This window comes from Bos grunniens, chromosome 23, assembly GCF_055505025.1.
Source record: "Bos grunniens cultivar Pamir isolate PY7600 chromosome 23, Bosgru_T2T1.0, whole genome shotgun sequence".
Taxonomy (NCBI): Eukaryota; Metazoa; Chordata; class Mammalia; order Artiodactyla; family Bovidae; genus Bos; species Bos grunniens.
In genome coordinates, this window is record NC_141187.1 from 28660851 (window position 1) to 28904643 (window position 243793).

Genomic DNA, 243793 nt, shown 5'->3' on the forward strand with positions numbered 1-243793 from the left:
GGGACGGGGGAGACTGCAGGCCGGAAGATGGAAATTCAGAGTGGGGGCCCTCCCTGGCCTTGTTGGTGGTGCTGAGCCCCTCAACCCTGGACCAGCAGCTGCTCGCCCTGGCCCGGGTGCTGTCCCTGACTCTGAGGGTAGGGCTCTGGGTGAGGAAGGACAGTGAAGGCAAGGACATGGTGTACCCCTATCCTGGAGCCCAAGCAGAAGAGGAGCTAGGAGGAACCCCAGACCCCTCTCAGCAGGAGAGAGCAGCCCCCCAAACAGAGCCTACAGGCAAGGAGACAGATTCCCTGAGCACTGGGTAAGGACAACGGCGGGGCGGGGTGGGGGAGGAAAGACATCAGTTCTTTAACTGGCAGAGGGAAGCCAGGGACTAACCCAGGGGTCTCTTCCTCACAGGTTTGTGGTGGTGATGGGTGTGGACTTGTCCCACTGTGGCCCCGAGCGCCCTGCATCCCGCTGCCCCTGGGACCCTGGGCTCCTACTCCGCTTCCTTGCTGCAATGGCTGCAGTGGGGGCCCTGGAACCCCTACTGCCAGGACCCCTGCTGGCTGCCCACCCTCGTGCAGGCACCGGTAGGTGATCCCGTCATTTCCCCAATTTTGTTCCCGGGCCAGCTTTCATGCCAGCAACCTCAACGAAGTCAAATGAAACAGAAGCACTGAGACCCCAAATGTTGTTTGTGGAGACTTACCCTTGTTAACCTTCTTCTCTAAGTATATCTCCTCACAACCCATTTGCTCTGCAAGCTCCATCTCCCTGAGTCTTTTATCCTAACCTCTATCATAGACCGCCCACAAACCTTGAGTTCTGGCCTATTCTCTCTAATAAGCCAAGAGTTATCCAATCATCTGCAAATCAAACAGTTCATAGCATTATGGAAGAATAACAACTCTTATATGCCACTTACTATGTGCCAGGCCTTGCTCTAAGCATTTTATAGTATTATTTAATCCTCCCAACAAACCCTATGAGGCAAGTACTATTATTACTCCTATTTTACAGTTGAGGAAACTGAGGCAAAAAAAGGCATCTGAACTTGCTCAAAGGTCTCACCAGAGTACCCAGCCTCACCAGGCATGGCCTCTTTTTCTGTGTCTCTTCCACCAGAGCCCTCTGCCAACCAGCTTCCCTGGCCTGTACTGTGCTCCCCAGTGGTCGGGGTCCTTCTCCTAGCCCTCGGGGCTCTTCTCGTCCTCCAGCTCATCCGTCGCAAGCGCCGAGAGCATGGGGCCCTCTGGCTGCCCCCTGGGTTCACTCGCAGGCCCCGGACTCAGCCAGTTTCCCGCCGACGTCGACCCCCGCTGGGCGAGGACAGCATCGGCCTCAAGTGAGAGTGAGAAAGAACTGGGGCTCAGGGAGGGGACTCTTTCCCGTGGAGATATTGGTGATCAGAAGCAACAAGAGATGCTATTGCAGAAGCTGAAGACACAGGAAGGGACAGGAAGGGGAGAGAAATGGGAAGGCTGCTGGGAATCTCTGGGGCCCTGAAGGTCCTCTCCCCACCCACCCCCTTCCAGGGCACTGAAAGCAGAGGCAGACATGGATGAGGATGGTGTTGTGATGTGCTCAGTCCCCAAGGAAGGAGAGGAGGTGGGCCAGGTGAAAGCACTGGGGCAAGAATGGTCCTAAAGTGATGGAGGGGTTGAAGGGACAAGTCACCCTGCCTTCACTGACCCTTGTTCTGATCCCCAAGGCTGAAGAAATGGCCTCACCCCCCAAGTGCCAGCTCTGGTCTCTGAGCAGTGACTGCCAAGAGCTCCCCCAGGCAGCCATGCTGACTCCTCCCCAGGATTCTGAGATGGATGTCCCTGACGTGGACACCCAGGGACCTGGTACGTGAGTCATCCTAAACCAAGAAAATGAAAACTCCCTTTGACCCCTTTTAGAATCACAAAGTCCTTTGATATCTGAACTGGATAAACTAATACCAGAGTAAGTGCTTCAGAACAAAGTGTGGTCCCAGGACAGAAGCAGCAGCATCACCAGGGAAATTGTTAGAAATATTAATTCTCAGGTTCCACTCCAGAGCTTCTGACTCAAATTCAAAATACCAGGGAATCTGTGTTTTAACAAGCCCTGTAGGTGAGTCTGAACCAGGGCTCAAGTTTGAGAATCACTGCTCTAAAATGTTAAAGTATTAAGGCCTGACACTTCCTTTTTACAGAGGAGGAAACTGAAGCCCAGAGTAAAACAGAAAGTCACTGACACAAGCCACACAAAAATCAAGATCCCAAGCTCGGCTTCTTGACACCTCAGGCCGTGATTCTCCCTAGGCCTCCATGTTCTCCCACTTTCCCAGTTGTCCCCCATGTCTCATGTCTCATCCACAGATGGGGTGACACCCCTGATGTCAGCAGTCTGCTGTGGGGGCGTGGAGTCCAGGACCTACCAGGAGACATGGCTGGGAAGTCCTGAGCCCTGGGAACCTCTGCTGGAGGGAGGGGCCTGTCCCCAGGTTCACACTGTGGGCACTGGGGAGACACCCCTGCACCTGGCTGCTCGATTCTCCCGGCCAACCGCTGCCCGCCGCCTCCTCGAGGCTGGAGCAAACCCCAACCAGCCAGACCGGGCAGGGCGCACGCCGCTTCACACGGCTGTGGCTGCTGATGCTAGGGAGGTTTGCCAGGTCAGTGCACACTGGGGTTGCTAAAGGACACTGGGCAAACTTGCAAGTAAGGCTGGGCAAAAGCCTTCTCCAGGGTTTGGCAAAGAGGAAGGTGATGATTGGGGACTGACAGAGAAACAAGAACAGAAGACTGAATATGGATTGGGAGGTGGGTTAGCAGTGCAAGGGGCCTTAGCTAACAGTCCAGATATACCAGCAGTCACTGGTCCTCTCTGGCCCCTCCAGCTCTTACTCCGCAGCAGACAGACTGCAGTGGATGCACGGACAGAGGATGGGACCACAGCCCTGATGCTGGCCGCCAGGCTGGCTGTCGAAGACCTGGTTGAAGAACTGATTGCAGCCCAAGCAGATGTGGGGGCCAGAGACAAATGGGGTATGGATCTGGAGAAGTTGATGTTGTGCTATAGAGAAACTGAGCAAATGGGGTGTGAGGTAAGATCTAAAAAATGGGGGGGTGGGGGCAGCAGAGGAACCAACCGGAAGCTGGGACATTCCCTCCCACCCTGCTGTGAAGGTGGTAAATCTGCGGAGCAGTAGCAGCAGGAAGCACTTGAGTCTGCCCTCAGCATCCTCAAACACACACACACACACGCTGCCCTTGCCCACCGGGAACTAGGATGGAGGAAGAGTGTCTGTGAAAACGGAGAGGGGTCTCGTGGGAGGGACGCGGCCTGCCGGTCCCATAGACCCCAGAACAATGCCCTATTGTCCCTCCCGCGCGCCGGTGACGTCACCAGGGGCAACGCTTCCTGCAGGCCGACGGTCACCCGGACAACGCTTCCGCCTCAGAGGGACCCGGCGGGCGGAAAAGCCCTTCCCCCAAGACCAGAACCCGTGGGAAACAGGAACCCAGGCGTCTGGCCCCTAGCCTCGCGGTAACTACCTCTCACGTGGTCCCCTAGGAAAAACAGCGCTGCACTGGGCCGCCGCCGTGAACAACGCCCGGGCCGCCCGCTCCCTTCTCCAGGCGGGAGCCGATAAAGACGCACAGGATGGCAGGGTTAGATGGGGCCCCTAACAAACTGGGAGCGGGAGAGGTGAACTGCGAAAACCCTGAGGGGGCGGGGCAGCGGTCAAGAAGGAGGGCCTGTCCTGCGGGCGTGGCCTTCCCTGACCTCGCCCTTCGCTGTTTCCTCCCGCGCAGGAGCAGACGCCGCTGTTCCTGGCGGCCCGAGAAGGGGCGATGGAGGTAGCTCAGCTGCTGCTGGGGCTGGGAGCCGCCCAAGGACTACGGGACCAGGCCGGCTTAACACCCGGAGACGTCGCCCGTCAGCGCAACCACTGGGATCTGCTGACGCTGCTGGAAGGGGCGGGGCCACCGGAGGCGCGTCACAAACCCACGCCGGGCCGCGGCGCCGGCGCCTTCCAGCGCGCGCGGACCGCGTCCGGAAGCGTGCCCCCGCGTGGGGGCGGGGCTGTGCCGCGCTGCCGGACGCTGTCAGCCGGAGCCCGTCCGCAAGCCCGGACTTTGTCCGTAGACTTGGCCGCGCACGGGGGCGGGGCCTACTCGCACTGCCGGAGCCTATCGAAAGGAACAGGAGAAGGCCCGCCCCTCCGCGGCCGTAGGTTCTCAGCAGGCATGCGCGGGCCTCGGCCCAACCCTGCAATGGTGCGAGGAAGACCCGGGGTCTCGGCCGGGAGCGGGGGCGTGGCTGCAACTGTTGACTGGCCCTGCGACTGGGTGCCCCTGGGAGCCTGCGGCCCCGCTTCCAACACGCCAATCCCGCCTCCTTGCCTAACACCGTCCCCTGAGCGGGGATCCCCTCAAGTTGCCTGGGGTCCCCCAGCCCACCAAGTAATACCCTTAAATGCAGGAGGCGAGGGTCAAAAATAAAAGGCCACATTTCAGGGAGGGATTCTAAAAGTGGGTACTCATTAAATAACAAGCAGTCTGGAAGGCCTCTAGGTTTTAAGATCCTTGTGCCTCGAAAGTGAGAGATCAAGAGTGTAGTGTCCCTCCCAGAATGATGTACATCACATCGTCCTCCACGTGGGGGAAACTGCAGCCCTGGAAAGAGGGTTCAGGGTACTGGGATGAAGCACCCTGATGAGATGGCCAGCCTCTCTCAGAAAAGAAGGATGAGGGGTAACAGGAAGTACCCTTGAACCAAGAACTGCAAACTGACAGAATGTGAGATGTTCTTTTCTGTATATTGTTCCCAAAGGGAGCCTCTATCGCCTGAAATCCCCAATACCCGCAAACGGCTGACATATTTATTGAGCGCCTACTGTGTGCCTGGCACTGTGTAGGCGCTGAAGACAGGGCCAAGGGTTACGCCAACTGATGATTCCTTGCATTCTCCCACCACACCCTACCCCCAAACTATTGCAGGGATGAAGTGCCACCCTTCTAGCCACCACTATCTCTAAGAACACCAAGTCTGTCACCCCATAATAAAGATGATTTGAAGTGTTACAGTCTTTTGGAAGGGTTGGGGAATGGAAAAAATATGAAATTGACTGCATCATGTTTTCAGAATTTTTGTGCCCTAGGTTCAATATGTGGATGGAAGCTTTGAGTATAGTTTTAAGAGCAAGAATAAGACTTGGGGTCCTATGTTAGTTTAAGGAATCATCTGAAGTCTCTAGTAATCCAGTGAGAAACCACACACACTAAACCATGCATACCCTTCATCCCTCTTTGAAGGGCATTTTGTTATAGCCACTTAGATCTGATTCCTGAGGCCTCAAGTAGAGGGAGATGGAGAGAGCATCAAACTTTAACTACAATTCAGCAATATGGTTATGCCTCTTTCATGGCGATGGACCTGAAACACGCAGGCATGAAGCATTTTGAAAACTAATAATAACCACCATTTATTGAGCATTCACTACAGGACAAATGCTTTATTACATTTGATCCTCATATCAACAGTATAAATGGGGGGAAAAAGAAAAACTCCTTTTTACTCTTTGAGAATCTGAGGCACGGAGATTGTATTTGCCAAGATTGCAAGGCATTAAGCGGCAGAACCTGATCTCTTCATCATATGTCATGCTGTAAGTCACTCAGCTAATGTGACAGGTTGCCATTAAGAGGTCCCAAACGTCTCTGTCTGTCCTGTTTCCCACTTTGGTGCCAGCCAGTCTGACCAGCATTGATCAAAGCCCAAGTCAGGTTGTGGTCCTCTCCCTTTTCCATTTCATGATGAGAGGAAAGCTTTCCCTTCGTGGCTTACATTTGGTGCTTATTTTGTGCCCTGAATAGACTGTAAGCACCTATAGGGCAATGGTAAGTACTCAACCCATATTTGAACACAGTGCTAGGAATGTATGTATGTTTGAGGACCTGGCATCCTTGGATCTGTCTTCCCACTGGAAACATGCTCCTCCCCATCCCAGGAAGTCAGGGAAGCTGGGAAGCAGGCAGTGGGTCCTTCTTAGAGAAGGCACCTGGGGTTGGGGGTGGGGGGGTTGGGGGGGGATTCTGAAGAGTGAAACCACTTCCTTTGTAGCTAGTTCCTGTGTTGACAGAAGTGAAGGGGAGGAGGGGGGTGGAGGGAACACAGCTGGGGTTTAGGGGGCTACTGAGGCTCTGGAGATGGGAAAGCCAAAAATCCTTTCCCATTCTGAACCCCCACCACTACTGCAGCTGGAGGAGCTTTTCCCAGTCTCTCTGCTCCCCTGGGGCAAGAGAAGTCAAGCCAGCAGTTTGGGTGGGAAAAGAGAACTGGAGGAAGTTGACAGGGATGGGCGGGGCCCGTGGGGGGGCTGACCAGGAACCCAGCTTCCTGCTCAGTACCCAGGCATCCAGCCCCCGGCTCACCCCCACCCCTTTCGGCCCCTACTCCCCTCAGGAACTCAGGGTTCCGGTCCTCCTCCCAAATCCCAGCTACCCCCTCCCCCATCGGTTTCTCCCCTCCAGGGTATGGAGGCTGAGAGACCCCAGGAAGAAGAGGATGGTGAGCAGGTGAGCTCGGCACCGGGTTGGGGAGGCTGACACTGGGGGAGAGAGAGGTGAGAGGACCTGGGGCAGAGACTGAGTAATGGTGTACTCAGGGGACTTGGATGGGTTTGGGCATACTGAGGCAGGAACAGAGACACAGAGAGGAAATGGGCTGCTGGCCTAGCCCTCTGCCCACCCCACCCCTACTTGACCGGAACGGATGTCTCTCAGCATCAGGGTCCCCATCAGGATGAGCATGGCTGGCCCCCCGCGAGCTCCAGCACTCGGCCTTGGAGGTCTGCCCCTCCGTCCCCTCCTCCTCCAGGGACTCGCCCTACAGGTACCCCCAGCCCCGCTCTGGGGAGCTCCCTAACCTGGTACCCACTTCTTTCCTGATCCTATTACCAAGGCCCACTCCATCAGGGGCTCTCTCCCCACCCCCTCCAACTCTCCATCACACCCTGGTAGCCCTGACACCCCCAACACACACACACCCACCACTCCTTTTGCCAACCTCTCTGGATCTGAGCCCATGCCTCCTCTCCCCAGCCCTGGGGCCCCGCTCGGCCTCCCTGCTCTCCCTGCAGACCGAGCTCCTTCTGGACCTGGTGGCAGAGGCCCAGTCCCGCCGCCTAGAGGAGCAGAGAGCCACCTTCCATCCCCCCAAGAACCCCCTAAGCCTAGGTCGAGCCCTGCCCCGGCCTCTTGAGGACAGAGAACAGCTCTACAGCACCATCCTCAGTCACCAGGTGAGACAATCCCCACCCCTCCCCGCAGAAGGCAAGATCCAGGCTTCTTGGTTCTGGCCCCTTTTCTCTCTTGGGTCCTACCGCTCATTCTCCCCAGGCATCTTCCCCCTCGCCAGGTCCTACTCTCCCTATCCCACATCACTGGTGTCCTCTATGCCCCTCACACCAGCCCTGGCTCCTTTCAAGGTCTGCTCCTCTTAAAACCTCACCATCAACCTCCCCTTCCTCCACTCCTCCAGTGCCAGCGGATGGAAGCCCAGCGGTCAGAGCCTCCCCTACCCCCAGGGGGGCAGGAGCTCCTGGAGTTGCTGCTGAGAGTTCAGGGTGGGGGTCGAATGGAGGAGCAAAGGTCCCGGCCCCCCACACACACCTGCTGAGACTTGAGCCCCCCACCAGCCCCTCTGCATTCCTGGGGCTCAAAAGCTGGGCAGCCCCACTGCATGCCCTCACCCCTGCCAGGGAGGAGCACCAGAGACTGGAAGACCCAGCATAAATCTCAATATTCATCACCCTCATCCACCTTTCCTGGGAAGTGGAGCAGGTGAAAGTCTCAAAGCCTAGGAATAGCCAAGGTAGGATGGATAATAACTCCCGCCATAACCAAGTGTGTTATGAGGCTATGAGAGGATCCCAGCCTCAGTGGGACACCTCACCCTCTCTTCTGATCTCAGGGAGTGCCTGAGAGTCTCCATCCTGAGCTGTGGGGACAACCCCAGTAGTCAAGCTACCAGGTGGGATCTCAGGGCTCTGTCCTCCATCTCCCAAAGAACGGCAAATCTCCCAAGGTTTTGACCTGGGAATTCCACCCTCCTTCCCAATAAGAAGAAAGGAAGAGAGGGCCCGGAAAAGACATAAAGACCATTCTCACATCTCCATCACCCGCACCCCCTAGCCCCAGGACTGAGGGGCCTACAGGCTGTGAAAGGACATTTAGCCCTGCCCACCCTCCCTCCCCACTGCTGTTCTGAACTGTCTGATGTTTGGTTATATGAATAAATGTGATCCCCCTCTGGACTCAAGACTGGTGTCTGGGGTGGCCGGGTGGAGGGTAGGAAGGTGAGGCCGGAGGCTGCCCGCTCTCCCGAGTCTGGCCAGAGGCCAGCTCCCCTCCCTGGCTGGTTAATTACTGGCTCATTAAGCAGCGGCTGGAGACCTCCCTAATTATCCCCCCCAGCCCCCCTCTCCTGGTTTTAATTAAGTAGAACAGGGAGGGGAGTCATTAGGATAAGAAATATGAACTAAGCTGTCTGTGAACCCAGGCATTCCAGCGGCCAGGGTCCTCATCAGCTTGATCCCGGATTTAGAACCCGGGTAGAAGGACCCCCAGCCTCCAACACGCCCCCGCTTCAAGGCCACAGAAGTCCAGCCCCTGGGCCCTTCCCTTATTTTCCCCACGGGCTAGTCTCCGCCCTCGTCCCCTCCTCCACTCGGTCTCAGTTCCTCTGTTTCTGTGCGTCTCTCTCCGCCCCCAGCTCCTCCCTGTTCCTCCTCCCTTCTCCCCTCCTCTTCCTCCCCGGCTTCCCTCCCCCAACCTCCCTCCCTCGCTCCCCCCTCCTCCCTCCTCCCTCCTCCCTCTCTCTCTCACACACACCCCCGCTTGGGCCTCCTCTCTCTCTCCGGCTCCATTTTCTCCGCCGCCGGGGGCCGGGGTCTCCTGTGGGGGGCCCAGACGGTACCCCAGGTCTCCCTTCAGGGCCGGGGTGAACCCCCGGGAGAGCCGGGAGCCGGAGAGACGGGCGGGGGTTGGGGCGGAGGGAGCAGCGGCCCCAGCGAGTTTGGGGGGGAAGTAACCAGGCGCGGGGGAGGGGCGGAGCAGGGAGGGGGCCTCAGGGCCCCCCCCAACTATGGACGAGCGGCTGCTGGGGCCGCCCCCTCCAGGCGGGGGCCGGGGGGCCCTTGGATTGGTGGGTGGGGAGCCTGGGGGCCCTGGCGAACCTCCCGGTGGCGGAGACCCCGGTGGGGGTAGCGGGGGGGTCCCGGGAGGCCGAGGGAAGCAAGACATCGGGGACATTCTGCAGCAGATAATGACCATCACCGACCAGAGCCTGGATGAGGCCCAGGCCAAGTGAGTGCCCCCAACCCGGGACCCCACACAGACCCAGCAGAAGCCCGGTTCACAAGCTCTGAACCTTCTGGGAGCCCCCAACTCAGGACCCTCCCCAGGATACTACAGCTCTCCTCTCCTTACTCCCGGGAGCCCCAAGATAAGTGATCCCTCTCAAACCTCCCTTCACCCCCCAGTCCCTGAAACCTTAGAAAAGGGGAACCCTAGGTGGTCTTACCCCCCCACCTCTCCCTAACCACCCCACATCCTTCCATCTCCAGAGACCCCTTCTGACTCCCAGACTGAAAACCTGCTGTGCTGTCTGCTCCCCTAACTCTCCAGCCCACCCTCTTCCTAGGGCTCTCCAGACCCCTCCCCAGGGCTCCGACCATTTCTCTCCACCCAGGGCCTAGCCTCCTAGGTCCTCGGGCACCCTTCGCCCCTGCTCAGTGGACACTAGGAGCCCTGCTCAGTCCCAGGACCCTTCACACATCTCTATACTGAACTCCCCACTTCAGCTCAGCACCCCTCACCCCCTCGGGCACCTCAAACTCTGATCTCCTCCTCCTTCTCCTCGGCCTCCTCCTGTCTTCCTCTGAAATCTACCTAGTCACTCTTATTTCTGCAGTCATTCCCACATCCTCTTCTGTACCTTTCTAGACCGTCTCCCACAGTCCCCACCTGGCCATGGTGCCTTTAGCTCGCGGCACCTTCCCTCCTTCCAGCCAAAGCCGGGCAGCTTCACCTTGTCTCTGCATGGAAGCTGAACTCTTCCTAAGAACCCCCCAGACTTCATTCGGCCCCCAGCCTTGCTTTTTCTTGCCACAGATTGACCCACCACCTCCCTATTCCCAAGCTCCCCTCTCTTACCCTTGTGGGTGTGTCGTCCTGTGGTTGTTTTTCCCCCTTGGCAATTCCATAGCCTCTCAACTTTTCTCTCCCGTTCCCCAAGGAAACACGCCCTAAACTGCCACCGCATGAAGCCTGCTCTCTTTAGCGTCCTGTGTGAAATCAAGGAGAAAACTGGTACGTGAGTTCCCTCCTCCGATTCCTCAACTCTGGGGACAGAACCCTGGTTCCCTGTGGAACTTAGGCTAAGAGTTTGACAACTTGGGGCCCTGAGGAAAGTGTGGGTCAGGAAGATTGCTAAGGGGGGCTTGGGTGGGAACCCACACCTGGAGACTTGGGTCTCCAGGAGGGCTGAGAGCTGGGGTGTGGGGTCCCTAAGTCCACTCGCCTGCACGCTAGGCCTCAGCATTCGAAGCTCCCAAGAGGAGGAGCCTGTGGATCCACAGCTGATGCGCTTGGACAACATGCTTCTGGCAGAGGGTGTGGCTGGGCCTGAGAAAGGGGGTGGCTCAGCAGCTGCAGCGGCAGCAGCTGCAGCCTCCGGGGGCGGAGTGTCCCCTGACAACTCCATCGAACACTCGGACTATCGCAGCAAACTTGCCCAGATCCGCCACATTTACCACTCGGAGCTGGAGAAATATGAGCAGGTGAGGAGAAGAAGCCAGAGTGGGTGGAGGGAGAGGCCGTTAAGGGCGATGCCCAGGGCCAAAGGGCTCCTGCTCACCAAGCCTCGGGCCCCCACTGCAGGCGTGTAACGAGTTCACAACCCACGTCATGAACCTGCTGAGGGAGCAGAGCCGCACGCGGCCCGTGGCACCCAAGGAGATGGAGCGCATGGTGAGCATCATCCACCGGAAGTTCAGCGCCATCCAGATGCAACTCAAGCAGAGCACCTGCGAGGCCGTCATGATCCTACGTTCCCGCTTCCTGGACGCCAGGTGGGGCCCAGGGCCCCCAACCGGCCCCCAGCACTCAGCTCCTTCCCATTTTTCCCCACGCCTCAGGCCTCCATGTTGCACAGCACAACAGTCTGCTCCATGACATTGGCGCCCTGTGAAGTGAATCGACAGGATGGCCCGGCCAAGACACCAACACCCTCCTCATCACCCCCTCTTTCCTCTATAGACGGAAACGCCGTAACTTCAGCAAACAGGCCACGGAGGTTCTGAATGAGTATTTCTACTCCCACCTGAGTAACCCATACCCTAGTGAGGAGGCTAAGGAGGAGCTTGCCAAGAAGTGCGGAATCACTGTCTCTCAGGTACCGGGGAGGCGTTTGGAGGGCACACAGCTCTAACTAAGGTTTTCACAGAGGAATAGGTTCCCACCTGACCCTGCTTTCTGACCCCACCACCCCGCAGGTCTCCAACTGGTTTGGCAACAAGCGGATTCGCTATAAGAAAAACATAGGAAAGTTCCAGGAGGAGGCAAACATTTATGCCGTCAAGACCGCCGTGTCGGTCACCCAGGGAGGTCACAGCCGCACCAGCTCCCCGACACCCCCTTCCTCCGCAGGTGGATCCCACTGCCACCCTGGCTGACTGTTCTGCACGCTTCCTGCTTTTGTCCCACTTCTTGTCTAGGCAGGATCAGAGTAGAAAGAGGGGGCCTTCTGGGGTGAGAGGAACCAAGCTGGTCAGATGGGTGGGGATATCGGGGGGCTGAGGCCACTCCAGTGAAGTTATTTCTGCCTTTCTTCCAGTAAGTGGCCAGGGGAGGCTCAGAAACAGCCCGCTCCTTCTGAGTGTTGCCATGTTGTCTTGTGGATAATTTGGGTATGGTGGTACGCCTCCACCAAGCTAGTCCAGGGCACTTCCTGAAAACTGAGAGCTGTGGGGAATCTCCCATCTGCCATCACAGGCTCTGTTACACTCTTCCCTACTTCCCCCTCTGCTCCCCCAAGGCTCTGGTGGCTCTTTCAATCTCTCAGGATCCGGTGACATGTTTCTGGGGATGCCCGGGCTCAACGGAGATTCCTACTCTGCCTCCCAGGTCAGGTGGTCCATCGCGCCTTGAGTAGGGCTTTTTCAAACTCGGTTCCCCTACTTTTGGATATGAAAGTCTTCTCTTCCAAGGCCTCTCACTGTGTCGTGTCCTCCCCTGTTGCCTGCAGGTGGAATCACTCCGACACTCAATGGGGCCAGGGGGCTACGGGGATAACCTCGGGGGAAGCCAGATGTATAGCCCTCGGGAAATGAGGGTGAGTATGCCCCTGAAGCCCCTCTCCTCAGGGGATGGGGGTGGGGAGGCCTTTTCCCTCGCAGCGCTGGCCCCTGTGCTGGGTTTCTCAAAGCCCCACCCCAGCTGTCTGTCTCTTTTTTTCCCAGGCAAATGGCGGCTGGCAGGAGGCTGTGACCCCGTCCTCAGTGACATCCCCGACAGAGGGACCAGGGAGCGTTCATTCGGACACTTCCAACTGATCTTGCCCCTCAGGGCCACAGGGGTGGGGGCTCACAAGGCAACTCTTGAAGAGGACACAGGCATCCGGAGAAGACCCAAACACGGGAGAAGCACAAGACAAGAGAAGGCCAGATGGGGCCGTCCCCTCCCCGGCCAGATTCTGTCAGTGCTGGGGGTGCCGACGACATGGCAGGGAAGATGGGGTCCCCTCAGGGGAGAGTGGGGTCTGTCTACCCCTTTTTTCTTTCTTTTTTTTCTCCCCCTTTCTCTCTCTCAGAAACACACACACCCTATTTTTCAGATCTTTCCTCTCCTTTCTCATAAACACACCGACAACTGTTCTGTTTCTCTCTCTCTGTCTCTCTGTGGGCTCCCCCACTCTTACCTCCCCCACCCCACTTATCTGCTCTGGGATCTGTGGAGACGCCAGCCCTGCCCAACCAGAGATGCCAAAAATGGGGACATGACTTCTGGACAGAGGACATGGGCCACGCCCCCTGTCCCCCCCCACCTCCTGCCCCTCCAGACGGCTTTTATTACCTCATACGCAGCTCATCTTAAACCAATAGAATCGCTCGGTGGACGAGAGTGTCTGACTCAGATATCTACCTCGGAGGGAGTTTCTGCTACTTTAGGGAATTGTTGACTGGGCTTTGGGGTTGAATTTTTTTTTTTTTAAGGAAAGAAAAATTATCCCGGGGTTCCATCTGTAGTTTTTTTAATTCTTATTTTGGGAGTTTTTGTTGGTGGTGGTGGTGGTTCTTAATTTTTAATTTAGTTTGGGGAAGTAGATGTTTTTATAAATAATGTGTTTTTGTTTTTTTTTTTTAAGTTGCTTTCCCATATTAGGGGTAATAGCCAAAGGGGTCATGATAAGAGAAAGGGGAACAAATAGGCCTGCCTGGCTCCAGTCCTGTCCATCGAGAAGTAACATTTAACAGGGCATCAAGCCTGCTTCCCCCCCCCCCCCCCACACACACACAATCACTTAGGTGTTCTCCTTTGCTTATAAAGTCACTTAGGTGTCCTTTGCTCATGTGGGCAGCTTTCTGCTGCACTGAGCATGGAGGCAGTCGGTCTTGCTCTGTCGGCCTATCCCCCTTCTTCCTACATCCCTTGGGCAGGGCTGGACTCAGTAATTGTGAGCAAATGACACATCGAAAATCCTTTTTTTTTAAACTATTATTTAAAGATTGGAGGAGGAAGAATGGGGAGGGGGTTATTGCCAAATATGTTAAATATGGGTTGGGGTGTTTGTGTGTGTATTGCCCTCAGTTTCCCCAGATATGAGGTATCTTTTTTTCTCAGTCCAAAATCAAGAGGGTTGGGGGAGAGAGGAAAGAGGCTGCAAAGAGCCAGGTTATGAGGGAAGGTAAAATCTCCATCCCCAACCCTGGGCCCTGAACCCTACCATCTGAACCCCTCAAACATCCTCAGGCATTTATAAGACTGTCACAGTGGGGAACCCCTCCCGTCAAAGATCCAGGCAGGATTGGGGGGCAGGTTGGGAGTGTGATGGGTGGGGGTGGGAGGCATGGGCTGAGGGCAGTTCTCTCCTCACTTGTAAACTTGTAGTTTCACAGAAAAAAAAAACAACCACAGTTTTAAATAAAGAAATTTCTTTTTTTCCTGGGTTTAGTTGAGAATTCTTTTAAAAAATATGAAAAACCCCAGAAAAAAAATTTTTTTCTTTCTCAGAAAACCCTAAATAGGTGCTCCCCAATCCCCGCCCCACCCAGGTCTTCCAGTCTTTCCCTCACCACCCAGGCCCTAGGTTTCACCCCCGCCTCCTGGGAAACAGCCAGGCCTGAACCCCGTTGCCTGGCAACCTTGCTTAGTCATCCAGTAGCCTTCAGTGGACTGGTGGAATAGGTTGGGGGTCCTGAGGGGTGAGAGACCCTAGGAGATGCACTCCCCACCCCCCCCATGGATGTGACTGTGCCCAGAGGCTGGCAGTGCCCTGGGGTGGGGTGACAATTGTTTCTCCTAGTACCTGAAGGACTCTTGAATTTGAATTCCTAGCATTCCCTGTGACGAGACAGGACGGGGGAGATGGGGGCAGGGGAGAGGGTACAAGCCCCACCTAGGGTGGTGGCCACAGCAGCAAGGGGCAGACAGAGCCAGGAGCCTGGGAAGGAAGCAGGATGGCAGCAGGGGCAGTGGTCGGAGCCTGGATGCTAGTCCTCAGTCTGTGGGGTGAGCCACTCCCCTGCCACAACCCTCCCCGCAGAAGGCACCCCGCCCTGTCCCCAAATCTCCCCCCCAGCTTTGCAGGAACCTGGGTGCCGCTTTCCAGTCTCCCTCATCCTCCCTGTTCTAGTCTTGCTAGCTGCCATCTCCCTGCCCTCCATCATGGTGCTGTCTCCCAGGGACAGTCATGGGGGACCAAAACATCACAGCCCGGATCGGGAAGCCACTGGTGCTGAACTGCAAGGGAGCCCCCAAGAAACCACCCCAGCAGCTGGAATGGAAACTGGTAAGTGGGGCTCCTGTCTCTCCACTTCTGGGGACGCCAGTGAGATTCGCGCCCCCTCCTGCCCACCTCCCTTCTTCATCAGTCCTTTCCCAAAGGGCCTGCACTGTTGAGGCCCCTCTCCTCTGCCCCCAGAACACAGGCCGGACAGAAGCTTGGAAAGTCCTGTCTCCCCAGGGAGACCCCTGGGATAGCGTGGCTCGGGTCCTCCCCAACGGCTCCCTCCTCCTGCCGGCTGTTGGGATCCAGGATGAGGGGACTTTCCGGTGCCGGGCAACGAGCCGGAGCGGAAAGGAGACCAAGTCTAACTACCGAGTCCGAGTCTATCGTAAGGGTTCCCAGGACCTCTTCACCACCCACCTCTCATCTAAGGAAAAGCCTTCGACCCCAGCCCTTGACTCCTTGGCCCTGGCCTGGGAGAACTTGACTTCAGCTGCCCCCATTCCCACACCCAGGGTGTGAGAATCTTCAAAGCTGTGGCCTCTGATAGGAATTTTCCCTCCTTCAGAGATTCCTGGGAAGCCAGAAATTGTTGATCCTGCCTCTGAACTCATGGCTGGTGTCCCCAATAAGGTAGAGGATGAAAAGGGGAGACGTGGAAAGGGGTCCTGAGGATGGGAGGGGAGTGTAGCTCTGTGTGTGTGTGTGTGTGTGTATGTATCACTCAGTTGTGTCTGACTCTTTGTGACCCCATGGACTGTAGCCCGCCAGGCTCCTCTATCCATGGGATACTCAGGGCAAGAATACTGGAGTGGCTTGCCAGTTCCTTCTCCAGGGGATCTTCCTGACCTAGGAATCAAACCCGGGTCTTCCACATTGCAGGCAGATTCTTTACCATCTGAGCAACTGGATTCTCTTATTTCCAGAGATGATGAAGTTGATTTTTCCCCAGGTGGGGACATGTGTGTCCGAGGGGGGCTACCCTGCAGGGACTCTTAACTGGCTCTTGGATGGGAAAACTCTGATTCCTGATGGCAAAGGTGAGTCCCAGCGTCTCCCCTCCCAGCTGCCTTCTTTCTGAGCCCTCTCCCACACCCACCCTGGAATGTCTCACCTTGTCTTCCCCCCCACCACAGGAGTGTCAGTGAAGGAAGAGACCAAGAGACACCCAAAGACAGGGCTTTTCACGCTCCATTCGGAGCTGATGGTGACCCCAGCTCGGGGAGGAGCTCTCCACCCCACCTTCTCCTGTAGCTTCACCCCTGGCCTTCCCCGGCGCCGAGCCCTGCACACGGCCCCCATCCAGCTCAGGGTCTGGAGTGAGCGCCGAGGTGGGGAGGGCCCCAACGTGGGTGAGCACATGTCAGAATGTATGACCCTCAGGAAGGGAAGGGTTCAGCCTGTGGCCACTGGGACCACACACAGGTAGGACTCTCAACCCCATCGCCTTCCCACCCCCAGACGCTGTGCCACTGAAGGAAGTCCAGTTGGTGGTAGAGCCAGAAGGGGGAGCAGTAGCTCCTGGTGGTACTGTGACCTTGACCTGTGAAGCCCCCGCCCAGCCCCCACCTCAAATCCACTGGATCAAGGATGTGAGTGACCTGAGAGGGGGCTGGCAGGTAGCAAGATACATAATTGGCAATTCGGAGGGCAGGGGGTTCATGGAGAGGCAGGCAAGGAGGTACAAGGGTATCTGAGGATGTGGAGGCGAGGACAGAAGTATGGGATGTGTGGACAGGGGGTTTAATAGTCTCCTATCCCTCCTTCCCCCACCAGGGCAGGCCCCTGCCCCTTCCCCCTGGCCCCATGCTGCTCCTCCCAGAGGTAGGGCCTGAGGACCAGGGAACCTACAGTTGTGTGGCCACCCATCCCAGCCATGGGCCCCAGGAGAGCCGTGCTGTCAGCGTCAGCATCATCGGTGAGACCTTCCTCTGAATCCCAGGCCAACCCTGAGGCTGGCTGAGGGACAGTGCAGGCCCCAGTTCCCCATCCTACACTAGCACTGTCCCCAAGAGCCACCCTACCCCTCCCTCAGTGCAGCCACACCCAGGCCTCCTCTGTCCGACACAACCCAAGAGAACAGCCTGTCTCTTTAAGGGACTCACTGGGGTTCCCACTAAATACCTCGCTTCCAAACTGAAGCCTTCCCTTCTTTGTTTTCCAGAAACAGGCGAGGAGGGGACGACTGCAGGTGAGGGGGTTGGATAAAGTCAAAGAGAAGCAGACAGACCTCAACAGGACTGAGGGGGTCAACCAGAAAACAACTATGAGTGGTGGGGCCATGCCCTCAGTTATCCCCATCTCCATACAGGCTCTGTGGAAGGGCCGGGGCTGGAAACCCTAGCCCTGACCCTGGGGATCCTGGGAGGCCTGGGGACAGTCGCCCTGCTCATTGGGGTCATCGTGTGGCATCGAAGGCGGCAACGCAAAGGACAGGAGAGGTGAGTGGAGGAAGCCAGACACCTCAGACTGAGAACTTCCAGGCAGGAAGCAGAGGTGTGGGGTAAGAAATGATGGCGTGCTAGAAACCATGTGCAGAATTCTCCCCAATCCTCCTCCCCAGGAAGGTCCCGGAAAACCAGGAGGAGGAAGAGGAGGAGAGAGCGGAACTGAACCAGCCAGAGGAGCCCGAGGCGGCAGAGAGCAGCACAGGAGGGCCTTGAGGAGCCCACGGCCAGACCCGATCCATCAGCCCCTTTTCTTTTCCCACACTCTGTTCTGGCCCCAGGCCAGTTCTCCTCTGTATAATCTCCAGCCCACGTCTCCCAAACTTTCTTCCACAACCAGAGCCTCCCACAAAAAGTGATGAGTAAACACCTGCCACATTTGCTGTTGTGTGCTGTGTGATGCCCTCTCCCCCATGCTTCCCCACACCACACCAATATCTGCTCAAGCTGGGGAGCAGATGCTCCTGTCCTGAAGGAGGGACGGACAAAGGTAGGCAGAGTGAATACATCTTACCATGTTTATTGAATTTATCATAAAGGAGGTAGTGAGGGGAGGGAAGCACTTGAGAGTCAGGACCCACATTAGACACTGGGGAGAGAAAAATTAAATTAAATCAAGGGGAACATGGGAGAAGAGTCAGAGGAAGCCTTGCCCACCTTTCAACATCAAATCAAGAAATATGGTGGAAAGCAAAGGATCAGGAGAGAGGAGAGACAGACACTGTCTTTAGTCCACCCTCCTCTCCCAGAGCTGAGAGTTATGACGCTACTGAGGGAGCAGTTCAGAGCACAGGTTCTCCCAGCCTATGCACAGATGTCACTCTTCCTCCGCACATCCTTGTGGAAAGTGGCCAGGGTTGGCTTTAGCCAACAGAAATGAAGGGCCTGTGGGGGGGAGGGTCCAGGAGTAAGGAAGGGTCAGCAGGGACCCCCAATACTGATTCTCCTCTGGCTGGTGGTGGGCAGGAAGGAGACACGGCTCAAATACTGAGCAGCCAGAAAAAGAAGAAGATGGCGAGAAACAGGAAGAGGGAGTCCTGCCAGCTGGAGGCCGGGTGACCCTGTCCCAGATCCACACCTGTGGAAGAGAAGAGAGCTGTGAAAGAAGTATCCACTCATAGGCCAGGGGATTCAGAGGACTTGCTGGTAGCAGTTGAGGGCAGACGCTTACCTGTACCCCGACGGAACGGTTCATGGGTATTGAAGACGGTGGTGAAAAAGCCAAAGGGAAAAGCACCAACACCAAATGAGAAGTGAAAGCCCCCAGTATCGCCAAATGGCTGGAATCCCTAGGGAGGCGGAGAAGGTCAGTGGGGAACGAGGCAAGTCTTTGGCAAGGAAGGAATACAAATCAGACAAGACTCACCCCTCTGCTCTCCGGAGCGGGTCGCTGGCCCTGGGGGCGGGGTGGGGTTTTCAATCTGAGGAAGAGGAGAGGGACTATCAATATTCCCTCCTCTTCTACACCCCACTCCCCCGACAGAAGTGTCCACTATCCTTCAGTACCACCTCCCCTCTCTTACCTGGGATCCTGGGGCTTCTGGCTCCCTCGCCCATAGAGAGGGACAACATTTTCTCTGCTGATCCCAGCTTTGCACACTGGGCACTCTTGCCGCTCTGGCCGTGTCTCCAGCCACTGGGGGAAAAAAATGTGGTTTCCAGTACACAGAAGGGTTCTTCCAGCTCCTCAGACCTCCCCATTTCCCTCTTCATCTCCTCTGAGTACGCACCTGATGAAGACAGGGCCAACTGCAAGGGGGAAAAGAAAGGTCAAACCAGTTGAAACCAAACACAAAAGAGATACCTACCCAACCTCAGAGTCCCACCTCGCTGTTACCAGGTATTACCTGCTGTTTCTTTTCATATTTTCCACAACTCCTACCATGCCAGCCAATTTGGCCATCCTGCTTCTCTAACCTTCCAAAGCTACATCCATTCTCAACAGGCTCAATCCTCACTTCTCTCCTCTCCCCCGCCACACCCCCCACATCCCATACATATACAAATCCTCACCCCTTCCTTCTCTGCTTTTCAATTTAATTTCCAGTTTTCTTCAACCACCCCTTTCCAAGCTCCTTTCAGCCCTCGTCTCATTCTTGCCACCATAACTCCCCAAGCAAATCCCCTTTACCAGCACCTACCTTCTCCCACTACTTTTCCTATCTCCTATGCTCAATAAAGACCTTACTTCCACAATTCCTTAATCTTTGGGGGCCGCTCCTCCACAGTGCTCTTGTCCGCAGGTTTCTCATACCACCCCTTGACACAACTCATCTGAATGTGATCCCACGTTCTCTAGATCTCCCCTAACCTTGCACTCTAATCTGTTCCCAACTGTACAGCTAAGACCCCTCAATTTCCAGAGGTAAGGTGGCTCGGGTCTCACCTGCACAGACGTGCGGTGCCCACCTCCTGCGCCCCATTTCTTCTTAACACACTAGTTGGCGCCTAGTTCCTACGACTTTCCACGGGTCTCCTCTATACAGACGTGACCCTCTCACCCACACATACCCCAAAAGACGCAAGAAGCCCCACTCAGGCCTCACCTATGAAAATGTGCCCTCCGATTGCCTGTATGACTGTGGCACCCCCAGCCCAACCTCCCCAGGATAGATGTGAGCCCCACTTATTTTTGCCCCCTTAGATTCTCACCAGTACAGGTGGCCACACACACTGACCACAGCTTCCCGAGCAGTCTCCAGACAAATATTACATTCGAAGGTCGCGCCCGCCCCTCCCCGCTCGCGGTTTGGCCCTTCGGGGCCCCCGTCCTCCTCCTCCGCTGCTGCCATGGCCGGTACTCTTTCGTCCCCCGCGTACCCCTTAGTCCCCTGAAACACACATACAAACGCCCCGAGAAACGAGAAACCTCCTCCGGCCCACGGTCTTTGGACAGGCTTCAAAGTTTTCTAATCACTATTGGCCTGAGTGCCTGCCAATCATACAGAATCGGAAGGAAGGATTGGTCCAAAAGGCGGGGGGCGGAAAGATGGTTACGCGGCTCCGCCCTTACACAATGACTATAGGCTGACACAGTCACAGTTAGTCTACGATGCCACGGGATTGGTAACAACTCCATACGTCCTGTCACCCAGCTAGGGCGGGCTTTATTCGTCTGAGTAACTGCCAGTCATAACCAAAGACCAGAAGCAATTGGCTCAAGACTGCCTAGACGTCGCCCACTACAAGCCCCAGTCTTTCTTTTACTTCCTCTTTCAGAGAACGTCCGGATTCCTATTGGACTTTGGAGCGTTTGGCTCCGAAGCAACTGATTGGCTAGAACTCGACGGAAAATGGTAGCTAGGTAAAGTGCGCGTGCGCATCAGGCGGAGGGACGAGGTGGGCCAATCCTATGAGGATTGAGCCTTCTCTGGTCCCACCCCTTCACCTCTATACTGTCGCCATGGTGACTGCTCTACAATTGGCGGGTTTTTGGGGTTCAAAGGCCTCGGCTCGGCCTCATCCGGGTCCTCCGACTGCGATCTCTCTCGACTGATTGGGTCTCTTTTTTGCTCCTGATTGGCCCAGATCAGGAAAGACGGCGAAGAGCTCGGAAAAGAGGACAAATACTAGGGTCGCAGGGTTCAAAATGGCTTCGGCCTCCTTCGGTGACGTAGAGAGCAGAACTTGGGTCCGCCCCTCCCTCTTAGTGAAGAAGGGAGCAGGACTAGGATTAGCCCGACGTTTGGATGGTGCGAACATCGACCTGCAGCGCTGGTGTTAACCCATCACCCTCGGCTGGACGACTCAGCCCGCCCCTCTTTAGGTGATTCACAGAGCAGAACTGAAGACCCATCCCCTTTTTAACGTGACACATAGTAGAACGAGTTGACCTCGACTCCGTTTTAAATCTTAAAAGCAGAAAAGGTCTAGCCCCCTCCTTTTGTGAGTGGGTGCAAAAGAGGCAAGGCCCGCCCCCTTTAAGGCAACCCGCCCCTTCTTTCTCCTGTGCCCAGCAGAACTGGGGTATTCCTCCTGGCATCCTGGGGTATTATACCTGGGACTTAGGCAGGCTGCTTCAGAGCTTGGGCCTTTCGCACAAGTTTGAGCCTCTTCTATAGTCAGTGGCCCTCACTGTAGCCCAAGGAGCAGAAGTAGGTAACCGCCCTGCCATTACGGTGTTCTTTACATCCTATTCAGGGGCATGGAAACTCTTTCAGGGCAAAGGTGACTGGGGGCTGGAGGCCAGACACAAGCTGAGGGTTCTTCAACAACATCCTGATAAAAAGGCCCCATGTGACTCAAGTGAGGAAAGATGAGAAATTAGGAGTCGCCTATGGCAGAGGAGGTTAAGGTTCAGGCCACGACGTGTAGAGGTTTAGGGAAAAGGTCCTTGAGAGGGAGAAGAGGAGACCAATAGGAGTGGAGAGTTGATGGGATGATCCTGACAAGGGGATGATGGGAGTATGGTGGAGAGAGAGCTAGGTACATGACTACAAAATTAGGGAGGCATGCTCATCCCAGAGGAAACAGCATTCTTGCTCACTTTTTCAAGAAATTAAGCCTAATGTCCAATTTCCATTGGAAAAAAAAGCATACATCTTTTCTATATTGCAGAGACGGGTAGTCTCAGCGTGGGTGAGTAGGAGACTACTAAGGAAGAAAGTAGACAAAGTACTGAGGTTAAGGTACAGCCTAGAAGGACAAGGGCCTGAGAGTTTGCCTTCTCTCCAAAGACCAGGATGGGGGGCGGGCAGTGGAGGAGGGAGCTGGACTGCTAGGAGATAGTGGCAGGGACAAAGGGCAGAGATCAGATGAGGGTTGGAAGGTGAGCTGGGGTGACATCTCGTCTCCATCGAGCCCTGGAGAGAAAAAGAAGAGACGTGAAGAACCTAGTGCTTGGCATATAGTAGGTGCTTGATAAATATTTGAACTTGAATGGGGAACAGGAGGAGGGAGCTGGAAAAGGGTTGGAGTTGGAGGGAATAAGCAGCAGATGTGGGAGTTGAGAACAAAAAGAAGCCAACTGACAATATGAGGAGAACCGATGGAGAATGAGAAGGAATACAGCAGCAAGGGACACACAAGCCATGTGTGCCGAAAGGAAGTTGGAGGAAAAAAGATGCAGCTGGAACCAGAGAAGGCCAGAGAGACCTAAGCAGAGCCCAGCTGGGCCCTCGTGGGGCGGAGCTAGGCAGAAACTGAAAGATGTGGGAAGGCGATAACAGGGTCCCCGGGAGGCGATTGGCAAAACAGGGCGCCCATCACCGCCCCCTACTTCCTGGCCAGCCCCGGAAATCAGCGGGCGTGGGGAGGGGTGGCGGGGGATAGCGGCAGCAGCAGCAGCCCCAGCCCTCAGAGAGACAGCAGGAAGGGAGGGAGGGAGCTAAGGGGACAACCCCCCACCATTCCTACCGCTATGGGCCCAGCCTCCCACTCTCACCTCCCCTCCTTCGGCCGGGGCTAGGACACCCCCAAATCCTGTCGCCCCCTTGGCACCGACACCCCGACTGAGGCAGAGACACAGCCACCCGCCACCACCGCTGCGGCAGCCTGGCTGGGGAGGGGGCCAGCCCCCCAGGCCCCCCACCCCACTGAGGTGGGGGCAGGAAAGGGATGGGAGGAGGAGGGAGGAGGGGATGGGGGAGAGATTGGGTCTGGGAGGGCGGGCTTGGGGAGAGGATTGATGGGAAAAGGATAAGGGCCGACTGGGGAGAGGGTTGCTGGGGAAAGGAGAGGGGGCCTGAGAGGGGGGAAGGATGGAAGAGACACAAGAGGGAGGAGAGATGGACACCCTGTGAATTTGAGATGGGGGTGTGGACAGGGGGATCTTGGAGAGGAAATTCCCATCACCTTCCCAGTTCCTTTTTGTGCCCTTTGGCCCCACATAACTCTTGCGGGGTTGTGGCAGTCAGAAGGCAGTTTACTGCCCTCGATTCCCCAGCAGAATTGGCTTCCTAGGAATGCCCTCAGACACCTCTGTTTCTGTGTAGGCACAGGACCTCTTGTTTCTCAGTGGCCTTCGGTACTGTGTTCGACCCTTACTGACATACAGATGCCTCGTGGGGGGCCATGTTTTCTACACCGAGTGGGTGTGCCTTTGACATGTTTAATGGCTTCTATGCCAGTAGTGTGCCCAGTGCTGTCCACAGGCTGGAGAAACAGTGTGTTATTTTCCATCAGAATTGCCTGTTCTCATATCTATGTCCATGTCTCATGCAGTCTTAACGTGTTCACGTCTGCTTGTTCTCATCTGTTGCCTCTGTTGTGTGGTTTTGTGTTTCTTGTCCATGTTATGTATTTGCACGTTTACTTTAGCATGTAGAGATCATACCTTACTTTGTTCAGGCCCACAGGTGCTGTGTTTAGTCCCACCATATGCAGGCGCCTTCGTGTGTGGAATCTCATGGCTTAACTGACTAGCGCACACTCGGTTGTGATTGGATTGGCCTGTTGACTGTGTTTTCTTAATCCTGGTTCACACCACCCACATGCGTGCCCCTTCGCATGATGTGCTGATGTGACATGTCCACAACTCGTGTGCTTCTGGTTAGACATGTATTTCATAATTTGAGGGGCAGTATATTTTGTGAGCCATATGCTCATTAACTCCCTTGGCACTCCATTGTGCTTATGAATCCTTGGACATTTCCTGTTCTGCAGAGGAAAGGAACATCACATATTAGAGAAGAAGATAACTGGGCCTCCATGTTGCTGAAGAGCCACTTCCATATACCTTCCCTTGCTGACCCCCTGGCCTGCATCTCTTCATGCACATTATCTCTGGCGCCTGTGCACAGTCTGTGTCCATGGAGCTCAGTGCCCAGCACAGGGTCAGCCCTGCCAAGCACATGAGCTGTCTGTCCCCCGCTCTTTGCACTGTTGGCACGCATTTGATGACACCAGCATCTTTCCCCTGTGGCATGTTAATCCCCATTCTGTATGTTTCTCTTGTGCGAGACGGTGTGTTCCATCTTGTCTCAACTGTTGTTCTGCCATCACTGTGACCCTCTTGTGTGTGTGCATCCAGAGTAGGTTACTGTTAGGCCTGTGTGTTCATTGCCTTCTTGGTGCCTTTTCTTTTCCTAGTTAATAGTCCTCAAGAGGGTAGCTATCTGATTCATGTTCAGAAGTGTTGTCCCGTTAATTACAACTAGGTGGGTATGTACACATCCTTATAATCTGTCCAGTAAATATTTATTGAGCATCTTCTCTGCTTCATTCTGTCCTGGGCATTGGGAATAAGACAGTTCCTGCCATCAGGCTTGCCTGCAGGCTAGGAAGGTAAACACAGGTGACCTCAAGCAACTACATGCTGTTTAGTGTTGAGGTCAGTGGTCCTCAGACTTACATGCACATTGGATTCACCTAGATGGCTTGTTAAAACACTGGTTGATGGGCCCAGTGCCCAAAAGTCTTGTTTCAGAAGATCTGGGGTGAGGGCCAAGGATTTGTGTTTCTACACTTTGAGGACCAGTGATCAAGATAAAGTGTAATGAAAACACAAGCCTGGAGGAGTTCAGGAAGAACTCCAAAAAGTGACACCAAACTGGATGAGGCAAGTGAAGAGGTGGAGGAACATCCCCACCGAAGGGAACATCCTGTTGTGACCTAGAAGCATGAAAGATCATGGTGTGTCTGAGGAACTGCAGTTAATCGGTGTGCTGGAGTGAAAAAGACTCTTGTAGGGATGTGGCCAAAGATGTAAGCAGAAGTCAGCCTGTCCAGAAGGGCCTCTGGGCAAGAGATATGCTCAGATTGGTGTCGCGGAAACATCCTGTGGTTGCCGTGTGGAAGATGGATCGAAGGGGATGAGTTAGGAGCCTGTTGCACGTAGTGCAGGGGAGACACGCTGGTTCCAGCTTGCGGGGAAAGTAAAATGAAGCCACACAGAGCCCGCTCTCCTAGTGCTGGCACAGTCCTGTTTCCCCTATCACCTGTCACCTTCACCCTTAGCAGTGGACTGACCTTGGAGCACAGTCCTTCTGTCGTGGAAGGGAGTGCCTTTGGCCTTGATATGAGTGATAGATGTTTACCTGAATGCCGTTTTTGTGAATTGTGACCCTGCCCCCAACAGTGGGTCGGAGTGGAGGAAGGAGGAAGAGCCTGGAGAAGCGATTCTGCATGCCACGCTTCCTCCTCCAGAGCTCCTTCCTCTCCCAGGCAGGTGGTACGATGACCCTTTTACTCTTTCGCCCTCCTCCTCCCGCTTGGTGAGGACTTGCATACTGCCTGCCGGACCACTCTGCCTCCAGTGTCGCTGGAAGCGAGGGGAGGGCTGGTGGGATCTGTTTGCCTGTCTGTGGAGGCAGGATTAATGGACATAGGTATGTCCATGGGTTGATCTGGGAGCAGGGAGCCTGCCTGGGTGGAGAGGGGTTTTACTGGGTATTCATTTTGCCGTCCTTTTATCTGTCATGATTATAAATTTGCATGTGTGCACGAACATGTTGGTCTTTGTATAACTGTGTGTGTCTGGGTTTGCATTAGTGACAGAGCCTTTATTCTTGGCAGTCAGCCCTTGAGAATGTCTGTGTTTTGTCACGTACATGGTATCTACTATGTGCTGTGTGTACACATGTGTACAGATATTTATACAGACAACAGCATAACCAAGTGGTTAGGAGCACAAGCTGCTTAGGTTTAAGCTAGGAAGTACCCCTTGGGGGTCATATCACCTCAAATAAGTTTTTTAACCTTTCTAGGTCTATTTCCTTTCATATGTAAATTGTGTGCTTTCATATTTAAGGACTTAACATAGTATATGGGCTTGAACCCACCTGCCAGTTCAGGAGACATAAGAGACTTAGGTTTGATCCCTGTGTTGGGAAGATCCCCTGGAGCAGGGCATGGCAACCCACTCCAGTATTCTTGCTTGGAGAATCCCATGGACAGAGGAGCCTGGCAGGCTACAGTCCATAGGGTCACAAAGAGTCAGAGACAACTGAAGCAACTTAGCAGCAATGGCAACGTAGTATATAGACCAGCCTTGTACAACAGAACTATAATGTAAGCCACGTATATAATTTTTAATTCTCAGCTACATAAAAAAGCAGGATGAAATTAACCTTAGTATATTGAACCCAGAATGTCCAAAAAGTTATAATTTTAGAATGTAATCAATATAAAAGATTATTAATGGGATATTTTGCATTGTGTTTTTATTCAACATCTATGAAATCTGACATGTATTTGATACCTCTCAGTGTCTCTCGGTGTAGAATAGGGCACATTTCAAGTGCTCAGTAGCCATATGTGGCTGGTGGCTACCATATTGAGCAGAGAGAAAGACCATTATAAGAGCCTTACTGGCTGCAAGTGTTAGCTATTATTAATGTCCCTTTATTGCCGTGTATCTGTGAGCTGTGGATGTCCATGTCGTGTGTCTTTTGTGTGAATATATCTGGCACCTTCAGGGACGGGTGGGAGAGCAGCCCTGAGCTCCCATCCCCATCGCTCCCCTCCTAAAGAGGCTTCCTGGACAGGTGTTAATGCTCCCCACAGCCCCCCAAACCTTCCCCCCCCTTGCCACCCCGCCCCCCCACCTAGGAACCAGGCCCACCGCCCTTCGCCCCGCCCCCTGCAGGTGACCAGAATGGAGCTGTGGCCAGGGGCGGGGACTCTGCTGCTGCTGCTCTTCCTGCTGCTGCTCCTCCTGCTGCCCACTCTGTGGTTCTGCAGCCCCAGTGCCAAGTACTTCTTCAAGATGGCCTTCTACAACGGCTGGATCCTCTTCCTGGCTGTGCTCGCCATCCCTGTGTGTGCCGTGCGAGGACGCAACGTCGAGAACATGAAGTGAGGTCCCAGGGGCTTGGGGTGATGGAGGGAACCTCAGGGTCGGAAGCGAGCAGTGGATGGGGAGGGCAGTGAGTGTGCAGGAGACACTGAGCGAGCCGAGCCCAGGGACGAGGAAGGGGAGAAGACTGCCAAGATGCCCAGGAAGGTGGCAGGGTGGCTGGGAGCTGAGCCCTGCTGGCAGATGTATGCCAGCGGGTCCTGCTGGAACCCCTTGCTGTATGGGACCCCCACAGGATCTTGCGTCTGATGCTACTCCACATCAAATACCTGTACGGGATCCGAGTGGAGGTACGAGGGGCCCACCACTTCCCTCCTTCACAGCCCTACGTCGTTGTCTCCAACCACCAGAGCTCCCTCGACCTGCTTGGTGAGCAGCCCCTCCCAGCCGCCCTGGGAACCTTCCCTGGGATCACCTCCCCTAGGGGTCCTCCACCCTCCCTCCTCTGGGACGTCGCCCCCTTGCTCCCTCTGCTGCCCTCAGGAGCAGGGTGATACACCTGCAGTCACCCTTACTTTCTCGGGCTGCCCCTGCCGTCCCAGTCTACCTCTTCCCTTATCTCTGGTCCCTGGCGGTGTGGCTGAGGTGGGCCGCTTCCTGTGATGCTGATCCTCACCCCGCCCCCACCCCTGCCCCAGGGATGATGGAGGTGCTGCCAGGCCGCTGTGTGCCCATTGCCAAGCGGGAGCTGCTGTGGGCCGGCTCTGCTGGGCTGGCCTGCTGGCTGGCGGGAGTCATCTTCATTGACCGGAAGCGCACTGGGGATGCCATCAGTGTCATGTCTGAGGTCGCCCAGACCCTGCTTACACAGGACGTGAGTCACCCTGGGGAAATGGGGCTTAGAGGATAGAACAGCTGTAAACTGATGTGCAGGGCCCACAGGCCTCAGAAGTCCCATGACAGCATCATAACCATTTTCTGACTGCTCCATGTGTGTCTTCCTTGACCCCCTCTCTCCCCCAGGTACGGGTCTGGGTTTTTCCTGAGGGCACGAGAAACCACAACGGCTCCATGCTGCCCTTCAAACGTGGCGCCTTCCACCTCGCAGTGCAGGCCCAGGTGATCCCGACTTCCCCTTCTCCTGACCCGCAGTCCCCAGCATCCCTTCCTCTCTTGGCAGAGGCTCGTCATGGGGGCCTCAGAAGGAGCTCTGGGCTGACCGCTTTCCCCCCCACCCCCCACCTTCAGGTTCCCATTGTGCCCATCGTCATGTCCTCCTATCAAGACTTCTACTGCAAGAAGGAGCGCCGCTTCACTTCGGGTGAGGGCTCTGTGCAGATCTGGGATTGGGGGTGGCTGGAAGGGCCATGAGAGGCTAGAGGGATATCCCCACAAGGCAGGAGCTTCAGTCAGTGTCAGAACGGTGAGATGTCCACCTGATCATGTAATGTGACCCCACATCAGCCGATACGTATTTATGAAGCAGAGCTGTACCCTGCTAGGCAGTAACACTCTGTCCTTCCAGTAAGGGCCGTTACTGTCTAGCAGGGAAGATAAGCCTTTGTGTGCAAAGTCAGAGCATCCGGCAGTAAACGCTAGACTGTGAGGGCTGGCAGGGCACTGAGGTGTCTGGGCTGGGGTTGGGGAAGGCCTCAGCGAGCAGGTGGCAGTTGCCCATGGCAGAGGGAGGGGAGCTGAAAGGTGGAGGACGAGAGCAAGCAGCAGGAGAGCTCAGCAAGCAGGCCCCAGCGGTGGGCAGAGTCCCAGCAGACAGCCCTGACGGTGCTCACCCCCTTCCCAGGGCGATGTCAGGTCCGGGTGCTGCCCCCAGTGCCCACAGAAGGGCTGAAGCCAGATGACGTTCCAGCTCTGGCTGACAGAGTCCGGCACTCCATGCTCACTGTTTTCCGGGAAATCTCCACTGATGGCAGGGGTGGTGGTGACTATCTGAAGAAGCCCGGAGGGGTGGGCGAGGCCGGGCTCTGAGTTCCCTTCTCATCTCCCCCTCCTCTGCCCCACCCCCCACCACCTTCTCCACACCTACCAGCCCACCGGCCTAAAGCCGGGCCAAGCTCCTCATCTGCCCTCTCCCCACTTGTTCTCCTCTTTGGAATCTTCAACTTTTGAAGTGAATGTGGTCACAGCACCGCTCCCTGCCCCCGTCCCCGCCCCCCTCCCCACAGACTCCGTTGCCTCGGTGCAGTCTCCACTCTGACCCCTGCCTCCTGTGCCATCTTGTCTGTGGGACAGTTGCCTCTCCCTCATCCTCAGTGGTTCAGCCTACACAAGGGTAGGAACACTCCATTCTGTCCCCAGTGGACCCTCTTCCGTTGTGGTCTTCTCTCCCACTCCACCTCACGTTGGCCAGTGGACTCATCCATTCTGTGGAACAATTCCTCACTCCCACGTCCACAGACACAGTGGACTCATCCGTTGGTGAGGACACTCCTCACGCTGTGGCTGGAAGCTGATGCGTGGAATACTTCTCCCAGGGTCACCCTGGGAACATTCCTCAGCACCTTCTCTCTTCTTTCCGTGGAGCCTCCTGTCAGTGGAGGCTGGACTCTTCTCACCCAGAGGTCTCATCCCTGCCCTTGCCCAGGTGCCCGGGCTTGAGCACACTCTTGGATGCCACATTTCCACTTCCACCCATCCCCTGGGTACAGTTGTTCAGTGGTCCTGGCCCCCCAGCGCCCTGCAGCCCTCCTATACCATCCTAGTCGGGCACAGGGGGAAGAAGCAGTTAACGGGTGCTGCACTCACTTCCCCCTGGGGAGCTGGGGAAAGGACCTGAACCCTGGCTGGAGGGGATGGGGAGGGCTTTTAATTTATTTCCTTTCTTTTGAGGCTTCCCCTCTCTGAGCCAGTTTTCATTTCCTCCCTATGGCAGTAGCCACTCCCTGCCTCCCACCCCAGACCTGTGCCCCAAAAACCGGGGAGGTGGGCTGGGAGCAAAAGGAGAGGGTGGGACCCAGTTTTGCGTGGTTGATTTTTATTACTTATCTGGATAACAGCAAGAAACCAAGAATAAAGACTGAGCAAGATCTGAGCATGTTCTGGCTGTTTTTGTTAAGGAGTTAAGAAGGCAGTTCTCACCCAGGCATCGGCCCTAGCCCGAGGATTCAGGGGTGGCAACCGCCTTCCTCCATTCTTTAGCTTTGCATGGTTTCCATTGTCCATGGCTTCTCAGCAGCAAGTAGCCTTATCTGCAGCTCCCTAGCCAGCCAATCCCAGAGGATTAGTGAGTCCAGTTTCTGTATAAATTAGAGGGCAGGGGCTCTGCAGAGGCTCCTTATCTTCGCCCTTTGAGGCCTGGGCCCAGGCTGTTGTCCTCACAGGAGCCTGGTTAATGACAAGGAGACAGGCAGACAAATCGACTGTGTATTTCTGGGATGCCTAGAGCGGGCCCTGGACGCTAAACAGATTGACAACCTCTCTCAACAATAAGTGGAACCGCCACTGAGCTGGAGAACGGGGTACCAAAAGAGGGGGTGGTGAACTGCAGAAATCTGGGAAGGTATGAGGTGAGTGGGTGCAGAGGAAGGATTTTGGATAAGAGAAAACTTAAAAGTTGGGAAAAGGTGTTTTGAGGAGCTGGGGGGCAGTTGTGGGGAGATGGGGGTCCCCACCGAGAGGGCCATGGGGACTCACAGGTGCCCAGTCTCTCCTCCAGCAGCAGCACCTGGTCACTGAGAGACTCGATCCTATCACCCTGGCCCCACAGCTCCGCCACCTGTTCGGGCTGCAGCTCTTCCGGGGGCACGGGCAGCACTGCTCGGACCCAGGCCCCAGCCTGACCGGCCCACTAGAAAGGAAGAGATACCTCAGAGGGGCAGGGAGGGGGCCTGTCAGCTCTGTAAGTGTGGCCTCCCGGCATCTCCACTCACCTGCTCCAGCCTCTCCAGGCGGCCTCGCAGCTCGCCAATCTCCCGCCTCAGGGCACGCTTATCAAGTCCAGCCTCACGAACTGGGGACCAAGGAGAGGGAGCGTCACTGCTGCCCCGGCCCTGCCTCTATTCGCCCCCTGCTCCCACCGACTCACCGGCCACATTGAGGATGCTGGCACTGGTTGGGGGCTCTGGGGCCCTCTCCGCGCAAGTACGCCCATCCAGGCCCAGCACCAGGCCGTGCGGGCAGCCACAGGTGAAACTGCCCGCCGTATTGAGGCAGCGATGCGAGCAGAGAGTGACGCCGGTTCTGCATTCATCCACATCTAATTACCGGAAAGAGGAGGGGGCTGACGGGGGCGGGGCGGGGATGGGCGCCACTGACGGGCAGGGAGGTCCTGGCACCACCTCCGAGGGAGGGCGAGCCTACTCACCCACGTGACAGTGCTTCCCACCCCAGCCCCGGGCGCACTCGCACTGGTCCGGCCGAACGCAGACACCTCCATTCTGGCAGGGCTTGGCGCAGATGGCTGAGGGTGCAGGAAGTGGGGTTCAGAACCTAGCGGAAGGCCTGGCTCTCCGCCCAGCGGGGCACACCTCCCCCTAAGGCCCGGGAAGCCCTAGCCTCACCTTCATCACAGGTGAGTGCCCCAGGATGCCGCTTCTTCCAGCCCTGGCAGCACACGGCGTGGGTCTGCCGCACCTCCCTCCGCACCTCCCTCCAGGCCACGCGGTACGTGGTCCTGGAACACAGCGCCGGGCTCTGGGTGTTAGCCTATGTATGGGTCCTTGTCCTGGCTTTGGGGGGTTCCTCTTGAGAGACCCCGGGGTCCTGACTCCCCATCCTCACCTGTAGGTGCTGCAGACACGCCTTCCAGAGCACAGGGTCAGATAGGGCTTATATACAGGTTGGCTGTAGGACTCATTGTAACGGAGTGGGACCACCAGGGTCTGCTTGGAGCAGACCCCCTGACTGCACCCATGTGGGAGAAAGTGAGACACTGAGTGGGCCAGGCCCTGGGAGCCAGAGCCCCACTTCCCTTCACCCTCCCTAAACATGACAGCCTCATCCCCCCCTCAACTTTGTTTTGCCCCCTGTGAAGCCCCACCCCTGGCCCTGCCACCTCTGTTGTCACCTCTCTTTGAGGGCTCCACCCTTGGCCCCCTCGCCTGTCATCAGTAGCAGGAGGAACCAGAGTCCGCCTAAGACAGTGCACGGCTCAGCCCTGGACCCCATGATTCTCCTTGACTTCAGACTGCCAGCTGCAGGCAAGAAGAGGTTAATGGAGGCCCTGCCCCTCTGCTAGTAACTTCTCCAGCTCCAGCGCTCCCAAGAACAGTCTGCTGGTGCCCTGTAAGCCAGGCAGGACTTTCATTTGCACACTTGCACTAGCCACCAGGATTGTCAACACCTGCACATATTTAACACCCACCATCCTTTAGCACATCATGGTCCATGCAGCACCATACAAGCTCACAGCCTGACCCACTCCCTCCACCTCCCCTCAGGCCCCTCCTATCTCTGATGTGCCCTCTTCCATCCTAATCTTCCTACCTTCAAAATCTCAGATATTCACCATTACACCCCTTTACACCTTGTATACAACCCACGCACCTGGAGGCACCACCTTAAGCACACTCATGCTACCCTCACAACCCCACCACCACATACACCCTGGACCCTTTACTCAAACAACACCTCCAACCCACACTCACTCTAAGACTCTTAGTGACCCCCACTCTTTCCCCATTGACATTCTCTCCCCACCTGTCTTTGCCTTTCTCCGGGAGACTTCAGGCCAACCAGCCTCAGCAGCAGCTGCTCAGACTGGTGGGCGGGCTGTAAAGGGGAGGAGGGGCTGGGCCAGACAGAGCCCTCCCATCCCTGCCCCCTCCCATAAGCCTCCTCCCATAGCTGGAGCTTGGTCAATTCAGTGGGGTCCAAATCCCCACTGACCTTCACCCCCACCCCCTGCAGCCAAGTAAAGAGCCCCTAGAAGTTTCTTCTCAACCCTGAGGCCCCTTATTTGGAACTCCCCCAAGTCAACAGAGGCTACTGACTTTGAAACACCTGGCCTTTGCCCTCCACCCTTCAACCCAACACAGGCGGGAAGAACTGAGGGGCAGGGAGAGGCAGAGCTGGCAGAGAAGAAAGTGGGGTTAGGTCATGGGAGAAAAGGCAAGATCAGCTGAGGAAAGAAAGAAGGGCAAGATACCACAAAGGTGGGGGAGGTTGGGGAGGCTGCCCAGGGCACTGAGGGAAAAATTGCCCCCATCTCTTGATGACATTTATTAGGGCCTGGGGGGCGGAGAGGGGGCAGAATTGAGTCAGCCACCGCCCCCCATGCCAGAGCAGACAGGGCCTTATTGTCTCTACCAAGATTCCTTCTTTCAAGGAAGAGGAGGCTCATTGTCCAGCCCCTCACCCAGCTCTGGCCTACAAAGGTCGAAAAGGGGCACAACAAATGCCCACCCTGACCCTGCGTCCCCTCGTCTAGCCTGGGGGTGGCTGGTGCATTCCACCCATGAGGCTGGGGCCCAAACCATTAGAGCCCTGGGCTCAGCCCCCCAGTTGCAGGCTGGGACAGGAAGAGAATTGTCCTCAGCAGGAAAGAACCCACAGAGAATCAGGAACCCGCACAGAATGGGCATTGAGAGAGCGGAAACACCAAGGGGGTCCCACCCCAGACCAAGCATCCGGGCACCCAGGCCCCAGGCTCTCCATCCCCACCCTCCTGAGGGAGCCAGGTCCCCCTCACCTAGAAATGAGGCAAGCCACACTGAGTAAATGCAACTTTATTTTCATAAATACAGGGGTAGTAACACACCCATTCCAGGGTAGCTAAAAGAGGGGCTGGAGCCTCAAAGAAACTAGGCTCCCAGAGGGCACCCCAATACTGAACATAGGGACTGGGGGATCCCCAAACCTGAGATGGGCCTCACAGGCCACAGATATTCCCCAACACTGACACTTCAAGAACGAACTGTCCCCATAGTGGAACCTCAGAACCCCACTCTCATAGGTGGTCCTTCCTGAGGGGTTGGGAGGGCTCACAACAGGGGAGTTCAGAGGAAAAGGGAACGTGGGAAAAACAAGCTAAAAATGTCCTGAGTGGCTTGGAAGGAGACCCTGTGGTGGGCAGGGGCTGGGTTCTCCTTGTGTAGAGCCAGAGACAGAGGAGCAGCAGCAACAGGAGCAGCCACAAGTTAATCTTGTTTCCCACTTCCCAGCCTTGGCCTTGGGGGGCATGGGAGAGCGTGGAGCAACCCCCAAAAGGGAGGACACGAGATGGAGGAGACCAGGATGTGTCATTCACAGAGCAGGGGTCCTGGAGCCCTGGTTGGTGGGGGCAGTGTGGGACCAGTGAGGTGGTCACAGGCACACCAAGGCCTGACATCCAAGGCTCCACTCAGTCTCTGGGCGGGGAGTTCCTGAGGGGTCCCTCAGGAGAGCCAAGGTTCAATGCAGGTCTCATAAAGGGTACGGTTGGAGTGCCAGGCCGTGTGGGAGATCCCAGCCATTGGACACCTCACTATGGCCCCCCGGGCAAGCAGAGTCTTCAACCCAAAAGAGTCCCGCAGATAAACCTTCAAGGTGGGTCAACGGGCATGGAAGAAAGACATAGGGAGAGACAAAGTAAGTTCCCGCTGGCGTCCCAGACCCCCTCCCCACAGGGTAGACCCTTCAGCTTCCGTGTCAGGGGCAGAGAGAACCACAGTGTGTGCAGAAAGGGAAAGTAATTCCAGGGGACTCACCAGTTGCTTCTCCATCTCCAAGACTGTCTCATTTGCATCATAGAAACCAAAGAAGCTGCAAAGAGATTGGGGCATACGAGGGAGGTTATTAGAGTGGGAGAAAATCAAGGGCGGGTAGGGACCTTCAGGAACTCATGGCCTATTGGGGACACAAGCAGCAAGGGGAATACTCAAAATATTTAACTGGGTATCATGTACCTCACAGGTGGCACTAGGGATAAAGAACCCACCTGCCAATGCAGGAGACATAAGAGATGTGGGTTCAATCCCTAGGTCGGGAAGATCCCTTGGAGGAGGTATGGCAACCCACTCCAGTATTCTTCCCTGGAGAATCCCATGGACAGAGGAGCCTGGAAGGTTATAGTCCATGGGGTCAAAAAGAGTCAGACACGACTAAGCGACTTAGCACACACGTATCATGTACCTCAGGAGGTAATGGATTAAGGATACAGTATCACTTCTGCACTGCTGCTGCTGCTGCTAAGTCGCTTCAGTCATGTCCAACTCTGCAACCCCATAGACCGCAGCCCACCAGGCTCCCCCGTCCCTGGGATTCTCCAGGCAAGAACACTGGAGTGGGTTGCCATTTCCTTCTCCAATGCATGAAAGTGAAAAGTGAAAGTGAAGTTGCTCAGTCATGTCCGACTCTTAGCGACCCCATGGACTGCAGCCTACCAGGCTCCTCCGTCCGTGGGATGTTCCAGGCAAGAGTACTGGAATGGGGTGCCATTGCCTTCTCCATCACTTCTGCACAGTTCCCATCAAAAATGCATAACCTGAATCTAATCATGAGGAAATAGCCAACAAACCCAAACTGAGGGCCATTCTATAAGATAGCTGGCTTGTTATGTTTCAAAAAATATCAATGTCAGACTTCCTGGTGGTCCAGTTGTTAAGACTCCACACTCCCAATGCAGGGGGGTTCAGTCCCTGGTGGGGAAGTTCCGCATGCCCGGGCCAAAAAAAAAAATCAGTGTCGCAGGATTACTCCAAGGAATTATTCCAGATTAAAACTAAAGAGACATGAGAACCAAATGCAACATGGGATCCTGAATTGAATCTTTCACTGGATTTTTTTTTCCTATATGGAAGATTTTAGGAAAATTTGAATAAGGTCTACAGAGAATTGTATCAATGTTAATTTCCTGCTTTTGATAATCGTAGATACATAAAAGAATGTCCTATATTTAGAAAATAGACACTGACATACTGAAGTCTTAAGGGTTCATACATACACATACTCCACATATATATATGGATATACAGAGGGAGAGACAGAGGACACTAATATAAACTTGGTAAAATGTTAACATTTGGGAAATCTAGGTGAAGAATATACAAGATTGCTTTGTACGACTTTGGTAATTTCTTGAGTATGAAATTATTTCCATGCCAATGCAGGCGATAAGGGTAAGATAAAAAAAAAAGAAGAATAAAAAAAAAAAAGAAATTATTTCCAAAGAAAAAGTTAAAACAAATTTTTTTTAATTAGGAATATTTAACTGTTATGGGCACTGAGTGGACACAGGCCAAGAATAACTGAACAAAGGCTAATAGTACTAAGTCCAATGGGCTATGGGAGCAAAGAGGAGAGGTTACTACTCTAGTTTTAGAGCATCAACAAAGGCTTCCCAGCGATTAGCCTGAACTAGGAAAAGCTGTCTCAGGCAAATGCAACAACGAGAGCACCACAGAGGTATGGCACAACTGGGTGGGTTGGGGGCCTGGAGGCCACGCTGAAGGACAAGATTTCTTAAGCCATAGGAAAGCAGTAGGGGCACAAAGACCTGGATTGGAACTCCAGCTCTGCCACACACTCCCCACTGTGTGTGGTTGATCATGTTGCTGATTTTCTTTGTCCTATACAAGAATACCTCCTTTGTAGAGAGGAAATAAAACATTGTGGTTAAGTCAGACAGCCTGACTTCACCACTTACTAACTCTATGAATGTAGGCAAATTATTTAATCTCTTTGTACTTAAGTTTCCTTACATGCCACAAGAGGATAACAGTAATTACCCTATAGGGTTGTTGTGAGGATTAAATGAGCTTTATTTGCAAAGTACTTAGAGCTACTACTTATCTTCATAGGGTTGTAGTAGGTGTGAAATGAGATAAAAATAAATCCCACCTTTAATTACTATAAGGCATGTTACTCCTTCATTTATAACCCTCCAATGTGTTCCCATCTCACTCAGAATTAAAAAAAAAAAAATCACGGGTCATGGTTGCCAGGGGCCTTCGAGTAGCAGGGATAAGGAAGTTACCATTCTTTAAAGAGTTATGGGGTTTCAGTTTGGCAAGAAAAAAGTTCTGGAGATAGATGGTGGTGAGCTTACAAAAGAATTTGAATGAACTTGAAGCCACCAAACTTACCCTTAAAAACGGTAACTTTTGTGTGGCATATATTTTAGAAAAAACAGTGACCTTACTTTGCCCCACAAAGGCTTTCTGTATCTGGCCCCTTCTACCTCTTTCACTTTCACCCCAGCTGACTGCCCTCTAGCCGCATGGACCTCCTTATTCCCAATGCCTGCCCTAGTGACTCTGCAGGTGCTACTCCTCTTCCCTAGAAGAACAAACCTAGACATTCCAAGCATATTACAAAGCAGAGACATCACTTTGCCCACAAAGGTCCATACAGTCAAAGCTATGGTTTTTCCAGTAGTCACGTATGGATGTGAGAGTTGGACCATAAAGAAAGCTGAGTGCCGAATAATTGATGCTTTTGAACTGTGGTGTTGGAGAAGACGCTTGAGAGTCCCTTGGACTGCAAGGAGATCAAACCAGTCAATCCTAAAGGAAATCAACCTTGAATATTCATGGGAAGGACTGATGCTAAAGCTGAAGCTCCAATACTTTGGCCACCTGATGCGAAGAGCCAACTCACTGGAAAAGACCCTGATGCTGGGAAAGATAGAGGGCAAAAGGAAAAGGGGGCAGCAGAGGATGAAACAGATAGCATCACTGACTCAAAGACATGAATTTGAGCAAACTCCGGGAGACAGTGGAGGACAGAGAAGCCTGGCATGCTGCACTCCATGGGGTCGCAAAAAGTCGGATACAACTCAGTCTCAAATGGCAGCTCTTCCAGAAGGACTTCTCTGGCCACTATCTAAAATAGGCCCCAGCCATCCTCTAATCCTTTCCCTGCCTTATTTTATCACTGTCTGATATATATATATATTTACATTTATTATCTGTCTCCCCCACTAGAATGTGAGCTACATAATAGCATAGACTTCTCTTTCATTTACTACTGCATCCCTAGGGTCCAGAACAGTGCCTGGGCACACAGTGCTTGATGAGTATTTGTTGAATGACTAGAAAGTAGATCAGGTGACATTTCAGATCACTCATGATGATCAGAGGCAGACACATAGTGCCATGAAGCCATGGGTTTTCCTGAGGAATAGGATAGAGGGGACAAGGTTGGAGCAATTACCTTTTACTTCCAGGTAAGTAAAAGAGCTGGTAGGAAATGTGATTACATGGCATGGAACTATAGACATGCGTTGTAGCGATTTGTCAATTTCCTGGTTTCACTATTGTGCTGTCATTACATAGGATGTAGGCATTGGGGGAAACTGGGCAAAAGATACACAGGACTTCTCTAAACTATCTTTGCAACATGCTAAGAATCTGTAAATAGTTCAGAGTTCAAAGTTTTCACAAAGCGGGGCTGGTAGGGATGGAAAGGAAGCAGAGTGAGCAAGGCTTAGTGACTGGCTAGATATAAGAGGTTGGGACATGACTCCCAGGTTTTCGTCTTGGGTGACGATGAATGGAGGGTGGGGGGATTAACTGAACAGTGGAAGAAGCAGGCCAGTTTTAGAAATGAGATAAAGATTGGCTGGGATTGGGGTGTCCTTAGCCAACCTTCAGGCCACACAGTCCCTTATTACCTGGACTGCCAGGGAGTAATGACACCATCATCAGGGCCCCCAATCAGCACCAGGCGGCCCAAACGCAGAAAGTTCTTCCGCCAAGCTACAGGGTGGGAATAAGAGAGCCTGAGTTAGTCACAGGGGTCAGGCTAGGTTGGAAAGGGGAATATACAAGGTCAGAGAAGCAGAAAATGGGACCAAGGTAGGAGCCTGGGGTCATTACCAGTGGCATTGGGATGGTCTCTTTCCCCATTGATCAGGGCCAGGAAGCTGCTGGCATTGAGGTACAAGTCATCATGGTGAGGGTCTGGGTACAAACAGCAGTTAGATCGTCAGAGAAGCAGGGAGAAGAGGCAAGACCAGATGCTGGAAGACCAATCAGAAGGCTACAGTAACAGACAAGGCGCACAGTAATATGATAGTAGCAGTAATAACTGCAAACATGATAACAAACACCTTTTTCCGGCACCTGCTGTGAGCCAGATACTGTTCAAAGCACATGACATTCATTATTTAATCCTCATAAACACAATAAAAGGTACATACTATACTTTACAGATGAGGAAAACTGAGTCACAGAAAGGTTGAGCAACTTGCCCAAAGTCATGCAGCAGAACTAGGCTTCAAACCCAAGTAGTCTGGATCCAGCATCCATGATCTTAAAAACTATAACCAGGCATTTGCAAACTATGATTCATTAGTCAAATCCAGTTCACTGTTCTGTAAATAAAATTTTATTGCAACACAGACACATTCATTTACATATGGTATATGGCTGCTTTCACATGACTATGGCAGAATTGAGTGGTTGTGACAGAGACTATATGCCTGCAAAACCAAAAAAAATTTACTGTCTGGCCCTTTAAGGATAAAGTTTGCCAACCCCTGCAGCAAACTGTATTCTCTAAGGCAACAAAGTGAAACACATAAAGCATTTTGAACAGTGCCCGTTCACATAGTAAGTGCTCGATAAATGTAAGTTATCATCATCACTGCTCTTAGTTATGGTAGAGGTGGGAGCAGCAGGCCCCACCCTCCAGGATGCCCTTAGCATGGAGGCCCCAGTTTGGCATGTCCTACTCACCATGCCAGTAGTTGCAGATGGAGAATTCCTGGCCCCACGGGCTGTAGCAGATCCGGTAGAGGTTAGACCTCATGGAGGTGGGGAACAGCCACTTCAAATAGTTTGTGTCTGGCAAAAGAACAGCAGTGCCAAGTGGCCCCGAACTTTGTGCCCTCAAGACTCAGGGCCCCCCTATGGAGCCCACAGTGCCCACTCACCTCCATACTGTCCCATCTGTGGAGAGGAGAGAGAGATGAAAGAATCCACATTGTGTTCATCCATCACAGACAGGAGTGCCCGGCACACCAGGCCCCCTGCAGGCAAAACACCACGTTGGGCAGGACTTAGGGAGAGCCAGGCCAGCAGTCTCCCCAACTCCGCACCCCCGCACACACACCATGTACCTCACGGAAGCTGAGACCCTGAGAAGGCACACGCCCTGTGTCAAAACGCCCCACGTCAAGTAAGTGACAGAGCCAGAATTTGATCTGGGTCTTCCGACGAACCCTAGGGTGCTTTTTCCTGTCCCCCGCCTCCCATCCCTTATGTCCAGGAGCCATGGGTGACGGGAAAGAAAGGGGCAGCAGTGCAGGGAGCGGCCCTCCCACTCAGGACACGCACACAGGTAAGACCCAGGTGCTGAGGGAAGTCAGAAAAGGAAGCAATGCGGTTCAAAAAAGGGAACACTAGGCAGTGTCCCTCAGATAAGGATCAAGCTTCAGATAGGGCTTAGAGGCGGGGAAGCGGGGAGGGTGCCTACCCTGGGAGTAGCAGATGAGGTGCACCCCTTGAAGAGCCTTTGCCATGATGGGGGCCACAGCCTCTCGGAACCCTTGCACCTGTTCCCACAGGGGTCGCAAACTCTCTCTCCCATCGAAGAGATCGAGCACTGTCACCGCAGTCCCAGGGTGTGTCTGTGGGAAGGGGGCGATGCCGCAGCCGGAATGGACTTATAAAGACCCCCCTCCAGGCCGCCCCCGAGCCGGCGCCCACATGCCTATCGTGCCCTCCTAGAAGCAAGGATCTCTCGTCCCCCAACTTTCCCCAGCAGAGCACCAGCTCTGCGAGGAACTGGGCAGGCCCAGCATTCAGTTCCCCATTCTCCCTCCCCAGCCTCTGTAGCCGCCACCAAGGCCCCACAACCGGGGCGTCCCCTGCCAGACCTCATTGATGTATTCCAGCAGGTGGCGGAAGCTGTACGAACTGTCAAAGAGCCCGTGCACCACTATGACCGGCTTGTAGGCAGCCCGATGGGGCGCGGGGGCGGCGGGCAGCAGCAGCAGCAGCAGCAGCAGGAATGGCAACAGGAGCAGGAACTCCGCCGAAGGGAGCCGCCGTTCCGGGAGCCCCAGCATGCTTCCGCCTGAGAAGGGGACGATGAGGACCTGTGAGAGAGATGACAACACCCTCCCTTCGGAACAGACGCCGGCAATCAAGCCTCCCCGACCCGTTCCCACACCAGGTCCTTGTCATAAAACATCCTACTTTTTACTCCAGTCCTCTCTACAAACACACACCCCCACCACGCTGCAGACGCACTGACGCGCAACCAAGCCCCGCCCCCAACGCAACGGGGACTCGGTCCCGAGGCCAGGAGCTTCCTAATGGATCATCCCAGTCATGCAAGACTGAAGATTTGCAAGAAGGACCTCAGAGCAGCAGCGTAGGACCCTGGGGGAGTGCAAACTCCCACCTGGCCTGGATACGCGAGCCCCGCTCCGCCTGCTGTTTACTTCTCCCCAGCTTGGAACCCACGTGGGGGAGGGCAAGGGTGTAAGGAGAACGCGCGCAGGGGAATGACGGACGGGAGAGGGGAGGCTGCTCAGGGTCGCATTTAGCCGTCACGTCCGGGGCTTTCCCTAGCAACCGTGCCAGCGTCCCCCGCAACGCCGGCCGGAGACTGGAGGGGCAATGGAACAATCCATTGCGCCCTAAGAGCGGGGGGGGGGGGGGGGGCGGGGGGGGGGCGGGGGGCGGGGCGGGGGGCGAGGGGCGGGGGAGAGGGAATAGGCGGAGTGATCCATTTAGATCGGCGGGGAGAGGGAGAAGCCGCAGATGTGTCCTGGGAATTGAGAGAAGGCCTCTTCAGGCCCTGCGGCAGCCGCGACCTAAGAGTCCCATTTCCCTGCCTTGATTTGCCCTACTTCCCAATGCAGGCGTCAGGCTCCGCAAGGGAACACGGAGTTCTCTTTCCCCAGGGAGGCGCGCTGGAGGAACAGACCCGGGAATGGCAGTCCTTGGTATTTCGTCCTCCGCCGGCTAGGGGCTGAAGGTAGCCCAGGCGGACCCTGCTCCTAACCCCTTCCCTCCCGCCCGTGCCAGGTCTGAGCCTTACAACTCTTCATCTTGAAGTGCTTGTAGTGCCCTTGTCTCCAGAGACGCGGAGAGTCCTCGAGGCCCCTCGAGGTAAAAGTGCGGCTTGGCCCAGTTTCTTCTGCCCTTCTCTAGAACGGAGCCTATCTACGACCCACCCCCCAAGGGGAGGAGAGCCCCTTGGGCAGCGCTGACTCACGCTCCGCCTAGTTTCTGACAAGTCTCATTACCTGAGCGACCCCACACCCCCGCCCTGATCCTGGAGCTCCTTGTGGGCGGCTCCTTACTCAGACCTTCCCACCGGGGCTGGACTTCTAACTCCAGGCGTCTCCCACCTCTCTCTCTGATCCCTATCGGTACCCAGGTGCCCGTGTTAGGGCTTTTACTGAACATTTAAAGACGTTTGCCTTGATTTAAAAAAAAAAAAAAAATTGCAGCTCATCAGAATTCCTCTATGTTCACCAGGCCTTTGACAGTCTTAAGTCTCTCCCAATAAAACCAACTTGCGCCCCGAATTGTGTACAGGATGGTGTGGCGGAAGGGGGTTAGGGGCTCACGCGAACACCTCAGAAGCCAGAATGAGAGGTGTGGGGCCGTGATCTCGATCTCTGGAGCCTGGGACTGGCCCTGACGCGCGCCGCTGTTACAGCTCGGTAGTCTCCGCCTGAAGTCGGATGGGGAAGGATACAGCGTTGGAGAGCGACTGCCTCAAGAAGGGGCTGGGAAGCACTGGTCTAAAGGGGGAGGGTGGTATCTCGGCTCTGCTTTTGCAAATGGCCCGATTCTGGTTAAATCTCGGCTGACTACAGATTTTCACCTCCCCTCCCCATGTACAAACTCCCAAGATGCAATAAGCAAAATAAAAAGACTGCAATTACCGCCAGGCCCCCGGGTCGACTCAGGCGATGGCGCTGCGTCTTGGCGGGGGTGGTGGGTGGGTGGGATTTCAGGAATGGATCTGAACACTGCGGGCCCTGGAAACTCTTTAAGAAGCCTAGTAAGCAAAGCGGGGGAAGGGGGACCAAGCAGGTACTGCCAAACTGAGCTGCCGGCAATGAGCAGTTGATTCGTCCTCTCCTCCCAACGTGCTACAGCTCCTACATACTGAAGGTAAGAGGTAACTAAGTATCCCCCAAGCTTCCTCTTCGTCCTACTCCTGCCCCCCAACACACCACAAGCCCTACTACCTCCCAACGACTATAGACTGGGGCCTCTCACTTTACCTCCGGATTCCTCCCAAGCCAGAGCGGCAGGTCAAGATCATAACCCTGGGAACTTTTGTTGTTGTTTTTATGGTTCTCTCTCACACAGGCATCTCTGGTACAGATAGGGAAACTAGAGCCAAGGATTTGAGAGAAGATCCCCAGATCTTACAGGGACTCTGAGGGAGGCTGAGTTGGGGGGAGGGCGGGGGGGAGGCCTGACTGGGGTGAAAAAGATTCAGAGGGAACCGGGGTACTGAATCCACTGAGCACCTGCTCGCTTCCTCCTACAGTATAATCACTACAGCCAGTCTTGAAGGGGAAGACTCCAGAGGGTTCTTTCTCCCTCCTTCCTTCCCTTAGTACCACCCGCCTTGCCTGGTCTTGCTTGCCTCCCAGTTTCCATGACAACTCCAAAGGAACCCAAACTGGGGGCTTGAATGCCGGGGTTAGAGGAGGCGAGACATAGTCCAAAAGCGGAGAGAGACCAAGTGGGGGTATCTCTGAAGGGTTCCCCCTCCCTCGCCTCGGTCCCTTTAAGCTCCCCCCTCTCAGCTTTCCCTCCGCCCCCCGCCGCCACAGTCTTCATCTCTCCATCTCTGCGCTGCTGCCGGCTGCGCAATCTGCGCACCCAGACTCCGGTGCTAGCCAGGGACCCCGACTCCGGACTCCGGCTGCACGGATCTTGTCCCAGGGAGAGCGCAAGCATGTCATCCGAAAAGTCAGGTAGAAAACAACAACAAAACCCCTCGCCCTCTCCACTGCCTCCTGACTACCCCCCCTCCCTTACCCCTCCCTAGCGGGTGGTTCTGTTTCATTCCCCTTCTATCCAGCTCTCCATATCCCTCCCCCCAAGCCCCCTTCTCTTTCTATATCCTTCCCTTTTCTTCCTTTCCTCTGGCCAGTCTCAGGCTCGGTCCCTTGCCAACAACACTGGGGGGGAGGGGGGCAGGTTAAGAGGGTGAGGGAAGTACAAGACTGGCTTAGCATCAGCCAGGTACTGCACGGATAGCATCATTGGGAGTGACAGATGGACAGATAACGCTGGCCCGCATGGAGACATCCAGCGGGGTAATATGGAGAGATGATCAGATGGGGATTGCCAGGGGAGTAAAATCCAGAGGACCCTTCTTAATCTGCCCTAAAAGAGGTTCGGAGATTCCAAGAGAGACTAGGGGACCCCCTCCCCACTAAAGGAATGGCAGAGTGGAACATGTTATCCTACATGTGTTTATACAACTGTTGGACTGAGCACATGTTCACACAAGTGTTGCATGTCTATACATGTGCACACGCAGGACTAGCTCAGATAGGCAAACCCCAAAGCAGCCATAAGCCAAGAGGGTTAGGAGTTTGGGTCTGCAGGTTAAAGCTGTGTGCCCACTGCTGAAGCAGGGAGAGGAGCAGAAGAGAGTTATGACCTCAAAACTAGATTAAAGTGGGGGCGGGGGGAAAGGGCTGTTGGCCTAGATACCACCCCTCTCCTCCCCCAAGAATGAGAGATGGCTTCTCACTCATCTCTCTGTCTCTCCCATTATCTTTCTCCGTCCCTGACCCTCTGTGTCTCCCCCTCTCCCTCATCTCATCTATCTTATCTCTCCCCATACTGGCTCCTCTGCTTACCGCCCCCAGGTCTCCCTGACTCAGTCCCTCACACCTCTCCACCACCCTACAATGCCCCCCAGCCCCCCGCCGAACCTCCTGCCCCGCCCCCACAGACAGCCCCTTCCTCGCACCATCACCACCACCACCACTACCACCAGTCCGGCACTGCCACCCTCCCGCGCTTAGGGGCAGGGGGCCTGGCTTCTGGGGCCGCCGCTCAGCGCGGTCCCTCGTCCTCCGCTACCTTGCCAAGGCCCCCACACCATGCCCCTCCTGGCCCGGCCGCTGGGGCGCCCCCACCCGGCTGCGCTACCTTGCCCCGCATGCCACCCGACCCTTACCTGCAGGAGACTCGCTTCGAGGGCCCACTGCCCCCACCGCCGCCCGCCGCCGCCGCCCCGCCCCCGCCGGCGACCTCTCATACTGCCCAGGCCCCGGGCTTCGTGGTGCCCACGCACACGGGAGCGGTAGGCACGCTGCCGCTGGGTGGCTACGTAGCCCCGGGTTACCCTTTACAGCTGCAGCCTTGCACTGCCTACGTGCCGGTCTACCCGGTGGGCACGGTGAGTACAGGGCGGACAGGGGACTGGAAGGAGGGGGCTGGGAGAAGGATGGAACAGGACATGGAATTGGAGGCACAGTGGGGACTGGTGGGAAAGAGGAACAGAACCAGGGGACCAGGAGGCGATCTGGGGCCAAGGGAGAGGAGAGACTAGAGAAAGATCTGGGAATGGGGTGGGTGGTCTGTTGGAGTCAAAGATCAAGATCTGGCAGGGGAAACAGCCTTGAAGTCCAGAGGAGGTTTAAAAGAGGAAAGCAACCTTCTTTCTCTGCTAGACGTGGAAAGCTGGTGGGCTCAAAGAGGGTTTAAGAATGATAGACGTCCCCTCCCTACAACCTTCTTTCCTTTCACAGCCCTATGCAGGCGCGACCCCGGGGGGAACAGGAGTAACCTCCACGCTCCCCCCGCCACCCCAGGGCCCAGGGCTGGCCCTGCTGGAGCCAAGGCGCCCGCCCCACGACTACATGCCCATCGCGGTGCTGACCACCATCTGCTGCTTCTGGCCTACAGGCATCATTGCCATCTTCAAGGCAGTGCAGGTGTGTGGGGGGTGAGGGGAGGGGAGGGGACGGAGGCGGAGTATGGAGAGGAGGACTCAAGAGGTTCTTATTCCCGGGGAGTGCTGGACGTTTGAGGGAGCATCTTAGAGGGAGGCTGAGGCGTGCGGCCGAGGTAGCGGCTCTCTGATCTTCTTTCCCTCCCTGTCCCCCGCAGGTGCGCACGGCCTTGGCCCGCGGAGACATGGTGTCAGCTGAAATCGCTTCACGCGAGGCCCGGAACTTCTCCTTTATTTCCCTGGCGGTGGGCATTGCAGCCATGGTGCTCTGTACCATCCTAACCGTAGTCATCATCATTGCAGCGCAGCACCACGAGAACTATTGGGATCCGTAAGGACAACCACGGCCCGGCCCCACCCTGCGCCCCTCGACGTCCCAAGCACGTTTTGCCGTCAAGCCGGGGATCCACAGTGGGCGCCCCGCACACCCGCTTCTGGGGCTACTGGACTTGGTTACATCCTAAACTAGGCCTCCACGGAAACTCTCGCCTTGCGAGCACGCTCGGAATCCAGTTCCTCAGGAACCTCGCCAAAACCCACACTAATAGGGACGCCACTTCCCGGCCGGGCCCTCAGTCGCTCCAGGCCCCCACCCCCTCTAAATACAGCACCCCCAGCCGAACTCTCTCGGTCAAGGCTCCCCAGACTGAAAACTGGTCCCTAAAGCCCCGCCTCCTCCATAGGTTCCGCCCCGGCTCTGATAAAACCCCGCCTCCAGGTCGGCAGGCTCCGCCTTCTTTTCTTCCCTGCGGGGTGATTCAGTCCGGTGATTGGGTTTGTGGCGCCAGGCCTTGCCCGGATAGTTGTCAGTATACTTGTCACCCCACACCTTCTCCCGGCGTGAGAGCCGAGCCCCAGGTTAGCCAGAACCCTCACCCTCACTTCCACTTCTGTCTCTCCTCCACTCCATCCCCGTCTATTTTCATGTTAATCCCAGGACCTCTATAACTTTTGGGTTTTGGCGGGATGGGGGGCGGTGAGGGGGGTTTGGAATGAGATTTAGGAGGTTACCGGTTTCGGAACCTTCTCCCTGGAAGAAGATTAAGTCCCCGTTCTCTGTAAATACTCCCTTCCTCCTACCCCAACTGGGCAAGCGAGCAGAAAGAACCGAGGGTACAAATCTTCCACTATCTGGAAGGAGCCAGCCCAATCCCTGTTCCTCATTAGTCCTCACCTTGTTCTGATCTGTGTGTGAGTGTGTGTGTGAACTTCTGAAAGACAATATTAAATAGATTAAGTGGATTTATCACCCGCAATCCCGAAGACTAGCAAAGACCCGGCTCCTTTGGTTTCGCCTTTCACTTATCTCCCCTTCTGGGGACGTGGGGGAGGGGCGGACAAAAACTTACAGAGACGATAGTGAATGGACACAGATTCCCGCACACCAGAGAGACAAACACAAAGATGGGAAAGAGAGGCTTCCCTGGGGATCCTACTGGCGAAGACCTGGGGATCCATTCTTCTTAGACATTTCTTTACCCAGCACACCTTTTCCATTCCCTACCAGACTCGACCTAAGACTTTGGAGGAAGATTTACGAGCAGATCCAGGAATCTATCCCCAGAATTCCAGGAAGGCAGGAGGAAAGTAGGCAGGGTATTCTGAAAAAGTTGGCCCAGGATAGGATGGCATGGGGCAGGGAAACATGCCCAGCTGCCCACAGCTGTTCCTGCTCACAGGCTGGAGGGTGGCAGACAACTCCGGGTCGAGCCCTACTTGTGCTGTACCAGTGTAGGTAGGCAAGGCAAAGGGAGCACGGAGCTGCGGGGGTCGGGCTGCTGTGACAAAAATACCGTCACTGGGTGGCTTATAAAGAACAGAACTTTCCTGGAAGTCTAAGATCAGGTGCCAGGACGGTCAGGTATAGGCCCTCTTCTGAGTTGTAGATCTCTAAATGTACACCGATCCCTGTCTCCTCTCTAACTGTATCCTCTCTTGGCAGAAAGGGCTAGGGAGCTCTGTGAGATTTATTTCCTTATGTATTTATTTGGCCACGGGACTTGTGGGATCGTATTTCACCCCTGTTCAGCCATCGAACCACACCCCTTGCCTTGGAAGCACAGAGCCTTAACCACTGGATCACCAGGGAAGTCCTTGTAGGGTCCCTTTTACAAGGGTACTAATCCCATTCATGAGGGTGCTACTCTCAGGACCTAAGTGCATTCCAAAGGCCTCACCTCCTAATACCATTGTATTGCACATTAGAATTTCAACATATGTATTGGTGCAGGGATCACAAATATTCTGACTAAAGCAGAATGCCAGGGAGAAAGTCAGTAGCCTCACACGTCTACCTGGGCTAGTTACCCTCAACCAGGAGACCTCTTGGGGAGGGAGAGGTGGCACAAGCAGTGGACTTGGTGTCTTCAGCTGTGCACCTGCAGGACAGGGTCCTATCCTGAATTCCATGCAGGATGCTGGTGAGACATCATCTCCGACAGCAGGTGTAAACCCTGAAACTCATGAAGTTTATAATCTAAAACGGAAGCCATGCACTGTGATAGGAGACATGGGAAGAGGATGGGATCATGGGTTTTCCTTTGGATGGTTCAGGTTTGCTGTGCTTTCCTTACCCGACTTCATGAAAAAAGAACTTATATTTGCAGTTCGCACTTCCTCACTACCTACTCACCACCTCCAACCCCACCGTCCCCTCTCCCACCTCCGTTCAATAGGGCGTACTGTTGTCAGAAATGTCTTTCCTTCATACCCACTGCTTCTTAACCCTTTGGAATATGCGTCCAATCCAAACTTTACTGAAACTGTTTTTTTCAAATAGTATTCAATGACCCAAAGTTACCAGGAGCCAGAACCCATGGTATTTTCATAGTACACTGCCTCTCTGAACCCTTCCATGTTTGTCCCTTCATCCTGGATTCCCCACTTTCCCAGGTTCAGGGACATATTACCTCCTTCCCCTCTGCTGCTGCTGCTGCTAAGTTGCTTCAGTCGTGTCTGACTCTGTGCACACACAAACCTCACTTTATCCTTCTTCCTCTCTCCCCGCCTGTTTTTTGTTTTTTCTTTTTTTTCTTTTTTTTACCTTCTGTGCCTTAAGCAACTATATATGGACTTTTTTTTTTTTTCCTTCTCTGAGAATTTCCCTTGAAAAATCTCATCCACTCCAAACTCAGACCTCATTTGTAACCAAATGCTCCTTTGCTACAGACTGAATGTTTGTGTTTCCTTAAAATTCATCTGTTGAACCCTAATCCCCAGTGTGATAGTGTGGCATTTGGGAGATGATTAGGTTTTGAGGGTAGGCCCTAATGGATGGGATTAATGCTCTTATAAAAGAGACCCCAGAGGAACTTCCGTGGTGGTCGGGTGGTTAAGTCGCCACACTTCCAAGGCAGGGGTCATGAGTTTGATCCCTGCCTGGGAACTAAGACCCCACATGCCCCGTGGCATGGTCAAAAGATTTTTTTTTAATTGTTTTAATTAATAAAAGATCCCCAGAGAGTTCCCTTACCATTCCACCATGTGAGGACATAGCTAGAAGGTATTCTGTGAACCAAAAGAAGCTCTCACTAGACACTGAATCTGCCAACACCTTGATCTTGGAATTTCCAGCCTTCAGGACTTGAGAAATTGACTTCTGCTGTTTATAAGATAGCCAGTTTATGGTATTCTGTTAACAGTCCAAATTGAGTAGAACATTCTCCAAACTCTGTATTTATAAGCATTCCTCTGGTGTCTGTGGAACATGTGGACAATGCTAGGTGTGAAAGTCTCTCAGTCTGACTCTTTGCGACCTGGAATTCTCCAGGCAACAATACTGGAGTGGGTTGCCATTTCCTTCTCCAGGGGAGCTTCCCAACCCAGGGGTTGAACCTAGGTCTCCCGCATTACAGGAGGATTCTTTACAGTCTGAGCTACCAGGGAAGCAATGCGGCCTGTCCTCTAAAGTCAGCTGGTTCAAAACCAAATAGATAAAATGCCACTGAAAACCAGCTCCCCTCCCTCTGTAGACAGCACCAATTCCCCAGTGCCCTTCCTTATTTGAAAACTTGATGCCTCTTCCACCTCCTTCCTGCCTTTACTTGTGGTGAGCTGTTAAGCCCAGTCAATTCTGCCATCATGATGTCTTTTGAATCTGTAACTTTTCCCCACTTCTTGCTGGGAAATGACCTCATCTAGGATTATTACAACAGTTTCCCTAATAGGTTTCCCTCTTTCCCACCCCTTCCTACTCCAGGTCTCCCTTAACACTGCTGTCGGGTTACCCTCCCTAAACATGCTTTTATAAACTCTTAACATGCTACTCAAAAGCCCTTCAAGATTCCCTATTGCTTACTCAACTGTTCACAAAGTTTTAATCTGGCCTTTGACCTCTCCCATAATTTGACATCATCCAGCTTTCTGTGGAACCAAACTGTATTATTCATGCCCACCTCCAGATCTTTATTTACCGAGCTGTCCTCAAATCTAAGAGCTCTTTCTCTAATATTTGCCTGTTGCAAACCAAATTGTTTGCTGCTTGCCATGTGTTTCAGACCACATCTAAGCTTATGCTCATGATATTTTCCCTCCTTTCACATCGGCTTCTCCACTTGGCCAAAATATACCAATCCTTCAAAGCTCAGATCAATCTCCTTCACTGAAGCAAGAAGGAATCTCTCGGCACTTCCCTGATGGTCCAGTGGTTAAGAATCCACTTGCCAATGCAGGGGACACCGGTTCAACCCCCGGTCTGGGAAGATTCCATATGCCACAGAACAACTGAAGCCCATGCACCATGACTGCTGAGCCTGCGTGCTACAACTACTGCAGCCACTGTGCCTAGAGCCTGTGTTCAGCAACGAGAAGCCACCTCAATGAGAAGCCTGCGCACCTCAATGAAGGGTAGCCCTGCTCACTGCAACTAGAGAAATTCCTCAAGCAGCAACAAAGACCCAGCCCAACCAAAAATAAATAAAATTTTAAAAACTGGGTATAAGTTGCCTTTTAAAAAATAAATAAAGCAGTGGGTTTCTAAACACAGCTCCAGGCATTCCTTGGAGTCAGGATTCTTGCCTCTGGCAATACATTATAGTCATCTGGGGAGCATTTAAAAAGCCCAAAGCCCAGGTCACATTCTAAACCAATTAAATCACCATCTCTTGGGACTCAGGCATCAATATTTTTAAAGACATCCCCAGGTGATTCCAAATCCAACTCTGTCTGCACCATACCTGCACCTAAGTGCTGAATATGTCTGGGGAAAAATGCACAGTCATACCAGCTAGTCTTACTTCCTTTGAGCGCTCAGGGTGGCCTGCAAGCCTGCATTTTCCCACATTCCGCAAATCTGAGATCACAGTTTCACAAGATGAAGACCTTCTTTCCTATCTCAGTGAGAAAATAGAAACTCTCAAAAGAGAACCTCCTCTGGTCCCAGCTCCAAATCTACCAGGCCACGTGCATCTCTGTTGAATTCAGTGCCTTCCCCTTGTTACTGCAGAGAAGCTGACCTGTTCCCCAGTCCCCACCCTATGTGGGCACTGGGATCCCACCCTTCTCACCTACACAGAAATGGAACTCTTGAAATGATCCCTATCCCTCTCACATAATCAGTTTTCCCCTCATTACTGAAACATTCCATCACCATACAAACATGCTATAATAATATAGCTCATCTTTGAGAAGAAGGGGGAAATAAATTCTTTTGCTACTAACCTATGTAGTAAAAACACAAAATTCAGAATAGTGGTTAGCCCATGAGAAGAGGAGAATTCTTTTTTTTTTTTAATTTTTTAAATTGAAATGTAGTTGATTTACAATGTTGTGTTAATTTCTGCTGTGCTGCAAAGTGATTTAGTTACACGTATATGTATGCTTAGTTGCTCAGTCATGTCTGACTCTTTGCAACCCCATGGACTAGGACCTGCCAGACTCCTCTGTCCATGGGGATTCTCCAGGCAAGAATATTGGCATGGGTTGTCATGTCCTCCTCCCGATCCAGAGATCAAACTCAGGTCTCCCCCATTGTAGGTGGATTCTTTACCATCTGAGCTACCAGGGAAGCCCTACACACACACACACACACACACACACACACACACACATCATTCTTAATATTCTTTTCCATTATGGTTTGTCATAGAATATTGAATATAGTTCCCTATGCTATACAGTAGATCTTCACGACCCAGATAATCACGATGGTGTGATCACTGACCTAGAGCCAGACATCCTGGAATGTGAAGTCAAGTGGGCCTTAGAAAGCATCACTACAAACAAAGCTAGTGGAGGTGATAGAATTCCAGTTGAGCTATTTCAAATCCTGAAAGATGATGCTGTGAAAGTGCTGCACTCAATATGCCAGCAAATTTGGAAAACTCAGCAGTAGCCACAGGACTGGAAAAGGTCAGTTTTCATTCCAATCCCAAAGAAAGGCAATGTCAAAGAATGCTCAAACTACAGCACGATTGCACTCATCTCACACACTAGTAAAATAATGCTTAAAATTCTCCAAGCCAGGCTTCAGCAATATGTGAACCATGAACTTCCTGATGTTCAAGCTGGTTTTAGAAAAGGCAGAGGAACCAGAGATCAAATTGCCAACATCCACTGGATCATGGAAAAAGCAAGAGAGTTCCAGAAAAACATCTATTTCTGCTTTATTGACTATGCCAAAGCCTTTGACTGTGTGGATCACAATAAACTGTGGAAAATTCTGAAAGAGATGGGAATTCCAGACCACCCGACCTGCCTCTTGAGAAATCTGTATGCAGGTCAGGAAGCAACAGTTAGAACTGGACATGGAACAACAGACTTGTTCCAAATAGGAAAAGGAGTATGTCAAGGCTGTATATTGTCACCCTGTTTATTTAACTTATATGCAGAGTACATCATGAGAAACGCTGGACTGGAAGAAACACAAACTGGAATCAAGGTTGCTGGGAGAAATATCAATAACCTCAAATATGCAGATGACACTACCCTTATGGCAGAAAGTGAAGAGGAACTAAAAAGCCTCTTGATGAAAGTGAAAGAGGAGAGTGAAAAAGTTGGCTTAAAGCTCAACATTCAGAAAACGAAGATCATGGCATCTGGTCCCATCACTTCATGGGAAATAGATGGGGAAACAGTGGAAACAGTGTCAGACTTTATTTTTCTGGGCTCCAAAATCACTGCAGATGGTGACTGCAGCCATGAAATTAAAAGACGCTTACTCCTTGGAAGGAAAGTTATGACCATATTCATATAGCATATTCAAAAGCAGAGATATTACTTTGCCAACAAAGGTTCATCCAGTCAAGGCTATGGTTTTTCCTGTGGTCATGTATGGATGTGAGAGTTGGACTGTGAAGAAGGCTGAGTGCCGAAGAATTGTTGCTTTTGAACTGTGGTGTTGGAGAAGACTTCTGAAAGTCCCTTGGACTGCAAGGAGATCCAACCAGTCCATTCTGAAGGAAATCAGCCCTGGGATTTCTTTGGAAGGAATGATGCTAAAGCTGAAACTCCAGTACTTTGGCCACCTCATGCGAAGAGTTGACTCATTGGAAAAGACTCTGATGCTGGGAGGGATTGGGGGCAGGAGGAGAAGGGGACGACAGAGGATGAGATGGCTGGATGGCATCACTGACTCGATGGACATGAGTCTGGGTGAACTCCGGGAGTTGGTGATGGACAGGGAGGCCTGGCGTGCTGCGGTTCATGGGGTCACAAAGAGTCAGACACAACTGAGCGACTGATCTGATCTGATCTGATCTGATGCTATACAGTAGGATCTTGTTTATCTATTCTATATATAATAGTTTGCACCTGCTAATCCCAAATTCCCACTCCATCCCTCTCCCATCCACCCATCCCAGCCAGGAGAATTCTAATTGGAGAGAGATACATAGGGAGCTTCAACAATAGCCAGATTTAGTCCTTAAGCTGAAAGATGTTTAATTACTTTAGAATATATATGTGCCATGGTTGAGAAAGTCTGCTCTAGAACCATTAGCAACATTTGACACAGTTGATCACTTCCTCCTTGAAGTGTTTTCTTCACTTTGAATACTCTTTCTGGATCCAATTTAAGAAAGTATACACTAGTTCCTTATTTGCTACTTCTCAGTCTTCATTGACTCTTCAAACTTCTAAATAATAGAAGGCTCAGGCCTCTGTCCTTGGCCCTGTCCTCTACCTTAATCCAAGCTCCTGTGCTGCTGTTGTTTCTTGGCTAGCCCTTTAATTGGACTTTTTGCTTTTATTTTTGACTTACATAGTCCTTCCTTCATGCTGAAACCAGAGTGATCTTTTAAATTACCAGATAATATCACTCACCTTGCTCAAACCCTCTGATGGCTCCCAATCACACTCAGAACAAAACCTGTACCTTGACCTACCAGACCTGGCTTCTCCCCGCCTCTCTGATTTCATCCCCTCCTACTCTTTTCCTCACTTACTCTGATTCATCCACTCTGGACCCATTATTCTTCTTCTAGGAGCTATGATTTAATATAAAAATATAATTCCTTCTTGCCTCAGGGTCTCTGCATTTGTGTCTTTCTCACCCTGGATACTATTTCTTCAGATATCTGCATGCCTGCTCCCTGACATCATTTATATCTTTGAACAAATGTCATCTTTACAAGGAGGCTTTCCCTCATCATTTGATTAAAAACAGCACCATCTAGACTTCCCTGATGGTCCAGTGGTTAAGATTCCTCACTGCACTGCAAGAGATGCAGTTTTGATTCCTGGTCAGGGACTGAATAAGTAGCTCATGGAATTGTGTGAGAAGAAAGGAGGTAATACACAAAAGACACGTAGAGCAATATCTGGTAGCATTGTGATCATAATGCATGGTCACACATTGGTACACATACACAGCATCTTTCATAATTTAATATTTTATTATGGAAAGGCTGCCCTTCACTGCCTCATCTTGCCTGAAAACCCTACTTATAAGGGAAGCACAAGCCAAATAGTTTGGAAGCAGAGAGGAGAGAGGAACTATTTTGACATAAATCCCAGCAGAACTAAAAAACCACAGAACCCACCAAAGCTAAACAGAAGGGAAAATTTATTTAGCCTTTGGAAAACTAGAATTTTTGTCTCTTATTCTGATGATAAATGGCAGAGAATAAGTGTAGCATATGGTTCCATGTGATGAGTATGGAATGCAGGGGAATGTGAGGGTGTAAAAACTTCCAGTCAGCTTGATGCCTGATGACAGTATAAAGAGATGCTGAAACGGGTATAAAGAGATGCTGAAATTGACAAGCTGGAAATGAATAACATGGATGTAAAGCAGCTTTTCTTTTCTTTTACCTCCTATCTTGTGCAGCTTCCTCCACCTGCAGTAAATCAATCTCTGCATGTCAAAATTATGGCCATCTTCCCTGGTCGCTCGGATGGTAAAAGAAATCTGCCTGTAGTGCAGGAGACCTGAGTTTGATCCCTGGGTCAGAAAGATTCTATAGAGAAGGGAATGGCAATCTACTCCAGTATTCTTGCCTGGTGAATTCCATGGGCAGAGGAGCCTAGTCCATGCAGTCGCAAAGAGTTGGATACAACTAACACTTTCCAAGGCTCAACCCTTTGAAGTCCTTTTCAGATCACCTCCAGTTGGAAATAAGTTCCCTGCCACTTGTCACTTTTTGCCTTTCATCTGGAGCTTTTGTCAACTATAACTCTCTACCTCTTTCAGATGGGGAGTTTTGTATTTATCTCCATGGCTCACTGACTAATCCTAAGTACTCAGTAAAGATAAAAATTACTGAATAGATAAAAGAATTGTTACCCCAAAACTGGGTTCATCTCTTGGTGGGTGTTGATCCAAAAGCCACAACCAAGCCAAGGACTGGTAGGAGGAAGAATTTACTACTTATAGCAGGTAAGGAGAACACTGAGGATCTTTCCCAAAGTTGTGTCTTCTTGAACAGCAAAACTGAGGAAGTTTTCAGATAAGGGTACATGCATACTCATGAAGGGACTTGGGCATAGTATGCATATTCTTTCCTTTAAAAAAAAAGTTTTTTTATTTCTTAATTTATTTTTGGCTGTGCTGGATCTTCATTGCTGCGTGGGCTTTTCTTTAATTGTGGCAAGTGGCAGCTACTCTCTAGTTACAATGCATAGGCTTCTCATTGCAGTGTTTTCCCTTGTCGCAGAGCACAGGCTGTAGGGCACATGGACTTCAGTAGTCGAGGCTCCTTGGCTCCAGAGCACTGCTGCCGCTGCTGCTAAGTCGCTTCAGTCATGTCCAACTCTGTGCAACTCCACAGACAGCAGCCTACCAGGCTCCTCCATCCCTGGGATTCTCTAGGCAAGAACACTGGAGTGGGTTGCCATTGCCTTCTCCAATGCATGAAAGTGAAAAGTGAAAGTGAAGTCACTCAGTCGTGTCGGACTCTTCGAGACCCCATGGACTGCAGCCTACCAGGCTCCTCCATCCATGGGATTTTCCAAGCAAGAGTACTGGAGTGGGTTGTCATTGCCTTCTCCGCTCCAGAGCACAGGCTCGGTAATTGTGGCACATAGCTTACTTGCTCTGAAGCATGTGGGATCTCCCCAGATCAGGGATCAAACTTGTGTTTCCTGCATTGGCAGGCAGATTCTTTACCACTGAGCCACCAGGGAAGCCCTATTATTCATATTCTTGAAGGGATTTGAACAGAGGAGAATTCAGTATAGAATTGGGGCAAAGGTCAACAGCTTTAGTTGACTGAAGCCATGAGGGTCAGAAGCATCAGCATCCTTCAGGTGCTAGTTGATCTGGTGGTTGAGCACTTGTGAGGGGTGTTGAATTACGAAAAGCAGCTCAAGAAAGTGCTTCTGGCTAATTCATATCATTGAAACAGAACTGGAAGTCTTTATGATTGATTTATTCTTTGCTATTGTTACTTCTCTTGCCTGGTAATGAGGTAGGCTCGTGATGGGTTCCTGGGCTGGCGTCTGTCAAGTGGAGTAAAATTCAAGCTCTGTTCTCACCCAGACACTCAGTACAAAACTGGTGAAAAAAAGTTGAGCCCTGCTAAAGAGATAAGGTGCCCACTCTTGAGGTCAAGGAAGACTTTCCTTTCTGCACATGCACAGGAAGGCTTCTTGGGGGTCGAAAAGGGAGGAGGCCCCATCCCATAATTAGTGTGGAAATGCACCCACAGACCTCTGTGGTGGGAGCTATCTTAGCAAAAAGCTGTACATGTATCTTGATAAGTGTCCAAGGACCAGTTAGGTATGAGGAAAGAGACAAGACAATTGGCCAAATGTAAACAGAGAGCCAGAAGGACTATCCTATATAAGTAATTAATTCACCTCTTTCCTGCTTGTTCCTCACTCAGGACCCCAGCATTCCTCTTTGAATATGTATTTCTGCCTCCCTTCAGTCTTAAACAGACTGCTTCCCTCTGTGTGCTCTCCCCCTTGTTGTGCTTTCTCTTTAACTTTGTATCTGTTTTTACAGTTTTTGCCTCCTTGAAACATTCTTGCTTTCAAAGGGGGATAAAGAGCCAGGGTCACTTTGCTTCTAATCTCTAGCCTGTGCTGGTCTGGTGGCTAGGATTCTTTCTCATCTAGATTACCCAGGTTCAATTCCTGGGCAGGGAACTAAGATCTGTCTTTAGGACCACTCACTGCTGTCTCTCAGAGATCACTAACAGTCATTGTTCTCGTAAGATCATTATTACTGAGACTTGTTCAAGGGCAAGCATTATGGCCAGGCTTAGATCACAAAATGGCTTGGGGCTAAAATGGCTTCTCTTATGTTAAAAAGCTGTTATCTGGTTCTTTTCTTCTGGGAACCACCCCTATTCTATCTGCTTACAGAATGGAACTTCACCTATTAAAGGGCTCTGTGTGTTAAGACAACATGTAACAACAATCAGCTCACAAATTACTTTGCACCAGCTCCTGAACCTTTCTTTGCATTCTCCCATCAGATCAGGTCTTTCTTTATTTATTGACTGCACCAGAGCAGCATGTGGAATCTTATTTTCCCAGGGATTGAACCTGTGACCCCTGCAGTGGGAGTCTTAACCACTGGACCACCAGTGAATTCCCAGGATTAGTCTCTAATGAAGGGGAAACAATGCCTTTATGGGGTCAGGCAAGGAGAGCAGTAGAATAAGGCCAGATCTTCTGAGATCCAATGATCTCTAGACAGGCCTGGGGATATAATCCTCCAGGCTTCTCTTCTTTCATTCCTTAGTGACTATCTCCAGAGAACTGAGCCCTAGAATACAGGATGCAAGGGTAGGGAAACTGAGAGAGCAAGCAGTGTGTCCATCAACATTCCATGTTGTAACGCTTTAGGGGGACAGCAGATACTATTTCCCATTTCTGAGTCTTCATATCTTGACCCCTTCCTAGGCCTGTGCTTCTCAAGCTGAGAACAGGGGGCGTTTATAGCATGAATGCAGACTTTTCAGTCTTCTTTTAAAACTTAAATTTTTCATTTTCATTTTAATGGGTCATCTTTTTAAAAATAAAAATATTTTCTTCCTGGGTGATTTTGATTACTATCTTTAGTGGTCTGGGGCCTTTGTTAACGTATTTGCTTGTTTTCAACATTTTTTTTTTTTCTTTTTGGTGAAGTCGCACAGCTCTTAGTTCCCTCACCAGGAAACGAGCCCATGACCCCTGCACTGGGAGCTTGGAGTCTTAACCACGGAAACACTAGGGAAGTCCCTTATGTTTGTTTTTTACATATAGTCACAATGATGACAAGGGACCACCCAAAGAGACAAAGTTAAACATTTAATTCAGTGTTTCTGAGTATGTGGTCTATTGTGTTCTCAGAGGTTCAGTTCTAACTCATTCTTTAGATGGTAACAAAAGTGTCTCATCCTTGGGACTTCCTAGCAGTGAGGTAGTTAAGACTCTGCACTTCCAATGCAAAGGTGTGAGTTCAGTTCCTGGTTGGGGAACTAGGATCCCAAAATACTCCGAGGCTCAACCAAAAGTAAAAAAGTCTCATCCTCAAGGGATATTCCCTCACCCCTCGTCCACTCTCATAGCATCTCTCACTTCTTCATACAACTTATTCTCCATGCCCCAACTATAAGCTCCATGAGAATAGGGACTGTCTCTGTCTCATTCATTTATGTATCCCTAGTTCCCAGCATCCTGTCTAGAACATAGGAGGTGCTCAATAAATATTTGTTGAATGAATGAATGGAGAAGGAGATGAAACGCAAAAGAAATAGAGGCACTTTATTCAGCTCACAGAGAGACGGTCTGACCCAGTCCACCTGTCAATGGCTGCAAAAAAGAAGAAATTAACACATTCCCTCCTATTTTAAAGAAAAATGGGCTTGTTACTTTACTTCCTCATCTCCTCTCCCTCTTTGTTCTATAAAACAAACTGGCATCTAGACCTTGACAAGATGGTTATTTTGAGACATTAGTCTGCCATCTTCTTGGTCTGCTGCTTTCCAACTAAGGTTGCTTTCCTTGCCTCAAAAAAAGAAAAGAAATAGAGGCAAGACCCATGGCTTGTGGAATCTGTTGGAACTGAAACATATACACACAAAACAGTAAGAGACCATTACAAAGCAATACATTTGTAGCAGAGTAGTTTTTTTTTTTTTAAATTGAGAGAAGCTAATCTCTGAAGGGTCATTGGAGTGGACCTCTCAATTAAGGCACCCATAATACAAATTAGCAATCTTTGTCCAGGGATCAGGATGTAATCAAATCTTCTGTGACTCATTCTAGACTTTCTGTCTTTCCTAGAAATCCGTGAAATGGAGCAGGGAGGGAGAAAAGGTAGATCAGTTTTCAACAAGAACATAAGGATTCCAAGAATCAGAATATTTAGCCTTAGTTGAAGTGGACTCCAGTACTCTTGCCTGGAAAATCTCATGGACGGAGGAGCCTGGTAGGCTGCAGTCCATGGGGTCGCTAAGAGTCGGACACAACTGAGTGACTTCACTTTCACTTTTCACTTTCATGCATTGGAAAAGGAAATGGCAACCCACTCCAGTGTTCTTGCCTGGAGAATCCCAGGGACGGGGGAGCCTGGTGGGCTGCCGTCTATGGGGTCGCACAGAGTCGGACACGACTGCTGAAGTCGGTCGCCTAGCAGCAGCAGCACAGAACCTAGAAATAAAGCTTGAAGGGAAAAAAGGTCTAATTTAGTGATCTGAGACTCAACACAAAATGGAGAGGGCTGTTTTGACACAAGTCTGTGGCTAATGATGACATTACCTCCCCTCCTGGCTGTCCTGGCACGGTCCTTTAGTCTGGGACACAATTGTGAACTGAACAATTGCAAACTGAAGAGGGAGCCAAAGTGAGGACTAAGAGTGGAATTCTCCTTCCCTGAAGAGCTGTCATAGCCTGCCTGTGCAGGGAGCTGGACGAGCAAGCCTGAATCACAATAGGGACCTACATATTTTATTAGGAAGAGGAGGACCGGTTTTTCCACTGGTACGTCCAGTGGATCAGGTTATACCAGTTATACATGTAAAACGTAGGAGTAGGAAATGGCAACCCACTCTAGTATTCTTGGCTGTAAATTTCCATGGACAGAGGAGCCTGGCTGGCTGCAGTCCATGGGGTCACAAAAGAGTGGGACACAACTGAGGACATATGCATATGCAAAATACTTGAAAAACTAAAAGGACACAGACTAAAAGGTCAAAAGAACAGGATGAGATTATTCTAGAGTCACACTATTCAATGTGTGTGGTCCATGGACCACCGGCAGCAGCATCCAAGAGCTTGTTAGAAATGCAGAGTAGCAGGTCCCACCTTAGACTTCCTAAGTCAGAACATGCATTTTAACAAGTTCCCCAGATAATGTGTAGGGTCATCAAAGTTTGAAAAGCACTGTCTATAAGATTCTTTGAGGAAGAAGAGCTCAAAAGGCATTAACGAACATGAGGCAAAGGTAAGGCAAGCCTCATCTGGATGGAACCCCAGCCCCCTGCAGAGGAAGCTCAGCATTCTAACCATTGGACTGTTAGGGAATTCCTCCAGGGTTTATTTTGAAGGACCGTGGACAGGATGGGCCACTCTGACCAGCTGTCCCAAATGTAGTGAAAGTCACTCAGTCCTGTCTGACCCTTTGTGATACCATGGACTGTAACATGCCAGGCTCCTCTGTCCATGGAATTTTCCAGGCAAGCATACTTGAGTGGGTTTCCATTTTCTTCTCTAGGGGATCTTCATGACCCAGGGATTGAACCCTGGTCTCTTGCATTGCAGGCAGATTCTTTACTGTCTAAGCTAAATGTAGGGGCAAGTATTAATAGAATAGCACACGTGGGTTTTAGGTGGCCAGACAAAAGGACTGGTCACAGCCGCGATCAGCCACCCCAGCTCCAGCATTCCCCATTATATCCTCTATGGGCCCAATCTCCCATTCCAGACCTTCTCCAGACTTTGACGCAGTCGTACCTCGCCTAGCTCGGTATGATTTGGCCTAGTCTGGTCGCAAAGGCCTGGAGCTTCTCGTTTGCTGGGGTGTGGCGGTGAGTCAGTGGGGGAAATGATGTAACGTCCAAAAGGCGGGCTTAATCAGACTTCTCCCTCCTCCCGATTGGCTGCCAGGAATTTGACTAGATTCTCTTGTCTCTCGGGCTCCAGGGTTAGCTGTCAGTGTCTCTGTCCAGCTGTCCCCTGGCTCCCCTTTCCATCTTCTCCACCTGGGGAAAGACTCCAACGACAGTACTCAGTAGCACTTGGCTTCGGAAGAAGAGGTGATTTGAATGGTCTGGCTATTGCCATCAGGCGAGGCGCTTCGGCCCCCCCCAGGTATTTTTTGACTCGATCGGGTGTCCGTAGTTGGGAATGGCTACCCAAGCCGCAGGGAATTGTGGAACTTGTAGTTCGGGGTTGGAGGGGAGACTGGACCCGACAGAGATTCGGGAAAGAAAAAAAAAAAAAAAAAGAGGACTTTGAGGACCACGGTCCGGAGTCCCAAAAGGACGGAAAAGGAGTCTAAATAAAATTTCTGCCAATAGCATTGCTTTGATTTTTTTTTTTTTCAAATCAGGTGCTGACCTGGACTCGGTCCATCCCTTTCTATCCAAAACTGTTTACCCACGGTGGAAGGGGCCAGGCACCCAAATGGATACATCACCAATCAATTCAATGGGAGAGAAGGACAGCTGTCAACCGCAACAACAAGGGGAAAAGAACCTTGAATTACCTACTCAGATTAGGCAGCATCGGGGAGAATCTCCTACGGAAATCCTTGAGCTGAAAGTGAGCCCAGATCCAGCTAGCCAAATTCTAGAGAATCCTCAGGAAATTGAAAAACTGCCTGCTGAACTTGAAAGAGACTCTGCTAAGTCTCATGGATCAGCCAGTGCGATGTCAGAGCCCCTTCAAGCTTCTGATCTCTGGTACTGTCCTGATGGCAGCTTTGTCAAGAAGATTGTAGTCCGTGGTCACGGCTTGGACAAACCCAAGCTGGGCTCCCGCTGCACGGTACAGGCTTCTGGATTTCCTTTGGGGTCAGGGCTGCCAGAGGGCTGGACAGAACTAACTGTGGGGTTAGGCCCATGGAGGGAGGAAACTTGGGGGGAGCTCATAGAGAAATGCTTGGAGTCCATGTGTCAAGGCGAGGAGGCAGAGCTTCAGCTCCCTGGGCGCTCTGGACTTCCTGTCAGGCTCACACTGGCCTCCTTCACTCAGGGTCGAGACTCTTGGGAGCTGGAGGACACCGAGAAGGAGGCCTTGGCCAGAGAAGAACGTGCAAGGGGCACAGAATTATTTCGAGCGGGGAATCCGGAAGGAGCTGCCCGATGCTATGCACGGGCTCTTCGGCTGCTGCTGACCTTACCCCCACCTGGCCCTCCGGAACGAACTGTACTTCACGCCAACCTGGCTGCCTGTCAGTTGCTGCTAGGGCAGCCCCATTTGGCGGCCCAAAGTTGTGACCGGGTGCTGGAGCGGGAGCCTGGCCATATAAAAGCATTGTACCGAAGGGGTGTTGCCCAGGCTGCTCTTGGAAACCTAGAAAAAGCAATGACTGACCTTAAGAAGGTGTTGGCCGTAGACCCCAAAAACCGGGCAGCCCAGGAGGAGCTGGGAAAGGTGATCATTCAGGGGAAGAAACAGGATGCAGGGCTGGCTCAAGGACTGCGCAAGATGTTTGGCTGATTAAAAGTTAAACCTTAAAAGAGACAGGAACCTGTGAAGTGTGGTCTATGCTGTGAGATTTGGTGGGGACCAAGGGAGAGTTGCACCATATCCCACTCCAAGCTTCTGCCTTCCTAAGGGAGGTAGCTGTGGTCTCAGCATCCCTTTTTACCATTAAAAAGCTATATAGTCACGTGTGCTATGTTTTGGGGGGGCTTGTCCATCTCCGAAGATGAATCGATGAGCTAAACTTCTAAATTTAGGACACTCTGGGGCAGAGGGCGTAACTCCAAAGACCGAAGGCCACACTTCCTAGGCGCTTTCAGGCGGAGATCTGTTTGGCGCATGCGCAAACCTCACTGTCCAGTACTGTTGAAGTGTTAGCGTCCTGCCGCGCTCCCATTGGCCCAGCCTGTACGACCGGCTCTTCTATTGACGCATGTGCTCAGTACCCAGGCCTCTTACTGGTCGGAAGGACTTCCGGGACGCCCCCCTCCCTTTTTAGGAGTCGATTGATTCGTTGATGATGCGGAAGAGGCGGGCCTTGGGGGACCGTCTAATGGTTGGGGGGTGGGGGGAAAGATGGCGGAGCTGATGCTTCTCAGCGAGATTGCGGACCCGACACGCTTTTTCACCGACAACTTGCTGAGCCCGGAGGACTGGGGTGCGCAGAGTGAGGCGCCTCGGGGAAGGGATAGGGCTGTGGCCTGCTGTGCCCCTGAGGCACGTAGGAAGAAGCGGAGGCTCAAAGAGGAAGGCTGGGCAAATACGGAATCGATCGTCTGAAGAAGGGTGGAACAGAGGAGCTAGTTGGGCTTTGGGGGATGCGGGAGTCGGGGAAGACCTCCGCTCCCGCGGAAACGTGGAATCGTTCCGGGATTGGGGAAGGAGGGACTGAAGTTCTTCGGCTATATCACTTTTCAAGTGGGCGGGCGGTGGGTCTGGCCGAGCCGAGCCAATGAGGGATGGGGCGAGGCTCTGTGAGGATCTGAAGGTTGCGCTACCGGCCGACCCCCGACCCTCCGCACCTCTTGCAGACAGCACTTTGTACGCCGGCTTGGATGAAGTGGCCGAGGAGGAGACGGAGCTCTTCCGTTGTCCGGAGCAAGATGTCCCGGTATCGCTCCCCAAGCCTTGTCTCTCACCGTTGGTGGGTGCGAGTGGTCGCAGAACCTGGGACTCATCCCCAAGCCAGCGCTCAGCTGGAGCACCCCTTCATCCTCACACTTCTGCCTTCTAATACCCGGCCCCCTTGTTCAGTTTGGCAGCAGCTCTCTGGACCTGGGAATGGACGTCAGCCCTCCTGAACCCCCCTGGGACTCTCTGCCTATCTTCCCAGGTAAGATACCCTTTGTGATTCCCTCATCCTTTGAGAAACCCTCACCGTCCCATTGTTTCCCAGAAACTGTGCAGTTCCTCTTATCCTCAAGCCTCCTCCACCTGAGTGCCTGTGTACTCCTCTCCCCCTTTGACCCCTGATATGTGCTCCTTCTCCCTTGCCCAGTGAGGGGTTTTTACCCCATGTCCTTGGGCGCTTTTTGGGCTCTTGTCAGGCTCCGCTTCGTGGTTATTTTCTAGCCCGTTTTCCTCCAGATCTCCAGGTGAAGTCTGAGCCATCCTCCCCCTGCTCTTCCTCCTCCCTCAGCTCTGAATCATCGCATCTTTCCACAGAGCCCTCCAACCAGGTGAGAGAGTCATCTCCCTCCTACTCTCTGTGGCAGGGACTCAGTTCCCTTGCCTTCCCCTGTTGATGCTAAGGAAATGATTTGTGGGCTGCAGGTCATGGGGTGCAGGGGGGAAGTTCTTTTCTACCTTTGCCATTTCTTTTATATCTTCATTTTTCACATTTCCACGTGATTCTCTAGAATCGAAGATGGAGTTTTTTAATATAGAGAGAAATGTGGCAGCCATTGTGGGGTGGGGGAACAGGGAAGAAGAGAGTTGTTAACCACTGAGAATTCTGGAACTATTCTTGTCCAGGTTGTCTACTGCAATATTTGAGATCATGAGACTTTATTCACCTTCCTAGGAATAAAATAGAAAGAGAACAAGGGGCCAGACACAGTTTAGCAAGATGCTGACTACCATTCAAACCAGAATGTCAAGTAACTGGTGGTTTGTAAGCTATAAGGCTTCTGTCCTGGCTTTTACTCTCAACATGTCCTTTTTGTTTTCTTTCTTGTTCTGTCTCCCCTGCTTCACCCTCACTGTTACCCAGGCCCCTGGTGTAGGGGAGATGCTGGTTGTGAAGTCAGAGTCCTTGGCACCCCCACTCTGCCTCCTGGGAGATGATCCAACATCCCCATTTGAAACCATCCAGATCAATGTCAGCACCACCTCTGATGATCCTTCAGGTAATAATAGCCTGCATCATCCCCAGGCTTTACCAAGAGAGAGAGAGAGAGAGAGAGAGAGAGAGTGTGTGTGTGTGTGTGTGTGTGTGTGTGTGTGTGTGTAAAGAGGGAGTCCGGTCAGCAGGACAAGGAGGAGAGGTGGGGAGGGGAGATGGCAGATAACCAGGAGGAAGGCCAGGAGCAGGAGGGAGGATTTCAGGAAATCACAGTAAGGGCAGCACTGAAGAGATGGGAATAATTTTTCTTTCTTTTCTTGTTTCTGTTGCTTTTCATTTTTAAAAACTTGCAGACAGTTTAGGGCATATTTATATATGTGACTTTCCCTCCAAAGGTTTTATTGTAAAAATTTTCAAGCAGACAGAAAACTTGGAATACCATATACCTGCTCCTGCATTCTACAAGTAACATTATTTGTGCTTTTTTAGAAGTGTTATTGAGTCTATTTACTCTTGCATGTTTATTCAGCATCTACATTTCTTGAGCATCTACTCCATGCCAGATACTGGACAGGGTTCTGAGTTGCAAAGATGAAGAACACCTTACCACCTCACTGACTTAAGGATCCCATGCTATGGTGTGGGAGAAAGACAACTAAAGTATGGTAATTCTAGGGTAGAGATTATCACAGGGTGCCATGGAGGCTCATAAGAGGGGGAATCTCACCCAGCTGGGGCTAGATCAAGGATGTACTCATGCAGGAGGGGTTTCCTGAGCTGAGTTTTGAAAGATAGATTGGAATTAGCCAGAAGAAGACTGTAGGGACTAGTGTGAACCTGAGGAACCTGCATCTCTTTAGAGTGGATGTAAGGAGGGGGAGTAGGGAAGGGCCTGGAAATTCAGAGGCTTCAGGGCCAGGTAGAAACCTTGTTTAGGGACTCTTAGCTTTTTTCCTGTGGGCAGTTTTGTGCCTTTGAAGAGTCAGGCAGGAGAAGAGTGTGATTAGGAAGATGACTCTGGTGGCAAAGTAGACACTGGATTGCAGAAACTCAGGACTGGAGGCAGAAGGAGGACCAAGAAAGAGGTCCATGTGGTTAGTCAGGTAAGATACTCAGATGCTGAGAAGAAGGCAGATTTGAGAAAGAGTGAATTAGAATGGATGAGTGCAGTGACCTCCTGGGCATTAAAGATGAGCAGAGGTGAAAGAACGTGCCTGGGTTTCTAACAAGGGCAGCCACCCGGTGGGTGAGGGTACCAATCGCTGGAGAACGACTGCAGGAGCAGGAGCCTCCTGGCAGGAAGCATGATGAATTCAATGTGGGACTTGTTGATTGTTGATTTCAAGGTGACTTCAGGGTTTCTTAGCCTACCTTCCCTTGGTTGAAGTTCAGCCAGAAGCTTGAAGACAAGAGAGCCACACGTGTTTTCCTCCTGGGCCTCAGAGCAGGGCAGGGGAGGGTGGGGAGAGATTTGGAGGGACAAACAGCTCATATCCAGCATATGATTAAGTATTACAAAGAGGAGAAACAAAATAAGGATTGAAAAGTTTATATTAGTGAAAAAATTGTTGACGATTTTGCAAAGGATAGAGTTCTTGGAGTCAGAGTCTCCTCTAATATATAGGTATTTTTTTGAGGGCCTGTACTTTACCTGGGCTCCCTAGGTAGCACTAGTGGTAACGAACCTGCCTGCCAAATGCAGGAGACATAAGAGATGTGGGTTCAATCCTTGGGTCAGGAAGATCCCCTGGGGGAGGGCATAGCAACTCACTCCAGTATTCTTGCCTGGAGAATCCCATGGACAGAGGAGCCTGGTGGGCTACAGTCTGTGGGATCACAAAGAGTCTGACATGACTGAAATGACTTACCACACAGGCACCCATGCACTTTACCCATCCCTTTGATAGACATGAAGCACAAGACCTAGGCATTGCTTTTGGAGAGTCTCATGAAGGTTAATATATGGTTACATAGCTCAGACAGTGGTCACCTCTGTGGAGAGGTTCTGGATGGCTGGTGGACAAGGAAGGAAAGGAGATTCACTTCTCACTGAATTTCCCTTTGTTCTTTGGGATCTTGTATTATATGAGTGTATTACCTATTGAAATACATAAATAGACTTGAGATTTTAAAATAGCAGTATTGGTAATCTTATAATTAAGTATCAAAATCCAAGCTATGAACCAGAGGTAGTAGTGGATCATTGACCTTGGAGCTGAATCTGGCCTTCAGCTAGGTTAACCTCCATGGGGCAATCAACAAGTCTTACAGATAGATTTAACAGAGGCTGTGAAGGCTCAGAGGTGACTTGAGCTTTGAAGGCTGACGGTAGGAAGGAGATCTGTATAAAGGGACAAGCAGTGAGCCCTGTGTTAAGGCCGGTTGAATTTGGGTGAATGGAGGGGCGTGAGAATGGAAGTGACCAGCAGGCAGCTTGAGAGTCAGAATCCGGGCGCAGGGGAGCAGTCAAGGGTAGAGATGCAGGCCAGGCAGTTGTCAGAGTTGTGATGCATGATTGCATTGGGCCAGGATGAGGTGGAAATCCAGCCAGACAGGAATTTGGGCCCATGAAAATGCAGCCGAATCTCCCTGTGTGGGCCTTCACCATGCGAATGAACAAGGTGTGTGAAGAAGAAAGGGACAGCTGACACGCAAGGGCAGGCTTGAGGGTTTGGCAGTGGTAGAACCAGCTGAGAGGGGCCAAGGAAGGAGAAGGGAGTCCTTTCTGAGAAAAGAGGTTGGAGGAGAGGCAGCAGGTTAGCAGCTCCAGTCCCCCTCCTCTGGATTGCCCTCCTGAGCCAGAAATAGTTTTACTTCCAGGTACAAGGGGAAGTGACTGTGTCTCCCATTTCCGCATCTTAGCCCTGTTCTCCTTCAGTGTTTATCTGACACCCAGCTCTTTGTCTCATCCTGCCATCCCACAGATGTTCAGATTAAGATAGAGCCTGCCTCTCCATCTTCCTCCATCAACTCGGAGGCTCCCCTGCTCTCTGCAGAGTCCCCCAGCCAGGTGAGCATGCACTCCGCTCCTCCCTCCAGCATGCGTGTGAGTTCCTCCTGACTCTCAGAGGTGTGAGGGCTTTCTCTTCTTCAGCTCCTCCTCCTCCGAGCTCTTCCTGACTCGCATGTCTTCTGGAATGCCCCATGTAGGCTTTCATAGGAGAGGAGGTCCTGGAAGTGAAGACAGAGTCCCCGTCCCCTCAGGGGTGTCTCCTGCGGGATGTCCCCGGCCCCCCTCCTGGAGCTGTCCAGATCAGCATGGGCCTGTCCTCTGACGGCTCCTCAGGTAATGCATCTCCTGACAGCTGGGGCCCCTGGCTGGAGGCCTGTTGTCCTGACATCCCTTCCTTCTTTCCTTTCACCTTCCTTCAGGCAAAGCCCTGCCCGCCCGGAAGCCACCACTGCAGCCCAAACCCATGCTGATAACCACTGTCCCGATACCCCCGAGAGCTGTGCCTGCCAGCACCACCGTCCTTTTGCAGCCCCTTGTCCAGCCACCCCCAGGTACTGAAGGAGAGAAGGAGGCAGCTCACAGCCTTCCAGCGCCCTGACCCTTGGGTGCTCAGCTGTGGGTGTGGGCACAAGGACACCACCTGACTCCCAGCTCTCAGACCTCCCTCTTCTGCCCACTTGCCCCAGTGTCCCCAGTTGTCCTCATCCAAGGTACTGTTCGAGTCCAGCCTGAGGGACCGACCCCTCCTCCTCCACGGCCTGAGAGGAAGAGCATTGTTCCAGCCCCTATGCCTGGGAACTCCTGCCCTCCTGAGGTGGATGTAAGTTATTTACTGGGGAGAGGAGGAGGAAGGCTTAGTAATGGGGAGGGGAGAGAACTGTGGAGTGAGAAGGAAGCAAAAAAGTGAGCAAGCAGGCCCATCAGATGATCCTCAGGTCAGAGTGGACCCCTTTTATCAACCCCATGTAGTTTTAGGATCCTCAGGTTTGCTGTCCCTGCAGATGGAGAAGTGGGAGTGGTCTTAGTAAATCAAAGCCAGAGGAGTCATCCTGTGTTATAGAAGAGGGAGGCTGCTTCCTTGGGGAAAGCCAGGTAAACTGTTCTCTTACGATAGCAAGCTTAAACTTTGGGTCCTAAAAAAGGAGAATTGCAAAGAAGGAAGACCACTCATCAAGGAAAAGAACTGAGGTTCTACCAAGAACCTGGGTGGGGAAGTTCCTCCTATAGTCCGACTTCTCGAAGCTCTGAGGCACAGGAGTAGGAAGTGGTGGAGAGAAGGGCCCCTTCCCTAAAATGTTTCAGCGGAGAGGAAGAACCCCTCTCTGACTCTGCATGTAGAGGTGAAGAAGGCAGGAGAGAGGCCCACGTGAATTTTGGGTAGTCAGTCCCTGGGGTGGTGGGATGCACTTCCCCTTCCCCGCCCTGCTTTCACTCTCCCTCTGACCCTCTGGTGCCCAGGCCAAGCTGCTGAAGCGGCAGCAGCGGATGATCAAGAACCGGGAGTCAGCCTGCCAGTCCCGCAGGAAGAAGAAAGAGTACCTGCAGGGGCTGGAAGCCCGGCTGCAAGCCGTGCTGGCCGACAACCAGCAGCTCCGGCGGGAGAATGCTGCCCTCCGCCGGCGGCTGGAGGCCCTGCTGACTGAGGTGAGACCCGGGAGGCCTGGGGAGACGAGTGGGAGTGCGGGCTCCCTGGGATGACTCACCCTCTCCGGCCTCTCTCTTCCTCTGCATCTTAGAACAGCGAGCTCAAGTTAGGGTCTGGAAACAGGAAGGTGGTCTGCATCATGGTCTTCCTTCTCTTCATCGCTTTCAACTTTGGGCCTGTGAGGTGAGACCTTCCTCGTCTCCCCAGAACCGTCTGGGTGGAGCCTGCCTGTCGGCCGCTTGATTACCTCTTAGGCACAATCCCTTTCGTTACTTGCACACAGACAGCTCTGGTGTCCTTGGTACTGACGGTGTAGCCAGCTAGTCCCTAGTCCCTTCATGTTCCATCATCTCTGTCATAAATGGTACGTCCCGGAGGAGATGGTCATGAGAACACTGATAAACATAGTGACTATATTAAGTGCTTACTGAGTTCTGGGCCCTCGGTTAAGCACGCTCCTTTTCTAGTGTTTTCTGGCTCTGTGCGTAGGGACTGTTCTCAGTCCATCTTGCAGATGAAGAGAATCAGTCTTGCAGCACAAATTGGAACCAGGCATGCTATCTGCAGAGCCCTCCCTCTTACCCAGGCCCTCAGTTAAGCTGGAATTCTTCCTCGTGCTCCATCCTTTTCTATCCACAGCATCAGTGAGCCTCCTCCGGCTTCCATCTCTCCTCGGATGAGCAGAGGGGAGTCTCGACCCCGGAGACACTTGCTGGAGTTCTCGGCACAAGAGCCAGTTCATGGAGCCGAGCCCCGCCAGCATCCCTTCCAGGACCCTGAGGAGCCCCAGCCCAGCCCCGCTGGCCACCCAAGTTTCAGGTGAGGAGCCGGCCCTCTCTGTTTTAGAGGTGCTGAGTGTGTCTTCTCCCCTAAAGTTACCTTTCCTTTTTGAGGGGGAGCCAGGTTTCCCAGTTGAATCCGCGTGCCAGTGCAGGAGACCCAAGAGACACGCGTTTGATCCCTGGGTTGGGGAAGATCCCCTGGAGAAGGAAATGGCAACCCACTCCAATATTCTTGGCCTGGAAAACTCCATGGATAGAGGAGCCTGGAGGGCTACGGCCTGTAGGTTCACACAGGGTCAGACATGACTGAGCACATACACAGCAACAGAGCTGTTCTCATGCCAACATGGCCTTTCCTATTGACGGGGCAGTGTTGGGCACCCTGGGTCATGCCCCCTCTCTGCCTCACTCCAGGAACCTGACAGCCTTCCCTGGGGACACCAGGGAGCTGCTGCTGAGAGACCTGGACCAGCTCTTCCTCTCCTCGGATTGCCGGCACTTTAACCGAACCGAGTCCCTGAGGTAGGGGGGTTCATGACTGGGGCGTCCTCCCTGTGTCCCGAGGCCCCTCCCCGAAGGCCTGGCTAACCTTGTGTGCTGAAGCGCCAGCTCCCCGTGCCCTCTCCCCTTCCCTCTGATGTGCGGGACAGAAGAGTGGGCGTCTTGGCCCGGCATGGAGGTGTCCCCCTCCTCTGCCTCCCCAGGCTTGCTGACGAGCTGAGTGGCTGGGTCCAGCGCCACCAGAGAGGCCGGCGGAAGACACCTCAGAGAGCCCAGGAGAAACAGGTAGGAGGGGGTGGGCCGGTTCAGGGAAGGCCACTTGAAAATGAGGGCTAAACATCCTAGGGGTTGTAAGTGGTTTGGGGTGGTGGGAAGGAGGGTGGGTGTGAGGTGGCGTCAGTTTGTAGGGGCCGTCTCTCTTTTCCCTTTTCCCTTCATCCTCTTCAAATCCTTAGATACTTCTCCTTCCAGAAGTCTCAGTTTCGGAAGAAGTCTCCTCCAGTTCAGGCAGTCCCCACCCGCCCCCCTGGGCCCCCGGAAGGGTGAGTCTTGAAGGGGCACTTACTTATTAAGCGAGGCTCCTCTAAAGGAGCCGTCCTGCGTGCGTCGTCACTGCCCCCAGGGCCTCATGCTTCCCTCCTCCCCTGGGGGTCTCCTGTCTCCCTCTCACCCTCTCCCCTCTTCCCTAGTGGGAACTGGTCCCTGGGCTTGCTTCCTCACCAATCCCATTTTCCTACCTGTCCAGGGATTCCGTGGGCCAGCTGCAGCTGTACCGCCAACCAGACCGTTCGCAGCCCGAGTTCCTGGATGCAATTGACCGACGGGAAGACACATTTTACGTTGTCTCCTTCCGAAGGGTGAGTTTCTCCTGCGGGCCCCATCCCCTCACCCTGGGTTCCCCGGCAATCTCTCTGCAGGTCGAGGCTGGAGAGCAGGGCCAGGGAGCCTGTCAGCACCTTTTCCTCCACCCTCCTGGCCTGGCCCCTCTGTCCCCAGGACCACTTGCTGCTCCCAGCCATCAGCCACAACAAGACCTCCCGGCCCAAGATGTCCCTGGTGATGCCTGCTATGGCCCCCAATGGTAATTCTTTCCCTGCCCAGTGTGGAGACAGGTCCTGAGATTGAGAAATAAGGAAGTTCCAATGGGGAGATCCAGCATGAAGAGTTGAGGGGGGAAATGACAGAAGCAGGGATTCCAGAGTGATGCTAGATACATGGGTGAGAGCAAGCCAGAAATCGTTTGAGAAAAACAAAATGCAGGAGACTGATGGGAGGAAGATGAGACGTGGGTCCTCCCTAGGTGAAGGTGCTTAGGGCTGTGGACCGGGGTGGGCTGGGAACCTGCCAGAGTCTTACTTCTTTTTTTTCTCTTGATATCCTCTCCTCTGCGACTTTACATTCATCACTGTCATCCACCCCCACCCCGCCCCTGCCACTTCTTTCTTCTCCCCGCACCAACTCCATCCCTACCTTCTCACTGAACACCCCCTGGATCTGCCTGCCCATCACTGCCCGTTCCCCCCTGTCCACCTCTGCTTTTCTGACCTCTCTGCCTTCCCCTTCTCCTCTCCCTTAACTCTGCCCCTCTCACAGAGACCCTGTCAGGCCGGGGACCCCCTGGGGACTATGAGGAGATGATGCAGATCGAGTGTGAGGTCATGGATACCAGGGTGATTCACATCAAGACCTCCACAGTGCCCCCCTCGCTACGAAAACAGCCGTCCTCAACCCCGGGCAATGCCACAGGTGGCCCCTTGCCAGCTTCTGCAGCAGCCAGCCAGGCTCACCAGGCTGCCCATCAGCCCTCTACCTCAATCATCTCTGACCTCTATGACTCACACTGACTTAGAACCGGGGGGTAAGGGTGGAAGCAACCAAGTGGGACTGTTTTGAATTGTCCTGATCCCTGGGCTTGCGGCAATTTGTAAAGGGAAGACAGGATGTGGGGGTTAAGCACTTATTTGGAGGTGGGTGGGAGTTTTCCTCTCTTCTCACCCCTTTTTTGGAATATAGAGCTCCTCTCATTTCTATGAACCCCCAATCCCTGCTTCTTTCCTTGAGGGTGCTGAGTGAAGTTAAGTTTTGGGGTGAGTGGGCCCCAGTACACTCTTTATTCTTATGTTTCTGTTTTGGGGGGTGGAGGTGGGAATTTAGTCCCCAGGCGGGACAAGGGAAGTTTTTACATTTTGGAGCTAGTTCCTGGGAGTCAACGAGGCATGGCAGAGGGAGGTCAGGTGGATGTATGGGCATATCTTCTTTTTTATTATTAAATAAACAACTTGGAGGGAGTTGAAGGTATGGTGCCTGCCTTCCTGGCTTGTGATGGGTCATTTGGGGGAACTTGGCTGCTGTAGGGCCGGTGTGTCAGAGAGCCGAGCACTGAGGACACGGCTAGCTCTGGGGTGGAGTGGGTGTGTGATCACAGACCTCACGTCATCCCCTTCTCCCCAGCCCTGTAACGCGCGAGGGATATGTCTGGTATCTGGTGGGGAGCGGGGGAGGGATGTCCCATGGTGTGACAGGCTAGAGAGTGCAGATTCTGGAATGTGTCTGAGTAAACAGGAAGGACAGGGGGCCCCACGCCCTTCAGGGTGAATGGGCTGCCTCCCTGGGTCCCCTGCATTCTAGCAGGTTCTTCCCCCTAGCTTTCCAGGAGGAGCAGCTTGAACAAACAATGGAGCTGGGGCCAGGGGCTGTGAGCCCAGAAAGGAGGAGCCACAGTGGAGAAGGAGGCAGTGTTTGGAGGGAAGAGGGACGCTGAGAAGCATCTCCTTAGCCCCAAACTGGAGGAAACTGAGACTTGAGAGTCCAGTTGAAAGAAAAGGACACTTGCGGGGCCAGCAGGAAAGGCTGTGCTTTCTAATTAGGAGGAAGGAGAATAGGACAACAGGCGAGGGGCCAAGACTCCCTCAACCTGGGGGTTCCCCGTCAGGGGCGCCTGTCCAGCAGCACCTCGGACCTGGCCCTGCAGGAGTGTCCTGGGTCAGCGGGAGGGCGTGGGCTGGGCCTGGGCTCCACGCCCAGATGACTGGACAGGGGCCGCCCGGGCCACAAGCCCAGGCCTGAAAGCGGGAGAAGAACCTCACGTGTTCAGCCAGGCTCCCCTGCTTCCCATTACTGTGTTTGGGGTGAAAACAGACCAAGTAACTATGGCAACCTGGAACCTAGGGCCCCCAGGAACTAGGCCTTTCCTCCCTCCAGAGGGCAGCCCTGGCTCTTCTACCATCACTTCCTGTCCCAAGGTCCCCGGAGCCCTTCCCAGCCTGATCCAGACAGTGCGTGCAAGGAGAACAAGGATTCTGCGGGCAGAGCACCTGAGTTGGATTTCCTGTTTTGCCTTTTATTAGTGGGTATCTTGGGCTTCCCTGGTGGCTCACATGGTAAAAAAATACACCTGCAGTGCAGGAGACCTGGGTTCAATCCCTGGGTCTGGAAGATCTGGAGAAGGGATGGCAACCCACTCCAGTACTCTTGCTGGGTATATCCCATGGACAGAGGAACTGGTGGGATACAGTCCATGTGGTCGCAGAGTCAGACGCAACGAAGTGACTAACACTGGTAGGTTCTTGCACACACTGAGCCTTAGTTGCCTACCTGCACAACGGGGTGTTCCTGCCTACTCCTTGGGTTGATGTGCGGAGGAAAGATGATGTGCAGGATGCCTGGTCTACAGTGGACACAGCTTTCTCTCCTCACCTGCTCCATTCACCTGGTCCTTTTCTCCTCGATTCCACTTTTATCCCATCTGGATCCATCACTGTTTCATTGTCCTGTCACTTTCTCTCTTTCCTGACGCCAGCTCAGGAGTGTGCTTAAAGTACTGGCTTCTCAGAAGGGGGCTCTGGGGTGTGGCATGCAGCTCCTCTGGCTGGTTTGCAGGGCACAGCTGGCACTGTGGTTAGAGCCAGGACTCTGTCTTGGCAAGGGCCTGGGTGGTGGGAAGGAAGGCTCAGGAGAGGTGTGGAGAGTGGGTGTGCCATGGGGGGTGAAAGCAGGTCAGTCTGGCTGCCTCCCTGCAGGCCCGTGCTGATCTCTAGCTGCGGCCCCATTGAAGGCCACCTCCACGTGCTGTCACTCCTGCGCGTCCTGTTGACCCCTTTCTGGTCAGACCCTCTGTATCTTTCTGTTCTGTTACTTTCCTTCCTCAGAATCGCCTTTCGTCCACTGTCTCTCCCTCTTCTCTTTTCTCTAGACTGGTTTGCTGCCTTTCTCTGCCCTCTACCCAGCCCCAAGTTATCACCTTCTCATTCACACCCTTTATCCTTTGTTCATCTGCTGGTTTCTCAAGGTTTTTGTGTTTTTCCCTTCCTCCCCCTCCGCTTCACAGTCTGCTCCCTTTCTTCTGGGTCCTCTCCTCTCCCCCCGCTGCTTCCACTCCTTCGTCCACATTCCTTGCCCCCTTCCATAACTTCCTCTCTTCTCCCCTGCTCCAGCCCTCTCCTCCTTCCGCCCCCGTGCCCCCCTCTCCCTTCACCTCCCCCAGTGCTCGGTCCTCTCCCAGCTGTGGGGCCAGGACTGGAGAGCCTCACACTGTTGCCTCATCGTTCTGCTATGGCTTCTGGATACAGCACATCTGGATTCCGGGGCCCAGATGTGTGGTTGCTACAGCGACCCCGGTCCCTCTGGTAAATACGGGCGCCCACCCGCCCCACAGCAGAGAACAAAATAATTGTGTGACTTTCTTTTGTCACGAGATAGAAATGTCCTCCCTCCTCCCTTTTCCCCACACCCATGTCTCCAGGCAAAGGAAGTTTTAAGGGTCCAAACTGTTCCTCCTGTGGCTCTCTTGCCCTGTTTTTCAGCCCAGGCTCTTAATTCTCCCCCCTCTTTCATCTCAGGATCAGTTTTTTCTCTCCACGTTCCTCATCACCTCCCACCTTGCCCCATCCCCCAGTCTCAGTAATGAAGTGTTGACCCCCTGACTTAAACTTGGCAGTTTCTTCCCACTGAATCTACATCATAACTGGATGCAGAAAGAAGTTTCAGAAATTGAGAGCACCCACCTTTCCCCAACAAATCCTGCCTGAAGCCCTTCATTTGTTTCTGCCCTAAGTCTTCGATCTTTCTAGGGCTCTTCTTGGGGGAGGGGGAGCCATACAGGCTTTGGAATCTGAAAATGGCCTGAGGCCCACCTTCACCACCACTAGCAAAGTCACCCGGCCAAGTCCATTAATGTCTACAAGCCCCCGCTTCCTCAGCATAAAGTGGGATTAATAAAGTGCTGCGGTGTGGGAAAGGGCTTTGTAAACGGAAGCCCAGCACAACTGCTTTCTATCTTCCCCTCTCTGGGACTGCTTCTTTGGATCACAGCCCCTGGCCTCTTCGCTCCCTCTCTATCCTTCAGGCCCTTGCCCTCAATTGCCCTTACTCTTGTTTTCCTCGGCTTCTCCTTTCCTTCCTTGCTGTATACCTTTTATCTCTCATCCTCCTGAGGGTAGGACAAGAACTTGGAGGTTCATTCAAGGATGGAGGCCCACAGCTGAAGACACCTAGACCGAGGATTTGGAGAACAGCCAGAGCACACAAACGGGTCTCAGTAAGACCCCAGCCTTTCTGTCCACCGCCTGGGACACCTCGGTGAAGGCGACCCCACTGACCACTGGACTCCCTGCCTTCACTCTGAGGCTCCCTGCCAGACACTCTTGCCACTTCTCTCACAGTCCTTTGGCAACTCAGTGTTGACAGGCATTTATGAAGCACCTGCTTTATGCAAGGCCCAGTGCTTTTCTGATAAAAGGCAAACATATATATATATATATAAGACATAAGCTCCTCCAGGAGCCTGAAATCCAGGGTGTGGATCACATTTTAGATAATGATTATCTCAGAAGCTGGAATTGTGTCTGTCAGGCCTCCAGTGGCTTCGGCTTCTTTGAATGCCTTCTGAGCTTGTGAATGTCTGGAATCTCGAACCCTTTTCTGACTCCAGCATCCTGTCTCCCCTGAGAAGTGGACTTCCAGAACACCCCAAGGCCATCATTTCAGTCCTCCTTTCTCTCCAGGCTCTTCTGGCCACTCTTGGACCAAGTATACCTACAGTGACCATACTTCCACTATACTTCCACACTGTGGTCCAGTGGTTAAGGCTCCACGCTTCCACTTCAGAGGGTGCAAGTCTGATCCCTGGTGGGGGAACTAGGATCCCACATGCCTAGTGGTGCAGTGGAAAAATACATGAATCTGATAAAAATAAAACCAACATATAGGGTACAGGATCAAAAAAAAGGGAGCAGGGCAGGATATGACCATTAGAATTACTAGAATCTGGCAGTATCAGAGAAAATCTGTTCTCTCAAGTTTTCTCTTGCCAGGTAATGCCATTTTAGACCCTCCACCCTTTCAAGTGCTTTCCCCCAAGCCCTGCATGGAAAGCTGAGGGAAACTGTTACCTATTTCAGGCTCTGGGGGCTTCGGGCCAAGGCAGAGGAAGGAAGCTGAACCCAACTCTATCCAAGATGCTGACTTCATCTTTCCTATCAAAGCCAGGAAAAAAAAAAACAGACACATGCACACCCAGACACACGGGCACACACGGTGACACCCATGCGAGCACCCACGCAAGCCTTCGCCCTCGGCCACCAGGAGCTCACGGGGCATTCCGCAGAGCCACATGCTGGGCCAGTGCGCCCTGCCCCCCAGAAACAACACACCCGAGACCCTGGGGACCTGTGGACACCTCTGCCCCAACGATGTACAGAGTCAAGAAACGGGTTCCCGCACTCCCTGTCACCCTCGAGCTGTCACTTGGCCAAGCCTCCATGGTGAGGATTGTGAAAAGTGGAGTCTCAGTCATGTCCCACTCTTTGTGACCCCATGGACAGTAGCAGGCTCCGAGATCCATGGGATTTTCCAGGCAAGAGTACTGGAGTGGGCCGCCATTTTGTGGTTGGGTGGAAAGCACTTTATCCGCGTGAAACCTCCCTCTGGTTGGATGGAAAGAACTTTATCTGCGTGAAACCTCCCTCAGCCTGGATATTTCTTATCCAGAAAAAGTCTCTTCTTCAGCCCCTCATCAGGGGAGCAAAGCACATGGGGAAATGAGACCAGAGAGAGAGCCCGGCAGCCTGATGTGCGCATCTGCCACTCTGCCTTCTGGCCAGTCTTCCTATCTCTACCCAAGATCGAAATGACCTCTTCCTCAAGCCCACAACTCCCTCCCTACCCCTGCTTCTCCGCTGCAGCACAGAATTAGTCCCCTTCCTCTTTCCAGAACATCAGCATGCCATGTGCCCCCCACCCTCATGTCTGCCCCTGGCTCTCACTCTTTCTCCGTCCCCAAACCTTTCTCCTAACTTTCAGGCTTCCCTTCCCTGTCTCCTGTGAACCCCACCTTTCCCAAGTCGTCTATGTCTCGGTGTTCAGGCCACACTCTTGTCCAGCCAGTGCCCAAGCCTCATCTGCCATTTCTCTAGGAAGCTGCTCAGGTGAAAGAATGAAAAGGGGGCACTGATCCCTGAGCTGAGAACCAGAGATTGAACAGTACAGACAGGGAGAGGCAGCACAGAGACGGGGCGAGAAGAGGACACAGTGCAGGTGGGAGCAGTGGGGCCAGGCAGGGGCCGAGGTGGGACAAGAAGGCTCCTCGTGGAGAGCAGTCTAGACTGGGGAGGGAGGCTTCCTCCTGCCACCCACCCTCTCTGCTGCCTGCCCCTGCCAGGAGATAAATGGTAAGGGGATGAAGGACCGGGTGCTGGGCAAGACCCCAGCTGGAGGAATGTGGCAGCTGGGAAGAGGTGGAGGAGGTTCCGAGGAGGGAGAGGGGCTGGCCGTGGGAAGGGGTGCTGGAAGAGGGGGAAACAGGTTAGAGAGCAGGAGCAAGAGGTGGAGAAATGGTGGGGAAAAGGAGAAATGATATGAGGGATGGGGGTGTCAAGTTGGGACACAAATTAGGGTGAGGAGGAAGAATAAAAGTGGGCTAAGGAAAGGATGGGGGAGGTTGGATGAGGGCTGGAGGGGGTGAGATGAGGGTATTGTGGGACTCAGTGATCCCAGACAGGGAGGTGGGTGGGATGACGGAGGGAGGAGAGGAGGGGTGACATATGATGACGTTGGGAGGGCCTGGCAGGGGCGGATGGGTGGGAGGACCTGCCCTATCTCCGCTCCCCTCCCTGACCTCATGCTGGTCCTCCCCTTCTCCTCCCCCGGCTGGCTTCAGTCTCCCTCCTCCTCACTGTCGCTGCCCAGATCGACAGTCGGGTCGCGGCTCAGTGAGCCCCTGCTGCAGGGAACGAGCAAGGGGATATACCAGGAGCTCAGGGCTGCCAAGGGGCATCCACCCACCCTTCCCTGAGAACCCCCCTTCCCAAGTTCGGGACAGAGCAGGTACAGACACATTGAAGCTGCTGGTTACTCAGGTAAGGAAGTAACCTCCGTCTCTGGGAGACAGGAAAAGAGACGGGAGAGGTGGGGACCTCTACCCCCAAACCCCAGGTGAAGGTTGGCAGGAGAGCAGGGACTTTGTGCGGGGGCAGAGGAAATAAGACCATGCACCCAGGACCGGACTCCCCGTGGAGGGTGTGTCTGGGAGAGTCAGTGCAGGTGTGTGTGAGTTGGGCACGGAGGATGGATGCTGGGGTTTGGATAGGACCGGGGGCGGCACCAAGGTGGAGGCGGTTATCGGTGCGGTGTTGGGGCTGGGAGAAACCAGAAGCCAGGATGAGCTGGTGGCCGGCTGAACCTCAGGATGGAAGTGCTGGTGGAACCCCAAGTGATCTGGCTGGAGCGGCTGAGCCAGAACTCTAGGAACGTGCCCGAGGGAACTTTTTTGAGCATCCAGATGGGGACTCCCTGGGTGGCAGCAGGTGGATTGCAAGGCCCCGGGAGGGAGTTTTGGGGGTCTCCAGCCTTTAGGAAATGCAGCAATGGAGCAGAGTTAGGACTCCCAGGTCTGGGAAGGGCACGGAGTCTGTGGAGAGAATCCTAAAATTTATTCTTGGCAGAGAGCTTTGCACCCGTGACTCACGGTTCAGTGCGGCTGGGATGACTGCGCGATGCCTCCAGAGGGGCACAGGGGCTCCGTCTTCGCTCCAATCCCCCTTCCAGGCTCTCCTGCTCTGTCCATCTGAACCTCCCCCCTACACGTGACACACCCTGGGTGGGACGGGCGGGACCCTTATCTCGCCTGGAAAGAATTTAATGGCTTGGAAACAACTGGAAATGGAACTGAGAGGAACTACTGGGAAGCAACTCGGAAACACGGAAACACCGCAGCTGCCGTCCGTCTGCTTCCAATCCCCGCCCACTTCCCAGATCCTTAACCCCCCTCCCCTCTTTCCCTGGCCCTGCCTCCAGACTCCCGGGGACCCAGCACCTTAATTTCTCAACTTTATTTCCCTTGAGTCCTGGTCACTCAGTGCTCCTCCCCAGGACTCTTTGCCACTGAGGGTCCGGAAATCCTTTAATTTTCCCACGTCTCTGGCCCATGAACTTCCCAGAATAAGGGGTGTCTTAGATCCTCCAACTGCCCCATCTCCCGGTTACCTCCTTGCCACCTGCTTCAACCCAGTGTCTGCAGCCCGCCCTCACCTCCCTCCTTGATCTCTCAGTGCTAGAATCCTTCTACCTTCGCTCTTCTTGTGGTACGAGGGACAGAGAAAAGCATGGGGGTGGGGCCAAAATCCCCCACCTCTGGAACATCCCTGCAGGAGGCCAGCCCCTCTCCCCAGCTCCTGGGACCTACAGTCCCTGATGAGCGAAGTGTCAAACTTGGCTACCACATGAATACCCTGCGCGCTGAGTCATCGCTTGGGACGATGCCCCATCCCTGCCAGCCCTCCGACTATGGGGAGGGTGCCAAGAGGGGGAGGCCCGTGCTCCCCTCCTTTCTCGCTGCGCACAGGCACCCCTAATGCCGCGGGAGGGCGGGCGATGAGAGGAAACATAAGGGACAACCAAGTATCCTGCTTTCCTGGTGCTGAGAGAAGACCGCGATTCTTTCAAGAAACGGGAATAGGGAGCTAGGCTGGCGGTGGAGACTCGAGGGGAGAGGGGCTTGGGAGGGAGGTTCTGGGGGTGTGGCCCGTGGGGGCCTCTCCTCTCGTGCCTCTCCTCTCAGACCAGCTTCACTACTTTCCTGCTTCTTCCTGCTGCAGAGACCCTCCCCCTGCTCCCACTAAGTGGGGAAGAGGTGCAGGATTCGATTGTTGAGGGAGGGGGACTGGCAGCTCCCCCCAACCCCCAGGGATGTGGAGCACCCTGTAACCTCTGCCTCCTCTGGAGAAGGGTCTCCTCTGTGGTTCCCCTCACTCCAACTAAGTTCTTTGACTCACACAACTGCCCTCTGAGCCAATGAGAAATCAGCTTTTTTAGACATCGCTCAATGACTGGATGTGGAGGAAATGTGAAGAGGAGTTTGTGTGTGTATGGCCTTGTTGTTGTTGTTGTTTAGTAGTTAAGTCGTGTCTCTTTTGTGACCCCATGGACTGTAGCCCACCAGGCTTCTCTCCATCGGATTTCCCAGGCAAGAATACTGGAGTGGGTTACCATTTCCTACTCCAGGGGCTCTTCTCAACCCAGGCAGGGGTCAAACCCAAGTTTCCTGCATTGGCAGATGGGTTCTTTACTGCTGGGAAACCCCTGCACATACTCAAATATGTGTGCCTGCAAAGATGCAAGCTTCTTTGGATGAGTATAAGTATATGTATAGTTCCCAGGTGGTGCTAGTGGTAAAAAAACCCCATCTGCCAATGTAAGAGATGTAAGAGACACGGGTTCAATCCCTGGGTTGGGAAGATCCCCTGGAGGAGAGCATGGCAACCCACTCCAGTATTCTTGCCTGGAGAATCCCAAAGACAGAGGAGCCTGACAGGCCACAATACATAGGGTTGCAAAGAGTTGGACAGGACTGAAGCGACTTAGGATGGACAGATACAAGAAATGTGTTCATATTTGTGTTTGTGGATAAGCACATGTGAGTACATTTGTATGTGTATGTGTATTTGTGTGTGTGTGCACCTGGAGATGTGCGCAACCTTAGACACAGGGCAACAGAATTTGAAGGTAAGTCAGAGCCCAGTTCACACCCAGGGCTACACTCCAAGCTGAGAGAGGGGCTGAGGGAAGGGCAGCTCTCTGCTTGCCAGGCTTTCTGCTGGGCTTTGTGGGGCAGGGTGCCTCTCAGTGTGGAAATGCTCTGCTCCTGTTGCCCGCTCCTCTTCCATCTCTGGTGGGATGGTGGTGGAGTGTGATGGCTGGTAGCCCTGGAAACTCCTTTTTCTCAGACTCAGAGGAGAATTTTAAGCATAGGAAGCCAGGAAATGTGTGTGTGTTGTGGGAGGCACTGGTCACAGCCCCTAATCCTCCTCCTCAGTCAGCATTCCCATCACTCACCCTACTCTCCTTCCCTCTCCAGCCTCTCTGGTCTGGAAGAACTGGGCACCTGCTAACACCGCTCCTTAACCCTTCACCTGAACCCTCCACGCATCTCTGTTACCGAGGCCCCCTCTCCTGGTTCCTCCCATCACCCCACTACCTTTCTTCTCTAATCCTCGTCTCCCTGTGCCCCCCAGTTCTTGCCTCAGTGGATTCCACGAATACAACTGGGTAACCAGCACTCAGATCAATAAACAGGGCGTTCTTAGCACCCCAGAATTTCCCCACCATGCCCTTTCTTGGTCCCCATTCCCCCGAGAGTGCCACATTTCTGATTTGCAACTCTACTGATTGACAGTTCACATGGTCTAGACTCAAATGTCACAAACAGAATGTTTATGAAACAATGTTTCAGCAAGTTCTTCTTTGTGACTTCTTTTGCTCCACCCTATATTAGCGAGACCCATTCGTGTTATTGCATATAGTTATACTTTGTTCTCTTTGCTTTATTATATTCCACTGTGTGAACAAACCACGTGTTATTTAATCCATTCTACTCATGTGAGACATTTGGGTAGTTCCCAGTCTGCGGCTATTACGAGAAGTACTGCTGTAGTGGGTAGACCCCTCAGAGTGGAGCTGCCAGGTCATAGGGCTTGCACACAGCTCTAGTGGATTTGGTCAGTTGTGCCAAATGGTTTTCCAATGGGCTTGTTCTATGCAGTCCTGCCAGGATCTACACATGGCCTGCTCCCTGGTGAACAGCTGCCCCAGATAGCTGTCCGTGGTCCTAGCCCTGACCTTGGTCCTGTCCTTGGCTCCAGCCCTGTGCTAGCCCTGGGCTTAACTTGAACTATGTAAATTGACTAAATATTTATATAGTCAGTAAATATTTTTTGAGCACTTACTATGTGCCAGATGTAAGGATATAGCAGCCAAAGCAAAACAAAAAACCAGGTGCTATGTCTGCCTCCATGGACCTTACAGTCTAGCGAGCAATGTTGAGTGTGGGCAAGAAAGTAATAAAATAATCCCACAAATAAATATGTGAATATAAATTATTATAAATGCTGCAAATGGGAGTTACATGATCCTGTAATATCATATGATAAGGGAGCTGACCTGGACAGGAAAGATTTCCTGAGGAGGAGATGTGGGGTTGAGACCTGAATGATGAGGAAGCCAAGAGAAAAGGGAAGAACATTCCATAGAGGGAACCACAGATACAAAGGTCTGGGGCTGGGAAGAATGTGGGAGACATAAGGCTGGTGGGACTGGAATGGAGAGAGGGAGGGAAGTCTTACGGGGGATGAGGTGGGAGAGGTCAGCAGGGGCCGGATGGTGCAGGACTGTCTCTCAGTATTTGAAGACTATTCAGAAGGGAGCCACTGAAAAGTTTTTTGGGGTCGAGGGACATTCTATTTGCCTTTGCAAGATTTTTAAGAAGCAAGAATAGAAGCAGAGGGACTGGCTAGGAGGCAATCACAGTTGTTAAGCAAAAGGTAGATAGTAGCTTGGACTATAATGATGCTTAGAGGGAGAAACATACGCAAATTAAAAAGACATTTACAATAAAATATGGGTTGATATGATGAAATATGGTGGTGTTGAGTGAGCTGTTGGGTTTCTGGCTTGTGAAGCTGAGTAACTATGGGACCATGAGCTGCAGTAGAGAACACTGAAAAGGGATAGGGTTCAGGAGGGATGAACGTTGAGTTCTGTTTTAGATGTGTTGAGTCTGAGGTGCCCAAGAGGAGATGCCAAATAGAAGGATAGCTATATTGCTTGGAGTTAAGAGGAGATAGTTTATACTTTGGGATATAGTTTGGAAATTAAAGTCTTGGATCTGGATGAGGTACCTAAGTGGATGACTACCCCAAGTAGGTCACAGTTCTGGCTACACACTGCAATCCCCTGGGGAGCTGTTAAAAATACTAAAGAAAGTTTGGTGCTTCAGTCCCTCTAGCCACATTTTAAGTGTTAAGACCCAGTGATCTCTCCTATCTACCTTATTGCCAGCACAGATACAGAATGCTCTAAAATGGAAGACGTGGTCATCAGTGTCCAGTGATTTTGAGAGAGATCAAGGTGAAGACAAATGTCTTTTAGATTTTGTGACACAGATCATTGGGAGACCTCAGGGAGGGCTATTTGGTAGACTGAAAGAAGTCAGATGGGAGCTGGTTGAGACATGCATGGGATATGTGAGATAGGAACAACAAGTCCAGATAACTCTTTTGACAACTATGGCCATGAAGTAGAGAAGAGAAATATGTGGTGGCTGGAGGGAGTGTGAGGTTGGGGAATTTTTTTTAAGGTATATTTTTGTATATTAAGTATATTTTGTGCATATAGTGAAATGCACATAAGTGTATAGCTCAATTAATTTTTGATTATACGTACCTTTGTTTAACCGCCCAGTTAAAGGTGCAAAATATTTCTAGTAATTCTATCCTGTCTTCTATTAGTTCTGTTTATTTTTGAACTTCATATGAATAGCATCATTTACAATGTTCTTTTTTGGTGTCTTGTTTCTTTTGCTTAGCATTATGTGTGTCAAATTTTGTCCATGTTGCTGTGTGTAACAAGAATGTTTTGTGTGTTTTTTTTGGCGGGGTGGGGGTGGGGAGTTTGTTTGCTTTTTGGCTATACTGCACAGCTTGCAGATCTTCCCCTACCAGGGCTTGAACCCAGGGCCTGGCATTGAATCCAGTCCTGAGCACTGGATCACCCAGCAAGTCCCAGAAGGATGTTTTTTCATTGCTGGGGAGTATCCCATTGTATGACTATGCCCCAATTTATTTATCCATTCTACTATTAATGGACACTTGAGGTGCTTCCAGTTCAGGCTCATATGAAAAAAATCCCATGAACATTCCTGTACTCATCTTTTAGAGGATACATGCAGTCATGTCTTTTGGAGGATACGTGCAGTCGTTTCTGTTGGGTATTTACCAAGAAGTGTAACTGCCAAGTTATAGGCTGTATGCCTTAGTAGCAACTGCCTATCAGTTTTCCAAAGTGGCTGCACTAATTTCTGCCCCTGCTTGCAATAAAAGAGAGTCCCAGTAGCCTCACTTTCTTGCCAATATTGAGCATCAACAGCCCTTTTAGTTTTAGCCATTCTGGTGGATATTTGATGGCATCCGCTTGTTTTAATTTTCATTTCCCTGATTACTGGTTTTGTTCTACACATGCATATGTTTATTTTTCATATATTTATTGGACCTTTGGATATATTCTTTGCTAGAGAGACTTTTTTTTTTTTTGCAAATTAAAAAACTGGCACCTGCCTTTTGTTTGTTTTTGTTCTGAAGGAATTCTTTAGATTTTTATCCTCTCTCAACTATTAAGCACTGTCTCCCAATCTCCCCACCATATATAATACATACATACATATATATATATATATATTTATATATATCCTGACATTTCTCACATATTTTCTCCCATTCTGTGGCTTGCCTTCTTTTTCTCTTCACTGTATAATTTTTATAATTATATTTATTTGGGGGAGTGCTGGGTCTTCGTTGCTATGTGGGCTTTTCTCTGGTTGCAGCGAGTGGGGGCTACTCTCCGGTTGTGGTGTGTGCGTTTCTCATTTCGGTAGCTTCTCTTGTTGTAGAACATGGGCTCTAGGGTGCAGGCTCAGTAGTTGTGATGCAGGAGCTTAGATGCTCTGAGGCATGTGGGATCTTCCTGGACCAGGGCGCGAAGTCATGTCTCCTGCATTGGCAGGTGGATTCTTTACTACTGAGCCACCAGGGAAGCCCTTAGTGGTGTCCTTTGATGACCAGAAGTTATCGATTTAATGTGGTCCAAGATGTTGAAGCTGAAACTCCAATACTTTGGCCACCTGATGAGAAGAGCTGACTCATTGGAAAAGATCCTGATGCTGGGAAAGATTGAGGGCAGGAGGAGAAGGGGACGACAGAGGATGAGATGGTTGGATAGCATCACCAACTCGATGGACATGGGTTTGGGTAGACTCCAGGAGTTGGTGATGGACAGGGAGGCCTGGTGTGCTGCGGTTCATGGGGTCGCAAAGAGTCGGACACGACTGAGCGACTGAACTGAACTGAATGTATCAATATCTTTTTTGTGGTTGTTTTGTGTGAAATTTTTTATGGTAAATTTTGTGGTTAGGTTTTAAGAAATCTTTGTTTATTTCATGGTCATAAAGGTTTTCTCCTATAGTTTTTTCCTCTAAGACATTTTGTGAAAGATATTGCTTTACCTTTCACGATTAGATCTATATACTCATTCCATATTAATTTCTGTATGTGGACGTAGGGTAGAGATAGATTTTTTCCCATGTGGATCTTCAACTGATCCAAGACCATTTATCACAATTTATTCTCCTTTTAATTGTAGGGGGCCTCTTTTTCATTAATCAGGTGACCACATATGTGTGGGTCTGTTTCTGTTCTGTGCTCTATGCTTGCACCTTCATAATAAATTTTGATATTTGGTAATGTAAGTCCTGAGGAAGAGGATTTTTTTTTTTTTTTAAAGAAAACGAGCTTTTTGAGCTTATATGAAAAGATGATGGGAAGAATCTAGTTGAGAGTGAGGGGCTGAATGAAAGAAGGAGAGGATAATCTATACCTTCAGGTTTCTAAAATGATACTAGGAGCTGGGATCCAGTTGCTTATGGAAGGATTAGTCTTTTATATTCATCTGCTGACCCATTCAACAAAAATGTGTTGGATAGGGAATTCCTGGTGGTTCAGTGTTAGGACTCTGCACTTTCACTGCTGAGGGCCTGGGTTCAATCCCTGACCAGGGAATTAAAATCCCGTAAGTTGTGCAGAATGGCCACACACACACACACAAAAACACCAAAAACTGTGTTGTATAGTGCCCATCCCGTGTGCCAGGGACAAGCATGCAGCAATACCAGGACAGATGAAGTCCCTGTTCTTATGGAATTCACATTCTGGTGGTGAGGGAAAGATAACAAACAAGTAGCTCACAAACAGATAATTCAGGCAGCCGTAAATGGCATGAAGAACATAAGCAGGACACTGATGAAGTGTGATGAAAGACTGCTCCAATCGGGCACCAAAGAAGACTTCTGGGAGTTGATGACATGTGAGTTAAGATTTGAACAGGAAGGAGCCAACCTCTAAGAGCTGAGTGAAGAGCACCCCAGACAGAGAAAACATGTAATGCAAAGGCCCTTAGGCTAATGTAAGCTTGTAGTGTCTGTGGAACAAACAAAGAAGACCAGTGTGGATGGAACAGTAAAAAAATAAATAAAATGAGTGGGGGAGCAGGGTGACCAAATGACATAAGAAAGCAAGGTAGAGACAGATCTGCCCAGGGAGGGTGTGTGATTGGATTGAGCTGAATGTGGAATTTTGCAAATATGTGAGTCGGGTAGATGAGTTGTGGGTGGTGGGACTGTGGGTGTGTGTGTTGGGGAAGGAGATATTCATCTTGTCTGCTCTGTGAGTCTGCTCTCATATGTGCCCTCTCTCCCCACAGCCTCCGGAAAGATGCCCACCCAATGTTCCCTAACATCCAACCTGGCCCTTCTGATGCTGCTGGGCACTGTCACAGCAGGCCCTTTCTCTCCACGTTCCAACATGACACTCCCAGCCCCACGGCCCCCTCCCCAGCCCGGGGGCCGTACAGTGCAGCCAGAAGGGGGAGGCCCTTCTTCTCGGCTCTACGAGCACACCGTGGAAGGAGGGGAGAAGCAGGTGGTGTTCACCCACCGCATTAACCTGCCCCCTTCAGCTGGCTGTGGCTGTCCCCCAGGCACTGAGCCCCCTGTCCCTGCTTCAGAGGTGCAGGCCCTGAGGATCCGATTGGAGATCCTGGAGGAGCTGGTGAAGGGGCTCAAGGAACAGTGCACTGGTGGGTGTTGTCCTCCGGCTGCCCAGGCTGGCACAGGTGAGCCGAAGATCACAGGGAGGAGCATGGAAAAGAAGGGAAGTGGTTAGGATTGGGTGGGCATCACTAGAGGACCTTGGTGTGAATTAGAAAAAGGCACCCCGCCTCCTCTTTGCAAGTGGTGAGTGCAGCCCAGGGCACGGCTCTGAGAGAGGAGCCATGTGACTAGATGTCAGCCCTCCCCAGTGAATGTTAGGGCCCTGGGTGATAAGTTGCAGCTGGAAACTGAGATGGCCTTAGGAAATGAGGCTTCCCTGATGGAGAAGCTGACTCAGGGCAGCACTACACAGGCTAACCCTCTCCTCCCCAGAGAGACTGAGACCCAACTCTCACTCCTACTCCAGGCCAGACTGACATTCGAAGCCTCTGCAGTCTCCATGGCGTGTTTGACCTGAGCCGCTGTGCCTGCTCTTGCGAGCCAGGCTGGGGTGGGCCCACCTGCTCAGATCCCGAAGGTGCAGAGGGACCCCCCTCCTCACCACCCTCTGCCCCTGGTTCCTGCCCAGATGACTGCAATGATCAGGGTCGCTGCGTCCGTGGTCGCTGCGTGTGCTTCCCTGGCTACACAGGGCCCAGTTGTAGCTGGCCCTCCTGCCCCGGGGACTGCCACGGCCGCGGGCGCTGCGTGCAGGGTGTGTGCGTGTGCCGCTCGGGCTTCTCTGGGGACGACTGCAGTGTGCGCTCCTGCCCTCGCGGCTGCAGCCAAAGGGGACGCTGCGAGGACGGGCGCTGCGTGTGCAATCCAGGCTACAGTGGCGAGGACTGTGGGGTGAGGAGCTGTCCCCGAGACTGTAGCCAGAGAGGACGCTGCGAGAATGGACGCTGCGTGTGCAACCCCGGTTACACTGGCGACGACTGTGGGGTGAGGAGCTGTCCCCGAGGATGCAGCCAGAAGGGGCGCTGCGAGGACGGGCGCTGCGTCTGTGACCCGGGCTACACTGGCGACGACTGCGGCTCGCGGACCTGCCCGTGGGACTGTGGCGAGGGCGGGCGCTGTGTGGACGGCCGCTGCGTGTGCTGGCCCGGGTACGCGGGCGAGGACTGCAGCACGCGGACCTGTCCCCGCGACTGTCGGGGCCGAGGGCGTTGCGAGGATGGCGAATGCATCTGCGACCCGGGGTACAGCGGGGACGACTGCGGCGTGCGCAGCTGCCCGAGCGACTGCAACCAAAGAGGCCGCTGCGAGGACGGCCGCTGCGTGTGCTGGCCCGGGTACTCGGGGCCCGACTGCGGCGCGCGCGCCTGCCCGCGCGACTGTCGGGGCCGTGGGCGCTGCGAGAACGGCGTATGCGTGTGCCACGCGGGCTACAGTGGCGAGGACTGCGGCGTGCGCAGCTGTCCCGGGGACTGTCGCGGCCGGGGCCGTTGCGAGAGTGGCCGCTGCGTGTGTTGGCCCGGGTACACAGGCCGGGACTGCGGTACGCGTGCCTGCCCTGGCGACTGTCGCGGGCGCGGGCGCTGCGTAGACGGCCGCTGCGTGTGCAACCCGGGCTTCGCAGGAGAGGACTGCGGGAGCCGTCGGTGTCCCGGGGACTGTCGCGGTCGCGGCCGCTGCGAAGATGGCGTGTGCTCGTGCGACGTGGGCTACGAGGGCGAAGACTGCGGCAAGCGCAGCTGCCCCAGGGGTTGCCAAGGCCGCGGCCAGTGCCTGGAGGGGCGCTGCGTGTGCGACGACGGCTACGAGGGTGAGGACTGCGGTGTGAGACGGTGCCCGCGCGACTGCAACCAGCGCGGCGTGTGCCAGGATGGTGTGTGCACTTGTTGGGAGGGCTTCGCGGGCGAGGACTGCGGCCTCCGTGTCTGCCCCTCCAACTGTCACCGGCGCGGCCGCTGCGAGAACGGGCGCTGCGTGTGCGACTCGGGCTACACAGGCCCCTCCTGCGCCACCCGCACCTGCCCGGCCGACTGCCGGGGCCGTGGTCGCTGTGTGCAGGGTGTGTGCGTGTGCCACGTGGGCTACAGCGGCGAGGACTGTGGGCAGGAAGAGCCTCCTGCCAGCGCCTGCCCCGGGGGCTGCGGGCCACGGGAACTGTGCAGCGCAGGCCAGTGTGTCTGCGTCGAGGGCTTCCGGGGGCCCGACTGTGCCATCCAGACGTGCCCTGGGGATTGCCGCGGCCGGGGAGAGTGTCGTGAGGGCAGCTGCGTCTGCCAAGACGGCTATGCAGGGGAGGACTGCGGGGAAGGTGAGCCGACAGCCTGCCTCAGTGTGCTGGGTCTGGGGCTGGAAAACTGGAGCCCCATGAGAAAGCCTGAGTCTGAGGCGGAGGAGCCCCCGGACTTGGAGGCAGGGTGATGGGGGTGGTCATATATTGGGGTGGGCGGTGGGGCAGTCAGAGGAGCCAGAGGGCCAGGGTCCACCAGGGCTGCAGAACCACAGCGGGTGGAGGTGGGGGGGGGGGGATGCCTGCAGGCGGGACCTGCTGTAAGATCTCTGATGAGCAGATCCAGGGGCCCTCTTCAGGTACTTTTTGGGAGATTTTGGTTCCTGGAGATGGAGGGCAGTGAAGCAAACCAAGGCTTGTTCAGGCCACTTCTGGCTTTTCCTCACCACCCCGCTCTCCCCCCAGAGAGGACTGGGAACTTGGCTGGATCTCTTAATGTGACCCTGAGTACGAAGAGCCTGTGAGAGTTGGGGTAGGGATGGGGAGCTCCCTTGGGCTAAGCAGCTTCTCACATCCCACTCTCCTGAGCAGAGGTGCCAGCCATCGAGGGCATGAGGATGCACCTGCTGGAGGAGACGACGGTTCGGACAGAGTGGACCCGGGCTCCTGGCAATGTGGATGCCTATGAAATCCAGTTCATCCCAACGGTGAGAGCCAAGCTCCAAGAGGGGGCTGAGTGAGTGGGGCTGGTGGTGGGGGCGCTCACCTCAAAAGGAGTTCCAGGTAATCAGTGGTTGAGTCCGGGTAGCTGATTCCTGAAGCTGTGCTAAAGACCTTCTCATTCTGCCCACACTGGGTGCAGAAGGCCTTTGCATCATAGGCCCACTGCTGCTGGAACTCTTCTGGTGACCTTGAGCTCAGTACTTCCTAAGGCTGCCTGCTGACTCCATTTTTGCTCATTACTGAAGTCACTTCTTTCTGTTGTTGCTGAATCCAAAGTTGCCCCATTCATACATCCATTCAGTGGCCCCAGCTGGGCCTTCACCAGCATTGGAATGTGTTTTTTCTTTCCCTTCGTCTTACACCACGGACTTTCAGATATTTGGAGACATCAGCCATCACTTTGGGCTTGTCTGGTGGCTCAGTGGTAAAGAAAACGCCTGCCAATGCAGGAGATGCGGGTTTCATCTCTGGGTCAGGAAGATCCCTTGGAGAAGGGCGTGGCAACCCACTCCAGAATTCTTGCCTGGAAAATTCCATGGACAGAAGAGCCTGGCGGTCTATGGTCCATGAGGTTGCAGAGAGTCGGACAGCACTGAAGCAAATGAACACACCATCACATCACCATTCATTCCCTCCAGGCCAAACCCACTGGTTTCTTCTCCCTATTTCCTTGAGGCTTTGTTCTCTGAATCCTTCATTTCTTGTTTTCTTCCTCTAATGCCTCCTCCTTTTTGCATGTGCCTCTTCCCCCCAGTTACAGGGGCAGAAAGGAATCCAGTCACTCACCTGGCTTACTCTGGATATCCAGCTACTTTTCTCAGAGTTGACATATATGAACTTGTGGTCACACAAACTGTCAGTTATTTTGATCACATTTGATTTTTAAAGTAACTTTTTATTATAAAAGTCATATAAGCTCAGTGTAGATACTTTAGAAGATATAAACAAGGAAAAAAGACATTCAACTACATACCCCCTTTTAAATCTAAATATAAGCCTTTGTATTTGGCTCTGTTCAGTGTTATCATTTTTTTGGTTTGGGCCAAGCTGTCTAGGCTGTTGTAATAATTTGATTCTGTGAACTAGTTCCCTAGCCTCCAAGTCATCAGTACATTGCAAAGCCTCATTTCTCTATCTCCTTCCAACTCACTCTTAAAATATTTGGGGGCACCCTAAGGACAAAGTTTGTGGCCTCTCATTAGAGATCTCCCTTCATGCAGATTGGATTTTTATGGTGTGTTTGGTCTCCTAGTTGCAAATCATCTGACATTTCTCCCATTCAAATATGTTTTCCTGCATCATTCCACAAATGCCATAGGTGGGTAGGCCATGTTACTCTAATCTCTCCCCAGTCAGGACTCTGGAAAAATAAGTAAGTTCCAGGGCTTAAACTTAGGAAGCCTCCAGGACAGAAGGGATAGCTCTGAGGTGCTGGCTGTCATCCCCACCCCAACTGGCCTAGTCATTCTAAGTCTCCTTATCAATATTATCACCTCAAACCCAGGCCCCATCATGTTTTAATCTCTCCTTACCCTCTGGTAGAAGCAGAGGCAGAAATCCCTACTTTGCTGCACAACCAAGGGAGCCTGGATTTTTTTTTTCCATTAAAAATTTGTTTTTCAGTTATAAAAATAATTTAATCACAAGACAAGAATTTGGCGACTAGGGAAAAAAACAAATAATTCTTGGCTGTTTCACACTGAAACAAGTACTGTTAACATTTTAAAGTGTTTCTCCCACTCTCTTCTGCGTGTATATTATTTACATAGTTCCAATCTTGAGAGGGTTGGACTTTTAAGAGAAATTTCCCTAAGAAACTTTAGGGAAAGAATTGAAATAAACATTTGAGCTAGAAGGAGCCAAAGGGCAACAGCATCTCCTGCTCTTAGTAAATATGACCTCATCTTTGGTGTTCTCCAGAGGCACAATCTCCCAGGAGGAGCCCTGGGCTTTCTCCCTCTTTGTGGGGCCCCGGGGGATCCAGCTAGCCTGTGTCCAGCTTGGCCATGCTCTCAGCTCATCTGCTTTGCACTGGGTATGGGCCTCCATCACATTTTAGGTTCTCCCTGATCCTGGGTGTGGAAAATGCTCCCGTAAAATTGGTCCCCAGACACCTCCCTTGGCCTCCACATCAGCCTGTGCCGCTGGCCCTCTGACTATGTTTTCTATGCTTTTTTGTGGCTGGCCTCTGGGATTGTGTCTCTTGCCTTTGGCCAGCACTCTGTATCCATTTCTGTTGGCACAGAGTGCGTTCAGTAGCTGGCTATCCCTCTGGCCACTGCCATCTTCCTAGAAGCCTCTCTCTCTACCTTATCCTTTTCCCTTTTCCAGAAACACTTTTCTCTCAAAACTCAAACTCTGCTATTCCTGGCCAAGGGACACACCTAGTTATTGGAATGATTTTCAAAACACAGAAGAGGAACATTCCTCTTTTCCCTGCATACGTGGCACGGCTACGCTCAGCGGTTCTGAAAGTGTGCTCCCTGGACCTGCAGTATTAGCATCAGCTGGAGCATTAGCCATGCAAACTGTCAGACTCTGCCCCCCAATCTGCTGAATGAGAAGCTGTAGGGGGAAGAGCCCGGTAACCTGCATCATAACATACCCCCAGGTGATTCTCATGTACCCCAAGTCCAAGGACCACTGCTCTTTTGTCCAAGGAATGCTGCTGTTTTGCAAAAGGCAAGGTCTTCTATGAATGTGAGACAAAGCTTGAAGAAACTGAGGGAGGTGAACCCCCGAACAGAAAGACATCCAGGTGTTTCCAGTTTGAATGTATTCCACAGACTGGAAACTGGGGCTATGTCACATTTTCATTGGGACACAGGAACTTGCAGCCTCAGAAAAGTTTGTGTTCGGGTCTGGTCTGAAAAAGAGGATGAGGGTGAGGTGAGCTCCAGGGGCCAGCCAAGGTGGAGCCCTCCACCTGGGGCCATGAGGTTAATATCGAGAATAGAGTTAGAAACTTGCCAAGGACATCAGTGAAACAGCCAAACCATCATGAAGGGGCCGAATCAGCTGCCAGCCTCTGGTTAGAGAGCCAGCCTCAGACCAGACAGGTGGTGCTGAGAGATGTGGGTTAGACTGGCAGTATAACTTCTCAGGGGATTATTCCCAGATGGATCTCAAAGTGTCTAAAAGGTTCATGTAGGTGACCTGAAGGGAGAAGGTACCCTAGGGATGGGCTTGTCTCCCTGGAAGGACCGGACATCATCAGGAAGCACTCAAGGGGTATGGGTGTGTGTGTTGGTGGTGGTGGGTTGGGGGAGTAAAGGGAGAGAGAGAGAAGGTTTGGGGAAGGATAAAGGCCTCATAAGGCCTTGAGTAGACACCCATCCAAGGCCTCCCAGGCTGGGATATTCTAGGGCAGTGAGTAAGAGAGAGATGAAGATCCTGCATGCCCAGAAAACCTTTTCAGCCAAGAAAACTCTAACAAAGCTTCACTTCATCCTCAACCCAGAAGTCTCTACGTGGCCCTTCATCTGGTTTTATACTTTAGTATTTACTGTGTTGATTTCCTCGCAGTTCTCTTGGTTTAGGAGAGTACCTTTTGAAATTTCCAATCCTACTTGGCTGAATGGAGGTGTCCCCATCACAGCCAACATAGCAAAGCAGAACAGAGCGTCCTTATTAGCTGTTCTAGCTAGATGGCCCAGCGAAATGCTGAGCTGTTCCCAGACGTCCATTCCTCCTGTTTCCCCAGAGGCTGGCACTCCAGGAGACCCTGCCTGGAGCAGGGGCTGGCAGATTTTCTGTGGGGTTCCTGCAAATAATCATAACACTTTACAGGTATACTTAAATGGGGTTTGTTCTCTCACAGGCATGGACTACACACAGAGATTTGGGTTAAGGATCTAATAAAATGTAAAACGTGGCCACACATTTAGCTACTAGAGCATGAGCTCTCTGAGGAGACAGGGATCATATCTCTTATTTTTGTGTCTCGAGGGCCCAGAATGATGCCAGGTACAAATTCAGGAAACATATTTGTGGAACTCTGAGCAGGTGGGCCTTGTTTTTGAGGGGCCTACAACCCTGCTGAAAAGACAAGGAAAATACCTCAAAGGAAATGTCACGATGTGGGTCACACCCAAGTTACACAGGCAGGAACAGGTGTCTCTAGGGGAAGGCTCAGGCTGGGGCAGCTGCCTCAAGGAGGAAGTGAGACTTGAAGTGGTATCCCTCATCTGCTTCACCTGTTATGACAGGAACGGATTTATGAGAAGCCTCCTCATGCCCAGAGGGTCAGGATTGCCGGAGGAAAGCCAGAAAGAGAGTCCTGGCATGTGTCAGGTAGAATTCTGACAGACAGCTGATGAACAGGCTCAAAAGGCAGTGCCCAGGGACTTCCCTGGTCGTCCAGTGATTAGGAATCTGCTTTCCAATGCAGGGGACTTGGGTTCAATCCCTGGTCAGGGAACTAAGATCCCACATGCCTCAAGGCCAGGTCCTCATTCCACAACTAAGAGCCAAAGCAGTCAAATAAGTAAATAAATATTTTTTTTAAAAAAGGTAGTCCCCATAAGAGGGGACTCTGAGGTCGCACTGCCTGGGTTTAAATCCCTGCCTCCTTGGGCAAACCACTAAATACTTTTGTACATCAGTTTCCTCATCTGTCCAATGGGAATAATCTGACCTACCTCATTAGATTCTCAAGAGAATTGAGTGAGTTCACATGTAAATTGCCTTGAACGGGAGCTGGCACGGAGTAGGTGTTCTAGATGTGTTTGCTGATACCATCCATGCTCCCCAGCTGTAAAGGGCCAAGTTCTACACAATCTCATGCTGACTCTGCCTAGACCTTGGGGAAAGAAGGGATCAGGGGCACTGAGCAGCAGGGGTGAGTGGCAGCTCTGATCCACCCAGAATTTTCTCTCTTGCAGACAGAGGGGGCGAGCCCCCCATTCACAGCACGGGTGCCCAGCTCTGCCTCAGCCTATGACCAGAGAGGATTAGCCCCTGGTCAGGAGTACCAGGTCACTGTCCGTGCCCTTCGAGGGACTAACTGGGGCCCTCCTGCCTCCAAGACCATCACCACCAGTGAGAGCTGGGGCTGTTGCAGGGTGGGGTGTCATGGGTGCAGAATGGATTTGAAAAGGGGGGGCTGGGATATGCCCTCCAAGAGGGCAGAGGGGAGGGACTGGCTGGGGGCAAGGCTTTTAGCAGGACAGCTGGTAACCGAGAACCAGACTCCCACCTGATGCCTCCTCTCTCTGACCTGGCTAGTGATTGACGGCCCCCAGGACCTCCGCGTGGTGGCTGTGACACCAACCACACTGGAGCTCAACTGGCTGCGCCCCCAGGCTGAAGTGGACCGGTTTGTGGTGTCCTACGTCAGTGCTGGCAACCAGAGGGTGCGGCTGGAAGTACCCTCTGAGGCAGACGGGACGCTGCTGACCGGCCTGATGCCAGGTGTAGAATACGTGGTGACCGTCACTGCCGAGCGGGGCCGGGCAGTAAGCTACCCAGCTTCCATCAGGGCCAACACAGGTATGGCTGGCCAAGGGCTGGGGAAGTTTCTGAGCCTAGGAGCCACTTCCTTGGGAAGCCGTGCACACAGGCTCCTCTGAATGCACTGCACAGGGTGTGTGGCAGTCCCAAAGTACCTTCTGGGGGCCTTCCTCTGTACCAGGGGCTCTGAGGAGACGGAGTTCTCAGGTGCCTGGAGTCCTGTAGGCAGGCGGTGGGTTGGAGTTTGGGAAGAGCAGCCTCATGGAGAGATGCAGTAAATAAAAGATGCTATCCGGCCCAACCAGATAGGGGTGGTTCTGATCTGACCTTGGGCACAGGGACTGCCCTGTGCTCCATCTCAGTGGTCAGGTCTCCTGGGACTGGAGCTGGGGGAGATTAGAGATCAAGGCGCCTGTTGACTTTAGAATTGGGGTTTGGGGGAGTTAGGTCTCAGCAGTAATTTTCCACTAACCCTCCAAGTCTCTTAACAGATGCCTGGATCTTTCTTTCCCTTTCCTGTGACAGAGGGACGCCCACCTCGCTGTCGCTCGCGTTCTCTCCTCCCACGCCCCTTTCTCTCCTTCAGACGCAGTGCCCCACCCGCTCATTTCTTCTTTCTAGGGCACCAACGGTGGCGGGCTTGGAGGGCGAAGCGGGAGGGCGTCCTGGGGCACTAACTTCTCTCGGTTCTCTTTGCAGGTGGGGCTGGGGCCCAGGAAAGAGGCCTCAGGCTCTGGTGGGAGGGACGCGGGCGGGGCTGCCGTGGGGGGAGTGCAGGGGTTGGTGATGGGGGGTGCTGCCACTGACCGGCTCTCTCCTCCCCCTTTTTCCGCCCGGCAGCACCAGGCCACTACAGTTACCCGGAGGCGCACCCCCCAGCCCCGCCCCCCAAGCCCCGGCCCCGGCCCCGGCCGGCCCCAGCCCCGCGGCCCCCGCGGCCCGCGCGCCCGGCGCCGCCCCCTCGGCCCTCGCGGCCCGCGGAGCAGGGTGAGGCGGAGTCTCCGCCGCGGCCGAGCCCGCCCCAGCCCCCTCGGCGGGCGTGGGGCAACCTGACCGCCGAGCTGGGCCGCTTCCGCGGCACGGTGCAGGACCTGGAGCGTCACCTGCGGGCTCACGGCTACCCACTGCGAGCCAACCAGACCTACACGTCGGTGGCGCACCACATCCACGAATACTTGCAGCGGCGTCGCTCCCCTGCACCCCCGCCCGGTCGCCCCCACCCCACCGCCAGCCCCGACTCGGGCACCTGGAAGCGGAACTCCAACCAGGGCATCTACGGCCTCTCGCCCGAAGGCGTCGACCGGGTGGCGACGCCCCGCCACCCCAAGCCCGAGGTGCTGGGCACTTCCGCCGACGGCGCGCTCCTCGTGTCGCTCGACGGGCTCCGCGGCCACTTCGAGCGCGTGGTGCTGCGCTGGCGGCCGCAGCCGCCCGCGGAGGGGCCCGCCGGGGAGCTGACCGTGCCGGGCACCGCGCGCACCGTCAGTCTGCCCGATCTCAAGCCCGGCACCACCTACCACGTGGAGGTCCACGGGGTGCGGGCAGGGCAGACCTCCAAGTCCTACGCCTTCATCACCACCACAGGTAGCGTGGGTGGGGCCGCGCGACCCCCCACCCCCTGCCCGGTCTCACCTGCCATCGGAGTCTATGAGTGCCTCCCACTGCCTCACTGCTCAGGCTGCCACTCCCCCACCTGTGCCCTTCTGCCTTCCAGCCCTCCCTGGTTCAGGCTCCGAGGGGTTCCCCACACCTTCCTGTGTCCCTGGAAACCCCCTCCACCCTCAGGGTCCTGGTGGATACCGGAGGCTGAGACCTGGTCTTTGGAATTGTCTGATTTTCACTTGGGTTCCTAGGACACTTCTGCCAGGAATCCTGTTCTAGGCAATAGAAGGGTCATTTGATGGGAGGGACAGTGTCTGCAAAGATTCTCTGGAGCAGTTTGGGTGGGGTAGGGCGTGAAACCAGTGGTTTCCCACTCTGACTCACTGTGGTGAGGGTAGCTGACAACTGTGGTCAGTGGTTACTATTTTCCACACTTTGGCCCTAACCTCAAAGAGACGCATCGGAACTGCTTGGGGGTGGCCTTGAAACCGTTAGGCAGCATGGGTAGGTGAGAGGTGAAGCCACTGCTTCTTGGGCTGGCTTTCCAGACCTCCTGGCTCAGTTCACACTTGTCTCTCCCACAGGAACGGCATCCTGGCTCAGGGAGGGGGCGCCCTGTGGCTGTTGGGGGGAGGGGTTATGGACCTCTTCTTCCCCACTAGGGCCCAGATGTCACCGGAGCTGGATGTCCACTCCTCTCTCTCTTCTGACTGCCCACTGTCTCTTGAGTCTTCCTTAACACCACCGTCTTCTTTCTTCCAGGCTTCTCACTGCAGCACTAATGGAAGCCAGGACCTCCACCCAGTGGGGAGGGTTTCCCATGGGAAGGGAGCTAGGAGCCTTGTGGGAGGAGGGATGGCAGACTTAGTTCTTCTATTTATGACCTGCAGGCCCGTCTGTGCAGGGCTATAGTGGATGTTTGGGACAATGAGGTGATCCAGGAGCGGCAAAGGGAAAGTCTGAAGACTCTTAGAAGCCAGAGAGCAGAACCTGGGAACTGCAGTCTCCTTTCTGGCTCTCATACTCGACTCTCCTGTTTTTCTCGCCCTGCCTCTTCCCAGGGTCCTCCCTCTCAGGCCTCTTGGGGGCCACTGATGAGCCTCCTCCCTCAGGCCCTTCAACGACTCAAGGGGCTCAGGCCCCTGTCCTGCAGCAGCGCCCCCAGGAGCTGGCCGAGTTGAGGGTGCTGGGCAAAGACAAGACAGGGCGCCTCCGAGTGGCCTGGACCGCCCAGCCTGACACCTTTACCCACTTCCAGCTGCGCCTACGGGTGCCCGAAGGGCCAGGGGCCCATGAGGAGCTACTGCCAGGGGATGTCCGTCAGGCTCTGGTGCCCTCACCCCCTCCCGAATCCCCCTACGAGCTGTCACTTCGTGGGATCCCTCCCAGTGGCGAGCCCTCTGCCCCTCTCATCTACCAAGGCATTATGGGTACATCCTGGACTCTGTTCAAGTCCAGTGTCCTGAGGCTGGGGGAGGGGCTGGGCCATTAGGACTTCAGGGGTGGGATGAAGACCGAAGGGCAGGGCTGGTGTTTGGGTCGAGAACGTAGGAGAAACAAGGAGAGAAAGGGAGTTGAGGGCTCAGAGGCAAGAGGGATGGGGAAAGTCTTAGTACAACGAAAGGGTGGATCGGAGAGGGGAGTCCTTCCAGATAAATAGATGAGAGGAGAAAAGTCAAAGCATGGGACAAAGATTCAGGGAAAGAGACTGTTGGCCCCTGCCTCTCCACTTGCAGCTTTCTTTGTGTAGAAGTGTCCCGCCCCCACTTCCTGGTCACTCCTCTGCCCCTCTCCGCCCCCTGCGTCTCTCAGGGTGGGTGTGGGAAAGCCTCTGGCTCCGAGGATATTGATCCTCAGCCCCCTCCTCTTTCAGCCCCCTCCCTTTCCCTTCTCTCAAGCCCCTGCCATCCCCTCACTGGACAGACTAGGACACGTTGTCCCCCTACCCTGCAAGCCTGGTCTGCAGCACCCCATGGTCCCATCAGCCAGTTCTCCTAGGGGTGGAGGTTCCCTGGGGAGGGCACTCCACGGCCATCGGGACTTCGGAGATGGGTGAGGTTTGTGGAACCCAGGCAGGAGCCTGGGGCTCCTGGCATTCACAGTTTCTCCTGGTCCCCCTTTATGGGACTCGGGTAGCCAGCTCTCCCTGCAACTCCAGATCTCTCACCAGGAAGAGAGTGGCAAGGGAGAGAGACATTCAGGTGGACTAAGGCATCTCCAGGCTGCTCTGAAGCAGCAATGGTTCCAAACTCTCAGGAAGAACCCCAGGGGACCCGAAACTCCCTCAAAGTGTTCGTGTGTAGAGGGCCTGGGACCTTTGTGAGTGAGGAGGAAGTTATCACAGGGAAGAGCGGAAGCTCTGGCTCAAGAGTAGACGCTGGGGAGAAATGCCGCCCTTCTTAGAAAGGCTGGTCCCAGAGAACTGAGGGCGGGGAATGGAGGCATCAAGGGAAGGAGCCGTCCAGCATGGAGGGAGCCAGAGGGCAGAGGAGAGGGACGGAGAGCAGGGACGAGACAGTGCTCGAGCCCACGTGCTTTGTTTTTGCCCCCCTTCCTCCAACTCCAGACAAGGATGGGGAGAAACCTGGGAAACCCTTGGCCCCACCTCGCCTGGGCAAGCTGACAGTGACAGACGTGACCTCGGACTCCCTGCTTCTGCACTGGACAGTCCCTGAGGGCGAGTTCGATTCCTTTGTGATCCAGTACAAAGACAGGGACAGGCCCCAGGTGGTGCCTGTAGAAGGGCCCCAGCGCTCAGCCCTCATCTCCAACCTGGACGTCGGCCGCAAGTACAAATTTGTCCTATACGGGCTCGTGGGCAAGAAGAGGCACGGCCCCCTGGTGGCTGAAGCCAAAATCTGTGAGTGACAGGGGTCACCCAGGCCCCTGCCCCTGCCCTCTGCGCGGTCCTAATGGAGGTCTCCCCAGTGCTTTGGGAACTCCCAGAAGTCTTCCTGGAGGCGGTGGTCCCTGAGCTGAATCCTAAAGGGAAAATTGTGGTGGGTCAGGCAGGGAGGTTGAGGAGGGCAGTGCCAACAGAGGGAGCTGTGGAGAGTGAGGCAGGAGTGAGAGTGGCCCTGTAAGAGAATCAAAGTCTCTCCTCCGGATAGCAGGGTAGGGCACCTGGGGGCTGAGGACACTGGTCTCACTGATCTCCAGTGAGTGAGTCACTTAGGCCTCATTTGAGGACCCTAGGGGGCCTCTGAAGTGCTTTAAGTGGGAGAATGACCCGAATCAATATTTATCTTACAAATAGCTCTGAGGCTGCTTCAGAGGACAGCTGGAGAAGTGAGTTAGGAACCGGCAAACGAGGATGCTGGCCTGGCAGGGATGGTGGCAGTGAGGCTGGGATTGGGTGGGGTGAAGGAGAGCAAGGAGGCCCAGGCACCCCACGCTTCTGGATCTGGCAGTGCTGTTCCCTGAGGCAAGGAACAGCGGATGTGAGGAACAATGCAACAGGGCAGCAACACTTAGTCAGACATCTTTCGAGCGTTTAAGTGTCAGATGTGTTCAAGATGTTCTAAGAGAATGATCACACTTAATCCTCACAAGCAGCCTTGTGAGGCATGCTCATTTCACAAACGAGGAGAGGGGCGGCATAGACAGGGCAAGGCCACTTGGGCAGAAAGTGAAGGCGCCACAGCGCTCTCCCGCCGCCCTCCTGGGACTGGAGAGCAGAGAAAAGGCCTGAGCATGGAGCATGTCCCAGTGGGCAGAAGCCAGGGTGGGGAGGCAGGGAGGAGAGACATGGCCCCTGGGACCCTGGAGGTGGCCATCACTCATGGCATGAACAGAGGATCAGGATCTGCAGGGCAGCCTGAGGGGGGAACTGGGGAGAGGAATGCCAAAATGAAGGGCGCGGTCAGACATGTCAGATTCCGTACGAGTGACTCAGGCTGCAGAGTGTCCACAGGACTTAGCAACGGCGAGGTCACCACTGACCCTGGTGGGAGCTGCTGGTGGAGGGCAGGGCTGGGTTGGGAGGGCGATGAAGGTGAGGACATGAGTACAAGCATCTCTCTCTGGAATCTGGGCTGGAGTGGAGAGCGAAGAGGGAGGGTGGAGGCTGGAGGGCGATGCAGCTGAGTGGAGGAGTTTGCGTAAATCCTGAGGGCACAGCTGATGGAGTGAGAGTGGGAGCGGATAAAGTGGGGCCCAGAGCACAGTTGTGGGGGGCTCTCCCACAAGAAAATGCTCCTAGGACCAAGCACCCCTCTCTTGGAGAGGAAATCAGCTAGTTGTTAGGTCTGGAAGCAGTGGAGGCTGTCCTGGAAGACTTCCCTGGCTGTGGAGATGTGGAAGGGGCTCACTGCACTTCCTTCTCTCTGCAGCCCCTCTCCAGTCTGCACAATAAGTGAGGGCCGCACTAGTCCATACAGCGGGCTTCCCTGGTGACTCAGCGGTCAAGAATCTCCCTGCCAATGCAGGAGGTTCAGGTTCGATTCCTGGGTTGGGAAGATCCCCTGGAGGAGGGCATGGCAACCCACTCCAGTATTCTTGCCTGGAGAATTCCATGGACAGGGGAGCCTGGCGGGCTACAGTCCAGGGGGTGGCAAAGAGTCAGACACAACTTAGCAACTAAACAACAGCAGTTAAGACAGTGCTTTCATGCCACGTCAAATGAGCTGCCTGTCCTTTTAGGTGGGCACAGCCGCTTGCCAGGGTGCACAGCTTGGCAAGCAGAGTGCTGGCTGGATTTCAGTCTGTCCGCGCTGCCTTCACCACGCACCTTTGTGCAGTGAACAGCCTGAACAGTCTCACACAGCATTCCTAGGGGGTAGACGGATTTCTTCTTCTCTTTTGACCCGTGTCCCTCCCTTCTCTCCCACCTCCTCTTCCTAGTGTCTCAGACTGATCCCAGCCCAGTGACTCCACCCCGCCTGGGGAAGCTGTGGGTGACTGATCCCACCCCAGACTCACTGCACCTCTCCTGGACTGTCCCTGAGGGCCAGTTTGACTCCTTCATGGTCCAGTACAGGGACAGGGCCGGCCGGCCACAGGTGGTGCCCGTGGAAGGGCCCGAGCGCTCGGTCATTATCTCCCCGCTGGACCCTGACCACAAGTACAGATTCACTCTGTTTGGGATTGCCAACAAGAAGCGGCATGGCCCCCTCACGGCTGATGGCACCACCGGTGAGTGGCAGCCTCCTAAGCCCCCAGCCTTACAGGGGGCTGACCCCTCCCAGCCTTCCACATGCCTGCCCTCAGCCAGGAGCTGGCTGGGGCCTCCCAGCGAGATGGCTGACTCGGAATCCTGGCCCCGCTTTTGGGCTCAGGGCCAGCCAGCCTCCCCCGCACTGCTGGGCCCCTTTCATCCTGTTCAGCTGCTCCCCGAGGCCCAGAAGGTGTGTCATACTCTGGCTGTGCCAGGCTTCTCAGAGTTCAGTGCTCATGCTAATCGAGTAGAGACCCCCACAGGTGTGACAAGCCTTCCAAACCCCAGGCCCCAATCCTGGAGTTCTGCCAGTTCAGCCCTGCCTGGGCCTTCTTATTTACAGCCCCAGAGAAGAAAGAGGAGCCCCGCCACCCAGAGCCCCCAGAGCGGCCCCTGCTGGGGGAGCTGACAGTGGCTGGCGCCACTGCAGACTCTCTGCGCCTCTCCTGGACGGTGGCCCAGGGCTCTTTCGACTCCTTCGTGGTCCAGTACAAGGATGCCCAGGGGCGGCCCCAAGCAGTGCCCGTCACGGGTGATGAGAATGAGGTCGCCATCCCCAGCCTGGAGCCCGACCGGAAGTATAAGATGAACCTCTACGGGCTTCATGGCAGGCAGCGCGTGGGGCCCGTGTCCGTGGTGGCCACCACAGGTGAGTCAGGCCTCCCTTGCCCTCCAACCCCCAGCCCTCTGAGTGGGACCTGGCCCCAGACCCTTGGCGCCTCTCTCCACCTTTTCTTCCTCGGCTCCAATTCTGCCAAAGCCTCCGCCGTCTCTTTCCCCACATCCCAGGATTTCACATCCAGCCGCCAGTCCCTGACATCTTTCTTGGCCCTGCCTCTCCATCTCCAACGACAGGCCCCTTTTCCGCCATTCTGAGCACCGAGAATCATCCGTCCCCGCTGGGCTGTGCTCCCCCTGGGTGTCCTCAGCCACTGTGTTCTTTCCTCGCGGCCTTTGCTGGCCGCCTTCTCCTGGCTGAGGCTGTGGTCTTTTCTGAGCTTCTGTTACCCGATGCCCACACCCTCCCTCCACCGATGCTTTGTTCAGAACTGGCAAATCCAAGGGCCATGAGCTCCACATTTCCCCAGCCCCCCTGACTCGCTGAGTCCCAGCCAGCTTGGAGCAGGGCAAAGGGCTCGCTTTCAGCCCCCAGCCCTGCAGTCCTCCTAGGGCCCAGCCTCCCCTCGTCCAGCACATTTCCCTGACTGTGTAGCATTGTGGTTGGGAGTATGGGCTCTAGGGCCAGCTGCCTGGATGTTAATCCTAGCTTTGGGATCTTGTGCAACTTAATGAGTCTCTCTGGGCCTCAGCTTTCTCACCTGTCAAATGAGAATAACAAGGGTAACGGCTTCACAGAGCTATTAGAATTAAATGAGTTAGTACACACATGGCACTTAGTGCCAAGCACGTCAAAACTGCTATTGAAGAGTAAGCCATCATTTCTCCCCGACTCTCTCCCTTCCCAGTATCCTCTTCTCTCCGCCTTTCCATCTTCCCCTTCCCTGTCTGGGTTATCATTCTTGCTTGCTGCTTCCTCGCTCTTCTGTGCCCAAAGTGGTCCCCCGTGGGCCGGGGAGTGGGTCACAGAAGGGCTGGCTTCCCTTGTGCCAGTTTCCCCAGCTCATGGAGCCTCAGCAGAGACCTGGCTACTGCAGACGGTGGGTGGATGCCCTCGTGGCTGTGATTCTAGCCCCAGCCAGGGAAGAGCACGGCTCTCCCCAGCCCCCAGCCCCATTCCCGTACCTTTTCTCCTACTCTTGTCTAAAGTGGAGGAAGAGACAGGGCTGCCTGGGGAGGTCTTAGCCAGAGCACATCCCGTTTTCTGTCCTGGTCAGTGGGGTGGGGGGAGCTGGGCAACCCTGGGGAGGGGCAGGAACTGACAGGGAGAAATGCAAGTGGGACAAGTCCCTGCTGCCCCCTCGCTTTCCTGTGGTCAGCACAGTCCAGGAAGAATTGCTCAGTTTCCTCTCACCCTGCCTCACCTCCTTTCTCAGACACGAGAGCACAGCCAGTGCAATTGGCCAGCAATACACAGTGGACTTTAAGGGCCTGTCTCAGCGCTGTCTCCTTCAATGAGTCACTGAACGGCTAATACAAAGGCTACAGGAACCCTTAAGCCAACAGCTTGAAGAGTATACTTGCCAAATGTACTTTATGTCATGATTAATGTCACCAGCAAAGCATGTCAACTGAGAGCCTAATCTCTTCTCTCAGCCCCCCAGGAAGTCCTGGATGAGACCCCCAGTGCCACAGAGATGGAGGAGACCCCCAGCCCCACAGAACCCAGCACAAAGGCCCCAGAGTCCCCCGAGAAGCCCCTCCTGGGGGAGCTGATGGTGACAGGATCCTCCCCGGACTCGCTGAGCCTCTCCTGGACCATCCCCCAGGGCCACTTTGACTCCTTCACTGTCCAGTACAGAGACGGGGATGGGCAACCCAGGGTGATGAGGGTGCCAGGGGACGAGGACGGGGTCACCATCTCGGGCCTGGAGCCAGACCACAAGTACAAGATGAACCTGTACGGCTTCCACGACCGCCAGCGCGTGGGCCCCATGTCTGTCATTGGGGTGACCAGTAAGTGGATGGTGGAAGCCCCAGGATGGGACCTAGTGGGGAGATCACCCCCTCAGGTGATGAGGGAGTGGAGTGTGGGAGGCCCCCCTCCTTGAGGCTGAGCCATGGTGACCTCTGTGGGGCTTCCTAGGCAGAGAAGGGCTTCCATGAGCTGTGCTGGTGGCAGCCCCAGTCCCCACAGCTGACACTGGGGGCTCCAGGTGTGTCTGTGAGGTGTGGACCGAGCAGGACCACCAGCCTCCTTAGGCTTCTCTGAACTGACCTCAGGGCACCCAATGGGGACCATGGCTTGGGAGGAGACCCAGGGACATCTCCCGGGGACCCTGCCTCACTCACTTTGTGTGTTCCTCCTTCTCAGCTGCAGAGGAGGAGACCCCCAGCCCCACAGAGATGGAGGAGACCCCCAGCCCCACAGAGGTGGAGGAGACCCCCAGCCCCATGGAACCCAGCACAGAGGCCCCAGAGCCCGCCGAGGAGCCCCTCCTGGGGGAGCTGACGGTGACAGGATCCTCCCCAGACTCGCTGAGCCTCTCCTGGACCGTCCCCCAGGGCCACTTTGACTCCTTCACCGTCCAGTACAAGGGCAGGGACGGGCCCCAGGTGGTGCGTGTCAGGGGCGAGGAGACTGAGGTGACCATTGGGGGCCTGGAACCCGGACGCAAGTACAAGATGAACCTGTACGGCCTGCACGGGGGGCAGCGCTCGGGCCCCGTGTCCACCGTAGGCGTGACCGGTGAGTGAGGGCGGGGCCCTTGTCTGTTTTCCTCACCTCAGGGACCCCCAGCCTCCCTGTGGCATCACCCTCCCTTGCTGCGATAGAACCCCCTGCTTGGGGACGACCTAGAAAGAACAGTTCATTGGGGACTGGGCTACAACCAGCTTCACCACCTTGAGCGAGTTTTCAGCTTACTGTGTTTGTTTCCTCAGCCATAAAATGGGGATAATAATGCCCACTTCACAGAACAGTTGTGAGGTTAAGTGCATTAGAGCAGGCCTGGCTCAGAGTAAACATGCTGCAGTGTTGGCCACTACGATGATTATGTCTGGCCTTACCCTGGGGTCTGCTCTGTCCCCTTTGGCTGGTTCGGCTTCTTAGAATGTGCATGAGATATCGGCCTCTTCACCAGGGCAGCTGGAAACTTCCTTTATGACTCATCCGGCGAGTGATGACAGCAAGGAAGACTGTCCCTCCACCCAGGTACAGGGCCCCTCAGCCACCACAGAGGACCCGCCTGGGCACCCACTCTGCAGAGCCCCAGGGCCAGGCCCAGGCCCCAGACAGGCCTCTGTGACCCTCCTTCTGGTCTGCCCAGCTTGGCCCCAGGGACAGGGCGTCTCTTTTCTCCTTTGTTCACTGAAACAAAGACATAGATTTTTCAAAAGCAACTTTTATTCTAAAGGGAAAGATTTTTAAAAGCGGAGAAACATGTTTCCGGAACGTGGTTTCTGTATTTCTCAAAGGGACTTGGTTGGCTTAGAGTCCAGAGTCTTCCACCCCTGATTTCTTTTCTTTCCTCAGTCAGAACAGAGAGTAGGGAGAGGGGAAAGCCTCAGTGGGTTACTGTCCTGCGGGCCTGAAGTAGAAAGGTGGAGGCTTGTGTCAGGCCTAGCACATGTGGCCGAGGTTTCTCCTGGGGTCACCCTAGGTCCATTTGTCTGTCTGGGGCAGCAACTCTGGTCCCTGGGCACATGCGTGCATGCTAAGTTGCTTCAGTTGTGTCTGACTCTTTGCAACCCTATGGACTATAGCCCACCAGGCTCCTCTGTCCATGGGATTCTCCAGACAAGAATATTAGAGTGGGTTGCCATGCCCTCCTTCAGGGGATCTTCTACACCCAGGGATCAAACCTGGGTCTCTTATGTCACCTGCATTGGCAGGCGGGTTCTTTACCACTAGCTCCACTTGGGAAGCCCGGTTCCCAGGTAAGGATGGACTATGTCAGGCGCTGACTGAGGCAGTAGAGGACAATTGAGTCTTGGAATTGAAGAAACTGCATTCCATTCTTGGCTTCTCAATTCTAAGCTGTGCGATGGAGCTCATTATCCAAGCAGGAAGGCGATGGGCAGCTGGAGCCCGCTGAGCTGACCGAGGGACTATGCCTGGCACACAGCACGTGCTGAGCCGTTGCTAGGAGAAGAATTAACATGCAGCTTTAGAAACATTGCTAAATTGGGAAAGGATTTTACCAAATGCAGCATGAGGACTGCAGTACTCATGGGTAGTTATCATTCCACCTTCCCCAGCTGAGCCAAAGCACCAACGATAAGGCTTGATGGTGAGGACAGTTTCTCTCTCGTGGAAAGAAGTGCAGAGAGGGTGAAAGCAAGCAGGAAATGGAAGCTACAGGAACAACAGGGTTGAAAGGCAAATTAAATGGAACACACACAACGCCTGGCCTGGCTCCTGGACCTGGAAGAAGCTCAGTACATGGTGGTTACTCCCTCCCGCCTTCAGCTGCCTCCATCCTTGCCCTTCCCACTTAGACTTACTTCTGTCCTCCTGAGACCTCATCACGAGCCCATTTTTACTTTTTACTTTAATTTAAAAAAAAATTTTTTTTTGGTCAAGCTGCATGGCTTGTAGGATTTTAGGACCAGGGATTGAACCCATGCCCCCTACAGTGGAAGCATCAAGCCCTAACCAAGAACCACCAGGGGATTCCCATGCCAGCCCCCCCTCCCCCTTTTAAGTCAGTGTCTCAGAGGTTAAAGCATCTGCCTGCAATGTGGGAGACCTGGGTTCTATCCCTGGGGCGGAAAGATCCCCTGGAGAAGGAAATGGCAACCCACTCCAGTATTCTTGCCTGGAGAATCCCATGGACGGAGGAGCCTGGTGGGCTGCAGTCCAAGGGGTTCGCAATGAGTCGGACACGACTGAGCGACTTCACTTTCACTTATTTTTAACTGTTCTGGGTCTTCACTGCTTCACAGGCTTTTCTATGGTTGTGGTGAGTGAGGGCTGCTCTCTAGTTGCTGTGCGCGGGCTGCCTATTGCAGTGGCTTCTCTTGTTGAGAAGCATAGGCTCTAGGCATGCCGGCTTCAGGAGCTGTGGCTCGAGGGCTCAGTGGTTGTGTCTCCCGGGCTCTAGACACAGCCTCCATACTTGTGGTGCATAGGCCTAGTTGCTCTGTGGCATGCAGGATCCTCCTGGATCAGGGGTTGGACCTGAGTCTCCAGCACTGGCAAGTGGATTCTTTACCACTGAGACACCAGGGAAGCACACCAGCCCATTTTGAAAGCAGGTTTTATGATACACAGCCTAATCTTATCCTCTGACAGGAACCTGAGAAACAGGATCTTGGGAACCCACCCACCTAGCCACCCCTCTGCTACTTGCCTCTTGGGACCACTTTCCAGGCTGGTCCTAATAAGCAGTGCCTCCCAGACTCAGCTCACTCTTGGGCAATGGGGACCAGCAGGTCCTGAGCTCAGCCTCTCCCAGATGTGCATACCACTCATTAATTTAACAGACATTTGTGGAGCACCCACTGGGTGCTGGTGCTGGGGACACAATAGTGAACAAGGCAAGGCTCCTCCCAGGAGCTCACATTCTATCAGAGGATGTCTGTAGGACTGTGTGTGAGACAGTGACAAGAGCTGGGGAGAAAAGCAAAGCCCAGTAGGCGAGATGGTGAGTGGGTGGGAAGCGGGCTAGAAAGGGACTCGCTGACGAAGGACCTGCCGGAAGGAGAGGACAAGCCACGTAGGCCTCTGGGGAAGAGCTTCCGGGCAGATGGAATGTCTGAGGACCAGTGAAGACTGTTTTGGAATGAGGAGGGTGGTGTGAGAGGTAGACATGTGGGGCCTCGGAGGGAGGTCATTGTAAGGACTTGGCTTTTTGCTCTGAGTGAGATGGAAGCCATGGCGGGAACAGGCTCTGACTAATGTGCTAACAGTGGGGAACACGGTGAAGAGGGGAGGGGGAGGGGGGATTTAGGAGACTGTGCTACAATCCAGTAAGAGCCGTGTGCTTAGAGGAGGTGAGTGGTAGTCGCTCAGTTCTGTCCGACTCTGCAACTCCATGGACTGTATCCTGCCAGGTTCCTCTGTCCATGAAATTCTCCAGGCAAGAATACTGGAGGAGGTTGCCATTTCCTTTTCCAACTTAGAGGGGGTGGTGGACTTTAGGAGTTAGGGGAGTCAGCTTCTGAAGGTGGTGCCGACAGGACTTACTCGAAGACCAGCCGTGGGGTGGGGGAGAGGACTCAGGGATGACTCTGACAGTGAAGCGGTGGTTTTGATGAGGTGGGAAGGCTGTGGAAGGAACAGGAGTTGTGGGGCAAAGCCCCTGAATTCAGCTTTGGACTGGAATTTGGGATCAGTTAGGCACCCAAGGAAGATGCTGAGCACACCCAAGTCTGGGGTTCAGCTGGGAGGTCTGGCTGGAGGACTTGGAGCCAGAGATGGGCAGATGGACCTTCAGCCACTTTCCCAGGGTCTCGGTGGTGACTGACACCCCTCCCCACCAAGCACAGCCCCAGATTCTGGCAGGCACTTACTGAAGGCTTGTCGGCCAGACAGATGTTGCCAATCAGTGTAGTCTTACATCAGAACCACCCCATGGGCACCACCACAACAACGCAGATAATTACTACCAAGGAGAAGAAGAGCTTTTCCTGACAGCCTCCCCCATTTCTGTCTCAGCTCCACAAGCAGAAGAGACTCCTCCAGCCACCGAGCCCCCCAAGGAACCACGCCTCGGGGAACTGACAGTAACAGATGTGACCCCCAACTCCGTGGGCCTCGAGTGGACAGTCTCTGAGGGCCAGTTTGACTCTTTCATGGTCCAGTACAAGGACAGGGATGGGCAGTCCCACGTGGTCCCTGTGGCCGCAGACCAGCGAGAGGCCACTGTCTCCGGGCTGGAGCCTGAGCGCAAATACAGGATGAACGTGTATGGGCTACATGGTGGGCAGCGCGTGGGCCCCCTCTCCGTGGTGGCCCTGACCGGTGAGTGAGGGCAGGTCAAGGCAGTCCCCATCCCTGGTCACCCGGGGCCACCCCACCTCCCCAGCCTCTCACTCAGATCCTCCCCAGTCACAGGCATGTGTTCTGTTCCCTGACCCCAGGGATCCTCTTGTAAGCTGGAACCTTCCCTGTCTTCCAGTCTCTATCTCTGCTCCGCCTCCTCCCCCAGGCAGGGTTGTCTTCCTCCCCTCCAACCAGGTCCAGCCAGATACTATCTCTCTGATCATCCACAGCTGTTTCCTCCCCTCTCTTCACAACCCCGCTGTGACTTGGACTGGCTACCACCTCCCCCTGCTGCCCTTTTTCACTGGGGTTAAACAACACACATCCCTCGAATCTTTTCTCAGAGGCCCTCGGCCCCCCTGGCCTGAGCTGTGTTCCCTTCTGGCCAACCCAGAGTCTTCCTTCCTCAGGGAGATGGCCCTTGCTCTCCGCTCCCGGCATCTCCCGTTGCTGGCGTGTCCCTCTCCTCATGCCTTCTGGGGACAGGCCACCACCATTTCTGTGCTGTGGTGTCTATGAAACCAGTGAACCCCTTTCAGAGCAATGTCTTAAAATCTATAAAGTAAAATGCATAGGATTTTACCATACCATACCTATTCTATTGATATCCAAATATCAAAGGTATTTTAAAATTTGAATTTATGATTTAGTAATATAGGAACGTCACTATTAGTTCATTAAATAGCAAGAAACTTGTGGCCTGTTTTATTTAGAAGCAGTGATGAGTGTAAAGAGTGTTTTGAAGTTTCTGCAGTAATTCTAAGCTGATGTGACAGCATCCGTGATTCCTGTTGGTGACAGTTACGAGCACTGCTGGTACCACCGTGTTGGTTTCCTATATGCATCACTGAAGCAAATGCTAGAGGCCAGTGAAAATAGAGATGTAACTGCTCCCTGTCTCAGTTCAACACCCCCTGGAGGCCCTCGGAGCCCAGGAGCCCTGAGAAGGGGGAGTTCTGACGCCGGAGTTCTCAGCCATGTTCTCTGTCTCCCTGGATCCTAGCTCCCGTCCCCCCAGACCCCGTCACAGAGCCCCCCGTGGAGCCACGCCTGGGGGAGCTGACGGTGACGGATGTGACCCCGGACTCCGTGGGCCTCTCCTGGACCGTCGCCGAGGGCGAATTTGACTCCTTCTTGGTCCAGTACAAGGACAGGGACGGGCAGCCCCAGGTGGTGCCTGTGGCCACTGACCAGCGCGAGGTCACCATACCCGGCCTGGAGCCCAGTAGGAAATACAAGTTCCTGCTCTTTGGGATCCAAGATGGGAAACGCCGCAGCACAGTCTCTGTGGAGGCAAAGACAGGTGAGCGGGACCCCCACGAAGCTGAGGTCCCAGCCCCACCGTCCTTCTTCCCGCTGCCTGAACACCTCTCCTTTCCACCTGTCTCCCTTTCATTCACCTCTTCCTTTTTATTTGAAAAGCCCTGCTGCCTTTTCCCTTCCCAGTCAGATGGGAACCAAGAATATGGACTGGGTTCCTGGATCAGTTCCCCCTGCTGACTTTCACCTCTTCTCGTAATTCCTACTTCTGTTCAATGGGGAAGGCTCCTCCAGGACCCTTCCTGGAAGGTGGAAGTGCGAGACACAGCAGGACTGGGAAGCAAGGGCGGGAGGCCAGAGCTGTTCCACATCCAAGTCTCAGCCTTGTGTAGCCATCACCTCCCGAGAGAGAGCTTTCCACTGACCCTCACCCTGGTTTCCCGCCCTACTGGCCCAGGCACTCTGGGTCCCTTATCTGCCTCTCCAGAGGAACCGCTTTCCTCCCCTGCCCTCTTCCTGGAGCTCAGAAACACCAGAAGAGCCCAAGACTGGCTGCCCAGTCCAGCCCAGTCGGGCCCAGCCCAGCTATGCCCCTTTCCTGGATTTTGATCCAGGCCCTCCCCTGCCCCTGGGGGTTCCCAGTTGCCAGAGAACTCTCACAATAACAATGCCGTCAGCGTCCTCGCTGTCCAGGAAGGCAGAAGGCCAGCTCCTTCTCAGGCCCCGGGATGGCTTCTTGGGCAGACACCAGATACTTCTCCTGTCTGAGCATCCTTCTTCTCCTTGTACCCCTCCTCACACAAAAGCAGTCCCCACTCCTCCACCAGGTCCTAGGAGGGTCACCATCATCATAATATCCTACCTCCCCACCAGCTGTCTGCCCCCAGGGACCTGTACCCCCTCTGATGTCCCCAGGACCCTTGGATTTTCCCAAAGAACAGTCAAATCACAAACAGTGGATTCCTTGGTCAAAGGAAATAAGCAGATGAAGCCTGTGATAAGCTGCACCCTGCCAAGGAAATGGTCTCTATCCGGTGGCTAGAGTCTGGATAACAAGTGGAATAAGATAAATAGGAAACCAGGGGATCACCTCTCCCAGGACGGAAGGCTGCTCCCTGCGCTGGTTAATGGACAGAGGCATGGCCTGATGAGGATGCTGGCGGGCATGTGATGGTGATGGAAATATCTGGGGGAAGCACTGATGATTTGGGCAGTTGTAGATTTTTCCAGCTCCAGAGGGAGGCAGTCAAGGAGTCATTTTGGAAAAAAAAATAAACACAAGAAACTTTCCTTTCTGTCAGTTGGCCGAGGTGACGCCAGCCCAGGAGCCCCACCCCGCCTTGGGGAGCTGTGGGTGACAGACGCCACCCCAGACTCACTGCGCCTCTCCTGGACGGTCCCTGAAGGCCACTTCGACTCCTTTGTGGTCCAGTTCAAGGACAGGGATGGGCCCCGCGTGGTGTCCGTGGAGGGCCATGAGCGCTCGGTCACCATTAGCCCTCTGGACTCCGGCCGCAAGTACAGATTCCTAGTCTACGGCCTCCTGGGCAAGAGGCGCCATGGCCCCCTCACCACCGAGGGCACCACAGGTGAGGGCAGCCCCTGCGGGGGGCGTCTGATCTGGAGGGCCCCCTGGGGAGAGTCACTGTGGTCACTTGTGGTGGCTGTCAACATGGTTGCTGTTTGGCTCTGGTTGTCTGGCTGGAATCCGACCCATCTCCTTGCACAAGCCCGAAGACCCAGCCCTGCAGGACGCAGCCACAGCTCAGTCCCGTCTTTAGACCTCTCAGTCCTTCCTTTCAGGGTCACCCAGCCTTCCAGAAACAACCATTTACTCTCTGTGTTTCCATCTCAGAGACCCGCAGAGCTGTGGATGAGGCTGGAACAAAGCGTCCCTCAAAACCACGTCTGGGGGAGGAGCTGCAGGTGACCGGTGTGACATCAGGCTCCGTGGGCCTCTCGTGGACGGTCCCTGAGGGCCACTTTGACTCCTTTGTGATCCAGTACAGGGACAGAGACGGGCAACCACAGGTGGTGCCCGTGGAGGGCAGCCGCAGGGAGGTCAGTGTCTCGGGCCTGGACCCTGCCCGCAGGTACAAGCTGCTGCTCTACGGGCTGTCCAGGGACAAGCGAGTGGGTCCCATCTCCGCCATCGCCGTGACCGGTGAGTGCAGCCGGGGGAATTCGCTGTCCCTCCTTCCCACCTGGCTCTCCTGGTCTGATGGAGTCAGGATTTCTGAGCTTCCTGTACCCCTTCTTTTGGGGGAAGAGGTCAGCTTCATAGAAGCATAATTTACGTACGATAAAATTCACCCATTTTAAGAGCATAATTGAGTGAGTTTGGGTGAATGGTCCTGACCATTGGTCTATGTCATGACCATTACCACAACAAAGATAGAAAACATTGACTCTAGAGGTTTCCCCATGCTCCTTGGCTGTCAGTTTCCCTGATCCCAGCTTCTGGCAACCCCTAATTGCTTTCTATCATTATAGTTTTGCCTTTTTAAGTGTTTTGTTTAACAGACTCATACAGTACATAGTTTTTTGTGTGTTTTTCCTGCACTTAGCATGATGCTTTTGAAGTTCATCCCTGGGTATCAGTAGTTGGTCCTTTTTATTACTGATCTCTTGTCCTTACCTCCTTCCCTCCATCCATCCTCTTGGAGTCTTGGTGCAGCGACAGACCACTCACCCCTCTCTACCTGTCTCTCAGAACCAGCCCCCAGGGAAGAAATCAAAGCAGAGCCCGCAACCTTTAGTCCTCCAGCATCTGAGCCCCTTCTGGGGGAGGTGACTCTGGAGGAGGCTGCCCCACACAGCCTGCGTCTCTCCTGGACGGCAACTGAGGGAGAATTTGACTCCTTTGAGGTCCAATACACAGACGAGAATGGGCAACTCCAAGAAGTTAATGTAGGGGGCGACCAGCATGACATCACCATCTCTGACCTGGAATCTGACCACAGATACCTGGTGAGCCTGTACGGTTTCCACGATGGGCAACGTGTTGGTCCTGCCCACATCGAGGCCATGACAGGTGAGCAAAAGAGCTCTGCCCACTCAGCTTCCTTCCAAGGGGGCCGTGAGGGCCCAGAGGAGGCCGAGGCCCCATGGCCTCTGTGCCCTTCTCTCAGGCTCTGTTCTCTCCGTGTCTGTGTTCAGCCCCAAGAGAGGAGGATGATGAACCTTCAGAATCTCTCTCTACCACCCAAACCCCATCCACCGCGGTCCCTGAGCCTCACATCAAGCCACGCCTGGGGGAGCTGGCGGTGACAGACACCACCCCCGACTCCCTGAGCCTCTCCTGGACCGTCCCCGAGGGCCAGTTCGACCACTTCCTGATCCAGTACAAGAATGGGGACGGGCAACCCAAGGTGGTGAGGGTCCCTGGGGACGAGGACGAGGTCACCATCTCGGGCCTGGAGCCAGACCACAAGTACAAGATGAACCTGTATGGCTTCCACAACCGCCAGCGCATGGGCCCTGTCTCTGTCATCGGGGTGACCAGTGAGTGGACGGTGGAAGCCCCAGGATGGGACCTAGTGGGGAGATCACCCCCTAGGGGAAGGGGGAGTGGAGTGTGGGAGGCCCCCCTCCTCGAGGCTGAGCCATGGTGACCTTTGTGTGTCCTCCTGGGCTGAGAAGGGCCTCTGTGAGCCATGCTGGTGGCGGTCCTGGTCCCCAAAGCTGACTCCAGAGACTCCAGGCATGTCTGTGAGGTGTGGACCAAGCAGGACCACCCAGCCCCAAAGATGGGCTTCTCTGAACTGACTTCAGGGCCTGGAGTTGAAGCCAAGGCTTGGGAGGAGACCCAAGGACGTCTCCTGGGGACCCTGCCTCACCCTCTGTGTGTCCCTTCTCAGCTGCAGAGGAAGAGACCCCCAGCCCCACAGAGATGGAGGAGACCCCCAGCCCCACAGAGATGGAGGAGACCCCCAGTCCCACAGAACCCAACACAGAGGTCCCGGAGCCCCCTGAGGAGCCCTTCCTGGAGGAGCTGACAGTGACGGGATCCTCCCCAGACTCGCTGAGCCTCTCCTGGACCGTCCCCCAGGGCCACTTTGACTCCTTCACTGTCCAGTACAAGAACGGGGACGGGCAGCCTAAGGTGGTGAGGGTGCCGGGGCATGACAAAGGGGTCACCATCTCAGGCCTGGAGCCAGACCACAAGTACAAGATGAACCTGTACGGCTTCCACGACCGCCAGCGTGTGGGCCCCGTCTCTGTCATCGGGGTGACCAGTGAGTGGACAGTGGAAGCCTCAGGGTGGGACCCAGTGGGAGGATCACCTTCTCAGGTGATGGGTGAGTGGGGTGTGGGAGGCCCCTCTCCTCGAGGCTGAGCCATGGTGCTCTTTGTGCCTCTCCTGGGCTCCCTGAGGACTAGTGCGTCCTCCTGGGCAGAGAGGGGCCTCTGTGAGCCATGCTGGTGGCAGTCCTGGCCCCTACAGCTGACCCCAGAGACTCCAGGCATGTCTGTGAGGTGTGGACGGAGCAGGACCACCAGCCTCCTTAGGGTCCTCTGAACTGACCTCAGGGTCCCCAGTTGGGGACCATGGCTCGGGAGGAGACCCAAGGACATCTCCCGGGGACCCTGCCTCACCCTCTGTGTATCCCTCCTTCTCAGCTGCAGAAGAAGAGACCCCCAGCCCCACAGAGGTGGAGGAGACCCCCATCCCCACAGAACCCAACACAGAGGCCCCGGAGCCCCCTGAGGAGCCCGTCCTGGGGGAGCTGATGGTGACAGGATCCTCCCCAGACTCGCTGAGCCTCTCCTGGACCGTCCCCCAGGGCCACTTCGACTCCTTCACTGTCCAGTACAAGGGCAGGGACGGGCCTCAGGTGGTGCGTGTCGGGGGTGAGGAGACCGAGGTGACCATTGAGGGCCTGGAGCCTGGACACAAGTACAAGATGAACCTGTACGGCCTGCACGGGGGGCGGCGCGTGGGCCCTGTGTCCACTGTAGCCATGACCGGTGAGTGAGGGTGGGGCTTAGGATGAGGTCTCAGGAAAGGTCTCATAGTAGAGCCTCTCTAGTGTCTTCCACTGAAGACCCTAAAACCCCCAAATCTCTAGTTCATTCATTATCCATTCAGCACTTCAGGAGTGATCTAGGAGCAGGAAGAGGGAGTCCCAGGGAAGTGCTCGCCCTTGAGAGGCTGTTGGGGACTGAGGCCTCCAAGCCAGTCACACATGACCTGTCTGTGGCTCTCTGCTTTGCATGGAAACTCTGAAAAGAACTCTTTTGGGGTGTTGGGACAAATGCCATGAAATAGTAAATCTCAACAAGTATTTATTATATAAAATTTCAGACATACCCAAAGGGAAAGAATAGCATAATGAATTCCTATGTGTCAATCACCCTGCTTCAACCAAAAAGCACCTCTTGAGCAGTCTAGCTCATCCAGACCCCATCACTTCCCACCCTCCTCAACTAGAAAATCATCTTTCTTATTTTTTTTGAATGTATTTTATTTTTGGCAGTGGTGGGTCTTCATTGCTACACACAGGTTTTGTCTAGTTGTGGCGAGCAGGAGCTACTCTTTGTTGCAATACAGGGGCTTCTCGTTGCAGTGGCTTCTCTTGTTGCAGAGCTCAGGCTCTAGGTACTGTGGGGTTCAGTAGTTACGACTGGAGGGCTCTAGAGCGCAGGCGCAATAATTGTGGCTCAAGAAGATAGTTGCTCTGCGGCATGTGGGATCTTCCCAGTGCAGGGATTGAACTCATGTCCCCTCTGTTGGCAGGCAGATTCTTTTTTTTTTTTTAATATAAATTTATTTATTTTAATGGGAGGCTAAGTACTTTACAATATTGTATTGGTTTTGCCATACATCAACATGAATCCGCCACAGGTGTACATGTGTTCCCCATCCTGAACCCCCCTCCCACCTCCCTCCCCATAACATCCCTCTGGGTCATCCCAGTGCACCAGCCTTGAGCATCCTGTATCATGCATCGAACCTGGACTGGCAATTCGTTTCATATATGATATTATACCTGTTTCAATGTGGCAGGCAAATTCTTAACCACTAGGAAGTCCTAGAATGTTTTCTTTATTAACAGCTTTATTGAGGTATACTTTACATACCATAGAATTCACCTGTTTTAAGCATACAGCTTATCAATTTTAGTGTATTTACAGAGTTGTACAACCATCATCACTATCTATTAATAATTTTAGAACTTTTCCAGCACATTGAGATGAAATCTGGTGTCCAGACCCATTTTGTCAGGGCCCATTTCCGATCCCCACAAATCTACTGTCTCTGTAGATTTGCCTTTTCCGGACACATCATATAACTGGAATCATACAATACCTGCTCTTTCATGTCTGACTTTTACCACATTTTAGCACATTTTTGTGGTTGATCTGTGTTGTAGCATGTAGCAGTACTTCATTCCTTTATAGTCAAATAATATTCCATTGTATGGATACACTGCTGTGATATTTTAAAACGTATTCTATACTCTCTTTACTTCATCATTACATATTTAAGTGTACTGCTCTTTTCAAAAAGACCACTTAAAAGTAACCATGACACAGTGATTGTGCCTTTAAAAACTAGATATTCAGGTATTACTAGTTTCCTGATTCCCTGGTGGCTCAGACGGTAAAGAATCCGCCTGCAATGCCGAAGATCTAGGTTCGATCCCTGGGTTAGGAAGATCCCCTGGAGGAGGGCATGGCAACCTACTCCAGTATTGTTGCCTGGAGAATCCACATGGACAGAGGAGCCCGGCAGGCTACATTACAGTCCATGGGGTCACGAAGAGTTGAACATGACTAAGCGACTAAGCACTCACCTTCCTGATGGTGTCCTAATTGTTCTTTTGCAATTTTTTGCTGGAATCAGATCCAATTAAGAAAGATAGGCTGCAATTGGGAGAACTGGGATTTTAAATAGGGTGGGCAGGAAAGGCCCTAGAGAGAAGTTGACATTTGAATGAAGACTTAAAGGAGGTGTGAACATGAGCCATGCAGACATCTGGGGAAAGAACATTCAGGCATCGAGGCAAGAGGCCATTTGGCACATTGGATGGACCATAAGGAGGCCACAAAGAGATTGTGATGGCCACAGGTACAGCTGGATCTGAAGGGAGGCCCACAGAGCTGGCCCACCTTCTGGCCTGAACCCAGGAGAGCAGGGCCTCAGCAGTTCCTTCCAGCAGCAGGAACGGTTCTGTTTGCCTCTCTCCCCAGCCCGGGAAGAGGAGCCCCCTGCTAGCCCTCCTTTGAAGCCACAGCTGGGGGAGCTGACTGTGACAGACGCCACCCCCGACTCCCTGAGCCTCTCCTGGACCGTCCCCGAGGGCCAGTTCGACCACTTCCTAGTCCAATACAAGAATGGGGACGGGCAGCCCAAGGCGGTAAGGGTGCCCGGGGACGAGGACGGGGTCACCATCTCGGGCCTGGAGCCAGACCACAAGTACAAGATGAACCTGTACGGCTTCCACGACCGCCAACGCGTGGGCCCCGTCTCCACTGTCGGTTTAACTGGTGAGTGTGCAGTAGGACACTGGCTCCGAGCTGGGCTCAGTTCCCCTTTAATTGCCAGTACTCGTGTTTTTCTCCCACTGTTCTTGAGCTTGAGCCTCCCAAGCGCCTGGGAGTGGTTCTGTGCCTGTCTTCACTCCAAGCCTTACTGTCACTTTAGCTGTCTCACCCTTTACACTTTTTGAGTCCTTGAAGAGGGAAGATGCCAAGGAAATAATAACTCAGGCAGACCTGGGGCTGGCCCTATTCTCAGCCCCTTAGAGCTGTGTGACCTCGAGAGAGTCACTCAGCCTCTCTGTGCCTCCCTTTCGGCATCCTTGCAGAAAGGATACCCTACCTGTCTGGCAGGATGGGTATGGCTTGCCTCACCCACAGTGTTTGGTAACTACGGCTCCTCCTTTAGAAGAAGAAAATTAGTTACTAAAAACCCTTGGGTGAATTCTCATAATTATTATTGATTTCACTGGGTAAAATTGTATTTGATACCAATACCCATGGACTGTATGTCAACACGGAACCCTGCTATCATGGATACTGTTACTTCAGTAGTTAACATTAGTCATGGTGGCTTAGTCGATCAGTTGTGTCCGACTCTTGCGATCCCATGGACTGGAGCCCATCAGGCTCCTCTGTCAGTGGGATTCTCCAGGTGAGAATACTGGAGTGGGTTGCCATTTCCTTCTCCAGAGGAAGATTCCTGATCTAGGAATCGAACCCAGTTCTCCTGCATTGCAGGCAGATTCTTTACTGACTGAACTATGAGGGAAGCCCTAATATTAGTCATATGTGCAGCTAAACAAGATATTTTCTCTTCATTAATTACTCCTTATCTTGTCTGTTGGTTGCTTGTGTTAAGTTCCTTTATAGCTATTACCTGCGACATGCTTAAAACTTGGTTCCCAAACACAATGGAGATCTGAAACACGATGATTTTATAATTCAGCTATTAAGCCAGAATAAAACTCTATGCAGAACAGGAAAGACAAAAGAAATCTGTGGGTGTGATGTGTCGTCCCTGCCATAAACTGGCAAGAGAATTAATACGAGGTCCCCAAGCAACCCAACTGCAAAGATGATCTGATTTCCTGTGGTCTCATCTCTGCTGTCCACTGTGGAATCTGAATTAGATTCTCAAATGCTCAGAAAAGCCTTCTAAACCAGAGGAGATATTAAAGGAAAATACTTAAGAACCTGAGCACAGGCACCTCCTGACGTGACGTGTCTGTTAGACGTGGTGCTGTTACAAAGCATGAGTCCTGACCCACTAAGTGAATTCGCTCAGCAGCTCCTGCAGCTTCCATGCTGCACATGCTGAGGTTAGCGGCGTCCCACCCTACCATCTTGACATCTCCACAGTGTGTGCCCTGCCCCTGGAAGCTGAACATTTAAACTAGGGAAATGAAGTCTTAACCCTGGGGCACTGGAGTCCCAGCTTCAGGACCCTGGTGTGTCTTGGAGAAATCCCAGAATCCATCCTGTTAGGAGGGAGCTCAGGAAGCATGTCACCATTCTCTTTGTCTCCTGATCCAGTCTCAGAAAAAGACCAAGAAATGACTCCAGCCCCAACAGACCTGCCCACTGCAGCTCCTGAGCCTCCCATCAAGCCCCGCCTGGGGGAGCTGGTGGTGACAGACGCCACCCCCGACTCCCTGAGCCTCTCCTGGACCGTCCCTGAAGGCCAGTTCGACCACTTCCTGATCCAGTATAAGAACGGGGACGGGCAACCCAAGGCGGTGAGGGTCCCTGGGGACGAGGACGAGGTCACCATCTCAGGCCTGGAGCCAGACCACAAGTACAAGATGAACCTGTATGGCTTCCACGACCGCCAGCGCATGGGCCCCGTCTCTGTCATCGGGGTGACCAGTGAGTGGACGGTGGAAGCCCCAGGATGGGACCTAGTGGGGAGATCACCCACTAGGGGAAGGGGGAGTGGAGTGTGGGAGGCCCCTCTCCTCGAGGCTGAGCCATGGTGACCTTTGTGTGTCCTCCTGGGCAGAGAAGGGCCTCTGTGAGCCATGCTGGTGGTGATCCTGGTCCCCACAGCTGACCCCAGAGACTCCAGGCATGTCTGTGAGGTGTGGACCAAGCAGGACCACCTAGCCCCAAGGATGGGCTTCTCTGAACTGACTTCAGGGCCTGGAGTTGAAGCCAAGGCTTGGGAGGAGACCCAGGAACGTCTCCTGGGGACCCTGCCTCACCCTCTGTGTGTCCCTTCTTCTCAGCTGCAGAAGAAGAGACCCCTGGCCCCACAGAGATGGAGCAGACCCCCAGCCCCACAGAGGTGGAGGAGACTCCCGGCCCCACAGAGGTGGAGGAGACCCCCAGCCCCACAGAACCCAGCACAGAGGCCCCGGAGCCCCCCGAGGAGCCCCTCCTTGGGGAGCTGACGGTGACAGGATCCTCCCCAGACTCGCTGAGCCTCTCCTGGACTGTCCCCCAGGGCCACTTCGATTCCTTTACTATCCAGCACAAGGGCAGGGATGGGCCCCAGGTGGTGCGTGTCGGGGGTGAGGAGACTGAAGTGACCATTGGGGGCCTGGAGCCTGGACGCAAGTACAAGATGAACCTGTACGGCCTGCACAGCGGGCAGCGCGTGGGCCCCGTGTCCACTGTGGGCGTGACCGGTGAGTGACGGCAGGGCTCAGGGGTCTCCGGGGTGGAAATAGCTTTTCCTCATGGGTGACCTGTTTGACTGTTCTGTTATTTCACCAGACCTTGAACCCCTCTTATGCCCTTCCTCCATGGCCCTGGGCCATGACCCATGTGTAGTGGTCTGCCCTTTGTCAATCCACAGCCTCATTGTCCACAGTAGCGTGACCTCCTCTGATGGTCAGTCACTGGCTGCCTCGAAGGGTGAAATGTGTCAGGCTCAGACCAAGCTTGACTTGACTAGAATTTTCTTTTCTTTCCATCTTAATCACAAATCACAGCATTCTTTGTTACAACAAGAAAAAAAAAAAAAAAAAAGAATGAAAGAAACAACCCAACATCCAACCACACTGAGATGATTAAGTAATTAGACAACAATCTGTAAAATGACCTATTACGGCATCATTGAAATGCTTAAACATAAGACAATTACTTTATACTTTACAATGAAATAAGAGTTTACAATGTTTGTAAGGAGGCTAATCAAAACCACTTGAAAATAACTTGCATAGTAAGACAACTGGAAGGAAACATCCCATGGGATACATGACTTGTGGGACACAATACAATACTTTTCCCATTTTGCTTTTATTTTTCCCATTGTGCTTTTTTTCCCATTTTGTTCTGTTCTGTGTCATTTACATTTTCTTAAGTGACAAGCATTTTTTCTTTTATAATCAGGAAATTTTTTTTCAGTACATCGTCTCCTCTTTTGTATTCCTTCCATCTTTTCTGCTCATCATTCTTGCAATTTATTTCATTGATGATTATGAAAAAGTTACAATTTCTAGTCTCTAAGAAATGAAGAAAAAAAATCCCCAAGGGGAATTAAATTCCCCACTTGTAGTCAGGGTGGCTTTTCTAAGTCACTGTCAGCTGGAATCTTATGCCCAGTGACAATATGTCACCAGGGTTCCTCTGCACATGGGAGAACCCAGCTCCTGAGAGTCAATCTTTTGTGGGGTGAGTCAACTGTCTCTGTGAGGTTCACTCTCCCCTCCGAAGACAGTTCGGACAGAGGGCCCCCTATCATGCAAATCACAAGCATATGCAAAAAGCACAGAGGGACCCATGTCCCTACTCCACATCCACCACCGGACTACTAATTTTAATAATCCAGTTTCTTTTTAAGTCCGTATTTTTCTCTGAAAAGCATATAGCAACATGATGGAAAGTTTGGAAAGTAGGGGAAACAAATCTCTCATCGCACCACTTTCTGACCCAAGAACCGCCGTTCATAACAATGTGTGTAACACCCGCTCTTTCTGTGTTTTCCATGCCTGCATGTTTTCAGGTTGCAGAGTGTTCATGTAATTCTTGGCTCTTAACTTTTTTTGTACCTAAGTTACACTGAGAGCTTTTATCCTGTGGCTACATAACCGTCATTAATCATCATTTTAATGGCCATTTGATGCTTCATGGTGAAAGTGCCATAACAAAATTAATCTTCTTCTGTGGTTCCTTTGGAGTCCTGACACATCTTGCTGTCATGAATAATCCCAAAATGAACTACCGTGATACAACTTTTCCTGCTTTTTAATAATTTTCTTAGGATAGCTGCCCAGAAATGAGATTATTGGTTCAAAGGAAATGAGCAGTACTTTGGCTCCCGACATGCATGTCCGAATTGCCTTCTGAAGGTTCACGGTGCCTGCCAGCCAGTATGTCAGGGGGTCGGGCATGTCTCGGTCTCCCCTGCGTGGAGTCACCGAATGCTGCACCCAGAGGCTGCGTGAGCCTCCAGGCCTGCAGCTTGAGGAGTGTTTTGCTGGCTCTTTCGCTGGTTGTCTCTGTTGATATCAACAGACATCAAAGCAAGTTGCCATCTAAGCCTCTGCCCCCAATCTCTTTTCTCAGACCCTCAGGAGGTTGTGGAAGAGACCCCCAGCCCCACGGAGCCCAGCACAGAGGCCCCAGAGCCCCCCGAGGAGCCCCTCCTGGGGGACCTGACAGTGACGGGATCCTCCCCGGATTCGCTGAGCCTCTCCTGGACCGTCCCCCAGGGCCACTTCGACTCCTTCACCATCCAGTACAAGGGCAGGGACGGGCCCCAGGTGGTGCGTGTTGGGGGCGAGGAGACTGAGGTGACCATTGGGGGCCTGGAGCCCAGACACAAGTACAAGATGAACCTGTACGGCCTGCACGGGGGGCGGCGCGTGGGCCCCGTGTCCACCGTGGGCGTGACCGGTGAGTGAGGGTAGGGCGTGAGTGATGAGTGAGGTGGGGAGGGTGGGGTGCAGGATGGGAAGGACAGGTCCTGGAAGAGTTTCCCTTTATTCCCATCTTAAATTTCCCTTTATTCCCATCTTAATGAAAACATAAATATTCTCAGCAGCATGTCTTTTCCAGAACATCAGATGGTCAAGGCTTCTTGTTAAAAGGCAGATTCAGATTTGGCAGGTTTGGGCTGGGGCTGGACATACTGGATTTCTAAAGTCCTTCCTGATGCTGATGCTGCTGGTCCAGGGACCACACTCTGCTAAAGCTCCTCACAAAGCAATTGGACGCTTCCTTAGATTCTATCAGACAGAATCGTGCTTGCATGCCTGAGTCCTCACAGGAGCTCAGGCAAGCTCGGCCTCTATGTAGTTGACTGGAGGCTATGGAGGAAGGCAGGAGCGTGCTCACAATTTAGTGTCTTGACTGAAACGCCCCCTAGCCGCACAGTTTGGGTGTTAACAGACTTGTGACACCAGTGGTTCAAGAAAGATGTGGGTGGCCTGAGCCAAGCACTGAGGAAGTTCACTGAGATAAACCTTGAACGTGGCAGAGAAACCAGTTCTTATCCTACGGGGCTCACAGACAGGCTGTGGACCAGAAAAGGGGGATGTGTAGGTGATGGGAAGCCCTAGCCGGGCCAAAACTGGGCAGTGAGGCCAACACCAGCCTGCCTGCTCACGGGTGTCCACAGGTTCCCACGGGACAGCTGAGACTTGACAACCGGCAGGGGTTATCTTGGTGACACTTACAGACAGGATGAAGGGTCTCAGTCAGTACTAGGAACATCATGGCACAAGAGAGGATTTTATACGAAACTCTTGGAGTGGGAGAGAGAGTCTTGAGATGGGGTAGAGAGGTTGGGACTGCTCAGGAAGCCAGGAATTTCTCTCCCAGAATAGAGAGGACTGCTGCACAGTTTTTTGCCAAGACTGAGACCCTCAGATGTACTTTTAAAGACTCATTCTGGCTCCCTGTGAAGAACAGGTGGAGGCGGGGGGCAGAGAGGCATAGGGAGGTGGTAACCCAGGTGACAGGTAAGGGCGTCCCAGACAGGTGTGAGGAGTAAGAAGATGCAGGAGGGATGCCAGAGAGAGAAACTGGTGCATGTGTGCTAAGTCGCTTCAGTCGTGTCTGAGCCAGCCAGGCTCCTCTGTCCCTGGGACTTTCCAGGCAGGAATACTGAAGTGGGTTGCCATGCCTCCTCCAGGGGATCTTCCTGACCCAGGGGTTGAACCCACATCTCTTAGTCTCCTGCATTGGCAGGCGGATTCTTTACCACTAGCACCACCTGGGAAGACAGCAGATGGCAACAGGAACGGATCCAAGAAGACTCCAGGTTTCTGATTAGAGAAGGGGGATGGGGCTTCTGAGCTGCTTGGGGGCCAAGACATGAGCCAAAAGGAGTTAAGATGCCGTGAGACCACAGTGGAGGGAGGCCCAGAGCACAGCGGCCATGTGGGCCTTCGTGTGAGGAAGGGAGCTGGTAGGTAGGGGTGAGAGCGGGGCGGATGAGGCTAAGGTGCCAGGAAGGCCGACATTAAAGGGACCAGAAAGAAAGAGTTAAGAGAAAGAGGAGTTAGAACTCCTGTGGACAGACATGTCCTGTACCTTATTATTTTTGTAATACACCCCTTTATATGCTGAACTGAGGACTGAGGAGACCTCACCTGTCCTGAATGTCTCTGTGCAGCTCCAGACTATGATGCCATGACCACCCAAACCCCGTCCACCGCGGTCCCTGAGCCTCCCACCAAGCCCCGCCTGGGGGAGGTGACCGTGACAGATGCCACCCCCGACTCTCTGAGCCTCTCCTGGACCATCCCCGAGGGCCAATTCGACCACTTCCTGGTCCAGTATAAGAATGGGGACGGGCAGCCCAAGGCGGTGAGGGTGCCCGGGGACGAGGACGGGGTCACCATCTCGGGCCTGGAGCCAGACCACAAGTACAAGATGAACCTGTATGGCTTCCATGACCACCAGCGTGTGGGCCCCGTCTCTGTCATCGGGGTGACCAGTGAGTGCACAGTGGAAGCCCCAGGATGGGACCTAGTGGGGAGACCACCCCCTCAGGTGATGGGGGAGTGGGGTGTGGGAGGCCCCCTTCCTCGAGGCTGAGCCATGGTGCTCTTTGTGCCTCCCCTGGGCTCCCTGAGGACTAGTGCATCCTCCTGGGCAGAGAAGGGCCTCTGTGAGCCATGCTGGTGGTGGTCCTGGTCCCTACAGCTGACCCCAGAGACTCCAGGCATGTCTGTGAGGTGTGAACCGAGCAGGACCACCAGCCTCCTTAGGCTCCTCTGAACTGACCTCAGAGTCCCCAGTTGGGGACCATGGCTCGGGAGGAGACCCAAGGACATCTCCCGGGGACCCTGCCTCACCCTCTGTGTATCCCTCCTTCTCAGCTGCAGAAGAAGAGACGCCCAGCCCCACAAAGATGGAGGAGACCCCCAGTCCCACAGAGATGGAGGAGACCCCCAGCCCCACAGAACCCAGCACAGAGGCCCCGGAGCCCCCCGAGGAGCCCCTCCTTGGGGAGCTGACGGTGACAGGATCCTCCCCGGACTCGCTGAGCCTCTCCTGGACTGTCCCCCAGGGCCACTTTGACTCCTTCACCGTCCAGTACAAGGGCAGGGACGGGCCCCAGGTGGTGCGTGTTGGGGGCGAGGAGACTGAGGTGACCGTTGGGGGCCTGGAGCCTGGACACAAGTACAAGATGCACCTGTACGGCCTGCACGGGGGGCGGCGCGTGGGCCCCGCGTCCACCGTGGGCGTGACCGGTGAGTCGAGAGCAAGCCCCAAACCCTAGGTTTCCCTCTGTTGCCCTTGTGTTTCCCTCTTTGGGACATCAGCACTTCTCACAAATGGGGCCTGTTCCCTTTCCTCACGTGGTGCTGGGGATCCCACCCCATGCTCGAATTGCGTGAGGATTGATGGACGGTGTGCTCGGGGTCAGCTCGGCAGGTAGCCTCTGCCCCACACGTTTCAGCTTTCTTCCTTCCTTCATGATCTGGACCCTCAGACCTGCTCAGGTGTTCATGTATGGCTTCCTCAGCCACCAAGCATTTTAGCAGCTTGGCGCACAGATGGAGAACCAGGTTCCCTAGGTTGAATCCTGCTCTGAACGTACTCATTTTGCAAATGTTTCTTAACCTCTCTGCACCACGGATGCCCACACAACAAGGGTGCTAAGGATAAAAGCACCTACTTCAGCAGCTGTGTGAGGATTAAATGCACTATTTGCGAACTGCCTACAGCAGTGCCTGGGACACATGAAGCAGTTTTAAGAAGAGTTTGCTGCAAATGGTCATTTCACAGCCAGGGAACAGCGCCCCCTTCTGGCCCAGGGTCCTGTCCTTGACCACAGCCTCCTCTGCTCTGTTCTAGCCTCCCTGACTACGGAGCGCCCCCTGGCACCCCGCCTAGGGGAGCTGGCGGTGGCAGTCGTGACCTCGGACACAGCGCGTCTCTCGTGGACGGTGGAGCAGGGGCCCTTTGACTCCTTCCTGGTCCAGTACAAGGATGTACAGGGGCAGCCCCAGGCAGTGCCCGTGGCTGGAGACCTCCGAGAGGTCACAGTTTCGAGTCTGGCCCCCGGCCGCAAGTACAAGTTCCTCCTGTTCGGACTCCGGGATGAGAAACGACACGGCCCAGTTTCTGCAGATGCAAAGACTCGTGAGTGAGGGCTGGAGGCCACCTTTGCCATCTGACCATCCTAAACTGACCATCCTCCACTCCCTTGTGGAATTTCGCGTTTCCATGCTCCACACCCCAGACCCGTTTATTTACGGGGTTCAGTGAAATCCAAGTCCCGAGTACCCAGTTACCCTCTCGTTCCCATCCTACTCCTATATCCCCAGGGACACTTGTTTTCTTCCCTGGCCCCTCTTTAATCCCTACTCCTCTGCCTCCCCTCTTCCTGACCTATGACTTTGTCACCCCCTCCCAGCACCCAGAGCCAGCACCTAGACCCTAGCACCCTGAGGAGGCTGCCTGCTTCATTTCTGTCACATTCCATGCACTTCTCTCTTGTCCAGTCCCAGACACAAAACCTGCTCCCCGCCTGGGGGAGCTGACGGTGACAGATGTGACCCCGGACTCCGTGGGCCTCTCCTGGACAGTCCCCGAGGGTGAATTCGACTCCTTCGTGGTCCAGTACAAGGACAGGGACGGGCAGCCCCGCGTGGTGCCTGTGGCTGCCGACCAGCGCGAGGTCACCGTCCCCGGCCTGGAGCCCAATAGGAAATACAAGTTCCTGCTCTATGGGCTGGTAGGCAGGAAACGACTGGGCCCCATTTCCGCTGAAGGCAGCACAGGTGAGCCCTGGGTCCCCCCACCCGCGGCCTTTTCCAGACTTGTCTTTCATCTGAGCCCCCAGAGCTGGCCCCGGGGATTTCGACATGGCAATCATAACGCCAAAAGCAAATATTTATTGAGTCCCTACTGAATGCCAGGCACTGTTCTAAGCATTTATTTCCTTCAGTCTCTTATTGGCAATATAATAAAAAGAACTCAGACTTTGGAGCCAAGCAGACCTCTGTTCAATTTCTGATTGCCAGCTATGTGGGCTTGGACAGGCCACTTCTTTTCCTTGTGCCTCAGTTTCCAGACATGCATAATGGTTATGAATAATATCTAACGGGGCTCAATAAATGTTCACATCCTCTTCCCTCCATTCCAGTTCTATGGCAAGAGGTGGAAAATATGGGAGGGTTTGGCTGCAGAAAGACCATGGAAAAATCTAGTGTCTTGTGACCATGACTCAGCCTCTTGAGGAACGGGTGGAGGTGGGTCACTGACCCTTACCCCACCTCTAGGACCATGAGTCACCCTGGCCAGACAAGGATGGGGCACATGGCCAGTTGGAGCCTGGGGGTCTCAGACTCCATAATTATCTTCCCCAAACCCTCACTGTGGAGACTGGATACAGGCTTCTCCAACCCTCATCAGTCAGCACCCACACCCACCTAGACAAGTCCCCTTTGTGTTCCGCTCTGTCCTTTGTCCTCTCAGCTCTGCCCCTGGCTTCTCCCCCTGCCCCACCCAGCCACCCTGCTCTAGTGGAGTTAGTGCCGACTGGAAGCAGGTGGCAAGGAGAGCCCAGGCTGATGGCAAGGCAGGGGGAGGTCATGGCCAGCGATGGGAGCCCAGGAGCTTGGCTGGCTGCCCGGGCCAGCTCTGACTGTTTGGGAGCGTCTCCCTGACAACCTAGACATCCTCTGGGCGCCTTTCTCAGCTCTGGCCACATTCCCAGCTCTGGGGGCCAGGGGTCAGGGGAAACTGAGGCTCTTCCTGCAACCCCAGCCTGCCCTCTCTCTTGAGGTGATCTTTTCTGCATTTACTGCGCCCTCATCACAGAGGGGAGGCAGTGGGGACTAGAAGTTTGGGCAGTAGCCCCCAGAGGAGGAAACTGGGCTCCTTTGGAAGGACAGGGCTGGGACAGCCTGTCTCCCCAGGTTGCGGGGGGACCCTCCCTCCTCCCAGAAGTTGCCAGGGCTGAGATAAAGGCAGCTCTTAATTAAGGCTTTCTCCCCCGCCCCCACTCTCCCCACAGCCCCCCTGGAGAAGGAACGACAGCCCCCACCCCGCCTGGGGGAGCTGACAGTGACAGATGAGACCCCAAACTCCCTGCGCCTCTCATGGACGGTGGCCCAGGGCCGCTTTGACTCCTTCGTGGTCCAGTACAGGGGCACAGACGGGCAGCCCCGGATGGTGCCTGTGGCTGCAGACCAGAGGGAGTTCACTGTAGAGGGCCTGGAGCCTGGCAGGAAATACAAGTTTCTGCTCTACGGGCTCCTCGGAGGACAGCGCCTGGGCCCTGCCTCTGTCCTGGGAATGACAGGTGAGCAGGAGGCCGTGCTGCTTGGTCCCTGCAAACCGGCCTGAGTGTGTGTCCCCAGGCCTCTGTGCTGCAGGTCAGGCAGGAGTGGTCAAGGTGGAGGCGCAAGGGGGCCCTGCCCAGGGCTCAGGAGGAAGAGTCTTGGAACAGTGTTCGAGGGATCCGTCAAAAGCAGAGCCAAGACAAGCAGAAAGACAAAGCCCTGGCAAGGGTCCCTAACCTCCCGCCTCCCCTCCCCACCCCCTAGCCCCAGCCCCACAGCTGCCAGCTGCTCCCTATCACCCTACTGGATCATCTCTTACCTCCCGGCAGCGGCCTTGCCCGGATAAGGCAAACCCCCTCCCGTGGATGAGTCAGGAGCATTTTCTCAAATGGAAAATTACTGGAAAACAAGGCAGGCAAGGAGCATAGAGAGCAACAAGAGTGACTGCACTGATGGAGTTCCCCTTCCAGACTTCCTAATATCGCACCCTCCCCTCCAGCCCTGCATCAGCCTGGCTGGTGGGAGTCGCTCTTCAAGCTCTCCTGCCAGTTCCATCCTCAGGCCTTCTCAGCAGGGAGACCCATGTGCCCTGAGCTCAGGGAGGGACTGAGTGAGTCCTGCCTCAGGCCATGGCTCAGGCCGCCCTGGGGGGTTGGGGAGGGAGCAGGGCTGTGCAGACATCTAGAGCGGGGCATGCTGAGACTTCGGGGCAGAGAAGGAGAAAACAAGTGAAGGATTCAGGCAGCATAGGAGCCCCACAGAGAGGCCACGGGGCAACTGGGCTGGCGCTCAGAGAGGTCTGGGTGGGGGGTGGGGGAGTCAGGGTCTCAGCAGGGATGCAGCAGATTCAAGAGAAGGAAGATGCTAGGAGAGTCTGAGTCCCTGTCTTCTCTCCACTTGGCTGCTGTGGCCAAGATGGAAAAGTGCCCCCCTCAGCCTCAGCCCTGACCCCCTCCATCTCTGGAAGGTGAGATGGAATGGGAGGGCCCCTCTGCACCCCCTACCCTGCACTCAGCTTCTCCCTGGGCTTCTCCCACACAGCCCCAGAAGAGGACACACCAGCGCCCTGGCACGCAGCCACAGAAGCCCCCAAGCCCCCTGAAGGGCCCCGCCTAGGGGTGCTGGCAGTGAGGGATGTGTCCCCGGACTCCCTGCGCCTCTCCTGGAGCGTGGTCCAGGGCCCCTTTGACTCCTTCGTGGTCCAGTATCAGGACACAGATGGGCAGCCCCAGGCCTTGCTCGTGGGGGGCGACCAGAACAAGGTCCTCGTGTCAGGCCTGGAGCCCAGCACCTCCTACGAGTTCTTCCTCTACGGCCTCCACGAAGGGAAGCGCCTGGGGCCCGTCTCAGCTGAGGGCACCACAGGTACCACCCAGAGAGGGACTGGTGTCCTGGCCTTGGCTGCCTCTAGTCTGGGACTGGGAAGGCGAAAGGGGATGCCCAGAAGTGGTGCCCACGGGGAAAGAACATGAGGGCGCCATGGAGGGAGGAAGGGGCGCTCTGGCAGGCCTTGGCCCTACACACGTGTTGTCATTATGGGTCTGACCTGTCATCATGGGTGGCAGCCCCTCATTAGCCCCATTTTACAGAAAGGAAATGAGGGCCAGGAAGGGACCTGCCGCAGGGCACCTAGCTGGTGTGCTTCTGTCTCCAAACCCTTCTCTCCCACCCACTCTGCAGGGCCAGTTCCTGCAGGTCAGACGCCCGGAGAGCCAGGGCCCAGGCTGTCTCACCTGTCGGTGACTGATGTGACCACGAGTTCACTGAGGCTCAACTGGGAGGCCCCACCCGAGGCCTTTGACTCCTTCCTGCTCCGCTTCGGAGTCCCATCTCCAAGCACCCTGGAGCCGCAGCTACGTCCCCTGCTGCAGCGGGAGCTGACGGTGCCAGGGACACGGCGCTCGGCCGTGCTGCGGGACCTGCATCCAGGGACCCTATACACCCTTACATTGTACGGGCTGCGTGGGCCCCACAAGGCCGACAGCATCCAGGGCACAGCCCGGACCCTCAGCCCAGGTGAGGTTCCATCCTGGGCACATAGGCACCCTGCCCCAAAGTGGGGGTCTTGTACTTTGTAGGGTGGGACCTAGTGCCACAGCCAGAGTGGGAGTTGGTGAGTGGTGGAGAGCTTGGAATCTGCACAGCAGCTTCCATTACTAAGTCCAGAGGAAAGGTGGATGATGGTGAGCATGTCTGGAGGCTGTGGGTCCCTGGGAGAAGGAGCCTCCCCACCCCGTGTCCTCGTCATCATTCCTACGCACATCCTTCCCGTCAGTTCTAGAGAGCCCCCGTGACCTCCAATTCAGCGAAATCAGGGAGACCTCAGCCAGGGTCAGCTGGACACCCCCGACATCCAGGGTGGATGGCTTCAAAGTCTCCTACCAACTGGCAGATGGAGGTAATACCGTTCGGCCTGTGTCCTTGCTCGCTTCCCCCTGCACCCTGCCCATCCCGTCGTTCCTCCTTGCCTCTCTGGCCGCCCCCACCTCCCAGCCCACTGTGTGTTTCCAGGGGAGCCACAGAGTGTGCAGGTGGATGGCCGGACCCAGAAACTCGAGGGGCTGATCCCAGGAGCTCAATACGAGGTGACTGTGGTCTCCGTCCGTGGCTTTGAGGAGAGTGAGCCTCTTACAGGCTTCCTGACCACAGGTGAGCGGGACTGAGACCCTGGACAGGAAGTAGGGGGAGAAAATGAGGGCACTGGTGGGAGTTGAGAGTGAATGGGGAAGGGGAGGGGAACGGGGGTGTTGGAGGCTCCAATGGCAGACGAGAGGTGCAGCGGAGTTTGGGAAGGTGACAGGTGGGGAGAGCAGCCAGGACCAGCTCTGAGCGCCGCCCTCCCGCCACCCTTCTCCCAGTTCCTGATGGCCCCACCCATCTGCGGGCACTGAACCTGACTGATGAATCCGCCCTGCTGCACTGGAAGCCCCCCCAGACCCCGGTGGATACCTATGATGTCAAGGTCACAGCCCCAGGGGGTGAGTGAGGCTGGATGAGGCCTCTAGAGGGGTACTCGCTCAGGGATGGGGAGCAGAGGGCAGGCTGGGCTCCTGCAGGGCAGCGCTGATACCCGCCCCCTCCCAGCCCCTTCCCTCCAGGCTTCAGCCCCTGGCAGCGCCGTGGACTACCCCCTGCAGGGCCTGGTGACCCACACCAACTACACGGCAACCTTGCGTGGCCTTCGGGGCCCCAACTTCACCTCCCCAGCCAGCATCACCTTCACCACAGGTGTGGTCCTTGAGGTGCATGGGACGGGGTGGCGGTGGGGGAGCAAGAGAGCCAGGAAGAGCCTCATCTCCATCTTCTCTTCCTCCCGCTCTCAGGGTTGGAGGCACCCCAGGACTTGGAAGCCAAGGAAGTGACCCCCCGCACAGCCCTGCTCACTTGGACGGCACCTGAAGTCTCCCCAACTGGTTACCTGCTCAGCTTCAACACCCCAGGGGGACAGACCCAGGTGCCCCAAGCCCTGCTCCTCAGGCCAGCTCCCTCCCTGGGTTCTGGTCCAGAGAGGCTGCCTCTGCTTCTGGGGGTGGGCGCCACCTCCCTCTCCTTTGACCGCCCCTTGTCTGTTCCGTAGGAGATCCTGCTCCCAGGAGGGGTCACCTCTCACCAGCTCCGCGGCCTCTTTCCTTCCACCCCCTACAGCACATGGCTCCGGGCCATGTGGGGCGACAGCTTCACTCCCCCCGTGTCCACTTCCTTCACCACTGGTACTTGGGCCCTGGGACCTGAGTCTGGGGGATGATTGGGTAGCGGGGGTCTAGGATCGGTCTAGGATCTGGATAAAGAACTGGCCCCTCACTCCTCTCCCCAGGTGGGCTGCGGATCCCCTTCCCCCGGGACTGTGGGGAGGAGATGCAGAACGGGGTCAGCACATCAAGGACCACCACCATCTTCCTCAATGGCAACCGCGAGCGACCCCTGAACGTGTTTTGTGACATGGAGACCGATGGGGGTGGCTGGCTGGTGCGTGGCAGTCAGAAGCCCATGGGGTCTGTACCAGGAGGGGTTGCCAGGCCGGGAGCCACAGGCTAACAATACCTCCACCTACTTTCCAGGTATTCCAGCGCCGCATGGATGGAAAAACGGACTTCTGGAGGGACTGGGAGGACTACGCCCATGGTTTTGGGAATATCTCTGGGGAGTTCTGGCTGGGTGAGTGTCTCACAGGAATTGGGGGACCAGGGAAGGGATTGGGGCCCTGTGGACTCACACTGCCCCATGAGCACAAACTCCGCACCCACAGGCAATGAGGCCCTGCACAGCCTGACCAAAGCCGGCGACTACTCCTTGCGCGTGGACCTGCGGGCTGGGGACGAGGCTGTGTTTGCCCAGTACGACTCCTTCCAAGTGGACTCCGCCGATGAGTACTACCGCCTCCACCTGGAAGGCTACCATGGCACCGCAGGTGAGGGCTCAGTCTGGGGGGCGGGCAGGGAGAGCCAGGAGAGGAGAGGAAAGGACCTCACTGCTCCTTCCACGCCCTACCAGGGGATTCCATGAGCTACCACAGTGGCAGTGTCTTCTCTGCCCGGGACCGAGACCCCAACAACTTGCTCATCTCTTGTGCCGTCTCTTACCGAGGGGCCTGGTGGTACAGGAACTGCCACTATGCCAACCTCAACGGGCTTTATGGGAGCACAGTGGACCACCAGGTGAGAGGTCTGGGGGGCCACACCAAGCTGGGGGTGCTTGGGGCTCCACCTGCCTGGGTGTCTGTGATACACAGTGTGATAAGTTACTGAATGGCTCAGCGCTTCAGGGCTCTCGCCTGTGAAATGGAACAATGTCAATCTCACCAAGTTATCTTGAGGAGGAGATGATTTATTGGATGTAAAGGGACGGCTCAGGATTCTGCTTCAGTCCTTTGCAGTTGAGGGTTTAAAAGGAAAAGGGGAGTCAGGGAGAATGGCTGGTTGATTTCTGGAACCATCTCCCCAGAGGGGAGGGCAGGTGGGAGCTGAACGTCTAATACTCTCTCCCAACAACCCCCTTCCCAGGGAGTGAGCTGGTACTACTGGAAGGGCTTCGATTTCTCAGTGCCCTTCACGGAAATGAAGCTGAGACCAAGAAGCTACCGGCCCCTGGGCAGGGGAGGCTGAGCCGCCGCTCACCCCTCCAGCGCCCCACCATGACTGCCGAGCACTGAGGGGTTGCGCCGAGAGAAGAGCCAGGGGCCACCTTGACCATCAAGCCACCAGCGGAAGCCTTCTCCACCCGCGATCTCACAGCACCATGTTTACAGGGGGGAGGGCAAGGGTTTGTACGGGAGCAATAAAAGGAGACACCGAGGCACGTGACTGGCCGAGTCCTCCCACCCACTCCTCCCCCATCACTGGGCACTGGCGCTCTCCCAGGCCCCGGCCTCCACCCCCCGGGGCTGCAGCCGCACCTGGAAAGGCTGGACCTTGAGGTTGACACCGCAGTAGGGATCCGGCTGCAGCGACGGCAGGGCGCCCACGGGCGGCGGCAGCAGCGTGAAGGCCTGCAGCAGTCGCAGGAGCACCACGAACAGCTCCAGGCGCGCCAGCGACTCGCCCAGGCACACGCGCGCCCCGCAGCCAAATGCCAGCGCGCTGGGGTTCGCGCCCGGCTCCAGGAAGCGGTCTGCGGGAGGGCGGAAGGACCGACCCGGGTCTCAGGGGCTGCCGGCTTCCGGACCCCCCTGCGCCGCCACGCCCCCACTCCCCCCCACGCCCGCCACCCACCACCCGCCCCCCGCCCCCCGACCTCCGCTCCGATCGCGGGCACCCGCCCCGCCACACACCCGGCCGGAACTCGTGCGGCTGCTCCCAGACGGTCTCGTCCAGGTGGGCACCTTGGAGGTTGGGGATAACGACCATGCCCTCAGGGATGTCGTAGCCGAAGATGCTGAGGGTTAGGGTTAAGTTAGAGGCCCGCCGAGGCCCCGCTGGGGCCTTGGCCGTTCATTCCTAGGCCTTCGAAGTCACCTGCTAGGCCGCGTGGTGCGGTGAGGCAAGGCCAGGGGCACGACCGGCCGCAGGCGCAGCACCTCCGCGATGGTGGCGTTGAGCAGAGGCAGCCGAGCGCGGTCCTTGTAAGTGACTCGGGAGCATGAGGCTCCGGGGCCCAGCTCGCGATCCAACTCCTCCTGAAGGCGGCGCTGAATCTGGGAAATGGAGCCCCAATCCTGTCACTGGCCAGCCCCCAGCTGCCAACCTCCACCATGTGTGTCTCTATGTATATGTGTGTGTGTGTGTGTGTGTGAGTGAGTCACTCAGTCATGTCCCACTCTTTGCAAACTCATGGACTGTAACCCTCCAGACTCCTCTGTCCATGGAATTCTCCAGGCAAGAGTACTAGAATGGGTTGCCATTCTCTTCTTCAGGGCATCTTTCTCAGCCAGGGGTCCAACCTAGGTCTCCTGCATTACAGGCAGATGCTTTACCATCTGAGCCACTAGGGAAGCCCAAACTTCCACCATTCCCTGGAGGAACTCACATGAAACTATGTGCCGAGTAGAAGAACCCAGGCAAACCCCACTGACCCACCCAGTCCTACACCCCACAACACAGCCTGCATCGCCACCAGTGAGCTAGGTTCCCGCCACCCTGGCCAGGCTGCCAGGAAGGATCCCTTTGCCTCCTCCAGGGCATACCTCGGGGTGGTGAAGTAGGAACGCCACAGCCCAGGAGAGGGTGCTCGCCGTGGTTTCAGTGCCCCCGATGAAAAGGTCCACCACAGACATGTGCACGTGTCCTTCCAGGAGCTGTCCCGGGCCCTCTTCTACTCTTTGCCTCCCTACCCCCTGGAGCATGTAGTCCGTCATATCCCTCCACTGGCCGGCCACCATGCTCTCCTGGGGAGGGGAGGACCAGCTGGCCTGAGTGCCTGGCTTGGGGAGAGTGTTTAGAGGGTGCCATGGGTCCAGGACCGCAGGGATGGCCCAGAAGCTGCCTGGCTCTGGCCAGTAGCGTCACCGCTGCCAACCGAGGAGGTCCCCGTCCACGCACGATTCCCACCTTGTGGCGCGTCAGCTGCTTCTCCACCATGTGGTCCCTGTTCTCTATGGCCTGCTTCAGCCTCCAGAGCCCAGGGTTGGGGAAGAACTGGGGCAGAGAGTAAGAAGGTGTAGCTGCTGGCAAGGAAGCCTGTTCCCCATCCCCACCCTTTCTCCCAGGACCAGGCATGTCGGGGCTGCGCCTCCTCACCCTGAGAAAAGGAACCATGTCCAAAATCTGGATGGACCAGTGGTCCCAGGTCTTCATCAAGTCCTGAACACAGTCGTGAAAGGCATGTACTAAGGTGTCCTCCTGCCAGAAAAGAAGGACATCCTTTCAGTGCAGAACCAGGAGAGGATCAGGGAGGGGTTGCGGGGGGTGGGGGGAGGGGGGCAGGCATATGGGAGGGCAAGAGAGCCTTGACCTTGTTTCCAAAAGTGAGGTAACAGATGATGCTGCAGGTAAGCAGAGAGAATTCCTTCTGGATGGTCACGGGGGCACCGGCCTGGACTCTCATGCGCTGAAGAGAAAGAGCATGAACTAAATAGGGAGGGACCTGGGACGTCCCTGGTGGTCGAGAGGCTAAATTCTCTGCTCCTAATGCAGGGGGCACAGGTTCGATCCTTGGTGAGGGAACTAGATGCCACATGCTTTGGGTAATATAAGTGAAAAAAAAATAGAGGGCCTTCCAGGAGGGTGAAGCTGACCTGGGCTAACTGTGGGAGTCCAGGCTCACCTCGCAGAACTCCTGGGTCAGCTGGTCCACCCAGGGCTCCATGGAGCTGCGGGTGCCCAGCAGCAAGGCTGAGCGGGTGAGTTTCTTGTGGGCCTTCCAGAGCAGAGAGTAGTCCCCCAGAGAGATGTCCTGGCAGCGCTGAGACACCAGCTTGTCTGCGAGTAGGGGTTGGGGGTGGGAGGGTCGACTTGACCAAGGAAGCCACAGGCCTGAACCTCCCCTGCTTCCCAAAGCCCTGCTTCTCCCCTCAAGCAACCCCTTACAGGATGGTATCTGGGGTCTGCCGGCAAAGTCCACCCACTTCCTGATCATAGCCTCCTCAATGGTCCTCTTGGAGTTCAGCACCACCACCTCTGGCGGGGAGAGTGGTAGGAAAAGCAGGAAGTCAGCAGGAAAGCACACCCCCAACCCTCCTCACTGTTGTGGGCCAGGAAGGAGGCAGACCCTCACCTTGCAGCCCAAGGCGAAGCCTGTAGACAGGCCCGAGTTTCTGAGTCAGGCTCAGCAGATGGATGGGGAGGTTGGGCTGCAGCAGGTGCAGGAAGCCGGGGACCAGAGGTGGGAGGTGGAGGTTTCTGAGCTTCCACCGGCCCCATAGCAGGTGAGCGCCAGCTAGCAGGGTGAGCAGCAGCAGCAGCCCTTCGAGGACCATGGCTGGAGACCCAGGCAGAGGCCCCGGCCCCTCCACTTATAGCTCTCCACACCTCCAGCCATCTGGCTACTTGAGCTGTTCTGAAGCCTCCCTCGACTCCTTCCCTCAGGTCCTTGCCCACTGTCCCGCCCACAAAACAGTACATTCCTGGAATGGCATCGAATCTCTTGGCCTTGGAAAATCCAATATCAAAGAGCAGGCCTTTTCCCATTCATCTATCAAGAAGAAAGGAAAGGAAACACAACCCTGACCTTCTTCAACAGCCAGAATCAGCTTTCTGTCAACCGTTCAGGAAAACGTGTCCATGAGCCCTCTCCCACCTCCACCCCATCCCACCCCCACCACCACCTTGGACCAGCTTCCTGCCACGGGTTTGTCTCAGAGAGACGAATGACAACCCACGCCTAATATGCCCTCCCAGATGGCCTTTGAAGCACAAAATGAGATGAGAATGATCTGTGTGTTTTTCTTTTAACTTACAGATAGGGGAACTACATGTCCCGGTTTGCATGTGTTATCCCAGTTTATACCTATAGTCCAAGTGTCATCAGTAATATTGCCTCTTTTTATTCTCAAAACTTGAAGATGAAGAATTAAATGTTTCCCCAGTTTGGAGCTCTTACCCTCTACCTGACGATCTTTGGTTGCAAGGAAAAGAGACCCACTTGAGCTAGTTTGAGCTAAAAGTAAGAATTGTTCTACAAATAGAGGGATATCTCACAGAATCCAGAGCAGGCAAGTAGAAGGGAACTTCTGGCCTTGGAAAGCCAGGAATTGTGAACTAAAGAGCCCTAGAGACATAGCTGCTTCCTCACTCTTCGTTCCTCCTCTTTCGTTTGTTTATTAATCTTGGCTGCACTGGGCCTGTATTGCCATGCCTGCGCTTTCTCTAATTGCGGCGAGCAGAGGGTACTCTCTAGTTGTGATACCCAGGCATGTGGGCTTCAGCAATTGAGGCTCATGGGCTCTAGAACTCGGGCTCAGTCGTGGGGGCCCACAGGCCTGGTTGCTTCACGGCATGTGATCTTCCCAGACCAGGGATCCAACCCGTTTTTTTCATTGGCAGGTGGATTCTTAACCACTGGACCACCAGGGAAGTCCCCTCCCTCCTCTCTGTCTGCAGTCAAGCTGCTTGTGCTCCCAGGTGCAGGCGGCACAGAACTGCTTTCAAGGTTAGACTCCACAGAATACGGGTCTAGCCCCAGGACAAAAAGGCTGTAATGGCGTGATCAAACATGCCCCCATGGATTCCAAAGTCCTCAGGAAGGAACTTGATAGCCACAGCTGGGATCAGGGGCCCAGCCCTCTTCAGGGAGCTGTTACCATGAGGGGTGGGGTCCCAGTGGACTAAGTAGGGCTATCAGGGGCCACTGTTGCAGGTGAGGGGGCAGTTGAAGGACTTAAAGGAGAGGTCATGCTAAAGAGCGGAGAAGGCAATGGCACCCCACTCCAGTACTCTTGCCTGGAAAATCCCATGGACAGAGGAGCCTGGTAGGCTGCAGTCCATGGGGTCACTAAGAGTTGGACACAACTGACCGACTTCACTTTTGCTTTTCACTTTCCTGCATTGGAGAAGGAAATGGCAACCCACTCCAGTGTTCTTGCCTGGAGAATCCCAGGGATGGGGGATAGGCAGCCCATCGTCTATGGGGTCACACAGTGTCGGACCCGACTGAAGAGAGTTAGCAGCAGTAGCAGTAGCATGCTAAAGAGGGGTGGCAGGACTCGGTGGGAGGCTGGGGCACCGAGGAGGTGGGGTGAGGGCTTAGAGCTGACCTGAGCCCACACATCCCCCAATACCCCATCCTTTCTCTGCCAACTGACCTCAAAGCTTTAATCAGAGCAAGACTCTGCCACCAGAGAGCCTGGGTCAAGATCCCAGCTGTGGTGCCAACTAGCCTAAAGAGTTCACTGCTGGGTCCTGATGGGAGAGGTTCAGCTCAGCCTGGACCCAGGCCCAGGCCTGGAAGGGAGAAAACATTGGATTTCTGGGATTGGGCAGCTCCTTCCTCATAGTTGACCTCAGGCCCTAGATCTTGTCTTGCCACAACTATAGCTGAAAATTTGACTCTCATACGTGGCTTTATGCCACCACCATGCTGACCGGATTTCAGGAGACATCTGATGGGCAATGACCAGGCCATGTAGACAATAGCCCTAAGAAGCCTCTGAAACACTGAGGAAGGTCAGAACGCTTTTGTAAAAAAAATATTAACTTATTTGGTTACACATGATCTTAGTTGCAGCATTGGGAATCTTAGATCTGCAGGTGCAGCATGAGGGATTTTTTTTTTTTTTCAGCTGAGGCTCTTATTTGTGGCATGTAGGAATTAGATCAAACCTGGACCCCTTGCACTGGTAGCGCAAAGTCATAGTCACTGGGCCACCAGGGAATTCCCAGGTCAGAACTACTCAAAGTTTCATGGAATGGGAGGGGACTCTGTTCGAATGGAGAGTGACCTGGACTGCTGACCTGCTTGTGAACACCGCTTCATAACGGACACCGCGTACCTTGCCAACTCCATCTCTTCCATACCACCTCCAAATCCTAATTCCAAACAAGATAAATGATATGCGATGCCCCCAAAAGTGCTGTCCTGCCTCCAGCCTTGGGGCCTTTTATGTTCTTTCTTCTGCCTCAAATACCCTCATCTACTCCTACTCCCTTTGCTTGACTTTTCAGCCTGCCGAGTCCAACTTACAGGTCATCTCCCCAGCCCACTTCTCACATGCACCCAGACTGGTCAGAGGCCCCACAGAACCATGCAGCTCCCTGATCTCACACCATTCACAGAAGATGGGGACCTAGAGCAGGGCATGGCCTGGAGTGAGAGCTCCACAATTCCTGTTGAATGACTGAATGGCAGGCTGCTGAGTTAGCTCAGTTTCCCTCAAAAATGACCTTGGCACATTCCTCTAGATGAATTTCTAGGTTAGCCCTGAAGACCCAAGAGGTGCTGCCATAATGGGGGAGAGCTAGGCAGGCATGTGGGGAGGGTTGACCCCGGAGAACAGCGGTTCCCTCAGAGTATTAAGAAACACCAAAGTCGGCCTTTTGGTCTGTTTGAAATCAGTATCTGGATGAAGACATCATCGGACCTGATGATTGCACATTTCTGGGAAAGTTACGTAATACTGCTGATAAAGGGATCCAGTGTCAAATGGGCTTTCACAAGAGCAGGTCTCAGTTAGAAGCAAGATCCCAGAAGTGCCGCATGCATGACCACAGTGGGGGACACGTGGCTGGGGAGCTGCTCACGAAGCAGAAGGCTGAGGTGCCTGGTGTGCAGCCCCCAGCCTGAGGCCCCGGTGACAGGCTGCCAGGCACAGGGAGTGCCCTGCAGGTAGAGTAAAAGGGAGGTTTTAGTGTGGACACGGGATCCTCAGAGCGCAGGGTCAGCTGCCCACCATGGTCACTATGTGGCACCAAGCTCCCAAGGGGTTGTCTTGGGGAGGAGGGGATTCAGGCAGAGCTGGACACTGCAAGGATCACCCAGGCTCTGGGAGCCTTAGATGAAGCCAACCCTGACCTAGGCCCCCTAGAACCTGGAGCAGGTGGTGGGGATACTGGTCTCTGTCCTGGAGACACACACAGACACTTTGCCACCAAAGGCTTTTATTGAGTCCCTGGTTTTGCCTAGGGCTCTGTTCAGGGTACCCGGCACAGCAGGAGTCCAGGCACCATCTTTCGCAGCTCTGGCTCGTCCTGGGGAAGCTGGGAGAGCACCCTCACACCTGGCAGCCCTGTGTGCCATACTCCTGGAGGAAGCTGTTGAGCTGGGCACAGGGTGTCCGATGGCGGGTGCTCTGGCACATGCGCTCAGAGGGCATCTCCTCAATCCAGCTGTTCGAGTCCAGCAAGTACTGGGGGCTGCAGGCAAAGGGGCAGTGAGCAGGGGTCAGCGGAGGGTCAGAGGCAGACCCTGAGGCACCTGGCTTCTGAGGGCACAGGGGAAAGTTTCCCTTGAGAGGCGTGGGCAGAGAAGAAGACTGAGGGGTCCCGAGAACTCACTCTCCCTTGAGGTCGTAAGTGGCCCCATCCAGACCCATGATCAGATATTCTTTCCCAGGTTCCAACTGAAGGCGGCAAGAGGCTCGGACCAGGAAGTTTCTGGTCTGATCAGCGGTGGCCCTGGCATCCTTGGCTGAGGGGTGAAGGTCCACAGAGTCATTCGAGGGGAAGAGGAGGGGTGGGACAGCAGGGGGCCGGGGGGCTTTGCGCCGAGCCTCCATTTGACCCTCACCACTCCCAGCGGGCAGGTGGGACTGCATTCCTGTCTGTGGACAAGCCCAGGGCTTCTAAGAGGCTGAGGGGCTTTGAGCTCGGACTGGCTGCAGTTTCACTCCTCCAGGCACCAAGGCCCCAAAGCCAGACCTCAGCTCCCCAGTATGCCCCCCGGCCCTGCCCACTTATTGTCCCCCTCTTACTGAAATGCAGGACTTGGGTGATACGGGTCTCAAAGAGGCGGAAAGCAGCCCTGCTGTCTTCTCGGAGAACCTTAACCTGGAAGCCTGTGGGGGGTTTAGGAGAAGGGAGGGAAGGTTAGTTATCCCGAGGCTAAGAGGATGGGAGGTCAGTGCAGAGTGACAAGGCTGCCCATGGACCTGAGAAGCGCAGGCCAAATCTAAGAGACCTTGAGGGGGGGTCAGGGCCAGGGCCAGGGCCAGGGCCAGGGCCCGGGCGGGAAGACTGACCGTAGTCCACTCGGGGAGAGTAGCAGGCGAATTTCATCCGGTAACCCTCCAAGTCCTGCTGCCCACGCTCCAGGGCCCGGCGCTGTCGAGGGCACTTCCCTGAAGTCAGGGGCCCAGGTGAGACCGTGTAGGCCCCAGCCACGCCGCCTTCCCACCCCTGATCCCCGGCCCAGTGTCTCACCCTCAGCACACTGGCAGACATCCGCAGAGCACAACGTGGACAAGAGTTTGCTCTTACGTGGTGCCCCATAAAACACAGAACACTTGTGCTCTAGAGAAAAGCAGAGAGGGGCGTTCATTAGGGCACTCGCCTCTCCTTGCCTCCCCAGTCCCATGGACCCACAGGACTCCCTTACCACCCTCACTGCCGCCTATCCCCACCCTCCCGAGAGTCCCCGACGTCTCACCAGGGTTGTAGTAGTCATACAGGATGGCACTGGCCGGCTGTACCAGCCCCACGGGCACCTCCTGCACAGCTCCAAAGCCCACACACTCCCGGGAGGTGGGGACCTGCCATGGGGGGCGATGGGTGGAGGGAAGTCAGGGACCCACCTCTGGGCCCTGCAGACCGCTATGATGGATTTGCTTGCCTGTTTGGTTCCGGTCGATCTTATCTTCCGTGTCCTTCACCATTTGTTACCTTCCAGCCTCGGGATTTCTAAAAACTGCTCCCCAAGGTCTCTGCTGACTTCACTGCCCACATGGTGACCTCACCCATCTCCGGGGCCCTGAGCGGCTTCACAGAGGCTCACTTCATGGACACATCTTCACAAACCTCTCCCTACCCTCAGGGCTAGCTTCCAGACCACCCCTGATTCTGACCTGGTCATTTCTCACCTTCCTGCTGGTCCCTCACGGAGGCACAGGCCCCAGCGCAGGCCCTTCCCCTTCTCTGTGCTCTCCTGGGGCAGTCTCACCGCTCCCCAAACTGCAGGCGCGTGGCTCCTGAACCAAATGTTCAGCCTGATTCTTGTATTGGGATTTTTACAAGATGTATTAAACTCTCCCAATTCCCACTGCCTGCCCTCCAAACCCACTCACCCCCTCCATAGCTTCACTGATACAACTAAGGCCTCACTTGTCTCCTAGGTACCACCAAGTGCTAGCCCTCTGCCGTCCTCTCCGACCCGCCACTCGTGTAGGCCCTGATTCCTCTCCTCATGGCCACGCTGCTCCAGTCCAGCCTGGTATCGCACACGAGTTTCCTTCCTAAGCTGCACGGTGAGCTCCCTGACTTGACATCTTCCTCATTTTCTTCAACCAGACTCCTCTGCCTGGCTTCTCTAGCCAACAGGGTCTGTCCCCTCTGCACACACTGGGCAGGGAGGGCCTCCCCGACCCACAGACACATGGCGAATGGTATCACAGTATTAACACGCCTTTTTCACATTTCTCTCCAAAGGTTACAATAAATATTCAAAAAAATTTTGGAGGGCCATCAGAGAGTTGATAACTGTGTGTTAGTCAAATTTGGCCATGGGAAAGAAAAACAACAACTCTTCTGGGTCCACCATCATTATAAAAACAAAAACAAAACACACTTGAATATCAAAACGGGAAATTCAACAACAAAAAGCCGTCCCTCACGACGAATAAATTCAAATTTAAGAAAGGCACTCTCTCAAGCCCTCCCCGGCTGACTGGCACTGGGCCCAAAGCCACCGAAGGGGCTCAGCCCCGCCTCCCTGCAGGCAGCGGGGAACCTCCCTGGCCAAGCCTCTGACCCCCTCCTGTCCTGCCTTCCTGCTCACTCCACAAGGTCTCTCCCAGAGCAGTAGCTGCTGATACACCTGCCTCCTGGAAATCCTCCTAACACGAGCTCAGGAAACCCAGTGCCAGCTGTGCGCCCCTCTGTCACCCTCCTTGCTCACCGAGTCGAAGTACAGCAGGACGTGGGGACCCTCGGTCTCAAAGTGGCTCACGTAACGGTCGGAGAGGGAGGCCAGCTGTGGGGAACGGGAGCCGGGAGTCACAAGGAGAAAGCCCCCGGCCGCCTGCACGTGACAGGGCTCAGCAGCTGGGGCTGCTGCGGGGATGGGGCAGGGCTCCTGGGGCACAGGCGGCCCCTCTGGGTGGCTGGTCACACCTTCTCCAGGTCAGCCCGCAGGGCGTGGAATCCACTCAGGAGGGTGATGTCCGCAATGGCCATGCCTGACAGCCCCACCTTGCCAGTCCGCCTGTGGAGACATGTGCCTGTTGTCTGGGTCGCCCCCCACCTGGTGCCAGGCTGCAGACACCCAGCCCCAACCTCGGCCCTGCCTCCCTCTCCCAGCCCGGCAGCACCCACACGCCCAGGGCCACCCCAGGGCTCACCAGATGCACACAGTGTACTGCACCCTGGATTCCCGCTCCTCAGCTGCCTTGGGGGCTTCCCTCCTCCGGCGGTTCCTCCGACCGTCAAATAGCCGCAGGGGTGTCACGGGCCGGGAGCGGGCCTCGGGGTCATCCCCGGCCAGCAAGTCCTCATACTCGTAGTCCTCGTAGTCCTCCTCCGCCTCCACTGCGAGGGGACAGCACTGTGGCTCAGCCCTGGCACCACCCCTCAGAGACCCACAGCCTGTGACCCCAACACTCACTCGTGTACTCGACGTGGCCCATGACCGTCACTTCAATCTGAAGATCCTGGCAGGTCGTGTTCGTCATGTCCATGACGTTGTAGCTGCGAAGGACCTGGTTCATCAGGGGGTGGGAAGAGGACATGCGGACACTTAGGGCCACAGACCTCTCTGCAGAGCCACATGGAAGGGCTCTGGATCCCTTAGCTCCTGGGCTAAGAGCTTTGAGGCCTTCTGCCCTTTCCCATCCTGCCCCTGGACCTGTCCAGAAATACAAATGGACTCAGGTGTTGGGTGAGTAGGGGGTGCAGGGTCCTGGCACGGGGGCAAGCATTGTACAGAAGCACCGGAGAGGCTTTAATGGAAAGTTCAGGAAATGCGCCTGGCCTAGGCTTGAAAGAGGAAAATGAGTTTGTCATGTGGGACAAGAAGATCCTGGAGGTCATTCAAAGCTAAGATATGTGTGTACATGGGAGGATCTGTCCCACTAGGGAGGTGGGCGGGGCTGAGGCGAAAACAGAGGCGGAGGTACTGGGGAGGTGGGCGGGGCTGGGGAGTAAACACACGCGGAGTTACTGGGGAGGCGGGTGCGACTGGAGAGAAAGCAGAGGAGGAGTTACACTGGATTTGGGCGCGGCTGGAGAGAAAGCAGAGAAGGAGTTACTGGGGAGGTCAGTGGCAGTCGGGGGAAAGAACATGAGGAGTTACTGGGGAGGTGGGCTGGGCTGAAGAGAACGCAGAGGAGGAGTTACTGGGGAGGTGGGCGGGGCTGGGGAGAAAGCAGAGGAGGAGTTACACTGGATTTGGGCACGGCTGGAGAGAAAGCAGAGGAGGAGTTACTGGGGAGGTGGACAGAGCTGGGATGAAGACAGAGAAGTCTCCCGGGTCATAAGGCAAGGCTTAGTATGGTGGGGGCCGCTAAGATGGCCCCAGGAGTGGCAGCTGTGCTCCTGCAGGGATGGACTCTGTCAGCCAGACAAGAGACACAGGAGGAAGAGAAGGTTTGGGGCTCAACCACGTCAGAGATGCTCAGAGCTCAGGGGAGACGCTTGGCTTGAGGGGCCAAGTGTTTGAGCATCAGCACTGAGGGCTGAAGGGGACCACAGGTGCCTAGAAAGAGTGGAGAGCAGAGTGAGGGGCACCTGCCCAGGACAGAGCACAGGCAACCGCAACCCAGGGGCCTCTTCCTCCTTCCCAGACCATGAGCTCTGCCCGCAGGTCTCCCACTCAACACCCCGGCTTCACCCTGATGGGCCTGCCTGCCCAGTGCCACTAGCTCTCACCTTCAAGGTTCCTTTGCTGTTTCCTCTCACCTCCACGTTAATCTTGCTTCCCAGGGAAAACTTTCACAAGCACAAAAGGGAAAGAGATGTCAGAAGGGCACACTGTTGCTTCAACTTACCTCCTCCACCAAAATAACTCCACCTCCTCTCCCCACCTCTCTTTTCAACACTTTCTACCTTCACCTGCATTCTCTCTCCACCATCTCCTAAACCCTCTGTAGATTCTGCATGGATCATTTTTACATCAGATCAATGAATCTCAGAGGTTGGGTGACTTGCTACAGCTCACAGAGCCAGTAAGTCTTCCCACAGTTATCAGAAAGAGGGGCCATAGGGATTCAGCAGGGGTGAGGAAACGGGGATGACTTCTGGCCTGGCCGAGGGAGGCCCAGGTGTCCCAGTCACCCAGGTGAGGGCACGGTTCACCTGCAGCTCCTCCTCCAGCCTGTGGACTTGGTGGTTGGTCAGCTGCAACACGTGGGACTTGAGCCCACTGCGGCCCAAGGAGCTCAGGGTCACGTTGAGCCCCTTCTCCTCGGTGGTGTGGGACGCAATCCAGTACGCAGACAGGGCGTCCAGAGCCACAACAGTGTCCTGGGGCAAATGGGCCGGGACTCAGGTACTTGGGCTCAGGACCAGCCACCCTAGAACCCCAGGACAGCCCCTACCTGGGTGCTGCGGAATCCCCCTTGGAAGCTGCCCTGGCGGGTCAGCCAGGATGCAGCCTGGTCGGCCAACTCAGCCTTGCCCTCCCATAGCAGCAGGTGTAGCAGGCCGTAGGCCGTGGTTTCAATCCACAGGGCCGGAGCCTGGGGAATGGGGTCTGCTGGGCTGTGTGGAGCCAGAGTGGGTGACAGGACGTTGCTTGGAGAAGTGGTGACTGAGCCCCAGTACAGCTTATCTGGAGTGAAAGGAGACCCACAGGTGAACAGGGGAGGATCTTAGATGTCTGGCCCTTTGACGCCCCCCCTTTAGTCTCTCCTGATTTCCCAATCACCCCCGCTTATGCTCTGATTCCCTCCGAGGGCCTCCATTCATTCTGTTTCTCCCTTTGGACATGCTCAGGGATCTCAAGCTCTCCCAAGCCTCAGGACCACTGCCAGGACCCCCTCACCACCGATGTCCTTGGCCATGGCCATCAGGTTGTTGTGGGCAGCTCTCCGCAGGTCCTCAGGGGCCTCGGTCAGCGACAGGGCATAGGCCGTGATGGCGGAGGCGTGGGCACCCAGGAGCCCAGAGGTTGCTTTCGCCCCCAAGAAGGTGTTTGCTCTTGAGATGGAATTTTCCTGGAAGAAAGTGTGTGTGGGGGAGAGGTCTGTGGACTGGGCTCCTGACGGGAAAGGGCATCAGCAAAGAGCAGACACATAGCTGCCTTACCACTCTCCTCAACTGCTCAGAATTTTTCTCTGGGAAGACCGCCAGCCCGTGGTGAAGGGCGATGACCACGAAGGCGGTGAGCGCCACAGTCTCATCACTTCCTACTAAGCCTCCCTGGTTGTAGTAGGAAGAATAGGGGGATCAACCGGGAGTGGGGAGGGGCAGGGTGACTCTTCCCTCCTGTGCCCTTGGCCCAGTCTCCCAGCCCCATACCTGCATGCTCCTATCCATTACTGGAAAGGGATCATGGAATGAGCCATCATCCCGTTGCTGGGACAGCAGCCACATGGCTGTCTCCTGCAGCTTTTCAGGTGAGCCGCCTACCTGATCCTGGGCCAAACTCAGTATCTTCAGCACAAAGGCCGTGAGCCTAGAAGGGAGGAAGGCATGGCTTGAGATATCCACTAGACGCTACAGGGGACATTGGACCACTACTGGGGTTCCTATTTGCTCTCCCATAATAGCTGGCTCTGCCCCCACCAGCTGTGGCCCCTCCCATACACCAAGGACACTCCCCCAAACTCACCAGGTGCTACTGTCCCGATGTAACCAAGCCCCGTAGGAACCATCTCTTTTTCGAAACTCCTGGATCCGCGTGTAGCCTTGGAGGGGAGAGGCAGCTGAGGTCACACCAACTCCCCCACTGCTGTGGCCAGGCCACGCTCAATATTTCCACTGGGGACCGCATCTCTCTTCCCTGCTCTGACAACCCGGGCTGCCCAGCTTCCATTAATTGCCCTCTTCTGGCCCCCAGTCCTGCTTGTCGCTACACTCAGAACCTTTCTGGATGAGATCCACGGCGCGGTCCTTGGTCTCAGGGGGCAGCATGCTCCACTGCTCCGTCTTGTCCAGGTAGCGGGAAGCAGCCAGTGTTGGAGCCAACAGGGTCATGGTTTGTTCCCCGCAGCCTTGGGGAAGCCTCAGGAGGGAGGCCAGGCCTCCTGGTGACAAGGCCCCCTCAGAGCCCAGTGCTTCCAGTGGATCCGAGGCTATGGGGAGGGACAGGATGGAGGGTCAGAGAGCAGGTCAGGGGGCCAGGGTGGGAGGGTCATGGAGTCTCAGGATCAAACAGAAATTCCCAGGTTTCCCATGAATCCGAGAGGCCCCTGGGAAGGGACTGGAGGACACACCCACCTGTGACTCTGACGAAACTCTTGAAATCTCCTTCAGGGATAATATTGGGATCAGAGTTGCCAGGAATTTCCAAGGTCCGGCCTCGGGGATCTGGGAAGATGAGGGGAGTCAGCGGTCTGTCCTGCTGCCCACGCCCTCTGTCCCCTCCCACCCCAGGACACTGCTGTCTGTGAGTGGAGGTCACTCACCCAGGGGGTTGAGTTCATAGACCATCTCCTCCCTGTGAAGGGCCCCTTCTCTCTGTGGAGGAGAAAAAGAGCTGTGAGAGATCACATATGCTACAGCTTGCCCCTCCCAGCGCACACTCCTCAGGACTTGCAGTTGGAACTTCAGGGACACAGTGGGGCCAGGATTGTGGAAAGTGCAATGGACCAAAGCATTGGGTTTGGGGGGTGGCCTCAGCGCTGTTTCAGGGAGAGGGCCAGAGCAGGGGATGAATCTGGGAGCTGGGGACCTAGATTCAGGGGTGTGCCATTCACCTCGACTTGTAGAATCTTAGATATTGCGTCCCCCACAGGGAAATCAAAGGATCCTCGAGCCACCACCTTCAGGGACACGGCAGCAGCTGCGATGGGCACCACAGAGAAGCCAACGGGCCGGGCAGAGCCCGCGGGCACCTGCACCTGCTGGGCGAGCCCTCCACCCCCGGCCAGGCACAGCCCCTCCACTGGGGACACGTGGACGCTCACCTGGGGGCAGGAAGACGGGGAGGGCCAGAGTCCCAGCCCAGTTAGGCTCCCCACCCTCACCTGCCCCAGTCCCCCGCCACCACCGTGCGCACAGCCGCCAAGGGGCCTCACAGTCAGATCGCTATCCAGGTAGTTGTAGAGGACAGGCCGCAGCTCGAGCTGCTCAAAGCGGCGGACAGAGACCGGCAGGCGGAGGTGCATGTGGAATTCACGGAACACTCGGAGTCGGGCCGGGGTGGCCACACACAAGCCTGATGGATCAAGGGCACATATGAGAAGCCTGGGGGGATCACACCCAGGGGACCCCAGCAGTGAGGGGCAACGCCCGCCCCTGGTCCCCCCACTTCCCACCCATCCCCTGCCTGCCGCTGCTCTCTGGCTTCAGGCCCCATGCTCGGCATGCAGACATCTCCAGGTCTCTGCCCCTCCTTCCTGTACCAAGAGCTAAGGACCAAGCAGGGAGCCTCAACCAGGGAGCCTGGAAAAGGGAGGCCCAGGGCCCAGGCAGGGTGACGGCACCTGTGGTTTTGGACAGGCTCACGCCGTGGATCTCCCACGTGGTCAGAGAGTCCGGGAGCAGCAGTCGCAATCTGCAGTGGGAAAGGTGAGAAGCTGGGTCCCACGCTGGGCAGGACCCCGACACTGCCCAGAGACAAGGCCAGGCCCCACGCGTGCCCTCACTGGGAGAAGCGGTCCACTTCTTCCAATTTCCAAAGCCAGTTCTCGGGGAAGAAGCTGCGCACGGGGATGTCATCCTCTTCGATCAGGTCCTCCTCCTGCAGGAGCTCCATGGCTGCGGGGGCACACCGTGGAGGGCGGTGAGGAGGGGGCCGTCCTGACCCTCCAGGGGCCCCGGCCACTGCCCCGGACACCCAGCCCCTCACCTCGGGCCAGGCCCACCTGGCCCCTGGTCCGGGCCTTCTTGCGCAGGCTCTCGGCAAACTGGCAGCAGGACAGGAAGGGCTCGCGGCAGGCCGGCTGCTGCACCCGGGCCGCCCGCTGCTCACAGGTGCGGGCCATGGGGAGCCGCGTCAGCCCGTCCTGGCAGCAGCGCTTGGCGACGGGGGAAGTGTACTGGCCCACTGCAGGACCAGGTGAGGGTGAGCCTGAGGCACGCCTCATCCCCAGCCGACCTCTAGATGCACCAGGACTCACCCCGAGAGACCAGGAACTTGAGGGTGGTCAAAGCAGAGCACCACCCCCCGCCCCCTTTCACCTCAGAACTGTGGTGTCTGGATTACTAGCCCGGACGCCATGCACGGGCTCAATCGGGAGCAGAGGACCCAACAGGCAGACCTGCATCCCGAGCCTTGGGCCCAAGTGGAGAACTGCATATGCCTTAGTCGCTCAGGTGTATCCAACTCTGAGACCCATAGACTGTAGCCCACCAGGCTCCTCTGTCCATGGAATTCTCCAGGCAAGAATAATGGAGCCGGTAGCTATTCCCTTCTTCAGGGGATCTTTCCAACCCAGAGATTGAACCCAGGTCTCGTGCATTGCAGGCAGATTCTTTACCATCTGAGCCACCAGGGAAGCCCTAGAGAATTACATGGGCACCCTCAACTCACGTTTCTCATGAATCGCCTTTTGGAAGTTCACATTTCTCTTTTTCCTAGACTTTGACTCCTTGGGACAGCTCAGACCTGGTAGAGAGCAGGACTGCAGTCAGCAGGAGGGTGCAGGGCCTCCCCCTCCCCTCTGAGTCTCCCCTCCCAGCCCAGCCCTTCCCACCCCTCCCCTTCCTGTCTTTCCCCTTCAGGCCCCTCCTTCCTCCTTATCCTCCCACCACCCACTCCCCTTCCTCCTCTGTCCTCACTCTTTCTGATTTCAGTCCGATGGTCTCCATCAGAAAAGGCCAGACCAGCTGCTTTGAACACTTGAGGGGCAGTGTCTCCACCGCCGGGACCACAGCCAAGGTCATAGCTGTTCATAGCTTCGAAGACCTGGCCAGAAAAGGCAGAGATGCTGCAGAGACAAGAGTGGCTGTGGCCACGATCGCATACTCAGCTGTAGGTGAGAGGGCAGGGTCCACACAAGTACAAGAGAGACACAGAGACCGGAAACAGAAGCAACCGAGGCCAAGGCTCAAGGGAGGAGTGGCAGCAGTCCAGATAAGTGAGTTCTAGTGGCTGGCCTGGGGTCGGGCAGCAGGAGGTTGAGCCTGGGAGGGAAGGGAGGATCAGAGAGAGGACCTGACCAACCTTGACCATGTCGAGGGGTTTGTGGGACTTGCCACCCACAGCATACAGAGCCGTGTCCACAGCTCCCAGGGCCACCAGGGCTCGAGACTCTGTTTTCAGGTTGAGTTTCACAGTGTCCCCAGGACGATACGCCTTGGAACTGTCCACGTTCAGCTCCAGCTGGCAGAGGTGGCAGGTGGGGGGCAGTCGGGGTGGGGAGAACTCGTTCAGTCTTGTGCATCCTCAGTGCACCCCAAACTAAATCACCCCATTTGCAGTCATGCAGTCTTCTCTCTTAATCCTCCCAGCACACGCACACACCCCATCTCTTCCGATGCCAGTTACCTTCCCCTCACAGCCTCCAGCCTGGACGTCCACTCGCAGGGAGTTGGCCACCGGGACACCCCCGTGATAGTAGAAGGCCACGAGGTGGAAGGAGGGCACCAGGTGATGGTCCACAAACACGGAGATGGAGGTCAAGTGGCTCCTGGGCTCTCGATGTACAGACACGATCTGGCCCCGGGACACGATCTGGAGGAGAGCAGGGTGCTCCTCACTGCCCATCCCATGCCCTGAGGCTGCCACCCACCCTGAGGGCTCCTTCCTCTTGAGACCCTCCCACCCTGTCCCCCCTGTGGCCCCTAATACGCACCATGTAGTAGAAGTAGGAGAAGCTCCCACTGATGCCCACGGCTCGCAGGTTTAGGTTAAGGGTCTCTCCGACTTTAAGAGGTCGCGGATTCTGCCACTCAATGGACAAAAACCCAGAGCTTCTGGACAGGGGCGCTTTCACAGTGAGACTGCCTACTGCAGGGTAGGGGGAGCCTGCAGACACCTGGAGAGAGGGCAGAGGTCACAGGGTCAATGGAAAGGGCACAGGCACCCAGCTTCCCCCCCTCTACCTACCAGCCTGGGAACCTTCTCTCCTAGCCCCCTCATTCCCATGAGGGTGGGGTCCTACTGAGAGCTGCACTTCTGAGATGGTCCGAGGAACACCAATGGAGACGATGACTTGGCCGCTCCCATCTGTGTTCTGTTCAAAGTCCTGGTTTTTAGAAGTCAATCCAGAAAACAACTTGGCAGACACTTTGACGGGAATGCCAGAGGCTGGGGAGCCTGACATGTCACGGACCAGGGCCTAGGGAGATGAGGGAGGGGCAGAGGGAAGAGTGCAGTCAGTGAGACGCGGCCCCGTCCTGCCCACCACCTCCGGCGCCCACTGCTCATCCTCCCCCTTCCAGAAGAAACCTGCAGCAGGAAGGGGACCCCAGGTATAAGCTGCTGCTTGGTTTTGCTTAGATCCAGGGAGAAGGGAGATAACACGAAACGCCAGGACGTGAGCTCTGCCTCCTCCATCTCTCCTCCTGCAAGATACAGAGTGGAGAGAGGTGGACACAGAAACCTGGGAAGAGAGGAAAAGGAGGGCTGGGGGCAGGGAAGGGGCACTCTAGTGTTTCCCTCCACCAAGGCTGAACTTTTCAGGGTCAAGCTGCCTCCTACTCATCTCTATGTTTCCTGAGGACAACACAGGAAACAGCACACAGATGGTGTATAACACAGCTCTGCTGATAGACTTATGGATGATGGATACATAGATGGATGGATTGATGGATGGATGGAAGGATGTGTTTTGGACAGAGATATAGATGGAGGGATGCGTGGATGGATGAGTGGAATAAAATATATTGAGACAGTAGGAAGGTCACCTTTCCCAGAAACAGCTCAGAAATGCAGTTGTAGAGAGAGTCTTCTGGGTCTTTCCTGACTTTGTGTCCCAGTCGAGGGGAAGCAGGGTGGCATTGGTGCTAGAAACAGAGGGTCAGCTCGGAGGTCAGAGGTGAGGGTCCAGGGTTATAATCAGGGGAAGCTACTCACCTGGAGACTCAATAACGGCTGCTGCAACATACAGGCGCAGCCCTGGGAGGTCATCAGTGCTAATATTAAGCTTCTCCAGCACACCCTGAAACTCAGCCTTTTGCAGGGAAATTTGGCACTGGCCATCCACCAGCTGGGGCAAAGAAGACAGGACAGAGAATGAGACTCGAGTCTCCCACCTCACCTCCTCACGCCGCCTCACTCTCCTCACCCACCTCACGCACCTCAACCCTCCTTCCTACCTTGGTCTGACTCTCCAGGCCCCGCAGGAAAGTCTTTTCACCGTCCTCACCCAGGAGCCCAAAGCGCACGTATGCCACCCCCTGCACTGGCTTCCCGTAGATGTACCTGCCACCGAGGAGAGATTCAGACGAGGGGCTGAGGCCTGGGGCAAGGGAGGGAAGTGGGGTTCCACAGCACATTCATGCTGCATGGGGCATCCTGGGATCAGGCCCAGTGTGAGGGACCATGTGCGAGGGGGAGTTACCTGGCCTGGATGATCACTTGGATGTCACTAAGAAAGCCAGGTGTTGTCAGGATGTAGGGGTTTTCAGGAATGATCTTCACCTCAAAGTTGGGGAGAACTGACCCAAGGCAAAGGGAGGGCAGATCAAAGTCTAGTGAAAGGACCTTTAAAATATTATCCTCCCCTTGGGGTTGTGGCAGCCGCGTCTCTCTTCCCTGGCCCTGCACCCCCCACCTCTGCTCCACCCCTTCCTCCTTGCAGACAAGGAGCACTTGTCCCTCCCATCTCTAGCTCTCACCATATTTCTTCACCTCAAACTGGGTGCTGCTATTAGAATCCAGGCTGTCTGAGAATCGGGCTGAGATTTTCCATGTTCCTGGCCTGAGGACGGACAAGGGAGAGACTCAAACCCATTCATGCAAGAGGCCCACTGACAGCCAGTGACCCAGAGACTATGGGGTGATCCAGGGGCTGAGGGAGCTCAGGACTGGACCATGTGCTGTAGTTGGCCAGCTGGGGGAAGTGGGAATTAGAGAATTGTCGGAGGGAGCAGTCTGAGGGAGAGATGCTCACGCTGAGATGTCTGGGATCAAAAAGTTGTCCTGGAAGATGGAGGAGGGAGCAAACACTTCCCTTTTCCGCACGCGGAAGCCTTGAGAGTTCTGCAATGGGAGTAAAGTGGTCACAGCCACAGGCCAGTTCAGCAACCCTGGCCCCTTAGGAAGGTCAGAGGTCGGGGGCTCACCTCCACCGTGACCGTGAGGATGTCAGTGGCCGGGCGCATCTTCTGATCCAGAGCAAAGACTCGGTAGCGAACTGGAAATGGAGGATGAGGAGGTGAGCAGGAGCCATGGGAGGGTGGGCCCTGGACCCTGGACCCCCTCCCAGAAAGTGAAGGGAAGGAGAACAAATGTTTGCAAAGCAGCCTTCCTGTGAGGGGCTTCAGGTTATCTCACTCAAGTGGCTGGGAAGGCATGAAAGGTGGAGGCCCTGGCGCCAACTCACCCTGCTGGCCAGGGTTATAAACGGGCTGGTCCGTCTGCAGAAAGAGGTGCCCCCGGCGAGAGGAGAACAACAGGTTGACACCCTGCATGTCTGTCTGTTTGGACAGAGAGTCCCTTAGCCATGAGGACTGCACCATCAGCTGCACCTCGGGGGCTCTGCGGAGCAGATGGAGGCGACAGACCCTGGCCTGTTCCTGGGGGATCTGGAAGAGAGGGAGAGGGAGTGGGTGAGAGAGCAGAAGGGAAAAGACAGACTGACACACAGAGGAACACAGGGCTGGGAGGGGAGGAAGGGAGCAGGGGGATGAGAAGACAAAGATGTTTCCAAGAAGACAGAGGAGAACAGGAGGTGGGACGCTGGGTGGCACCGGGAGGGAGTAGGCCTGTACCGGGACGTTGAGGAGTATGAAGTCTCTGTCTGAGCTGAGGCTGAAATCCACCTTCGGGGAGCAGAGCTCATTAACATGGGATGGGTTCCTCAGGAACACGGATCCTCTCACCACCTGTCCTGAAGGAGCATCCTGGAGTTTCACGGCCACAGACAGGGGGACCCCTATGCGAACCACAGAAGGAGAAAACAGGAGCAACCTGGGAAGAACAGGTGCGAGTCAACAGCCAGCCTCCAGCCTTCCCCCCAAATCAAGACCCTCTGAGCCCACTCTCCCCTCACCAGCCCTGGCCCTGTTCAAGCTCTCCGTATCCTGCCTCCAGGACCTGGGCTTCTGCAGAGACAAGGCGAAGAAGCAAGATGCCCAGATCAGCCCCCAGAGGAGCCTCATGGCTGGAGGACCTGAGGGGTTCAGACCCGCCTGCTCCTTTCTGGTTAACCCAGGGCTTGGAGCAGAGTTTTGACTCAGAGCCTTGCTCCTCCCCTGGCCCAGATAAGCCGGGAAACCACGTGACAACCAAGAACTGCAACTGGCCCCAGACCCAGAACTGGGAGGGGGCACCCCGGACACCTGGGTCTCTTGAGGGAATCATGGACTCAACTGAGTCCTTCCCTGTTAACCCTCTCATCCCAATGCCCCGGGCACCAGCACTGCTGCCTGGGTCTGTGTGCCTGTGCATATAGCGTGCACACACACACATCTGCCCAGCAGGGCCCCACGTGGCTCAGCAAATGATTCAGACACATGGCTCCTTTCTTGGTCCCACAAAACAAGATACTAAGAAACCTGTCTCTTACTGTCCATGCACACAGGCTTGGTCGCTTCAGTCATGTCCAATCTGTGACACGAGGTCGGTAGCCCACCAGGCTCCTCTGTCTATGGAATTTTCCCGGGAAGAATACTGGAGTGCCAAGAATACTGGTTGCCATTTCCTCCTCCAGGGGATTTTCCTGACCCAGTCTCCTGAACAGGCAGGTGGATTCTTTACCACTGAGCCACCTGGGAAACCTGTCTCTTACAATAACTCCCGCAAAGCCTGAACTACATCAGCTTTTTGCTTTTAGTAGGCTCTAACAGAAATTCTGTTGTTTGGGAGATCAGACATATCCTCACCATCCCACAGGGGAAACTGACCTCAGTGTCCCTTGTTCCTCTCTGATCAACAAGGTAAAGCTCAGGTCCCACTTTGGCTTTATCTCTGCCCCTAAACGAGGTGCCCAAACTCACATGTCTCATGAAACAAAAGACATCCAGAAAGCATCACAGGCAAGAGTACTTTATTTGTCAGATTCAATCAAAATAGGGAGAAGAACTCTGTCCAACCTCCACAGCTTCCTTAGAAACCCCTCCTTCCTACCCCAGACAGAATAGTGGCAGCACCTTGCTGCATGAAAGACAGCAGCCGTGGCCTTGGCGAGGTTTCTGGCTCCACTTCCGTGAAAGGGCAGAGAAGCCCTGGCCAAAACCCTCGACTGGGACACAGCCCAGGTCAACAGCAGCGGTCACATCTGCCGCTCTACACAGCAGCAAGCCCAGCACTCAACCTGGCTCCCGAACTTTCCCAAGGTGACCCTGCCTCAGTCTGGACAGGGCAGCCTGTTGAGAACATAGTACAGTGAGGCGGGCCTCTGGAATCAATGGGTTTAAGTGGAGAGGGTCGCCCGGAGACTCTGGCTTCACACCCACCCTGGCTTCTCCCAGGCCCATGAACAGGCTCTGGCTGAACTGACCAAGAAGCAGGGGGCCTTGCAGGAGCCCAAGATGACTGGCCAGCTCGTCGACTTGCCTGAGTACTACAGCTGGGGGGAGGAACTGACTGAGACCCGGAGCCAGATCCAGGTGAGCGCCTGTGAGTGTTGGGGGTGGGGTGATGGACGGGGAGGAAGAGACTAGGACGACCTGGGTACACCTGAACCTCGTCCCAGCATCTCTGTGACACTTCTTATCCCCTTTCTTCTCGTCCCTGCTCTTTAGCACCGCATCATAGAGTCTGTGAATGGGCTGAAATCTCTCTCAGCGGGAAGGGTGGTGGTTGTGAAGAATCAGGAGCATCACAACGCACTGGGTGTGATCCTTCAGGTGAGGGCGGTGGGAATCTGGACTCCAAGGCCAGAGGGAGCAGCCAGCCCCATCCCCATCTTCCCCACTTGGCGAGGAGCCATTTGTACTCAGCAGTGCTCTCATTTTTCCCTCGAGCCCTCCTTTCCTTCCCATCCCCACCACTTCATGCTCGTCTCCTTGTCCTCTCCCCAGGCCCTGCCCCTGAAGTCTGCTCTGATTGCTTGACTTGGTTACCAGTCTATATGGCCGCCCCATGCTCCCTGACTGAACTGGCAGATCTGTCTCTTCTTGGATGTCCACTCCTCACACTGCCCTGTCCTGGCCTCCCCACATCCTCTAGGTCTCTTCGAACTCCACCAGCAGAGTATTCACAGCCCTGGTCTTGTGTGACAAGCCCGTGTCTGAGGAACCACGGGAGAGGGGGCCAGCCTCCCCAGATGTGCCCTACCCAGACAACCTCATGGGATTCAAGCTGTTCCTGCCTGAAGGTGAGAGTGGACGGATGCCCGGGCTTTTGCCAACAGCACGGCTGAGGTGCCCGGTCTGAACCTGCTCTCCCCTCTTCTCAGGGCCCTGTGACCACACTGTGGCCAAGCTCCAGCCAGGAGACGTGGCCGCCATCACCACCAAGGTGCTCCGGCTGAATGGGGACAAGATCTTGGAGGACTTCAGCAAGCGGCAGCAACCAAAATTCAAGTCAGAGATGCTGGGGAGGGACCACGTGGGAGTGGCGGGGAGGTGTGGTCAGGGAGGCTCCCCCAGTCCTAGGGGGGTTCCACAGGAAGAGAAGCCTCTACCCCAGGTCTAAGACCAGCTCCATCCTCAGGAAGGATCCGCCCTCTGCGGCCGTGACCACTGCTGTCCAGGAACTGCTACGACTGGCTCAGGCGCACCCCACAGGACCCCCCACCCTCGACCCTGTCAATGACCTGCAACTCAAGGATGTGTCTGTGGTCGAGGGGGGGCTCCGGGCCCGGAAGCTGGAGGAGCTGATCCCGGGGGCTCAGTGTGTGCACAGTCCCCGTTTCCCTGCCCAGGTTGGTCCCTGGATGTGAGCTTCCCAGCTGGAAGGGACGGCTTTCCCTCTCATCCCCTGCAGACTGGCTGCCCCCGTCCCAGTCCTGGTCCTCAGCTCCCCTGCTGAGGTCAGGGAGGAGCCTCACGAGCCCTTGCCCTTGGCTCCTCGCAGTACCTGAAGCTGCGGGAGCGGATGCAGATCCAGAAGGAGATGGAGCGGCTGCGCTTCCTGCTGTCGGACCAGTCGCTGCTGCTGCTCCCGGAGTACCACCAGCGAGTAGAGGTGCGGGGGCAGGGCTGGGCTGGTGGGCTGGCGGGGAAGCTGTCTGCTGGCTCCCAACACCCACCATCCTTGCAGGTGCTGCGAACCCTGGGGTATGTGGACGAGGCAGGCACAGTGAAGCTGGCCGGGCGGGTGGCTTGTGCCATGAGCAGCCACGAGCTGCTCCTCACCGAGGCCAGTACTGGGAGCTACTCCTTTCAGAGCTCCTGGGCTGGCGGGCACCTGCCTCGGTGCGACTCGGCCTCGCCTACCACGTACATGACCTCATTGGGGCCCAGCTGGTGGACTGGTGAGTCTTGCGCCCCAGCCTCTGGAAGATGACAGAGCAATGACCTCAGGTTGGATTTCCTCCCTCCTTGTGCTTCCCTCATTAGCAAAGCCCAGCCCCTCTCCTGTCTTCTGGAACCTGGGAACATATCCAGCCAAGTTCTGAGTTCTCTGGAACTCAGGAACCCAGCTCCAGCCTTGTCTTTCTCTTGCACAGTGTCTCCACCACTTCTGGAACCCTCCTCCGCCTGCCAGAGACCTGAAGACTCTCTTCATCATTGCACACCTCCCCAGGGTGGGGATTGAGGGGCCCAGGAGGGCTGCCTGCCCTGGATCAGGCAGGGTCACCTTGGGAAGGCTCGGGAGCCAGGATGAGTGCTGCGCTTGCTGCTGTGCCGAAGGTCAGATGTGACTGCCGCTGTTGACCTGGGCTGCGTCCCAGTGGAGGGGTTTGGGCTGTGCTTCTCTGCCCTTTCATGGAAGTGGAGCCAGAAACCTTGCCAAGGCCATGGCTGCTGTCTTTCACGCAGCAAGGTGCTGCCACTATTCTGTCTGGGGTGGGAAGGAGGGACCTCAGGAAGCTGTGGAGGTTGGACAGAGTTCTCCATATTTTGGTTGAAATTGACGAATAAAGTTCTTCTGCCTGTGATGTTTTCTGGAGTCTTTTGTTTCATGAGACAAGTGAGTTCAGGCACCTCGTTTAAGGGCAGAGGTAAAGCCAAAGTGGCACCTGAGCTTTACCTTGTTGGAGAGGAACAAGGAGCACTGAGGTCAATTTCCCTGTGGGACGATGAGGATGTGTCTAATTTCCTAAATGATAAAATTTCTGTTAGAGCCTGCAAAAAGCAAAAAGCTAGTGTAGTTCAGGTTTTGCGGGAGTTATTGTAAGAGACAGGTTTCCCAGGTGGCTGAGTGGTAAAGAATCTAACTGCCAGTTCAGGAGACTGGGTTAGAAAGGAAATGGCAACCCACTCCGGTATTCTTCCCGGGAAAATTCCATAGACAGAGGAGCCTAGTTTGCTACAGTCCCCGGTGTCACAAAAAGTTGGACATGACTGAAACAACCAAGCCTGTGTGCATGGACAGTAAGAGACAGGTTTCTTAGTATCTTGTTTTGTGGGACCAAGAAAGGAGCCATGTGTCTGAACCATTTGCTGAGCCACGTGGGGCCCTGCTGGGCAGATGTGTGTGTGTGCACGCTATATGCACAGGCACACAGACCCAGGCAGCAGTGCTGGTGCCCGGGGCATTAGGATGAGAGGGTTAACAGGGAAGGACTCAGTTGAGTCCATGATTCCCTCAAGAGACCCAGGTGTCCGGGGTGCCCCCTCCCAGTTCTGGGTCTGGGGCCAGTTGCAGTTCTTGGTTGTCACGTGGTTTCCCGGCTTATCTGGGCCAGGGGAGGAGCAAGGCTCTGAGTCAAAACTCTGCTCCAAGCCCTGGGTTAACCAGAAAGGAGCAGGCGGGTCTGAACCCCTCAGGTCCTCCAGCCATGAGGCTCCTCTGGGGGCTGATCTGGGCATCTTGCTTCTTCGCCTTGTCTCTGCAGAAGCCCAGGTCCTGGAGGCAGGATACGGAGAGCTTGAACAGGGCCAGGGCTGGTGAGGGGAGAGTGGGCTCAGAGGGTCTTGATTTGGGGGGAAGGCTGGAGGCTGGCTGTTGACTCGCACCTGTTCTTCCCAGGTTGCTCCTGTTTTCTCCTTCTGTGGTTCGCATAGGGGTCCCCCGTCTATGGCCGTGAAACTCCAGGATGCTCCTTCAGGACAGATGGTGAGAGGATCCGTGTTCCTGAGGAACCCATCCCATGTTAATGAGCTCTGCTCCCCGAAGGTGGATTTCAGCCTCAACTCAGACAGAGACTTCATACTCCTCAACATCCCGGTAAAGGCCTACTCCCTCCTGGTGCCACCCAGCGCCCCACCTCCTGTTCTCCTCTGTCTTCTTGGAAACATCTTTGTCTTCTCATCCCCCTGCTCCCTTCCTCCCCTCCCAGCCCTGTGTTCCTCTGTGTGTCAGTCTGTCTTTTCCCTTCTGCTCTCTCACCCACTCCCTCTCCCTCTCTTCCAGATCCCCCAGGAACAGGCCAGGGTCTGTCGCCTCCATCTGCTCCGCAGAGCCCCCGAGGTGCAGCTGATGGTGCAGTCCTCATGGCTAAGGGACTCTCTGTCCAAACAGACAGACATGCAGGGTGTCAACCTGTTGTTCTCCTCTCGCCGGGGGCACCTCTTTCTGCAGACGGACCAGCCCGTTTATAACCCTGGCCAGCAGGGTGAGTTGGCGCCAGGGCCTCCACCTTTCATGCCTTCCCAGCCACTTGAGTGAGATAACCTGAAGCCCCTCACAGGAAGGCTGCTTTGCAAACATTTGTTCTCCTTCCCTTCACTTTCTGGGAGGGGGTCCAGGGTCCAGGGCCCACCCTCCCATGGCTCCTGCTCACCTCCTCATCCTCCATTTCCAGTTCGCTACCGAGTCTTTGCTCTGGATCAGAAGATGCGCCCGGCCACTGACATCCTCACGGTCATGGTGGAGGTGAGCCGCCGCCCTCTGACCTTCCTATGGGCCTGGGCTGCTGAACTGGCCTCTGATCGTGACCACTTTACTCCCATTGCAGAACTCTCAAGGCTTCCACGTGTAGAAAAGGGAAGTGTTTGCTCCCTCCTCCATCTTTCAGGACAACTTTGTGATCCTAGACATATCAGAGTGAGCATCTCCTCCCTGGGACATGCCAAAACCTCCCCCGAGCTGTCCACCTACAGCACATGGTCCGATACTGAGCTTCCTCAGCCCCTGGTTCACCCTCCAGTCTCCTCCTAGGGAGTTTGGTGACTGGCTGTCCGCAGACCTCTCACAATAGTGAGCTGAGCCTCTCCTTTGTCTATCCTGAGGCCAGCGATGTGAAAAATCTCAGCCTGATTCTCAGATAGCCTGGATTCCAATAGCAGCACCCAGTAAGGTGAAGAAATATGGTGAGAGCTAGAGACGGGAGGGACAAGTGCTCCTTGTCTGCAAGGAGGAAGGGGTGGAGCAGAGGTGGGGGGTGCAGGGCCAGGGAAGAGAGACGCGGCTGCCACAACCCCGAGGGGAGGGAAATATTTTAAGGGTCCTTTCACGAGAGTCTGATCTGCCCTCCCTTTGCCTTGGGTCAGTTCTCCCCAACTTTGAGGTGAAGATCATTCCTGAAAACCCCTACATCCTGACAACACCTGGCTTTCTTAGTGACATCCAAATGATCATCCAGGCCAGGTAACTCCCCCTCGCACATGGTCCCTCACACTGGGCCTGATCCCAGGATGCCCCATGCAGCATGAATGTGCTGTGGAACCCCACTTCCCTCCCTTGCCCCAGGCCTCAGCCCCTCGTCCGAATCTCTCCTCCGTGGCAGGTACATCTACGGGAAGCCAGTGCAGGGGGTGGCATACGTGCGCTTTGGGCTCCTGGGTGAGGACGGTGAAAAGACTTTCCTGCGGGGCCTGGAGAGTCAGACCACGGTAGGAAGGAGGGTTGAGGTGCGTGAGGTGGGTGAGGAGAGTGAGGCGGCGTGAGGAGGTGAGGTGGGAGACTCGAGTCTCATTCTCTGTCCTGTCTTCTTTGCCCCAGCTGGTGGATGGCCAGTGCCAAATTTCCCTGCAAAAGGCTGAGTTTCAGGGTGTGCTGGAGAAGCTTAATATTAGCACTGATGACCTCCCAGGGCTGCGCCTGTTATGTTGCAGCAGCCTTATTGAGTCTCCAGGTGAGTGGTTTCCCCTGATTATAACCCTGGACCCTCACCTCTGACCTCCGAGCTGACCCTCTGTTCTCTAGCACCAACATCACCTTGCTTACCTTCAACTGGGACACAAAGTCAGGAAAGATGCAGAAGATCGTCTCTCTACAACTGCATTTCTGGGCTTTTTCTGGGAAAGGGCGAACTTCCACCATCTCCATATTGTTTTTTTCACCCATCCATCCACCCATCCATCCAATCCTCATCTATCCATCCATCACCCTACCATCCACCTATCCATCCATTCATTCATTCACCCATCCTGCCATCCACCCATCATCTGCCTATCCAGCTATTCATTCACTCATACATTTATTATCCACCTATCAATCTGGCCATCCACCCAGCCAAACATCTATCCATCACACAAACATCTATGGATCCACCCATCCATCCATCTATTTGACAAACTATTTTTCCATCCACTTATGTCTCTATCCAACCATCCATCCATCCATCCCTTCTCTGTTGACCTCAAAACACATAGAGATGAACAGACGGCAGTTTGTGCCCTGAAAAGTTCAGCCTTGGTGGAGGGAAACACTAGAGCACCCCTTCCCTGCCCCCAGCCCTCCTTTTCCTCTCTTCCCAGGTTTCTGTGTCCACCTCTCTCCACTCTGTATCTTGCAGGAGGAGAGATGGAGGAGGCAGAGCTCATGTCCTGGCGTTTCGTGTTATCTCCCTTCTCCCTGGATCTAAGCAAAACCAAGCAGCAGCTTATACCTGGGGTCCCCTTCCTGCTGCAGGTTTCTTCTGGAAGGGGGAGGATGAGCAGTGGGCGCCGGAGGTGGTGGGCAGGAGGGGGCCGCGTCTCACTGACTGCACTCTTCCCTCTGCCCCTCCCTCATCTCCCTAGGCCCTGGTCCGTGACATGTCAGGCTCCCCAGCCTCTGGCATTCCCGTCAAAGTGTCTTCCAAGTTGTTTTCTGGATTGACTTCTAAAAACCGGGACTTTGAACAGAACACAGATGGGAGCGGCCAAGTCATCGTCTCCATTGGTGTTCCTCGGACCATCTCAGAAGTGCAGCTCTCGGTAGGACCCCACCCTCATGGGAGTGGGGGAGCTAGGAGAGAACGTTCCCAGGGTGGCAGGTAGAGGGGGGGAAGCTGGGTGCCTGTGCCCTTTCCATTGATCCTGCGACCTCTGCCCTCTCTCCAGGTGTCTGCAGGCTCCCCCTACCCTGCGGTAGGCAGTCTCACTGTGAAAGCACCGGTGTCCAGAAGCTCTGGATTTTTGTCCATTGAGTGGCAGAATCCGCGACCTCTTAAAGTCGGAGAGACCCTTAACCTAAACCTGCGAGCCGTGGGCATCAGTGGGAGCTTCTCCTACTTCTACTACATGGTGCGTATTAGGGGCCACAGGGGGGACAGGGTGGGAGGGTCTCAAGAGGAAGGAGCCCTCAGGGTGGGTGGTGGCCTCAGGGCATGGGATGGGCAGTGAGAAGCACCCTGCTCTCCTCCAGATTGTGTCCCGGGGCCAGATCGTGTCTGTACATCGAGAGCCCAGGAGCCACCTGACCTCCATCTCCATGTTTGTGGACCATCACCTGGTGCCCTCCTTCCACCTCGTGGCCTTCTACTATCACGGGGGTGTCCCGGTGGCCAACTCCCTGCGAGTGGACGTCCAGGCTGGAGACTGTGAGGGGAAGGTAACTGGCATCGGAAGAGATGGGGTGTGTGCGTGTGCTGGGAGGATTAAGAGAGAAGACTGCATGACTGCAAACGGGGTGATTTAGTTTGGGGTGCACTGAGGATGCACAAGACTGAACGAGTTCTCCCCACCTCGACTGCCCCCCACCTGCCACCTCTGCCAGCTGGAGCTGAACGTGGACAGTTCCAAGGCATATCGTCCTGGGGACACTGTGAAACTCAACCTGAAAACAGAGTCTCGAGCCCTGGTGGCCCTGGGAGCTGTGGACACGGCTCTGTATGCTGTGGGTGGCAAGTCCCACAAACCCCTCGACATGGTCAAGGTTGGTCAGGTCCTCTCTCTGATCCTCCCTTCCCTCCCAGGTTCATCCTCCTGCTGCCCGACTCCAGGCAGGCACTAGAACTCACTCAGCTGGACTGCTGCCACTCCTCCCTTGAGCCTTGGCCCCGGTGGCCTCTGTTTCCGGTCTCTGTGTCTCTCTCGTACTTGTGTGGACCCTGCCCTCTAACCTGCAGCTGAGTATGCGATCGTGGCCACAGCCACTCTTGTCTCTGCAGCATCTCTGCCTTTTCTGGCCAGGTCTTCGAAGCTATGAACAGCTATGACCTTGGCTGTGGTCCCGGCGGTGGAGACACTGCCCCTCAAGTGTTCAAAGCAGCTGGTCTGGCCTTTTCTGATGGAGACCATCGGACTGAAATCAGAAAGAGTGAGGACAGAGGAGGAAGGGGAGTGGGTGGTGGGAGGATAAGGAGGAAGGAGGGGCCTGAAGGGGAAAGACAGGAAGGGGAGGGGTGGGAAGGGCTGGGCTGGGAGGGGAGACTCAGAGGGGAGGGGGAGGCCCTGCATCCTCCTGCTGACTGCAGTCCTGCTCTCTACCAGGTCTGAGCTGTCCCAAGGAGTCAAAGTCTAGGAAAAAGAGAAATGTGAACTTCCAAAAGGCGATTCATGAGAAACGTGAGTTGAGGGTGCCCATGTAATTCTCTAGGGCTTCCCTGGTGGCTCAGATGGTAAAGAATCTGTCTGCAATGCACGAGACGCAGGGTCGATCCGTGGGTTGGAAAAATCCCCTGAAGAAGGGAATGGCTACCAGCTCCAGTATTCTTGCCTGGAGAATTCCATGGACAGAGGAGCCTGGTGGGCTACAGTCTATGGGTCTCAGAGTTGGACACACCTGAGCAACTAAGGCATATGCAGTTCTCCACTTGGGCCCGAGGCTCGGGATGCAGGTCTGCCTGTTGGGTCCTCTGCTCCCGATTGAGCCCGTGCATGGCGTCCGGGCTAGTAATCCAGACACCACAGTTCTGAGGTGAAAGGGAGTGGGGGAAGTGCTCTGCTTTGACCACCCTCAAGTTCCTGGTCTCTCGGGGTGAGTCCTGGTACATCTAGAGGTCGGGTCGGGGATAAGGCATGCCTCACGCTCACCCTCACCTGGTCCTGCAGTGGGCCAGTACACTTCCCCCGTCGCCAAGCGCTGCTGCCAGGACGGGCTGACGCGGCTGCCCATGGCGCGCACCTGTGAGCAGCGGGCGGCCCCGGTGCAGCAGCCGGCCTGCTGCGAGCACTTCCTGTCCTGCTGCCAGTATGCCAAGAGCCTGCGCAAGAAGGCCCGGACCAGGGGCCAGGTGGGCCTGGCCCGAGGTGAGGGGCTGGGTGTGGCTGGGGCACTGGCTGGGGCCCCTGGAGGGTCAGGACGGCCCCCTCCTCACCACCCTCCACCGTGTGCCCCCAAAGCCATGGAGCTCCTGCAGGAGGAGGACCTGATCGAAGAGGATGACATCCCCGTGCGCAGCTTCTTCCCCGAGAACTGGCTTTGGAAAGTGGAAGAAGTGGACCGCTTCTCCCAGTGAGGGCGCGCATGGGGCCTGGCCTTGTCTCTGGGCAGTGTCGGGGTCCTGCCCAGCGTGGGACCCAGCTTCTCACCTTTCCCACTGCAGATTGCGACTGCTGCTCCCGGACTCTCTGACCATGTGGGAGATTCACGGCGTGAGCCTGTCCAAAACCACAGGTGCCGTCACCCTGCTGGGGCCCTGGGCCTCCCTTTTCCAGGCTCCCTGGTCGAGGCTCCCTGCTTGGTCCTTAGCTCTTGGTACAGGAAGGAAGGGCAGAGACCTGGAGATGTCTGCATGCCAAGCATGGGGACTGAAGCCAGAGAGCAATGGCAGGCAGGGGATGGGTGGGAAGTGGGGGGACCAGGGGCAGGCCCTGCCCCTCACTGCTGGGGTCCCCTGGGTGTGATGCCTCCAGGCCTTTCAATTGTGCCCACTCTATATCAGGCTTGTGTGTGGCCACCCCGGCCCGACTCCGAGTGTTCCGTGAATTCCACATGCACCTCCGCCTGCCGGTCTCTGTCCGCCGCTTTGAGCAGCTCGAGCTGCGGCCTGTCCTCTACAACTACCTGGATAGCGATCTGACCATGAGGTCCCTTGGCGGCTGCGCGCAGGGTGGTGGCGGGGGACTGGGGCAGGTGAGGGTGGGGAGCCTAACTGGGCTGGGACCCTGGCCCTTCCCGTCTTCCTGACCCCAGGTGAGCGTCCACGTGTCCACAGTGGAGGGGCTGTGCCTGGCCGGGGGTGGAGGGCTCGCCCAGCAGGTGCAGGTGCCCGTGGGCTCTGCCCGGCCCGTTGGCTTCTCTGTGGTGCCCATCGCAGCTGCTGCCGTGTCCCTGAAGGTGATGGCTCGAGGATCCTTTGATTTCCCTGTGGGGGACGCAATATCTAAGATTCTACAAGTCGAGGTGAATGGCACACCCCTGAATCTAGGTCCCCAGCTCCGAGATTCATCCCCTGCTCTGGCCCTCTCCCTGCAACAGGGCTGAGGCCACCCCCCAAACCCAATGCTTTTGTCCATTGCACTTTCCACAATCCTGGCCCCACTGTGTCCCTGAAGTTCCAACTGCAAGTCCTGAGGAGTGTGCGCTGGGAGGGGCAGGCTCTAGCCTCTCACAGCTCCGTTTCCCCTCCACAGAGAGAAGGGGCCCTTCACAGGGAGGAAATAGTCTATGAACTCAACCCCCTGGGTGAGTGACCTCCACTCACAGACAGCAGTGTCCTGGGGTGGGAGGGGACAGAGGGCGTGGGCAGCAGGACAGACCGCTGACTCCCCTCATCTTCCCAGACCCCCGAGGCTGGACCTTGGAAATTCCTGGCAACTCTGATCCCAATATTATCCCTGAAGGAGATTTCAAGAGTTTCGTCAGAGTCACAGGTGGGCATGTCCTCCAGTCCCTTCCCAGGGGCTTCTCTTGGATTCATGGGAAACCTGGGAATTTCTGTTTGATCCTGAGACTCCATGACCCTCCGACCCTGGCCCCCTGACCTGCTCTCTGACCCTCCATCGTGTCCCTCCCCATAGCCTCGGATCCACTGGAAGCGTTGGGCTCTGAGGGGGCCTTGTCACCGGGAGGCCTGGCCTCCCTCCTGAGGCTTCCCCAAGGCTGCGCGGAACAAACCATGACCCTGTTGGCTCCAACACTGGCTGCTTCCCGCTACCTGGACAAGACTGAGCAGTGGAGCATGCTGCCCCTGAGACCAAGGACCACGCTGTGAATCTCATCCAGAAAGGTTCTGAGTGCAGCGACTAGCAGGACTGGGGGCCAGGGGAGGGCAATTAATGGAAGCTGGGCAGCCCGGGTGGTCAGAGCAGGGAAGAGAGATTCGGTCCCCAGTGGAAATGTTGAGCGTAGCCTGGCCACAGCAGTAGGGAAGTGGGTGTGACCTCAGCTGCCTCTCCCCTCCAAGGCTACACGTGGATCCAGGAGTTTCGAAAAAGAGATGGTTCCTACGGGGCTTGGTTACATCGGGACAGTAGCACCTGGTGAGTTTGGGGGAGTGTCCTGGGTGTATGGAAGGGGCCAGGGCTGGTGGGGGCAGAGCCAGCTACTATGGGAGGGTAAATAGCCAGGAGCCACCAGGAGTGGGGCCTCCCCTTTACCGGGACCAGTGGCTATCCCTAGCAATGCCTTCGTCTCCTCTAGGCTCACGGCCTTTGTGCTGAAGATACTGAGTTTGGCCCAGGATCAGGTGGGCGGCTCTGCTGAAAAGCTGCAGGAGACAGCCACGTGGCTGCTGTCGCAGCAACGGGATGATGGCTCATTCCACGACCCCTGTCCTGTTATCCACAGGGAAATGCAGGTATGGGGCTGGGAGGCTGGGCCAAGGGCATAGGAGGGAAGAGTAGCCCTGCCCCTCCCCACTCGTGGTTGGTGCCTCCTTTTCTGCCCACTTCAACCAGGGAGGCTTAGTGGGAAGCGATGAGACTGTGGCGCTCACGGCCCTTGTGGTCATCGCCCTTCACCACAGGCTGGCGGTCCTCCCAGACAAGCATTCTGAGCACTTGAGTAGAGTGGTAAGGCAGCTATGTGTCTGCCCTTCGCTGATCCACTTTCCCCTCAGGAGCCCAGTGCACAGATCCTCCCCCAACTTTCTCCAGGAAAATTCCTTCTCAAGAGCAAACACCTTCTTGGGTGCGAAAGTAACCTCTGGGCTCCTGGGCTCCCACGCCTCCGCCATCACGGCCTACGCCCTGTCGCTGACCGAGGCCCTCGAGGACCTGCGGAGAGTTGCCCACAACAACCTCATGGCCATGGCCCAGGACATCGGTGGTGAGGGGGTCCTGGCAGTGAACCTGAGGCTTGGGAGAGCGAGACCCCTGAGCATGTCCAAAGGGAGAAACGGAATGAATGGAGGCCCTCGGAGGGAATCAGAGCATAAGCAGGGGTTACTGGGAAATTAGGAGAGATAAAGGGGGGGCGTCAAAGGGTCAGATGACTAAGATCCTCCCCTGTTCACCTGTGGGTCTCCTTTCACTCCAGATAAGCTGTACTGGGGCTCAGTCACCACTTCTCCAAGCAACGTCCTGTCACCCACTCTGGCTCCACATAGCCCAGCAGACCCCATTCCCCAGGCTCCGGCCCTGTGGATTGAAACCATGGCCTACGGCCTGCTACACCTGCTGCTATGGGAGGGCAAGGCTGAGTTGGCCGACCAGGCTGCATCCTGGCTGACCCGCCAGGGCAGCTTCCAAGGGGGATTCCGCAGCACCCAGGTAGGGGCTGTCCTGGGATTCTAGGGTGGCTGGTCCTGAGATCGAGTACCTGAGTCCCGGCCCGCTTTCCCCAGGACACTGTTGTGGCTCTGGACGCCCTGTCTGCGTACTGGATTGCGTCCTACACCGCCGAGGAGAAGGGGCTCAACGTGACCCTGAGCTCCTTGGGCCGCAGTGGGCTCAAGTCCCACGTGTTGCAGCTGACCAACCACCAAGTCCACAGGCTGGAGGAGGAGCTGCAGGTGAACCGTGCCCTCACCTGGGTGACCGGGACACCTGGGCCTCCCTCGGCCAGGCCAGAAGTCATCCCCGTTTCCTCACCCCTGCTGAATCCCTATGGCCCCTCTTTCTGATAACAGACTGATAAGTCTGTGGGGAGATTTACTGGCTCTGTGAGCTGTAGCAAGTCACCCAACCTCTGAGCTTCATTGATCTGATCTAAAAATGATCCATGCAGAATCTACAGAGGGTTTAGGAGATGGTGGAGAGAGAATGCAGGTGAAAGTAGAAAGTGTTGAGAAGAGAGGTGGGGAGAGGAGGTGGAGTTATTTTGGTGGAGGAGGTAAGTTGAAGCAACAGTGTGCCCTTCTGACATCTCTTTCCCTTTTGTGCTTGTGAAAGTTTTCCCTGGGAAGCAAGATTAACGTGGAGGTGAGAGGAAACAGCAAAGGAACCTTGAAGGTGAGAGCTGGTGGCACTGGGCAGGCAGGCCCATCAGGGTGAAGCCGGGGTGTTGAGTGGGAGACCTGCGGGCAGAGCTCATGGTCTGGGAAGGAGGAAGAGGCCCCTGGGTTGCGGTTGCCTGTGCTCTGTCCTGGGCAGGTGCCCCTCACTCTGCTCTGCCCTCTTTCTGGGCACCTGTGGTCCCCTTCAGCCCTCAGTGCTGATGCTCAAACACTTGGCCCCTCAAGCCAAGTGTCTCCCCTGAGCTCTGAGCCCCTGTGTCCCACAGCACCTTAGACGTGGTTGAGCCCCAAACCCCTTCCTCCTCCTGTGTCTCCTTGTCTGACTGACAGTGTCCCTTCCATACAGGAGCCCAGCTGCCACTGCAGAGGCCATCTTAGTGCCCCCTGCTCCATCCTAAGCCTGTCCTCATGACCCCAGTACCTCCTCGTCTGCTTTCACCCCAGCCATGCCCACCTCCCCAGCAGGACAGGTCCTTGCATCTATACACATCTCCTGGCCCTGAATGTCCTTCAGGTGCTTCTTGTCCCCCATGACACACTCATTCTCCTCCTCCAAGCTTCTCCTGGCAGCCATTCCTGAACTTTTCTCTGTAGCTTCTTCAGTGCATGTGTACAGTGCCTGCCCCCATGCCAGGACCCTGCTCCGCTCTCTTTCTCACCCAACACCTCGGCTCCTTTGTATTTTTGGACTGGTCTGGGAGGTGGATGGGAATGGGCAGAGGGCCTCGAAGCTCTTAGCCCAGGAGCTAAGGGGTCCAGAGCCTTCCATGTGGCTCTGGAGAGAGGTCTGTGGCCCCAAAGGTCCCATGTCCCCTTCCCACCCCTTGTTGAGCCAGGTCCTTTGCAACTACAATGTCATGGACATGACGAACACGACCCGCCAGGGTCTTCAGATTGAAGTGACGGTCATGGGCCACGTCGAGTACACGAGTGAGTGTTGGGGTCACAGGCTGTGGGTCTCTGAGGGGGTGGTGCCAGGGCTGAGCCACAGTGCTGTCCCCTCGCAGTAGAGGCGGAGGAGGACTACGAGGACTAAAGTAGGAGGACTGTCCAGCCGGGGATGACCCCGAGGCCCACTCCCGGCCCATGACACCTCTAAATCTGTTTGACAGGTGGAGGAACTACTGTAAGACAGAGGCTGCCAAGGCGGCCAACGAACTGGAACCCAGGGTGCATCCAGTGAACCAGGCAGGGGGACCCAGACAACAGGCACGTGTCTCCACAGGCAAGTCTGCGAAGGTGGGGCTGTCAGGCATGGCCATTACGGACATCACCCTCCTGAGTGGATTCCACGCCCTGCGGGCTGACCTGGAGACGGTGTGACCAGCCACCCAGAGGGGCCGCCTGTGCCCCAGGAGCCCTGTCCCATCCCCGCAGCAGCCCCAGCTGCTGAGCCCTGTCACGTGCAGGCGGCCGGGGGCTTTCTCCTTGTGACTCCCGGCTCCCGTTCCCCACAGCTGGCCTCCCTCTCCGACCGTTACGTGAGCCACTTTGAGACCGAGGGTCCCCACGTCCTGCTGTACTTCGACTCGGTGAGCAAGGAGGGTGACAGAGGGGCGCACAGCTGGCACTGGGTTTCCTGAGCTCGTGTTAGGAGGATTCCCAGAAGGCAGGTGTATCAGCAGCTACTGCTCTGGGAGAGACCTTGTGGAGTGAGCAGGAAGGCAGGACAGGAGGGGGTCAGAGGCTTGGCCAGGGAGGTTCCCCGCTGCCTGCAGGGAGGCGGGGCTGAGCCCCTTCGGTGGCTTTGGGCCCAGTGCCAGTCAGCCGGGGAGGGCTTGAGAGAGCGCCTTTCATAAAGCTGAATGTATTCAACTTGAGGGACTGCTTCTTTTTCATTGACCTTCTCTTTCTTTTTCTATATAAATGTGTATTTTGTCTTTTTTGAAATGATGGTGATTTTAGATGAATTGTTGTTGTTGTTGTTTTTCCCATGGCCACCTTTGACTAACACATAGTTATCAACCCTCTGATGGCCCTCAAAAAAGTTTTTTGAACATTTACTGTAACCTCTCAGAGAAAAATGTGAAAAAGGCGTGTTAATACTGTGATACCATTCGTCAGGCGTGTTAAGACTGAGATACAACTGGCCAGGTATTTGTGCGTCAGGGAGACCCTCCCTGCGCAGTGTGTGCAGAGGGGAAAAACCCTGTTAGCTTGAGAAGCCAGGCAGAGGAGTCTGGTTGAACACAGTGGAAAATGAGGAAGATGTCAAGTCAGGGAGCTCACCGTGCAGCTTAAGAAGGAAACTCACGTGGGATACCAGGCTGAACTGGACCAGTGTGGGCATGAGGAGAAGGATCTGGGCCTAGACATGAGTGGTGGAGTCATAGAAGGCAAGCAGAGGGCTAGCACTTGCTGTTACCAAGCAGAAAAGGGAGGCCTTAGTTGTATCATTGAGGCTATTGAGAGGGTGAGTGGGTTTGGAGGGCAGGCAGACGGAATCGGGAGAGTTTAATACATCCTGTAAAAGTCCCAATACAAGAAAAAGGCTGAACATTTGGGAGAAGCTGCCCACCTGCAGAGTTTGGGGAATGATGAGACTACCCTGGGGAGCACAGAGAAGGGGAAGGGCCTAGGCTGGGGCCTGTGTCTCTGGGAGGGACGAAGCAGGAAGGTAAGAAATGAGCAGGTCAGAATCGGGGTGGTCTGGAAGCTAGCCCTGAGGGTAGGGAGAGCTTCGTGAAGAATGTGTCCATGAAGTGAGCCTCTGTGAAGGTGCCAGGACAAGAGACTGGGGTGAGGTCACCATGTGAGCAGTGAAGTCAGCAGAGACCTTGAGGAGCAGTTTTTAGAAATCCTGAGGCTGGAAGGTAAAAAAACATAAAGGACACTGAAGATAAGATCGACCGGAACCAAACAGGCCAAGCAAATCCATCACAGCGGTCTATGAAAGCTCAGGGCCCAGAAGTGGGTCCCTGACTTCCCTGCCTCCCATCTCCCCCCATGCCAGGTCCCCACCTCCCAGGAGTACATAGGCTTTGGAGCTGTGCAGGAGGTGCCCGTGGGGCTGGTACCGCCGGCCAGGGCCATCCTGTGTGACTACAACAACCCTGGTGAGGCGTTGGGGACACTCTGGAAGGTTGGGGTAGGTGGCAGTGAGGAGTGGCAAGGGAGTCCTGTGGATCCATCTCCTGGGAGACAGAGAGAGGGCAAGTTCCCTAACACCCCTCTGCTTTTCTCCAGAGCACAAAAGCTCTGTGTTTTATGGGGCACCACGTAAAAGCGAACTCTTCTCCATGTTGTGCTAGCAGCCTTCTGCCAGTGTGGTGGGCGTGAGACCCCTCACCGTTGATCTCACAGCACCATGTTTACAGCGGGGAGGGCAGCGGTTTGTACGGGAGCAATAAAAGAAGACACCGAGGCACGTGACTGGCCGAGTCCTCCCACCCACTCCTCCCCCATCACTGGGCACTGGCGCTCTCCCAGGCCCCGGCCTCCACCCCCCGGGGCTGCAGCCGCACCTGGAAAGGCTGGACCTTGAGGTTGACACCGCAGTAGGGATCCGGCTGCAGCGACGGCAGGGCGCCCACGGGCGGCGGCAGCAGCGTGAAGGCCTGCAGCAGTCGCAGGAGCACCACGAAGAGCTCCAGGCGCGCCAGCGACTCGCCCAGGCACACGCGCGCCCCGCAGCCAAATGCCAGCGCGCTGGGGTTCGCGCCCGGCTCCAGGAAGCGGTCTGCGGGTGGGCGGAAGGACCGGGCTCATGGGCCGCCCGCTGCACCGCCACCCACCACCGCAGGCACCCGCCCCGCCACGCACCGGGCCAGAACTCGTGCGGCTGCTCCCAGACGGTCCCGTCCAGGTGGGCACCTTAGAGGTTAAGGATAACGACCATGCCCTCAAGGATGTCGTAGCTGAAGATGCTGAGGGTTAGGGTTAAGTGAGAGGCCCACTGGACCCTGCTGGGGCCTTGGCCATTCATCCCTAGGCCTCCGGAGTCACCTGCTAGGCCGTGGTGCCATGTGGCAAGGCCAGGGGCAGCACCTCTGCAATGGTGGCCTTTAGCAAGGGCCGCTGAGCGCCATCCTTTCATGTGACTCCAGGGTTCGAGGCTCTGGGGCCCAGCTCGCGATCCATCTCCTCCTGAAGGTATTGCTGAATCTGAGAAATGGAGCCCAAGTCCTGTCACTGGCCAGCCCTCAGCGGCCAGCCCTCAGCTGCCAGCCTCCATTGTGTATGTCTGTGTGTGTGTGTGCGTGCACGCATACACTAGTCACTCAGTCGTATCCGACTCTCTGAGAGCCCATGGGCTGTAACCCTCCAGACTCTTCTGTCCATGGAATTCTCCAGGCAAGAGTACTAAAGTGAGTTGCCATTCCCTTCTTCAGGGCATCTTCCTGAGCCAGGGGTCGAACCTGACTCTCCCACATTGCAGGCAGATTCTTTACAGTCTTAGCCACTAGGGAAGCCCAGACTTCCACCATTCCCTGGAGGAACTCACATGAAACTATGTGCCGAGTAGAAGAACCCAGGCAAACCCCACTGACCCACCCAGTCCTACACCCCACAACACAGCCTGCATCGCCACCAGTGAGCTAGGTTCCCGCCACCCTGGCCAGGCTGCCAGGAAGGATCCCTTTGCCTCCTCCAGGGCATACCTCGGGGTGGTGAAGTAGGAACGCCACAGCCCAGGAGAGGGTGCTCGCCGTGGTTTCAGTGCCCCCGATGAAAAGGTCCACCACAGACATGTGCACGTGTCCTTCCAGGAGCTGTCCCGGGCCCTCTTCTACTCTTTGCCTCCCTACCCCCTGGAGCATGTAGTCCGTCATATCCCTCCACTGGCCGGCCACCATGCTCTCCTGGGGAGGGGAGGACCAGCTGGCCTGAGTGCCTGGCTTGGGGAGAGTGTTTAGAGGGTGCCATGGGTCCAGGACCGCAGGGATGGCCCAGAAGCTGCCTGGCTCTGGCCAGTAGCGTCACCGCTGCCAACCGAGGAGGACCCCGGTCCACGCACGATTCCCACCTTGTGGCGCGTCAGCTGCTTCTCCACCATGTGGTCCCTGTTCTCTATGGCCTGCTTCAGCCTCCAGAGCCCAGGGTTGGGGAAGAACTGGGGCAGAGAGTAAGAAGGTGTAGCTGCTGGCAAGGAAGCCTGTTCCCCATCCCCACCCTTTCTCCCAGGACCAGGCATGTCGGGGCTGCGCCTCCTCACCCTGAGAAAAGGAACCATGTCCAAAATCTGGATGGACCAGTGGTCCCAGGTCTTCATCAAGTCCTGAACACAGTCGTGAAAGGCATGTACTAAGGTGTCCTCCTGCCAGAAAAGAAGGACATCCTTTCAGTGCAGAACCAGGAGAGGATCAGGGAGGGGTTGCGGGGGGTGGGGGGAGGGGGGCAGGCATATGGGAGGGCAAGAGAGCCTTGACCTTGTTTCCAAAAGTGAGGTAACAGATGATGCTGCAGGTAAGCAGAGAGAATTCCTTCTGGATGGTCACGGGGGCACCGGCCTGGACTCTCATGCGCTGAAGAGAAAGAGCATGAACTAAATAGGGAGGGACCTGGGACGTCCCTGGTGGTCGAGAGGCTAAATTCTCTGCTCCTAATGCAGGGGGCACAGGTTCGATCCTTGGTGAGGGAACTAGATGCCACATGCTTTGGGTAATATAAGTGGAAAAAAAATAGAGGGCCTTCAAGGAGGGGTGAAGCTGACCTGGGCTAACTGTGGGAGTCCAGGCTCACCTCGCAGAACTCCTGGGTCAGCTGGTCCACCCAGGGCTCCATGGAGCTGCGGGTGCCCAGCAGCAAGGCTGAGCGGGTGAGTTTCTTGTGGGCCTTCCAGAGCAGAGAGTAGTCCCCCAGAGAGATGTCCTGGCAGCGCTGAGACACCAGCTTGTCTGCGAGTAGGGGTTGGGGGTGGGAGGGTTGACTTGACCAAGGAAGCCACAGGGCTGACCTCCCCTGCTTCCCAAAGCCCTGCTTCTCCCCTCAAGCAACCCCTTACAGGATGGTATCTGGGGTCTGCCGGCAAAGTCCACCCACTTCCTGATCATAGCCTCCTCAATGGTCCTCTTGGAGTTCAGCACCACCACCTCTGGCGGGGAGAGTGGTAGGAAAAGCAGGAAGTCAGCAGGAAAGCACACCCCCAACCCTCCTCACTGTTGTGGGCCAGGAAGGAGGCAGACCCTCACCTTGCAGCCCAAGGCGAAGCCTGTAGACAGGCCCGAGTTTCTGAGTCAGGCTCAGCAGATGGATGGGGAGGTTGGGCTGCAGCAGGTGCAGAAGCCCGGGACCAGAGGTAGGAGGTGGAGGTTTCTGAGCTTCCACCGGCCCCATAGCAGGTGAGCGCTAGCTAGCAGGGTGAGCAGCAGCAGCAGCCCTGCGAGGACCATGGCTGGAGACCCAGGCAGAGGCCCCGGCCCCGCCACTTACAGCTCTCCACACCTTCAGCCATCTGGCTACTTGAGCTGTTCTGAAGCCTCCCTCGACTCCTTCCCTCAGGTCCTTGCCCACTGTCCCGCCCACAAAACAGTACATTCCTGGAATGGCATTGAATCTCTTGGCCTTGGAAAATCCAATATCAAAGAGCAGACCTTTTCCCATTCATCTATCAAGAAGAAAGGAAAGGAAACACAACTCTGACCTTCTTCAACAGCCAGAATCAGCTTTCTGTCAACCGTTCAGGAAAACGTGTCCATGAGCCCTCTCCCACCTCCACCCCATCCCACCCCCACCACCACCTTGGACCAGCTTCCTGCCACGGGTTTGTCTCAGAGAGACGAATGACAACCCACGCCTAATATGCCCTCCCAGATGGCCTTTGAAGCACAAAATGAGACGAGAATGATCTGTGTGTTTTTCTTTTAACTTACAGATAGGGGAACCACATGTCCCGGTTTGCATGTGTTATCCCAGTTTATACCTATAGTCCAAGTGTCATCAGTAATATTGCCTCTTTTTATTCTCAAAACTTGAAGATGAAGAATTAAATGTTTCCCCAGTTTGGAGCTCTTACCCTCTACCTGACGATCTTTGGTTGCAATGAAGAGAGACCCACTTGAGCTAGTTTGAGCCAAAAGTAAGAATTGTTCTACAAATAGAGGGATATCTCACAGAATCCAAGAGCAGGCAAGTAGAAGGGAACTTCTGGCCTTGGAAAGCCAGGAATTGTGAACTAAAGAGCCCTAGAGACACAGCTGCTTCCTCACTCTTCGTTCCTCCTCTTTCGTTTGTTTATTAATCTTGGCTGCACTGGGCCTGTATTGCCATGCCTGCGCTTTCTCTAATTGCGGCGAGCAGAGGGTACTCTCTAGTTGTGATACCCAGGCTTCTCATTGCAGTGGCTTCTCTTGTTGTGAAGTCCAGGCTCTAGGCATGTGGGCTTCAGTAGTTGAGGCTCGTGAGCTCTAGAACTCGGGCTCAGTCGTGGGGGCCCACAGGCCTGGTTGCTTCACGGCATGTGATCTTCCCAGACCAGGGATCCAACCCGTTTTTTTCATTGGCAGGTGGATTCTTAACCACTGGACAACCAGGGAAGTCCCCTCCCTCCTCTCTGTCTGCAGTCAAGCTGCTTGTGCTCCCAGGTGCAGGCGGCACAGAACTGCTTTCAAGGTTAGACTCCACAGAATACGGGTCTAGCCCCAGGACAAAAAGGCTGTAATGGCGTGATCAAACATGCCCCCATGGATTCCAAAGTCCTCAGGAAGGAACTTGATAGCCACAGCTGGGATCAGGGGCCCAGCCCTCTTCAGGGAGCTGTTGCCATGAGGGGTGGGGTCCCAGTGGACTAAGTAGGGCTATCAGGGGCCACTGTTGCAGGTGAGGGGGCAGTTGAAGGACTTACAGGAGAGGTCATGCTAAAGATGGGTGGCAGGACTCGGTGGGAGGCTGGGGCACCGAGGAGGTGGGGTGAGAGCTTAGAGCTGAACTGAGCCTACACATCCCCCAATATCCCACCCTTTCTCTGCCAGCTGACCTCAGAGCTTTAATCAGAGCAAGACTCTGCCACCAGAGAGCCTGGGTCAAGATCCCAGCTGTGGTGCCAACTAGCCTAAAGAGTTCACTGCTGGGACCTGATGGGAGAGGTTCAGCTCAGCCTGGACCCAGGCCCAGGACTGGAAGGGAGAAAACATGGGATTTCTGGGATTGGGCAGCAACAGCCAGCTCCTTCTTCTTAGTTGACCTCAGGCCTTAGATCGGGTCTTGCCACAACTATAGCTGAAAATTTGACTCTCGTGCGTGGCTTTATGCCACCACCATGCTGACCGGATTTCAGGAGACATCTGATGGGCAATGACCAGGCCATGTAGACAATAGCCCTAAGAAGCCTCTGAAACACTGAGGAAGGTCAGAACGCTTTTGTAAAAAAATATTAACTTATTTGGTTACGCATGATCTTAGTTGCAGCATTGGGAATCTTAGATCTGCAGTTGCAGCATGCAGGATTTTTTTTTTTTTTTCAGTTGAGGCTCTTATTTGTGGCATGTAGGAATTAGTTCCCTGACCAGGGATCAAACTGGACCCCTTGCACTAGTAGCGCAAAGTCATAGTCACTGGGCCACCAGGGAATTCCCAGGTCAGAACTACTCAGAGTTTCATGGAATGGGAGGGGACTCTGTTCGAATGGAGAGTGACCTGGACTGCTGACCTGCTTGTGAACACCGCTTCATAATGGACACCGTGTACCTTGCCAACTCCGTCTCTTCCATACCACCTCCAAATCCTAATTCCAAACAAGATAAATGATATGCAATGCCCCCAGAAGTGCTGTCCTGCCTCCAGCCTTGGGGCCTTTTATGTTCTTTCTTCTGCCTCAAATACCCTCATCTACTCCTACTCCCTTTGCTTGACTTTTCAGCCTGCCGAGTCCAACTTACAGGTCACCTCCTCCAGGAAGCCTCCCCGGCCCACTTCTCACATGCACCCAGACTGGTCAGAGGCCCCACAGAACCCTGCAGCTCCCTGACCTCACACCATTCACAGAAGATGGGGATCTGGAGCAGGGCATGGAGTGAGAGGTCCACAATTCCTGTTGAATGATTGAATGGCAGGCTGCTGAATTAGCTCAGTTTCCCTCAAAAATGACCTCAGCACATTCCTCTAGATGAATTTCTAGGTTGGCCCTGAAGACCCAAGAGGTGCTGCCATAATGGGGGAGAGCTAGGCAGGCAGGTGGGGAGGGCTGACCCTGGGGAACAGCAGTTCCCTCAGAGTATTAAGAAACACCAAAGTCGGCCTTTCGGTCTGTTTGAAATCAGTATCTGGATGAAGGTATCATGAGACCTAATGATTGCACATTTCTGGGAAAGTTACGTAATACTGATAAAGGGATCCAGTGTCAAACAGGCTTTCAACAGAGCAGGTCTCGGTTAGAAGCAAGACCCTAGAAGTGCCGCGTGCATGACCACAGTGGGGGACACGTGGCTGGGGAGCTCTTCACGAAGCAGAAGGGCTGAGGTGCCTGGTGTGCAGCCCCCAGCCTGAGGCCCCGGTGACAGGTTGCCAGGCACAGGAGTGCCCTGCGGGCAGAGTAAAAGGGAGGTTTTAGTGCGGACATGGGATCCTCAGAGCGCAGGGTCAGCTGCCCACCATGGTCACTATGTGGCACCAAGCTCCCAAGGGGTCGCCTGAGGGAGGAGGGGATTCAGGCAGAGCTGGACACGGCAAGGGTCACCCAGGCTCTGAGAGCCTTAGATGATGCCAACCCTGGCCTGGGCCCCTGAGAACCTGGAGCAGGTGGTAGGGACGTTGGTCTCAGTCCTGGAGATACACACAGCCAAAGGCTTTTATTGAGTCCCTGGTTTTGCCTAGGGCTCTGTTCAGGGTACCCGGCACAGCAGGAGTCCAGGCACCATCTTTCGCAGCTCTGGCTCGTCCTGGGGAAGCTGGGAGAGCACCCTCACACCTGGCAGCCCTGTGTGCCATACTCCTGGAGGAAGCTGTTGAGCTGGGCACAGGGTGTCCGATGGCGAGTGCTCTGGCACATGCGCTCAGAGGGCATCTCCTCAATCCAGCTGTTCGAGTCCAGCAAGTACTGGGGGCTGCAGGCAAAGGGGCAGTGAGCAGGGGTCAGCGGAGGGTCAGAGGCAGACCTTGAGGCACCTGGCTTCTGAGGGTACAGGGGACCATTTCCCTTGAGAGGCGTGGGCAGAGAAGAAGACTGAGGGGTCCCGAGAACTCACTCTCCCTTGAGGTCGTAAGTGGCCCCATCCAGACCCATGATCAGATATTCTTTCCCAGGTTCCAACTGAAGGCGGCAAGAGGCTCGGACCAGGAAGTTTCTGGTCTGATCAGCGGTGGCCCTGGCATCCTTGGCTGAGGGGTGAAGGTCCACAGAGTCATTCGAGGGGAAGAGGAGGGGTGGGACAGCAGGGGGCCGGGGGGCTTTGCGCTGAGCCTCCATTTGACCCTCACCACTCCCAGTGGGCAGGTGGGACTACATTCCTGTCTGTGGACAAGCCCAGGGCTTCTAAAAGGCTGAGGGGCTTTGAGCTCGGACTGGCTGCAGTTTCACTCCTCCAGGCACCAAGGCCCCAAAGCCAGACCTCAGCTCCCCAGTATGCCCCCCGGCCCTGCCCACTTATCGTCCCCCTCTTACTGAAATGCAGGACTTGGGTGATACGGGTCTCAAAGAGGCGGAAAGCAGCCCTGCTGTCTTCTCGGAGAACCTTAACCTGGAAGCCTGTGGGGGGTTAGGAGAAGGGAGGGAAGGTTAGTTATCCCGAGGCTAAGAGGATGGGAGGTCAGTGCAGAGTGACAAGGCTGCCCATGGGCCTGAGAGGAGCAGGCCAAATCTAAGAGACCTTGAGGGGGGGTCAGGGCCAGGGCCAGGGCCAGGGCCAGGGCCCGGGCGGGAAGACTGACCGTAGTCCACTCGGGGAGAGTAGCAGGCGAATTTCATCCGGTAACCCTCCAAGTCCTGCTGCCCACGCTCCAGGGCCCGGCGCTGTCGAGGGCACTTCCCTGAAGTCAGGGGCCCAGGTGAGACCGTGTAGGCCCCAGCCACGCCGCCTTCCCACCCCTGATCCCCGGCCCAGTGTCTCACCCTCAGCACACTGGCAGACATCCGCAGAGCACAACGTGGACAAGAGTTTGCTCTTACGTGGTGCCCCATAAAACACAGAACACTTGTGCTCTAGAGAAAAGCAGAGAGGGGCGTTCATTAGGGCACTCGCCTCTCCTTGCCTCCCCAGTCCCATGGACCCACAGGACTCCCTTACCACCCTCACTGCCACCTATCCCCACCCTCCCGAGAGTCCCCGACGTCTCACCAGGGTTGTAGTAGTCATACAGGATGGCACTGGCCGGCTGTACCAGCCCCACGGGCACCTCCTGCACAGCTCCAAAGCCCACGCACTCCCGGGAGGTGGGGACCTGCCATGGCGGGTGATGGGTGGAGGGAAGTCAGGGACCCACCTCTGGGCCCTGCAGACCACTATGATGGATTTGCTTGCCTGTTTGGTTCCGGTCGATCTTATCTTCCGTGTCCTTCACCATTTGTTACCTTCCAGCCTCGGGATTTCTAAAAACTGCTCCCCAAGGTCTCTGCTGACTTCACTGCCCACATGGTGACCTCACCCATCTCCGGGGCCCTGAGCGGCTTCACAGAGGCTCACTTCATGGACACATCTTCACAAACCTCTCCCTACCCTCAGGGCTAGCTTCCAGACCACCCCTGATTCTGACCTGGTCGTTTCTGACCTTCCTGCTAGTCCCTCACAGAGGCACAGGCCCCAGCGCAGGCCCTTCCCCTTCTCTGTGCTCTCCTGGGGCAGTCTCACCGCTCCCCAAACTGCAGGCGCGTGGCTCCTGAACCAAATGTTCAGCCTGATTCTTGTATTGGGATTTTTACAAGATGTATTAAACTCTCCCAATTCCCACTGCCTGCCCTCCAAACCCACTCACCCCCTCCATAGCTTCACTGATACAACTAAGGCCTCACTTGTCTCCTAGGTACCACCAAGTGCTAGCCCTCTGCCGTCCTCTCTGACCCGCCACTCGTGTAGGCCCTGATCCCTCTCCTCATGGCCACGCTGCTCCAGTCCAGCCTGGTATCGCACACGAGTTTCCTTCCTAAGCTGCACGGTGAGCTCCCTGACTTGACATCTTCCTCATTTTCTTCAACCAGACTCCTCTGCCTGGCTTCTCTAGCCAACAGGGTCCGTCCCCTCTGCACACAGTGGGCAGGGAGGGCCTCCCCGACCCACAGACACATGGCGAATGGTATCACAGTATTAACACGCCTTTTTCACATTTCTCTCCAAAGGTTACAATAAATATTCAAAAAAATTTTGGAAGGCCATCAGAGAGTTGATAACTGTGTGTTAGTCAAATTTGGCCATGGGAAAGAAAAACAACAACTCTTCTGGGTCCACCATCATTATAAAAACAAAAACAAAACACACTTGAATATCAAAACGGGAAATTCAACAACAAAAAGCCGTCCCTCACGACGAATAAATTCAAATTTAAGAAAGGCGCTCTCTCAAGCCCTCCCCGGCTGACTGGCACTGGGCCCAAAGCCACCGAAGGGGCTCAGCCCCGCCTCCCTGCAGGCAGCGGGGAACCTCCCTGGCCAAGCCTCTGACCCCCTCCTGTCCTGCCTTCCTGCTCACTCCACAAGGTCTCTCCCAGAGCAGTAGCTGCTGATACACCTGCCTCCTGGAAATCCTCCTAACACGAGCTCAGGAAACCCAGTGCCAGCTGTGTGCCCCTCTGTCACCCTCCTTGCTCACCGAGTCGAAGTACAGCAGGACGTGGGGACCCTCGGTCTCAAAGTGGCTCATGTAACGGTCGGAGAGGGAGGTCAGCTGTGGGGAACGGGAGCCGGGAGTCATAAGGAGAAAGGCCCCGGCCGCCTGCACGTGACAGGGCTCAGCAGCTGGGGCTGCTGCGGGGATGGGGCAGGGCTCCTGGGGCACAGGCGGCCCCTCTGGGTGGCTGGTCACACCTTCTCCAGGTCAGCCCGCAGGGCGTGGAATCCACTCAGGAGGGTGATGTCCGCAATGGCCATGCCTGACAGCCCCACCTTGCCAGTCCGCCTGTGGAGACATGTGCCTGTTGTCTGGGTTGCCCCCCACCTGGTGCCAGGCTGCAGACACCCAGCCCCAACCTCGGCCCTGCCTCCCTCTCCCAGCCCGGCAGCACCCACACGCCCAGGGCCACCCCAGGGCTCACCAGATGCACACAGTGTACTGCACCCTGGATTCTCGCTCCTCAGCTGCCTTGGGGGCCTCCCTCCTCCGGCGGTTCCTCCGACCGTCAAATAGCTGCAGGGGTGTCACGGGCCGGGAGTGGGCCTCGGGGTCATCCCCGGCCAGCAAGTCCTCATACTCGTAGTCCTCGTAGTCCTCCTCCGCCTCCACTGCGAGGGGACAGCACTGTGGCTCAGCCCTGGCACCACCCCCTCAGAGACCCACAGCCTGTGACCCCAACACTCACTCGTGTACTCGACGTGGCCCATGACCGTCACTTCAATCTGAAGATCCTGGCAGGTCGTGTTCGTCATGTCCATGACGTTGTAGCTGCGAAGGACCTGGTTCATCAGGGGGTGGGAAGAGGACATGCGGACACTTAGGGCCACAGACCTCTCTGCAGAGCCACATGGAAGGGCTCTGGACCCCTTAGCTCCTGGGCTAAGAGCTTTGAGGCCTTCTGCCCTTTCCCATCCTGCCCCTGGACCTGTCCAGAAATACAAATGGACTCAGGTGTTGGGTGAGTAGGGGGTGCAGGGTCCTGGCACGGGGGCAAGCATTGTACAGAAGCACCAGAGAGGCTTTAATGGAAAGTTCAGGAAATGCGCCTGGCCTAGGCTTGAAAGAGGAAAATGAGTTTGTCATGTGGGACGAGAAGATCCTGAAGGTCATTCAAAGCTAGATGTGTGTACCTAGGAGGATCTTTCCAGCTGGGGAGGTGGGCGGGGCTGAGGCGAAGACAGAGGCGGAGTTACTGGGTAGATGGCCGGTGCTTTGGAGAAAGCTGAGGCGGAGTTACTGGGGAGGTGGGCGGTGCTAGCGAGAAAGCTGAGGCGGAGTTACTGGGGAGGTGGGCTGGTCTGGAGAGAAAGCGGAGAAGGAGTTACCGGGGAGGTCGGTGGGAATCTGGGGAAAGAACAGGAGGAGTTACTGGGGAGGTGGGCTTGGCTGGAGTGAAAGCAGAAGCCGAGTTACTGGGGAGGTGGGCTGGTCTGGAGAGAAAGCGGAGAAGGAGTTACCGGGGAGGTCGGTGGGAATCTGGGAGAAAGCAGAGGAGGAGTTACTGGGGAGGTGGGCTGGGCTGGAGTGAAAGCAGAGGCGGAGTTACTAGGGAGGTGGGCGTGTCTGGGACGAAGACAGAGAAGTCTCCCGGGTCATAAGGCAAGCCTTAGCATGGTAGGGGCCGCTAAGATGGCCCCCGGAGTGGCAGCTGTGCTTCTGCAGGGATGGACTCTGTCAGCCAGACAAGAGACACAGAGGAAGAGAAGGTTTGGGGCTCAACCACGTCAAAGATGCTCAGAGCTCAGGGGAGACACTTGGCTTGAGGGGCCAAGTGTTTGAGCATCAGCACTGAGGGCTGAAGGGGACCACAGGTGCCCAGAAAGAGTGCAGAGCAGAGTGAGGGGCACCTGCCCAGGACAGAGCACAGGCAACCACAACCCAGGGGCCTCTTCCTCCTTCCCAGACCATGAGCTCTGCCCGCAGGTCTCCCACTCAACACCCCGGCTTCACCCTGATGGGCCTGCCTGCCCAGTGCCACCAGCTCTCACCTTCAAGGTTCCTTTGCTGTTTCCTCTCACCTCCACGTTAATCTTGCTTCCCAGGGAAAACTTTCACAAGCACAAAAGGGAAAGAGATGTCAGAAGGGCACACTGTTGCTTCAACTTACCTCCTCCACCAAAATAACTCCACCTCCTCTCCCCACCTCTCTTCTCAACACTTTCTACCTTCACCCACATTCTTTCTCCACCATCTCCTAAACCCTCTGTGACTCTCATGTTTTTCAGATCAGATCAATGAATCTCAGAGGTTGTGTGACTTGCTACAGCTCACAGAGCCAGTAAGTCTTCCCACAGTTATCAGAAAGAGGGGCCATAGGGATTCAGCAGGGGTGAGGAAGAGGGGATGGCTTCTGGCCTGGCCGAGGGAGGCCCAGGTGTCCCGGTCACCCAGGTGAGGGCACGGTTCACCTGCAGCTCCTCCTCCAGCCTGTGGACTTGGTGGTTGGTCAGCTGCAACACGTGGGACTTGAGCCCACTGCGGCCCAAGGAGCTCAGGGTCACGTTGAGCCCCTTCTCCTCGGCGGTGTAGGATGCAATCCAGTACGCAGACAGGGCGTCCAGAGCCACAACAGTGTCCTGGGGAAAGCGGGCCGGGACTCAGGTACTCGGGCTCAGGACCAGCCACCCTAGAATCCCAGGACAGCCCCTACCTGGGTGCTGCGGAATCCCCCTTGGAAGCTGCCCTGGCGGGTCAGCCAGGATGCAGCCTGGTCGGCCAACTCAGCCTTGCCCTCCCATAGCAGCAGGTGTAGCAGGCCGTAGGCCGTGGTTTCAATCGACATGGCTGGAGCCTGGGGAATGGGGTCTGCTGGGCTACGTGGAGCCGGAGTGGGTGACAGGACGTTGCTTGGAGAAGTGGTGACTGAGCCCCAGTACAGCTTATCTGGAGTGAAAGGAGACCCACAGGTGAACAGGGGAGGATCTTAGTCATCTGACCCTTTGACACTCCCCCTTTATCTCTCCTAATTTCCCAGTAACCCCTGCTTATGCTCTGATTCCCTGCAAGGGCCTCCATTCATTCCGTTTCTCCCTTTGGACATGCTCAGGGGTCTCAAGCTCTCCCAAGCCTCAGGACCACTGCCAGGACCCCCTCACCACCGATGTCCTTGGCCATGGCCATGAGGTTGTTGTGGGCAACTCTCCGCAGGTCCTCGGGGGCCTCGGTCAGCGACAGGGCGTAGGCCGTGATGGCGGAGGCGTGGGAGCCCAGGAGCCCAGAGGTTGCTTTCGCCCCCAAGAAGGTGTTTGCTCTTGAGATGGAATTTTCCTGGAAGAAATTGGAGGGAAGGTCTGTGCACTGGGCTCCTGAGGGGAAAGCGGATCAGCGAAGGGCAGACACATAGCTGCCTTACCACTCTCCTCAACTGCTCAGAATTCTTGTCTGGGAGGACCGCCAGCCCGTGGTGAAGGGCGATGACCACGAAGGCGGTGAGCGCCACAGTCTCATCGCTTCCCACTAAGCCTCCCTGGTTGAAGTGGGCAGAAAAGGAGGCACCAACCATGAGTGGGGAGGGGCAGGGCTACTCTTCCCTCCTATGCCGTTGGCCCAACCTCCCAGCCCCATACCTGCATTTCCCTGTGGATAACAGGACAGGGGTCGTGGAATGGGCCATCATCCCGTTGCTGCGACAGCAGCCACGTGGCTGTCTCCTGCAGCTTTTCAGCAGAGCCGCCCACCTGATCCTGGGCCAAACTCAGTATCTTCAGCACAAAGGCTGTGAGCCTAGAGGAGACGAAGGCATTGCTAGGGATAGCCACTGGTCCCTATAAAGGGGAGGCCCACTCCTGGTGGCTCCTGGCTATTTACCCTCCCATAGTAGCTGGCTCTGCCCCCACCAGCCCTGGCCCCTTCCATACACCCAGGACACTCCCCCAAACTCACCAGGTGCTACTGTCCCGATGTAACCAAGCCCCGTAGGAACCATCTCTTTTTCGAAACTCCTGGATCCGTGTGTAGCCTTGGAGAGTTAAGGCGGCTGAGGTCACACCCACTCCCCTACTGCTGTGGTCAGGCCATGCTCCCCATTTCCACTGGGGACCACATCTCTCTTCCCTGCCCTGACCACCTGGGCTGCCCAGCTTCCATTAATTGCCCTCCCCTGGCCCCCAGTCCTGCTAGTCGCTACACTCAGAACCTTTCTGGATGAGATCCACGGCGCGGTCCTTGGTCTCAGGGGGCAGCATGCTCCACTGCTCTGTCTTGTCCAGGTAGCGGGAAGCAGCCAGTGTTGGAGCCAACAGGGTCATGGTTTGTTCCGCGCAGCCTTGGGGAAGCCTCAGGAGGGATGCCAGGCCTCCTGGTGACAAGGCCCCCTCAGAGCCCAGTGCTTCCAGTGGATCCGAGGCTATGGGGAGGGACACGATGGAGGGTCAGAGAGCAGGTCAGGGGGCCAGGGTGGGAGGGTCATGGAATCTCGGGATCAAACAGAAATTCCCAGGTTTCCCATGAATCCAAGAGAGGCACCCGGGAAGGGACTGGAGGACACGCCCACCTGTGACTCTGACGAAACTCTTGAAATCTCCTTCAGGGATAATATTGGGATCAGAGTTGCCAGGAATTTCCAAGGTCCGGCCTAGGGGATCTGGGAAGATGATGGGAGTCAGCGGTCTGTCCTGCTGCCCACGCCCTCTGTCCCCTCCCACCCCAGGACACTGCTGTCTGTGAGTGGAGGTCACTCACCCAGGGGGTTGAGTTCATAGACCATCTCCTCCCTGTGAAGGGCCCCTTCTCTCTGTGGAGGGGAAAAAGAGCTGTGAGAGATCACACAGGCTACAGCTTGCCCCTCCCAGCGCACACTTCTCAGGACTTGCAGTTGGAACTTCAGGGACACAGTGGGGCCAGGATTGTGGAAAGTGCAATGGACCAAAGCATTGGGTTTGGGGGTGGCCTCAGCCCTGTTGCAGGGAGAGGGCCAGAGCAGGGGATGAATCTGGGAGCTGGGGACCTAGATTCAGGGGTGTGCCATTCACCTCGACTTGTAGAATCTTAGATATTGCGTCCCCCACAGGGAAATCAAAGGATCCTCGAGCCACCACCTTCAGGGACACGGCAGCAGCTGCGATGGGCACCACAGAGAAGCCAACGGGCCGGGCAGAGCCCGCGGGCACCTGCACCTGCTGGGCGGGCCCTCCACCCCCGGCCAGGCACAGCCCCTCCACTGGGGACACGTGGACGCTCACCTGGGGGCAGGAAGACGGGGAGGGCCAGAGTCCCAGCCCAGTTAGGCTCCCCACCCTCACCTGCCCCAGTCCCCCGCCACCACCGTGCGCACAGCCGCCAAGGGGCCTCACAGTCAGATCGCTATCCAGGTAGTTGTAGAGGACAGGCCGCAGCTCGAGCTGCTCAAAGCGGCGGACAGAGACCGGCAGGCGGAGGTGCATGTGGAATTCACGGAACACTCGGAGTCGGGCCGGGGTGGCCACACACAAGCCTGATGGATCAAGGGCACATATGAGAAGCCTGGGGGGATCACACCCAGGGGACCCCAGCAGTGAGGGGCAACGCCCGCCCCTGGTCCCCCCACTTCCAACCCATCCCCTGCCTGCCGCTGCTCTCTGGCTTCAGGCCCCATGCTCGGCATGCAGACATCTCCAGGTCTCTGCCCCTCCTTCCTGTACCAAGAGCTAAGGACCAAGCAGGGAGCCTCGACCAGGGAGCCTGGAAAAGGGAGGCCCAGGGCCCAGGCCGGGTGACGGCACCTGTGGTTTTGGACAGGCTCATGCCGTGGATCTCCCACGTGGTCAGAGAGTCCGGGAGCAGCAGTCGCAATCTGCAGTGGGAAAGGTGAGAAGCTGGGTCCCACGCTGGGCAGGACCCCGACACTGCCCAGAGACAAGGCCAGGCCCCACGCGCGCCCTCACTGGGAGAAGCGGTCCACTTCTTCCACTTTCCAAAGCCAGTTCTCGGGGAAGAAGCTGCGCACGGGGATGTCATCCTCTTCGATCAGGTCCTCCTCCTGCAGGAGCTCCATGGCTGCGGGGGCACACCGTGGAGGGCGGTGAGGAGGGGGCCGTCCTGACCCTCCAGGGGCCCCGGCCAGTGCCCCGGACACCCAGCCCCTCACCTCGGGCCAGGCCCACCTGGCCCCTGGTCCGGGCCTTCTTGCGCAGGCTCTCGGCAAACTGGCAGCAGGACAGGAAGGGCTTGCGGCAGGCCGGCTGCTGCACCCGGGCCGCCCGCTGCTCACAGGTGCGGGCCATGGGGAGCCGCGTCAGCCCGTCCTGGCAGCAGCGCTTGGCGACGGGGGAAGTGTACTGGCCCACTGCAGGACCAGGTGAGGGTGAGCCTGAGGCACGCCTCATCCCCGGCCCGACCTCTAGATGCACCAGGACTCACCCCGAGAGACCAGGAACTTGAGGGTGGTCAAAGCAGAGCACCTCCCCGCCTCCCTTTCACCTCAGAACTGTGGTGTCTGGATTACTAGCCCGGACGCCATGCACGGGCTCAATCGGGAGCAGAGGACCCAACAGGCAGACCTGCATCCCGAGCCTCGGGCCCAAGTGGAAAACTGCATATGCCTTAGTTGCTCAGGTGTGTCCAACTCTGAGACCCATAGACTGTAGCCCACCAGGCTCCTCTGTCCATGGAATTCTCCAGGCAAGAATAATGGAGCCGGTAGCTATTCCCTTCTTCAGGGGATCTTTCCAACCCAGGGATCAAACCTGGGTCTCGTGCATTGCAGGCAGATTGTTTACCATCTGAGCCACCAGGGAAGCCCTAGAGAATTACATGGGCACCCTCAACTCACGCTTCTCATGAATCGCCTTTTGGAAGTTCACATTTCTCTTTTTCCTAGACTTTGACTCCTTGGGACAGCTCAGACCTGGTAGAGAGCAGGACTGCAGTCAGCAGGAGGGTGCAGGGCCTCCCCCTCCCCTCTGAGTCTCCCCTCCCTGCCCAGCCCTTCCCACCCCTCCTCTTCCTGTCTTTCCCCTTCAGGCCCCTCCTTCCTCCTTATCCTCCCACCACCCACTCCCCTTCCTCCTCTGTCCTCACTCTTTCTGATTTCAGTCCGATGGTCTCCATCAGAAAAGGCCAGACCAGCTGCTTTGAACACTTGAGGGGCAGTGTCTCCACCACCGGGACCACAGCCAAGATCATAGCTGTTCATAGCTTCGAAGACCTGGCCAGAAAAGGCAGAGATGCTGCAGAGACAAGAGTGGCTGTGGCCACGATCGCATACTCAGCTGCAGGTGAGAGGGCAGGGTCCACACAAGTACGAGAGAGACACAGAGAGCGGAAACAGAGGCCACCAGGGCCAAGGCTCGAGGGAGGAGTGGCAGCAGTCCAGCTGAGTGAGTTCTAGTGGCTGGCATGGGGTCGGGCAGCAGGAAGATGAGCCTCGGAGGGAAGGGAGGATCAGAGAGAGGACCTGACCAACCTTGACCATGTCGAGGGGTTTGTGGGACTTGCCACCCACAGCATACAGAGCCGTGTCCACAGCTCCCAGGGCCACCAGGGCTCGAGACTCTGTTTTCAGGTTGAGTTTCACAGTGTCCCCAGGACGATACGCCTTGGAACTGTCCACGTTCAGCTCCAGCTGGCAGAGGTGGCAGGTGGGGGGCAGTCGGGGTGGGGAGAACTCGTTCAGTCTTGTGCATCCTCAGTGCACCCCAAACTAAATCACCCCGTTTGCAGTCATGCAGTCTTCTCTCTTAATCCTCCCAGCACACACACACACCCCATCTCTTCCGATGCCAGTTACCTTCCCCTCACAGCCTCCAGCCTGGACGTCCACTCGCAGGGAGTTGGCCACCGGGACGCCCCCGTGATAGTAGAAGGCCACGAGGTGGAAGGAGGGCACCAGGTGATGGTCCACAAACACGGAGATGGAGGTCAGGTGGCTCCTGGGCTCTCGATGTACAGACACGATCTGGCCCCGGGACACGATCTGGAGGACAGCAGGGTGCTCCTCACTGCCCATCCCATGCCCTGAGGCTGCCACCCACCCTGAGGGCTCCTTCCTCTTGAGACCCTCCCACCCTGTCCCCCCTGTGGCCCCTCATGCGCACCATGTAGTAGAAGTACGAGAAGCTCCCACTGATGCCCACGGCTTGCAGGTTTAGCTTAAGGGTCTCTCCGACTTTAAGAGGTCGCGGATTCTGCCACTCAATGGACAGAAACCCAGAGCTTCTGGACAGGGGCGCTTTCACAGTGAGACTGCCTACTGCAGGGTAGGGGGAGCCTGCAGACACCTGGAGAGAGGGCAGGGGTCACAGGGTCAATGGAAAGGGCACAGGCACCCAGCTTCTCCCTCTCTACCCACCAGCCTGGGAACCTTCTCTCCTAGCCCCCTCATTCCCATGAGGGTGGGGTCCTACCGAGAGCTGCACTTCTGAGATGGTCCGAGGAACACCAATGGAGACAATGACTTGGCCGCTCCCATCTGTGTTCTGTTCAAAGTCCTGGTTTTTAGAAGTCGATCCAGAAAACAACTTGGCAGACACTTTGACGGGAATGCTAGAGGCTGGGGAGCCTGACATGTCACGGACCAGGGCCTAGGTAGATGAGGGAGGGGCAGAGGGAAGAGTGCAGTCAGTGAGACGCGGCCCCGTCCTGCCCACCACCTCCGGCGCCCACTGCTCATCCTCCCCCTTCCAGAAGAAACCTGCAGCAGGAAGGGGACCCCAGGTATAAGCTGCTGCTTGGTTTTGCTTAGATCCAGGGAGAAGGGAGATGACATGAAACGCCAGGACGTGAGCTCTGCCTCCTCCATCTCTCCTCCTGCAAGATACAGGATGGAGAGAGGTGGACACAGAAACCTGGGAAGAGAGGAAAAGGAGGGCTGGGGGCGGGGAAGGGGTGCTCTAGTTTTTCCCTCCACCAAGGCTGAACTCTTCAGGGCACAAACTGCCTTCTGTTCATCTCTATGTTTCTTGAGGCCACCACAGGACGTAGCACACCGATGGTGTATAACACAGCTCTGCTGATAGATGTATGGATGGTGGATAGATGGATGGAAGCAGGAGATGGGTGGCTGGAAGGCTGGATGGATGGATGCATGGATGCATGGAGGGATGGAGGGATATGCGATGGACGGAGGGAGAGATGGATGGATAGGTGGATGGATAGATGGATGGGTGATTAGATGGATGGTTGGGTGGAATGATGCAGTGATGGGTGGATTGATTCAGGGATGCATGGATGGATGGAGGGATGGCTGGGTGGCTGGGTAAAAAATAATACATTGAGATGGTGGAAGGACCCCTTCCGAAGAAAAAGCCCAGAAATGGAGCTGTAGAGATACAGCCTCTGGGTCTTTCCTGGCTTTGTGTCCCAGCTGAGATGAAGCAGGGTGGTGTTGGTGCTAGAGAACAGAGGGTCAGCTCGGAGGTCAGAGGTGAGGGTCCAGGGTTATAATCAGGGGAAGCTACTCACCTGGAGACTCAATAACAGCTGCTGCAACATACAGGCGCAGCCCTGGGAGGTCATCAGTGCTAATATTAAGCTTCTCCAGCACACCCTGAAACTCAGCCTTTTGCAGGGAAATTTGGCACTGGCCATCCACCAGCTGGGGCAAAGAAGACAGGACAGAGAATGAGACTTGAGTCTCCCACCTCACCTCCTCATGCCGCCTCACTCTCCTCACCCACCTCACGCACCTCAACCCTCCTTCCTACCTTGGTCTGACTCTCCAGGCCCCGCAGGAAAGTCTTTTCACCGTCCTCACCCAGGAGCCCAAAGCGCACGTATGCCACCCCCTGCACTGGCTTCCCGTAGATGTACCTGCCACCAAGGAGAGATTCGGATAAGGGGCTGAGGGCTGGGGCAAGGGAGGGAAGTGGGGTTCCACAGCACATTCACGCTGCATGGGGCATCCTGGGATCAGGCCCAGTGTGAGGGACCATGTGCGAGGGGGAGTTACCTGGCCTGGATGATCACTTGGATGTCACTAAGAAAGCCAGGTGTTGTCAGGATGTAGGGGTTTTCAGGAATGATCTTCACCTCAAAGTTGGGGAGAACTGACCCAAGGCAAAGGGAGGGCAGATCAGACTCTCGTGAAAGGACCATTAAAATATTATCCTCTCCTTGGGGTTGTGGCAGCCACACCTCCCTTCCCTGGCCCTGCACCCCCCACCTCTGCTCCACCCCGTCCTCCTTGCAGAAAAGAGGCACTTGTCCTTGCCATCTCCAGCTCTCACCGTATTTCTTCACCTCAAACTGGGTGCTGCTATTGGAATCCAGGCTGTCTGAGAATCGGGCTGAAATTTTCCATGTTCCTGGCCTGAGGACAGACAAGGGAGAGACTCAGCCCACTCGTGCAAGAGGCCCACTGACAGCCAGTGACCCAGCTCCCTAGGAAGAGATTATGGGGTGATCCAGGGGCTGAGGGAGCTCAGAACTGGACCATGTGCTGTAGTTGGCTAGCTCAGGGAAGTGGGAATTAGAGAATTGTCGGTGGGAGCAGTCCCTGGGAGGAAATGCTCACTCTGAGATGTCTGGAATCAAAAAGCTGTCCTGGAAGATGGAGAAGGGAGCAAACACTTCCCTTTTCTGCACGCGGAAGCCTTGAGAGTTCTGCAATGGGAGTGAAGCAGTCACAGCCACAGGCCAGTTCAGCAGCCCTGGCCCCTTAGGAAGCTCAGAGGTCGGGGGCTCACCTCCACCGTGACCGTGAGGATGTCAGTGGCCGGGCGCATCTTCTGATCCAGAGCAAAGACTCGGTAGCGAACTGGAAATGGAGGATGAGGAGGTGAGCAGGAGCCATGGGAGGGTGGGCCCTGGACCCCAGACCCCCTCCCAGAAAGCGAAGGGAAGGAGAACAAATGTTTGCAAAGCAGCCTTCCTGTGAGGGGCTTCAGGTTATCTCATTCAAGTGGCTGGGAAGGCATGAAAGGTGGAGGCCCTGGCGCCAACTCACCCCGCTGGCCAGGGTTATAAACGGGCTGGTCCGTCTGCAGAAAGAGGTGCCCCCGGCGAGAGGAGAACAACAGGTTGACACCCTGCATGTCTGTCTGTTTGGACAGAGAGTCCCTTAGCCATGAGGACTGCACCATCAGCTGCACCTCGGGGACTCTGCGGAGATGGAGGAAACAGATCCTGGCCTGTGCCTGGGGGATCTGGAAGAGAGAGAGAGGGAGTGGGTGAGAGACAGAGCAGAAGGGGAAAGACAGACTGACACACAGAGGAACACAGGGCTGGGAGGGGAGGAAGGGAGCAGGGGGATGAGAAGACAAAGATGTTTCCAAGAAGACAGAGGAGAACAGGAGGTGGGGCGCTGGGTGGCACCGGGAGGGAGTAGGCCTTTACCGGGACGTTGAGGAGTATGAAGTCTCTGTCTGAGCTGAGGCTGAAATCCACCTTCGGGGAGCAGAGCTCATTAACATGGGATGGGTTCCTCAGGAACACGGATCCTCTCACCACCTGTCCTGAAGGAGCATCCTGGAGTTTCACGGCCACAGACAGGGGGACCCCTATGCGAACCACAGAAGGAGAAAACAGGAGCAACCTGGGAAGAACAGGTGCGAGTCAACAGCCAGCCTCCAGCCCTCCCCCCGAATCAGGACCCTCTGAGCCCACTCTCCCCTCGCCAGCCTTGGCCCTGTTCAAGCTCTCCGCATCCTGCCTCCAGGACCTGGGCTTCTGCAGAGACAAGGCGAAGAAGCAAGATGCCCAGATCAGCCCCCAGAGGAGCCTCATGGCTGGAGGACCTGAGGGGTTCAGACCCGCCTGCTCCTTTCTGGTTAACCCAGGGCTTGGAGCAGAGTTTTGACTCAGAGCCTTGCTCCTCCCCTGGCCCAGATAAGCCGGGAAACCACGTGACAAGCAAGAACTGCAACTGGCCCCAGGCCCAGAACTGGGAGGGGGCACCCCAGACACCTGGGTCTCTTGAGGGAATCATGGACTCAACTGAGTCCTTCCCTGTTAACCCTCTCATCCCAATGCCCTGGGCACCAGCACTGCTGCCTGGGTCTGTGTGCCTGTGCATATAGCGTGCACACACACACATCTGCCCAGCAGGGCCCCACGTGGCTCAGCAAATGGTTCAGACACATGGCTCCTTTCTTGGTCCCACAAAACAAGATACTAAGGAACCTGTCTCTTACTATGTGTTCATGCATGCTTGGTTGCTTCAGTTGTGTCCAACTCTTTGATGCCAGGGACTATAGCCCACCAGGCTCCTCTGTCCATGGGATTTCCCCAGCGAGAGTACTGGAGTGGGTTGCCATTTCCTCCTGCAGGGGATCTTCCTGACCCAGTCTCCGGAACCGGCAGGCGGATTCTTTACCACTGAGCCACCTGGGAAACCTCTTATACTAACTCCCACAAAAACTGAACTACGCTAGCTTTTTGCAGGCTCTGACAAAAATTCTGTCATTTAGGAAATCAGACACATTCTCACCGTCCCACAGGGGAACTGACCTCAGTGTCCCTTGTTCCTCTCTGATCAACAAGGTAAAGCCCTGGCCCCACTTTGGCTTTACCTCTGCCCCTAAACGAGATGCCCGAACTCACATGTCTCATGAAACAAAAGACATCCACAAAACATCAGAAGTACTTTATTTGCCAGTTTCAGCCCAACATATAGGAAGAAAAACTCTGTCCAACTTTGACAGCTTACCCAGTGACCCCTCCTTCCCACCCCAGACAGAATAGTGGCAGCACCTTGCTGCATGAAAGACAGCAGCCATGGCCTTGGCAAGGTTTCTGGCTCCACTTTCGTGAAAGGGCAGAGAAGCACAGCCCAAACCCCTCCACTGGGACGCAGCCCAGGTCAACAGCGGCAGTCACATCTGACCCTCGGCACAGCAGCAAGTCCAGCACTCATCCTGGCTCCTGAGCCTTCCCAAGGTGACCCTGCCTGAGCCAGGGCGGGCAGCCCTCCTGGGCCCCTCAATCCCCACCCTGGGGAGGTGTGCAATGATGAACAGAGTCCTCAGGTCTCTGGCAGGCGGAGGAGGGTTCCAGAAGTGGTGGAGACACTGTGCAAGAGAAAGACAAGGCTGGAGCTGGGTTCCTGAGTTCCAGAGAACTCAGAACTTGGCTGGATATGTTCCCAGGTTCCAGAAGACAGGAGAGGGGCTGGGCTTTGCTAATGAGGGAAGCACAAGGAGGGAGGAAATCCAACCTGAGGTCATTGCTCTGTCATCTTCCAGAGGCTGGGGCGCAAGACTCACCAGTCCACCAGCTGGGCCCCAATGAGGTCATGTACGTGGTAGGCGAGGCCGAGTCGCACCGAGGCAGGTGCCCGCCGGCCCAGGAGCTCTGAAAGGAGTAGCTCCCGGTACTTGGCCTTCCGGACCATGCTGAGGACAGCCTGCCGTCCTGGGGGAGAGGTGGCATGGGAGAGGGGAAAGATGAATAAGGCCTGGAGGCCTGAGGAGGCACCAAAGAGTGTTCTTGAGGGGCTGCGGGCCTGGGCTGCAGAGAGTGTACCTTTAACAAAATATTTGATGAACCTCCCAGCTCCAGGCACTGCGAGCCACCAACTTCCAGCATCTCGGACAGTGAGCACCCCAGCTTTGACCAGCTGCCTAAGAGAGTGGAGATGAAGTGTTGACTCTGAGAGCTCTCTCTCCTCCCCGCCCACTAACGTTGGACACTAAGTCTCCAGAGGCCTGGGCACCTAGGCCAAGGGACTGGACAACAGGAGTCCAGCCTGGGGCAGTTCTCTGCTCAGACCGTGCTGCTCAGTGCCCCATGATCTTGCCTGCCATTCTCCCACCTGACCGCCTTCCGTCCACTCTCTCTTTTCCTGTTACCTGGTGGCTCAGACGGTAAAGAATCTACCTGCAATGCAGGAGACTCAGGTTCAGTCCTTGGGTAGGGAAGATCCCCTGGAGAAGGGAATGGCTTATTCTTGCCTGGAAAATTCCATTGATAGAGGAGCCTGGCAAGCTACAGTCCACGGGGTTGCAGAGAGCCAGACATGACTGTTATTATTGCATGTTCACTAAAACTGCTCCTCCTCTCTGAAGCCCCCTTGACCACTCTCAGTCCCACTACCAGGGGAGACACAGAGGCCTTTCTCCGGAGCTCCTGCTGTTACCTACACATACCTCACCACTGTTTGTTCTTTAGTTGCTAGGCCATGTCCAACTCCATGGCGACCTCACAGACTGCTGCCGGCCAGGCTCCTCTGTCCATGGGATTCTCCAGGCAAGAATACTAGAGTGGGTTGCCATTTCCTTCTCCAGCAGATCTTCCCAACCCAGGGACTGAACCCGCGTCTCCTGCATTGGCAGGCAATTCTTTACCACTGAGCCACCAGGGAAGCCCCATACCTCACCATAGCTCTTCCCAAATCTTACTGAAGTTTATCTAATGCGTTCAGGTATATCATGGATTACAAAGTAGGGATCCCGAGTCAGACCCACCCTCCTGAAACGATACTTTGCTTTAGCCTTTGCCTAGCTGTTTTTCTTTTGAATGTGAATGCTGATTCCCACCGGGCATTTATGGCTCCTGCCAGGCCTCTACATTTGATTAGCCACCCATATCTCCTGAATTTTAGTCCAGGGCTGTTTCCAAGGCCTCAGATAAGACAGGCCTCTCCTCCTGGGGAAGAAGCACAAACTTAGGTCATTTTATTTAAAAAAAAAAAAAAAAAAAGAATCTGCCTTTTTAACAGGTTCCTCAAAAGAAAGAGAACAAGGCTGGATGGGACTGGAGGGAGGAGGGGAGGGGCCGGATGCCTGATTTTTTTGGTTCCCCCAGGTCTCACGTGATCTCTGGGTCCCTGAAGCCAAAGGTCTGTGTCATTTGGTCTTGCTGGAAGCTAAGGTCACCACAGGCTGGAAGCACGGAAGCCAGAAACTTCTGTACTGCGGCAGCATATGGGCGGCCATCACAAGCTTTGAGGACCTGGAACCAGAGATGAGAGACGTGGTCTGGCCCCACCTAACCCTCCACCGACCTCTGTCCCCAGGATCACATTTCTCTTCCTATGTTTTGCCTGCTGCTCAGGGCCTTCTACATCTCATACTTCTCCTCCTCTTCTTCCTCTCCCTCATATTAATATTTTATCAGAGCCCTGTGCCCTGTCTGTGAGATGTGAGGTGGGGGCGGGGGGGGGGGGGTTGTCTCTTTTCTTTTTATTCCCACTCCCTAGTTTTCCTGCACCCCCTACCCTGGCCCCCATGACCCACACACAGTCACACTCACTCTGGTCCTGTAGTCCTCGGTGAACATGATTCCTTGGGCGTCCAAGTCGAAGCCTAGCTGGACAATCCTGATCTCCCCCTGCTCTTGCAGTGCCTTCTGCCTCCATAGACATGAGAATGAAACGGATATCAGGGGAAGATGCTCTGCTATACCCTGGACACACTGAGCAGGGACATTCTGTGTCCAAGTATTGGGGAGTTCTTCTTTAAGTAAAGGAAAAACTATGGGGAGAGAATTAGGTGGATCGCCAAACAGTCTTTTTCAATTAGTCTTTCACCCAGCCACCTCAGGAGTTATCTGTTAAACAGTCAACACAGGGGCTTCCCTGGTGGTCCAGTGGCTAAGAGTCCATGCTCCCAGTGCAAGAGACCCCGGTTCAATCCCTGATTGGGGACCTAGATCCCACATGCCACAACTAAGAGTTTGCATACAGCAAGTTAAGGACCCCGCATGCTGCAACTAAGACTCAAAATAGCCAAATAAATACTAAATATTTTTAAATGTCTGCTGAATAAAAAAAAAAAAAAAAAACATTAAAAAAATCATGACATATTTTCTAAGACCAATCATAGGCAGACACTTAGATAAAGCAGTGATTAATGGGCTCTCCCCTCAAGGAATTAACAGTTGAGATTTTGGATGGGGAAGGTGGAGAGGAATATGGGATAAAATGTTTCAAACAAATAAAAATAAACCAGAACTTCTGTTTCCAGGAATATAGCAAGACCAACTCACTCACTGAAAATTAGGTAAAATGCTGCATAAAATGTTATTTTAAAAGCTGTTTAAGCATTAAAGCGCTCATAAGATAATAAGGAATTACCAAACTAATATAGGAAAACAAAATTCAAAAGAAACAGACAATAGAAACAAACCTAAAAATATATGTTACAGCAAACTTATCAAAAATAGACTATTTTTTTTAAGTATGCTTGTAATGCTGAAATAAATAAAAGCTAGAATGGAAAATTTCGGCAGGAAATTATAAAAACCGACATAATGGATTTGAAAGACATTCATGTACTAATAGAAATTCCAGAACTCAAAAATAAAGCAGGTGCAGTTAAGAAATCAACGGATGGATTCAGTAGATTCAGTTCAGTTCAGTCGCTTAGTCGTGTCCAACTCTTTGAGACCCCAGGCCTCCATGTCCATCACCAATGAAGCACAAGCTGGAATCAAGATTTCTGGGAGAAATATCAATAACCTCAGATATGCAGATGATACCACCCTTATGGCAGAAAGTGAAGATTGCTAGGAGAAATATCAATAACCTCAGATATGCAGATGATTCTGCCCTTATGGCAGAAAGTGAAGAAGAACTCTTGATGAAAGTGAAAAGAGGAGAGTGAAAAAGTTGGCTTAAAGCTCAACATTCAGAAAACGAAGATCATGGCATCTGGTCCCATCACGTTATGGCAAATAGATGGGGAAACAGTGGCAGACTTTATTTTGGGGGACTCCAAAATCACTGCAGATGGTGACTGCAGCCATGAAATTGAAAGACACATGCTCCTTGGAAGGAAAGTTATGACCAACATAGACAGCATATTAAAAAGCAGAGACATTACTTTGCCAACAAAGGTCCATCTAGTCAAAGCTAAGGTTTTTCCAATAGTCATATATGGATGTGAGTTGGACTATAAAGAAAGCTGAGTGCCAAAGAATTGATACTTTTGAACTGTGGTGTTGAAGAAGACTCTTGAGAGTCCCTTAGACTGCAAGGAGATCCAACCAATAAATCCTAAAGGAAATCAGTCCTGGGTGTTCATTGGAAGGATTGATGTTGAAGCTGAAACTCCAATACTTTAGCCACCTAATGCAAAGAGCTGACTCATTTGAAAAGACCCTGATGCTGGGAAAGACTGAGGGCAGGAGAAGGGGATGACAGGGGATGAGATGGTTGGATGGCATCATCGACTCAATGGACATGAGTTTGAGTAAACTCTGGGAGTCAGCAGATTATGGCACAGCTAAATAAAAAGCTGCTGCTGCTGCTGCTGCTAAGTCACTTCAGTTGTGTCCGACTCTGTGCGACCCCATAGATGGCAGCCCACCAGGCTCCCCCATCCCTGGGATTCTCCAGGCAAGAATACTGGAGTGGGTTGCCATTTCCTTCTCCAAAATAAAAATCTACTAATCTACAAGACAGATTTAAAAAATAATAATAATAACAAGAACATAATAAAGACAATCAAAAAGATTAAAAATGAGGACAAGAGACTAAGAGACAAAGGATTCAAACAGAAGGCCCAATATGTGTTTAATTGGAGTCCCAGAAGAAAAGAAAAGAGATAATAAGGTGTGGGAAGTATCTGAAGAGACAATAACAGCCACAATCACAAAAGTACATTAATCCAACTCACATAAACTCATAGAACAGACAAAATAGCAATCAGTGAGGAAATAAAAGATTTCAGTAATAACTTTAGTTACTAAGAAATTAGTAATTGAATAATACATATTTTTTCAAATATACATACATAGAATATTTCGTAAAACTGACTATATAGCACAAAGCATGTCTCAATAAGCTTCCAAATGACTGAAATCATATTGTGTATGATCTCTGGCCATAATAATATCATTTATGCCAGAAATCATTATCAAGGTAACTAGAAAATGTTTAGGAAGTAGACATACATTTCTAATCAACCCAGTAAGTCAAAGAAAAAAAATCACAAAGGAAATTAGAAGATATTTTGAAATAAATGATAATGGAAATATATACCCAAACTTGACAGATGATTGACCAAGGGCTTCCCTGGTGGCTCAGATGGTAAAGCGCCTGCCTGCAGTGCGGGAGACCCGGGTTCCATCCCTGGGTTAGGAAGATCCCCTGGAGAAGGCAATGGCACCCCACTCCAGTACACTTGCCTGGGAAATCCCATGGACGGAGGAGCCTGGTGGGCTGCAGTCCATGGGGTCACTAAGAGTCAGACACGACTGAGCGACTTCAGTTTCACTTTGACAGATGATATATATAGGGGGAGACTACAGCCTGACATGCATCTATTAGAAAAGAATAGAGGATGAAAATCAATGAAGGAAAAAAAGTAAAATAAGCATAGCAGTAGAGAGGAAACATGAATGAAATGGAAAACATGCATGCAAGAAAGAGCAACAAAGCTAAAAGTTAATTCTTTGAAAGACTACTAAAATTGATAAACCTTAGTGAGACTGACCAAGACAGAAAGGCGGAAACAGGAACCTAGAAAAAGCACAGATAACCAATATAAAGAACAACAAAAAAAAAGGATCATCACTATAGATTCTACAGAAAATAAAGTGAGATTACAAACTTTGTCAATAAATGTGAAATTTTAGATGAAACTGACAAATTCTTAAAACAATACAATTTCTTCCACTAGAATGGACAAAGTGGGATATATTCACAAAATAGAAATCTATGAAAATGAATTTTAAAACATGTGTGTGCCTATGTGTGTGCACACACACGTGTGCGCATTCTCAGTCACTCAGTCATGTCCGACTCTTTGGAACCCCATGGACTGTAGCCCACCAGGCTCCAATGTCCATGGAATTTTCCAGGCAAGAATACTGGAGTAGGTTGCCATTTCCTACTCCAGGAGATCTTCCCAATCCAGGGATCCAACCTGCGTCTCTTGGGTCTCCTGCATTGGCAGGAGATTCCTTACCACTGGGCCACCTGGGAAGCCCCCATGAATCTCAAAAATAATCATCTAATGAAACAAGATGTAAATAAATACATATGGTATGATTTTATTTACATCAAGTTGAAAAGTAGGTAACTAAGCTATGTTGTTTACGATAAACACATAGATGGTATAAAGAAAACGAAGGGAACAATTATCAAACCAGTCAGGTATGTTGCTTCCCAGGGACATAAGGCATTTTGGCTGAATGTGGGCTGTTGGCTATGTTCTGCAGTCTGACTTGGGTGATGGTTAAGTGGGTATTTGCTTTATAAACATTCTTTAAATTATATGTGTTTATATTTTCTTTGTGGCTTCCCTGGTGGCTCAGAGGATAAAGCATCTGCCTGCAATGCCGGAGACCTGGGTTTGATCCCTGGGTTGGGAAGATCCCCTGGAGAAGGAAATGGCAACCCACTCCAGTATTCTTGCCTGGAGAATCCCATGGACAGAGGAGCCTGGTGGGCTACAGTCCACGGGGTCACAAAGAGTCGGACACGACTGAGTTAAATTCATATTTTCTTTTGTGGAATTTTTAAAGTTTTTCTAAAATTTAGGCTAACACCAGGAGGTTAAAAACAACAAATACTTTATAAGGAGTGGTTCTGATTTGCTTCCTTAAGAGACTGGAGCTAGTCTCCATCTTCCTTTTCTTCCCTTTTTTCTTCCTAACAGGTTGCCAATTGCAAAATCCAATTGGCTATTATTTTACTTGACCACATCACAGACCACTGTCTTGAATCATAGGTTTTAACACTGCCAACTACTCCACCCTCTTGAAAATTGCTACTTTCTCAATATAGCTCTTCCTGGGTTCCTCTCATCTCTGTTAATTCTTCTAACAGCTTTTTCACAGACGCCTCCTTCTCCTCCCCCACCCCCACCGTATCAGTGGACCTCAATTTTTTTTTTGGCCATACCTCGAGTTATGCAGGATCTTAGTTGCCGGACCAGGGATTTAACCTGTGCTCCCCACCGCAGCACTGGAAATGTCTTAACCACTGGACTCCCAGGAAGTCCTTGAACTTCAAATTTTAGCACACATTACGAATCACTTGAGGAAGTAGCTTTAAAATATAGATTTCCAGTTCCTCCTCAAGAAAGCTTAATTCATCCTCACTGAGAGATTCCCAGAACCTGTAGTTTTGAATAAGCAGTCCAGGTAATCTAGTGGAACTCAGGACATACTTTGAGAAACACGGCCTTAAATGTTGGTATCTCCTAGCACTGGGGATGTGGCTCTATTATCTGTCACTGCAAACCTGGGGTCCTTAACCTTTGGCCTCAAAGAATCTGTGAAACAACCCCCTTCCTCTCAAATTGTACATACACCATATATACATATATACACATATAGTGGCATATATGCCTTTTTTTCTGGAGAGCCATGGCTTTCATTATCTTCTAAAGTTTATAAAAAGGTTAAAACCCACTCCTCCCTCTTACTACCAATTTCACCCACATCCACAGACTGAACCACTACTCACATCTCGATGGCTTCCAGTGCTGTATCAGTGGCCCAGAATTTTCTCCAAACCCTCATCCAACTGTCTGCTGCACATTTGCCTCCGGATGCTCCACAAACACCTCCAACTCAACTTGTACAAAATAAACACATCATCTGCCCCCAACTATTCAATGTTTTCCTACTCTGTTCACTCCACCAACCACTCAGTCGTCCAGAAAATCCGAGAGCTATCCTGAAGTCCTTCTTTCTCGCTCCACATCCCTCATCCATCCTCTTCCTCCTTACTACACTGCCCTAATTTAGGCCTTCACCAGTTCTCAGCTGCAGTATCTTCCTAATTGATCTCCCCACCTCATGACACTGCCTCCAATCCGTGCAACACACCACTCCCTCTCTTGTTTTAACATTCTCTACCAGCTCATTGCCTTCTTTGTAAAATGGAAACGACGCTGGTGTACAAGGCCTGCCCTAATCTGACGTCTGCCTACATTCCCATCACGAACCACGCCCGGTGACTCAGTTTCCCCAAAAGCTTCGCTCTTCCACCTTCATCATTTGGCATGCTATTCCCTGAGGGTCTGTAGCATTCTCCTCGGCACCGCAGTGCCTGGCACTGAAAGCCCGGCCCAGAAAGACCCAGCGCTTGCTGAATGGCTGAACAGCTGGTGGACTGAGTGAGTTACGGGGAGACCCTCGGAAGTGCCCGCGAGGCACGAAAGCGCATTCCCGTTGGTCGCTCTGACGCTCCTCACCAGCTGCCGGTCAGCCACGGTTCGGTCCGGTACGAGGCTGTACACCTGGCTCCTCAGCGCGATGGGGGGTAGCGCATCCTCAAACAGTACTCGCGGGAACAGCCGCACTATCTCTGCGACTGCCTCTCGCGCAGATCCTGGGCGGAGAGACCGAGTCACTGCGACGTGAACTGAGGCGGGGGAAGCGGGGATACCACACTGGGGCGCTGTTGTCTCAACATACAGGGTTACCAGAGGTGAGGCTGCTGCCAGCTGGGGTCTTTAGCCTCGCCCCGGGGTTGCCATGGTTACCTGACTCGCCCCGCAAAGGATCTGCCTCTACATCCCCCAGTTCCCGCCGCCTCTTCAACCCAAACGTCTCCGGGACCAGGCGATGCCTCTTCCGGCTCATATCCCGGGATCTTTTCGCGGCGGGGAAGAAGTAGAAAGCTGTTGAGGAAAGAGACCACGAAAATAGTCTTCCGGCACAGGGCAGTGACGTACGGGCTCCCTGGGCGTCCCTCCTCGGAAACCAATCAGCCCGAGCTTCGTAGGCTGAAGTGCTGACGACAGAAGAGCCGACTAGTCATCCCTCCGCCCCTTGCTAGCGGGGACGGTGCCAATGCCAACACCAGCGCCATCCTCATTGGCCGAGGCCCCACGTCCGCTGCTGATTGGCTTCCTCTGAGAGCGCTCACGTCCGGGGACGCTTGGGCGCTGCGGAGGGGCGCGGGTGGCCACGCTGGGATCTCCCTCGGTGTAAAGCGCACAGCCCCCTCCCGCCACCTAGGGGTTAGGCCGCCTCTGTCGCTGAATGATTGCGTCATCGAGAGGGGGGAAAACTGCCCTCGCATCCCTTTGACATGTGATGTACCTGCCATGACGTCATAGCCCTGAGAAGGTGGAAGTCGAGGTTGGCAGGATTTGAGGTAACCAGATCCTTGACCTGAGCCCAAGCATCCTTCCTAACCACTCTGGGTTTGGAGCTACTGGGGGTAGGGGGTATATAGGTCAAGGGAAAAGGTAGCATGCGCACCTGGTGGGGTTGTTTGAGGACACGGGGCTTGCACGTTTCAAGGCCAGACTCGCTTAGTCCTGACTCGAAGTCCCTCTTCTCCAGCCCTTCTTTTTAAAGGGGGAACTTCCTTGTCCCCTCTCAGGACCTCATGGAGTCCAGAGGGACCAAGAGAGAAGCTGGAAAGATAGAGGTCGCTGAGCCTCGGAACAAGCTCCCCCGCCCAGCGCCCTCCCTGCCCATAGACCCTGCCCTCTACTCTGGGCCCTTTCCTTTCTACCGGCGCCCTTCCGAATTGGGCTGCTTCTCTCTGGATGCACAGCGCCAGTACCATGGAGATGCTCGCGCTTTGCGGTACTACAGCCCACCTCCCACCAATGGTCAAAGCCCCAACTTTGACCTCAGAGACGGATACCCTGATCGATACCAGCCCCGGGACGAAGAGGTCCAAGAAAGGCTGGACCACCTGCTACGCTGGCTCCTGGAGCACCGAGGCCAGCTAGAGGGGTGAGCAAAGCATACCACACAGTAGCCCTAGAGACCTGCACTCACTCTCTAAAACTGGGAGAGCCAAAGCTGGAGTGAGTCCTTATCTTACCCTATTCTTTGGAGAAGCCATCTGCGCTAATGCAGGTGTCAGACCTTCAGCCCCTAACTCCTCCTCCTCAGGGGTCCAGGCTGGCTGGCAGGGGCCATAGTGACGTGGCGGGGGCACCTGACAAAACTGCTGACAACACCATATGAGCGGCAGGAAGGCTGGCAGCTGGCAGCCTCCCGGTTCCGGGGGACGCTCTACTTGAGTGAGGTAGAGACGCCGGCTGCTCGGGTTCAGAGGCTTACCCGGCCACCGCTTCTCCGGGAGCTTATGTACATGGGGTACAAATTTGAGCAGTACATGTGTGCAGGTGAGAGTTGCCCTGATTCTGCCCCCTCCCCTATCCCCAGAGATCGAGAGCCCCCAGCCCTTGCTGCTGTTTCTCTCCTTGTGCAGACAAACCCGGAGTCTCCCCAGATCCTTCTGGGGAAGTTAACACCAACGTGGCCTTCTGCTCTGTGCTACGCAGCCGCCTGGGAAACCACCCTCTTCTTTTTTCCGGGGAGGTGGACTGCACAGACCCCCAGGCCCCATCCACACAGCCCCCCACCTGCTATGTGGAGCTCAAGACCTCCAAGGAGATGCACAGCCCTGGCCAATGGAAGAGCTTCTACAGGTTCAGGACAGGGGTGGACAGGATGAGAACCTTGTATGAAAAGCTTGGAAAGAAACTTGGGGAAGGAGGAGGCTGGAGGGTGGAGGAGGGGTCCCACTGACCCCCTTGCCTTTCCTGACAGACACAAGCTCCTGAAATGGTGGGCCCAGTCGTTCCTGCCAGGCGTCCCAAATGTTGTTGCTGGCTTCCGTAACCCGGAGGGTTTTGTCTGTTCCCTGAAGACCTTTCCTACCATGGAGATGTTTGAATACGTCAGGGTAAGGCAATGAGTTCCCACCTGCATCCCCCTGCGCCAACACCACAGGTCCATTGTCCAGGGACCTGCAGCCCACCTTCCCCTTCTTCCACCCTCACCACCGGCCTTCTGCCTCCTCCTGGGCTCTCTGCAGAACGACCGTGATGGCTGGAACCCCTCCGTGTGCATGAACTTCTGTGCTGCCTTCCTTAGTTTCGCCCAGAACACAGTAGTTCAGGATGACCCCAGGTGAGGCATTCAGCTCTGCCCCTCCCCTCTGGGGCCCAGAAACTCAGCCTCCAGCCCTCAATTCAGGACTCTATCTGCCCCCCAGGCTCGTCTACCTCTTCTCCTGGGAGCCCGGCGGCCCTGTCACAGTGTCTGAACACCGAGATGCACCCCACGCCTTCCTGCCTCCATGGTACGTGGAAGCTGTGACCCAGGACCTCCCATCACCGCCCAAGACACCCTCCCCCAAGGACTGATGCTTCACAGGGGCTGGTCCTATTTCTGTGTGCACAGATAAAGGCGTATTTCCAGGTGGCTCTCCCTGCTGTGTCTTTTGAGCTGAGTCAACCCTGCCCAACACCTCAGGTTCACACAGGGGGTTTGCAGTTTATTGTTACATTGTAGCCAGGGGCCGGTCACTGGGTGTAGAGGCTGGCAGCAAAGACGATGTCCCTCCGTAACAGGGTGGCTGCCGTCTCCATCTTGGCACCTAGCACAGGTTCGCCCACCAGGCGGGCTGCCCCCCGAAGCGAGCGACACATCTCGGCCAGGCGTTGGATGCAGCGGACCACCAGGCCCTCAGGGGTCCCTGAGAGCCCTGCCAACTCAGAGAAGGGCTATGGGGGAAGCGGGGTGGGAAATGAATACGATGGACTCCGACAGCCTCTCCCTAGCTGGCTGTCCACAAAGGCCCCAAACCCCAGCTACTCACCATGCCCCGGGCCCACTCGTACACAACCTCAACCAGCCCGAAATTCAGCTCCCCAACAAATTCCTCCACAGTCTGGTTCAAACCACAGGCCGCCTGGACCTCACCAATCCGCTTGGCCACAGTCCGGACCCGTTCCACCCCCTGCAGACGGAGAGCAAAGGCTCTAAGCCCTGCCTTCCTGCTCCAGAAAGGAGGCCGGGATGAAAGGAGAAACCATTCCAGCTCTTAGGGACACTCAGAGGGCACCTGGGGAACATGTGGGCACGGACTGGGAATGCCATGGCCGAGGAAGGGAGGGGTCCTGGACGTCATCCCCATACCTGTTTGAGGGTGCTGGGGAGCTGATCACCAGGGTCCCCGGGGCTCTGGCAGACCAGGCCGGAGAGCAGGGCAGCGATCTCCTCAGGCCGCAGGGTGCTCAGTGCGTTGTCGAACATGAGCTCGGTGAGGAGCAGCTCGTGGCTGCTCATGGCACAAGCCACCCGCCCGGCCAGCTTCACTGTGCCTGCCTCGTCCACATACCCCAGGGTTCGCAGCACCTGCAAGGATGGTGGGTGTTGGGAGCCAGCAGACAGCTTCCCCGCCAGCCCACCAGCCCAGCCCTGCCCCCGCACCTCTACTCGCTGGTGGTACTCCGGGAGCAGCAGCAGCGACTGGTCCGACAGCAGGAAGCGCAGCCGCTCCATCTCCTTCTGGATCTGCATCCGCTCCCGCAGCTTCAGGTACTGCGAGGAGCCAAGGGCAAGGGCTCGTGAGGCTCCTCCCTGACCTCAGCAGGGGAGCTGAGGACCAGGACTGGGACGGGGGCGGCCAGTCTGCAGGGGATGAGAGGGAAAGCTGTCCCTTCCAGATGGGAAGCTCACATCCAGGGACCAACCTGGGCAGGGAAACGGGGACTGTGCACACACTGAGCCCCCCGGATCAGCTCCTCCAGCTTCCGGGCCCGGAGCCCCCCCTCGACCACAGACACATCCTTGAGTTGCAGGTCATTGACAGGGTCGAGGGTGGGGGGTCCTGTGGGGTGCGCCTGAGCCAGTCGTAGCAGTTCCTGGACAGCAGTGGTCACGGCCGCAGAGGGCGGATCCTTCCTGAGAATGGAGCTGGTCTTAGACCTGGGGTAGAGGCTTCTCTTCCTGTGGAACCCCCCTAGGACTGGGGGAGCCTCCCTGACCACACCTCCCCGCCACTCCCACGTGGTCCCTCCCCAGCATCTCTGACTTGAATTTTGGTTGCTGCCGCTTGCTGAAGTCCTCCAAGATCTTGTCCCCATTTAGCCGGAGCACCTTGGTGGTGATGGCGGCCACGTCTCCTGGCTGGAGCTTGGCCACAGTGTGGTCACAGGGCCCTGAGAAGAGGGGAGAGCAGGGTCAGACCGGGCACCTCAGCCATGCTGTTGGCAAGAGCCTGGGCATCCGTCCACTCTCACCCTCAGGCAGGAACAGCTTGAATCCCACGAGGTCGTCTGGGTAGGGCACATCTGGGGAGGCTGGCCCCCTCTCCCGTGGGTCCTCAGACACGGGCTTGTCACACAAGACCAGGGCTGTGAATACTCTGCTGGTGGAGTTCGAAGAGACCTAGAGGATGTGGGGAGGCCAGGACAGGGCAGTGTGAGAAGTGGACATCCAAGAAGAGACCAGATCCCCCAGTTCAGGCAGGGAGCATGGGGCAGCCATATAGACTGGTAACCAAGTCAAGCAATCAGAGCAGACTTCGGGGGCAGGGCCTGGGGAGAGGACAAGGAGACGAGCATGAAGTGGTGGGGATGGGAAGGAAAAGAGAGCTAGAGGGAAAAATGAGAGCACTGCTGAGTACAAATGGCTCCTCGCCAAGTGGGGAAGATGGGGATGGGGCTGGCTGCTCCCTCTGGCCTTGGAGTCCAGATTCCCACCGCCCTCACCTGAAGGATCACACCCAGTGCGTTGTGATGCTCCTGATTCTTCACAACCACCACCCTTCCCGCTGAGAGAGATTTCAGCCCATTCACAGACTCTATGATGCGGTGCTAAAGAGCAGGGACGAGAAGAAAGGGGATAAGAAGTGTCACAGAGATGCTGGGACGAGGTTCAGGTGTACCCAGAGCGTCCCAGTCTCTTCCTCCCCGTCCATCACCCCACCCCCAACACTCACAGGCGCTCACCTGGATCTGGCTCCGGGTCTCAGTCAGTTCCTCCCCCCAGCTGTAGTACTCAGGCAAGTCGACGAGCTGGCCAGTCACCTCGGGCTCTTCCAAAGCTCCCAACTTCTTGGTCAGTTCAGCCAGAGCCTGTTCATGGGCCTGGGAGAAGCCAGGGTGGGCGTGAAGCCAGAGTCTACGGGCCAGCTCTCTCCACTTTCACCCACTGGCTTCCAGAGGCCCACCTCGTCCTAGCCTGGCTTCCCTTGTCCCATATCCTGCAGGGCAACCTGGGCACACCCACTTCCTCACCTTGCTGTCCTTGCGAGATGGAAACTCTGAGAAGCTCCTCTTCATCATGTCCTCCACCCTGAGAGCATCCACCCGCAGCAAGTTGAGGATCATGGTGTACGTGAGGCGGAACTGGGACTGCAGCTGGGATGGCTTCCCCTGGGCCAGGCCAGAGACGCCAGTGAGGCTCGGGGTTTGGGGGGAGACCTGCTGCTCGGCTGTTCTACTCCAAGCAGCTGTAGTCCCAGCCCCACAACCTCGGGGCCCTAGACAAACTGCCTGCTCACCTCTGCACAACAAGGGAGCGAGACTAAATAAACAGACTCTCCAAGGTCCCACCTAGCTCCATATTCACAGTGAAAAGACTAGAGAAGACAAGATCCAGCCTCATCCTCAGATTGGCTCGCTCCTCCCCTGGCTTCTCCCAGACCAAAGGAAAGCAGAGAGAGAGGAGAGGGGAGGAGGGTGGGCACAGAGGATACAGCAGGTGCCCAGAGCTGGCCTCGAGGTGCCCCGGCTCACCATCATCATGCGGTGCAGGTCTGCCATCTCGGGCACGCGGCCCTTGCAGAGCAGGATGACCGTGCCTGTGGGGTCCAGGCCCCTCCGGCCCGCCCGGCCCGCCATCTGCACATACTCCCCAGGGAGTAGGTCCCGGAAGGTGGAGCCATCGTGCTTGCGCATGGAGTCAAATACCACTGTCCGGGCCGGCATATTTACACCCATGGCGAAGGTCTCCGTGGCAAACAAGACCTGAGATGGGGAGGGGAAGAGAGGATCAGCTAAGGGGCTAAACACAGCTGTGGCCCAGCCCTGGCCGAGCCCACCTCACTTTGTAGCCAAGGCTAAGACCACTATACATAGTCCCAGACGGTTAACTCATGAGACCTCAGGTGACTCTCAAGGCAAATCTACAGAGTAGGTACTATTGTTTTATTTAGCTACCTATTTCTTTCCTTTCGCCCCCACAGCCCACTCCCGTCTCCCCTCTGTCTATCTTTAATCTGTATCTTTTCATGTGAATGTGTTTTATAAAATATGTTTTTTGAGTGTGTAATACAGTTTGAAGTAAAGGCGACATATATCTCCTTCTGTTTTCTTCTCTTCCATGTAGTATTTTCAACATCCATCCGTGTTCCTGTGATTATATCTAATCCGTTGCCTCCAACCTGCCACAGAACACCTTGTGGAGTGCGTGGCATATAGCTGCCTACCTGCTCTCCCAGGGAAAGGGCCCCTGGTGCCACCAACGCCCTGCCACCAGACAAGAGCCCACAGAGGAAGAGCAGACGTGTTCCCTCACCGACCAGGGTGAGAACTTCATTGTGATTTGCACTCAGGAGCGGAATTTAGGGACAAAGAGTAGGCACAGACTTGTCTTTGCCTCAAGAGCACCAGGTACACTTCAGACTGGCCACACCTGTACAAGGGTTCCTGTAATCCTTTCATCTCCTACATCTCAGGCAACACGTGGCATTGCCTACTTTCCTAAATTTTACCAGTTTTAATTACTGTAAAGTCCTATCTTGTATTTCAGTTTGCATTTTTCTGATGACTAATGACCTCCATAAGTTTATTGGCTTTTTAGTTTTCTCTTCTGAATACTGCCTGTTCACACCTTGTGTGCATGTGTGTTAAGTCACTTCAGTCATGTCTGACTATAGCCTGCCAGGCTCCTCAGTCCATGGGATTCTCCGGGTAAGAATACTGGAGTGGGTTGCCATGCCCTCCTCCAAGGTATCTTCCCAACCCAGGGATGAAACATGTGTCTCTTGTGGCGCCTGCATTGCACACAGATTCTTTGCCGCTGAGCCACTGGGAAAGCCCCTATTCATACTTTATGTACCCCCATTTCAATATGTGAAACTTACAGTTCAGGGAGGTTAAGTAACTTGCCCAGGGTCACACAGTGAGTAAACAGTGGACCTCGATTTCCACTCAGGCAGTCTGGATCCAGAGCCCAAGTTCTCAGCTGATGCACTGTGCTGCCCACTCCCCTCCAAGAAGGTGATAAATGCTTTGGGGAGTCCCTCTCCCACCAGCACGAGCACCTTGACCAGGCCGCGGCTGAAGAGCATCTCCACAATCTCCTTGAGGATGGGCAGGATGCCGCTGTGGTGCACACCCAGGCCACGGTGCAGGAGCTCCGACATGTGCAGAACCTGTGGGGGCCGAGGCCCAGGGTCAGGGATGGGGCGGTGAACACCTGATCCCCACCGTCTCCAAATCCCCCTCCCCACCTGGGGCAGCTGGCGGTCAGAGCCGCGGAGACGGGCAAGGCAGCGCTGTAGGAAGAGGTGAATCTCACTCTTCTCTGAACTTGTTGTCAGGTCGAGGGAGGTGAGGCCCGAGGCCTGCTCGTCACAGCGGCCCCGGGAGAAGGTGAACACCACCACGGGCAGCTGTGCACGGGTGCGGAGGGAGGCCAGGAGGGACAGGTACACACCGCGGTCCTGAGGAGGCGGGGAGAAGGGAGTGGAGATGGAGTCCTTGAACAAATGGGGGCCAAAGTGGGGGGATGTGAAGCAGAGTCAAATCGGGCAGTGCTCAAAGCTCCACTCCAAACCCTGGGAGGACGAGGAAAGAAAGGACTCAGGAGAAAGAAGGGGTGACAGGTACAAAACCGGCCAGTTCTCACCTGGGCAGGCCCCCCCTGATGCGTGGGCTGCTTGGCCCCAAAGGTCTGGGCATGCTTGCTCATCCGCTCCTTCTTGGCCTCCACAGCCGCATAGTACCTGGAGCAGGGCAGGGCAGCCGTCAGTCACCCCCCATTGGGCCCAGCCCTGACTCTCCCCATATCCTAGGCTTACCCCTTTGTGTGGAAGGCGCCACGGGAGTCCAGCAACAGGAAGAGCTCCCCCTGGGTCTTGGGGCTGTTCCCCGTGAAGAGATAGTGCTCCAGGGGCACTGGGCGAGCGACAGTGCTGATCACGTAGATCTGGCGACGCTTCAGCCGTCTGAGCAGGGGATGGGGGGGATGAAAGAAGATCAGGGCTGGGAGCGCGGGAAGGAACCCACGTGCCCACCATCTTCCCCGCCCTGGCCTCGCCCTGGTTTTCTGGGAGCCAGATTGGAAGGCTGTCCCTGTCACCCCGTCTCTGAACATGCAAAGTGATCTCAGCCCAGGTGGGATCCCACAACCTCGCAGGCTGGGCGTGTCCCCCAGCCGCACCCCTTTCTCCTCCCCACCCCCAAGGTCTGACCACTCCCTCACTGGGACAGTCTACACCCCCACCTGAACTGAGGGATGCTACGGCACCCTTCACTCAAGCACCCCGGGACACGCGTCTTACCCAATCCAGTCAGCAAACTCAAGGGCATTGGGGACAGTAGCACTCAGAAGGATGATGGACACGTGGTCAGGCAGCATGATGAGTACCTCCTCCCACACGACCCCGCGCTGCACACAGGAAGGGAGGACAAGTCACCAGCAGCTTGGAGGGAGCTGCCCTTCTGCCCAGGGAAGTGGCACAAGGTTCCACGAGAAGGGACAAAGAAGGCAGTGAAGTTCCCAGGCCGTATGGAACACCGGACCTGCTGAACCTACCCCACAGGAGAGGACTGCCAAGACCTGGGGACCCTGTCCCCTTACCTCAGCATCATTGATATAGTGAACCTCATCAAAGATAACCCACTCCAGGTCCCGGATGACGTCCGAGCCACTGTACAGCATGGAGCTGGAGGAGAAAGGCCCCAGGCTGACTCCTCAGCAGCTCCTATCTCCACCCTCACCTCAGCCAGAGTGCTCTCCAAAGCGGCCTCACCTTCCTGACCAAAAACCCGCCCCATGCTGAATGCCCGCCTCTCACCGAAGGATCTCCGTTGTCATAATGAGGCACGAGGCTTCTGGGTGCAGCTGCACATCCCCGGTGAGCAGCCCCACGTCCCCAAACGTGTTTCGGAAGTCCCGGAACTTCTGGTTGCTCAGAGCCTTGATGGGCGAAGTATAGATGGTGCTGGGAGGAGGGCACGAAGTCAGCCAGGCCCTCCACACAGGCTCCTTGTCAGCACCTCCTCTCCCACCCTGACCCTTGCCAGCGGCACGCCGCAGAGCTGAGGCGCCCCCCCAAACCCCCACTTCTTTACCCAAACTCCCCTCACGTTCCCCTTCATGGAATTACTCTGGAAAAATCCCGTCCCCCAATCCCTTCCCCAACGAATGCTGATCATTTTTCTCTCCCCACATCCTGTTTCCCTCTGAAACCCTGCCTCAGTTTTTCCCTGAACCTGTCATCTAAAGGATGAGGCAGGGAGGTGGAGAAGAGAAGAGACACAGAAAGGACACAGGAGAGAACAGGGCTGGCGAGGGGCCTGTACCGCGTCATGTGTTTCTGGGCAAGCGCGATGGCATATTCAGCCACAACCGTCTTCCCCGCGGATGTGTGAGCCGCGACGAAGACTGAGTCGTGCCGCTCCAAGTGCAGGATGGCCTGTTTCTGAAACACATCTGGCTCAAAGGCCCACTGTGGGAGAGAGAAACAGATGGGAGCACAGAAGGGACAGGGGTCTTCCTGCCTCCACCTCATGGGGCCTCCAGGGAAGGGGAAGAAGGCCAAGACCTCCGTCCACTGAAGGCACCTGGCCTCCAGTGGGGAGAGGAGACAAGGGAGTGGGCTGGAGGAGGTGGGGGAGCACCTGAGGCCTGGGCCACGCTACCTGAAAGGCTGGCTGGGGAATGAGGCGGTAGAAATCACCAACAGGGGAGGTAACATCCACAGGAATGGCCCACTGCTCCTGAGGTGGGGGCTTGGGAGGTTCTGGGGGGGCTACAGTTGTGGCCGCTTCCTGGAGAAGGAGAGGGGTGTAGGCCTGATAAACATACAGCCAGAAAGCTCTCTGTTACCACCTCTCCCAGAAGACGCTCCAGTCTTCCCCGGGGAACCAACCAGGCCAGCCCACCCTGTCTGGGACAAGGCCTTTCTTTCCTGCCTCAACCACCCAGAACCACCAACCTTCAACACTAGGTCCTCCAAGCTGCTTGCTCGGGCCAGAGGAACACTGCCAGGAGAGGCTGAAACAGTGTCCTGTCTGGGCCCGCCAGGCTGTCCCACTGCCTCACTCTCATCCTCATCGCCCCCACCCAAATCCAAGGGCTCCAGCAGACGGCTGAGGCTGAGCAACCCGGCAGCTGGAGCTGAGTGACCTAGGAGCAAGGCAAAAATGGAGACCTGGTTGGATCCACCTCCGTTCTGAAGAAGAAGGGCACTGTCTCCCCTACAGCCCCATCTCAAAACTAAAACTCACCCTTTGGTGCGAAGTCCACGCCTTTCTTGAAGCCAGGTGGAAGAGTAAGGAGGTCTGGAGGACGGGGACAGAGAGAATCAGGGCTCTCACACACTTCTGTACAAGTCATACATTACATTAACCTGCAGGATGCTGTTCACAGCATACACGCTGTAGTTGAAGTTTTTTGTGACAGTCCTCCAACAGATGACAGTAAAGGTTGTTATGAAAGAGGTACCTTTTCCTAATTTGCTCAAGGGAACGGAAGAGGTAGCAAGGACCCAGTGACAGGACTTGGCCCCTCTTTCTCAGGCCCCAGGCACAGAGCCCTACCTCCCACGGTCCCTCCTGGCACCACCTCACCTTTCTCAAAGTCTATCTCCTCCTCAGCCTCCTCACGAGTGCTCAGATCTGTTATACTGGGCTCATCCATTCCACCTGGGGAGAGGTTGGATAAATAGGATTCATGGGGTGGGAGTGACATGAGAGGGGTGGAGACTAAGGGCTCCCTCCCCTCCCATCCCATTTCCACAAGCAACACCTGGCCAGAAAGGGTACTGTGTTGGATTCCCCCACAGGGACTGGGAGATGGGCGCTGGTGGCCGGCGAAGAGACAAGGAGGTTGTGGACGACAGGTTTGTATTCTCTAGCAGGACCTGAGGCAAGAGAACAGAGCGCCAGTGAGGCTGAATTTGCCTCTGACCCCACCTTCTCCTGACTCTGCTTCTGGTGGCCCACGACCACTTACCTCCTTGTAGCCTAGTATCTGGCCTGTGGTTGGGTGTCTTTGGGCCTGTAGGTCGGAGGGGACTGGGGCCCCCAGTGTGGCCAGGAGAGACCAAGGATCCATCTTCCTCTGCCATTCCCTGGACAGAAGCAAAGCAATGTTCAGGTCTTCTTTCTCCCCTGTCCCAGCTTCCTTCAGGGACCCACCTGCCAAGCCCAGGCCCTTCTAGACCCCTCACCGGGCTGAGTGCTCCACACCATGCAGAGGCAGCCAGGCTGGAGATGACAGAAACAACCGCTCTGCTTCCTGCTGCAGATCTGGGGCACAGGGAGGGAGGCCGTGGGGAAGCTGGAACAAAGGCACGAGGTAAGGGAAGAGAGTAAGACACAAAAGAGAAGGTGATGCGACTTGTATTTAAATCAGATATGATAGACGTCCCAGACTAGGACAATCAGGCTGAAGCACTATTTTCCAAAGGCTATTCTGTTTTACAGAACAAATGGTCTGCAACTGAATTACCTAGGGTTCTGATTAGTAATACAGATTTTGGATTTCTGAATCTATGGACCTAAGAACTAGTATTTTTCAAAAGCTCCCCCACCAATTGTGTGTGTGTGTGTCTGTGCGTGTGTGTGTGTGCGCACACTCAGTTGTGTTCGAACCCATGGACTGTGGCCCGCCAGGCTCTTTTGTCCATGGGATTTTCCACTAATCATGAGGCACACTGATATTTGAGAATCTCTAGTTTTAGGAAAAGGGGGTCCCAGGCCTAAAGATGAAGAGCCAGGTGTTCAAAGGGTAGCATCTCAGTCACCAAGAGCCCTGGTGCTTGGAGACAGAACAGGACTCCAGGGAGAAAACAGCAGTTTGAAAGAGCAGTTCTCAGAACTAAGGTTTCCCCGGGGCTCCCTGCTCTGTCTTCTTATGGGCTCTGACCCACTGCAGGTCCATTGGGTTGGAGTCTGTCCAGCACCAGTCTAGGCTCGGATGACAAGTATCCAGAGACAGGATAGCCGAGTCAGCTTAGATCCTACTGGGAGGACGATGAAGGAGGTTTTAAGCTCAACAGAGTCAAGGTTAGGGTGAAATGGCACTCACGGTGCTCTCTGGAGCCCCAGGCACATTCAGCAACTCCCAGCGCCCAGTGCATCCCAGCTCTACGGCCCGAAGGGGCAGGTCCAGGGGATCTGGGGGAGGTAGCACTACGGAGGAAAGGTCACAGGTCAGGGGTTAAGGGTCACTCGCTGTCTCCTCCGTCTTTCCACCCCCTCCCCCTCACCGAGTCGCTCCGTCTCCATCATCCTGGAGCCACAGCAGCTGCCGGGCAGCGGGGAAACGTAGGGAGGAGCTGGAACCGGCGGAAGTAGAAGCGACTTCCGGCACACCAGGGCCTGGGGGCGGGGACAAGAGCTACTTAGGGGCTGACCCAAACTGGTCGGAGGCCGGGCGGAAGTGTGTGCGGCGCGGGCCGCCTTGGTTACCGCGTTCTCCGCCCCTCGCTACGTCATCGCTCTGAGCCCGGGATCCGCTGCCCGCGCGGGCGCCGCCCGAGACCGTGGGGCCCCGGTTGCCGCCCCCTCAGGTAAGGCCTTCTCCTCAGCCTTCGCCCCCCTTTTTCCGAGCTCCTTCTGTCTTCTTGCCCCTTTCGTTGCTCTGAGAGCGCTGCGCGCGTTCCACTGCTTCCTCTGCTTTTCGGACCCCGCAATTCCATACTAACTCCAGCGAGATAGGGGGGTCTGGTGCCATCGTCTTGGCGACGGAGCGGGTATTTATCCCTTCCTGGGCCACATGGTGCCCCAAGGCGCTGGTATCCGTGATTCCTGAAGACAGAAGGGAATGCTGGTTGATCCCGACGAGCTGGGGTTTGGACGGCAGCCTGGTTTAAGCAAGGGGTAGGGAGAGGCAAAAGATAGGAGTAGGCAGGCCTGAAGGGGTGGGATCGGGATCAGTGTGGACGGCGTGTGAACTCTGGGCGGTGACAGTGGAGAAAGATGTCTTGGGCCCTGCCCCCGAACCAGGAGCCACCATGTTGGTGATACCCCCCGGACTGAGCGAGGAGGAGGAGGCTCTGCAGAAGAAATTCAACAAACTCAAGAAAAAGGTGAGGGAGTGTGTGTGGGCATGGCCCAAACTTTCAAAGACTCTACACTGAGAACACCTGGGGTGAGTGTGAGGGGATGGGGGGTGGGGATTCCTCTAGCTTATACCTGGAGGCCTGTCATCTCTCAGTGTCACTTCAGAGATGGACTCCCCCAAGTGTGTACTTGCTTTTCTCTCTTTCCTGTGTGGTCTGCCATGGAGTTGTCTTCCTTTCCCATGGCTTTTAGTACCATCTTAAGAACTGGTGATCCCAAGCTTGGGTTTTCCAATGCCGTCTAGTGTCTTACTGATAACAACTGAAGCTGTTGTCTTGTCTGTACTAAACTTGGTCTTCCAAATAGGACTGTCTGCATTCACTTCTTCAATTTGTTTGAGATGAATATCTCATCTCTGTCTCCTGCACCATTTGTGTAGCCAAACGTTTGCCAAGTCTTCATTTTTCTTTTAAAGTAATTTCTGTTTTCTTTTTCCTATGTATTTCCTAGATCAGGTCTTTGCTGATGCTCACTTTGACTGTTATAATGGATTCTCAACAAGTTTCTTTTCTTGGACAGACTTTTTCACTCCTGTTAAAACGGTGCATTGAAAACACTAAACACTGCCCTTCTTTTTTCAAAACACAGTGGTTTCACATTGCCTATAAAAAGCTTTAATCTGACCTTTCTTCCTATAGAACTATTCCTTGGTCCCAAAGCATGCATTCTCAAAACCTTCTTATCTCTGCATCTCTGCCACCCTGTTTTCTTTGTCTAAAATGCCTTTTCCTCTCAGCCTGCGTTATGTAGATCCTACTCAGGGCCCGGTTTATAACCATCTGCATCAGAAAAATCTTACTTGCTTTCAGCTCCAGTCTGCACAGTCTTGACAGTTCAGTCTGGTCATCTTCTTTCTCAGCCTCTGATGAGCTCAAGAGGAGGATCTGTGTCTCTTTCTTTTGCAAATCTCTGTTTCAAAGCATTGGTGTGTTCTTATTAAACATGTAGGGGTGGATGGATGAAGCCCCTAAGAAGGCATGGAGGCTTATACTAAACTGCAATGTATATCCGGGGACCATGGTCTGTGGTTGAGTTCCTTGTTTTCAACTTGAAAAATATGAGACTCTGCAAAGCCTCTGGATACTATGGTTTAGAGAGAGTAGGTATGGCTGGCGTATGTGATCTGAGAGACTATATGTGAGAGGCAAGACAGCTGCAGTGTACCACCCCAGGGGCACCATTTGCATTATTTTCTCTCAGAAAGGTATCCCCGGAGTGATGCACCCAAGGGCCTTGGGAGACCTGGCCAGGGATTGGCCCTCATCAGTCCCTCTCTTCTCACTCTTGTTCCCAGAAAAAGGCATTGCTGGCTCTGAAGAAGCAAAGTAGCAGCAGTACAGCCAGCCAAGGCGGTGTCAAACGCTGTGAGTGACGGGGGAGGCGGGGATAGGCTGGAAGTAAGCACACCGGCTGACCTCTGGCCAACATAATAAACCTCTTTCCCTTGCCACTTCAGCACTGTCAGAGCAGCCTGTGGTGGACACAGCCACGGCAACAGAGCAGGCCAAGCAGCTGGTGAAGTCAGGAGCCATCAGTGCCATCAAGGCTGAGACCAAGAACTCAGGCTTCAAGCGTTCTCGGACCCTAGAGGGGAAGTTAAAGGTGAGCACAGGCAGAAAGATTGTTCAAGGGATCCTTCACGTCAGAGGGCATCCTTCCAAGTTGGAATGAAGGTAGGTGTAGGGGGAAAGTAATGCCAGTTCAGTCATGGACAAGTTGCTGTGCCATTCTGAGCTTCAGGCTTCTTATCTATAAAATGAAGAAACTAGATGCCTCCCAGCTTCTCCTCCGTTTTATGTATTCTGTGACTCTCATCCATCATATAATGGATCTGTTGGATTGTGTTCTCTAAGGAGTTGAAAAGGCTGAGAAGATCATCAGGTTTAGGATGTTTTTAGTAAACTAAATGTTTCAAGTGTGTATTAAGTCTTTTATGTAAAATAACACGTAGTCAACTGAGAAACAAACAAACAAACAAAGATAGGCCGGGGGAGCCAAGAGGAGGGCGAGTGAAGAGGAGCCCCCCGCCCCCGATAGGCGGCCTCCTGCTCCCCCACTGAGGTAGGTCTCTCCCACCTTCCCAGGACCCTGAGAAGGGGCCGGTCCCCACTTTCCAACCGTTCCAGAGGAGCGTATCTGCTGACGACGACCTGCAGGAGGTAATGGTTTCCAGTTTTCTGTCTCTGAGGAGCAGGCGATTGAGAAAAATGAGAAACCCACATATTGGAGGCCATATGCCAGCCACTCAGACTCGTCTTAACTGTTCTTGGTCTCTTTCAGTCGTCCAGACGTCCACAGAGGAAATCTTTGTATGAGAGGTTAGAGAAAGATCGGGGTCCCAGTTGGTGGGGTTTGGGGGGCACGAGAGGCTTGCCCGGGTCCTTAGGAGGTTTGGAACTGAAGTGGGAAGAGCTGGGGCTGCAGAGGGGGTGTTGAGTCTGCGAGGGATCCAGGAAGATGAGGTATAAGCCCCCTTTGATCCTCATTGTCTGCTGCTCGCCAGCTTTGTATCTTCCAGTGATCGGCTTCGGGAACTGGGGCCAGATGGGGAAGAGGCAGAGGGCCCAGGAGCTGGCGATGGCCCCCCTCGAAGCTTCGACTGGGGCTACGAAGAACGTGGTGGTGCCCGTTCCTCAGCCTCCCCTCCCCGAAGCCGCAGCCGGGACCGCAGTCGTGAGCGGAACCGAGATAGAGACCGAGATCGGGATCGAGAGCGAGACCGGGAGCGGGACCGAGACCGTGATCGAGACCGGGAGCGGGACCGAGACAGGGACCGAGATCGAGACCGGGACAGGGAGCGCGACCGAGAGGGCCCTTTCCGCAGTGAGTGATCTTGGCTACTGGGAAGTGACTTCAGATACTGTGTGGGTGCGTCCTACTAAAGGGTACTCTAAAGTGGAGGGTGAGCTAGGCCTATGTCTCATGACTGGATTCCTGTGTTCCATAGGGTCAGACTCGTTCCCTGAACGCCGGGCCCCTCGGAAGGGAAACACTCTGTATGTGTATGGCGAAGACATGACGCCCACCCTCCTCCGTGGGGCCTTCTCTCCCTTTGGAAACATCATTGACCTCTCCATGGACCCACCCAGAAAGTAAGGACCACGGTGGGTTGTCCTAGGAGGACCTGGGGTGTGAGACCTGAGGGAGGAAGCTAGCCTGTCTCCACAGCCTGTAACACTGGGTTTGCCTGGGTCCTGAGGAGCCCGTAGGCCCTCTACTGACCCTGTGTTTTCTCATCCCAGCTGTGCCTTCGTCACCTATGAAAAGATGGAGTCAGCAGATCAGGCCGTTGCTGAGGTTGGGACTTCCCAGATCTGTTCTTCCCATCCCTCCTGACATCCTCATTTTTCCTCTGTAAAATACTGGGAGCCAGGAGGAAATCATTTCCTCTTGACAAAGAAAGTATTTCCCTATTCATGCAGGAAACCTTATATTCTCAAGTCCCTACTTAGTCTATTCTTAGGATGACAGCTCCTAGAAACCCTCCTTTGGTTTGTCTGTAATGTTTGCCCCCATCCTCTGCCCGCTCCCCTCTTCTGCCCCAGCTCAACGGGACCCAAGTGGAGTCTGTACAGCTCAAAGTCAGCATTGCCCGAAAACAGCCCATGCTGGATGCCGCCACGGGCAAGTCTGTCTGGGGCTCCCTGGGTAAGAAGGGGATTCTTCCTTTCTCATGTCTGTTGCCCACAGCTCACCCTGTTTTGTTCTTCTGCCTGTCCCTGGGTCCCCTAGAGGGGCTAGAGACCTGGTTTTGTGTGGCAACTATGGGGATTAGAAGGAGAATCCTCAGGCCTTCTATCAGTTAGAAGCAGGAGGAGACAAAAGTATTGGAAACAATTTCCAAGGCGTTGATTGGAACAAGGAAGAAAGTGGGAGTGAGTCAGGTTGGCGAAGAAGGTGAGCACCTCATGCGGCCTTACTCATTTTGAGATGGAATATAGTTGGTTTTATAAAATAGGCCTTTGAAGTTAGGAATCAGAAACGCAGGTGTTCAGTAACGACTGAAAATGTAGACTGGAGTCACCTGTATCATAGGGCTGCTGCGAAACGACACGATAGTGTTGCAGGGGAGACTGAATGCAGAGGAGCAATGAGCCAGTACCGGACGTAAGGAATAAACAGTCAGGAGCTATGGGAGGAAGCTGGGCTGTGTTCCTTATGCCCCATACGGCCCCAGCCCTCCTGACATGTTAGGCTGAAGTTGAGTGTGCAACGTCGGAGACAAAGGAGAGGTCAGAGAGCTGGGAGCAGGACCCGAGGGGCCTGGATCGTTGCAGCCGAAGGATAGAGGCTTTGAGAAAGTGGAAGTGATCCACGGCATTGAGATGAAAGCTCCAAGACAATGGGGGCTTGCATGGGGGTTCCCTCTAGCCCCAGAGTGGCAGGAATGGAATCCTTGGGAATGGGGCGTAGGGAGGAAAGAGGAAGGGGAAGGGACAGCTCCAGGGAGAATGCTTAGGGCCAGAGTTACACTGGAATGAATTCTCCTGATGGAATGAATAACCCGTTTCACCCGAAGTAGGTTTCCATGTAAAGCAGTAGGCACAGGGAGTTCGGAGCCAGAGTAACCCGTTATACTAAAGAAGGAACCAGGAAGGACCAGCATGTTAGCAAAGGTCTATAGAGATTTTCTAATTTTTGGTGTACTGACTGGAAGTAGGCGGTTAACATTATTCACATGTGTCAAGAATAACATTTGGGTTATTTCTGAGGACAAAACACTCATTACAGTGTTTGCGTGTGCCATGATAACTGCCCACTCTTTACTGGGGCCATGGATTGGTAGCCAGAGGCCTAAGGGGGCTAAAGGTAGAGAAGCCATCCTGGCCACCAGAGGGCAGCATGGAAACTGGGCATCCAAAGGCCAGAGGCTAGAGTTGAGGTGGCCAAACTCTGGGCCTCAGGTCTGGTCGGTGCTCTCCCTCAGACTTTAACGGAACTTCTCCTCCCTCCACAGCTGTCCAGAATAGCCCTAAGGGCTGCCACCGGGACAAGAGGACTCAGATTGTCTACAGCGACGATGTCTACAAGGAAAACCTTGTGGACGGCTTCTAGGGAATGGAGCTGGATTCCGTGTGCCTCGTCTGCCCCAACGCTGGTCTCAGTAAAACACTGAGGTGGAAGCTCACCCATCTCCCTCAGCCTCTGGTTTTTCAGCACTTGGGATTGGGGTTGAGCCTTTAAAAACGGCTGTTAGATGTGATCTCAGTTGTAACCACATGGCTAGTGCACGCTCCCCACTCCTTTACCCCAAAAGGATCTTGAACACAGGTGTTGTCGCAGCTGTTTTAATTTGGTCTCATGCCCCTTTCCAGCAGGAAACCCCTTATAGAAAACCCAGATCCTCATTTTGGAGTTTTTCCTTGAGCCAGGGCAGCACCTGGTAGAGGTTGATGTGAAAGTCTCGAGCATAACCAGGTACTTGCTGTGGCCGCTTGCAAACATCCACGACGCCCCAGCTGATCACGCCAACCTGGAGAGAGCGAGGGGTTGCCAAGAATCATTTAGTAGAACTCCTTAATCCCAGGAAGCACAGCTACTGCCAGTTGCATCTGAAGTGACCTGACCTGGGAGGACTAGGGACCCAGTTCAGTTCTGTCCCCTGGCACACAGACCAGACACATGGCCCTGAATTGGCCAGTTCAAGGAAGAGTCTGAAGGTGAGGCAGGCTCTGCCCCACCCCCCACCTCTTTTCAGCCACATGCAGTGAGCTTTCCTGTTTTGGGGCCCACGCTGACCACTCAGCATCTCTCCAGAGAAAGGAAAGAGAAGACTCACTTGAATGAAGCGACTCCTCTTGTGAATAATCAGGGGGCCACCAGAATCACCTGCAGGGAAGGAGATGCTGTAGGAAAAGACTTAGGCCTCAGAACTCACATCACAACCAAAGAGCCTTCTCTCACCTTTGCAAGTGTTGGGGTCAGCGTAGGGATCCACACCTCCAGTGCAGAGGAACCTGGGGGTGACTACCTCAGAGACGTCCTTGACTTTTTCATAACCTGGGGCGCGTAGAGCATCTCTCTCACAGCTGGCTTTCTGTAGGTGAGATAGGGAAGTGTGGAGAGAGGTGTGAGGAACAAAGCTTGCTTAGGAAGGACTGGGGCCTAAAGGACCTCAGGATCCCACATTCCTCACCTTGTCCCCATTCTTGATGTAGACTGCCTTCCGAGTCAGGGTCTTCTTAGACTCAGACACAAACAGAGCTTCAATGTCCTTTGCAGGGAGTAGCTCTTGCACTTTACAGATGGATAGACTGGGTCATTGCAGCACTCTCCCTCCCCTCCCCGCCTCGTGCTTGTCATCGAGTGGCCCTCCACTCCTTCCCGTGAGCTGGCGGCTGGGCAGGGCATGACCTGCTCTCCCTCCCCCTCATCCCTTCCTTGTCTCAAAACTTCACCCTTAACAAGCTGCTCTCCCTGAATGTCTCTTACTCTGTTGCTGGCATGTGGTTGACCTTGGAAGCCTCAAGGCTTGAATCGATCCCTCAGTGCAGGGGAGACAAATGGGCCTGTTGAGGAGAGATGGGGAAATTCAAGGATCGTGAACCCTGGGCCTGCTACTGTCTCAGTTCTGCCTCTCCCAGCCTTTTCTCTCAGAATCCAGATGGCTCACCTGATGGTGGTCTCATACTTGAGCTTTTCCTTGAGCCTGACGAGGGCCACGTCATAGTCATAAAACTCAGGAATGCCTTTTGCTTTTTTTGCATTGAGGTCGTACTTCGGATGAAATAGGATTTCTTTTACCTCCCACTCCTTCCTCTGTCCTCCTGAAGTACAAGAAGGGGTTCCTCTAGACCACTGAAATCTGTGTAGGCAGCCTCCTGCCTGCATGTCATCCCTAACCCAAATCTTCCCCATCCCTAACTTGTCCAGCATGCAAGGGAAGGGCTGCGATGAGGACAGGTGGAAAGTGGGCCCTGGAGGCAGTGTGGCCCAGAGGGCACCGCAGAAGCTCAGAATTGATGGGTTGCATCCTTACCCAGGCTGACCTTGATTGAGTGTTTCTCATCATCCACAGTGAAACAGTGTGCAGCCGTCAGCACAAAGTACTCAGACACAATAGCACCCATACAGCTCTCATGCCCCTTTGAAGGGCGCTGGGGACAGCAGCAGAGGGAAAGCTCAGCTTTCACAAATCTCACAATCTGATCAAGAGTGCCTTGCCCTTCCTCCGACCTTCATTTCACCCTGACCTCCCTTCCTCTAAGTTCCCACCACCAGGACACTGCACTTACAGTGACCGAGATCTTGGCCTGCCACGGTTGCTTGTGGTAGGCAGTACCATCCTTGTGCTCCCAAACCATGCCACAGAGACCCAGTGTCCGGCTTTCATCTGACAAGAAAGGAGATTGTGCTAAAAGCTGGGACAGTTCATTTCCAAATGGCAGCTGTCTTGCGGAGGGAGGCCAGTGTGTCTGTGGGGAGCAGATGCCCAAAAGAGGGAAGGGAAGGCAAGGAACCACTGGAATCATGGGACTAAGCTCAGAGACCTGGGCATTTTCAGGCCCAACTCCTGCTAACTTGCCATTTCTTGACCTCTTTTGGCCCCAGCTTCCATATCTGTAAAAGGAGGGACTTGAGAAAGGTCTCGGCATCATTTCAGAACTCATGATTCTGAGATCAGGGAGTGGAAAGTACCAGGAAGCAAGAATAGTGACCTGGAGGTAGAGGAGGAAAGAAAGGGCTTCCAGACTTTCCAGGGCTTTAGGAGGAGTGGAAGAATGAGTGACCTTGAGGGGTCTGGGGAGAGCTGAGTTTCCTGACCATCTCCTTATAGCCTTCCATAGCTTCCTACCAAGCATTTGGACGAAAACATCCTCCAGGTTTTCCATGCCTTGGAGTTTGAACACGTGTTTCTCTTTATCCTTCTTGGAAGCCAAAGCATTGATGTTCTCTTGGTTCACTAGAGGTCCAACCCCGAACACATAGATATCTGAGAGAGAAAAAACAGAGTGAGAGTCTTGGCCCTGGCGCAGGCAAGAAGCTAGTAAAGTGGGGTGCTGGGTCCTAGGCAGTAAAACTCACCCAGATAATCCTCCCTGGGGTTTTTGCGATTTCTACCAATGTCTAGCAAGTACCGAATATCGTGAATGACAGTGACTGGATCCCCACCCATGTTGTGCAAACCTGCAGGAGAGACGGACAGTGAGGGTGGGGAGACATGAAGGAAGAGGGTCCAGGAAGACAAAGAGGCTGGAAGGAATGACATACAGGGCTGAGTGAGCAGGTTGGAGAGGAGATCATGAGTGAGAGATCACGGAGTGGAGGGTCCCTCCTTGTAAAGGCACAAGGAAGAGCAGCACGCCATCCCCCACCACAAGTCCAGTGTTACATGTGGACTTGGGGCCACGGGCTGGTTTGAGAGGGTGGGGAGTCAGGCAGGAGAAAAGCCCCTCTTACCGTCAGTCATGATGATGATGACGTGGCGCGTGCGGTTCCAGGTCTCTTTGAACTGGTTTACTTCCCTGCTCATCATGTTGTACACTTCCAGGAGAGCCCTCTTGGTATTGGTCCCTGCCTTCAACTTGTGATCTGGAAACAGGGAAGGTGTCGTCACCTCGCCTGGTCTCCCAACCCGTCCTTGACCCCAGGGGTCCAGCGGCAACTGGGTTCCCACATCTGTCAACTTGAGTTGTCACCCCATTGTCTTTTCTTTGACAATAAAGTGCCCCTCTCAGTTCCAAAGGGTTCCCACCAAACCCCATTTTCCAATGACCCTGCTGTCCAACCGTGGATTAAAAAGTAGTCCTCCCTGCCCCACCACATGGTCTCACTACACCCTCCCCACGACACTCCTGAAACTTCAGACCTCTCTGACCCCAAAGTGAACCTTGCACCCTTCCCTGACTTCTGACCTGCGTAGTTGATTTGGTTGAGCTGGTCTGTGACCCAGTCTGCTTCGCTGCTCTTTGGGTCGGACACTCTGATCAAAACTTTGGGTTCTGTGGCATATGTCACTAGACCATATTTTGGCTTCACCCCATAGCTTGCCACCTGTGGGCGAGGGGAGCAATAGGTCACAGCATCAAAAGAGGAATATACGGTTGGGAGAATTCAGCAGCTGGGCTGAGACAGATAGGAAAGTCCTTAGTAAGAGACTCAAGAACTGACTCATCACCCTGAGGTCATGGAGGAGTCCAGGTTAAAGGTCAAGTAAAAGGAAAGAAGGACACAATAGGACCTGGAGATTTTCTGGGACCCTGTGGCTCCAAGGGGCTGGGAGTATTTGGGAACTAGTCCTGGCAGGGCAGTGAGGTCCTTTCAAGGTTCCCACCTTCAAGGGGAGGGGGCCCCACCTTCTCGATGAAATCTCTGAGACAATTCTTGGCCCCTGTGAAGTTGTGGGCCCCCACGCTGTCTGATCCATCCAATACCAGGTAGATGTTCATGGAGCCTGAGGGGTCCAGGACAATCTTTCTCTTCTGTTGTTCCCCTGGATGTCACCAGAGAGGCTCAGGCTCCAGAACAAAGAGGTCTCCTGCCCCTTCTCCACCCCATGCCCAACTCCCTGCCCCGCCTCCCCTCTCTGCCTTCAAACCTGGGCTATGTCCATCCTCGGCATCAACTCCTTCTATGGTCTCTGTCAGGGAAGACAGGAAAGCTTCGGCCACCTCTGCAGGAGTGTCGTACATAAAGGAGTCTGGGAGAGATCAGAGAGCAGGTCAAATGTCTGGGAGGGTCAGGGACACTGACACGAGATGGTGGGCTTCAGGGGCGGGAAGGGCTTAGAAGTTCTTCAGGGAGATTTAGAGAAGGGAGGAAGGAGCTGGATGGTGGCAGTGAGAGAAGGCAGTGCGCTCCTGAGGGGATGTGCAGATGGGAGAGCAGGGTCTGACTTGAGGGTACAGATAAGGGTCACCTTGGCAGGAAGGCTCCGTTCCACTCCAAGAGCCACCTTCCAGGCATGTTCGCTGCTCAGAACCACGTAGAGTGAGCCCCCGGTTGCAGTAGTAGGTGACACGGTCTTCAAGGCGGTACTGGCTGCCCACCTTCCTCGTGCCAAGGGGGATGCCCGGGTTGGGGCAGTACGTCGCTGCAGAAGTGTAAGACACACTGGTGAGGGCCAAAGCCTGGGGCCCAAAGGGCAAGGCAGAGAACCGAGAGCTGTGGCACTGGTTCCTCAGGCTGCGGGTGGTCAGGGAGAAGGAGCTGTTGTGGACAGGGGGGACGGTTCTCACCTCCATCATCACAGATGGCCGTTTCCCCATCCCACCGACCATTCCCTTGGCAGGTGCGATTGGCAGAGCCCCGAAGAGTGTAGCCATCATAGCAGCGGAAAGAGATCTCATCGCTCAAATTGTAGTAGGCAGCCCGGGGCCAGTACTCCCCATTCTCAAAATCCTGTGGTCTGGGACAGCGAATTGCTTTGGGGGCAAGGGGGTGGAGACCAAGTAGAAGTTACTGGAAGGGAAGGGCTGCCCTTTAGGATAACCCTTCTGGTCTCAGGGACCCTGTCACTGAGAAATACCACTTCTGGGCCTCACAGAATAGCTACTACCTTCAACCCCTGGAGGAACCTCCACCCATAAGGAGTACTGCTGCTCCCCGCTCCCCATTTCTAAGTGTTCTTTGAACTACCGGGACTGCTTGACACAGGGTAAATGCTTAGTAAAGTCTAGCTCCCCTTCCTTCTCTCTCCATCCCACCTCCAACCCTCGCTCAGCTCTGACCCGTGCTCAGCCCAACTTGTCAGCCTGCCTGGTCTCCACTCAAGCCTAGACTTATCCAAGTCTGGACCTTGGCTGCCACCTGCTCCGTCCCACAGCCAGCCCATGCCCATCCTCACTGCCCTCCAACCTTTGCATTCAGCCCTCTTGACAATCTTTCTGTCTTGAGTCTGCAGGGTGCTCCAGGACCCTGTGGATCTGCAGGTGCGAATCTGCGTGGGGTATGGGTAGAAGCCAGAAGGACACAAGTACTCCAGCACCTGGCCCGCCTTGAGAAGCCGGAAGGAGCCACCTTTGATCTCTACTCCCTCCAGAGAGCAGGGGCTTTGGGGCCCAGCCTCAGGCAATGGCGTCATGCCCACACCTAAAGAGAAAAGTTGGTGAGGCCCAGCCTCACAAGGCCGAGGACGGATCGTGGGGGAAGCAGGAGTGGAGGGAGGGGGGCTGTGATCTCACTTACCTCCACACAAGAGGCCCAGGATCAAGGGTACCAGGCAGAGTCGGGGGTTGTGACCAATCCCCATGGTGACCCGGGGCTGGGGGGCAGGAGGGCCTCTCCTGGCTTCTGCTGCAAGTCTGCTTGGCTTGATGGCCAAGCTGAAACTTTAGACCTGAGCCTAGTCACACTCCCTTCCCCTGCCCCCCACAACCTCCAGCCTTTTATGCAATCCTGTTCTGGCACCTGCTGTTCACCCCACCCTCCCTACCCACATCACTTTCCGGAATGTCCAAGCGGGGAGGGCCCCACTGAGCTGCCAATCAAGGAAACAGAAACTGCAAAAACTCCACCTTTGGCTCCCCAAGGTCCAGGACTCAGCCAGTCAACACCTCCTCTCCGCCCCTGGTCCTGTCCAACAAGCCCAGACCTCCCCTTGGGGACTAGATATAAGATCCACACTGCGCGCCGCCCCCCCCTACCCCCTGCTGCTGACTCTGTTAAGGAACAGAGTTCAGCCACTGTTTGTCCAGCAAGGTCTCTGACCTGCCTTCTTGGCGGTTCCTGGAATTATTCTGGCCTTTTTCTCCCCTCCCAGGCCAGCCCCTAGGCAGAGGCACAGACAAATGTGGGGATCACTGGCTTTTTATTAATTTCATAACTGGGTAATTTCCTATGTAAGGAGAAGGAGAGTGAGCCAAGTACAGCAGAGGGTGGGGTCAGCGCTGGGAGGAGCGCCGGGGATTCCCTAGTGTGGATGTGCCTCTGCCCTGGAATCCTGGAGGCGGGAATGTGTTCAAAGCAAGGAGTGCAGATGGGTCATGGAGGCTGAGGGTGGGCATTCAGAGGTAGGAGACTGGAGAGACAGCAGGTCCTGGCAGGTCAGCAGAGGGCTCGGTGGCCAAGATTAGAGGGGCACAAAGTTCAGGATGCCCTCCAGATGCTGCCTGAGCCAGGGCTGCAGGCGGAAGAGGTTGATGTGGAAATCTCGCGGGACCTTGCCATGGGGCGCAGGTTTGCGGGAGTTCTTACTGGAGCCGCCACAGGGGTTGTAGAGACCCCAGCTCACCAGGCCCACCTAGAAGAGGGAAAGGTTGGAGTGGGGGGCTTCCCCTGTCCCAGCCCCAACCTCCTTAGGTCCTTCAAAGGTCTGCCTCATCCCCCAACAAGGCCAAGATCCCGTGACTCCAGTCCTGCAAACTTCTCCCTTCTCACCTGAAAAAACCTGAGTCTCCGCTCAAGGAAAACTGCTCCTCCAGATTCTCCTACCAGAAAGGAGGGACAGAGACTGTCATCCTGCCAACCATCACCGCTGCATCAGGGCGTGCATGCTGGCCACAAGGGACATCGGTGGCCTTCCCCTGGGGAATCTGGACTCCAGGGTGGGGGTTGGGGATGGAAAGTGGGCGGAGGAGGGGCTCACCCTTGCAGGGACTGTCATCCCCCTGGGTCCCACTGCATAGGAACTGGTCTGTCACCACCTCTCTGACATCTGTCAGGTTGGGGAACGTGGTTTTGTCTTTGAGGACGACCTTGACACAGTTTGTCCACTGCAGGAGGGGCAGAAGAGGACACAAGGATGGAGTGAGCGAGCCCAGGGCAGGGCTTGCTAGGCCCAGGAGGAGGGATGACTTGGGGTCAGAGGTAGAAAGCAGCCAGAGCTAGGGGATACAGAGAGAAATCCCATCCCCACCCTCAACAGCATCCAGAACCTGAGACCCTCACCTCTGACCCTGTCTTGAGATTAATATTCAGCTTATCCCCGTTCAAAGCCACAAAATGAGCGGGAATGCTCACTTGGTTCAGAAGCTCCTTCTCTGCAGTCAAGGACAAGGATGTCAGTGCTGGTCCCTTTACCCAGCATCCTGACCTGGGGACTGCAGCACAGCCCACGATATCACCCCCCAAGCCTTGGTGCCAGTCCCTCCAGCACCGAGTCCAGCGCTCACCATGATCTCGGCAGGTACTGCCTGGGAGTTTCCGCAGAGCCAGGTTGGCCCCCACCGTGCAGGGGAGGCAGATGGGCCTGAGGAGAAGGGCCAGGGTCACAGAGGCCCATCCTTGGTGCCCCCTCCTCCAGGGCTCCCCAGGACACCCTCCCCTATAGAGGGTGCCCTCCCATCCCAGACCCCTGCACCTAGCATGGGTGGACATCTTCACTTTCTGGGTCAGCTTTAGCAAAGCAATGTCATCGCCATAGAACTCTGGGATTCCCTGACTCTTCTTGGAAAAGACATTGAAGCCTGGGGAGATCACTGCCTCCTCAATTTGGAATTCTTTGCTCCCCTGAAAGTTGGGATCCCCTGGAAACAAAGTAGCAGATTAGGCTGGACCAGGGCTCCTGAAGGGGCCAGAGGCTGGGAACAAGGGGTGGGAGCTCTGCCCAGGAGATCGGGAATCTGGTTCGGGCCCTTCCTTACCCACACTGACCCTCCACAGCGTGCGGTCCTCGGCATTGCGGAAGCAGTGAGCGGCTGTCAGGACCCACTGGTCGGAGATGAGGGCCCCCCGGCAGGTCTCCTGGCTCTTGGGCTGCAGGGGGACAGGTAATCTCAGGGACTGCTATGTCTCTGGCTCACGGCCGCACCTCTGGGATCCAAGCCCCATCCCTCTTTCTGTGTACCTTAATAGTGACGTGCCAGGGTGTCCTCTCCTGGGCAGAGGCATTGGCAGACATGTTCCCTACCCCACAGATGGGGTCTGTGAGCTGGGAGACATCTGTGGGTGTGAGGAGCAGATGGTGAAGGAGGCCAGTGAGGGGCAATGTGAGCAGGTGCCATCCAGGGACCCTCAGCCGGCTCCACACTGGCCACCCCCTCCAGAGAGGGGGAAGTGCACTCACCCAGCATGTGCTCGAAGACCTGGCTCAGCGCCTGTACATCCTTCAGAATGAAGGCATGCCTCTCGCCGTCCTTCTTGGACCCCAGGTTATTCAGTTCTTTCCAGTCCACGTGTAGGCTGCCCACACCGATGGCATAGATGTCTGAGGGGGAGGGAATTAGCAGAATCTCACAGTGAGTGGCTATCCCGCAGCACAGGAAGCTGTAGCTGGGAACTCGCTGTGTCCCACGAAGCCCTACGTGAGCGGGATGCCCTCCCCTCTCCTCCACTACCTATCTGACCTCATTTCCTACCACTCCTCCCCTTCAGTCTCTTCCAGTCACACAACCTCTTGAAGTTCCTGAAATACACTCCCACCTCAGGGCCTTTGCACGAGCTTTGTCCCTGCCTGGTTCATTCCTACCCCAGGCTTCCCACATGCTTCACTCTCTTACATTTCTAAGCTTTGATTCAAATGTCACCATCGCAGGAGGCCTGCTGTGGCCTCCTTGTGTAAAACTGCAATGACGCAGACATCTCGATTTCTTTTCTGCTTAACTTTATACCTCAGTGCATGTCACCCTCTACTGTGCCATATGGCTTCCTTATTTATTTTCTGTAATGCCTGGAGTGGGTAGAATTATGTCTTCTCGAAAGGTATGTTCAGGTCCTAACCTCCAGGACCTGTGAATATGCTCATATATATTTGGAAATAGTGTCCTTGCAGATACAATCAGTTAAAGTGAAGTCTCGCTGGATGGGGGAAGGGAGGGAAAGACGAATCTGACACCTTTACAAGAATGTGGAAATCCAAATGCCAACACGGAGAACCATGTGACATCACAGAGATACCTTCAGGGAAGACAGTGATGTGAAGAGAGGCAGAGATTGGGTAATCCTGTCTTCCCTGGTGGCTCAGAGGTTAAAGTGTCTGCCTGCAATGTGGGAGACCTGGGTTCGATCCCTGGGTCGGGAAAATCCCCTGGAGAAGGAAATGGCAACCCACTCCAGTATTCTTGCCTGGAGAATCCCATGGACGGAGGAGTCTGGTGGGCTACAGTCCACGGGGTCGCAAAGAGTCGGACACGACTGAGTGAGCGACTTAACCCCAAGCTAAGGAATGCCTGGGGCCACCTGAAGTTGGACAAGGTAAGGAAGGATTCTCGGAGGTTCTGGCTGGAGCACGGCCCTGTTGATGCCTTGATTTTGGACTTCCTACTTCCTGAGCATGAGAGAATACGTCTCTGTTGTTTCAAGCCACCCAAATTTGTACCCTTTGTTGCCACAGCCCTAAGAAACTAATATATCACCCCCTTCCAGAACGACAGCCCCACGAAACAGGCATTTTCCTCTGTTTGTTTACAGCTGTATTCTTAGAGTGGTGCTTGGCCCAAAACAGGCTCTCGGTGAGGACTTTTAAATGAATAATGAATGAAAAAGAACTCATGATGTAGCATGGAGGCGCAGCTTCAGATCTAGTCATCCTCTACAAAATGCTGGCTCTGGGAGAAGGGCTTGAAGCCACCTCTTCCCATTGGAGGACCTGGATCCACACGACCATCCACACCAACCTCTGAGCCAGTGTGGGTGCCAGTTAGAACTGCCCCAGGGTGGCCACCAAGTCTAGCCTTCTCCCACCCTTTATACCCCTCATAGTCCTTTTATGCAGTTACAGTGGGAGCTGGACGATTATCATGTCCCATGTGTTTTCGCTGAAGAATTGATGCTTTTGAACTGTGGTGTTGGAGAAGACTCTTGAGAGTCCCTGGGACTGCAAGGAGATCCAACCAGTCAATCCTAAAGGAAATCAGTCCTAAATATTCATTGGAAGGACTGAACCTGAAGCTCCAATACTTTGGCAGCTTGATTCAAAGAGCCGACTCTTTGGAAAAGACCCCGATGCTGGGAAAGATTGAGGGTAGGAGGAGAAGGGGACAACAGAGGATGAAATAGTTGGATAGCATCACCAACTCAATGGACATGAGTTTGAGCAAACTCCAGGAGATGGTGAAGGACAGAGAAGCCTGGCATGCTGCAGTCCACAGTGTCGCAAAGAGTCGGACAGAACTGAGCGACTGAACAATAGCAATGTGTTTTCTCTATTTCCCTGAGGTTCCTGCCTCTTTTTAAGAAGGTGTTTTCAAGCATTTAACTCTGGCCCAGTGATGCTAAGGAGTTAGGGAGTGAAGTTTGGATTTTGCCTTCCTTAGCAAGGGTTTTCCCAAAGAAATCTGCTTACCCTCAAGGGGCAGGTGGAGTGGGTGGCATGAGCAGAAAAGAGAGAACCCAAGGGGGAAGTAAAACTTGGGACCTCAAAACAAGCTGCTACCCCTTATCTGAAGCACTTCTCTTTGAAGTTCTTTTCTGGTCAAAGGTGAGAGCAATTTTTGTTTATCTGAATTAGAGGAACTGTTGTTTTAGAGACTGCAACTGCCAAAGCCTTAGTTAACTGCACTGATGGAGAAAAGGCCAGAGACAGTCCCCACAAGGATTCCAGACCTTTTCTTCCTGGAGAGGTTTGTGGAACAAAAGCTGGTGAATGAAAACGACATTGACGTGAGTTTCTCTGTACCAGATAATGTTTGAGCATTTGCCCTTACTGGCCTGAGGTAGGTCCTTGTCCTGTATCCTCCTTACAAGTAAAGAAATGACCCACGGTCACAGCCAGTCAAAGATGAACCCAAGGTTGAAACTACAAACTCTTCAGTGTGATCCTTGGCTGACTGCATACAGAACAACACAGCCTGGGGTCTCAATAGAAATACAGCCGAGGACTTCCCCAGCAGTCGAGTGGTTAAGACTCTGCGCTTCTACTGCAGGGGGTGTGGGTTTGATCCCTGGTCAAGATACTAAGATCCCTCATGCTGTGTACAGTGCAACCCCCCAAAAAAATGAAATGCAGAGAAATATAGCCAAGATGCTGAAACTCCTGGCTATGGGCCTTGGGTCCTCTGCAAAGAGCACAGATTGTGGCAGGGCGGGGGCAGAGGCTCACCCAGATAGTCTTTCCTCTTCTGGTTGATGTTCAAGACTTCTTTGATATTGTCAACAGCCACCTTGGGAGAGCCGCCCATGTTGGACTTTCCTGGATCAAGGAGGGAAAAGAATTGTTCATTAAGATGGATGCAGCATGATCCCCTCAGCCCTGGAGAAGTAGGGAGGCATTCATCCTGGGAGCCTCAACACTTACACTCCCTGCTGGAGTTTCGAGATACATTCTTCACAGAAATTCTTTAGCGCTGGGTCAGGGGCATCTTTATACTTTATCTCATTTGATTCTCGTGCAGCCCCTGTAAGTGTGGGTCTCCTCATGTTATAGATACCAAATTTGACTTCTAGAGGAGCTGTGTGATTTGGGCAAAATTAAGATAAATGGCAGAGCCCTGATCCACTATCCAATCTGCCTTTCATCCATGGACCTCAACATCACTGCTGCACACGTCCCACCCAACTCCCTCTAGGTGACCTCCCGGGTGGCAACAACGAACACATGATCATAAAGCACTTTTACACAAAGTACTTATTGCTCTTCGTAAAAATTGTGTAAGGGGACTTCCCTGGAGGACCAACGGTTAAGACTCCGCACTTCCACTGCCAGGGGTTCAGGTTTGATCCCTGGTCGGAGAACTAAGATCCACATGCCATGCGGTGCAGCCAAAAAATAAACAAATAAACTATATACAGAAAAGAGGGCAGCTTCCATTATCAGTAATTGTCGTGGTTGTCATTACCATCATCGTCAACATTGTTTCTACTTTAGAAATAAGAAACCAAGGCCTGACATGGCAGAGGGAGAACCAGAAGGCAGGTCTTCTGATCCCACATTGCTGCTCCTTCCACGGTGCCAGGCTCACTCACAGAGACAACAATACCTACCATCTGTCAGAAGGATGATGGCATGTCGGATTTCCTGCCAGGCCCCTGGGTTCATATGGGGCCGATTCATTTGGTTATTCATCATTATATAGACAGCGTGGAGGGCCTCGTAGATGTTGGTCCCAGTTCCATTTTCATGGTCTGGAATATGTGAAGATGAAAAGCTGTCTTAGAAACTTTCCACTTACCACCTGGGAGAAGGGAATCACTTTATTTTCTCCAAACACTGGAAAATGCAATTATCAATTGATTTGATAAAGACAGACCTTTGATATTCAGTTAGAGATTTGGCATCATTGCCCGTTCAAATATTTCAAACCTTTCCCTTTAGAAATGCTCATTGCACAACAGCACTAAAGGTCATTCTAAAAGCCCAGGATTTGAAGATGGGGTTCCCAAAGACAGTGGATTGTTTCAACCGGCTGCTACCTACCACCCAGGTAGTTTCATAATGACATGAGGAGACTATGAAAACCAGACCATGTGGTTCAGGGAGGAGCTGAAGACCTGCACGATGCTTTTGGACACATAGCACATGTGAACAAGCCAGGTGTTGGTAGGAGCTGCAACTCCCCAACCATGAGCCTGACTTGGAAGCCACCCCAATCTAAGGAACCTTAGGCCCAGAACCCTGGGACCTGAATGCCACCAAGAGGCCTCTCTCTGGAACTTGTCTAGAATCTCTGCAGGCACAAAGAGCCCATCCTCTACTGCCACTCCCATCACCTTCATTTGATGACATCATACCTTTATAGTTGATATTTCTCAGACTGTTCTCCACTTCAGTCACATCCCGGGATCTGTCTTCCAAGACAGACATGATGATTTTGGGCTTTGATGCAAAAGTGATGATGGCGACACTAACCTTGATCTCAAAGCTGAAGATCTGTGAAGGGCAAGTGAGAGGGTGAAGGGCCCCCAGACCAAAAAAAAGATGGTAAGAGAGCCAGCAATGGGCCCTGGAGGAGACAGAGAGCCTAGACAGAGATCGACAGAGTCAAGGCCCATGGAGAATCCCTTCCTGGGAGGTGGCTGCTTAAGGAAGCCAGGAAACTGACAGTTGTTGGTCCTCTCCTCTGTTTGACAGGTTCACTCTGCATTTAATCCTCATATCAATGATGTGAGGGGTCGTGATGGTCCCTATTATATAGACGAGGGTGCTGAGACTTGTTGCCTTGCCCCCGATCACACCACTGGTGAAAGATGGAGGAAGAATTCAAACCTATCGGCACTTGCCTGTAGCATTTTATAGCCTCGTGGCTTAGTGGCTTACTTAACTTTACATCTGAAGAGAGAAACTAAGGAGCACAAAAGCTGCCTTCTTTCCAATGGAGCAGGGAGGGAAAACACATAACTACAAAAACTATGGTGAAAAGCATAATTCCCAAGCAAAGTCCTGGCAAGAAATGTAAACCAGGGGTTTCCAAACTCTTCTGTTCATGCATTCCATCAGCAGAAACATTCTGAGCACATACCTCAATATAGGTATATATATTTATAAAGTATACTTATAAAGTGTATCATTGTTCAGATATATTGTACACATTTTAAAATGTATGGAAAAGAGTGAAATTTTAAAAGGAAACTATTAAGTTCTTCATTTCAGTTAAATTACAGTTATTCCACATGATTACTAGTATTTTTCTGCCACACACACCCCCACAGACTGTTTTGGGTACCCCTTCGTGAAGATCATTGTTCTAGAATTCCTGAAAAGAGGGATCTCAGCCTCGTTCATCTTTGTGGTCTCCCAGGAGCCAGAATAGTGGTTGACATATAGTAGGTACCCCAACAGTGTTTGTGGAATGAAAAATAGTATCCTCTAAATTCATGATCCATAGCATGTGTATAATCTGGGAAGACTTCTTGGAGGAAGTGGGTTGCAAATGGGATTCTGAGAAGGGAAGGAGACAGAGACAGTGCAGGAAGGCAGCCGATATCCGCAGGCTCCTATTTCCTGACCCTGTCCACCATGCGGGAGGCGCTGTCCTTGAAGATTTCAAAGTCATCTTTGGACACACTCTGAGAGGCGTCCAGGAGCAGGTAGAGGTTCAGGTGACCGGAACGCTGGATTTGTATTTTGCGGCCCAAGTTTTCTGGGAGAAATGTGAAAGGGGGGAGATTCAGACCTCCACCGCTCACCTGCTCTCTAGCCAAGGCGATCAAACCCCTCTGCCTCGCCTCTAGTCAACTCAGCCCCAGTGAGCCCACAGGAGGCTCCTGCCCCGCCCCCAAGCTTGCCCCGCCCCTGCTCCCGCCCCGCCCCTGCCACGCCCGCCTCAAGCACTCACGTTTCTTCTTCTGCTGGATGGGATTGGTGGTTGCAAGTAAGTGGGAGAAGGAGGTGCCCAGGGCGGGGGCTACATCCTCAGGAAAGTCGTAGGAGTAGGGCTCTGTGGGGAGAGCCGATGGGGTCAGCTGGGCCCGGGGGTCGGGGCCCAGCAGTGTCCGCAGGGCCAGAGTTGCTACTCACGGCGGCAGATGGCCTCCGTCCCACTCCAGACCCCGTCGTCCTGGCACTCGCGCTCCGCAGACCCTGTCAGCACCAGATTCGAGGAGCAGCGGTATCTGACCTTGTCCCCAAGGCCGAAGCGAGACCCGGTCCGCACTGCACCCACGGAAATGCCCGGGTTGGGGCAGTGACTGGCTGCGAAGAACAAAGGAAGATGAAGGTGAACAGGGACTCGCCTCCTCAGCCTCCGGACTCCGGACCTGGCTGGCCCACCCTCTCCTAGGCTCTTCCTCCTCTGGAAACCCTCAGGGCCTCTGCGGGTCCCTTGGCCTCTCCCTTGGGAGACATCATACCTGTACTTCCCAGGGGTGCAGATGGAAAAACCTGAAGTAGGGGAAAGGTTTAGAACTCTGTGGCCTCAATGGCCACCTAAAACATCCCAATCCCAACCCAGGGTCTCTGCTAGTACCATACCAGAACCTCAGGGAAGACGGCGGCTAAAGAGCCTACCCCTCCACAGAGAACATTTGCAAACAGTGAGACATCACTACACAGCCACCAGAACTGTTAAAACTAAAAAGATGGGCAATTCCAGGTGTCAGAGGACAACCAGAGCTGCTGATCTATCGAGAAACTGTTTGCAGCCTCTACTAAAAGAAAACAGATGCCAACCTGTGACCCAGTAACTCCACTCCCAGATAATATACTCGAGAGATAAGTGTCTAGTGCACCAAAAGTCACATATAAGTGTGTTCATAGAGCTTTACTCACAATAATCAAAAACTAGAAGTAGCCAAATGCTCGCCAACAAGAGTGCATAGATAAACTGTAGTATGTAATGGAACTACACAGCATAAAAAAAATAACAAACTGCTGATACACAGGGAAACATCGATAGATCTCCCAGGCAGAATGTGGAATAAAGGAAACCAGATGTGAAAGAGCACAGTCTGTCTGATTCCACTTGTATGAGGTGTAAGAATAAGCTAAACGAATCTATGGAGATACAAGTCAGGAGAGGGTTACCTTGTGGAAGGGGACAGGAGGGAGCCTCTTGAGATGATGAATACTTGGTTTTGGTGAATACTTAAAATCTGTACACTTTAGATAGATTCAACCTCAATTTTCAAGTGAATTATATTTATGTTTGAATAAATGGCTGTTGTCAAAGAATCAAGGCTATGACTGGAAAGCCAGCAGCTGGGCTCCAGGTGAGGATACAGTCCTACCGCCTTGTGACCTCTGAGTCCTCTGTATTATGTATTTAGCTCCAGGGAATCCCAGGAACCCCACTTCTGTCAAGCAGCACCCCCCTGCCCTAAATCTTTCACAAGGGCAGTAATGACCATAACAAAAGTATATGTGGTGTCAGCAGATTCCAGGAGCTGTTTCACAGGCAACTCATCTGATCCAGATGGCAACCCCCTGCAGTCAGTACTCTCACCATCTCCATTTTACAGGTGTGAAAACTGAGGCACAGAGAGGTTAAATAACCTCCCCAAAGGCTGTCAAAATCAAAGCTGGGCTTGGAACTCAGACTGGCTCCACAGGCAAGGCAGCTGAGCACAGCACTTGATTGCCTTCATCACATCCTCCCTGCAACAGCCCAGGGGGAGCAGGTACCAGCCTGGCTTGGAGGCACTGGGAAAAGGTAGACAGAGCATTTGCAGCCTTGATGCTGGACCCAAACCTTAGCACCGACTTCCTTGAGCCAGGAGCCTAACAGGCTGGAGATGTGCGACTATAGACCTCAATTGACCAAAATCTAGGATTATGATTTTAGCACCAGAAACACCTGGTCCCTGACCCCACACATGCTCCCTGGGCACATAGCTGGCTCCAGGGCTCCTGGGAGACCCCTGCCCCCATGCAGCCATGGGTCAGGACACTCACCACCATTGTCACACACGGCCGTCTCGCCATCCCACATGCCGTTGGGCCGACACTGCCGAACAGCTGAGCCCCGCAGGGTGAAGCCATCCTCACATTCAAAGCTCAGGTTGCCGCCCACTGGGTGGGACCCCAGCCGTGGGATGTACACACCGTTCTCAAAGGAAACAGGGGCTGGACAGCGAACAGCTGGAGGGAGAGAAGGGGATGATAATACAGGGATGGAGGGATGACACCTGGACTGGACACCAAAGTGGGTGATATTCAGCTTGGAGGCATGGCAAGAGCCAGCTGCTTGTCAAAATATTAGGTGGATACCTGTAAAATTGCTACTTTTGACAATTGGTTGAATATTAGCAATTTCACATAGTTCAATCTAATAGATTTAAAAACAGTTACTTCTCTCAGCCCCATGAGGACTATGACCACCCCAGTCCCTCCCTTGGTGTTCTCCAATGTCCCAGGAGTGGGTAATAGAGGGGTGACATGCGGCAAAACAGAGGACGCCAGGACCATTCAGCATCCGTTCTGAACGGTCAGTACCGTGTGGCAAATTGTCAAACCTCTAAACATCATCCTTGGCTTTAGTACCCCACAATCTCCATCATAGCCTGCCTCCAACGCCTTGCTGTGGGCAGTAGACATTTCCTTGCTATTTTGAAAAGCCCTGTGGAAAAGGAGCTTTGCCACCCCTTGAGTCACATTAAGCCCCATGCTGAGTAAACTAAATAGGAGTCCCCAGGGTGGCCACTGGCAGGGAGCCTCACGTTTGCAGATTGCCTTTGTCGACCGAGTGGATCTCGGGATTTGCCACTGTCCGTTGCTCTTGCACAGCCTTGTCACCACAGGGTATGGGTAATGGCCCAGGGGGCAGGAGTAGGTGAGGATACTCCCAGGGTTCCAGCCGTTGCTGAGGGTGAAACTGCCACCAGAGATATTCACGTTCTTGGGGCAGGAAAGCGCGGCTGTAGCCAAACCTGCAGGCATGGGAACACGACTCAGAAATGCAGCAGAGAAGGAAGGCACGGATTAGAAAAGGAAAGCAGAAGGGGCTGTCCATTTCACACGTGGAAACTCAGTCTGGTGGCACCAGCCCAGCCCCACAGGACCCCAGCATCCCCTCTCCTCTGCTCCTACCTGGGTACAGGGGCAGCAGGCAAAGTACGGCCATCAGTGGGTCCATGGTGTCTACCTCAGGGGCAGGGACAGGCAGAGAACCAGGAGAGGGAAAAGGTCATCTGACTTCCCGAAAACCAGAGCTGGCTCAGCAGCTGCTTCATCTGCTGCCAGAGAAAGAAAACTAGGGAGTGGCAAGGGGGAATGTTCCCTTGTTGGGGGTGGGGAAGGGGGGAACATAATCAGGGATTAGGGGCTGAGCTGAGGGGGTGAAAGTTGGCCCTGTCTCCCTAGTCTCCACACATCCCTAGAGTCAGTCGATCTGCACCACAGGCGATGCCCACTGCTCCCCCACCGCCGCTGCCTCTCAGACACACGTGCCCACACACTCCTACATGAATAGTCAAAGCACACAAACCAACTGAGATTGCAAAACATTTTATTTAAGTAAAGTTTCGGTTTTCTTTTGGGTTTTCCCAAGTGGATGTTACGAATACTTCCTCAGAGCCTAGGTTAATATTGTCTTCTTCAACATAAGCCCCCAAGGGATTACACTAATTGTCTTAAAAATTCTTGATGCCTAGGAGGATTCACCATCTTTTTCTTCCCTTAGGGATAAAAATGAAATCAACACTTAGAGACAAGAAAAATGTTGAGAACAGTTTTAAGGAAAGTCCAGTAGATAAAAATTCCCTAACTTATAAAAAATAAATCTGGGTTGATTATTCAAAGAAGTGAAAATATTTTTAGATTTGGAATGTGCCTTTAAATTGCAATGTGCATGGGACTTCCCTGGTAGTCCAGTGGTTGAAAATCTGCCTTCCAGTGCGGGGGACTTGGGTTCGATCCCTTGTGGAGGAACTAAGATCGCACATGCCACAGGGCAACTAAGCTTGCCACCACAACTACTGAGCCCACATGCCTCAGTGGAGACTTGATGCAGCCAAAAAATAAATAAAATTAAAAGCAAAAGAAAAAGATTAAATTACCAGCCATTAAGAAAAATAAAATTTTTAATTACAATGTGCATTTTGTAACTCTGAGCTACTGCGTTAGCCTCCCCATCCCACAGAAGTCTTTAATATTCATCAAACAATGGGTACGTGCTAAGTAGCTTCAGTCGTGTGCGACTCTTTGGAACCCCAGGGATCAAACTCGCATCTCTTAAGTCTCCTGCATTGGCAGGCAGGTTCTTTACCACTGGCACCACCTGTTTAATAACATAATGAATGTCTTCAGAACTGAGAACACTACATTTAATATCACTTGGCTTACAAGGAGTAATTCCCTTATAGACAAGAGGTGTGTATCATTGCAAATTTCAAGTCACTGATATGCCTCCTTTCCTTTGAAATATCTTCAAACTCATCCCACTTTTTGAACTCCTTTGAGTAGAGGAGCACAACAGCGTCGGAACTGGTGGAGCTGACAGAGAAACAATAGTTGAATGAACTGGAAGAATGTGGGGTGTAAGTATAATAATAAGATTAGTCAAAGATGAAGATGAAACATCTCTGAAGTGATCATTTAAGTTTATAAAAACTCTTTTGATTTACAAATAACTTCTCAGAAATGCACGTACACAAGTGAACACTGTGAATACACAAAATCAGTTCCTTGGACAAAATTGACTGAATGCAGGAACACCCCTGGTGTTGCAGTCCCAAAACTGCTGCTGTGACCGAGCTGCAGGTGCTCCCTCTGTACCCAGTACCTGCTCTCCCTCCTCCTACAGTAAGAGACGTTTAGCAGGACATACAGTCACCCAGCTAAAGACTACATTTTCCAACTTCCCTTGCAGCTAGTGTCCTGGTGACAAGATTCTGGCAATAGAATGTGAGTACAACTGATGTGTGTAACTTCCAAGT

General features: G+C 54.5%; 22 protein-coding genes, 5 long non-coding RNA genes and 2 pseudogenes across 118 annotated transcripts in view; 16 read left to right on the top strand and 13 right to left on the bottom strand.

The window, feature by feature from the left end:
- Positions 1–5048, top strand: part of NOTCH4 (notch receptor 4) — a 25380-nt gene extending 20332 nt beyond the window's left edge. Inside the window, exons 22-30 of one of the 3 annotated variants that reach the window (XM_086369166.1) lie at positions 1–304; positions 403–578; positions 1114–1333; positions 1524–1605; positions 1700–1838; positions 2337–2632; positions 2858–3005; positions 3535–3632; positions 3777–5048. The exon at positions 1–304 is cut by the window's left edge and continues 80 nt beyond it. In XM_086369166.1, the coding sequence (XP_086225292.1) occupies positions 1–304; positions 403–578; positions 1114–1333; positions 1524–1605; positions 1700–1838; positions 2337–2632; positions 2858–3005; positions 3535–3632; positions 3777–4466 (2153 nt within the window). In that variant the 3' untranslated portion in view covers positions 4467–5048. The remainder of the gene's footprint in view (positions 305–402; positions 579–1113; positions 1334–1523; positions 1606–1699; positions 1839–2336; positions 2633–2857; positions 3006–3534; positions 3633–3776) is intronic. The other 2 variants (XM_086369167.1, XR_015152067.1) reach the window with 2 other exon arrangements.
- Positions 5049–6083: 1035 nt separating this feature from the next.
- LOC147347022 (pre-B-cell leukemia transcription factor 2) lies at positions 6084–14194 on the top strand. 3 transcript variants are annotated; one of them, XM_086369177.1, is made up of 12 exons: positions 6131–6542; positions 6750–6858; positions 7068–7267; positions 9286–9332; positions 10264–10337; positions 10560–10807; positions 10908–11098; positions 11286–11421; positions 11522–11675; positions 12064–12152; positions 12274–12360; positions 12488–14187. In XM_086369177.1, the coding sequence occupies exons 1-12, from the start codon at positions 6501–6503 to the stop codon at positions 12578–12580; spliced, it is 1470 nt and encodes a 489-aa protein (XP_086225303.1). In that variant the 5' UTR covers positions 6131–6500; the 3' UTR covers positions 12581–14187. The 3 variants fall into 3 exon arrangements, with proteins under 3 accessions (XP_086225302.1, XP_086225303.1, XP_086225301.1); XM_086369175.1 differs by lacking the exons at positions 6131–6542; positions 6750–6858; positions 7068–7267; positions 12064–12152 and having other exon boundaries at positions 8483–9332; positions 12488–14194; XM_086369176.1 differs by lacking the exons at positions 9286–9332; positions 10264–10337; positions 10560–10807; ... (4 more) ...; positions 12274–12360; positions 12488–14187 and adding an exon at positions 7507–8281 and having other exon boundaries at positions 6084–6542.
- Positions 14195–14396: 202 nt separating this feature from the next.
- AGER (advanced glycosylation end-product specific receptor) lies at positions 14397–18224 on the top strand. 2 transcript variants are annotated; one of them, XM_086369168.1, is made up of 11 exons: positions 14397–14756; positions 14930–15036; positions 15169–15361; positions 15542–15606; positions 15926–16013; positions 16110–16325; positions 16435–16565; positions 16750–16891; positions 17138–17164; positions 17285–17414; positions 17537–18224. In XM_086369168.1, the coding sequence occupies exons 1-11, from the start codon at positions 14705–14707 to the stop codon at positions 17634–17636; spliced, it is 1251 nt and encodes a 416-aa protein (XP_086225294.1). In that variant the 5' UTR covers positions 14397–14704; the 3' UTR covers positions 17637–18224. The 2 variants fall into 2 exon arrangements, with proteins under 2 accessions (XP_086225294.1, XP_086225295.1); XM_086369169.1 differs by having other exon boundaries at positions 14421–14756; positions 16110–16304.
- Positions 17921–20314, bottom strand: RNF5 (ring finger protein 5). Of its 2 annotated transcripts, XM_086369191.1 has the most exons (6): positions 20073–20314; positions 19151–19169; positions 18944–19056; positions 18787–18841; positions 18592–18709; positions 17921–18498 (listed from the first exon to the last, which is right to left on the bottom strand). In XM_086369191.1, exons 1-6 carry the CDS (start codon positions 20210–20212, stop codon positions 18401–18403), a joined length of 543 nt encoding a protein of 180 aa, XP_086225317.1. In that variant the 5' UTR covers positions 20213–20314; the 3' UTR covers positions 17921–18400. The 2 variants fall into 2 exon arrangements, with proteins under 2 accessions (XP_086225317.1, XP_086225316.1); XM_086369190.1 differs by lacking the exon at positions 18592–18709.
- A 637-nt stretch (positions 20315–20951) lies between these two features.
- AGPAT1 (1-acylglycerol-3-phosphate O-acyltransferase 1) lies at positions 20952–30145 on the top strand. 2 transcript variants are annotated; one of them, XM_086369189.1, is made up of 7 exons: positions 20952–21186; positions 26947–27155; positions 27392–27525; positions 27795–27970; positions 28120–28215; positions 28345–28417; positions 28898–30145. In XM_086369189.1, exons 2-7 carry the CDS (start codon positions 26956–26958, stop codon positions 29080–29082), a joined length of 864 nt encoding a protein of 287 aa, XP_086225315.1. In that variant the 5' UTR covers positions 20952–21186; positions 26947–26955; the 3' UTR covers positions 29083–30145. The 2 variants fall into 2 exon arrangements, with proteins under 2 accessions (XP_086225315.1, XP_086225314.1); XM_086369188.1 differs by lacking the exon at positions 20952–21186 and adding an exon at positions 22718–22959.
- On the top strand, positions 21813–23464 carry LOC147347026 (uncharacterized; annotated as a pseudogene). The gene is made up of 2 exons (XR_015152671.1): positions 21813–22959; positions 23377–23464. The product of XR_015152671.1 is annotated as an uncharacterized LOC147347026 (transcript).
- EGFL8 (EGF like domain multiple 8) lies at positions 30072–32820 on the bottom strand. 3 transcript variants are annotated; one of them, XM_086369185.1, is made up of 9 exons: positions 32752–32820; positions 32120–32246; positions 31834–31956; positions 31614–31726; positions 31418–31513; positions 31139–31309; positions 30984–31063; positions 30748–30901; positions 30072–30438 (listed from the first exon to the last, which is right to left on the bottom strand). In XM_086369185.1, exons 2-9 carry the CDS (start codon positions 32218–32220, stop codon positions 30389–30391), a joined length of 888 nt encoding a protein of 295 aa, XP_086225311.1. In that variant the 5' UTR covers positions 32221–32246; positions 32752–32820; the 3' UTR covers positions 30072–30388. The 3 variants fall into 3 exon arrangements, with proteins under 3 accessions (XP_086225311.1, XP_086225312.1, XP_086225313.1); XM_086369186.1 differs by having other exon boundaries at positions 32120–32335; XM_086369187.1 differs by lacking the exon at positions 30748–30901.
- A 943-nt stretch (positions 32821–33763) lies between these two features.
- PPT2 (palmitoyl-protein thioesterase 2) lies at positions 33764–42158 on the bottom strand. 8 transcript variants are annotated; one of them, XR_015152068.1, is made up of 9 exons: positions 42025–42158; positions 40853–41052; positions 40450–40603; positions 39908–40003; positions 39711–39818; positions 38850–38992; positions 38645–38729; positions 34740–34794; positions 33764–34571 (listed from the first exon to the last, which is right to left on the bottom strand). XR_015152068.1 is itself a non-coding variant. In XM_086369178.1 (9 exons), the coding sequence occupies exons 1-9, from the start codon at positions 42032–42034 to the stop codon at positions 34428–34430; spliced, it is 936 nt and encodes a 311-aa protein (XP_086225304.1). In that variant the 5' UTR covers positions 42035–42158; the 3' UTR covers positions 33764–34427. The 8 variants fall into 8 exon arrangements, 6 of the variants coding, with proteins under 6 accessions (XP_086225304.1, XP_086225305.1, XP_086225307.1 ...); XR_015152069.1 differs by lacking the exon at positions 42025–42158 and adding an exon at positions 41175–41204 and having other exon boundaries at positions 40853–41074; XM_086369178.1 differs by having other exon boundaries at positions 38850–38933.
- Positions 41325–42880, top strand: LOC147347029 (uncharacterized). 2 transcript variants are annotated; one of them, XR_015152071.1, is made up of 4 exons: positions 41328–41462; positions 41846–41929; positions 42012–42095; positions 42440–42880. It is a non-coding gene; the product is annotated as an uncharacterized LOC147347029 (long non-coding RNA). The 2 variants fall into 2 exon arrangements; XR_015152070.1 differs by lacking the exon at positions 41846–41929 and having other exon boundaries at positions 41325–41462.
- A 13-nt stretch (positions 42881–42893) lies between these two features.
- PRRT1 (proline rich transmembrane protein 1) lies at positions 42894–47190 on the top strand. Of its 4 annotated transcripts, none has more exons than XM_086369173.1 (5): positions 42894–43112; positions 43787–43930; positions 45157–45372; positions 45725–45910; positions 46086–47190. In XM_086369173.1, the coding sequence occupies exons 2-5, from the start codon at positions 43912–43914 to the stop codon at positions 46124–46126; spliced, it is 462 nt and encodes a 153-aa protein (XP_086225299.1). In that variant the 5' UTR covers positions 42894–43112; positions 43787–43911; the 3' UTR covers positions 46127–47190. The 4 variants fall into 4 exon arrangements, with proteins under 4 accessions (XP_086225299.1, XP_086225298.1, XP_086225296.1 ...); XM_086369172.1 differs by having other exon boundaries at positions 42976–43112; positions 44837–45372; XM_086369170.1 differs by lacking the exon at positions 42894–43112 and having other exon boundaries at positions 43529–43930; positions 44837–45372.
- Positions 47191–59032: 11842 nt separating this feature from the next.
- LOC147347031 (uncharacterized) lies at positions 59033–61593 on the bottom strand. Its single transcript, XR_015152098.1, has 2 exons — positions 61249–61593; positions 59033–59958 (listed from the first exon to the last, which is right to left on the bottom strand). It is a non-coding gene; the product is annotated as an uncharacterized LOC147347031 (long non-coding RNA).
- FKBPL (FKBP prolyl isomerase like) lies at positions 61468–62982 on the top strand. 2 transcript variants are annotated; one of them, XM_086369252.1, is made up of 3 exons: positions 61468–61605; positions 61847–62283; positions 62491–62982. In XM_086369252.1, the coding sequence occupies exons 1-3, from the start codon at positions 61560–61562 to the stop codon at positions 62956–62958; spliced, it is 951 nt and encodes a 316-aa protein (XP_086225378.1). In that variant the 5' UTR covers positions 61468–61559; the 3' UTR covers positions 62959–62982. The 2 variants fall into 2 exon arrangements, with proteins under 2 accessions (XP_086225378.1, XP_086225377.1); XM_086369251.1 differs by having other exon boundaries at positions 61847–62982.
- A 505-nt stretch (positions 62983–63487) lies between these two features.
- ATF6B (activating transcription factor 6 beta) lies at positions 63488–73402 on the top strand. Of its 11 annotated transcripts, none has more exons than XM_086369233.1 (19): positions 63488–63601; positions 63975–64087; positions 64198–64276; positions 64531–64622; positions 65156–65291; positions 68152–68237; positions 68378–68513; positions 68600–68731; positions 68867–69000; positions 69182–69272; positions 69639–69824; positions 69917–70008; positions 70465–70644; positions 71022–71129; positions 71312–71393; positions 71580–71650; positions 71854–71965; positions 72105–72189; positions 72702–73402. In XM_086369233.1, exons 11-19 carry the CDS (start codon positions 69666–69668, stop codon positions 72950–72952), a joined length of 1140 nt encoding a protein of 379 aa, XP_086225359.1. In that variant the 5' UTR covers positions 63488–63601; positions 63975–64087; positions 64198–64276; positions 64531–64622; positions 65156–65291; positions 68152–68237; positions 68378–68513; positions 68600–68731; positions 68867–69000; positions 69182–69272; positions 69639–69665; the 3' UTR covers positions 72953–73402. The 11 variants fall into 11 exon arrangements, 7 of the variants coding, with proteins under 7 accessions (XP_086225359.1, XP_086225358.1, XP_086225357.1 ...); XM_086369232.1 differs by having other exon boundaries at positions 63975–64054; positions 64516–64622; XM_086369231.1 differs by having other exon boundaries at positions 63975–64054.
- On the bottom strand, positions 64795–80336 carry LOC147347034 (uncharacterized). 5 transcript variants are annotated; one of them, XR_015152096.1, is made up of 5 exons: positions 80071–80327; positions 71846–71911; positions 70705–70805; positions 69884–70001; positions 66761–68398 (listed from the first exon to the last, which is right to left on the bottom strand). It is a non-coding gene; the product is annotated as an uncharacterized LOC147347034 (long non-coding RNA). The 5 variants fall into 5 exon arrangements; XR_015152095.1 differs by having other exon boundaries at positions 70705–70885; XR_015152094.1 differs by lacking the exons at positions 66761–68398; positions 70705–70805 and adding an exon at positions 64795–64962 and having other exon boundaries at positions 80071–80336.
- TNXB (tenascin XB) lies at positions 79321–135626 on the top strand. 10 transcript variants are annotated; one of them, XM_086369193.1, is made up of 43 exons: positions 79321–79462; positions 87909–88319; positions 88664–90502; positions 91013–91128; positions 96028–96184; positions 96371–96634; positions 97436–98179; positions 99259–99627; positions 100764–101057; positions 103040–103330; positions 103696–104001; positions 105567–105926; positions 106285–106659; positions 110572–110877; positions 111902–112201; positions 113460–113747; positions 114014–114322; positions 114872–115192; positions 115318–115662; positions 116019–116396; positions 116782–117129; positions 119356–119652; positions 121180–121512; positions 121872–122273; positions 124156–124485; positions 126209–126532; positions 126918–127292; positions 127900–128187; positions 128550–128828; positions 130067–130354; positions 131376–131699; positions 132015–132350; positions 132610–132732; positions 132846–132983; positions 133193–133312; positions 133419–133562; positions 133658–133788; positions 133912–134044; positions 134149–134300; positions 134393–134489; positions 134581–134742; positions 134826–134989; positions 135335–135626. In XM_086369193.1, the coding sequence occupies exons 2-43, from the start codon at positions 87920–87922 to the stop codon at positions 135434–135436; spliced, it is 13152 nt and encodes a 4383-aa protein (XP_086225319.1). In that variant the 5' UTR covers positions 79321–79462; positions 87909–87919; the 3' UTR covers positions 135437–135626. The 10 variants fall into 10 exon arrangements, with proteins under 10 accessions (XP_086225319.1, XP_086225322.1, XP_086225320.1 ...); XM_086369196.1 differs by lacking the exon at positions 126209–126532; XM_086369194.1 differs by lacking the exon at positions 119356–119652.
- Positions 135138–138814, bottom strand: CYP21A2 (cytochrome P450 family 21 subfamily A member 2). 4 transcript variants are annotated; one of them, XM_086369238.1, is made up of 11 exons: positions 138483–138814; positions 138296–138385; positions 138033–138187; positions 137721–137816; positions 137507–137608; positions 137318–137404; positions 136954–137154; positions 136286–136464; positions 136102–136205; positions 135727–135941; positions 135138–135199 (listed from the first exon to the last, which is right to left on the bottom strand). In XM_086369238.1, exons 1-11 carry the CDS (start codon positions 138682–138684, stop codon positions 135194–135196), a joined length of 1437 nt encoding a protein of 478 aa, XP_086225364.1. In that variant the 5' UTR covers positions 138685–138814; the 3' UTR covers positions 135138–135193. The 4 variants fall into 4 exon arrangements, with proteins under 4 accessions (XP_086225364.1, XP_086225362.1, XP_086225361.1 ...); XM_086369236.1 differs by lacking the exon at positions 135138–135199 and having other exon boundaries at positions 135637–135941; XM_086369235.1 differs by lacking the exon at positions 135138–135199 and having other exon boundaries at positions 135637–135941; positions 137318–137608.
- Positions 138815–142283: 3469 nt separating this feature from the next.
- LOC147347037 (complement C4-like) lies at positions 142284–156938 on the bottom strand. 3 transcript variants are annotated; one of them, XM_086369205.1, is made up of 41 exons: positions 156613–156938; positions 156332–156530; positions 155944–156145; positions 155684–155754; positions 155512–155600; positions 155237–155319; positions 154960–155056; positions 154715–154820; positions 154473–154605; positions 153846–153961; positions 153559–153735; positions 153250–153432; positions 152943–153128; positions 152619–152777; positions 152234–152360; positions 151986–152060; positions 151302–151499; positions 151099–151210; positions 150937–151007; positions 150529–150668; positions 150208–150417; positions 149917–149968; positions 149729–149818; positions 149374–149583; positions 149121–149196; positions 148808–148964; positions 148595–148708; positions 148332–148503; positions 147886–148118; positions 147644–147811; positions 147218–147277; positions 145956–146049; positions 145693–145879; positions 145466–145556; positions 145251–145325; positions 143787–143889; positions 143561–143650; positions 143380–143478; positions 143113–143196; positions 142697–142829; positions 142284–142555 (listed from the first exon to the last, which is right to left on the bottom strand). In XM_086369205.1, the coding sequence occupies exons 1-41, from the start codon at positions 156921–156923 to the stop codon at positions 142414–142416; spliced, it is 5475 nt and encodes a 1824-aa protein (XP_086225331.1). In that variant the 5' UTR covers positions 156924–156938; the 3' UTR covers positions 142284–142413. The 3 variants fall into 3 exon arrangements, with proteins under 3 accessions (XP_086225331.1, XP_086225329.1, XP_086225330.1); XM_086369203.1 differs by having other exon boundaries at positions 156657–156763; XM_086369204.1 differs by lacking the exon at positions 153846–153961 and having other exon boundaries at positions 156657–156763.
- Positions 156939–157983: 1045 nt separating this feature from the next.
- On the top strand, positions 157984–160608 carry LOC147347038 (superkiller complex protein 2-like). Its single transcript, XM_086369256.1, has 8 exons — positions 157984–158170; positions 158306–158410; positions 158733–158880; positions 158962–159088; positions 159219–159429; positions 159582–159692; positions 159768–159981; positions 160177–160608. Exons 1-8 carry the CDS (start codon positions 158093–158095, stop codon positions 160263–160265), a joined length of 1083 nt encoding a protein of 360 aa, XP_086225382.1. The 5' UTR covers positions 157984–158092; the 3' UTR covers positions 160266–160608.
- Positions 160609–161451: 843 nt separating this feature from the next.
- On the top strand, positions 161452–174466 carry LOC147347039 (complement C4-like). The gene is given in 39 exon segments (XM_086369273.1): positions 161452–161516; positions 161643–161683; positions 161686–161840; positions 162027–162228; positions 162418–162488; positions 162571–162659; positions 162845–162907; positions 162909–162925; positions 163106–163202; positions 163342–163447; positions 163557–163689; positions 164353–164468; positions 164579–164755; positions 164882–165064; positions 165186–165371; positions 165537–165695; positions 165953–166079; positions 166253–166327; positions 166814–167011; positions 167105–167216; positions 167308–167378; positions 167647–167791; positions 167903–168107; positions 168338–168389; positions 168488–168577; positions 168725–168889; positions 168892–168933; positions 169111–169186; positions 169347–169503; positions 169604–169717; positions 169802–169973; positions 170184–170416; positions 170491–170658; positions 171038–171097; positions 171939–172032; positions 172110–172133; positions 172136–172419; positions 172560–172634; positions 174056–174466. Coding segments are annotated over 39 exon segments (4869 nt in total). The 3' UTR covers positions 174326–174466.
- On the bottom strand, positions 174462–177585 carry LOC147347040 (steroid 21-hydroxylase-like; annotated as a pseudogene). The gene is made up of 11 exons (XR_015152092.1): positions 177234–177585; positions 177047–177136; positions 176785–176939; positions 176472–176567; positions 176258–176359; positions 176069–176155; positions 175704–175904; positions 175057–175206; positions 175004–175014; positions 174865–174968; positions 174462–174781 (listed from the first exon to the last, which is right to left on the bottom strand). The product of XR_015152092.1 is annotated as a steroid 21-hydroxylase-like (transcript).
- A 404-nt stretch (positions 177586–177989) lies between these two features.
- LOC147347041 (uncharacterized) lies at positions 177990–179822 on the top strand. Its single transcript, XR_015152099.1, has 2 exons — positions 177990–178120; positions 178548–179822. It is a non-coding gene; the product is annotated as an uncharacterized LOC147347041 (long non-coding RNA).
- A 994-nt stretch (positions 179823–180816) lies between these two features.
- LOC147347042 (complement C4) lies at positions 180817–195654 on the bottom strand. 4 transcript variants are annotated; one of them, XM_086369209.1, is made up of 41 exons: positions 195329–195654; positions 195048–195246; positions 194659–194857; positions 194399–194469; positions 194227–194315; positions 193940–194022; positions 193663–193759; positions 193418–193523; positions 193176–193308; positions 192406–192521; positions 192119–192295; positions 191810–191992; positions 191503–191688; positions 191179–191337; positions 190794–190920; positions 190546–190620; positions 189862–190059; positions 189659–189770; positions 189497–189567; positions 189089–189228; positions 188768–188977; positions 188478–188529; positions 188290–188379; positions 187933–188142; positions 187680–187755; positions 187364–187520; positions 187150–187263; positions 186893–187064; positions 186448–186680; positions 186206–186373; positions 185786–185845; positions 184483–184576; positions 184219–184405; positions 183992–184082; positions 183777–183851; positions 182313–182415; positions 182087–182176; positions 181906–182004; positions 181640–181723; positions 181224–181356; positions 180817–181082 (listed from the first exon to the last, which is right to left on the bottom strand). In XM_086369209.1, the coding sequence occupies exons 1-41, from the start codon at positions 195637–195639 to the stop codon at positions 180941–180943; spliced, it is 5472 nt and encodes a 1823-aa protein (XP_086225335.1). In that variant the 5' UTR covers positions 195640–195654; the 3' UTR covers positions 180817–180940. The 4 variants fall into 4 exon arrangements, with proteins under 4 accessions (XP_086225335.1, XP_086225332.1, XP_086225333.1 ...); XM_086369206.1 differs by having other exon boundaries at positions 195373–195479; XM_086369207.1 differs by lacking the exon at positions 192406–192521 and having other exon boundaries at positions 195373–195479.
- A 627-nt stretch (positions 195655–196281) lies between these two features.
- Positions 196282–205258, bottom strand: WHR1 (winged helix repair factor 1). 22 transcript variants are annotated; one of them, XR_015152088.1, is made up of 8 exons: positions 205091–205258; positions 204800–204936; positions 198903–198998; positions 198463–198602; positions 197798–198296; positions 197175–197268; positions 196916–197063; positions 196282–196720 (listed from the first exon to the last, which is right to left on the bottom strand). XR_015152088.1 is itself a non-coding variant. In XM_086369258.1 (7 exons), the coding sequence occupies exons 1-7, from the start codon at positions 205188–205190 to the stop codon at positions 196632–196634; spliced, it is 804 nt and encodes a 267-aa protein (XP_086225384.1). In that variant the 5' UTR covers positions 205191–205258; the 3' UTR covers positions 196282–196631. The 22 variants fall into 22 exon arrangements, 14 of the variants coding, with proteins under 14 accessions (XP_086225384.1, XP_086225388.1, XP_086225390.1 ...); XR_015152087.1 differs by having other exon boundaries at positions 197175–197272; XR_015152089.1 differs by having other exon boundaries at positions 196867–197063; positions 197175–197272.
- A 222-nt stretch (positions 205259–205480) lies between these two features.
- Positions 205481–207782, top strand: DXO (decapping exoribonuclease). Of its 7 annotated transcripts, none has more exons than XM_086369243.1 (7): positions 205481–205707; positions 205899–206300; positions 206463–206698; positions 206785–207037; positions 207126–207261; positions 207394–207488; positions 207574–207782. In XM_086369243.1, exons 2-7 carry the CDS (start codon positions 205945–205947, stop codon positions 207722–207724), a joined length of 1227 nt encoding a protein of 408 aa, XP_086225369.1. In that variant the 5' UTR covers positions 205481–205707; positions 205899–205944; the 3' UTR covers positions 207725–207782. The 7 variants fall into 7 exon arrangements, with proteins under 7 accessions (XP_086225369.1, XP_086225371.1, XP_086225370.1 ...); XM_086369245.1 differs by having other exon boundaries at positions 206785–207004; XM_086369244.1 differs by having other exon boundaries at positions 205939–206300.
- A 52-nt stretch (positions 207783–207834) lies between these two features.
- Positions 207835–217859, bottom strand: LOC147347045 (superkiller complex protein 2). Of its 5 annotated transcripts, none has more exons than XM_086369221.1 (28): positions 217813–217859; positions 217632–217735; positions 216772–216881; positions 216555–216672; positions 216348–216462; positions 216170–216244; positions 215828–215881; positions 215536–215726; positions 215240–215368; positions 214901–215046; positions 214393–214514; positions 214176–214260; positions 213877–213983; positions 213394–213540; positions 213222–213318; positions 212824–213036; positions 212635–212745; positions 211106–211336; positions 210605–210742; positions 210317–210454; positions 210077–210181; positions 209606–209753; positions 209398–209524; positions 209057–209267; positions 208794–208904; positions 208500–208718; positions 208180–208320; positions 207835–208084 (listed from the first exon to the last, which is right to left on the bottom strand). In XM_086369221.1, the coding sequence occupies exons 11-28, from the start codon at positions 214410–214412 to the stop codon at positions 207884–207886; spliced, it is 2550 nt and encodes an 849-aa protein (XP_086225347.1). In that variant the 5' UTR covers positions 214413–214514; positions 214901–215046; positions 215240–215368; positions 215536–215726; positions 215828–215881; positions 216170–216244; positions 216348–216462; positions 216555–216672; positions 216772–216881; positions 217632–217735; positions 217813–217859; the 3' UTR covers positions 207835–207883. The 5 variants fall into 5 exon arrangements, with proteins under 5 accessions (XP_086225347.1, XP_086225344.1, XP_086225343.1 ...); XM_086369218.1 differs by having other exon boundaries at positions 214393–214539; XM_086369217.1 differs by having other exon boundaries at positions 214393–214539; positions 215240–215392.
- LOC147347046 (uncharacterized) lies at positions 211336–212154 on the top strand. The gene is made up of 2 exons (XR_015152100.1): positions 211336–211501; positions 211698–212154. It is a non-coding gene; the product is annotated as an uncharacterized LOC147347046 (long non-coding RNA).
- Positions 217860–218047: 188 nt separating the features above from the next.
- Positions 218048–223938, top strand: NELFE (negative elongation factor complex member E). Of its 3 annotated transcripts, XM_086369254.1 has the most exons (11): positions 218048–218115; positions 218552–218634; positions 219963–220032; positions 220125–220270; positions 220753–220827; positions 220949–220986; positions 221172–221491; positions 221616–221760; positions 221911–221965; positions 222214–222316; positions 223626–223938. In XM_086369254.1, exons 2-11 carry the CDS (start codon positions 218560–218562, stop codon positions 223721–223723), a joined length of 1125 nt encoding a protein of 374 aa, XP_086225380.1. In that variant the 5' UTR covers positions 218048–218115; positions 218552–218559; the 3' UTR covers positions 223724–223938. The 3 variants fall into 3 exon arrangements, with proteins under 3 accessions (XP_086225380.1, XP_086225381.1, XP_086225379.1); XM_086369255.1 differs by lacking the exon at positions 222214–222316; XM_086369253.1 differs by lacking the exon at positions 221911–221965.
- A 2-nt stretch (positions 223939–223940) lies between these two features.
- Positions 223941–229969, bottom strand: CFB (complement factor B). Its single transcript, XM_086369225.1, has 18 exons — positions 229796–229969; positions 229466–229699; positions 228847–229032; positions 228528–228701; positions 228207–228308; positions 227965–228101; positions 227524–227662; positions 227069–227200; positions 226694–226795; positions 226464–226601; positions 225904–226001; positions 225648–225765; positions 225282–225435; positions 225101–225177; positions 224805–224905; positions 224573–224705; positions 224448–224497; positions 223941–224141 (listed from the first exon to the last, which is right to left on the bottom strand). Exons 1-18 carry the CDS (start codon positions 229857–229859, stop codon positions 223995–223997), a joined length of 2286 nt encoding a protein of 761 aa, XP_086225351.1. The 5' UTR covers positions 229860–229969; the 3' UTR covers positions 223941–223994.
- Positions 229970–230400: 431 nt separating this feature from the next.
- C2 (complement C2) lies at positions 230401–241999 on the bottom strand. Of its 5 annotated transcripts, XM_086369223.1 has the most exons (18): positions 241947–241999; positions 241577–241786; positions 240813–240998; positions 238941–239114; positions 238759–238860; positions 238430–238563; positions 237215–237353; positions 236468–236608; positions 235587–235676; positions 232614–232754; positions 232395–232489; positions 232192–232303; positions 231909–232074; positions 231721–231797; positions 231497–231588; positions 231195–231321; positions 230987–231036; positions 230401–230849 (listed from the first exon to the last, which is right to left on the bottom strand). In XM_086369223.1, the coding sequence occupies exons 1-18, from the start codon at positions 241990–241992 to the stop codon at positions 230679–230681; spliced, it is 2253 nt and encodes a 750-aa protein (XP_086225349.1). In that variant the 5' UTR covers positions 241993–241999; the 3' UTR covers positions 230401–230678. The 5 variants fall into 5 exon arrangements, 3 of the variants coding, with proteins under 3 accessions (XP_086225349.1, XP_086225348.1, XP_086225350.1); XR_015152078.1 differs by lacking the exon at positions 231909–232074; XR_015152077.1 differs by lacking the exon at positions 231497–231588.
- Between the last annotated feature and the right edge of the window lie 1794 nt (positions 242000–243793).

Bases quoted from the DNA above. Each gene is read 5' to 3' on its own strand.
- LOC147347022 (XM_086369177.1), top strand. From the start codon at position 6,501: ATGGAGGCTGAGAGACCCCAGGAAGAAGAGGATGGTGAGCAG. The intron at 9,333-10,263 runs GTGAGTGCCCCC...CCGTTCCCCAAG, and splicing joins CTGGATGAGGCCCAGGCCAA to GAAACACGCCCTAAACTGCC. The intron at 12,153-12,273 runs GTCAGGTGGTCC...TGTTGCCTGCAG, and splicing joins ATTCCTACTCTGCCTCCCAG to GTGGAATCACTCCGACACTC.
- AGER (XM_086369168.1), top strand. From the start codon at position 14,705: ATGGCAGCAGGGGCAGTGGTCGGAGCCTGGATGCTAGTCCTCAGTCTG. The intron at 16,014-16,109 runs GTGAGTCCCAGC...CCCCCACCACAG, and splicing joins TCTGATTCCTGATGGCAAAG to GAGTGTCAGTGAAGGAAGAG. The intron at 16,892-17,137 runs GTGAGACCTTCC...TTTGTTTTCCAG, and splicing joins TGTCAGCGTCAGCATCATCG to AAACAGGCGAGGAGGGGACG.
- RNF5 (XM_086369190.1), bottom strand. From the start codon at position 20,212: ATGGCAGCAGCGGAGGAGGAGGACGGGGGCCCCGAAGGGCCAAACCGC. The intron at 18,842-18,943 runs GTAAGAGAGGGG...CCTCTTCCTCAG, and splicing joins CAGAAGCCCCAGGATCCCAG to ATTGAAAACCCCACCCCGCC. The intron at 18,499-18,786 runs GTGAGTCTTGTC...TCTCTTCCACAG, and splicing joins CCGCTCCGGAGAGCAGAGGG to GTGTGGATCTGGGACAGGGT.
- AGPAT1 (XM_086369189.1), top strand. From the start codon at position 26,956: ATGGAGCTGTGGCCAGGGGCGGGGACTCTGCTGCTGCTGCTCTTCCTG. The intron at 27,971-28,119 runs GTGAGTCACCCT...TCTCTCCCCCAG, and splicing joins AGACCCTGCTTACACAGGAC to GTACGGGTCTGGGTTTTTCC. The intron at 28,216-28,344 runs GTGATCCCGACT...CCCCACCTTCAG, and splicing joins ACCTCGCAGTGCAGGCCCAG to GTTCCCATTGTGCCCATCGT.
- EGFL8 (XM_086369185.1), bottom strand. From the start codon at position 32,220: ATGGGGTCCAGGGCTGAGCCGTGCACTGTCTTAGGCGGACTCTGGTTC. The intron at 31,727-31,833 runs GTGAGGATGGGG...GCTGTGTTCCAG, and splicing joins CGTGTCTGCAGCACCTACAG to GACCACGTACCGCGTGGCCT. The intron at 31,310-31,417 runs GTGAGTAGGCTC...TCCGGTAATTAG, and splicing joins TGGGAAGCACTGTCACGTGG to ATGTGGATGAATGCAGAACC.
- PPT2 (XM_086369178.1), bottom strand. The intron at 40,004-40,449 runs GTAGGCACCCTC...TTTTGCCTGCAG, and splicing joins CCTCATCTGCTACTCCCAGG to GGGGCCTGGTGTGCCGGGCA. The intron at 34,572-34,739 runs GTGAGTCCCCTG...CCCACCTTGAAG, and splicing joins TGGAGATGGAGAAGCAACTG to GTTTATCTGCGGGACTCTTT.
- PRRT1 (XM_086369170.1), top strand. From the start codon at position 43,645: ATGCCGGGGTTAGAGGAGGCGAGACATAGTCCAAAAGCGGAGAGAGAC. The intron at 43,931-44,836 runs GTAGAAAACAAC...TACCGCCCCCAG, and splicing joins CATGTCATCCGAAAAGTCAG to GTCTCCCTGACTCAGTCCCT. The intron at 45,373-45,724 runs GTGAGTACAGGG...TTCCTTTCACAG, and splicing joins CGGTCTACCCGGTGGGCACG to CCCTATGCAGGCGCGACCCC.
- FKBPL (XM_086369251.1), top strand. From the start codon at position 61,560: ATGGTCTGGCTATTGCCATCAGGCGAGGCGCTTCGGCCCCCCCCAG. The intron at 61,606-61,846 runs GTATTTTTTGAC...TTTTCAAATCAG, and splicing joins GGCGCTTCGGCCCCCCCCAG to GTGCTGACCTGGACTCGGTC.
- ATF6B (XM_086369226.1), top strand. From the start codon at position 63,520: ATGGCGGAGCTGATGCTTCTCAGCGAGATTGCGGACCCGACACGCTTT. The intron at 64,623-65,155 runs GTGAGAGAGTCA...ACTGTTACCCAG, and splicing joins CCACAGAGCCCTCCAACCAG to GCCCCTGGTGTAGGGGAGAT. The intron at 71,394-71,579 runs GTAGGAGGGGGT...TTCTCCTTCCAG, and splicing joins AGAGAGCCCAGGAGAAACAG to AAGTCTCAGTTTCGGAAGAA.
- TNXB (XM_086369193.1), top strand. From the start codon at position 87,920: ATGCCCACCCAATGTTCCCTAACATCCAACCTGGCCCTTCTGATGCTG. The intron at 117,130-119,355 runs GTGAGTGAGGGT...CTCTCTCCCCAG, and splicing joins GTCCACTGTAGCCATGACCG to CCCGGGAAGAGGAGCCCCCT. The intron at 130,355-131,375 runs GTGAGCAGGAGG...TCTCCCACACAG, and splicing joins CTCTGTCCTGGGAATGACAG to CCCCAGAAGAGGACACACCA.
- CYP21A2 (XM_086369234.1), bottom strand. From the start codon at position 138,684: ATGGTCCTCGAAGGGCTGCTGCTGCTGCTCACCCTGCTAGCTGGCGCT. The intron at 137,817-138,032 runs GTGAGCCTGGAC...CTTTCTCTTCAG, and splicing joins TGACCCAGGAGTTCTGCGAG to CGCATGAGAGTCCAGGCCGG. The intron at 137,609-137,720 runs GTCAAGGCTCTC...CTTTTCTGGCAG, and splicing joins ACCTCACTTTTGGAAACAAG to GAGGACACCTTAGTACATGC.
- LOC147347037 (XM_086369205.1), bottom strand. From the start codon at position 156,923: ATGATTCCCTCAAGAGACCCAGGTGTCCGGGGTGCCCCCTCCCAGTTC. The intron at 149,819-149,916 runs GTGAGTGACCTC...TCATCTTCCCAG, and splicing joins CTATGAACTCAACCCCCTGG to ATCCCCGAGGCCGGACCTTG. The intron at 145,880-145,955 runs GTGAGTGTTGGG...GTCCCCTCGCAG, and splicing joins GGGCCACGTCGAGTACACGA to TGGAGGCGGAGGAGGACTAC.
- LOC147347038 (XM_086369256.1), top strand. From the start codon at position 158,093: ATGACTGGCCAGCTCGTCGACTTGCCTGAGTACTACAGCTGGGGGGAG. The intron at 158,171-158,305 runs GTGAGCGCCTGT...CCTGCTCTTTAG, and splicing joins AGACCCGGAGCCAGATCCAG to CACCGCATCATAGAGTCTGT. The intron at 158,411-158,732 runs GTGAGGGCGGTG...CACATCCTCTAG, and splicing joins CACTGGGTGTGATCCTTCAG to GTCTCTTCGAACTCCACCAG.
- LOC147347042 (XM_086369209.1), bottom strand. From the start codon at position 195,639: ATGATTCCCTCAAGAGACCCAGGTGTCTGGGGTGCCCCCTCCCAGTTC. The intron at 194,316-194,398 runs GTGAGCCCCCGA...CTCCCATTGCAG, and splicing joins TCCTCACGGTCACGGTGGAG to AACTCTCAAGGCTTCCGCGT. The intron at 193,524-193,662 runs GTAACTCCCCCT...CCTTGGTGGCAG, and splicing joins CAAGTGATCATCCAGGCCAG to GTACATCTACGGGAAGCCAG.
- WHR1 (XM_086369257.1), bottom strand. From the start codon at position 205,190: ATGAGCCGGAAGAGGCATCGCCTGGTCCCGGAGACGTTTGGGTTGAAG. The intron at 198,999-204,799 runs GTGAGGAGCGTC...CTATGGAGGCAG, and splicing joins CCGTGGCTGACCGGCAGCTG to AAGGCACTGCAAGAGCAGGG. The intron at 197,064-197,174 runs GTACACTCTCTG...CCTCTCCCCCAG, and splicing joins CATCAAATATTTTGTTAAAG to GACGGCAGGCTGTCCTCAGC.
- DXO (XM_086369243.1), top strand. From the start codon at position 205,945: ATGGAGTCCAGAGGGACCAAGAGAGAAGCTGGAAAGATAGAGGTCGCT. The intron at 207,038-207,125 runs GTATGAAAAGCT...CTTTCCTGACAG, and splicing joins GTGGACAGGATGAGAACCTT to ACACAAGCTCCTGAAATGGT. The intron at 207,262-207,393 runs GTAAGGCAATGA...GGCTCTCTGCAG, and splicing joins AGATGTTTGAATACGTCAGG to AACGACCGTGATGGCTGGAA.
- LOC147347045 (XM_086369217.1), bottom strand. From the start codon at position 217,834: ATGATGGAGACGGAGCGACTCG. The intron at 214,540-214,900 runs GTACAGGCCCCT...CCCTCCTCCCAG, and splicing joins GCCCAGAAACACATGACGCG to CACCATCTATACTTCGCCCA. The intron at 210,743-211,105 runs GTGAGCCGGGGC...GGCCTGGCCCAG, and splicing joins ACCTGCACCGCATGATGATG to GGGAAGCCATCCCAGCTGCA.
- NELFE (XM_086369253.1), top strand. From the start codon at position 218,560: ATGTTGGTGATACCCCCCGGACTGAGCGAGGAGGAGGAGGCTCTGCAG. The intron at 220,033-220,124 runs GTGAGTGACGGG...TTGCCACTTCAG, and splicing joins CCAAGGCGGTGTCAAACGCT to CACTGTCAGAGCAGCCTGTG. The intron at 220,271-220,752 runs GTGAGCACAGGC...CCACCTTCCCAG, and splicing joins CCCTAGAGGGGAAGTTAAAG to GACCCTGAGAAGGGGCCGGT.
- CFB (XM_086369225.1), bottom strand. From the start codon at position 229,859: ATGGGGATTGGTCACAACCCCCGACTCTGCCTGGTACCCTTGATCCTG. The intron at 228,702-228,846 runs GTGAGAACCGTC...ACACTTCTGCAG, and splicing joins GGCCATCTGTGATGATGGAG to CGACGTACTGCCCCAACCCG. The intron at 226,796-227,068 runs GTAAGAGGGGCT...TCTCTCCTGCAG, and splicing joins CATCATCATCATGACTGACG to GTTTGCACAACATGGGTGGG.
- C2 (XM_086369222.1), bottom strand. From the start codon at position 241,992: ATGGACCCACTGATGGCCGTACTTTGCCTGCTGCCCCTGTACCCAG. The intron at 235,677-236,467 runs GTAGGTATTGTT...TCCTTGATCCAG, and splicing joins CATCATCCTTCTGACAGATG to GAAAGTCCAACATGGGCGGC. The intron at 231,037-231,194 runs GTGAGCCCCTCC...CCTTTCTGGTAG, and splicing joins GGATGACAGTCCCTGCAAGG to GAGAATCTGGAGGAGCAGTT.